At 42.8% G+C, this 288,358-nt stretch overlaps 2 protein-coding genes and 1 long non-coding RNA gene across 11 annotated transcripts; 1 reads left to right on the top strand and 2 right to left on the bottom strand.

The window, feature by feature from the left end:
- The first annotated feature begins 22,596 nt into the window (after positions 1–22,596).
- Positions 22,597–44,725, top strand: MMAA (metabolism of cobalamin associated A). 6 transcript variants are annotated; one of them, XM_032633133.1, is made up of 7 exons: positions 22,597–22,623; positions 30,569–31,072; positions 33,682–33,804; positions 36,604–36,774; positions 39,536–39,621; positions 41,835–41,984; positions 43,005–44,725. In XM_032633133.1, the coding sequence occupies exons 2-7, from the start codon at positions 30,628–30,630 to the stop codon at positions 43,293–43,295; spliced, it is 1,266 nt and encodes a 421-aa protein (XP_032489024.1). In that variant the 5' UTR covers positions 22,597–22,623; positions 30,569–30,627; the 3' UTR covers positions 43,296–44,725. The 6 variants fall into 6 exon arrangements, with proteins under 6 accessions (XP_032489024.1, XP_032489026.1, XP_032489025.1 ...); XM_032633135.1 differs by having other exon boundaries at positions 22,605–22,619; XM_032633134.1 differs by lacking the exon at positions 22,597–22,623 and adding an exon at positions 22,694–22,827.
- Positions 43,559–90,983, bottom strand: LOC116754461. Its single transcript, XR_004350057.1, has 5 exons — positions 90,423–90,983; positions 90,190–90,294; positions 79,706–79,789; positions 44,740–44,949; positions 43,559–43,619 (listed from the first exon to the last, which is right to left on the bottom strand). It is a non-coding gene; the product is annotated as an uncharacterized LOC116754461 (long non-coding RNA).
- Positions 90,984–110,677: 19,694 nt separating this feature from the next.
- ZNF827 (zinc finger protein 827) lies at positions 110,678–287,502 on the bottom strand. 4 transcript variants are annotated; one of them, XM_032633168.1, is made up of 15 exons: positions 286,991–287,502; positions 249,856–250,880; positions 239,416–239,588; positions 233,469–233,949; positions 216,409–216,642; positions 191,529–191,768; positions 189,035–189,092; positions 171,976–172,079; positions 128,925–129,062; positions 125,013–125,184; positions 123,971–124,137; positions 114,829–115,020; positions 114,290–114,467; positions 112,261–112,293; positions 110,678–110,813 (listed from the first exon to the last, which is right to left on the bottom strand). In XM_032633168.1, the coding sequence occupies exons 3-14, from the start codon at positions 239,503–239,505 to the stop codon at positions 112,278–112,280; spliced, it is 2,070 nt and encodes a 689-aa protein (XP_032489059.1). In that variant the 5' UTR covers positions 239,506–239,588; positions 249,856–250,880; positions 286,991–287,502; the 3' UTR covers positions 110,678–110,813; positions 112,261–112,277. The 4 variants fall into 4 exon arrangements, with proteins under 4 accessions (XP_032489059.1, XP_032489060.1, XP_032489058.1 ...); XM_032633169.1 differs by lacking the exon at positions 110,678–110,813 and having other exon boundaries at positions 114,277–114,467; XM_032633167.1 differs by lacking the exon at positions 110,678–110,813 and having other exon boundaries at positions 112,292–112,647.
- Positions 287,503–288,358: the final 856 nt, after the last annotated feature.

The raw sequence follows: 288,358 nt of genomic DNA, 5'->3' as shown, positions 1-288,358 counted from the left end.
TGTATAGCACAGGGAATTATACCCATTATCTTATGATAACCTATAATGGAGTATAATCTGCAAAAAAACTGAATCACTGTGCTGTACACCTGAAACTAACACAACATTGTAAATCAACTGCACTTAAATTTTTAAAAAGACACCTTTATCATTCTTATCACTTAGAAAGTACCAGGGGCTTTAAGAGCTCTGTGCCAGAAATGGGGAGGAAAGCCAAATATATATTTCTGATCACAGTATCACAATTCCTTAGGGCCAACCTTCCCCAGGGTGTGTTCCCCAGAACACACGTGCCACAAAATACCCTGTGAAAAAAATAAAGGAGGTCGACTTTAAGACCTACCACAATGTCAGCAACATTTAAGAAAGGACTAACCTGGAGTGGGAGGTACAAACAATCGGGTGTAAGATAGTCTCAAGGATGTATTGTACAACATGGGGAATATAGCTAATACTTTGTAAAACTGTAAATGGAAAGTAACCTTTAAAAATTGTATAAAATTTTTAAAAACAAAGAGAAGGGACTAACCCTTTTGTCAATTCAAAGACCACTTTGGAAAGTTCGGCAGTGGAGAAACCTGCAGCAGCAATTACTTACTGGACCACAGATACCTTTTTTCATGGAACACTTATTAGCATTCCATGGCTCACTCCAGGAGCCTGTCTTCCAGTAAAGGCCTAGGAGATGCTCCTCTTTAAGTCTCAAAGGCCTCTTGTTTCCATTACTGCAGTTGCCTAAAGAAGAAATTCCACAGCCAAAGGCGTTCAGCTGAATATGCTTAATGAGTTAAAGTGCAAAATAAACCATCAAACAAACAGCAACAAGTGTGCTTCTGTTGCCTGACATTGCACAGAATTCTCAGTTGGGGAGGAAACCAAACGTTCAGTTTCTCTTTGGACTTGACGCCAAAGAATCCACTGAGAGTGGATTCTCCACAGCAAACTACCCGGGGCTCCAACTTTCACCTCCGGGCCTTCACTCTTCAAGGCCGCCTCCTCTTGGCCTTTGTCAATCAGTTCTCACTTCCTTTAGACTGTAGCATTGATGCTTCCAAAGGCATCAATAGTGGGAATTTCCAGAGCTGGCTTCCGGCGTGCACGGGCTGCTTGTTGGGCGTTTGCTCCATGCAAGACTAACCATGTGCGGTATGTTGAAATGCATTTTTATTCCAGTTTTAAAATAGTAATAAGGGAATTCCCTGGTGGTCCAGTGGTCTGACTCTGTGCTCTCACTGCAGGGGCTGTGGGTTGGATCCCTGGTCGGGGAACTAAGATCCCACAAGCCGTGCAGTGTGGCAAAAAAAAAAAAAGATCTAAAATAGTAATAAACCATTGTTTTTCACTGTGGTAAAATACACACAACATAATATTTACCATTTTAACCATTTCGAGTGTACAGTTCAGTGGTATTAAGTACATTCACTTTGTTATGCAACCATCATTACAATCCGCTTCTAGAACTTTTCAATCACCCAACACAGAAACTCTGAAACCTTAAACACGAGCTCTCCACTGCCCTCCCCCCACCCCTGCATCCCTGGTAACTTCTAGTTTACCTTCTCTCTCTATAAATTATTCTAGGTACTTCATATAAGCGGAATCATACAATATTTGTCCTTTTGGCGTCTGGCTTATTTCACTTCACATAATGTTTGCAAGGTTCATCTGAAACAAAATAGTTTCAGCGAATGATAATAATTATTGTATCAGGGAAAGGGACAATACTGTTTGTAATCTTTCACCAAGGTTTCGTTAACCCTCTAAAAGAGGGAGCACGGGAGGTACAGGTTGAGCCCACATCCAGTCAGATTCTTTTTTTTTTTTTTGGCCACACTGCGAGGCTGGCAAGATCTCAGTTCCCCAGTCAGGGATTGAACCCCGGGCCACGGAAGTGAAAGCTCAGAGTCCTAACCATGAGGCCACCAGGGAACGCTCCAGATTTTTTTCTTACTCATTTCTACTGACATAGAAAATCCTAACCATAATTACTGGTCATCAGAATTTGTAAAATTGTTCACGACCTCTGTCTGATACTTCTAAATCTACGGCTCAAACATATACCCAGAAAGTATGTTGTGGTTTCTCTCTCAGCAGTAAGTCAGTCATCAGGATAAAAAAAAATTTTTAGGATAAAAAAAAAAAACAACACCACATGTAATACCTGGAACGTTCTCTGTTGCAACGTCAGAGATGATGATAAATGGAGTAGGTCTCCACTTTGATTTCATTTGGTTCTGCAAAGTGTTTCTCCAGGCTTGGGGACAGTATTTGAATTAGTTTCTTTTATTTATCTTATTTTTACGGATATAACACAGAAGCACATCCCATAATGTCTTGGATTTCTCCGATGAATGAAAAAAATCATGTGTTAAAATCAAACTTGTTGATTAAGATATTTATACCGTAGTTTGATCTTCTTAAGACGTCCTGAGCGCCACAATATTTAAAATGATAAAAATTTATACTCTGACATGATAGACTAAGGCTCTTAAAAACAGAATATATCGTTGAAATATACTACTTGAAAAAACTACTTAAAAAAATGGCATTACTAGTGTCATGAAGAAATGCTTTTATTGCCTCCCTGATTTTAAAAGCTCGTTTAAACACCTTCATCTTGATAAACAGTTTATTTCTGTGTGGAAAAGAAGGCTTGTACTTACCGCCAATTTCTTCACAAAGCATGCTTAAAAGATCAACACTTGGTGACCACAGTTTAAACGTATTAACTACTTTCACCAACTATGTTCTGGGGAGGAAACAAGGGATAAGGATACAAGCATTTTATCCAAATAGGTAAGCACTTCCTCCTTGAATTCATAACTGGTGCTGACATTATCCTTCCAGCCTACATCATGGTTCACAAAATAATTGTCAACTACATGAAAAAATCTCCTCTAGCATGGGGGTGGAGCAATAAACCAACCAGTAGGTCACCGAGCACTTCCCTTTTATATATTTCTGCACATTTCTGTCAAGCATTGACTGATACTTAGGACATCTGATTCTTCCCAAATGTAGGCCAAATATCTACCAGCATGCACTCATGATAGACATGGCCCTTCTTTGCTGAATGCCATTAATATTATACAATGTTCAACAGTCCACTTGGATTATGAAATTCCCAGTAGCTAATTAAAATTTCTTCCCGAGCATGGTAATTATCGTTAGCCTTCTAGCTGGATTTGTAAACTTTTTAGCAATGTGTGACTTCTATATCTGTTTTTTTGGTTCGTTGGTGTGTTTTGTTTTGTTTGGTGTACAACTTTGATGAATGTTTCTTTAGTTTTGGTCTCTTCTCCACCTTTAAATGACAAAATTTATCAATTTCATATTAGAAAGCATTATTTTGTGCTTGTTCAGGAAAAACTCAATTGGTTTATCAGAAAGGTCATGATACTTTGAAAGCAATGCAAAAGCCTCTGTGGCTTCTTGCCATTCGTTAACAAAGTTTTGTAAGAGACAATGTAATAGAAACTAGAGGCAAATTGATTGCTGGTCTGATAAAATCCAATTTTCACATATTCATCAAGATTCACTTGTTCTAACGTATACAGCCTCACATTCGATATTTGCATTGGACTCCTGTTCACTGTTTACATTTACACTGTTGTTCTATTACATTACCATTTGTATCACTACCTTTATATTTTACTTAACTACCTCTAAGCACACGATTTATTTCAGTGAATTGCCTATCCTAACACACAATAAAAATGTAAAGTTAGATGTAAATAGCATTTAAATATATAAAATTTAATAGTCAAGGCAAAAGTGCACTCTTAACTGAATGTTAGTTGAGATGAACAAATTTTAGTGATGATTAAGCATGCAGCTAGATTCCTATCCAAATGATAAATTAATCTTAACTTTCAGATTTACAAAATGAACATGAACTAAATTGTTTCCTTGCTCTTTCCTTCTATAGATAGCCTGGGAACACTGATGATCCACAGTCCGCCTATGACCAGCAGTTCCCTGTGGGGTGGGATTTCAGGGTGTTGGGAGGGCTGCCTGCCTTCCAGAATAGCTCATCCTCCAACTAGGCTGATATCCAAAGTCCTCAAGTCGTTAGTGATTTCTCCTAGGAGCAAGATAGATGCAGCTCATAAAATTCAAGGCGATTTTTATTAAATATCATGAAGCCCACAGCATACAGGTGGGCTATAGGTACAGGTGGGCTATAGATACAGGTGATATATGAAACGGACACAGTCCCTGCCTTCTGTAGCTTATGATTCAGACCTTAAATAAATAAACACATATAAATTGCAAACTACGGATTATGGTAAGTGCTGAAGGAAAAGAAGGATGAGAGAGAGAATAATAAAGGGGTGGGGGGGGACGGGAAGTCTAATTTAAAATGATTGTTCAAGGGCAAATGCTCTGTGAGTTATTCTCTTTGAGATCCTCAAAAAGCAGAATAATCCATGGGTACTTAGTATATGCTCTTTTTTCTAACAACATTTGTGTAGTGTAAGAACACCTCAGAGACAACAGGCTTTGCTCTTTCAATTGTGCCACCAGGGAAGCCCCTATGTTATATTTTTATAACCAATCAATAAATTGGCTTTCTGGTCACACACATTAATCTGTAAGAGTGTGTTTAACCTGAGTCTTTACCTGAGAGATTATAAATCAAGTCTGTGAGGTCAAGGGCTGGCTCTGGATGGAGTGTTGAGCACTCACCCCAGGTGGTGCCCCAGTACCTACCCGTCAGGGTGGCCCCAGGCTTTTTCCATGAGACCACCAGTTTTAGGGTAAGTTCTCTTTCCAAACCGCAGTTTGCATTAACCACTGATCATGAGATATTTGGAAGACACCTCATCAACTATCCCTAGGGAGGAAATAATGATTTAAGATGTGAGATAGGAAATGGTTATTTCAAGGTTTATAATAAACCATTTTCAACAAAATTGACTGATATTCCCAAGAACTGTCAATAGACTAGAAAACGAAGGAGCAATTGAACTCACAACTTTTGATCCTTTTGTAAGTGTAGTTGCCTACACTTAGCAGTAGGAAGACAGGCTAACACAGACAATGGAATGCAGACGTTTCTCATTTATTCCAACAAGCTGAAATAGTACATAAGATCAAAAAAGAAACATTCAGCAGTTTAGTCTTGTCTCCCTTTCTTGTGAAATTGAAAGGAAAAAAAATAAGCACGCTTGAATTTTGTGTAAATGGGACTAAGAATATTTCTCATAGACAGTTGAATATTAGTCATGAGACCAAAGCTACTCTTTCCAAGCTCAGCAGAAATAAACAAAGAATTTGATAAATATTGAATTATGCTAGAAGGCAAGGGCTCACACTTTTAACATAATCTGCTTTTTATAAATTTCTTTCCTTCTCCTTTGAAATAAAAGTCCGTCACCAAATACAAGTTAAAAAATACTACATTGAATTGCTTTTCATCTCCACTTAGGGAAGAGTTTTTACTTGCTTTTATACCATCATCTTTAGCAATTTTTCTCCGAAATGAGAGGGGAAAAAAACTTGAAATTTCCAGAGAAATGTAGTGAAAAACAGGCTGCCTATAGAGTGATGTGGTCATGTCACATATATCACTGTCCAGTTAAGACAATGTATTTAAAGACATCAAATTAGATTATGGTAATTATCTTGGAAATTTGATTTTTCATAACTTTCCGTAAGCTAGAGAATATTTAAGCACCTGAAAACATTGATCAGTTTTTCTAAGCTTTGCACATTAGGATTACTTGGTTGGGAGAGAGGAGGATGGTGCAGAGGGTGGGAAAGGGTCAATTTTAAAATGACTGATACCCTGTTCCCGCCCCCCGCCCCGAGACTCTAGCTCCCTAGTTGATTATAATCTGACATCAAAGTTAAGAACTACTGTCCTAAGAAATAATTGTGGTAAATTATATATATATATTCAAATTATATATATATAAATTCAAAATGCATTTAAGTTTAGGTTAGGTTGCCAGATAAAATAGAGGATGCTTAGTTAAATTTGAATTTCAGATAAACAACAAATACAAATACTGAATCTGGCAACCCTAATTTAGGCTTTGGTTTTTTTTTTTTTTAGCTTAAAAATTCTTTGCAGTAAAGTTGTTTACCTGCTCTTAGAACTACTTAGAAACAGAATTCTCTGATTTAAAACAAAACAAAGAAAAACTGGGGAAAGGTGTTAGATGTCCTCCTTTCCTGGGTCCTAAATCAGCTCATCTCCTTTTTACATTTCCAGAGTTTTCCTTTGGTTGTGTCTTGCCTTGTGTCTGGGGTTTATAGTTGTCCTTAGCAGGGAGGGGCAGGGACAAACAAGGCTACATCATCATCTTGTTGAAACCAGAAGCAGAGTATGTCTCTGCTGTCATTATTAAATGTTACTTTTCATTGAAAAAAGTAAAAAAGTGCTCTTTGCTTATTAAGTGTAAACATTATGAAACTGGGAGATAGCCACTGCTAACACTGTGTATTCCCTTCCAACCTTTAAATAACTAAATCAGATAGATGTAGATCTAGGAATCACACATTACCGGGAGATTTGATAACTGAGGCAGAAGACTCTCAAATCTGCCGTGCTTGGGAATGTAAATTGATACAGCCACTATGGAGAATATGGAGTTTCCTTAACTAAAAATACAACTACCATATGACTCAGCAATCCGACTCCTGGGCACATACCCTGAGGAAACCATAATTCAAAAAGATACATGCACCCTAATGTTCATTGCAGCACTATTTACAATAGCCAGGACATGGAATCAACCTAAGTGTCCATCAACAGAGGAATGGATAAAGAAGTTGTGGTACATATATACAGTGGAATGTTACTTAGCCATAAAAAAGAACAAAATAATGCCATTTGCAGCAACATGGATGGACCTAGAGATTGTCATACTGAGTAAGTAAGTCAGACACAGAAAGACAAATATCATATGATATCGCTTATATGTGGAATCTAAAAAAAAGGGTACAAATGAATTTATTTACAAGAGAGAAGTAGAGTCATGGATATAGAAAACAAACTTATGGTTAGCAGGGGATAAGGGGGGGAGGGATAAATTGGGAGATTGGGACTGACATATACGCACTATTATATGTAAAATAGATAACAAATAAGAACCTGCTGTATATATAGTACAGGGAACTCTACTCAATACTCTGTAATGGCCTATATGGGAAAAGAATCTAAAAAAAGAGTGGATATATGTATATGTATAACTGATTCACTTTGCTGTACACCTGAAACTAACACAACATTGTAAATCAACTATATTCCAATAAAAATTAAAAAATAAAAAATCTGCCGTCTTCTCTGTTTTCTACCGCAGACCAGCAGTGACAACCCAGCTTCACATAATGCCTTGCTGTTTCTTCCTTTCCTAATTAACCAATTTTCCCTAAACCATTGATTACTTAATGCTTCCTTTCCCCATTTATTTGTGATGCCATCTTTATTATGGACAAATTTTTTTTGATATTGTGAATAAGGCATTTTTTCTTGTGCCTAATAACTAGTTTTGCTGTTATAAAGGAAAGTTATCAATGTTTATCAATTTGTTTTATTTTGGCTTTCTTAGTAAAGTTTCTATGTAAAAAGCTTGCCAAACTTACCAACTGCTACCCCTTCTTTGGTGAGGCCTTACTCCAGCTCTAAAATCTGGTCACAGTGTGTGGAAATTTTATGACACCAAGAAATGGAGACCAATCAAGGGATTCTGGTCCCCTTTTGTTCCTCATCAAATACGATCAGCACGTTCAGACAATCCCCTTCTTGCTTCCAGTCGTCTTGTGAAGAAGCGGTTTCTTAGGACCACTGCCTTACTCATCACAAAAAGGGGTTGTGCCGACCCCTGTTACTACGTCCTCTGGGTCAGAACCTGTGTGCTCAAGGTAACCTTCAGTCTCAAGACTTTTACCAGTGAAACATGTTCAGCGGTGATTTCCAAAAACAATTTTAACCTCATTAGGGCTATAACTTGTATACCTAAACTATAAGTGTTAAATAGCAAGAAGCATAATTTCTAGACAAATGAAATCTTTAACAAGAATATTTTAAACATTAAATGATCTTCTCGTGTTGCATTATGTATAATTTATTTTCTGGGAAGGAACACGCAAATCTTAGTGTGACTTAAGAATGTGTCACAGTTTATTAACTCCATGTGTTCCTGTGGGAATGAAGACTAACCTGATGTTGTTAAGGTTTATCAAGAGTCTCAGATGATACTCTCTAATAGTTAGTTTTAAAATTAATTTTCTTGGTAGACAATAATACCATCAGGAAATAAAAATAGTTTGGTCACACCTTGTCAGTATTTATACCTTATAAATACAATGTAAGATGTTAAATCAAATAGATCATTGGAGAAAAACCATATGACCATCTGTTTAGATAAAAAGTAAGACATTTGATAACATTTATCATTCATTCTTGATTATATTTTTAAACTTATAGTAAACAAGGAATAAGATGCTTCCCTAACATGACCAAGCTGATGTAGCTTTAATAGTCAACATTAAAATATCTTTGTATTTCTGGAATAAGCCTTAAGTTTTATGTTGGCTTTCAGTATCTCTCTTATGAATTGTCAATGTGGTGAATTACAATAATTGACTTTCTAATTAAAACCAAATCTACATTCTGAGAGAACCTCAACTTGGTCTTGAATTACTGTACTTTTTATACATTGCTGTATTTGATGTTAGTTTCAATTATGATTGATGCATTTAAATTCATGTTTCAGACCAGCCTGTAAATACATTTCTTGAAAAGTTTTTGGTAGATTTTCATATCCAAGTTATGGTAGCCTATTAAAATTAGTATGGGAGTTTTCCCTCTTTTCTATTCTCTGGGAATGTTTGTGTGAAATTGGATATTTTTTTTCTGATTGTTTGCTGAAACTCACTGATGAAAACATCTGGGCTTGAAGGTTTGTTTTTTTTTAATGGGAATATATATGACTTCTGGTTCAGTTTTTTTCAATGGTTATAGGACTATTCAAGTTTTCTATTTCTTCTTGTGTAAGTTGTGGTTATATTTTTAAAGTATTCATCTATTTCATTTAAATTTTCAAATCTGTTGATATAACAGATAAAATGTTCACAATACCCTCTAATTATTATGTATAGTGTCTTTAACCTCCCTTATATTCTATTTTATATTATTTGTATTGATCATTTGTGCCATATCTATTTGCTTTTGATCACTCTCCTCAGAGGTTTAGAATTTTATTAATCGTTTCATAGATCCAACTTTTGCCTTTGTTGTTTCTCTTCATTGTATGTTTGTTTTCTATTTCTTATTTATGCTTGTCTTCTTACTATTTCCTTCTACTTTCTGTGAATTTATTTTGTTAGTATTTTTCTGCCTTCTTGAGATGATGTATATAACTCATTAATCTTCACCCTTTCTTCATTTCTTATACTGAGTATTTAAGGCAGTACATTTCCTTCTATGTACAGCTTATCTGCATCCCATCACTTTTTGTTATGTACTATTTTGAGTATTATTCACTTCAAAGTATATTCTAATTTTCACTATAACATTTTCTCCAGTGATTTTTTTGCAAACATATGGGAATTTTCTACTACTTTCTTTCCTTTTTTTTTTTTTTTTTTTGGCTGTGCTGTGTGGTTTGTGGGATCTTAGTTCCCCAGCCAGGGATCAAACCTATGCCCCTGCAGTGTAAGCGTGGAATCCTAACCACTGGACCACCAGGGAATTCCCTCTACTACTTTCTTATTGCCCTCTCAGCTTAACTGAATTGAAATGTCAGAGAAACATGACCTGTATAGTAAGAAATATTTTTATTGTGAAATATAATATAAACATAGAAAAGTACATGAAATATATGTGTACTGATTAATAAATAATAAAAAGTGATGTAACTACTCATATAACCACCACTTAGGTCAAGAAATAGAATGCTCTCAGATTCCCAGAAGCCTTCCTCATTCCTCTTCCCAAACACAAACCCCTCCAACTCCTAAAGGCAACCATAATAAAGTTGTCCCTAAGTATTCACAGGGGATTGGTTCTAGGACCCCTACACATACCAAAATACTCAGATACTCAAGTTCTTTATATAAAATGGTGTAGTACTTGCACATTAACCTATACACATCCTCCTGTATGCTTTAAATCACCTCTAGACTACTTATAATACCTAATACAATGTAAATGCTAGGTAAATAGTCGTATGGCTAATTCAAGTTTTGCTTTGCTTTTTGAAACTTTCTGGAATGTTTTTTCCAAGTATTTTTGATCTGAGATTGGTTGAATCCAAGTATTGGAAATCCATGGATATGGAGGGCAGACTGTACTGACTTTAAAAAAAAATCACCTTTCTACTTTTTTTCTTAAATAGTTTTCCCACCCAAGTAATATCCATAAATTATAGTTTAATTTGCTTATTTTTGAACTTTATATAAATGAAATCATATAGCATAAAGTATTTTATATCTAGATTCTTTCACAAATATTATGTTTTTGTGATCCATCAGTGTAGATCTGAAGCATTCTTATGGTTACAACTTTTCAGAAATGGTTTTTATTTCCCATCCCTGCTCTGGTCAGAGCCAAGGCAACTTTCCTTGCAGAAGTGGGCATGTTCACTGCTGGCTCGTCCTTCCCTTTGGTATCTTGGCTTTATGGGGTAAGGATCTCCTTTTAGATCTTCACCTTGGGTAAACCCTTGGCTTTCACTTCTTTTTCCATGCTCTACAAAGCTACTAAAGCCAAAATTTCCCTGGTTTAGCAAATGTTCCTAAGGCAAAAGCAGGTCAAGTGCTCTGCTTACATTTCCGGGGTCCCTTCTCTATTTAGATTTTGGCCTGGAAATTTCTTATGACCCCATCAAATGCCTGTTGCTTTAAAGAACTTGCTCTTATGTGCTATCCATCATTTTAAGTTGTTCTTCCCTCAAGCTGGGAGGGTTGGTCTAAGTAATGTAGCCTTCCACATTATGGGAAATGGAGGTCTTTTATAATTAAAAAAAAGATGATATTCAACCTGTGTTTCTATTCCCTTTCTCATTCCTAATATATTAATGTGTGCTTGCATGTGTGTGTTCCTTAATTAGAAATTCCCAGGGTATTTTTGTATTATTTTTCCTCCAAATATATAACTCTTGGCCTATTTATAATTCTAATAGTTTTTATTTCATAATTCTTTAATTTCTGGTTTTACCTTTATTTCCTTTCTCATTAAAAAAAAATTCTTTCTAACTTATTGATTTGAATGCTTAGTTCATTTACTTTTAGGCTTTTTTAAATATTGAAAATATTTAATAATGAATTTGTTTTTGAGTTCATCTTTGTATACATCCTATTAGTTTTATTATTTCATATCTTTCTTTTGTAAAGGATCTATGTAGTTTTGATTTCATTTTTGTTCTAAGACTTATTTGGAATAATTTCCTTCCTCAGTTTCCAAAGGATTGCTTTTTTCCTTCTTGTTTGACCATTTATTATTATTATTATTTTTAAACATGTGCTCTCTGAATCCATCGGTTTTTTTTTCTTTTTTTTGACCGTGTTGGGCCTTTGTTGCTGTGTGCTGGCTTTCTCTAGTTGTGGCGAGCAGGGGCTGCTCTTCGTTGAGGTGCACAGGCTTCTCACTGCAGTGGCTTCTCTTGTGGAGCACCGGCTTTAGGCGCACGGGCTTCAGTAGTTGTGGCACGCTGGTTCAGTAGTTGTGGCTCATGGGCTTAGTTGCTCCGCGGCATGTGGAATCTTCCCGGACCAGGGCTCAAACCCATGTCCCCTGTACTGGCAGGCAGATTATTAACCACCGTGCCACCAGGAAAGTCCCTGACCATTTATTATTAATTTTGATTGTATTTTTTTATTTTTAGAGAATGTGACCTGTTTAGTTTCAGATTTTTTAAAAATTTACTGAGTTTTTCGTGGCTTAATGTATATCAGTTTTAACATATATTTTATAGATCCTTGTCAAAAAGAAGTAGTGATACATCGGGTCTAACATTCAAGATATACATAAACAGAGAGTTGGCAGGTAGATAGATAACAATCTTTAAAATTATAGTCATCTGAGGGTTTTTTTCCTACTTGATTTGTCAGGTCATTAATTCAAATGACATAGGTATAGAATATGAATCTGCTTAGGGATAACATGTTTAAGCCTATGCTTTTCTAAATTTGAAGACATTTTCCTTTACATTACTTTAGAATACTTAATATTTTCACTAATGATACTGGAAAGAGTAAAGCACATGGTTAGTGTCTGTAACAAGATTATTTTCTCTGTCAAATTTTTATTCCCTGTACCTCTTTCAAACTAAATACATATCAACTTTGCCACAGTTGAATACATGTCACCTATAGTCTTTCTGTGTCTTGTCTCTCCAGTAGGTAACATGACGACTGTGTTTTTTCTTTATGCCTTGGATGGTCACTGTGTCCATCTTTTCCTAGCAACCATATGTTTAGGGGAAAAAATGGGCAAGAATGGTATCTCTAACTAGTATTTTGACTTTGGAAAGTTCCCCCTCTCTATTTCTTCCTTAGTCATTATATTGATAAAATATAGGAATAAAATAGGAATTTAATAGGAATAAAATGGTTTCTCATAGAAAATTTGAAAACAGCATCTGCAATATTAAGAAGCAGGAAAAAAAAAAAGGTACATATAATCCCATCACTCCAAAGCAACCGTTATTAAGTAGTTTTGCCTGTTTCCTTCTATTGTTTTCAAGAATTGTTTTTACACAATTAAGATCAATTTTGTATTCTGATTTTTCCAGTATTATATCACAGGCATTTTCCATTCTTAAAAACTATCCATCAAGCTCATGTTTAAATGCCTCGATAACATTCTCCTGTTTACTAAATATTCCTTTAACGATAGACTATCATTTTCAATATCTTTGTATTGTTAATAATGCTTTGATGAATTTCTTTTCTTTTTTTCCAGTAATAGAGTGGACCTTGAAACTTCAGGTGCATCAGAAGCACCTGGAGAGCCCCTTGCCCAGAGTTACTGATTCAGTAAGTCTGGGGCAGGGCAAAGAATTCACATTTCTAATAACTTCAGGTAATGCTGATGGTGCCAGACCACATTTTGAGAGACACTAGAATCACTGTAATTAATAGAATGTATAAGGATTTGCTCTAATAAATTTCTGAGAAGCAATGCTTCTTCCTTCCACAGTAGGTTATATCTTTGATATTTCAGGGAAAAAATGGTAATGCTTATCCCGGTTGGAAAAGGAAGTAGTGATGTCTATTTAAAGGTTCTTTAAAATCTTTTAGTCACTGGATTTTGCTAACCCATTTGCACTTACTGTGGAATCTTACTGGAACAGGCATCCATTTGACCCTGGAGCTCCATCACTATACAGCTGGTCTCTTTCTTTCTTTCTTATTTTTTTTGGTAAGTCACCTGCTCTCATTTAATTCATTTCCTTTGGTGTTTTCCTTCTTGTGGGAAGCCTCTGACATCTGTCCCACATACTTCTTTATAAATACAAAGGCTCATCTTTTATCTTTTTATTTTTAACTTTTATGAGTCATTTACTCCTACCCTTTTTATAGTTGTAATCTTTTCATTCCTTATGTTTTAAAAAGACACTTTAGACTAATTCTTTATGGCTGCTTTTAAAAAAAAAATCTTATTTTTTTTAACACCTTTAATTACATTCTGTTGACGTTTATATTTTGGTCTGAGCCTAGTGTCAAATATTAGGATCACATGGCTTCTCACTTCATTGGCACCATCATGTGGTGAAATTGTGTATCACATTGGAAAATCTGCCACATATAGTGAGACAGGATGCCATATCACATCTTACACAGAGATAACACTGAAATTAGAGAGGTCATGATAAGTTGGGGGACCTGGAATAATTCTGTTAGTTTAGTAAATACACAGCAAAATGGGAGCTAATAAACACCAATGATTAAGCATGCAGATACTGGAGTCAAGGACATGAGCTCAAACCCTGGTTCAAACCACTTATAATGATATGACCTTGTGTGCCAGGTTAATCGCCTTGAACCTCAGTTTACTCCTGAGTATGGGGATACCAGGAGCATCTACCTCACAGGGATGTTGAGAGAAGCAGTTATTATTATGATAATAGCACAATGGCCATCAAACAGTTCAATAAGATCAGCTATCATTAGCTGTTAACAAACCATCACATTTGGTTTTCCTTTTACATTCTAACCCAGGATAGAAAGAGTATCAGGAAAGAATAATTCCCCTGAGATTTTTAGAAAGTTATACCAAAATGGCATAATTATTTTTAGAATGATCAGAAGTAGCATGAAGGTAAAAGCCACAAAATGTTGATGTTGAAACATTTAAATAAAAATGCTTTTATAGAAAAAAGGGAACTTGTGAAAAAAAAAGTCTTCTAAACTCTACCTACAAAGTGAAATTTGAAAATTATCTGTCTAAATTAACCATAATTTACAGTCAAAATAAACAATTGGCGGGGGGAGTAACTTAAAATCCTTCTTAAGGGTGGAAAAAAAACTTTTAAATATTAAAAATGATTTATAGCCCCAAATCCTTTCAAAGTTCTATTAAAGAGAAATGTTTACTTTTATAAATCCTTGGAAAAGATACACTTAGGACAAACCTGGATGTTGGACATTTTTCTATTAAAAATGAATTTTAATTATTTTATTAGAAAAATAGGATGAAAAGATACTTAAGATCAGTGAGAATAAAGTATGTGGGGTATTCCGCCCTCCCCCTTAAAACAACGCATCATGATTGAATAGAATGGGAAATCTTGCCAGAACCAGAATCTTTTTTTTCAAAAATAAATTTTATTTATTTATTTATTTTTGGCTGCGTTGGGTCTTCGTTGTTGCTGTTTCGCACGGGCTTTCTCTAGTTGCGGCGAGCGGGGGCTACTCTTCATTGCAGAGCACCGGCTCCTCATTGCAGTGGCTTCTCTTATTGCGGAGCATCCTCTAGGCACACGGGCTTCAGTAGTTGTGGGCTCATGGGCTCAGTAGTTGTGGCACGCGGGCTCAGTAGCTGTGGCGCACGGGCTTAGTTGCTCCGCAGCATGTGGGATCTTCCGGGATCAGGGCTTGAACCTATGTCCCCTGCACTGACAGGCTGACTCTTAACCACTGTGCCCCAGGAAGTCCCCAGAACCATAATCTTACATTCAGTTTTCAAACTGTAGTTTCCTCAGACAGCCTCATTCAATAAGTTTTTGTTATGCCATTATGCAAATGTAGTCTATGTTCATTATCTTTCTACTTATTAAATTCATCAAAAGCTGTCCAGGAACAAATTTTCTGTTTTGTCAACTACACCCACAGTCTTGTTCCCAGATTTGTCATCAGCATTTCCAGACTGTGAGGGAAAGAAAACAAGAAATGGAACACTTCTATGAATTTTAAGTATGCTGTAACTCTGTTTCAGTGCAGCATTCTCGTGTGCAACAGCCGTCTGCTGCTGCTCCCAGCATACCCAGTCTCAGGGCGGCGCCAGGTTAGTGCAGTTGGTTAGAATGTGGCATTAATATGTTCGTAATCAATTCCTATGTCATTCAACTGGCTGTGCAAAGCAGAAAAATATCTTCAGTGTCAACCTGAACTTCTGAGGCAAGCAGTCTCGAAAATGTATGCCTTTGTTTATTGAGATTTGGGAATTTTCCAGAAATCTACTATTGACTTCTATTTTTATTTCATTGTGGACAGAGAGCAAATTTTGCATGATTTGAATCCTTATGAATGAATTGAGATGTGTTTTTGCCCAGAATGTGGTATATGTTTTGTGTGCACGAATATGGTATATATCCCCATTTACTTAGATCTTCTTTCATCTCAGCAATGTTTTGTAGTTTCAGAGCATAGCTCTTGCATACCTTTCATTGAATTTATTCCTAGGTATTTATAATACTATTATAAATGGTACATTTTAAAATTTCATTTTTAAATTGCTGCTTGCTAATATATAGAAATGTTGATTTTCATATACTCATCTTTTATCCTATGAGCTCACTAATTTCAATGATTAATTCTACTAGATTTTTTTTTTTTTTTTTTTTTTGCGGTAGGCGGGCCTTTCACTGCTGTGGCCTCTCCCGTTGTGGAGCACAGGATCCAGACGCGCAGGCTCAGCGGCCATGGCTCAGGGGCCCAGCCGCTCCGCGGCATGTGGGATCTTCCCAGACCAGGGCATGAACCCGTGTCCCCTGCATCGGCAGGCGGACTCTCAACCACTGCACCACCAGGGAAGCCCAATTCTAGTAGATTTAAAAGATTTTCTACATGGACAACTTATTAATCTAAAGACAATTAATTAGGGACTTCCCTGGTGGTCCAGTGGTTAAGAACCCGCCTTCCAACACAGGGGACTCGGGTTCGATCCCTGGTGGGGGAACTAAGATCCCACATGCCATGGGGCAACTAAGCCTGCACGCCGTAACTACAGAGCCCACGCGCTCTGGAGACCGCGCGCTGCAACTAGAGAGAAGCCCACGTGCCGCAACTAAGACCCGATGCAGCCAAAAAATAAGATAAATAAATGTAAAAAATAATATTAAACAAATAAAGACAATCTAGATAAATCTATTAATCTAAAGGCAATTAATAGTTTAAAAATTAGACTTTCTATGTAGACCACTGTAAATAGAAAGTTTTACTCTTTTCTAATCTTTATACCTTCTATTATTTTTGTTAACTTTTGCTATTGTACCACCTAGGACCTCTGATACACCGTCGAATAGAAGTGGTGAGAGGAGACATTCTCACCTTCCTAATCCTAGGATTGACTAATTCACCACCAAGCATGATAGTAGCTATTGGTCTTATAGTAGCTGTAGATATCTTCACAACACGAACTCAGTTCTAATTTCTAATTTTGTGACTGTTTCTGTCATTAAATGGAAATAGTATCAAATTGCTTTTCCTGAATCCACTGAGATGATCACATTTTTTTCCTCCTTTATTAATGTCATTAAATTACATTGTTTGATTTGGTAAACCTTGCATGCTGGGAAAAACCCAGCCATTGTATTTTATCCTTTTTCTATATTGCTGTGTCCAATTTACTAGTGTTTTGTATAGGATTTTTGCATTTATATTCATAGATGTGATAGTGGTCTGTGATTTTTTTCTTCTAATGTCTTGGTCAGATATTTCTATCAGGGTTATGCAGTCATTATAACATTTGGTGGATAGCATTCTATTTTCTCAAAGAGTTTATAAAAGATTGACATTATGTGTTCTTTAAACGTGGAAAGAACTCACCATTGAAGTCATCTGGGCCTGGAGTTTTCTTTGTTAAGTGGTTTTTAATTGTGAATTCAGATTCTGTAGTAAATGTACAACTACTCAGCTTTTCTATTTATTCTTAGCCAGTTTTGGTAAATTTTGTTCTTCAAGGAATTTGTTCATTTATTCGAACTTATCATATTATACTGACCTAAATTTGTTAATAATATTCCCCTTTTATGATTTTAATTAGACTTTTCCAACCTCGGTACTATTGATATTTGGGGCAAGAAAATTGCTGTGGGCGACTGTTCTGTGCATTGTAGAATGTTGAGCAGCACGCCTGGCCTCTACCCACTGAATGCTGATAGTGTGACAACCAAAAATGTCTCTAGACACTGCCAGATGTTCCTTGGGGACAAAACAGCTCTGATAGAGAATCAGAGTTTTAATGTCTATAGGATCTTTGGTGATCTTTCATTCCATGTTCTGGTAATTTGTCTATTTTTTGATTAATTTTGCTAAGAGCTTTGTAGGGTGTACAAAAGCAGGCTCTGCCCCAGATCTGGCCCATGGATCATTTTGCTGACCTCAGCTTAGATCACTAACTCTTCTTTTCTAATAAAGGAATGAAAATGCTATAACTTTTTCTTCTAAGAATACTTTATCTGTATCCCATAAATTTTAAAATACTATGCTGTGTTGATGGATATCAGCCAATTAATGGCTCTAAACAATTAGTATTGTTTATCTATGGAGATAACATATGGGCATTACTGAGTATTATTCCAACAAAATTGCTTACAAATGGATTTTTGGTTCTGTGAGAGACAAGGGACAATATTAATATAACAATCTAAGAAAATTTAGTCACATAAATATACTGTCCCCACTAGGTGATAAACTGATATAAATTCTTATAATTTGGCAATATTCTTTTTGCTCTTCTAGCTAGGAAAAGCCAGTCTGCAACATCGAAAAATGTTTACCAGGATGAGAAAATTACAGTGATTTTACAGCACCTTATCAAGTATTGACTTGGTGCCACCTGCTGGGAGGCAGAAATGGTTTCCAGCATCCTCAAAGGGCGAGAATTATGACCTTAGAAGCTGTAAAGCATTGCCTATAGCATAAAATGAAACATAATATAGGTACCTTTGGGCCTGTAAGAAATCAATAATTCTAGAATAAATTAACTGCATATAAAAATATGATCTATGTATTAAAATGGGAGTGTATTCTTTTCCATCTAAGAGAAATCAGATGGCGTATTTGCATTTACCATGAAATGATATATAATAAAGTTCCTTAAAATGGTGAGCTCCTCAGGTGCTGATTGTGTATTTCTGTAAAGGTAATTCATCACTTGACTGGGGCTAGTGGAGGAGCTTAAGATGTGAAGAACCACTGCTAAATGAAGATTAATAAAAAAAATAAAACTAAATCTAACGATAACATTGATTGTCATAGGCAGAATAGTAGCCCCTCAAAGACATCCATGCCCTAATACACAGTGCCCAGAGGATGAAGCCTTGAGCCCAGAGACCAGAACCAGGAGCCACAGAGGATTATTCCTAGGCCTTGAAACTTAATGGAGACTGCCAGACTGGATTTGAAATCGTATGGGCCTGGGACTCCTTTTTTCCTTCCACTCTCTCCCTTTCTGAATGGGAATGGTTATAACTGCTCTCCTGTGTCTCCTCCTCCACCATTGAGAACTTGTTTCCTAGTCTCACAGATCTACAATGGAAAGGGATATCTGCCCCAGCATGGATTATACTCACCTATACCTAATTTAGACTTAGATGATACTTGGGATTTTTGAGATTTAGATGAGAAGCTGTCACGGGTTGAAAATTTGAGGGACTTAGAGAGGGGATGAATCGATTTTGCATGTGAACAGATGTGAATCTTTGGGAGGCAGAGGGCAGACTGGGGCAGGCAGAACGGCCCCTCCCAAAGGTGTCCTCACCCTAATCATCAGAATCTGTGAATAAATTACCTTATGAGAAAAAAGGGACTTTGAAGATGTGGTTAAGGCTAAGAACCTTGAGATGGACAGATGAGCTGGGTGGGCCTAATTTAATCACCCACATCCTTAAAATTCTTTGACCAATGTTACTGGCTTTGAAGATGGAAGAAAGGGGCCCCAAGCCAAGGAATGTAAGTGGCCTCTAGAATTGGGAAAAAGCAAAGCAACAGATTCTCTCCTAGAGCCTCTGGAAAGGAAGCAGTCAGCTGACATCTTGCTTTTACCCCAGTGAGACAGACATGTGTGGGACTTCAAACCTGCAGAACTTTAATATATTTGTGATCTTTTAAACCCCTAAGTTTATGGTAATTTTTTTACAACAGTAATAGAAAATGAATCTGGTAATAACAGCTAACAGTTACTATGTTCTAGCACTACAGCACTACATCTATCTCAGATGATAACTCTCTTATGAAAGGAAGATAAAGCACCCTGAAATCATATTACATAATCTGGCCTTGGTTACCTCTCTGACCTCATCTCCTGTTGCTCTACCTCTTGCTTCTATCACCCATTCACTCTGGTCTCCTTACTATCCTTTAAGCATGCCAAGCAAGCTGTCCCCTTTTTTTAGTATGTGCTTTCCTTAGATATCCACAACTCACTCCTCACTTTCTTCAGGTCTCTGCTCAAACGTCATCTTCTCAGTGAGGCCTTCTTCTTTGTGCACCCTCTATAAAATCTATACCCATCCTTACCTGGCACTCCCTAACCCCTAAACCCTAGTTTATTATTCTAAATAGCACTTTTAATCATTTGATATGTATTTACTTGTTTACTCGGTTTTTTCTTGCTCCCTAAATATAAGCTCTATGTGGCCAGGGGCTTTATCTGTATTGATGACAGTTGTATTTCCAGAACCTAATACAGCACCTGGCACATAGTAGTCACTCAATAAATATTTGTAGGAATAAAGGAACATTTTCAAAACAAATGACAGATTACAAGAATTCATTTATGCTAAAATTCTAACGCAGAATACACATCATGGGGCAGGGCAGATACACGTTAACGTTACTTTGGTTGGCAAATGGACCTCAGTGTACAGATTCAATATCATGCCTTGAAGAATGAGATCCTTTTTCAAATGACTTCCTACAGTTTATAAGATTTATAATCCTACAGATTATAAGAAAACTAGTATATAAATGAATTTTGCATTTTCCTATAAATAAGCATAACCAAAACATTTTAAAAAGATAATTGCTAGCTACATTTTTCCCAACTTTTTAATCTTAAAAAATTTCAAACCTATAGAAAATCTGAAAGAAAGAACCACAATTAACACAGTGCCGTATTTTCTCTCTGCACACACACTTTTTGTTTTTTGGCGTGGACTATGTGAAAGCAGTCTGCAGATATCATGACCTCATCCCTAAATACTTCAGCATGCATCTCCTAAGAACAAAGGCCATTTTCTAATAATCACAATATTATTATGCCTGAGAAATCTAAGTTAACAACATATCTATTATGCTTCCATGTTCAAATTTCCCCAACTGTCCACAAAATGTCCTATATAACTTTTTAAAAATCCATATTCCTATCCAAATCATGGTTGCCCATTAATGGAGATCAGTCCTGTCTTTCATGATATTGACATTATCGAAAAGTCCAAACAAATCACATTCTTAACTTAACTGAGTGTTTCCTCACAGATTCAGGCTAAACGTTTTGGCAAGAATGCTACATCAGTGTACTTCCAATAATTTGTGTTTTCCTCAGTATTGATGCTAGAAATTTTTTCCTCAAAGCAACTATTAACTTTTTGCAAAGTACTAATGTTCCAAGGAACATGCTTTAGAGAACACTTGGATAAGGAAAAAAAAAGTGAAATGCACAAAAATGTTTAAGAGTTTGAAGTTAAAAAGCAGGTAAGGATTGTAAATCATTTTTAAATTAGAAACTTCATTTCCTTAAGTAATGCAAACTCAGCTTTCATCAAGTTTAACACATACCAAAAAAACCGCACAAAACATTGTACAGGTGAGCAGCCCCAAGCTTAAAGAAAGGAAATAACTTCTCCCAAGTTCTATCCTTATTCTGTTTACTGTGTTCAGGAGCTGAGACCTAAAACCAGGTCTGAGTGCTTACATGTTCTTTCCACCAGACCCCCTGCTTCACTTAGCCTGTTTTACTTTCTGTAATTGACTATTCTTGGGTCTACAATTACTCTGGGATATAAGTGGTGGGCGGTCTTTTAGTCTAAATAATAATAATAAAGATGCTAAGGAAGACTAATCCATTTTTTATTGTTCCATATTCAGTAAGAACCAATTCATGTCAAGTAACTGAGGAATGCCTAACCCCTCCCATATGCATGCAATTATGCAAATCATATGTGGGGACTGGGGGCTTGGCTCCAGGCACTAATTATAATATAGCCCCCATTTATGACTATTTCTATTCGCCGTAATTTGATCCTTTGCTATTGCCTTATGATGCTGTCTTTATTACACTACAGCAAACATTTGGGAGACATCAGTTTTTCCTAAAAGTCCTGGAACTCAAACTCAGGTTTTTCTACTTATTACAGGATTCAACAGCTTTTCCAAAAAAATGAGTTACCATTCTTAGCCGCAGTGAGGTAGCAAATATTAAGCATGTTCGTTTTCACCTCCATTTCAGGCGAGAGCCTCGCCCCCTCTGACGACTTTCCAAGGGCGGTGAGCGTGAGTCCTTGCTTTTGGTACAACTCACGAAATATTAATCAATACAAATGGGTAACTTTTAAGAGAAAAAATTGCGAGCCCTTCTGCTGTTTAAAACCACGCAATGCTTTAAAAGCTTGAGTTGTACAGAACGTTGAGCATTTACTCCCACAGGTTGGAAATTGCTTTGCGGAGTTTGAGTTCCCTTAATTTCACCAGACTGTCAAACGTCCCCATGTCCCACCCTTCACCCCATACTTCTTAGCTTCCAGGGAGAGTTAGGAAGAGGTCTGCGTCTCTGGACCGCCGCAGGATGCGGGCGCCGGGCTGGACTCGGGCTCCATCTCCCGGGCTTCGCGGAGCGCCAAGCCCGGGAGAGGATGGACATTACCCTCGACCTTCGGAGGCGATCTGGAGCTAGAGGAGAGCAAAAGCTACGCGTGAACACCGTCAAGCGCCCTCCCCAGCTGCACTTCCTTGACGGCTGCCCGGCGCCCCGCGGACCTCCCTACGCTCCGCAGGCCCGCAGGCCTTCAAGGCTCACAGGCCCTCCGCCACATAACTCGCGGCCAAGCCCGCCGAGACCCAGGCCACACCCCACGCCGCCGCCCGGTCCCCGGCCGCTCCTCTTGCCCCACGCGCCGGCAGTGGGCACTGCGCCTGCGCGCCCGCGAGCGCGGGGCGGGGCGAATCGGCCCGGCGGAAGGGGCGGGGAGGGGCGGGGCTGGGCTGTACTTCCGTGGTCGCGGGTGGGTGAGTAGGGCCTGGGGGTTGCGCGCGGCGTCCGGAGTCCGGCGGGGTTCCCGCTTCGGGTCGTCGGGGAGCCCATGTCGGCGTCGCGGCGCCCCCTGGAGGATTTGGGGAGGGGGAAGGAAGAAGAGACTATTATTGAGTTGGATAATGTCGGGGGTGCGGGAAGTGTGTGGACAAGCAGGCGTTGGCAAAATGGGTTCAGAGGTTGGTTTTCTCCTTAGAAAGGAAATTCTCTTTAAATAGCGTTTTAAAATTTTCATCATTTTGGACAGGCTTGTGAGTTTACCGTTGTGCCCCAGTAAGGCAGTTTTGGTAAGGTGGCTGGTCCCTTGCCGCTGCCAAACCTAATGGTTAACCAGAGGATGGGTCGGAAAAAGGCATAATAGTCCAGGTTAGCTACTGCCAAAGAGGGAAATTGAAACTCATCTTTTATGGAATAAAATCCAGGATATAAAAATAGGGTGCAAAAAAAAAATAGGGTTCAAACTGAAAGTCACAAACAGCATCTAGGTTCTGTCAAATACTGTGCCGGGCGCGGACTAGGTCTCTTCCAGCAGACATATTGTATTCAGATAATTTGTTTTTATCATTAGAAAATGAAAGACAATCTAAGCCAGAATGACCTGAAAAAATTTAATTATCTTGAGAGTTGTGCCTTAATACATATACTTTGGAAAACAAACACTACTATAGCATTTCCAAGTTGGTAGAAAACCAAAAGTTTCCCGAAAGCCTGTGCAGATTCCTAATCATTTTGGGGTCTACAATGTCCAGAATGTTCTTTTATGTAGTAAAATCTTCATATTGTTTTGTGTGCAAGGTAATAAGAACCAGACAGTTCAGTTCCTTTAAGGGCTGTATTCTATTAGGAGAGACAAAGAAACGCGAAAAGTTATATAATGGTAAGAAATGTAAGTTACAGCTTGAGATATTTGAAGATACCGAAAATCCTTTATTTGGCATGGAAAGTGCTGGTGAATGCTTGAAATGAGTACCCCTCAGCTGATTGTTGCCATGTGGGAATGTGGGTCCCTCATACACAGATACGATTTTCTCCAACACAGGCCAAAAATCTCTTTGTGCTTTTTCTTGATTTTTAATATTGTTGGCAACCTGCAGTTATGCACTCACACACCCTCTGTGGGCCAGGAACAGGGAGTTTGTGACATCTGCAGATTATCACCTGAGTACTCAGAAATAATTGGAATCAAAAGAGCAAGAAATTCCCGGAAACTGATAGGAGGGGATTTAAGAAAACTGGGGTTTAAGCTGGGTTGAAATGGAGAGGTGTCATGGAGGGGAAAGATGTAACGAGTGAGTAAAATCTCAGTGGGGAAAGTAAACAGCAGGTTTGGAAGATAATTAGTAAACTCCTTAGGAGGGGGTCTGAGAAGGCAAGTACAGTAAATGGAGAAAAACTGGTTTGGTAAACCCTTCGATACCAGACTGGACTTTATCCTCCGGCACTGGTTCTCAAATTTGAGCTTACATCAGAATCACCTGGCAGGCTTGTGAGACGGTGGCAGGCTTGGCCTCCACCTTCAGAGTTCCTGATTCCGAAGGTCTGGGGTGGGGCTTGAGAATATCCCCTTCTTACCAGTTCTCAGTTGATGGAGATGCTACTGGTCTTGGGAGCACACTTTAAGAACTACTGTCCTAGGGTGTCGGAAACTATTGGAGGAATTTGAGGTGGATTAGTAAGGAGATCACATTCATGGTTCAGTATGAGTCTTGCTGTGACGTCCAAGATGGAGGACTGGGGAAGAGAGAAAAGAAGGTTCCTTAAAGTTGATGAACACCTGTGGATGCCAGGCCCTCTCATGCACGCAATTTCATTTCATACTCACTTTGACCTTGATGTGTAAGTCTTAATATTTTCATATGGAGAATAGCAGAGACTACCCAGGTCCCATAGCTAGTCTCAGAGCCCCTTAAGACTAGTTCAGGTTTGAACTAGGGTAGTAGCAGTGGAAATGAATCAGAACACTGACTGGTGATGGAATTTAGAAAAATCAAGACTTCCTCAGAAGATTGAAACCTAAAAGTAGAAATTGGGAAATAGTCTTAACAGAGAGTGATAAAAGGTAAAGTGGACAGAGAACTTTAGAATATTCCCTGCATGACTTCAGTATGTGTTCTGTATTACTCTGCTATAACAGCGACCTGTTTAAAAGCCGCTTGTTTAAAAAGTCATTCTGTTCTACCAAAATTTCCTGAAATTATTTGAAAAGAAGAAAGTAAAGCCTCCTGTGGGGATGATGGGAGATGGTAACCAGATCAATGGCATCTGACAACTTATCTTCACATCAGAAGTGATTAGCATTGAGGAATAGAAACACATGGTGTAACACTGCTTCACCTGTATGAACTGTGCCGCGCCGCAGACACTGACCTAATGTATTGATTTTGGAAATCCTGGATGCTTTTTCTTGCCAGAGTAATTATTGAAATTGAGAATATTCATTGGATCAATTTCAAGACAAATATTCCAAGTCAGACTGGCTGCTGCCGAGCAAATTTTTAATGAAGGAAAACATCCATATACTGAAATAGATTTTAAGAAGGAAGTCCTAAAAATATATTTATACCGTGAAATCTAGAAAAATGTAAGTTTTCAAACACTGATCAACTGAGTAATCAGCATAATGGAGTTACTGACCCATACAAAACTCTAGCGTACATTCATTCATTTATTCTGTGAGCCATAAACTTAGGCTGTGGATCCAGTGATAACTCGGTCTAGGCAAGACTGACATCTTAAAAAATGGTCACAAAACGATGTGATTAGCACTGTAATAGAGGGATGTGACCAGTACATGATGACAGGAGATAGAAATGCTGACTGAAGGGGTATAGAAAGGAGGCCAGGGAACTGTCTATAGAGGAGGAGACTCTTGAGTTGGTCTTGACAGCTGAGGAGGAATTTGTGAGATGATTAAGGCATTCCAATCAGAAGGAACATCACGGACAATGACCAAGCTGTATAAAAGAGTGTGGGTTTTTCTGGAACCTCTGTGCAGATCAGAATAGTTACAGCAATATGGTAAAAGTGGAGGAGGGGGATGAGTTAAGTTGGAGAAGTGGATAAGAGCACTCATAAAGAGTATGAAAGATTTATGTAATGACTGTCTTGGCTGGATTGTAAACTTCATGGTGTTGGGAGCCATGTTGGACCTGTACACGAGTGTATTCCAAGGCCTTAGCAGAGTGCCCAGCATATGGTAGATTCTCAATAAATAGTTGCTGAATGAATGAACAGGTAAATCATAGAAAACAATTTTTTTAAGATAAGATAGAGGGAACTTTTAAAGTGTTTTAAGCAGTGGAGTGATATCGTCAGATTTACATTTTATGAGGATAAGTGGTAGTATGGAAGGAAGATGGTTAATAACGACCATAGAAATGGCTATAGTAGTTTCTGCCTATTGGGAGATTGCAATCTGCATTTTAAGAAAAAATAGAAAAGAGTATTAGAGGATATCACATGTAATAGGGTTAAATAATGTTTTATGAAACTTTTATTTTAGTTATATATATGCCTGTGTGTTGACTGATGTAAGTGTATTTCTTCCTATGGACTTTGACGCGAGTTTGAAAATCACAGTAATGTGGACATGATGGTGGAGAGAATGGAATGGATATAAAAGATATTTTGGAGGAAAACAAATGTGGAAAACTAGCACCTTAAAATGCTGCTGTCCGTATGAACCCTCTCTCAGGGAAGGGGATGCACTTACCCAATCTATTTCAGTATTTTTGCTTACTTGATGTTTTTCATTATATATTAATAAGTTGACATTCTGGTTTATTAGGAATGGCGGTGCTTTGAGGCATCTTACTGTGTGTTGTAAATGCTGCAAAATTTCTCTTATTTTGGTAGTGCTCGGTTTAAAATTGTAGGATGAAACCATGCTCTTAAGAGTTGTGAAAATTCATCGAAACAGTTTGATTTGATTATTGGCCAGGTTATTAGATTTCCTTCCGTAAGAAAGCAGGAAAAGCTGCTTAGTTACATGAGCAGGTGGGAAGGCCTTCTCCCTACCTGCATGACTTTGCCACTCCAGTAGACTTAGTCTGTTCTGCCTGTGACATGTAAATAAGGGCAGAAAGGTGTTCATACAAGGCAGAGTTATATTGGCTTTTAAAAAATTTACGAACTCCTTTAAAATCTGGTTGATGTGGTTAAAATGAGTTTGACTATGTTGTGTACTTCGTTGTCAGGTGTGAATTATTCTGTGGAGCAAGAAAACATTTAAAAGTTTTAGAAATTTGGTCTGTTCTGTCACCTAATACATTATTGGGATCTCCTACTGATAAGGTTTGCACAGAAAATGTAAACTAATTTTTCATCTTGGCCTCAGGGGGGAAAAAGAGAGAGAAAGAAAAAGAAACAAAATGAAGATAAACAGCCTGCCATAATCATTCCATACTCAAATGTGGAGGGTTATTTGGTGTTCCCTTAATGTGGCATGACTCCACTCCTCTTTTTATATGAGAATCTAGAGTTGACACCAAGATCTGGAATTCATAAAAGGGCATATTTTAAATCGAATCCATTCTTTGCTCCACTTTGGGAGGGGCAGAGTTACTAATATCTATTTCTCTCTTAGCCAAAGGAGCTCTCCTCTATTCTAAAGCAATTTATTAAGACAAAATGCCACAGAGAGTCAAAAGACCTGGGTTTGAGTCCTGGCCCTACCACTGGTTATGACTGTAGTCACCTAACTCACTCTTGGTTTCCCTTTATTAAATGAGAATAGTAATAACTATCCAACTGTCCTTATGGAATTGTCTGGGAGAATAAAGTGAAATAAAGTATTTGAAAATGGTTCATTAACTCTTGAGTGACAAGCAAGTAGGAAATGAAATGAGTTCAGATTAGTATTTTTTTGAACAATTGCAGTGCACCAGGCTCCATGGCAAGCTTTGGGGATCCTAGTGTGGACAAGAGGGTCTTGAATCCGGCTTCTCCTCTCCGTCCCTTAATGCCTTGCCTTGGCCCAGGTCCCCATCATCTCTTTTGGGTCTTTGCTAGGCTGGGCTGTATGTTACCAGGATCTGGTCAGTCGACCTCTTGCCGCTGCTCCTAGTATTATCTCCTAAACACCGAAGTTGATTAGGTCACTGCCGTCCCTGAAGATCTCTGTTGTTTCTCCTCCACCAAGACAACATCTACTTCCTTGGCCTCAGTTTACATCCTGATTGGGCTTCATTTTTTATCACTAGTTCTGTATGTATGTATGCCAGGTTTCTGCTTCACTGAACTACTCAGTCTTCTCTGATGTGGCAGGGAAGAGACCAGGTCCCAGCTCAGCCTCTGTACAAGTATGTCCTCAGCCTAGAAGGCCTGCCTCATCCTTCTTCAGCTTTGCTTAACCTTTCGGACCCAGCCCTGACATAGTCTCCTCCATGACTTGAACCCTCTCCTCCCACAGGAGAGTTAGCTTCTGTAACCTTGTCTGTTCCCACAGCACATTGTTCTTTCTTTGGACACGGTGTTTATTACTCTGTGAGCTGTTGAAGTGCTGGGATTACGTCATTGAGGGTAAGATGAGGAGGGTGTCCACCTAAGGAGGTGTAGTGGATTGAATGGTGGCCTCCAAAGAGATATGTCCACGTGCTAATCCCTGGAACCTGAGAATGTGACTTTATTTGGAAAAAGGGTCTTTGCAGATGTAATTAAGTTAAGGATCTTGAGGTGAGATCATCTTGGATTATCTGAATGGTCCCAATTCAACAACAGATGGCTGCACAGAGGAGAGACACAAAGAGTAGGCCGTGTGAAGACAGGCAGAGATTGGAGTGTTGCAGCCGTGAGCTGAGGACCCCTGCAGGGAAGAGTCCCCTTCTAGAACCTTTGGAGGGAGTGACATCCTGCTAACACATTGATTTCTGACTTCCAGCCTCCAGAACCATGAAAGGATAAATTTCTGTTGTTTTAATCCACCGAGTTTGTGGTTAATTTGTCACAGCAGCCTTAGAATACTAATACAGAAGTTTATAGTGCAGTGACTGGAACATAATAAAATATCACTGTCACCACCCTCAAAGACACTATTATCGCTATTATTTTTGTAACCAACCTAGCCTGGGACCTGGAAGGTAGTACCTGCTCAGAAAATAGCCTTGCCTGTGCACTTTCTAGTCTGGTGGCAGTGGTGGTGGTATGTATGAGAAAGAAGTGTGTTTAAAGGTGGTATCGAAAGAGAGCCAGAATAGAGCACCTGTTAATTTTTTTGTTTGTTTGTTTTAAATGTCTTTTTATGTGTTTATGTGAAGGGCGGTAGTGGATGTTTTTAAATTGTTTTTTAGAAACATTTTTACACATTTTAAAATAAATTGTCCTTTTAGAAGACTAACAGTAAAATGATGAGCAGTTATACTTCTAACAATAAAAAAATCTTAAAATGTTTCTTCTTTTTCCTAATAAAACATTAATTAGCTAAACTTAATTTTGTGCTGGCCTTGGAACACAATTTAGAGAGGGACTTGGGAGCCACAAGGTAATTTATTTCATGTGCTACAAGGTACTTGAAAACCAAAAATTTCAAATAATCATAAATGCAGACTTGGTAGGTGTTATGTATTGTTTGTCTGTAAATTTTAGTTTGCCACTGGAAGCTAGGTCTATGACCTAATTTTTACTAAAGTTTTATAAATTGGTGTCGTAGTATTAAGAGCTAATGTTTATTGAGCTCTTACTATGTTCTAGGCACTGTTCCCAGCCTTTTATATGAATTAACTCATTTTGTCCTGGCTTTCCTAGTCTCTTCTCTATTCTCTTAACTCAAGAGGAAGCTGAGGCACAGAGTGGTTAAGTAACTTGCCCAAGGACATGATAGCTTAAGTGGCAGAGACGCAGAGTGGCCCTGGCTCATAACCTCCGCACTCTCCTGACTCTCAGTGGACCCTGTCAGCCTTCATTGTCTAATACAGTCTGAAGCGGAGAATATCAGTAAATCTAAGTGAAGGGTCCTCATCCAATCCCATAGTGGCTCAAACTTTAGTATGCTTACCCACGGAGATTCTGATTCCTGGGGCTGGGGATAAGCATTTTTTTTTTTTTTTGCGGTACGCCGGCTTCTCACTGTTGTGGCCTCTCCCGTTGCGGAGCACAGGCTCCAGACGCGCAGGCTCAGCGGCCATGGCTCACGGGCCCAGCCGCTCCACGGCATGTGGGATCTTCCCGGACCGGGGCACGAACCCGTGTCCCCCGCATCAGCAGGCGGACTCCCAACCACTGCGCCACCAGGGAAGCCCCGGGATAAGCATTTTTAATACGCACCAAGGTGGTTCTGACCGTCCTTTGAGATGCCCTGGATCAGGTTCCAGACAGTCCTCACGGTTCATTTCACACGAAGGCTTGTGGTGGTGGCTTGTGTGCTTATGTTAGGCCATTCTTTGTGTATATCTGTGTGCCAGGTGAGTCTATTGAATACATACATGGATCTAAACTTTTGCCTGAATGCCTGCCTTACTAATCACCTTTCTTTTATGGAGATGAATAAAAGGCCAGCATCAGAGGGATTTTTTTTTAACCTTTTGAATGAGCTTCAGAATAGTGTATATTCGATCTGAGGAAATCCTTATGATGGATGTAAGGTTTGTAGACGGAAGAAAATAATCATGACATAGAATTTCTACTCTATTGGGTTTTTTTTTTTTTTTTGGTATGTTTGTTTTTTGTTTAAAAGAAGATTTTAATGTGTACTGGACTTCACAGCAGAGCAGTAGTTTCATGATTTGGGTTACTCTGAATATTAACTGTGGGCAAGGAAGGAGTCCTTGCTCTTAAGTTTGGGAAGAAACTTTCATGCCTCTGTACAACCCAAACCCCTGATTATGTGTGTTTCAGAATCTAGGGAGAACACTAAGCTTGCAGTTTTACTACTTCAGTATCTTAGTTGCATGTTGAACTGGCAAAATATGTTTTTCTTTCTCTTAGGGAGTCACGAATTGCACTGAACCAAAAAACGTCCAGCCATTTCTTCAGTTACAAGCAAAATGAATATTCCCATGCTGCTCCAACATCCTCATCGGGACTTCCTTAAAGTCCTCTTAAGAACACTTTACCGACGTTACCACTTCATCTTACCCTCAAGTACTCACCTCAGATCAGGAATCCCATGTGCTCAGCCATTCAGTTCTCTCGGACTCTATCATGCAAAGTGGATGCTGCCGTCAAATGGTTTAACAAGAAAATTATGTCTACAAACAACCTTAAAGGAACAGACAGAAGGACTTTCTGATAAAGAACAAAGGCTTGTGGATGAGCTTTATACTGGTTTAATCCAAGGGCAAAGGGCCTGCTTGGCAGAGGCCATAACTCTTATAGAATCAACTCACAACAGGAAAAAAGAGCTAGCCCAGGTGCTTCTTCAGAAAGTGTTAGTCCGCCACAGAGAACAAGAGAAATTAAATAAAGGAAAACCATTAGCATTTCGAGTGGGTCAGTCTTTGTTTTTTTGGGGTTTTTTTGTTTTGTTTTTTGTCCAGTAAATATTTTTCTAAATTCTCTCTTCTTTTAAAATAAGTCTAAATAGCTTTTTTAGGATTTTTTTGTCCTTGCAGAATTTTGGAATGAATTTTGAATGCCTTTTCTTTGTAAATTTTAGTCCTGTTACGTGGTGGGAAATGCAATGGTCATTTGAACGAAGGCTCTGTATTTTAAGAGAATAAGGTGAGATTCCTCTTTTGGCAGGGATCTCACTGTGGCTCCCAGAACAGAAACGTGCTCAGGAAGAACTGTTCACCAGTTTACTCCTTTCTCTCAGTAGAACTTCTGCTTGATAGTCTAAAGTGACTTCCCTGCTGTTGTGGTTATAGCAACCATAATTATCCTTATCACATTTCAGAATTCTACTTCTTAGGTGTTTCGTCAGTCTTTTCTCTAAGCAAGTCTCACTTCTTTCAGATACTTTTTTTTAAAAATTCTATTTATTTATTTATTTATTTTTGGCTGCGTTGGGTCTTTGTTGCCGCGCGCGGGCTTTCTCTAGTTGCGGCGAGCGGGGGCCCCTCTTCGTTGGCGGTGCGCGGGCTTCTCATTGCGGTGGCTTCTCTTGTGGAGCACGGGCTCTAGGCACGCGGGCTCAGTAGTTGTGGCATGCAGGCTCAGTAGTTGTGGCTCGCGGGCCCTAGAGCGCAGGCTTAGTAGTTGTGGCGCACGGGCTTAGTTGCTCCGCGGCATGTGGGATCTTCCCGGACCAGGGCACGAACCCGTGTCCCCTGCATTGGCAGGTGGATTCTTAACCACTGCACCACCAGCGAGGTCCCTCAGATACTTGTTTATTAGAGTTTCCGGAAATGGCTTGGCACTAAGCACATACAGCTCAATACCAAAATGCCTTTTAAAGGAGACACCATGTTCATTTGCTGTCTAAAAATATTAGGTGTTCACCTCTTGAACAGCTGACCTGTTTCTGTAATTGAAAATAAGCTTGTTATATTTTCGAAGCTGTGCATTATAGAACAGTCTAGACGTGATTGACCAGAAGGAATTAAGCAAGTTTTGGGTGGAGCGAGCGCCTTTCATGATGGCAAACTAGGTGATTCCAACCAACCCTCGCACTATAAACAACTTAAAATGGTGGACAAAGTGCATAAATTGTGTGAGGAATGAGTAAATACACTTAAAAGTGGATTGGCATTACTTACGTCTCAGTTTATTTGCAGTATGGGGCCTAAAACCTCCTAGATTTTAGGGTAATGGGGCCTAATGCTTTAAAGATAATTTCCAAAAGAGCTCACCAACTGCTGTTTGTACTAGTCCACATTTCCCCCGCACCTTATTCTTCTGCCCTCACTGCGGGGACTCTCTTTCTGAGAGTACTGCGCTGGGTGTTAATACTCTTTATGTATTGTGGACAAAATAGCAAATTCCCAAAGAGAAATTCCAGTTATGACAGAGTGTTTACTTATTAGGCTGTAGAGAATCTTTGAAGAGAAAATGTCCAGAAATACCTGGTTAACCAGCAACTCATACGTAACTAGCAACTCATAAATTTGCAGCAGTATTCTGCTTCTTCCATCCGGACCTTATGAGGCCAGATAAACCTGAGTCTTTGTTGCAGTTGTTTTATCACCATGGTAAATAAAAGCAACAAATGTTTATTCAGCACCCATTAAGACAGAGACCTGCCCTGAAGATTGTGGTATGTCGCCAAGCATACCATATGCCATTCATACTTTATGTAGTTACAAGTAAGTGCTTATATTTTATAGATTTTATTGAACATATATATCTTTTGATGCCATGTGCTATTCTAAACATATTGCAAAATCAACTCATCTGATCCTCACAATACCCTGAAGAAATAGGTGCTCTTATGTCCATTTTATGGCAGAATATACTCAGGTACAGAATGATTACGTGACTTGCCCAAGATGACACAGCTCATAAGAGGTAGAGCTAGAAATAGAACTGGCCGGCTGGCTCCAGAGTTTGTGTTCTTGCCTGCCATGCTCTGCTAACTCTCCAAGTAGGGGAATCTCCTGCCTTTCTTAAGATTTAAAAAAAAAAAGTTTTTTTTTTTTCAGGATTCAGTTTATATTATTTTCTTTGAGTTATGAGTGAGATGAAAAAATTGTATTTCATAAGTAGAAAATTATTTTCTCAATCACTGGGAATTTCTGGAGTAATGAGTTGTTCTTCCGGTGGGAACATAGCATGGACAGAATCGGGGTGGGTGGAACAATCACTGATCATGATGAGAGGTGGGCAGATGTTGGAGAAATTCACCACATTAACAACATAGGCAATGAAGTCTGCCCCAAAAGCTCTACGTTATACTAAAAAGGCAGGTCACCTTTTGTAATTTTTAAAAGTGAATCTGGTGAACATATGGAACTTTGACTTCTCTCCCTCCTGTATCCCTATTATTCAGGGACTAGATAAATAGGTAGATTTTCGTTTACCGCTTTAGGAAGTGTTAAACTACCTTAACGGTGGTTTTCATAAATTAGGAGAAGTAGAAGGTAGTCTGGTGTTTTAATAGAACTCGTCATGGTGCTGATTTCATTTATTTCATTAAATTACAAAGTCTGTCTCCACTGTAGGATTGTCTGGGCCTCCTGGTGCTGGGAAGTCAACCTTTATAGAATATTTTGGAAAAATGCTTACTGATAGAGGGCACAAATTATCTGTGCTGGCTGTGGACCCTTCTTCTTGTACTAGCGGTGGTGAGTATTGCTGCTGCTTCGTAAATTGCAGAGGAGGGGCCTGTGGAGTGGAGCCAGCTCTCTGTTGCAGTTTAGGGGGGATCTGCACAGACGGGTGTCTTCTAACCTCTGGCTGAGTTTGGTCTCAGTGAAGGAAGGGAGGTGGTGGGTGTGAGGTGGAGGCTGAGGGAGGTGTTTGGGGCATCGGGTTCTCCAGGGGAGGTTAGCTTACAGGTAACCTAGGAGTAGCCTGGGTACGTAGAGAACTAGGAGAACAGGTGCCAGAAGTTGCATATGATCAAAAGTCAGTTTCACCCCTTTGTCTATCATACCTGAGGCTCAGCCCCTTTTCCTTCTATTGTTTTTCCCGGCTCCATCAGCCCCCACGCAGTTCAGAAAATGGCTTCTTACTCAGTAATTTCCCCATATTGTAATGTCTCTTCTCAAGCTTAAACAAAATCTTCATGCTCTATTTAACTTGTCACCTGTTTATATTACATGTTCAGTTAAACAGAAAGCTCTTAGAGGGACCGTGTGATATACTCTGTTCCTGGCAGCACTTAGCCTAGGACGTTGCACACAGTGCTCGGCAATTACTGATTTGAGGTCATGCAGTCACTCAAAGTTTAACTCGCAGCTCATCAGAGATAAAATGAATAAACTAAGTTCCCCAAAGGATCATTTAAGGGAAACATAAATCATACTATATAAATACTCAGGAAAGCCTTTTCTTCCCTTACCCCTCTTGATGATTGAAGCATCTCACATGACAGTTATTCATTTAACAAGTATTTCAGCACCTATCGTAGGCGAGGCCGTGTACAAAAAAGGTACTGCGTTGTTTAATGTTGAATAAGATGCAGTTCTCTTGGCCTTCTGGAGCTTTATATCTCACGAGGGAAACAGACAGGTGCATGCAGGCCATTACAATGTAATGTGTGTTGCGAAGGGGGAAATACAGGGTGTTTTGTGGAAGGGTTTGGTTTATATCATGTGGGTTTAATGCTAAAAAATAAATACAATATCATATTTCAGGGGCTTTAGGTCAATAGAGAGGTGGACAACAATTCCTGTTACCATCCATTGAGAAATTTAGCTGAGAACATTCACAGTTTTTGATTCACTATAATGAAAGGGTTAACCGTAAAGTAAAATTTATACTCGCAAAGTTCAAGATTAAATCCATGTCAGTGTATTATCCTTTTTTATAGTCTAAGAACTTTGTGAAAGGTAAGCACTTGAACAAAGAATTTATTTATAGTGGCCTTCATTTTCACACAGGTGCAGAGACTTTCCTCCCACCTTCATAATACTCTAGAATACTTGCAATAGCAAAAGAAAATAATAGTTTGAGATAAGAGTAGCGGAAATGGTGACATAAGATAACCTGATGGAAGTTACACAGCTATGTGGTTCCTAACCATTCTCAAACCAAAAATGAAGGTCCTTTTCTCAGGTAAAAATACAAAGACTCTGAAAGAAAAAACTGTGCAAGGATAAACAGGACACTCTTACCTTTTCATTTTAACAGTAGATACATTTGAAAATAGCATTCCATTGAAGTTTGAGAAGCCTGTAGTCAATCCTTGTTGTGCTTTGGACTCACGGGCCCCCTGCAGTGGTAGCTTGGAGACCTCCCTAAGGCTCTGCAGTCACCAGTTTTAGATTCACTGGCAAAGACAATTATATGGGAGAGTAATTTCATAAATGTTTTAGTTCGGTATGTTAGGATCTATAGGGTAATAATTTAAAGTGTAGCTTTGGCAGACTGTTGACTTACACAGAGATGATTTCACCCAGAAAATTACTTTAGAACAAAGTTTTATGTACAGGAAATAAGGTAGTCGAGCTCTGTGGTAGGTGTATGCTGGGGCATTAGAACCTATGAGAAGTCAAAACTGGAATCATCAGGGAAACGATCATATCTTTAAGGGACTCCTCAGTGTTTAGCAGCAGCTTTGGAAAGGTTAGCTCTTGAGCAGAAATTAAAATTCAGGTTAGAACAGCACTACACCTTCAGATGTTACTACGTGGCTAAAGGAGAGAAGGTAAAGGTAATTTCACTAATTCCGGGGCTTTCAGTCTTCTAGAATTTGCAGGTACTGGTGTTTGCCAGAATACTGCAGTACACACGGAAACAGCAACGGTTCTATTCCACAGGCATTACATTAATTGCCTACTGTGAACAAGCATTCAGTGTACAAAATATGTAAGACATGGTCCTATAGACAAGCAACTCAGTTAAAGCAGAGTTTCTCAACCTTGGCACTAATGACATTCTTTGTTGTGGGCAGCTGTCCTGCACATGGAAGGATGCTTAGCAGTATCCTTGATCTCTACCTACCAGATGCCAGGAACACCCTTCCCTCCAGTTGTGACGAGTACAAATATCTCTACACATTGCTAAGTATCCTCTGGGGGAAAAAAATCACTCCCAGCTGAGAACCATAAACACAGCAACGTTAAGAGGACAGTAAAGAAACCACCCCAACTGGAATGGAAGATTGATTTGGGGATTAGTGAAGCTGAAATTGGACAGGTAAGGTAGGCTACATTCTGAGGGCCTCCAATGCAAGACTGAAGAATCTAGATTTGAACCCCTAGTCCGTGGGAGCCATTATAAGTGTTGAGGGGCTTAAAACATTAAATAGATTAATTTGGCATCATTACATACATGGTGTTGGAAAAAAGCTTAATAATATGAAATACAATTTGAGGTTTGGGGAGAAATGTCCTGAAGCACTTCCCCTAGGAATTGGCTGATTGATAATTGGCCCTTATAGGTGTTCCATGATTGTAAAATGTAACTGTGTGTTTTAGGGTCACTCTTAGGTGATAAAACCCGAATGACTGAGTTATCAAGAGATATGAATGCATACATCAGGCCGTCTCCTACCAGAGGTACTTTAGGAGGTGTGACAAGGACTACAAACGAAGCTATTCTGTTGTGCGAAGGAGGTGGCTATGACATAATTCTTATTGAAACCGTGGGTGAGTGTGATCTTCTGTAACAATAAAATACTATTAAAACGAATGCTGTATAAAGATGAATGGTGGCTAATTTCATATTGTTCGTTCAGCAGATACTTACTAAAGAGGTAATTAAATATAAGCTATCTCAGACTCTGTAGGAGATACGAGTATATAGACTATAATCCTTACCCTTAAAGAAAAGAAAGGTGAGCCCTGTGTCTGGGTAACTGTTATACAAGGTGGTATGTTTTCAGTGCTGTAGGAACCGTCAGCGTTAGGATGACCTATGGAAACACTAACATAACACCCATTTTATTTAAGCAGAGTCATATGTCTGCAGTATTCACTGAGAAGTTGGGCACCTCATGTTTTATCTCACCTTTATATCCCTAGCACGTGGTTACACACAATGAAAATACTGAAAAGGAAACCCCAAGAACTTCACATTCCCGTGGAGAGACAATTTGTTATATTACTGTGTGATCAGTGTTTGTGACACAACCTGATTCAGATTTGGGGGATCAGGGAAGACTTCAGGGAGGAGGTGACAGTTGAACTCAGTTTTTTTTTTTTTTTTTTTGGGCTGCATTGGGTCTTTGTTGCTGCGCACGGGCTTTCTCTAGTGTGTGGCGAGCGGGGGCTACTCTTTGTTGCGGTGAGCAGGCTTCTCATTTCAGTGGCTTCTCTTGTTGCGGAGCACGGGCTCTAGGTGCGCGGGCTTCAGTAGTTGTGGCGTACGGGCTTATTTGCTCCACGGCATGTGGGATGTTCCCGGACCAGGGCTCGAACCTCTGTCCCCTGCATTGGCAGTCGGATTCTTAACCACTGCGCCACCAGGGAAGCCCCTGAACTCAGTTTTGAAGGGAGGGTTGGAGTTAAGTAAAGTATGGGCTAAGGGGCCTTGACCGAAACACACAGGAGTGAGCGAATGTGGCCCAGTCAGGGCACTGCATTTTGCGCAGGATCCTTAGAGCATGGAGCACGAAGGCAGGGAGTGAAGACATGGGCTAGAGTCCAGGAGTCCATCGTCTAAGGGCAGAGGGAGGAAAAGTTGCCTGAGTAGTGGTAGGAGAATCAATGGGGAAGAGGACCATAAAATCACACATATTAACGGAAAGTTGTGTTTGGCTGCATGTTTCAGAGACTCAGATTATCTCTGACTCAAACAAGGAAGAGGGTGGGTTTTGTTTGTTTGTGTATTTGTGTTTTTTGTAAATAAAAGAAGCCTGGAGGCAGGCAGGCCCAGAGGGCGTGGTGGTTCTACAGCGCCCCTGGGGGCTCTCCCTGCTCTCCATTCTTAGCACTTAGTTTCCAGCCTCAAGGTTGCCCATGGATAAAAGACAGCTGATGAAGCTCTAACTCACCTCCCTGTTCCAGGTAGAAGGAAGGAAGAAGGGGGAATAAGGAAGGGGAAGGGGTCGGAAGCGGTATACCTCCTGGCTGGCTTTGCCGTCTTGAAAGAACTCTCCTGGAACCGCCATCTAGTGACTTTTGCTTTCACACATTAACATCTCTGGCTGACTGGTGATGTGGGGGGTCTCTGGGGGGTCTGGTGATGTGGTCTTTTACCTGGGACACTGATGCCCCTGGTGAACCTGGGGGAAGGAAATAGGGAAGGATGAACATTGCGTGGGCAACCAGAAGTCTCTGCCCCACCAAGGAAGGAGAGAGTTGGAGAGGAGGTTTAGTGGAGTGGGGCATGTGGAAGTCAGATTTAAGTGGATTGCGGTTAATGTGAAGTAGTCGCGTGAGGACTAAGTTGGGCATAAGTTGCCTTTTTCCAGACATTTAGCTATCAAGAGGAAGTGAGAAGTGCGGTGATGAGGGCAGGAGGTTGGGAGTTTTTGTCTTCTTATTTTTTGGTTGTGTTTGGTTTTCAGATGAGAAAGACTTGAGCCCAACTCGTGGGATGTTTGAGGGACGGGAGCCTGTAGACAAGGGGAGGTTGGAGATAAAGCAGAGCCAGAGCCCAGGGGAGGTGGGAAGGAAGGAGAGGCCAGACTTCAGTCGATGCTTCTGACACTGGGCCCGGCGAGGAGGCAGCAGAGAGGAGTGTGTGTTGTTTCTGCTTCTCTGTGGGGTTGTGGGGGGAGGCTGAGGACGTCCTTGCCTCTGTTTGGCCGTGAAGCAGGTGCCGCGGTCATCAATCATTGTCGTGTGGGGAGATTATGGGACAGTGAACGTCTGTAGTAGCCACTGTGGGAAACAGGAAGGAAGCTGCCCGAAGGCGTTCAGGGGCATCGCTTTTCCTGTACCAAGAGGAAGATGTAGCCGATGTTGGAGCCCATGACCCTCTGGTGGCGCCTGTCCACACAGCTGAGGGATTTCTCCAGGACACTTAATGGAGGAGAGACACGGGCAGTAGGACTGATCCACGGGTGGGCTTTGCAGGGTGATAGAGGGATAAGAAGGCAAGGCAGCTGCCAGACATGGTCTAAGGTTAGAATCAGGCGCTCAAGCTGCTCACCCACGAAAGGGGAGCCGAGAAAGAGCAGCGAGAGCGAGGGGAGAGCGCAGGTCTTCCCGTTCTCCACTCGGTCAGAGACCGCGCTGGTGGGGGCGGGGGCTGGACAGAGGTGGGGAGGACCCCAGCGTTGCTCTTCAGGCGAGGCAGCGGCGTTTAATACATTGTTCAGAGGTGGTGGTTAGAGCGGGGTCAGGTCGAGTGCGTGATGGCGAGTACGAGCAGATGAACTGGAGCGGAGGTGGTGGTCAGGGGAGTCGAGGAGGTCAAATTCCCGTGAATGTTTCAGTATACACGCGTGATTTAAAATTCCAGGTGTGGGGCAGTCGGAGTTTGCTGTTGCCGACATGGTTGACATGTTTGTTTTACTACTGCCACCAGCAGGAGGAGATGAATTGCAGGTAATTATTTTGACTTTTTCACCCCCCGAAACACAAAGTGTACATCTCTGAAAGGACAAATTCCCCACGTTGTGGGTTTTTCGTAAATTAAGTTGATATTAGCGTAGGGAAAGAAACATCATTCACGTTGGCTAAAATACTCGAGTCAAAGGCAAACTCTCTATTTTTTTTCCCAACTTATAGTAGTAGAACTTATGACCTTGAGCTAATGACACAACTTAGTCTTTCCACCGGTAACATGGGGGATAGCTCCAGCCAAGAGACCACTGTTACATGGGTGTTTGTGCTACAGCTGGTTGAAAGGTTATTCAGAGGTTATTCAGAGGTTATAAAAGAAAGGATATTCCTTTGCTTTTAACTGGGATCCCACTGTCGTAGTTTATATACTGTAGAAAGGGTTCTTCCTTTCCTCCTGCAGTGCAGTCTGGCATTAACTCCCTGGACTTAGCACAGCCTGCACAGGCTGAGGGCATCCTCCTCCCAAGACTGCTTTCACTCCAGACGCAAGCGGCAGGCCCGGGGGTTCCCAAGTCACCTGTGCCTCTGTGGGAACCCGCAGACGTGCGGGTTCCCACTTACCCCTCAGGTGCGACAGTTCACTAGGATGACTCACAGAATTCAGGAAAGCACTGCGGTACCAGCTAGAGTGTTATTATGAAGGATGAAAATCAGGACCAGCCAAATGAAGAGGTCTGGAAGGGTCCCAAACTCGAAACTTCTGTGTCCTCAGGACACATTTCCCTCCCGGCACATGCATGTGTATTCACCAGCCAAGGAGTTCTGAGCTTCAGTGTCTGCAGCTTTTGTTGGGGTTTTATTATGTAGGCATGATTGACCAAATCACTATCCACATGATTGAAGTCAGTCTCCAGCCCCCGCCCTCCCCAGAGGAGGTCAGGCTGCTAGTGCATGGCTCAGAGACCCAACCCTCTAATCACGTGGTTGGTTCTACTGGTGGGCTCAGCCCCCATTCTAAGTGATCTTGCATAAACCCAGGTATGGTCCCAGGCATGGTCCCAGGCACCCATGGCGAACAACAAAGTCACTCCTATCACTCAGGAAACTCCAAGGATTTAGCAGTTTCCTCCCAGGAACCTTGGGACAAAGACCAGATAAATGCTTGCTTTTTTTTTTTTTAATTTTTATTTATTTATTTATTCATTTTTGGCTGCGTTGGGTCCTCGTTGCCGCACACGGGCTTTCTCTAGTCGTGACGAGCGGGGGCTACTCTTCATGGTGGTGCGCGGGCTTCTCATTGCGGTGGCTTCTCTTGTTGCTGAGCACAGGCTCTAGGCTTCGGTAGTTGTGACACACAGGCTCTAGAGTGCAGGCTCAGTAGTTGTGGTGCACGGGCTTAGTGGCTCCGCGGCATGAGGGGCCTTCCCAGACCAGGGCTTGAACCCGTGTCGCCTGCATTGGCAGGCAGATTCTCAACCACCGCGCCACCAGGGAAGCCCCCAAATTCTATATTACACAACACCTCCCCTTCAGTTGAAAAATTCTGAAACACTAGTGACATCAGACTCTGGATGCTGCAGTTTAGAAACATTAACTATTAGAATTTAACCACTGAAAGTTACGTTTTAAAATATTTGAAGAGAAATTTTAATCTTAGATAGCAGAATCTTCATTTTCCAAATAAGGTTTGGCCTTAGGATTTTTCTAGTGTTTTCACGCAACATAATTTAAATCAAGAGATTGAGGCGTTTTTAGCCATCAGGTTATTTTTTTCCTCAAATGCAAATCAAAAAAAAATGCTACATACATTTAAGGAAAACTTCAAAGACTCTTTCTGGAAATGAACATGTTAGTGACATAGGTGTTTTCTTTTTTAAGCACCTGAATGATGGATGGTTTTGCATCCTGCAGGGTTAGCTCCCGAGAAGTGGAATCTGTCATGAGGCAGTGTGAACTGTCTCCTGCCATTCAATCATATTGTGTCTGGATGATATATTTACTCTAGTTCTGAATGTATTTCAGCGTGTTAGTCTCCAAATTTGAAAGAGATATTACAGATGACTTCCGTAATCCCAAGAGTCAGTGCTTTTGAGTGATTTCTGTCAATAATTGTGATTCCTAGGACCCAGGGCTTGGGAGGGTGCAGAGAAAAAGTTAGAGCATATGACTCTCAAAACCTTAGCAGTAACTGGTGTCCCATTTTTGATGGCATGAAATGTTTCAGATGAATCACTTTCTCTTCTTTTTCTCACCAGGGTATTAAAAGAGGTATAATTGAGATGGCAGATCTGGTGGCTATAACCAAATCTGATGGAGACTTGGTCGTGCCAGCTCGAAGGATACAAGCAGAGTATGTGAGCGCGCTGAAGTTACTCCGCAGGCGTTCAGGAGTCTGGAGACCAAAGGTCAGCCTGCATTCTGTTCTACAGTTTTCACCCTGAGTGGACTTTGCCCGTTAGAAGAGAGGATGTGAGTCCCAAGCTAGACATAGAATCAATCCTTGCTTGTAGGTGAGATTATAATTTTTTAAATTATGGCAAAGCCACAGAGTGTGTAGTTATGATTTTAAGTATAATCCTTCAACCACTAGATGCCAAAAACTAGATGTGAGGCGATAAATTTGATTGTTTAATGCTTGGCTCGAGCCATTCGGATGTGATGACAAATCCATCCTGCAAGGAACCATCCTGAAGATGATGGCACAATTAATGACTTGACTATCTAGGTTAGGGTTTGAGTAGGAGAGAACAGGCTTTTGATGTGGTAACTTTCCTTCCCATTATGGTTGTCGGGTGATGTTTTCGATAAGGAAAAAAAAAACAAACCCGTAGTAAGTGATGCAGTAATACTGATGCGGACATTTTATCTGTAGCAGGGCCCTGTGTTATTAAAGAGTAACCTATAATCACTATAACGAGAACAACGATGACACTTCTTGCTGTCGGCTTCCGGCACGTTGTCTGTGCTGCATCTGGAGCTGTCTAGTCCATGCAGATACCCATGCTCATAGCACCTGCTGAACCAGGCAATTTGACGGAGGGAACGGGGCTATTCTCTCAGCTCGGTTTCATTTTCTGGCTCTCAGGCCTCAGGGAAACCTACGTAGCATTGCCCTTCTCATCCTAGTGACCATTTCCCAGTTCATCCCTGTGGTCTCTGAAGACCATTCGAGCAATCCCCAGTCAAAACAGACCTCTGAGCTAAAAGATCAGTGTCTTATTTCTGCTTTGCACTTAGTAACCTTAGTAAGTTACCTTAGTATATTTCTCAGCGTTGTCTACTTTGACACGATGATAAAATGTCTCATTTTTGTCGCCTACCTATTGCCATAGACTGTAAGACTTAATTGGCAAATGCCAGAGTCCCCATGACAATGTTTCCTATCGTTTTAAGTAAAATAGTTCTGGTTCTTCCCTTTTCAACAGGTAATTCGTATTTCTGCCAGAAGCGGAGAGGGGATCACTGAAATGTGGGACACAATGAAAGAATTCCAGGATGTGATGCTTGCCAGTGGGGAGCTGACTGCCAAGAGACAGAAGCAGCAGAAAGTTTGGATGTGGAACCTCATTCAGGAAAATGTGGTAGAACATTTCAGGACCCACCCCACAGTCCGGGAACAGATTCCTCTTCTGGAAAAAAGGGTTCTCAGTGGGGCCCTGTCCCCAGGACTAGCAGCAGACCTGTTGTTGAAAGCTTTTAAAAGCAGAGACCAATGAAATACATCCTATCCAATAACTTTATATATCTTTTCATACATATAAAGTTATTGGATAGGATGCACTTCATTTTAATAAAGTATTTTAATTTTAAAAGTCACTTGCATGCTTATATTTTCAGTAATTCTCTGGTGGTGCCCTCGGCCTCCTTATCTGTGAACTGCGCCTGGAAAGTGGAAGAGCGTTAGATACGGATGGCAAAGGTCAGGCAGTCAGTAGCATTTGTAAGGTAACTGCTGTACGTTACTCAGCTCCATTTCTTTCTGTTCTTATACACGGTGGCCTGTAGGATGGTGTCTTCTCATCAGTCACGAGCAGAGAAAGCTGAGGAGGACAGAAAAAGATCATGTACCTTAAAACGCTTTCTTTGATCCTCTATTCTCTGAGTTTCCAGAGAAAATGTAAGCAAGAGTGACCACATTTTTGAAGTCTTACTTGAGGCTAGAGTAATACACAGTGGGTTTCTAAGAGCTGAAAATCGTGATCGACATTTAGTATGCCAGACTACCTAGGAATTTCTGAAATGGCCATGTACACGAGTAACAAAACAGTTGGAATGTGTAGGGATGTGAACACAGTTTTACAGTCTGTCGTCTCGACTTGCGGACTCCCCACGGTAGGTAGGAGAGCCCAAAGGGAACTGGGGAAATCAGCCACAAATAAGGTGGGTTGTAATCAAAGGTTTTTGCTTCTCTTCCTTCTTGGCCATTTGACTTCATATTAGCATCTTAAAAATCTACTTTATTCTTGATGGTGAGGAACAAGTTTTGTCCTCTGGAGGAAGCATTGGCACAGTGATTGAGGGCTTGGGTTCTGGCGTTGGGACTGGTGGGTTTAAACTTTAAACCCAGACCTAGTACTTATTGGCTGTGTGAGTTTGGACAAATAACCTACCTTTCTCAGTTTGAGTTTCCTCCCTGGTAAAATGGAATTGACATATTAACTTTAGAGGGTTGATGAGGATAAATGAGATAACTCAGGAAAATCGTCTTGCTGTCACGATGGTACGTGGAAAATACTGAGAGTCCTCTTGCCATTATTATTATTATGTTAAAGTTATGAGTATGTGAAGCTGTACAGACCTTATAAAAGGTTCAGTTTTCTCCCATGATCTTATTACTACCATCGTGCTCTTGTGATATTTTATGATCGTCTTTAAAGCACCCATTCTAGTTAATTCTTTGAGTATATTTTACACTATTTGATGGTAGTTATAACTGTGTACATTTGAATAAAATTATTTCTAACCATAAAATTTCTCCATTGCACAAAATGTCATTCTAGAACTTTCAAACATATTCTATTCTGAGAATATTTGACACAGTATGTCAGCTTTCATTGTGACTTACCCTCCTATCTAGAATCGAATTTCTTGATTATTATTTTAGCAAGCATTCCTTTACGTTTTTTTTTTTTTAAAGGTTTGTGTTATTGGCATACCTACCTCATATTTGAGGATTAGGAGAAACTTGGAAAGGTCATCCAGTCAATCCATCTAATTTCAGAAAGGACCACTATTAAGCCACCCTCTCAGATGAAAAACTGTTTGTAGAATCAGAGAAGGAATTCCATAACTTCCCTTAGTAAGCTGTTACAGGGAATGACAAACCTGTCATTTGTGGTTCAATGGAAGCCACAGCGGGGCACACGCACACTGTATTACAAACAAGGCAGAGAAAGGGTGGCATTTGTTAGCCCTAAATTTTTCTATGCATTTCATCTCAGTTTGAACTGCTTTTAAGTGTTATAAATATAGTCATAAAAAGCATTAGAAAACCTCCCTTGTGTTTCTTATGTTGTTGTACCATTGGCTATGATATAGAGACCAATTTCCAAGGTATTATTTACCTTTATTTCTGTTATTTGCTACACTGGAAGCTGTATAATACAGTAAAATATTTGTGGCCTTAAAAAAAAATTAACGCTCCCTTTTATTAAGCTAAAAAATGCCATCGCTCCTTCCCACCTGTAATTCTACCGTGCTGGACCCCTGACCTGGTCAAAAGCACAGGTTTAGATACCCGCAGAGTCAAATCACTAACCAGCCATATGATTGGGGGGGCAGGTTATTTCTCCTCTGTATGCACCAGTTTTCTCATCTGTAAAATTAGGGTAAGAATAGCTGCTTTACAGAGTTGTTGAAATAATTAAATGAGATACTGTATTTAAATTGCTTGGCACTCAGTAATTGGTAGGTGTTGTTAGAAATGTTACAGTAGGCACTCTTTGTTTTACAAAACAGATTCTCGTCATTTAATTTTAGTTTGGCCGGACCACTTAATCTCCCTGTGCCTCAGTTTCCTTATTATTAAAGGGGTTGACAATGGTGTTCACCCAGAGTTCTTGAAATGACTAGGTTAGTTAATACACAGAGAGTACCTGAACGTAGTAAGTGCTAAATAAATATTTAACGATGGAGAGTTACTACCTCTTAGAGTTGTTGTAAGGATTAAATGCGTTCATCTTCCTCTGTCTTAAAAGGGTAATTCTTTTCTGAAAATAAACCTGACTTCGCTTTTGTCAAAAGCATAATTACCATTAATTCCCGTAGGTGGGTAAAAATGTGCTGTGTTCCAAACTGAGCTCCAAAATTGACAGACATTTTGCTAAAACAATACCAAATTTCAATAAAATGACTGCACTGTCTTGTACAGGTACAGCCGCAGTTAACAGTAGCTATCACAGTGCAACCTAGCAGGGAATTGTCTCTTCATAATCACCAGGATGGCTATTACCTCTTTCCCTAAGCTCTTGTGGCTATTACCCAGTATACACTGAAGACAAAAGCTCATGAACAACGTACATGTGATCCTCAGTGTTTATGTTATTAAGTCTTTAATGCAGGAAGAAAACAAAACAGGAAGAATCAGTGACAACAGTTCTAACATTGCACTCATCCAGTAGATTGCCATCATAGAAGTCACGATGCTACTGCCAAGAACTGGTAAACTGCAAGGGCTTCGAGAAGAGAAGCAACTCCTGTGGTCTATACATCCATGCAGATGGTGGAGCTCAGCTGCTCCTGGAGCAATCCACGTGGGGCTTCGCAAGCACAAATGCTTCCTAAGGCAAACTTTATGACACTCCTCATAAAGTCCAGTTCTCCTCACCTAAGGGGTACATCTTGGGGTGCCACTGTTACTCATGTAGTGTGCTAGAAAACTCACTAAATGTCAGCATCATTATTCAGGGAAGACTTGGAAAATGATGAGCAAGTCGAAATTTTCCTTGAAAAAGAACCTTCAGAATGAGACTCTAGACTATTTGGTTTTCTTTCCTTCGTTGTAGTATTTTGGTTACTTGGTTACTAAATTTATGAACTTTTAAAACCCATGCAACATGAATTTGTAATTCCTGCCCCGTGAGGTTTATGTAAGTACACTTTTTGGTCATTAGTGGTATGTTTGATAACAGAATATTAGAATGGCACAAAAGCTGTTTTACAATATTGGATGCTTTTACCTGAAAATTGATGCATAGAGGTTCCCTGGGGGCAGATAATTTTGCTGAGCCCCCTCAGCTTCTCGACAGAACGAGGTGAGGGCACATCTAAGTCGGTAAACTATTCTACTCTCAGCAAGTCTAAATGCTTAATCAGTTAATGTTGCTTTTAACCAACACAGAGGCAATCATGCAACCTCGTCCTCAAAGCTCTGTACCGTCCACCTGGCTGATCTGAGGTGTGGTTAGAATTCTACAAAGGGATATCTTAGGATGATATCTTAAAGCCAGTTATTGGGCCCATGTTTTGGTGCCAAATCTTGTTACATATGGAACCTAACTATTCAAGGATCAACACTGTCTTCTTATGAATAGAGTCACTTTTACACCCAAATTTTGCTGACTCAGGATTCCGTCACATCAGGCAGGACCACAGACCCCTCAAGTATTTTTGGAAGTTCTAGGGATTCCTCACTGATTCACCAACAAGCTTAACTCTTGGGTGCAGCTTACTCCCTGCAGGCTTCTGTTGGGCTCCACTGTTGTAGCTGCCGCTGTTCCTGTAGGAGAACGCTGCCCTGCTTAGATGGTCCCAAACTGTGAAACTCCTAAGTTGCCGAAATAGTGCTGTGTTCACAGAGCACAGGATCCCTGCCTCTCCTCTCACAGGGGCTGGTCCATGGGGCTGGGGTCGGGACCCACTACCACAGCATCTCTCATTGAGCTCAGCTCTCCTGTCTCTTCCCCCAGCATACAAGCCCACAATCTCTGCAGAAAACTTCCCCCACACAAGCCCCCTTTTCAAAATGTCTGTCAACCCCTGCAAAGATGCCTGGGTAGTTGGCAGTCTCTCCTTGTCTGGCAGTGTCGTCTTCAGTTGAGTCGTGATCTCCCAGCTTCACATATATGATTGCTAATATTCTATCAACAACCCCTTAAAGGTATTATGACTCCCATTTTACAGGAAAAGGAATTGAGCAATAGGAATATTAAGAAATTTGTCTAAATTCACTGAGCCTAAATGTGATACATTATATACATTAGATTAAAAAAAATACTATTTTCCAGTTGCTCAGAGTACTTTATGAACCTTATTTCATACTTTCCATAAGATAGCTCAGGTATTATCTTTATTTATGGACGCCTCTGTGGTATAGAATGGGTAAGGGATTTGTACCTAATTCAGATGGTAAGACCCTGCTCAGTATGTTACCTTTAAGGCCTTTCTTCTCTGTAACCTCACATATCTTAGATTTTGCTCTTTTGGAGAATGGTGCCTCAAGGTATTTCTTTTCCAGTAGACTTTTCTGCTTATGGTTGAAGATAATATTTTAGACATTACAGAACAAAACTTAACGTCAGCTCTGTATTAGCCAGGACTCTTGTCCAGAAATGACAGAAACCTACTAGCTTGGGCAAAAAGAGGAATTTATTGGCTCATCTAATCATTCAGGGAGAAGCATAGGGGTGCAGCAAGCTTCAGGGCCGCAAACAAAGCTAGGATTCTCCATCTCTTCCTCTCTGTGTTTTGACGTCATTCTCCACGTAGCTGGAGAACTAGCAACCAGCGGCACTCAGGTCCAGGGGAAGGGCTTCCCCCGTCTCCAGAGATCCAGCTCTGAGAGTCTTGGGGAAACACTCAGACTGGCCTGCCCGACAAGTCATAGGTCTGTCTCTGTGGCCAGTGGTGTGGGGTGTTATGGTGTTATGACTGACTGGAAACTTCTGGAGTCAGGGGAAGACCCATTCTCCAAGATAAGTGAGTTGTTAGTCACAGAATAAAGTAGAATGCCAGGCAGACAAAACAAATGTCTGCTAAACATGCTTTAATCTGTTTTGGAATAAAGTGAGATATAAATAAATGAGTGTTATTGATGTATCATTGTAAAGTGTGATCTTCATGTAAAGGTTTAATTACTTAATTATTAATATACCACCAGAACACACAAGTGAAGTTCATATAGCCAGCTGTCACTTATCTTCAAACTTATGTGAGTACTCTAACACTCTTATTTATTGAAAATATCTTTCCCTAATCCAGTTTTCCAAATATTTCCCCTAGGTTATTTTTACCCTTCCTTATAGTGAAGATGCATCTGGAAACAGGAAGAGATCAGTAGCCTAAACAGGAGTGGTTAAACAAAGTACGGTATTGTTTAGGTATTATTTCCCTTTTATGTCTAGCTGATTAACAGGAGTTATTTTAACCTAACCACCCCCTTTATACAGAAAAAGAAGAGGAAGGAGGGGGAGAGAGAGGGGGTAAGAGGAGGAGGAGGGGCTGTGACAGAGGTCTTTTTCTTTATTTTTGTTTTTTTGCGGTACGCGGGCCTCTCACTGTCGTGGCCTCTCGCGTTGCGGAGCACAGGCTCCGGACGCGCAGGCTCAGCGGCCATGGCTCACGGGCCCAGCCGCTCCGCGGCATGTGGGATCTTCCCGGACCGGGGCACGAACCCGCGTCCCCTGCATCGGCAGGCAGACTCTCAACCACTGCGCCACCAGGGAAGCCAGACAGAGGTCTTTTGATTGCATGGTTGACCTACTCAAGACAAACTCAAGAGAAGACAGACTTATTTGAAATGTAGAGGTCTCCTGAAAATCCAAAGACAGGAGTCAAACTTCAGCCTTCAAGAATGGAGGCAATAAAGACTCTGATTTTAAACTCTGACATGTAAAGAACTCAGGAATCTCTACTCCCATCCTTCCAACTTAGAAAAAGCCAGTCAAATTGAGAGTCAGTGACTTTTCTTGGACCCGTAGAGAAACCACAACCCCAAAATCTGGACAGACACGTGCATCCAGAGTCAGTCGAGATCTGCTGCCTGGGGCAGAGACCTTTGGGGCCGTAAACTGGTAGGGACACTAAAGTGGTTATTTTGTAGAACTACTGAAGTCTGAGTGTGAACTAATAGGAGAGTGAGAAACTCCTGAGGGCCACGGTCTTACGGGAGCCCCCCACTTGCGTGGGCTTTTACTTCCAGAAACCGTGTTGTCACGAAGCGAAGATGCGAGAAAAACCCCTCATGACCCCCGCAGGAGCCGGTGAAGAGTAAGCATGTGTAAAACTCCAGAGCCTTCTCCGTAAGACCTACTCTGCAGGAAAAAGGACGTTGCTAGCGCCTTATCCCAGCTGGGGCAACGGCATTCCTCCCACCTCCAACCCGCCTAGTGCTTTTTTTCTCACCTAAAGTGGGGAGGGGGACATCGTCAACAGGGGTCGGGGTTTTAAGGAAATATTGAACAGATTGGAAACTCTGTAGCCAGTGAATGGAATAAGAAGTAGGGGTGGGAGAAGCTACACTGCAGGAGAAAGGCTTGTAAAGATCAAAGCCCAGGGATGCAGGACCACTTAACAGACTGACATTTAATCAGAAGATTATAAAATTCTCCTTCCCCAGCACGGGACCAGCACACGAACAGGGCTCCAATATAATGACAAGATTACAGTTGAAAGAGTCGCAAGACACAGACTCTCTGAGGAGGGAAGCCCAAAGTCAAGGCGGGGAGACAAAAGCAGGGATGCTAGAGGGATTTGAAGCCTCTGGCACTTCCAGCAACCATTACATGTACCCCAACCCTTAGATTAGCATACACCCTCCCGCTAAAGGCCTATTTACCTCAGTTCCTGCTACTTGATACGTCATGTCTGGATTTCGGCCAAAAATTACAAGGGAGGCCAAAAGGCAAGACAAAAAATTGTCTTTTTTGTTTTTAATGATGTCTTATTTTATTTTTTAAATTTTCTTTTATTTATTTATGTTTTGTCTGTGCCATGTGGGCATGTGGGATCTTAGTTCCCTGACCAAGGATCGAACCCAGTCCCCCTGCATTGGGAGCACAGAGTCTTACCCACTGGACCACCAGGGAAGTCCCGAAAAAAACATACTCTTAATCATCAGAACCAGAGTCAGAGATGCACAGATGTTGGAATGGTCAAACAAGGAATTTAAAATAACTGTGATTAATATATTAAAGGCCCTAAAGAAAAAAATAGATGACAGGCAAGAACAGACGGGTGATGTCAGTGGAGAGATGGAAACTCTGAAAGAATCTAGCAGAGAATTTTGCTAGAAATCAAAACACTGTAACAGACACGAAGAGTGCATTCAATGGGCTCATCTATAGATTTGACACAGCCAAGAAAAAGGATCAGTGAGCTTGGAAATAGGCCATTAGACACTTCACAAACTGAAATTCAAGATAAAAAAAGAATGAAGAAATGAAACAGAACATCCAAGGACTGTGGACCAATTTCAAAAGATGAAACATACAAGTCATCGGAATACCGGAAGAAGAGAGAGAAGAATTATTTCAAGTAATAATGCCTGAGGGCTATCCAAAATTAATGACGAAAGCCAAACCACAGATCTGGGAAGCTTAGACAACACCAAAGAGGAGAAATACCAAAAACAAAAAGAAAAACCCACACGTTACCGTATCATATTCAAACTGCAGAAAACCAAAGAGAAAAAGAATGGAGGCAACTCTCACATATGAACCAGGAAATTTCAGTCATGACAGTTCTGCTTTTCTCTGCACCATTCTAGACTTTATGATTGTTTTCCATGAAGACCATCAAGGGCCTTTCTAGCTCTAGTTTTATCTCATTATTTTACAGCTCTAGTTCTTCTTTTAACACTTCCTAGTTTCTTGTTTCCCAATTTCAAATTCTTGACAGAATTATGATTGGCCTGTTCATCTTTTGGAGGCAGTAGAAGTCACTGAAGGAAGTCTCTGGGGGGGTTTCCCAGAATCAGTTGCTCACCTCAATCTGTGTTTCAGAGGGTGGAATAACGTATAAATGTGGTTCCTTCTTACTCAGCAAGGACAGTTTGTAAGGCACTGTGTCTTGGTGCTTGTGGGTGGGGTAGGCAATGATGTATACTTCCACTGTAGAACAAATTACTAGGTGGATAAAGGAGTTTCAGAGGGGTGAGGTGATTTGCTGAATCAGCCAGTATGACTCAAGACTCAAACCTACCTCTTACTAACTCTTTACTCAGTGATCTATTACATGGATTAGAAACAAGCGATTAAGAAAAATATATTGCCTATTGACCATAATCTTTTAAATTATTCCTGCTCTTCCTTAGAACGTTATCAGTCTTTTTAATTCTAGAAATGTCATTATTTACTAACCATCTGCTGCAATACTACATCTTTATTTAGGATAAACATCTAAGAAGTCACACCACCTCTTTTTAAGACCAGTGCTGTTACCGGTTCCAGAAATTTTCTTGCCACTAGCTCCAGTCACTTGGGGCCCTTGGCATAATAGAGGACACAGACACCATTTTACTCAGTGACTCTCAGAACATTTTATTGCCCCTGTGGTATCTATCATACACCCTCATTGTTGTTATGATTTGAATCGTGTCCTCCTAAAAAGGTATTAACCCCCAGCATCTCAGAATGTGATCTTATTTGGAAATAAGATTGTTGCAGACGTGATTAGCCAAGAGGAGGTCATGTTGGAGGCGGATGGGCCCCAATCCAATGTGACTGGTGTCCTCCTAGGAAGACAGTCACGTGGGGGCAGAGACAACACAGGGCGAATGCTGTGTGACGAGAAAGGCAGAGACTGGAGAGACGCAGCTGCGAGCCAAAGGATGCCGGAGATCCCCGGGAAGCCACCGGAAGCTAGAAGAGGCAAGGAAGGATCCTCCTATGTGTTCCAGAAGCAGAAGGAGCCTGAGTCCTGCTGACACCTTGATTTCAGACTCAGCCTCCAGACCTGAGACATTACATTTCTGTTGTGTTAAGCCACCGAGTTTGTGGTACTTTATTAAGGCAGCCCCAGCAAACTGATATAATCGTCAACTGCTGTCCGAGCCTAACACAAAGAGGGAAAGTTCTGCAAAGCTTTTACTGCACTCCCCCTCCACCTCAGCTAAGAATATAGTCTTCACCTTCCAATTCTGCCTTCCCTCAGTACAATGAAAATGCATAAAAGGAAAGGAACACAAAAGATTCCTAGTGTTTCTCTTGTCAAGATACCTTGCTTCAGTTTACGTTCCACAGTTTCTACCATATCTTGGCATTGAACTCGGTATCCAGCTTTGACTATCCCAAAGGACCTAGAGTGTACAAGTCTGTGAGGCGGGCTTCCTGTAAGAGGGAGCGGGGATATTCCAGAGGCATCCTGAAACACTTAGCCATGAGGAACGGTAAAGCAATCGTGAAATGTCTGGCTGCTCCAGGGTATTCTGCCTGGAGGAGAGAACGTGTGAAACCCCCCAGGAAGTGTGGGAGGTCTGGAGTATATAAAAGCGTTGTGCCCTTATAAACTCACTCTGGTTCTATTCAAATTTTTATCATGTGCGTTAAGCTTCTAGCATCATGCCCTATCATATGGTATTTGCAATATGAATTTTTAGCTCAAAATAATTTCACCTGAATAATCTGCTGAAAAATTGTACTGGGTATTTGCATCTCAGAACAACAACAAAAGTTAGTTCACTGTATGTGGTTTGCGTACTTCCCAATATTTATGAAGTGTGCCCAATTAAACTTGTATGCTGTTTATGCTGCCTTTTTACACAGTTCTCTACTTAAATAGCTCTTGATTAGTGAACGAATCCTAATCAGGGTGGCAGGAAAAATGCCATCGGTATATCATACATCATTGTATTTGTAGGAAGTAGGCTAATATGGCCCAAAATAACAAGTGCTGTTGTTCAGTGGCCCAGAGTAGATGCACAATAAACATTTATTGAATGAATGGATGAGTGAACAGATTCTGAGCAAAGCTCATACATTGCCACAGGGACAAAGAGACGTAGCTACATATTGAACAGTCCTTACAAAGAATGGCACATGAAAGGGCATGAATACATTAAATTAATCCAATTCTCCGGAGCACCGTAAAATTGCATTTATTGGGATACCTACAATTTTGTAAGACAAAATGTGGTTGAATGTCTCTTAGCTCAAGGCGTAACCCCGGAAATGCAGAAACAGGCCTATAAATGCCTGTGCACGTTATAAATGTGCCGCCGTTCAGATTAAGTGTCCAGAGGAGGTGGGGTGGAGTACTAACCTTGATCATTCTAGGGCTAGGGTAGCCTTTTCCCAGGTCTTGTGCACATTCATTCCTGTTCATCCCTAAACCTGTGGACCCCAAATCAGCATGTGGTATGATTCAGTAACAGAAAAAAGGAAGTAGAACTTAGATTCCTATTTGACTTAGCCAACAACACAGGCAAATAAACCCCCCTTGGAGACCAGAGAGAGAATGAAGGGTCTGTCAGTTAAATCCTAGGATTTCTCTTCTGGTCTTTGCTCACCGAAAAAACATGCATTAACTGACCATTTTAGCAACTTTGTTTCATGCCTTCCACCCACTCCCGCCATGACCTCCAGGTAGGATTCAACTTGTTTAAAGCTATGAGGAGTTCATCTACCTATTATTTGTCTTCAAGCATTTAGAAACTCTAATCCACTAAGATTAATCTCTTTTGGGGGAATTCCCTGGTGGTCCAGTGGTTAGGACACTGCACTTTCACTGCTGAGGGCACAGGTTCAATCCCTGGTCAGGGAACTAAGATCCCGTAAGCCGCGCAGCACCACCAAAAATAAAATAAAATAAAATCCAAAAAAAGGGGACTTCCCTGGTGGTGCAGTGGTTAAGAATCCTCCTGCCAATGCAGGGGACACAGGTTTGAGCCCTGGTCCGGGAAGATCCCACATGCCGTGGAGCAACTAAGCCTGTGCGCCACAACTACTGAGCCCACGTGCCACAACTACTGAAGCCCACGCGCCACAACTACTGAAGCCCACGCACCTAGAGCCCGTGCTCCGCAACAAGAGGAACCACCGCAATGAGAAGCCCGTGCACCGCAATGAAGAGTAGCCCCTGCTCCCTGCAACTAGAGAACGTCCGCGCGCAGCAACAAAGACCCAACACAGCCAAAAATAAATAAATTAAAAAAAAAAAAAAGAGATTGATCTCTTTTTAACAGAGAATTTTTTTTAGAATCCCAGTTAGGCACTATGCATGGGTAATAGGCTTCCTAGAATCTCTCTTCTCATCTTGGAAAATTTCGGGGGTTGCAAGGGTTTTGCCTATTAATATTTAATTGACAATATTTGCTGTATCATTCTTAAACTTGATCTCAGAATCTTCAAAGTATTAAATGATGTGTGTAACAGGAGGCCCGTATACCTCTTTCCTCATAAACAAGTCTATGGACCTCAGCTTGGGAACACAAAGTAGTTGTTCATTTAGAAAAATAAAAAACTTGGGCTTCCCTGGTGGCGCAGTGGTTGAGAGTCCGCCTGCCGATGCAGGTGACACGGGTTCGTGCCCCAGTCCAGGAAGATCCCACATGCCGCGGAGCGGCTGGGCCCGTGAGCCATGGCCGCTGAGCCTGCGTGTCCGGAGCCTGTGCTCCACAACACAGAAGAGACCACAACAGCGAGAGGCCCGAGTACCGCAAAAAAAAAAAAAAAAAAAAAAAAAAAAAAAAAACCCTGAAACTCATTGGTCTTTTTTGCAGGGCACATTTATTAGGTCATCGATTAGAAGCTTCTCTGAATATGAAAATTATTACTATGTAAGTTGTTGGGGATGCTTTTGGACTGGGTTGATGGGGAAGGCAGTAGTCAGCAGGTGCGGGACCAGACAAAGGGTGCGGGGCGGGCATTGGGGAGAGATGGGGGAAGATGACAGATAAGGAGAGTAAAGAAAGTTAAAGATGCAGTAGTTTTAATAGTCTAAAGAGTCCAGCCTCTGCAGTCACACTGCCTGAGTTTCAACACCAGTTTTCCCTCTTCCTGGCAGTGTGATGTTGGGCAGACATTTGGTGGATCACTTTCTTCCTCTGTAAAATGGGGATAAAAACAGTACCTTCCTCATAGGGTTGTTGTCGTGAGGATTAAATGAGTTATTGTATATAAAGGGCTTAGAAGAGTACCTAGAACATATAAATATTTGCTTCTGTTGTCACCAATTATTATTAACCTATACATGAGACTCTCCCAAGATTCAAGTTACTTGAGTAGGACTTTGAAATACCTTTTAGGATATTCTTCTAAATGACTTTTGATTATACTAATAATGGTTCTATCTGAGATTAAGAGTGTTGTCCAAGCAGAATGGTACAGCAATGGCTTAATTTTATAATAGAGGAAAGATGGGCCTGTTCAGCTTGTGGGTCTACTTCCCGCAACACTTACCTTGAGTGAATGGAAGAAATCAGCTATCGCTTGCTATATGCTGTTTATCCCAGGACGTACCCGCTATGAGATCTCAAAAACCTCGACATTATGGCTCATTTTTTTAGTTACAATTATTGTGAGTCTTTTTGTTTGTTTCTTTGAGAGTGTGAGACACAATTTGTGGATTACTTCCTTTATCAATTCAGACAGGGCTTCCTTGGAAAACAGCATCCATTAACTCAAGTTTCCTCACTTTGGGGTCCACAATATACCTGATCTATTTCTATTTCCCTATCCTCTATTCCCCACCAACACACACACACACACACACACACACACACACACACACACACACACACACACACACACCTGAAGACCTTGTGCTTTATTTTCTCCTTTCCCTTGATTATGGACCCAGAACTAGAGGGAGAGAAAGTCTAAGAAGCATCATATTTGATTGAACTGACTCCAGTCTTTTTGCCATAGAGTTTCTTGTTTTTGTGTTTTGTTTGCTTTTGTTTTTATGGCCTAGACTCCAGAGAGAACTGGAAGAGAAAAATAAATGTAAACTCAAAAGAGACTCTTTGTAAGGTTAGGGAGATTGATTATATATGGATGCATTCCATTTGTTTTCATTTTTGTAAAATAGCGTCTTGGCTCTGATTATGAGTTACATATATTCATTGTAAAACATTTGGAAAATAAGGAAAGGAATGTAAAATATACAAATCACATGCAATCCTCCTACTCAGCTATAAGTACTAACATCTCTGTATAGAGCCCACTAGGCCTTTTCTTATAAATACATACACATACATATACTTTTTTTTTTTTTTTTTTTGGTACGCGGGTCTCTCACTGTTGTGGCCTCTCCCGTTGCGGAGCACAGGCTCCAGACGCGCAGGCTCAGCGGCCATGGCTCACGGGCCCAGCCGCTCTGCGGCAAGTGGGATCTTCCCGGACCGGGTCACGAACCCGTGTCCCCTGCATCGGCGCCACCAGGGAAGCCCTACCCTTCATTTATTTCCATCCAGTTCTGGTTGCAGCTGGCTCCTTGTTTTCTGTGTCTTGTAGACCATGTAGACCGTAGACCACAGTTTTTGACAAGTTACTAAAATTTCCAAATGCTACACTTGATAAGCTTGAAGAAATTATTGCAAGATCAAGGACTGAGAATTAATATTATTATAACTGAAAAACAGTTTTTAACTATAACACATTACGTACACTCAGTCAGCTGCTGGCCACACTTATCCAAATATCGGAATTTGGCACCTTATGGGCAGGAGACAGATTCTTGTTGAGATGGAAGCTTAAGTTTCAAATGGGATCTTTTTTCTCAAGAGAATTCTGCTTGTTTTTGGTCTTTCTATTACTTGGTTTCTCCCTGGGTTTTGTCTTGGAATGGCATCAGTAAGTTTCTGCCTGACATATCTAGTCTCTGGTGATAAAAATCGAAATAGTAGTTACCTGTGTGTGTGTGTGTGTGTGTGTGTGTATGTGCTGTTTTGACTGGAGACAGAGCGGTGCATCTGGGTGGTAGTTACATAGATGTACACGTATGTTAAGTATATTTGTGTACTTTACTGTTTGATGTTACATCTCAATTAAAAAAAAATACTGCTTGAGTCACCCTCTTGCCAGGCTGTCATTGGTTTAGGCTGGAGATCTAGTCAAGATCTAGTAAATTCCAGAGACTTATAGACCAGCCGTTGTCTTAGCTATAGAGACCTCTGCCTTTTTACTTCCTGGACTGTTCCACAAAACAGCAATACCCAGAGACGCTCCCCGCCCCATAAAAGGAGTTCTGTGGTCAAATAAGTTTAGGAAATGCTGCCCCCTGGGAAAGATTCACGATGCACATTGAAATGTTAAAGGCCCTAAAGTCCTACAGCAAAGAAACATGTTTATCCCAACTTGTCCTAAACTTACTTAACCATGAAATTCTTTTAATTAATACCTATTAATACCTCATTAGAATAATCAGCCTGTGTTTAGACAAAAGGCTGGTCAAGACCTGCCCATTAATACCCACCCCCTGGACCTCGCCCCTTATCAGGGGCAGCTGAAGTGCAGCCAGGTGCAGGGGGCAGCTCTGGGCACTGGGCTGCCTTGGCCCCTGTCACCTGCAGCCTCCAGCCAGGGCAGAATCTTTCAGCCGGAGCCAGACCATCCCAGGGGATTCCAGCAGAGCCTTATGTCCCAGTGACAGTGGCCCATACGGCCAGAGGGGAGGTGGGCTGAGCAGAGGCCTTCACTCCTGCATTCCCACTTCCAGGGAAGCCCTGATTGCAAAGCTGGAGGGCGGATGCTCTGGGAATTAAACCAAGGTGCTAGTTGTCCCTCCAGGACTCTGGCTCATTGAGAGTGAAGTGACCAAGCTTGAAGTGTCTCCCTCTGTTGTGAGGGCAGGTGCAGAGGCAGCTCTCCTGTTCAGCTGAGGCATAGGATGGTGACAACTGCTGTGTGGGTGCTGTGAGGACCAGTGTGACACGGGATGTGCTCTGGGCTGGCTCTTCAGGGCACTCAGGTCCACGTTCTCCCTCACCTGGTGCTGAAGACCAGCCGGGTGTGTCTCACAGGTGCCCTTCCCTGGAGTGGGTGGGCTGGGTCCTGACATAGCTGGGTCCTCTGACACAGACAGCACTTGTGATTTACAGAGGAGGATATGCTGGCTGGTCAAGCCAAAAACAATGTAAAATATTTAATAGCAACTCTTCTTCCTCCTCAATTCTCTCCCCAGCCCTCTCTCTCTCTTTTTTTAAAAAATTTATTTTATTTAATTATTTTTTATACAGTAGGTTCTTATTAGTCATCCATTTTATACCCATCATGTATACATGTCAATCCCAATCTCCCAGTTCATCACACTACCACCTCCACCCACTTCCCCCCCTTGGTGTCCATATGTTTGTTCTCTACATCTGTGTCTCTATTTCTGCCCTGCAAACCAGTTCATCTGTACCATTTTTCTAGGTTCCACATATATGTGTTAGTATATGATATTTGTTTTTCTCTGACTTCACTCTGTAGGACAGACTCTAGGTCCATCCACGTCTCTACAAATGACCCAATTTCATCCCTTTTTATGGCTGAGTTAATATTCCACTGTATACATGTACCACATCTTCTTTATCCATTCGTCTGTCAATGGGCATTTAGGTTGCTTCCATGACCTGGCTATTGTAAATTGTCCCAGCCCTCTCTCTTAAACATTTTTTATTAGACTATTTTTTAGAGCAGTTTTAGGTTCACAACAAGATGAAGCAGAAGTATAGAGATTTCCCATACACGCCCTGTCCTCACACACGCAAATCTCCCCCACCATCAACATCCCCGCCAGAGTGGTGCATTTATCACAAATGATGAACCTGCACTGATGCATCATTGTGCCCCGAAGTCCATAGTTTATATTAGGGTCACTCTTAGTGTTGCACACTTTGGGGTTTCGGCAAATGTGTGACGATGCGTATAATACAGAGTAGTTTCATGGCCCTAAAAACCCTCCGTACTCTGCCTCTTCAGCCTTCCCCCTCTCTTTGTAACAAATATTTTAGTAGATTCCAGACCTCACGTGCACAGGCTGGATTTATTGAAATCTGTGCTTCGCCACACACTCTCTGCATTGGTCCCTGATGGATGCTCTTTTCCTTTAAGATTATAGTAGAAATATAAGGAACACTCTGCACCACCAGCCAGTCCAAGAACTGGAACAGCCAGTACCTCAACCTCTTCCGCCTCCATCTGAGGTAAACATGATTTTGCACTTGGTGTTCATTTTGTTTTTAGTTCTGGGACTTGATTTTTCCTATTCAACATTACATTCCTGAGCTTTGTTTATATTCTGTGAGCAGCTGTAGATAGTGAATGTCTCCATGGTAGAATTTTTCATTGTGTGATTACATCATACATTATCCGTTCTCTTCTCCCGTTGTCGGGCCTTTGGGCTGCTCCCACGTTCGCTCTGACAAACAGGCCTCCTGTCCGCACACCCAGGGGACCCTCCTGGGAGGAGAGCTGAGAATGGAATCTGGATCACGGGGACGCAGAATTTTAACTTGGCAAGAGTTCTGGTGATGCACGTCTTCTCTGACATTTGCAATTAACACATTTTTTTTTGTCAGTCAAATGTGTGCAAAATTCCATCTCACCGTGAAACGTGTCCCTTAATGACAGTGAGCACAGAGGGCCTCTCTCCACGTCTGTTGGCCCCTCTACTCTCCTGGAAGCACCTGCTCCTGTCTTTTGCCCATTTTGCTGTTGTTGGGTTGTTTGGTTTTGCTTCCGGAACCCTAGGAATTCTTTGTAAATTCTGACACTTGTCTTTGGTTGGTTTTGAGTGCAGTGAGAATTATCTCCCAGTTTGCAGCTTGTCCTTTCACCTTCATTAAGTTATATTTTATTGTGTAAACGTCCTTAATTGTAATGTAGTCAAATGTATCAATCTTTTCTTTTATATGGTCAAGGTTTGTGAGTGTGTTGTTTAGGAAATTCTTTCCTATCCCGAGGTCACACAGATATTCACGTGTATCTTCTTCTAAAGTTTTAAACTTTTGCTTTTGACATTTTGTTTCTGAATCCATTTGGAGATGCTTTTTGAGTGTAATAAAGGATCTAATTTTTTGTCCTGGGGTTTTCCTGCCTCCTTTATTGCATGTCTTTCTCCAAGGACCCATCATGCCACTTCTCTTATTTATCAAAGCCCATCTATGGGTGTGTATCCTTCTGGGTTCTGTATCCTGTTCAATTGTCCAGTGTGTCACTTCCTGGGCTAACACCACACTTCATCCCACCCCCTCCCTTTTTTTTTTTTTTGGCTGTACTGCACAGCATGCGGGATCTTAGTTCTCCGCCCAGGGATGGAAGCCATGCCCCTTGCAACGCTAGTACCGAGTCCTAACCACTGGACTTCCAGGGAAGTCACCACACTTCACCCTTGATTGTAGGCTACTTTACAGATAGCCTTTCAACTGGTGGGTAAGCCCCACTGCCTTCTTTTTCTTCTTCAGGAGGGTTTGGATGGTTCTTTTTAAAAAGTTGAGCTGTAGCCTACACAGAGCTAAGTGCTCAGACCCCAAGTACACATTTCACTTACTCTTTATGTGTGCACTCGCTCCCGTCACCAGCGCTGCCTCACCAGCCGCCAGAAGCAGTGGACGAAGCCCCTTCGTGGTGTGAGGGCTCTGCGGGTCAGGAGCCGGCCGGAACCTCTCCACGCGGCCCCTCCTCGGGATGGTTTGGGCTTCGTCACGGCATCTGGAGGCTGGGTTCCCCGCTGGAGCGTCCAGGTGGAAGTGCGCACGGTCTTTCCGTGGTCCTATCTCTATGGATCGAGGGATCACAAAGGTCTGCTCACGTTCAAAGGGAGGGACTATCCACCTCGCAGCTCAACAGGAGCCTCAAGTCCACGTTGTGAAAACCTTGTGGGAAGGGAGAAATTGACGCAGCCGTCTTTGTACAATACAACCGGCCACATCTGTGGAGCCACCCCCCAGGTCAAGGTGTGAAATAGTTCCAGTGAACTGGTGGCCCCTTGGGCCCCTTCCAGTCCATGCCAAGCCCTGAAGGTAATTACTGCCCTGATCTCTATGACACAGACTAGTTCTGCCTCATCACCAATATTACCCGAGTACGTAAATGGAAGCCTGCGGTGTGTGCTTTGGGGTCTGGCCTCTTGCGCTCCACGTCGTATCCTGAGAGACTGACCTGTATTGAGCGGTCAGTAGCTTGCCATTTTGCACCGCTGTGCAGTACTCTGGTTGTATGACATGCAGTTTGTCCGTCCCACTACGGACAGACAATGGTAGGTTTCCATTTAGATCATTACGAATATTCTCGTACAACTTTTTGGTGTGCATAGCCTCTCATTTCTGTTGGGTATATACCAGAAGGGACACCCTGGGTCATAGGATATTTGCATGTTTACCTTCAGTAGACACCGGCAAACAATTTTCCAAAGTGATTGTAGATTTTACTCATCAGCAGAAGCGCCATCTCGCCACAGCCTGTAATTTTTAGCCATTCGCGGGGGAGGGAGGGGTGCCTGGTGCCATCTCACTCTGGTCTGTCCCTAGTGACAGATGGTCCTGAGACGCTTTTCCTGTTGATTGGCCATTTAGGTAACTTTTCTAAAAGTGCTTTTTCAAGTCCTTCACTCATATATTTAAAACTGGGTTGTCAGACCTAAGTGTCCACCAACAGATGAATGGATAAAGAAGATGTGGTCTATATCTAGAATGGAATACTACTCAGCCAGAAAAAAGAATAAAATTTTGACATTTGCAACAACATGGAGGGACTTGGAGTATATTATTATGCTAAGTGAAATAAGTCAGACAGAGAAAGACAAATACTGTGTTATCACTTATATGTGGAATAAGATATCACTTATATCTAAACTATACAACAAACTAGTGAATATAGCAAAACAGAAACAGATTCACAGCTATAGAAAACAAACTAGTGGTTACCAGTGGGGTGAGGGAAGGGGGAGGGGCAAGATAGGGGTGGGGATTAAAAGGTACAAACTATTAGGTATAAAATAAGCTACAAGGATATATTGTACAACATGGGGAATATAGCCAATATTTTATAACAACTATAACTATTTTATAATAACTATTTCTTAGACTAAATACTTATGATAATAAATTTAGTTAGTCTGTTCTACTTCTTTTCTAATTTGAAGTCCAACTTATTCTTAACAGACTTGTTCAACATCTAATAGACTGATGAACTAAGCTATAATCTCATCTAAACCAATATTAGACATTTTCACTCAAATTGTTAAGTTTCACTACTCTTGGTTCTTGAGGTTATAATTGTTAAAATGATATCATAATTGATTTTGGGAGAAGAAAAGAAATAAATAAAAATAAAGGACAGGAATGTGATAATAAGATATATTTATACCCTAATTTATTTTTTAGACTTTATTTCATTACACAATTGCTTACAGACAGCCACACAATCTAAGAAGAAAATTTTAAAGTGCTTTCTATAAATAATCTTTCACAATCTGTTCTATTTATTTTCTTGCCTCGAAACAATATTTATTGCTAGCAGAGATTTTTAAAGCACTATTTTTGCTAGAGTGGCTAAAGGTTTAAGCATCGAAGCAGTTGCCACCTGACACTGGGTGTGCTGAAAAGAATTGGGCAGCCTGGTCTGCGCTCCCCTCCTTCGCTCTTTATCTCCACCTTCTCCTCTCATCCGGGTTTCCCGAAGGAACCTCCAACTCCCTGAGAAAAAGCATCCAGCTCTGCTAACATCGGCCTAATCCTTCTAGGGCAAATGTGCTTATGTTCCAAATTTCAAAGTTTTAAGGAAAGATATTTCTACTTTTAAATACTAACAAGTATTAGCAAGTAATTTTACTCTCAAAGAAGCATACCCTGTAGTGTGTCAGCCTCACTTTAAAGGACTATTTAGGGACTTCCCTGGTGGCGCACTGGTTGAGAATCTGCCCGCCAATGCAGGGGACACGGGTTCGAGCCCTGGTCCGGGAAGATCCCACATGCCATGGAGCAGCTAAGCCAGTGCGCCACAACTACTGAGCCTGCGCTCTGGAGCCCGCGAGCCACAACTACTGAGCCCACGCGCCTAGAGCCCGTGCTCCACAACAAGAGAAGCCACCGCAATGAGAAGCCTGCACACCGCAACGAAGAGTAGCTCCCACTCGCCGCAAATAGAGAAAGCCCACGCGCAGCGACAAAGACCCAACGCAGCCAAGAATAAATTAATTAATTAAAAAAGAAGAATATAATCTCAAAAATAAAATAAAATTAAAGACTGTTTAAATTCAGCTTGTAGTCCCAGCATTCAAAGATAGACCGCCTCATGTAACCATTCAAAGATAGACTGCCTCATGTAACCATAGATATATGTTGATTCTGGGGCTTTTCCTCAGACCTATAGTCTGTGAAGGGAGGGCAAGTCCTCTGCATGTTTAAGGTGCCCCATGGGTGCTGATCCAGCCACCTATGGAGAATCCTTTTTTTTTTTTTTAATTTTTTGGCCACGCCATGTGGCATGTGGGATCTTAGTTCCCCAACCAGGGATCAAACCCACGCCCCCTGCATTGGAAACACGGAGTCTTAACCACTGGACCGCCGGGGAAGTCCTGGAGATTCTTTTTTTAATGCCGATGATGGATCCACTCACGGAGTTGCCGATCAAGGTGCGGCAAGACGCGTTTCTATAAAGAATCCCACAGGTTACGTGAATGAACACAGAGGGCTGAGAACTTCTGCCCAACACTGTGAAGCAACTATACTCCAACGAAAATTAATTAAAAGAAAAAAGAATTGATCAGAGAAAGGACAAAAATAGAAAGATCTGTTCCGGTTTGCCAATGAATAACAATTGTGTGGAGGAGAGGCAAGCGTAGTAACCAGGTTTAGAGTAATTATTAGTGAAGGATAGAGGAAATCTGGTGAACAGAAGATCCTAAAAAAGGTTCACAGTGGTGTTTCAGTGACCTTAATTCTTAACCCTGGCTGCTCTTTAGAACCTTCCAGAAATAAGCTTTTGAAAATTACCAAAGCCTGGGCCCTACTCCAGACCAAGTCAATCAGAATCTGTGGGCTGGCGTGCTGATTTTCCCAGCTCCTGGGGCGACTTCAGCACGCCGCCAGCTTCAGCATCATTGCTGTATGACGCGCAAGAAGCCGTTTGAGTCACCTGCTCTCGTTGACATCACAAGAGGGGCACGTTTGCCTCCAGACCCTTGGAGGCCAGTCTTTAGAGGAAATGAATGCTTGGCACTGTCCTCTAGTTCCACATCTTAAACCTTTCACTCTTTTATTTATAAAAGCAGTGGCCCCATGCTTTCTTGCCATAATTTGTAGCAGTATATCGCTTAGAGCAAAAGCCAGAAAGTTATATAACCTCTAAGTTTGCTAGTTGAAATTTGGGGGGATGGAAGGTGGTATTTGTGGAATTGTGTGACCTGTTGCTTGGCAACTTTAAGAGGGTTCAGTTTCTGCATTCTGTGAACTGTCGGAAGTCACGGAGTTTGGTGAGGCGGGTCAATTAGTTCTTGCTACAAAAAGGAAATTAATTCTTCCTTATGCAGAGGGCTTGAAAAGTCCTTCAGAGCAGGCCATGTCACACTTCTTCTGCTTGACTCCACAAATTCTTCTGCCCTTTAGCCCTCTTACTTCTCAAGAGTTTGATCTGATCTGACTGAAGGCTGGAGCATCTTGGCAGAATGAAACAAGGTGGTCAGATTCGTCTGTAGCAACATATGCGGGCAGTTACCGGAAAAAGCAGCTGGATGATTCCATGTGCAGCCGACTTCAAGCAGGGCGGCACTGGCCTGAGTGTAACCAGTACGGTTGCTTTGTGATTCACCCCTGGCGATGTCACTCTAACTAGACGAGAATGCTGTTAGAAGGAGGAGGGTATTGTCAACCCTGAGACACTTTGTAGACTTCCGCGCTGTATATTTTCCTGGGTAAATGTCAGGGGGAGGAAGACCTAAATGTCAGTTACCAGCTGAAATTATGTTTGTATTCTCTATTTAGTACTCCTAGAATTATGTGCAACTACCTTTACTCTTTTTTTTTTTTTTTTGCGGTTTGCGGGGCCTCTCACTGTTGTGGCCTCACGGAGCACAGGCTCAGCGGCCATGGCTCACGCGCTCAGCCGCTCCGCGGCATGTGGGATCTTCCCGGACTGGGGCACGAACCCGTGTCCCCTGCATCGGCAGGCGGACTCTCAACCACTGCGCCACCAGGGAAACCCGTACCTTTACTCTTGAAAAGTTAAAATATGAGTATTCGGTTAAGATGTAGATATTCTGTCTTCTCTGCTCAGCAAAGAGGTGCTCCTGAGAATTTCACTTTGTTTCTTGTCTAGTTTTTCCACTTTGGGGAATTGAAAAATTCCCTCGGATCAGGAGGAATGTCGACTAGACCCTCCTCTGCCCTTCACCATGAATTGTCTCTGGATGAATTCAAGTGCTGGGGGCCCGAAAGACATATTCTGAGTGTTTTCTATAAACCAAGCCCTATGACAGGCCTACAGAAAACATTAATTTCAGTTTCATAGGGTAACTGAAACCACAGAAATAAGTAACCAGCACAGGGGAAGGAGATTTTATCAGTGTCTGTGGCGGGGGGAGGGGTAGTGTGTTTCTGGAAAGAGCTCTGTAAAGCAGCTTTCTTCTGAGCTGGTTTAGCAGGTGGGGAGAGAAGGGAGGGCTGCCTGGAGGAGAGAGTGCACAAAGGCAGCGAGCACTTAATCTCAGGTGTTATCTGAGAGCTGCGAGCAAACTCAGTGAGTTTGAGACAGAAAGCGTTACGTGAGGATGTGGAAAAGCTGAGGATTCGAAATGCAGTATTTCCCTCTGTAGGTTGTCAAATGTCTTGTCCAAATTCTGGAAATCTATTTGAAAATCAGTTGGATTATTGGCTCCAACTTGAGACGTGAGGAATAATTCAAATAATACCCTAACAAATACTAGTTATTTTGCCTTCCAGGGCTTTCCAAATTATCAAAACAATGCTTAAAGCCAAAATGTCTCAGAAGTACTTTGCAGTTGGATGCCTCGTCTGGTGTATTCCAGTGAACTACACAGTCACTGCAGTTTGAATAGCTCTCGAGTATGTTGACACCTCAATTAACTTTGGAAGTCCCTTTGCTAATTCTGTGAATTTTGAGGCACCTCTAGGCCAGCAGGGGAATCTTCAAGGCAATGCTTGCTTCCCTATCTCAACCTTGGACTCCCTGAGGTATACAAACCCAGAAAATATGAAAACTGTGAGAGCTCTGACTGGGCCTTTCAGAAGAGTCCCAAATTCTTTGAAAAGCAATGATTTCCCCTTCTGCATTGGTACTTATAGAGACAAATCCCTGAATGAAAAAGCAGCAGCATGTTGGATCATGCTTCTGAAATGAAGAGGCGTTGTGCCAGGGCTCACTAAAAGGCCACGGGACAAATAGGGAGCATTAGTTTGTTACAGCAGCAATAGAAAAGTACAGGCGGATGTCGGAGATATTGCAATTTGGTCTAATAAAGTGAGTAACCCAATAAAGCAGGTCACACAAACTTTTTGGTTTCCCAGTACATATAAAAGTTATGTATACACTATATTGTTAAGTGGGCAATAGCATTATGTCTAAAAAAAATGTTCATGCCTTAATTTAAAAATACTTGGTTGCTAAAAAAAATGCTAACCATCATCTGAGAACACAGCGTTGCCACAAATCTTCAATTTGTAAAACACACGGTATCTGCAAAGCACAATAAAGCCAAGTCCAATAAAACAAGGTATGCCTATAACACAGGTAGAGTGGAGAGCAGAAACAATTTTATAATAAAGGAAAGTAAAAATTTTTATAATAAAGGAAGGAGCATGATACAAAATTTTCATGAATCTTTAAAAGCAGGAAATATAAAAGAAAATTAGTACTTACCAGAGCAAATTTTCACTTACCAGTGAAAACACTCAGAACAGTGGAGAAAGGTTGTGTTTGCAATCCCAGGTAGATTAATTAATTTGAGCCAGATGCAATTTTTAAAATGAAAATTAAAAAAAAATGCCACTTTGCTAAAATATGTCAAGTTTTTAAGAATAAAGATAATCAAAGATGTGTAAGATCTCCACACAGAAAACTATAAGACATTAGTGAGAGAAAATAAAGATCTAAGTCAATGGAGAGATAAACCATGTTCATGGATTAGAAGACTAAATATTATAAAAATATTATTTCTCCCCAAATTGATTTATGCAATTCCAACAGGTGTTTTTGTGGAACTTGACAAGATGATTCAAGGCCAGGGAATAGCCAGGACATTCTCAAAAAAGAACAAAGTAAGAGGGTTGGTTCTACAGATAACAAAATTTACTATGAAGCCTCAGTAATACAAAGGTACAAAGATAACAAATAGACCAATGGAAGGGAATAAAGAGCCCAGAAACAGAACCATGCATATATGGGCACTTATTTATGAGGAAGGTAGCAGAACAGTGGAGAAAGGTCGTGTTTGCAATTCCAGGTAGATTAATTCCAGATGAATTAGAGGCCTAAGTGTGAAAGGCAAAACAGCAAATCCATTACGTGACGACATAGAGAATATCTTGTTGATCTTGAGGTAGGCAAAAATTTCTTAAACAGACACAAAAAGCACTAACCACAAAGAAGAAGTGAAGTAAATGGGACTGCCTTAAAATTAAGTAGTTCTCTTTAACAAAACACAACCTTACAAGTATGAAAAGGCGAGCTACGGAGAGGAAGACAAGATTTTCAATTCAGTGATAGACCAAGGGCTCATAACTATGATACATATAAAAAAACTCCTACAGGGCTTCCCTGGTCGCGCGGTGGTTGGGAGTCCACCTGCCGATGCAGGGGACGCGGGTTCGTGCCCCAGTCCGGGAAGATCCCACGTGCCGCGGAACGGCTGGGCCCGTGAGCCATGGCCGCTGAGCCTGCGCGTCCGGAGCCTGTGCTCCGCAAAGGGAGAGGCCACAACAGTGAGAGGTCAGCGTACCGCGCAAAAAAAAAAAAAAAAAAAAAAAAAAAAAAAAAAACTCCTACAAATTAGTAGGAAAAAGACAACCCACTAGAAAAATGGAACAGAGACTTTGAAATGAAGTTCATAAACCAAGATATCCAAGTGACCAATAAACTTATCAAAAGGTCCTTAACCACATTAGTAATCAGGAAATGTAAATTAAAACCACAATGAGCTTACTCATGTCATCTTCCAGAAAGGTTAAAATTAAAAACACCATTAATACTAAGTGCTGGTGAGAGTATAGAACAATGAGGTCTCTCTCTGGTGGGAATGTGCATTGAATTGTTTTCTTTAGAAAAACAGTTTGGTCTTGTTTTCTAAAGTTGATGCTATAAATTTCCTAGGACTTAGCAGTTCTAAGTATATACCCAGCTGAAATGCACTGTCACACGTGCACCAAGAGACATGTACAAGTATGTTCATAGCAGCATTTTTCATAAAAGCCAAAAAACTGAAAACAAGCCAAAGGTACAATATCTACAGCAGAATGCATAGACAGTGCTGTGATCATACAATGCCAGTGTAAATGAACAAACTATGGTTACACCTTGTAATGACACAAACATTATATTGAGCGTTTTGAGCCAGATGCAATACATATTGTATTATTCCATTTACGTAAAATTAAAAAAAAAACCAAACAGTCTAAGCCAAACTATAGTGTTGGGTATATCTGCCTGGGTAATAAGAAATATAAGGAGAAGCAGAGAAATGATTCCCATAGAAGTCAGGAAACTGGCCCACTGATTACCTGCCTCAGACCTTCTGCCCCAAACCTACTGGAAAAATAATTACTGGGGTTGGGCTTAGAAATGTACGTTTAAAAAGTAATACCCTCTAGTGATTCAATTGCTGCTGTAGGTTAGGAGAAGAAAGATACAGGGTGGGCCACCAGCTGTCATCTCAGGAGTTATTAGGGCTAGTCTGTGGGCTGAATACATGTCCAGGAGCATTTTAGAACTCTTTAGGCTGAGATAATTCCCCTCTATCCTTACCTCACACACACATTCCAGGTCCCCGGAGCTCGGAGACCCTCCTCCCCCAAATCAGAGGCCCTAAAACGATGGCCACCATGTGTCGCCCTCTAGAAATTGATGACTGTGCTTCCCGCCAAGCCAACTGCTTGCCTAAAACAAGTGGCATATCTGGATTCAGGGAAACTGAACTACAGATATGTTTTGAAAGATAGACACAGCATCTGTGAATCCCCAGGATACCCCACTGCTACTAAGTTTTCCTGGAAAACCAACGTAATTACCGTAATATTTCCTATTCCATTCATAGCACTTATTTTGACAACTCTCTAGCGAAAGTCTCAGAAATCCTGTGAAAACAATTTTGAACTTAATGTTTGAGATTTTCACGTACAAAAGTTGAACACTTTACCCTTTTATGACAAATCAGGGACCAAACAAATCACTAAAGACAATGAGAAAGTCCAACTTGGGTTGATTTAATGAGATTTTACGGTTGGGAGTGTGGAAAGAGAGGAAGAGAAGAAGCGTCGAAGTTTAAGAAATCAAATGAAAGGGTGAGTGAAAAGCCCTGTTAAGTCCATAGTCTGTGACTTATAAACCCATAAGCTTATAATTTGTACTTGCTCTCTTTAGGATGTCATTGCCAAACTGCTTTGCCCGCAGGGCTGGTCTCCAAGAGACCACAGATGTTAAAGGTAAGTGCAACAGGATCAGTTCTGAGCACAGCCCTTTGGCCAAGTTTGCTGTCTTGATAACTTTTATATACTTGATTGTCATCCAGATGGTTTCCATTTGCCTACTAAAGGCAAGGCTTCTCTAGCAAGAAAACAAGCATGTTCCACTCTGGATCTGTCGCTCTTAAAAATAACAGTTATTCCAGGGCAGAAAAACTTCCTCCTCCATGTTAGTCCCAAATGTACCTTCTGACAGAGCTTGGAGCTCTAGGTAATGGAATCTGAGCTTTACTGGGTACATCAAAGAACTGGGAAGAAAAAACAAACTATTATAAATGACCAATTAGGAAACTCCATTTACTAATCTATACCCACCTCCACCCGGTTTTAGTTAAATCAGGATAACACTAGCTGCTATAATAGATAAACCTCCACATTCCAGTTGCTTAACACGTTAAAACACAGTTTTTTCCTTCATCTAAAGGCCCAGGAGGGTGTTTTGCAGACAGACCTTCCACAGGGTGATCTAAGGACACAGACTTCCTTCATCTTGGGGTTCCACATCCCCTGGGGCACCAGAGTCCTTTCTCTCCATCCAGCGGGAGGGAATAAAGGGTAGGGAAGGCACCCCTGCTTTTTCACCATTTCAGCCTGGACATGACTCGCATCTCATATGCTCACATTCCAGTGGGAGAAGCGGTCACAAGACCCCACCTACATGCCAGAGAATTTAGATTCCTGGGCTGGGTAGACTCTTTCCAGTAACAACTGCACACTGTGGAAGGGGACAGCTGGCCCTCCTGCCACACACTCTGATTTTGGGGGAAGAAACACAATAGGTTTTTCTCATATAATTTCCACCTCTCAGGGTTCAATCTTTGAAGGTTTAATAAGACTAAAGATTATCTCAAATTAAGATTTTTAAAGCACCTTATAAAATATTCTGTTAATACTTTTTGTTGTATTTGTGTTGTGGGAGGAGGGCGGATGGTGTCAGGAACCACCCTGCAGCCTCATGGGGTTCTCCTAAATAATGGCTATCACCATTCTGCTGGTTTTCTTAATAAAATTGAACTTTATGGGGATAGTGCATTTGAAATGGGTTTTATGTGTCCAGGTATGGTTTGTTGAGGCAAGAGACAGGACAGCTAACCATCTGTGCTATTGTGAAAGTCAGGAAAGACTTTCTTTCCCCGTTTGCAGTAATAAACGTAAAACTGAAACACACTACATAGTTCGGAGACAAGTCTGAGCTAGGGTAAGGGAAATTAAATTACTTACCACTGTACCATAGGTATTGCTTTGTTTTCCTATATCTCCTCTCCTGTCTTTATGGTAAAGTATTAGTAGAGGAAAGGTAGAAAGGACATAAATGTTGTTTTCATAATGACTTACTGACGGACCTCGCCCATGTTGCCTTTTTCACTTTCCTCAAACGGTCATTTTTTTTTTTTGCGGTACGTAGGCCTCTCACTGTTGTGGCCTCTCCTGTTGCGGAGCACAGGCTCCGGACGCGCAGGCTCAGCGGCCATGGCTCATGGGCCCAGCCGCTCCGCGGCATGTGGGATCTTCCCGGATCGGGACACGAACCTGTATCCCCTGCATCGGTAGGCGGACTCTCAACCACTGCGCCACCAGGGAAGCCCCTCAAATGGTCATTTTAATTTAACTGATGACTACACTCTTCATTAAGAGGTGACAGTACATCAGAGTAGAATTATTTAATTTGGCCAGATGATAACTTCCCTTTGTGCTTCTTTTCAATGTCCATGTCTAATTTCTGGATCATCAACTTTGTGCTAGAAGCTTCTAATGAAGGGAATTGAAACACAAAGCCAAGGATCAGATTGTCAGTACAAGCCCACTGGATAAATTTGCTCACCACTGGTGGACATTGGTCTGTTGACTGTCTCTTTGTAGAAATGTGTCCATTGGGACTTGCCTGGTGGCGCAGTGGTTAAGAATCCGCCTGCCGATGCAGGGGACACGGGTTCGAGTCCTGGTCCGGGAAGATCCCACATGCCGTGGAACAACTAAGCCCGTGCGCCACAACTACTGAGCCTGCGTTCTAGAGCCCACGAGCCACGACTACTGAAGCCCGTGTGCCTAGAGCCCGTGCTCCGCAACAAGAGAAGCCACCGCAATGAGAAGCCCTCGCACCGCAACCAAGAGTAGCCCCTGCTCACCGCAACTGGAGAAAGCACCTGCGCAGCAATGAAGACCCAACGCAGCCAAAAATAAATAAATTAAATAAAATTTAAAAAAAAAGAACGAAGAAGAATTGATAGCAGATGAGAGACGTCATTAAATTTTTTTTTAAAGTGTCCATTCGTAGATATGCAAATCAGACAGGCTGTTCTTAAGTGTGATTCACATCATCAGAGGAAATACGTTCTCAAATTCTTTTTCACGACTGCCTTTCAAAGAGTTCCATCTTATTTGTTCTGCCTACACTAAGGCGGGTTCTCCTTTTGCGTCACTATTATTACTTTTCTTTCCAAGTGATGTGGTTGTGGCTTCTCCCTTCTTTGTCCCCTCATATGCTCATCTCTCATGTTCAAAGAACAAAGCAGTAGCTAATAAAAACTAAAATCAAGGATCCTAAAACTGCAATACCACAGAGAGTAACTGTTCAACAATTCAACTTTCTCTAAGACAGATTCTAGCAAGTTTTGTTTAATTAAAAAGCTTCTCTCCAGCAGAAGCAATTTATGAAGAGCGAGGTGGGATGCGGGGCAGCTGGGGTAGCTCTCACGGGCTGTTCCTTTCCCTCTTCTTGTTCTTAAGGCCATGCCTGTGTCCCTCCAGGATGAGCCCAACTTACCCTTGCAAAAGGGTACACTGGGCTCTTTGATTCTTGTTCTTCCAGGAGACGTAGTATGTACTAGGGAAGAGGTTATCTATAGAATGACCACATCAAAGCCCAGATGTGACAGCATGTGTAAGATCTTCTTGGGATATTCCCTAGCCACACATAACAAATTCCAAGTCCCTAAAGCAGCTACCTGGAACTCTCTTTATGGTATATGGCCTTTTACAAGGATGACAGGATCCAGAAAAATATTTACAAGAACCAAATAATATTCTAAGAGGGCAACATGAATATGGTTTGTCACGTTACTTCAAGAGTGTGTGTGTCCATTTTTAACATCTTCTTTTTCTCCTATTCTTTCACTCTCACTTTTATTCTCCTGCGAAGCCTTCTCCAAACCTCAAGAGACTTACAAAAGTAAAAAGAACTCACCAGACCACCCATAAGTCATGTCTTTACACAGGGAGATCTTAAAGCATAAACAAGATGATGTCACTTCTCTGTTTCCTGTCACACTTGCAATCAAATCCTAATTCCTTACCAAGGCTGTAAGGTCTTACACAAATGGGAACCTGCCTACCTGTCCAGTCTTATTCCATGCCTTTCTGCTTTTGATCACTCTGTTCCAGTTACATTGGCTTCTTTCAGAAACTTGAAACTGCTAAGCCATTTCCCACTTCAGGACCTTTGCACATACATTCTCTTTGCTGGAATGCAATGATCTCAGCTCTGCTGAGCTGTATCCTTCAAGTTTGAATTTAAATGTCACCTCTTCAAAGAGGTTTTCCCCGGCCACTACATTTCAAGTCAGTTTTTCACACTCTTTCCATTTTTAATTTCCATCTTAGTTCCTAATTTGCCATGTATTATTGTATTCATTTACTTGTTATCCCTTTCCTCTTCTAGAACATAAGCTTCATGAGAGAAGGAACTTGTCTGTCGTCTCCGTCTCTGTAACTCCAGCACCCAGGACAGGGCTCAGTACAAACCAGATATCGTTTAACTGTATGTTGAGCAGTGGTTTTTATGGACCTTCCATGGTTGACTTTTTCTTTCCCACAATATATTTCCTTATAGAGGCAGATTGTTACATAGAATTTGCCTTCCCAAAGGGAATTCATAAAGTACTTTCAAAAATTAGAATGTAGTTTTTACTGAAGCAACCTTTCAAAAACTTGGGTTTCCACGACCCAGCAATCCCACTACTGGGCATTTACTGTGAGAAAACCGTAATTCAAAAAGAGTCATGTACCACAATGTTCATTGCAGCTCTATTTACAATAGCCAGGACATGGAAGCAACCTAAGTGCCCATCGACAGATGAATGGATAAAGAAGATGTGGCACATATATGCAATGGAGTATTACTCAGCCATAAAAAGAAACTAAATTGAGTTATTTGTAGTGAGGTGGATGGACCTAGAGTCTGTCATACAGAGTGAAGTCAGAAAGAGAAAGACAAATACCGTATGCTAACACATATATATGGAATCTAAAAAAAAAAAAAATGTCATGAAGAACCTAGGGACAAGATGGGAATAAAGACACAGACCTGCTAGAGAATGGACTTGAGGACATGGAGAGGGGGAAGGGTAAGCTGGGACAAAGTGAGAGAGTGGCATGTACATATATACACTACCAAATGTAAAATAGATACCTAGTGGGAAGCAGCCCCATAGCACAGGGAGATCAGCTCGGTGCTTTGTGACCACCTAGAGGGGTGGGATAGGGAGGGTGGGAGAGAGGGAGATGCAAGAGGGAAGAGATATGGGGACATATGTATAACTGATTCACTTTGTTATACAGCAGAAACTAACACACCATTGTGAAGCAATTATACTCCAATAAAGTTGTTAAAAAAAAACAAACTTGTGTTTCCAATGGCACGCTTTAAAATCCTCTGTAGTAGCACATAAAATTGTAATACTTTAAAAATTGAATGAGGGAATTCCCTGGTGATCCAGCGGTTAGGACTCCGTGCTTTCACTGTCGAGGGCCCAGGTTCAATCCCTGGTCGGGGAGCTAGGATCCCATAAGCCAAGCGCGGCTTGGCCAAAAAAAAAAAAAAAAAAAAGGAATGAAAAATAGTGTTCCAAACGGCACTGTTGCATTCGGTACGTGGTTTTAGATGTACACGCTGCGCCACCCCGAACCCAGGCTCTGTAACAGGCTGAACAAGGCACAGCCAGGCGAACCCAAATCTGAAACATACACATGCAGTCGTGTAAACCCGTGACGGTGAACACGATCGGGGATGAGCGGGAGAGAGGAAAGAGAGCGGGAGGAGAGCTGGTGCCTGTAGGGCCCGAGGCAGGGCGAGTACCTTCCTCTTCTTCGTGATGTGGGTGTCCTGTGGCTTCCAAGCTTTGTTCACCTTGTTTCCATAATGTCTCAGGGATGTGCCCCCTTGTGCCGTTCTGGGAGCGTTTCCAAGGCTTTTGGCTTCTGGAGGCTGGGGCCCCAGAGTGAAGGTGGGGGCAGATGGGTTAGGGCATGCCAGAAGAGAGGGACTTTTTCTGCAGGTGTGCTGGTCGGCCTGGGGAGGGAGCAACAGGCCAGCCCCGGGACGGAACAGTAAAGGGGTAAGATGGCCACCAAACCAGGCAAAATCTGCCTCAGCTGTCCTGGGAGAGACTCGCAGCTCGTCATCCAGGCTTCTCTACACCCAAACCAGCATCTCCCAGGCGGAGGCATCTGGAGGGCCGCCCCTCTCCAAGGCATCCTCTTTTCCAAAGGCCAGAATTTGGGGCCAAGAGGAAAGACTCCCCTCCTCTGCCTCAGCTACCAGGAGAAACCCCCAGATGAAACCTCCCACCCTGCCAAACAGAAACCTAATTCCTACCTATCTCCTCCTGCATGTGAATTCACGCCATCTTGTGCCTGTCACCTGAGTTGTTTATCCCTGAGGTTCCACACTTTGCACTCCTACCACCCACACTGAGAATGTTCTAGCACTTTCTCCACCAATCCCACCCCCCCCACACACCTGTTGCCTGATGGGGACTGATATGACTTGTTCCTGGATTCCTCCTGGTGCAAGCCCTGCAGGTCTATTCTGCTGGGGGAGAAGAGGACTCCTCAGGCTTCGACATGAATATCCTCCCTGGCTGTTCCTAGGGCCACTCTTGTGTGCCTTCCATTGTTAACACAGGCGAGCTGCCCCTGCAGGACAGCTGAGGACCAGCAGGGCCGCCAGGCAGGCCACTGCCTCACCTAATCCTTGCCACCCCCCACCCCCTTCTTCCCACTCCCACCGTGGAGCTCGACAGCGCAGCTGCCCAAGGAAGGGAGCAAAGTGGCTTAGAACAAGCCTCACCCACTACGGGGCTCCCGACTTCACTCCTGGTGTGGGCTGTCACAGCAGAGGGACCTTCTAATGCCGGCATTTAGTTTGTTTTCTGGTTAATTTGTATGCCTGGCTGTGGGAAGCGCATACATTTCTTTTAAACTACAGAAAGAAAAAAGCTTATATTGGCCACCCATAAATCCAGGCAGCCTGGGAAGCGTTTTGCCTGGGACTGAGGTCCTCACCACACTCAAAATGACAGATACGCCGGATGATGGCCAGCACACCCCAAAGAATCCCAGGATGGGCCCCCAGACCCACGGAATACCAACGTCCCTTTCAGGAGTCCGGAATTTTGTTTTCCTCTATTTGAAATCAGGAAACAGTCTAATAAATGGTTAAATGTGTTTGTCAGAAAATATTCAAGTGTAAGGCAAGAGTTTCCAAATTCCCTGCAGAGACTGGACACAAGGGAACACTGGCAGCTGAGCCTGTTATTAAGAAGGTCACAAGATGCCATCTGTTACTGTGCGTACTTTGCTGTCCAAGCAAAACATCGACTAGGCAGTGGCTGTGATTGCTTTAGCCTGTGAACTTAAAAGATAGCACGACAGTGGGCACTACAGTGATTTCAGGGGCTTGTGTGAACAAACCATGGGTCTGCCTACGGGATGGGCTGGAGCTATGTGGGGAGAAGATGGGAAGAAGACACTGTTTTTAGGTCTGTCCTTGGTTATGGCTCCAATGTAATTTGGGATGCTGCTGCCTGGTTTTCTTAATCTTTTTCTGCCTGGTTTTAGCCATCTATAAAATATGATACTAGCACTTCCTTGCCTATAATTATGAAATTAAGGCAGATAAGTGAATGCCTTATTATACACAATTAAAGATTTTAAAAAATATTTATTTATTTGGCTGCGCCAGGTCTTAGTTGCGGAGTGCAGGATCTTTAGTTGTGGCATGTGGGAACTAGTTCCCCGACCAGGGATCGAACTGGGCCCCCTTCATTGGGAGCGTGGAGTCTTAACAGCTGGACCACCAGGGAAGTCCTAATTTTTTTTTTTTTTAATTCATAGAAAAGTTGAAGGAATTGAACAACCAATATTTGCCTACTCTCTGCCCAGATTCACCAATTGTTAACATTTTGCCACATTTGTTAACATACAGCTTTATCTCAGTCTCTCCCTATTGATACTTGTATATAGTACTTCTTTGCTGAACTACTGAGAGTAAGTTACAGGCATAATAACAGTATATCATTAAATACTTCAGCATGTACTCCTAGGAATTAAGAATGTTCTTTTAGCAAAAAAAAAAAAAATGTTCTCTTACATAACTGTAATACTATTATCGCACGTAAGAAACTTAATACTGATAGAAAAATTTTTACCTAATATACAGACCATTAAATACCTTATTCTTAAAAATCTGTCAGGAAAAGATTCACTCTGTCATCTATCCCAATGGTTAGCAATTCTCTCTTTGAAATACCTTATATTTTTGAGGCACTTTGAAAAGCCTGATGAAAGCTCTGGGCCCTATCTTCAGAAAAACATCCATTGAGACACTTCTACAAGCCAACAATGCGTACCTCTTGGATCCCTCCAGGGTGTCCAGGGACTCTTGGTTAAGTGTTGTTAATCTTTGATCTAAATTCTCCTCTTTTGTGTACGTACAATTTGAAACCACAGTACTCCAAAAAGGTTAAAAACTATTTTTCTTCACTTTCCAACATTATGTTTTGTGTTCATGAAGCTTCATTTCAAGGAACTCAAAGTTTCAAGGACCTCAGGGATGGGTAGGTAGGAGATCATATGATCCCCTAATCTAAGATAAGAAAACGGAATCACAAATACAGCTGAGAGCAGTACAATGACAGATACCCAGCGGGTGGACTACATGATTAGAAGACCAAGAATATTTCCAAACTTGAGCTTCTCTGATTCTGAAAGAACGGTGCTCGCAAACCCACACTTGCTTTCTTGATAATTCACTTTTAAAACCAAATACCTGTGGCATTCCATCAGGGTTGGGGCAAGATTTATGGACCTAATATGTAAGGTAGAATTTGTTGGCCGTTACTGACATTGTTAGTTTCATCAACAAAATTGCCCAATTTGGTTGCAATTCTAGGAGGAGGAAGTGGAAGCAGGGAGGTGGATACACAGTAGCAAATTAGGGTAATGGTAAATGTCCTTAATTAAAAGGTCAGCTGAAACTGCCAAGGTCAAGTTGCACTGTGGGCTCTAGTTTGTCAACTGTTAACTTCCAAAGAAAAAAATCATCAGCTGACCAAACTCCAACATATGGGAGCTTGCTGGTGTTCTTCTCCATAAACAGACTGAAGAAAATGAGAGATGTTTCTAGCTCAGTTAGAAAAATGACCAAGTTTGGCTACAAGGTGAGCATAAATGTGTAAATCCCTCATGCAGTGGTCTAGCACAAATTCTAATGCCTGTTTTCCCCCTATAATCCATCAAACGCCTCAAAATTACTTTCTATAAAACTTCTATATTATAAAATAATATAATTTAGTGATTAATGATTATCTCATATAATTCTTGAAAGAAGGGTGACAAAAAACTACCTAAAGCCTCTGGCAGGCCTATGGGATTTCTAAAAGTCTTATAGAGCTTTGAAAAGCTAAGGATTTACAAGCCAATGGAATAATCAGAGCTAATTACGCAGGATGAACTTCTAATCCACATGCTTTAACTGCCGCTGTGAAAAAGTGAGTTTTTCTTGAATTCAGCTAAATAATTATTGAACTCTTTATTTGACTTTAGCTTAAGATAGCTTGTTTTTTAAACTTTATCAGCATAAAATAGCACAAATAATGAGGATCCGCCAAATGCTATTCCTCTCCCGTGACTCATCCCTGTTGACCAGGCCCCATCATTTTATGCCAAACCAGACCCTCTTTACCTTTTTAAATCAATTTTTATTTACTTTTAATCAAATTTAATTTTTCCATCTTATAGGAAATTTATAACTTATAATTTTTTCCTCATAACAATGGCTATAATCGCAAAGACAAATGTTGGTAAGGATGTGGAGAAACCAGAACCTTCATTCATCGCTGGTGGGAATGTAAAGTAGCACAGCTGCCTTGGAAAACACCTTGACAGTTTCTTTAAAAGTTAAACATAAATTTACAATAGGATCTAACAATTCCACACCTAGGTACCCACTCAAGAGAAGTGAAAACAAATGTCTACACAAAGATTTGCACGTGAATGTTCACTGCAGTATTATCTATAGTAGCGAAAATTGGAAAGAACCCTTACATTCATCAGTTGGTGAATGGATAACAAAATCTGATATATTCATACAATGGGATACTAACTACCCACCAATAAAAAGAACGAAATATGGAATGTGGATGAACCTCAATAAAATTGTTAAAAGATACACTAGAGCTTCTTCAGACCTTGAGAAAAACGTATAGCTTTAGAATTTCAGCATAGTCTTGGTTCCCTCCGATTCTAAGAGTATAAGCTGTGTATCATGGAAGAATGTTCCAGGCATAAATTTACCTTGACTTCTGGCTTCCAGTTCTGCATGTAAGGGGCTTGAAAGAGTCCACTCCATCCTCACAATGTGGTAAAAAGCTGAAGAGACTGAAAAATCAACAACTCTTCTTAGATCCATAAGAGAGGTGAGGACACAGGGAAAACCGCCACACCCAAGACTGAAGAGACAGACAGGTGAATTCAGAGAGTCACAACTTAGCAGAGCAGAGTCTCACAAGTGGAAGCCACTATGGGAACCAGTGCCAGGGTTGGAATGCCTGAACAGTTATTGCTGACAAATTGCTGGAGGCTCAATGTAGACAAGTCTGAGAGTGAAAAATTCTAAAAGGACCCAGGCATAGGGCAACCCCTACAGTATTATGAGATTTACCTCCAGGAACTTGACCAGGTACCCACAGTAAATATCAGAGAAAAATCCCCTTGTGCTTCTGGTAGGGGGAGGGGAAAAAGGAACCATTTTGAAATACTCCAGAGCACTATATTATTCTTAACAAAGTCTACCCTCATGAGAGGCTAGTTAACCAGAGCCTAATCTGCCAGGGTTTATCATAGCCTAACTGACCTGGGAGCATGGAAGTACCCAACTCCAGCTTACCCAAGCTTTCCGTGTGGGAAAAGAAATACCCAACTCCAGTCCACTTTAGCCATTCTGTTCTACCTAAGCAGGGAGAAAAAAACTTAGAAAAACTTGTGAAGTTCACAGTCCAGAGGCACAGGCTCACTAAATGGCTGAGACCTAATCATAGGACTATAGAATGCTTCCCCTCCCCCTACAACTTACCACCACATTATTTAAGGTCCTATTTACAGCAATTCCTTTTACCTGGTACAACATGTTCTGCTATCAAGAAAAAATTACAAGGCATGCTAAAAGGCAAAAACACAATTTGATGTAACAGAGCAAGCATCAGAACCAGACATGGCAGGATGTTGGAATTATCAGACCAGGAATTTAAAACAACTATGGTTAATATTCTAAAGGCTCTAATGGATAAAATAGATAGTATGCATGAACAGATGGGCAATATAAGCCTACGTGGAAATCCTAAGAAAGAACCAAAAAGAAATGCTGAGATCAAAAACAGTATAACAGAAAGAAAGAATGCTTTTGTTGGGCTTATTAGAAAACTGGTCACAGCTGAGGAAAAACTTCTCTGTGCTTGAGGTTACCTCAATAGAAACCTCCAAAACGGAAAGGCAAGGAGAACAAAGACAGAACAGACTGTGGGACAATAGAAGGTGTAATGGGCACACCAGGAAAAGAAATAGAAAAAAATATATGAAACAATAATGAATGAGAATTTTCACAAATTAATGTTGGACACCAAACCACAGATCCAGGAAGCTCAGGGAACATCAAGAAGGATAAATGTAAAACAAACAAACAAACTCTACATAGGCTTATCATTTTCAAACTACAGAAAGTAAAAGTTAAAGAAAAAAATCCTGAAAGAAGCCAAAGGGGAAAAACACCTTACGTATAAAGAAACAAGATAAGAATCATATCCAACTTCTTCTCAGAAACCATGGAAGCAAGAAGAGAGTAGAGTGAAATATTTAAAATGTTGACAGAAAGACCCCACTAACCTGAAATTCTATACCCTGTGAAATTATCCTTGAAAAGTGAAGGAGAAAGAAATACTATCTCAGACAAACAAAAACTGAGGGAATTTTTTGCCAGTAGAACTGCCTTGCAAGAAATGTTAAGTTCTTTAGCGAGAAGGAAATAATATAGGTCAGAAACTTGGATCTGCATTAAAAAAAGGAAAAGCGTCGAAGAAGGAGTAAGTGAAGGTAAAATAAAAACTTGAATTTTTCTTATTAATTGATCTAACAGATAAGTTTGTTCAAAGATAATAGTATAACAATGTATTCAATTATGTATGCTTATGTACATGTATATGTCTTATGTATATACTTATATACCTATGCTTATATATAAGTGAGGTGAATGACAAAAATAATACAGGAAACAGGAGGGAGGAAATAGGAGTATTTTATTATTATAAGGTATACTCATGAAGTGCTATAGTGTTATTTGAAACTACACTTGGATTAGCTGTAAATGTATATTGAAAACTCTAGGGCAACTACTATAAAAGTAAAAAAAAAGAAGTAGAATTATTATACTAAGAAAGGAGCAAAATACAATCATATAAAATGCTCATTTAAAATGACAGAAGGCAGAAAAAGTGGAAGACAAAAATAGGAATAAGGGCAACAAGTAGAAAACAAAACAAATACGGTAGATGTTAATCCAACTGTATCAATAGTCATTTTGAACATCAATGGTCTAAATATACTAATTGAAAGACAAGAGGTTATCAGTAGATCAAAAAACAAGACCCAATTATATGCTATCTACAAGAAACCCCATTTAAATATAAAGACACGTATAGATTGAAAGTGGATGGATTACTTGATTTTCATCATATGTAAGTTTTAGAAATACCATACAAAGTTAAATGAAAATAAATGCTTACAAAAATAGAAAATAAATGCTTACAATGCAAACTAAGTAACTGAGAAAGTTTTGAGATGCTTGGTAGTATGAAAAATTTAAAAAAACACTTCAAATCATAATAATTGCTATAAAAAAAGTAAATAGATGGAGAAAAATATACTATGCTAATACCAATGAAACATAAAGGAAGAATAGCTCTATTAATTTCAGACACAGCAGACTCTGAAACAAGGAAAATTATCAGGGATAAAGAAGGGCATTAAATAATAATAATGATAAAGGGGTCAATTCTCCAAGAAGACATAATAATCCTTAACATGTATGTACCTAACAACAGAGTATCAAACTACGTGAGGTGAAAATTGATAGGAAGGAGAAATAGATGAATCCACTATCATAGTTGGAGATTTCAACACCTCTCTATCAGAAATGGACAGATCTAGAAGGAGGAAAATGAGTAAGGACATAGTTGAACTCAACAACATATCAATCAATTGGATATAATCAACATCTATTAAATAACTTCATCCAACAGCAGCAGAAAATACATTCTTCTCAAGCTCACATGGAACGTTCACCAAGATAGACCACATTCTGGGTCAAAAAATACACCTTAACAAATTTAAAAGAATAGCAATCATAGAATGTCTGCTTTCAGACCACAGTAGAATTAAATTAGAAATCAATAGCAGAAAGATAACTGGAAAATCCCCAAATACATGGAGATTAAACAATACATTTCTAAATAACACATGGGTCAAAGAAGAAAGGTCAAGAGAAATTTTAAAATATTTTGAACTAAACGAAAATGAAAACACAACTTATCACAATTGGTGGAATGCAGTAAAAGCAGTGTTTCGAGGGAAATTTATAGCATTGAATGCATATATTAGAAAAGAACAAAGATCTAAAATCAATTTAGTTTCCACCTTAGGAATCTAGTAAAGGAAGAGCAAATTAAATTCATAGTAAGCAACAGGAAAGAAACAATACGTAGTAGAGTAGAAATCAATGAAATTGAAAACAGGAAATCAAGAGACAAAATAAAGGAAACAAAAAGCTGTTTCTTTGAAAAGATCAAGAAAATCAATAATCCTCTAGCTGGGCTAACTAAGAAAAAAATAAAGAAAGGACATAAATTACTATCAGAAATAAATGAAAGAAGGGAAATCACTACAGAGCCCATGGACATTAAAAGGATACTAAAGGGCTTCCCTGGTGGCGCAGTGGTTGAGAGTCCGCCTGCCGCCGCAGGGGACACGGGTTCGTGCCCCGGTCTGGGAAGATCCAACGTGCCACGGAGCGGCTGGGCCCGTGAGCCATGGCCGCTGAGCCTGCGTGTCCGGAGCCTGTGCTCCGCAATGGGAGAGGCCACAACAGTGAGAGGCCCGCATACAGCAAAAAAAAAAAAAAAAGATACTAAAGGAATACTATGACCAATTCTATGCTGACAAATTTGATAACCAAGATGAAATGGACCAATTTCTTGAAGATACAAGCTGCCAAAACTCACACAAGAAAAAAATACACAATCTGAATAGGCCTATATCTATTAAAGAAATTGAATTAGTAATTAATAACATTCCCAAGCAGAAAGCAATAGGCCCAGATGGGTTCACCAGTTAATTTTACCAAACACTTAAGGAAGAAATTATACTAATTCTCTACAATCTCTTTCAGAGATTAAGAGGTGAAGGAATACTTCCTAATTCATTCTATGAGGCAAGCATTACCCTAATACCAAAGCCAGACAAGGACATTACAAGAGATATACAGATAAACATATCTCGTGAACACAGATGCAAAAATCCTCAACTAAATATTAGCAAATAAACCCAACAATGTATAAAAAGAATTATAACCATAACCAAGAGGTATTTATTCCAGGTATGCAAGGCTGGTTCAACATTCACAAATCAATTAATGTATCCATCACATCAATAAGCAAAAAACGAAAACAAAAAACATCCTACACGATCATATCAATAGATGCAGAAAAAGCATTTAACAAAATTCAACACCCATTCATGATAGTAAACTAGGAAAAGTCTCAGTAAACTAGGGAAAGACGAGAACTTCCTTAACTTGATAAAGAAAATCTACAAAAGAAACCTATAGGTAACATCATATTTAATGACAAACTCAAAGCTTTCCCACTAAGATCAGGTACAAGGCAGGGATTCTCCTCTCACCACTCCTTTCAACATAATACTGAAAGTACCAGCTAATGCAATAAGACAAAAAAAGGAAATAAAAGGTATAGAGATTGAGAAGGAAGAAATAAAACTGTGTTTGTTCACATATGACATAATCTTCTAGGCAGGAAATCCAAAAGAATTGACAAAAAAAGTCCTGGAAGTAACAAGTGATTATAGAAAAGTTGCAAAATACAAGGTTAATACACAAAAGTTGATTGCTTTCCTATATACCAGCAACGAACAAGTAGAATTTGAAATTAGATTCAGTGCAAACCCAATCAAAATCCCAGCAAGTTATTTTGTGGGTATCAACAAAGTGATTCTAAAATTTGTATAGGGAGGGATAGATAGGCAGAGCACAGAGGATTTTTAGGTCAGTGAAAATATTCTGTATGATACTATAATGATGGGTGCATGCCATTATAGATTTGTCCAAACCTATAGAATGTACAACATTAACAGGGAACTGTAATGGAAACTGTGGACTTTAGGTGATTATGATGTTACAATGTAGGTGTGCCAATTGTAACAATGATTAACACTCTGGTGGGGGAATGTTGATAATGGAGAGGCTATGCATATGTGGGTGCAGGTGGTATATGGGAACTCTATGTATCTTTCTCTCAATTTTGCTGTGAACCTAAGACTGCTCTAAAAAATTAAAATCTTTAAAAGTGTAGAGCATTTGAAAGGTTAACTTTTCTTTTTTATGGGGGAGAGGGGACACAAAGAATTATTTTGTAGCTGAATTAAAATTTAAGAAAATTAATAAAGACTGAAACACAGTCCCTAGTTTAGACTTACTTCAGGAAAATCTCATAGAGAAAGCCAAAGGACATATAAAACTGAATTATTCTGATAACACTTTTTTTTATAGACTCAATTTCAATGTCTTCTTAGCTATTATCAGTATGGTTTTTTTTAAAAAAAATAATATTGAAGTATGTACTATAAAAAGCAAACAATTTTACCCAGCCACCCCAGAAGCTCCAGAATGTTTACTATGACTTAACTTTTATTTATAGCTTTGTCTTACCTCTTACTTTTCTGTTGGTCAGATTCTAAAGGGAAATAAGTGATGTGTATACAATTTGTTGGTATAGCCTAATTGGGAATGTAAGAAATTTTATTCTAGCACTGGGCTTGATCCTTGAAAAAGGTTTTCCTTCTTCATTTGCACGCAGGACTATTCCCTCATATAACCAGCTCCTTTAAAAATTCATTGATGTCAAGCATGGAGTGGTAAGTGCAACGTTTCTCAGTGATCATTTACATGTAGAGCTTAAATGATTGCATACTGCATATTATTTATTAAAAAAAACTGGAGGGAGTTGGAGTTATTGTTTAATATATTCATTCATTAAACATTTATTCCTGAGTGCTTATTATGTGTGTAGCTTTCCTCTAGATGATGGAGAAACAGAGTTAACTAATATTATAATTGTGAACTGATGATACTGTACTTTCTTTAATAGTCACCAACTTTTCCTCTTTCCCATGTGTGACAATAACAATACATACTACACTGACAGTTAAAAACAAAAACAGCTTTTCTCTGATTGAAAACTTTCAAATAATACAGAGAAATAGAGACAAAAGTAAAAGTCACCTGAAATCCTTCCCCTCTCCCCAGGGATAATCACCACTAACATTTTAGTGAACTTCCTTAGAAACTTATCTCTATACTTATGCATACATAAAGATGCGCACAGGCATACACTTAGAGTACATTGATGGGATCCATAGTCCTCTGTAATCTGCTTTAACCACTTAATGTTTTCATGGGCATCTTCAACGTTAACACAATCATTATTTTAATGGATACATAATATTCCATTGACTGGATGTATCAATTTAAAAATATGCCATGTTGCTGGGCATTTAGGTTTTTAAAATTTGTAACTATTATAAATAATGCTGGGATCAGTAAATTTGAATATAAATTTTTATAACTGTACAATCATCATCTCAGAGTCCTTTCCCATAAGTAGAATTCTTAGGTTAGAAGGTATGCTTATTTTAAATTTTGATGTACAGCCAAATTGCCTTCCAGAAAATTAGCCTTATGAACTAGCAGTCCACAAGAGTGCCTGTTTTCCGATATTTTCTCTAACACTGGCTTTAAAAAATAATTTTGCTGTTTTCTAATTTGATAAAGATATTTCAATCTCCTTTTAACTTTCATTTCTTTGATTATCAGTGAGGTTGAGCATCTTCTGTGTACTAGTTACTCATAGCTCTTTTGTGACTTATAGTCAATTCTCATTATTCAACGTAGTTATCTTTTCTAAAGTCTCCACTAACACTGAATCACTGAATACTGAACTACTATTGCTCCTAAGGGAAATGGAGGGTCAGGTTTCTGTGAGCCTCTGGTCATACGGTTTTACCGTATGTAAATTTGTTTTATGCGTGTTTCTGGTTAACAGTACCTTATTTAATATATATCGTTGATCCATTAATGTTGAACTTACAGCACTATAACCTATACCTAAACAAAGCTTATCTAACAAACGTATTTTCTCTGTAAGGCACATCACAGCCTTCCTGCACTTAGAAACACTAGATAGCACATCAGCACTGCACCTGGGGGCCATCTTAAACAGTAAAGTCATTAACAAAAAACATGAGAATGCAGAACATGTGGCATTAAATTGGCTGCAAAAAGGACACTTTGTTTACTGTATGAGAGCTGGAACGAGAAAGAGTGTGCTCTTGTTGGACCTCCATCGAGACTGTGCATGTCAGGTGACTCAAACTGTTTGCCACTTTGGGCATGTCCTTGAACAATCTAAAAAGTGCCGCGAGTATTGACTTTGGGGTTACATATAAATTTTAGCAAGCAGGCAAATTCTCAAATATGGAATCCATGAGCAACGAGAAGTGATTGTATTCACTTCCTTTGCCCATTTTTCTAGCAGGGTGTTCAGCTTTTTCTTACTGGCTTGTGTAAGCTATTTGCATATAAGGATAGCAATTTTATAAATATTTTCTCCAATTTTGTCTTTCTATTCTATTGCTAGTATCTGTTAGTATAGTGGCTGCTGACAGCAGTATCAAATGCCTTTTGAATGGGGAGGATGACACCGTGGAAACACAACAGTGGAAAAGGAATTTTATTAAGTTTCTATTGTGAATGTGGTTGGTTTTATTTTTACCTCTCTTTTTCACAGGCACACCAAATTCTGTCTGGGGATTTTCCTCTAGCACCTCCAAGTTATGAAAGAACCTGTAAGTCCAATCCCAAACTACCACTTTACATTCATGTTCTGCCTTTATTGTAATTATGATCTTTATCTGATATCTTCATCCATTCCAGAGTCTGAAGTCATTTAAGGCCTTTTGCCTCCTTCCTCCCATCATGCACTTTGTTACATCATTGCACATACCTCTCCTAACTGTAAGGATGGTAGGAAGCAGAAGTAAACAGTGGGGGGATTCCCATAGAGGCACTGCTAGCAGCAGCTCTGAAAAAGAGTGCACCTGTGAAAAGGCTGTGATGGTGACAGAAGCTGGGGGTCGGGGTGGGAGGGTAGCATGTGTATGTGTGTGTGTGAGGTAGGTAGTGTGTATGAACTATTGATTAAAAAATGGTTTAGGAATGTCTGTACAGTTCATTTATTTATACTATGATAGACTCTACCACGAGCACTTACACACTGGCTGTCTGTCTCTTCATGCCAGATGTGAGAATTAAAAAGCCAGCATCTGAGAACCTGATGAAGTACAGCTGACTAAGGAGAGAGTTCCTGAAGCATGTAAGAAGCTTTTCACTTGTCGCCCAACAGTGGATCCCTGGGAGTGTCAGTGATTTTGCAGTGTAGCCGTGAGGGTGGAGGTGTGTGTGTGTTTAGAATTGGTGTGAAGGTAATCCACAACTTACAATCATGTGATAAATAGAAAAGACTATAGAAATAGAATATTCTGACAAGCAGTCTTCCCAAAAGCATCATGAACATTTCTTGTTTAGATCTCTACAGTTATTTTGGAAACAAGCCTCAAAGAGGCTTTTAGGGACTGGAATTTCTCTCCTACGGTCCAAATTCTCATCAGTGACATCAGGGATTTGCTGGATTCCACCTCTTGTGAAAAATAAGTTCTCAGATTGTCCTCCCCTTCTGGGGACCCACCGTGGGTGCCCAGGGTCCTGGGCTCAGCTTCCTCATGTGCCCGTTCTGCTACCCAACATCTCCTGTCCCCGCTCCCCCTGACGTGGCCCTCCAGAGCAGGGGCTTTGTCTTGCCTACTCAGACATTCTCAAAACCCCGTAATTTTTAACAGGATATGAAAATGGGATTCTTCTTATATCTTAAGAGTTCTGGCAGAGACTTCTAGAGAAAGAAAGAATAAAAACTGGTTTCTACAAGCACCCTACTGACTTCACCTCGTTTAATATAAAAGTTACAACGATTTCTGCTATCCTATTACTTTTGCTTAAGATTTCTCTTTAAATTGACTAAAAAAATGTGGCCTCACCCTAAGTAATTATATTTACAATACCATGGGTTTGGTATGCTAGTTATGTGCATTAGACAAAAAACCCTGGACTTCCCTGGTGGTCCAGTGGTTAAGACTCCAAGCTTCCACTGCAGGGGGCATGGGTTCGATCCCTGGTGGGGGAACTAAGATCCCGCTTGCCGCACCACGGCAAGGCCAAAAAAAACCCAAACCTGACCGTTAAAATAAAAACGTTACTCAACTATCATCTAACATTATCATAAGAACCACCAGTATATATACATATCACTTTGGAAAATCCTAGTCTGTGGGCACCACAGATAAATTTCGCTAATGGGACAGGGTTGAAACAGCCCACCTCCAGTTCCCAGGTAGCTAATCTATTTAATGGTGGCCTTCCAGAAAGTTACCAGGTAACCTTCCTAGCACGGGAGGGCAGGGCTGTGGCAGGCAGTGGAGGGAGTTATTCGGGGGCATTTGAAGCTGGGCAGTCCACTGAATGTTGTATTATGCAGGCAGCCAGGGACCTCCCTTCCCTGTAGGGTTGATGCCTGCTTCTAGGAAGGGTAGCTGATTTCCTGAAAGTATATTTACTGCTAGCTGGCCTCCTGGGAGCTGCTCGGGAGAATCATGAACTATTGTTAAATAAATAGATCCCTCTTGCTGCACAGAGTCGTACTGATGCCAAGCAGTTCCGCTGCCAGTGTCCGCAGCTGTTCCAGGGAACAGTTGCCTGTCTCTTCGAGGTGCCTCCCCGACCCCCTCCCCTAAAGTGAATTTTCTATACTCACAGTAGCTTCTTTTTAGTCAACAATTACCGACAAATTAATGACATTACATCCTGCTCATTTATATGGTGCAACAGGCTAAAAGTACAACACACACACACACACACACACACACACACACACACACACAGGCACACCCCACACAATTAATACGGGGTGCTTGTTTGGGAAGCCCTGGGCCTAGAGTTCTGAGTAAAGAATAAATCACAACTTGTAATTTATAGGCCAAGGCAAAAATCTTAATTTGAAAAAAACTAGGCATTATATTTGGGGGAATGGGAACAAGCACTGAGATGTAAGATGTACACATTCCTGCATCAGCAGCAAGTAGGGACTGAATGAGATTTTCAGCAATGAGTAAGGACTGAATGAAAATTTCAACCATCATTAACAGTATTCTCACTTTAAAAAGTATTTGCTTGGTGTCTAATGCTTTTGGTAACCATCTTCTGCATATTTATATTTCTGGGTCCTGTCTTCAAGAAGTTCATGATGTAACACTGGAAAGCAGAGACATCCACGCCCAGGAATGTCTGGACTAAAGGGATGGTAGGGAAGACAGGGGGAAAAAAATCTTACCGCTAAAGGATGATTAAGGGGCAGTAGAGAAGCAGTGAACGGTTCGGTTATTGATTCCAAGAGTTCTTGCCTTTTTTTCCTCTCCTGCTTATTGATCTGGGCTTCCTGTCACAGACACAATACATGAAATAGGAAGGTTAAAGGAGGTGGAAGAAAATGCAGGAACAATCCCAATTCCTGCTCGTTACCGACGTCTTGGCAATTTAATTCCCAATTCTGTTCAAAAAAGTAACCTTAGCGTTTGGGCGAGTGCTGACAACCAGGCCATTTCTTTTTTCCAGCTTCGGGAACCATGTAATTCTACAAGCAAGACTAGCTCATCTGAAGACTCAGAAGCTGATCAATACTCCGTTTACAGTCTGGGAAGGCCATTCTCATCCTTTAGCTGAGTCGGAAAACGAAGCCACAAAGCTGGAGGCCCAGAGCTTGCTTAATTAACGCCTTTGAAGTATGAGAGGGCCCGGGAAGACCCGGCCCTGGACAGGTTAGCTTTCTTGGGCACTTGCCGGGGCTTCAAACGCCTTCATCCCTGTTTGTTTTTTCTCTTAAATTGGAAGAGGGGACAAAAGTCATCGTTATAATCATTATTAAAATGTCCTTTAAAATAAATACTTGGAACCACACTTCTCTGCAAGAACCACAGAAATGGTGGTGTGGCCCCGACAGCTGTCGTCTCCAGCGTCCAACGAGCCAGCCCCTTCCGTCCGGGGGTCCCGGGCCGGGAAGGGCGCAGGGGCGTGAGAAAGGCTCTTTTGTATTCAGAGCAATAGCCGGCAGAGCTGCAGCCTTGCACCGCCAGGTCTTCCTCCGCGCGAGGCGCCGCCAGGAAGCAAGCTGGCGAGGAGGGGCGGTCCGCGTCGCGCCGGGGGCGGAGCCTGGGGGCGGGGCAAGTCGCGGCCTTTCTCGCCTCGGCTCCCTCCGGAGTGCCCTCAAGCCTCCATAAGCCCCTCCCACGGCCCGCCCCGCCCACGGCCCGGCCCCTCCCCGCTGCTGTCTTGGTCTCCCGGCTCCTCCTGTGCGCTCGCCTCCCGCCTCTCCGCAGATCCTCCTCCTCCTCCCTCCAAGATCCTCCTCCCTCGCTGGATCTAGTGTCCGGCGCCTTCTCTTGCTCTTTCTCCTCCGGCTCTGCGACCCTCCTCCCCCTGCATTCCCACCGCCATCCTCCTGCCCGCGGCCCCCGCCCGCGCCGAGTGCGCTGGAGGGAGAGCGCGGAGACCCTGCGTGCGGGAAGGCAACGTCGCTGTCCCGGGCGCGAAGGGCCTCCGCTGCTGCTGTCCCACCGGGGGACGCCGAACTGCGTGTGGTTACGGAAGTAGCTGCCTCCTGCTACACCTCTTCCTCCGCGCCCGCGCCCGGCTCTCTGCCCGGTGCCCCGTTTACTCCCATTTACCAAGCCGTCCTTCTCGGTATAATTTCTGTTAAACAGAAAAGGTAATTAAAAGTCGCACCACCACCGCTACATACCCGTGCCCCCCCTCCCCCCGCCTTCCCAAACCTCCTAGTGGTTATTTTTGTTCTTTAGCCCGAGTTAGGCTAGATACCTTCCCAGAAAGCCATCTGGTCTGATTCCCGGGATCCCTTCGTATGTTTTTTTTAAGGTCTCCAAACCGTGCTTTGGAATGCTGCCTTGGAGCCACTCAGAAACCTTCAGGGTTTTGCCCTGGCCAGCCTCGTGGAGAGGATCTCGGGCAGAGGGAGGTGACGGCCTCTGTTGGAGGTCTAAATACCTAAGGGTCCTGGTCTTGTGCTGTAATTAATACGTTTTACTACTCCAAGAAAACACAGTTCTCTATGTTAATAGGTATTTATTCATTCTTTCTTTCAGTGTTTGTGTTTGGGTTTTTTTTTTTTTTTCCGGAATGCAAAGCATAGCTTAATAGAATACTCTTTAAATTCTAAAACCCGGTGTGAACAGCTTTACAGATGATTTTACAAAATAACCTGGCCACAGAAATTCAGTTTGACCAGAAACATTTATACGGTTGGGTCTACACCTTCTCCCTTTCTGTCCCCCATTCCTCTGCCCCCTAAAGACAAAAAAACAAATGTTAGCCTCTGGAAAAATATTCCCATACACATGGGTTGGGGTTTGTGGTCTAAGAAAAAAGGAAACAGATAGGTTCATAGAATCATAGTGTTGTAACTGGAAAGTTCCTTAGAATTCGTCAAAAAGAAGTCTGTCAGTTTATTGAGGAGACTCAGAAAGTGTAGGGGTTTACAGAAGATCCCGTGGTTTATGAGTAAAGGACTAACTGAGACCTGGGGCCTCATTTGGGGAGGAGACTGATGTCATGTGCTTTATCACATACAGAAAAATGAGTGATCAAATTCAGTTCTGTTCTAGCACATTCCCTGTCTCTCTCTCTCTCCCCTGCCTTTTACTCTGCCCCTCACTCTCTGTCCTGCTCTGGGTCTTGCCTATTTGGGGAGTTACAGCCCTTTCTTCCTTCCCCTAACCTAGGCTTCACTCCTTTCTTTTTTCTTTCCTTCCTACCCCCCCACCCCACCTGAGCCCCAACCATGAGATTTTATTTGAATTTTTAAAATGAAACCAGGTGCTGCATAAAACAAAAGCAAAGTAATAGCAAGGAAAGACTATCCAACGCGTAAGGAATGTGCTGAGTTTTATGACTCAGGCTGTCCTGGCAAAGAGCTGCGACTTACACGGAGAGGTGGGTGGCACAGAGCGAGGACCATACATGGCAGCCCCAGCCTCCCCAGACAGGCATGATCGAGGCGGCCTGAGACTCATTGCACAAAACCAAAGACTCTTGTTCCTGGTGAAACAAGATTTCCCGAGACTAGAACCAAACGATCATCAAATTTTCCCAGAGAGGCCAGTTCAGGCTGACATAGCAGAGGCCACCCTGAGGTTTGGAGGGGAGGGGAGCCCGGGCAGAAGGCCAGCCCTGGGAAAGAAACTGGCTTGGTGGACTTGGACTAGGGTTTTGGTACATTGAAGAGATGAGTAAACTGCAGTGACATGAAAATTAGCATGAACTGTTGTGGAGACAATGGCTCCCGAGCTCCAGGTGGCAGGATTGCCACAGTGCCTTGGAGGAGGGGAGTATGACAGCGCTGCTGGGAGCCCAAGGTGGGTTTGCTCTTGGCGGAGGGTGTGAGGTGAAGAGCGCAGGAAAAGCGGGTCAGATGCTGGCAGGGTTTCTGGGGTGCCCTGCTTCAAGCAACCAGGAGCAGATAAAAGCGGGAGTGGTGGACTTGACATGAACACTCCCAGACACCCAGACACACATCCCCACGTTCTGAGAATGCTTCTCCAGTGAGGAGAGTAATGGGCTGGGGTGTACATTTTTTCTGTTACTAAGGCGGGCAGAGAGAGCTGAGAGCAGTAAGGAGCCGGTCTCACCTGGCAGAGGTGGTGGGAGGGGTCTGAACTTGGGTGACGTGTATCTTCTTGTGCTCCCTTCGTCACACAGGCCTGGGCCAAAGGAGTCCGATAGAGCTTCCTCTGGTTTCCGCCACCCCATTGACGGCTGTCACTTTCTGAATGAGAATGAACCTGGACTGGCATAAATGAGATCTCCAAGCAGCAGCTTCCTGGGAAGGAGCCTTATTTTTTCCTTTTCTTCTTTTTCTTTTCCCTTCCCTGGAATACCCGTTGAAAAGCTTCAGCGACTATTCTGTAATGGCGGGAAAAGCTCTGCTTAACTTTTTCATTAAAGTCTACTTACCTGGAAAAATAAAGTCTTTTAAGGACCATGACTACATAAATATTTATAGTGTGAAAGGCGTCGCTCTGGTTCCGCAGGAGAATGGGCTCATTCAGTTTTATTTATGATATGGCACTTGGGTGAGCAACATCTATCATCTGGGTCGGCCCTACACTCTGTTCCACTGAAGCATGTTTCTGGAGAGATTGTGTCTGCGAATATTTGCTGTATTTAGTCCCTCTCTTCCCTTAACCCCCTCTTAGCCCTTTTAACTCCCCAAACCAGCAAAAAGCCAAGCTTATGGTCTCGGGAAGATTTGAACCCTAATGACAAGGCACAGGGGCTGGAACAGTGCTGTAGAAGCATTTGATGAGTTGGGAGGGAATTAGAGTGGGAAGCATGAGTTATTATAGCATCTCCACACTAAGTTGGTTTATGGGGCCTGTGTCTAGCAGGTGAGGGCTCTCAGCTGGGCATGATGGGTTTTGACAGGGGATGGCCACAGCCCTGAGTGATGAATGCAGATAGATCCTTATGAAACTTTCCTTCATAGGGAACTTTCTCTGGACAGGATCTCACAGGCCCTCAGATCTGTCACCGTGCACCCCAGGGCTGTGAGGGCAGGGGTTGGTGGGAGTTCTATGACCTCAGCTGCGTCAAGGTTTCTGGTGCAACCCAAGTCTGCCGCAACTGGTCCCTGGCTGGGGGGCTGGAGCTGCCCTCCATCAGCTGTGGAGAAGGGAGGGCCCCCTCTGGCTTCTAGCTTTACAGCTGCACATGGCCACACCTAGGCATTCCAGGCTGGACCTGGGGCTCAGTGCCTGCCTCTGATCGGCTGGGCCACCTATTGTTTATCCTGGGAAGGGCCAGATCTTGGCACAGGGGGCTGAAGTGTTGCCAGCATTTTATTTTTAGAGACAGGAAAATGTTTGCTTTTCAACAGCTGCTCTTTCTCTGGCACACACCGGAATGGCGTCAAAAAGTTCAAGCGAGAGATTCCAAGCCCTAAATTCACCGTGTGTGTCACCATAGGCAATAGCACCATAGACCTCTCAACAGAAGCCTTTGTGGAGCCTAAGATCTTTTATTAGCAGGCCTCTTGCACAGAGTGGGTCCCTTTGGCTACATCCTGGCAGTGAGAGGTTTCTAGTCCCCAGCCCTCATAGCCTGAGCGTCTAACGAGTCCCTTTTCGGTGCGTCAGCTGGTCTGAAATTTTATAGTTCTTACCTCTTTTGAGCTCCTTCCCTACCAATTCATAATCTAGTCCAACTTGGCAGGCAGAGTAAGAAAAACAGTCTGCTAAACCTGACATTCACCACCCCTCCTCAGAGCCACTGTCATTATCCTTATGATGATTGGTGCAAGGCAGTCAGCTTCCGTGGCAAGAAGAGCGTTGCCACCCTCAGGAAGGGCAATTCCAGGTTTTATTGGAATTATTATTTGTTCCAACATGGTTCCTCTTAAAACATATTTTTGTAGGTCCTGTGATTGTGGCTACTGACAGTTTATCTGAAAGCATTTTGTAAACTGTGATGACATATTATACAAAGGTAAAATGGAATGGATATAAAAGTAAAGAATTAAGTTGTATTTCCTATTTTTCTTTCTCCCCAGTCTTTTCAAAAGTTACTTTTTAATTACAAAAATAAAAAATGAATATATTCTCCTTTACCCCTTCATTGTCATTTGGATTCATTTTTCTTCTGGCTGGAGTACATTCTCTGGTAGGTTTTCCTTTGTTCTTCTCCTTTCTCCACCAGAGAGTGTCTGTGGATAATAAATTTTCCCGAGAATTTATTTTCATCTCCAGTGTTAGTTTGGCTTGTTATGGAACTCTAAGTCCAAATTCATTTTTCCTGAGCATTTCTAAGCTATTGTTCCATTATTTTCTTGAAACTTCTGTGGTTGATCTCACTCTCACTCCTTTGTAGACTCTTTTAGCACTGTCTTTTCCACCTTGGTGTTCTGGAGTTTTATTATGTTGTCTCTATGTGTGAGTTTATTTTTTAAGTTTATCCTCTTTGATACTGATAGGCTCTTTCAATCTGAAGGCCCACACCTTTAGTTCTAGGATGTGGGGTGGTGAGGAATAAACTGGAAAGGTTAAATTGATGTATATAAAAGTTCTGAGGAGGAGAGAGAAGTGGCTATGTGGCCTGAACATTGGGCAGAACTTTAAGGGGTTCTAGAGAGAGTGAGAAGAGTAGGTTTGGAGGAGTTCATTGTCAATGAGGTGAGGAAAATGTCTAAGAAGATCTTTAAATCTTTGGATATACATATACAGTATATATATATACTTTGGATGTACTTGTATCCAAAGTACAAGTACATCTTGGATATCGAGAATGTACTCCCTTCTTTGGTGTTTTATGGAGAGGCTAAGACTTGAATTGCTGTTAATTATATTTTTTCTGTGGGACTGTTTTTCTGGGATTTGATGCTGAAACTGAACCATAAGACTGCCTTGGGTTAATATGACTTATAGAAGAAATGATTATTTTTATAAATTTTAAAGCAAGTATCTTTGTTTCATTCTGTCTCTCTCTCTCCTGTCTGACCTTCCCGCACCCCGTACATGCCACGGTTTCTTTTATATAATGAGGAAATGAAATTAGATGCTCCAAATTCCTGCCATTTCTCTGTAACTCTCATTCTCTCTCTCTTACTCATCCTTCAACTACCTACCTAAATGTTCCTTTTTATGACGAATAGCTTATAAGAAGCATAGGCAAATAGTTTGTTCCCTCATTCCTGTAATCTAATTTGTCACTACATGAGCTGTCCTGAATAGATCATAAATTTGGACAAACATGATAGAACAGCGACCAAGCTTATAGCAGGTCAGGACCCTTGGCTTAAGGTCTGGTGTATGAAGCTCTGCCATTCCCCCGCCTCACCGCCCCACCCCCAGAAGCTTACTATTCTAGCCTGAGGAATTCATTCCATAAATTCTCTCAGTCCACCCGTTGGAGTTTGTATGGGGCATACAGGAGAGAGATTTAGGAAAGGCTCAACCCAGAGTATCTTTGAGCAAAGGAAAAGCAGAAGATGCAAACAAAATTATTCTTCCTGAAACATAATCACTGGGTTGGTTTTTACCTATCATGTGCGTGTCTTCCCTTTTGAAAAGGACTACAGAGAGTCATTAAACGTTTAAAAATATGAGGAATACAGGTGTTGACACTGAGGTTCCAAATTCTCCTAGGAGATTTGGATTGCATGGGGGCCGTTTCTTCAACTTCTAATATACACACTAAAGTGTTTGATATGAAGAGACAGTAAGAGAAGAGAATGTAATCTGAATTACTCACTCTCCTAACTAAAAGGTAATTAGGGCTTGAGTAACCCCAACTACCATGTAGCCTCAAAACCCCTGACAGATACAGAGCTCATCGTTGATAGATGCTGGCGTTCACACTAGCATGTGAGACAGGCCTAAGTAAGTAGGAATGCAGTATATCCTATTAATATTGTTTTGATGTGTCATGTGGCCCTTTTCAGATGACTCCATATGTAGCGATTGAACTTTGGTAGGTGGATGGCTGGTGGTCTTGAGTTAGGGCCAAGATGGGAATAAACTCTCCAGTACTGGGAGCCCATCGGGGTCGGCTCTGCTGACCTCCGTTATTCTAGACTGAGGAATTGTTCTTCAGAGATTCTCTAGGACTCCCCACCGGACTTGATTTGTGACATAGAGGAGAGAGATTTGGGAAAGGTTCCAACACAGCACTGATATTCAACCAACAGTAGCACCTTGGAGCAAGTGAAAGCAGAAGATGTGAACAGAATTAAGCTCAGAGTCTTCTGAGAATGTAGGGCAGGCAGATGAAAACGGTCCGCATGGATCCTCAAGGGAATCGGGCATTTCTTCAAGCTGCCATCAGCGTTTCTTCTTTTCTGGAGTGCAGGGTTTCCTCCACTTTGTGTGTAACCAGTGTTCCATCTGTCTCCAGAGACGGGGATGTTTTCCAAATTATAGATATCCCTCTGCCTTCCTGCAAAAAAGTAACAGTGTGAGGTTTTTAAAACTGCATTAAGAACCATGCATTTACTTTATACTTTCAGGATTCTGTATTTTCAATTTTTGGTTCATCTATAATTGTGTCTTCTCTTTCCTACATTTTCCTTCATCTTCCCTCCTACATTTACGTTAAACAACGAATGCTCTATACATTTGCAGGTATATACTCTTCTGGAATCTGGTACCCAAGAAGAGAATCCAATTTTAAGGGGAGAGGTTCTGAAATAATCACTACCCCTTGTTTTGAAAATTTAAGTTTTCATATAATAGCATTTGTACAAGCTGGCCCACCTCTAGAGAAACATGTGATAAGTATCTAGCAGATGTCATTACTGCAAAGTACTCCCCTTAAAAACCCTTCCATTTTCACTTCCTCTGGATTCACTGCTTTAATGGAAGAGCCTGCCAGGGTGACACATACACTCTGCTTGTCGAAGTGTGGTCTATGAGGCCCTGCCAGATGGTCTCCTTCAGAATAAACGCTTTCAATATGATAATATTTATATTTGTGTTTCTGGCATGAATTAATAATTTTCTCATGATATTTAATAAGAAACAGATTATTTCACTTCTAGCTCATAAAACCCCGTACCTTACTTTCCATTATGTCTGATGAGGGTTATTTTTTTCCTGTTGGCGAGTTGGCAGCAGGCATGGGGGGGGGGATCACTGAGTTGTAGCTCTTTTAGCACAGCTGAATGGTGTGCATCCCACAAGGGTTGCAGACCCACTGCTCTCCACAAAGGTGGGGTTTGTAACGCATCAGAAAATGACAGTCAGGGTAGCATGAGACCAGGGCTCCAACATAAACAATCACGTTTAAGCTTCAGGATTTACCCCTGAGGTCTAATCTTCTGGAATTTGGTGACTGAGTCTGTCCTCTCTGGCCATATCCATCACGTGGTTTTTTTTTTTTTTTTTTAGCCGGGCTGCACTGCATGTGGGATCTTAGTTCCCCGACCAGCATCAAACCTGTCCCCCACTGCAGTGGAAGCACGGAGTCTTAACCACTGGACCATCAGGGAAGTCCCCCCCCATCATGTCGCTTAAGAGACCTATCATATTCCTTTCTAAGCCTTCATCTTTTCGCACTAGAATCCTTATTATTTTATCATTCTGGCCACAGTAGTGGGGGGTGGCTTTCCATCCCTTGACCATTTTTCTTTTTTTGCAATTCTCCAGACTCTTGTATTTAGGAGAAGTACCACTAAATTTTACCCATGCAGCCCATTTCCTGCAGATGTCTTTGACTGACAGAAACTGGTCCAGGCATACAGCAAGAGCAGGGATGGTGTGAAGACAGACCACATGCACTTCACAGGATGAATTATACCAAAAATGACGAGGAAAATTGGTTTGAAGCACGGCTGGGATTGTAAGGTCAGCAGCTTTCTCTTCTCTTCGAAGGACTGCGAAGTAGGGATGGGGACAGGTTAGATCCCCCTGAGAGGGAAGGGATGGTTTGACATCTTTGGGCAAGTACAAGGCACGCATGATTTTTTTTTCTTTCACTACCAAACTTCATACAAGAGTAGACTTTTCTCCTTGTCACCAGCTGCTCACCATCAATTCATTCTTTAACCTGTTGGAATTTGGTTTCCACCCCCAACCTGTCACGGACACTGCATCCTGAAAGATCACCGAGGACCAGCAAATCGGTAAAGGCTGTGGAATTCAACCTTGGCCTCCTCAACCTTCTGTGGAATTGTATATGTGGCCCTCTTCCCGCGGCTCCTTCTAAGTGCTGTGCTTGGCCGTGACTTCTCTGATCGTTGTTCCTTGGTCTCCTGTGTGGCCTCCTCCCCCTGTAAAGTTGGCGTCTCCCAGGGTTCTGTCTTTGGTGCCTTTGTTGTTGTTGCTCTCGCTGCCATCGTGTAGTCCCCCTCGCCGCTGGCTCCAGATACCACCATTGTGTCTACAAGTCTGATCGTGAACTTTCTTCCAATCTCTAGAATACCTTCTTCACAGGCTTTTCTACCTGAGAATGTCCTGTTCAGAGAGGAAATTATTGTGAGACACCTGGCAAGGATGCCAAGGACCTGCGCCAAGATGTGAAGAGGGGAAATGCAGGAGAGATTCATACAAGTCTTGGCAGATAAAATGAACAGGAATTTGATGGATTAGCGGTCCAAAGCAAGGGAGGAAGAGAAAGGAAGAGGAGAGACAGAAGGAGGCAAAGCTGACCCCAAGTTTTGGAGCTCGAGTAACTTGGAGGGTGGGTGTGCCCTTATTGGTCTAAAGAACACATGGTTAAGGGGCAGATTTAAGGGAGAACCTGGTGGCTTCAGTTCAGGATATTTGAACCTACCACATCTCTCTGGTTCATTTTTGTCTCTCGAGTCCTCCCTTTGCAGTGCTGCTAGAATTATCTTCCTAAAACACAGGTCAGATCCTGCCATTCTCCTCCTCAAAATGTTTTCTTAGCTCTTATTAACTAGAGAGTCGTTTAGATGTTCAGGATCCTTAACAAGGGATTCGAAGCCCTGCACAAGCTGGCTTTGTTTGGTTTCATTATAATCTTCTAGCACAACAGAACCCACCATGCAGTTTCTCACCTTCTTGCTTTTCCTCAAGCTGTTCTCTCAATCTGGAATGCCCTCCCCACTTTTCCCGCCTCTGAGAATCCCACTCAGCCTTCAGATTGCAGTTGGCATGCTCCGTCCCCCACAAAGCCTCCTGTCACCCTGGTTGGAAGTAGTCACTCTTTATTCAATATTTCTATAGCAATTTATGAGTACTTTTTCCTGGTATTATAATGCATTTGCTCAAACGTGCATTTCTTCTATGGGTTGGTAGATGTCTTAAAGCTAGGGAATGTATCTTACTTTATCTCTGTTTCTTACCAGCTGCCAGCACATGACTTTCCGCATATTGGTTGCTCACTAAATAACGAATGAAAAGGAGAGAAATTGGTCAAGGTTAGAGTGGAAGCGGAGTCTGGGGTTAGCGGGGAGAAGTGATTGGTCGGATGGGCTTGAGCTTGCTTTAGAACATGGCAACCGGGGTGGAAACTCTAGGTTGTGGAGAACAGGTGCAGAGAATAATAATGAGGGAGGCGGTGGATTATGGGTAATGTGAGGAGCTCATATTTAAAGGCAGGATCCCGTGACACAAGATCACGTGTAAACACAATTTAGCCTTCCTCACGGGCAGACACGCCAAATTGTAAAGTCCTTCATCAACGGGAAATTATTATTCTGCCCATTTAAAAAGACACATTGGCCTCCTTGCATAACCAAGACTCCTGCATATCCAGTGATTGCTGCCATGTCTATTGTCTGATGCCATAAAGAGACGGGACCTTGACTGATAGCATGGTGATGACCCATTGCTATGCCGGTTTATTTAATTGTAGAAAAGATGGGCAAGGGCATATTCTGATTAACGAGATTTCTTTGACCCTTAATTATTCTTTCCATATGTTACTCTTTCATCAACCTGTATTTATTTTCAGCAGTACAAAGGAAAAATGAAAAGTACTATCTTTTAATATTGTGAATTCCAGAATAAGAAAATTCATGGTCTTCCTTCTGGATGCTCTCACACAAATGCATATCTATAATGTTTATATCTGTATTGTGTGTGTTCTCTACGCAGTCTCTCTATGTTCTGTGTAACCACGCTTAGCCCAATCTTCCATTAGTGAAAGGACTGCCAGTTGCGGGTTAGAGATGGAAAGAAACAGGTGAAATATCGGGACATTTCAATTTTCAGTCAGTTGTTTTCCATGAGGACAGATACCTCGCTGTTCAGCCCCAGGTTCCCGTGGGAGATACAAGTACAAAGAAAATGCCAGGCGAATGTAACTTTTTCATTCCTCAATGAGTTCCGGCTACCAACCCCTTTGCTGGACCTGCATTCACGAGAAGTTGGGACCTAGGAGAGCCACCAGGATGCCTTTTGCTTGGGCTTGAGGTGGCCACCAAGTCTGGGGGACGGTCCCTCGCCGCTGGCCTCATTCTGGGCTCTCCCAGGTCAACGAGGCTCTCTGAGGTGGGAGACAGCCCATGTCCCTGTCAAGTGATTTCCCCTTAATCAAGTCCTAGAAGGGCTCAATCTCGTTAGAGAAATCAAAAACCAAACCCCAAAGAAGGGAGGACTCTAAAGAGACTGCGCCATACAGGTGAGAGGGCCTTTATCTGCTTCTCATATGCCACATTTCCCTTCCGTAGCACCATGACCCAACGCTGCCTTGTCTCTGCCCAGCTCCCAGCGGAGGAAAGGAGAAGAGCTTCAAGCTAACCTAATAGGCTGGATGTGTAGCCAACGTTGGTTTAGAGGCTAAAGTGACGCCAACATTTAAGCCAAATATGACCATTTTATAAGACACCTATTGTTCTGCGTCTCACAAACTCACCTTATTACTCCAGCCTCTGCTGTAGCAACCAGCTACGGCCAGGTGTGATTGACAGCACCTTCCCTCGGCTTCACCAAGCCGCTCTTGCTTTCTGCACCACTGGCTTCTTTGCCACCTCTGTGGCTGTCTGTGGGGACCTACTCAGCCACTGCAAATCATGGGCAAAGCTGGAAGTGCAAGGGAGTTAACACTCTCTGTGGCTACTCCAGCCCCTTCTCCCTTCTCTCCCTTGGGCTGTCAATTCTGAAATACATTTACACAGCTCCGCATGAGGTTTCCCAGACGGGTTGCATCCCAGTTGTTCACAACAATGACTAGCTCACCGATGTGCCCTGGGATTGGCTTTCCCCTCTTACTTGCTTCACTCATCTAGTTTCCCACCTTTATTTCTGGAATTTCTTTCCAAAATAAATGTCAGGGTTCAGCTTTTTAGTGGAACCCAGAAAAGAGAGAGAGAGAGAGAGGCTACAAATGCTGATTAAACCCATTGCATGGAGAATGTTCTAACAGACATTCTGTTTGAAGTGGGACATAAGGGGAAAGGGGACTTGATGGTCTTTTTATTTTTTTTTTAAGATTTTTTTGATGTGGATCATTTTAAAAGTCTTTATTGAATTTGCTACAATATTGCTTCTGTTTTATGTTTTGGTTTTTTGGCCACGAGGCATGTGAGATCTTAGCTCCCTGACCAGGGATCGAACCCGCACCCCCTGCACTGGAAAGCTAAGACTTAACCACTGTACCGCCAGGGAAGTCCCTGATGGTCCTTTGTAATACACACTGAGAAGTCTGTAGACCACTAATTAGGAATCGCAGTTAAATAAATATAAGAGAACACTGAAGCCAAGTGATGGCATCTCTTATCTAGAAATCTTTGAGACTGGAGAGACATCATTCTAGAATTCAGGCTGGAGGATGCCTAGATAAATTTCTCAGGTCATAGCCCGGTGTTTACTCTTTTAGTTTTGCTTGTCTGATGATGGGGACAGATCGGTTATTTTCCTGGGTCTCTGTAAAACACACGGAGCCTTTCTATCCGATGGAAGCACCTGGAAGCTTTGATAATGTGCTTAGAGTCCTTGGGCTGAGAGTCTGTCTCAAAAAGTGGCAAAATGAGAATAGTATCAATATATTCTTTCATTATGTTAAAACTAAAATGTCTTTCATTACCTGTTAAAAGAAACCATTTGCTCTTCCCCAGAAAAACATCTGAAACATGGTCGGCAGGAGCTTAACAGGCACAGCTGCACTTGAGGAGGTTGGAAGCAGGTGGTGGGAAAAGGAGGGTGCAGAGTTAGAGAGATGAAGATGGGCAGGGCAAGACCTTTCCATCCCCACCTGGCTACCCCTAACTCATCTCACCAGATTAAGTACCCATAGTTTGGTAAAATATGTTTAAGCCACCCTCAAGATGACTGCAGGCAATCCAAGCATGATGACTTAGTGTTTAATCAGAAGAGACACATTTTAGGCCTCCCAAACTCTGAAGTGGGCAAAAAAGTATTTTTAGTCATTGTTTTCTCCCTTAAGTCTGTTGTGGCTTGAAAATGTTGAGGTGCCATTTTTCTCTATAACTGCCCTGCAAGGATTCTGCTTTGTGACCACTTTTGTTTCAAACACTACTGACTTTTGCTTGTTTAGAAAGAGTAGTGGAATCTGCGTATATTAGAGGTTATCTGTTAGGGCGGAAGGGGTCTTAGAGACCATTTAGTTCAATCTTTCTTTTTATAAGGTGCTTTCGAGTCAGACTTCAAACTCAGGTGATCAAACTCCACGGGAATGTCTTTTGTGGTTGGGTAACATTATCTGTAATCCAGATATTCTCACTAAATAGGGTAGAAAGCCACCTGTAGGGGAAAATAATTTAGAAGTATGAACTGAGATAGATTCTGTGTTCTAGTTCTACAGTTCTATTGAAAACTGACAACGAATTAACTATACTTACCTTAACTCCATCAAAAAAGGAATCCTAAGGGGATACGGCAATTGATTTTCCTTTTCTCCTTTGCAGCTCCTACGAACATGAGCAGAATTTACATTTTCCTCTTTTACAGATCCAGCTATCAAGAAAGAATTATGGGGCTTCCCTGGTGGCGCAGTGGTTGGGAGTCCGCCTGCCGATGCAGGGGACGTGGGTTCGTGCCCCGGTCTGGGAGGATCCCACGTGCCACGGAGCGGCTGGGCCCGTGAGCCATGGCCGCTGAGCCTGCACATCCGGAGCCTGTGCTCTGCAGCTGAAGAGGCCACAACAGTGAGAAGCCCGCGTACCCCAAAAAAAAAAAAAAAAAAAAAAAAAAAGAAAGAACTATGAAGGGGAGAACTCCTACCTCATAAAGAAGAGGCCCTGATTGATAACCTCATATCATTCAGACCTTGGACGGGAGAAGAATGGGCCCCTAGGTCCCCAGAGCCACATTTTATTTACTCCAGGGCCTGCACGATGGGCATTTGCTTTCTTAGTGAATTGTAATTACTTGCAAAATAAACCTCACTTTGAGTGAGATTCTTGTTTTGAGAGAGTTCTATAAGTAAAAGAGTGTTGGCTGGGGTCTCTTGAACATCTGTGGTTGATGGCTCCTTGGAATGGAGTCCAAATCCCAAGAGTATTCTCTGATCCTGCGATTTTGCTCACAGGTTCTAAGTCACCGTTGGGAAAGATTCCAGTTTTACATTCTCTGAGTGAAAAACTGATGAGATTTTGTTTATTTTGCATGAGCCCCCTGACCGTTTATGTCCCACTTCAAACAGATGAAATCACTCAGCTGCTGTCCCTTTCCGTCCCTCCCTCCCCTTTTGTATGAGCTCCTCCCCAAGGACTGAAAGCACCGAGGTGACTTGATTCTGTGTTTCGGCCACTAAGGAGACATGCCTTCCCCTGCAAGTCCTTCATGAGCCCCACGTGACCTTTGGCAAGCGAGGGTTCTAATGTGACGCCCTGACTGTGGGTATGGATGTACCGGTGCTCATCAAGCCTTGACATTTCTCCTTGTTCTCCTGTGACCAGCACTGCGCCTCTATGAAACGGTCAAGGATGGTTTCTGGTGTCCACCAAATGGGGCCAATCAGCCGTAGAGATGTTATAGAAAACATGGCCTTGAGTCTTCGCTTACAGTCTTATTTATTGAACACGACAGTAGGAAAAGTATATATGATCTGGTATTAAATTCAAACAGGGGCCGCATAACTGCCTTGGAGTCCACATGCAGCGCTCTCTGGGTAAGTGAAGGAGGCGGGTGAGGTCTGTCCTCTCATGGATGGCTCCCATCCCAGCCACTCCTCAACGCCACTGGAAGCCCATTAACAGGGGAAACAATTGCCAAACTGATGATTATTTTCTTTCTACTTCTGGCTATTTTCACCCAAAGGGAAAATGTGAGGTAGGTGTGGAATCTAAGGGAAAAAAATACGTACACAAGATGAGATACCATGCCTGCTGTAGTGCTAGCAAAAAGCCAAGAAGTCTGACTTACTTTAATATTTTCAATAAATACCAGCCATCCCCAAACAAAGTGAGTATTTGAATCAAGTGAGAGAACTTGATTCAATGACTTAAACACAGTTACTGGATGAACAAATGAAGGGGAGAATAGTGTCTGATAAGTGACTGGCCATTTTCAAAGTGGGTTCTCCTACATTATCTCATTTTATAAAAAGTAAATTTGATCTTTGTGAATGTTAGAGTGAAGCAGTTCATAATTTCTTCCAACAAGCCAAGGACGTTATACTTAGAAGCATGCAAATTGTGAACCAGGCAAAATATTCTTTTGCTTCTTTCTATGTTTCACCAGCCATCAAGGATTCATGGGGAAGTTCTCTAATGGACAGAACTTTAAAATGCATTTTAAAAAAAGCTGTTTCAATGTACCAGTGTGCTTTCTCACTTTCTCTTTCTCTCTTTTGGGCTCAGTTTCTTTCTCTGGTACCTTCCTTTGAATGGGGAACTCTTACTCGCATTTGGATAGATTATTATTTAGCTTGCAAAGCATATCATTTTCCCCCTCATTACAGTCTCATAGTTGCCAGACTTCATTAAGACAAATGGAATTACTCATCTGTTTTCCCCCCGCTATGGCTGTGGGGTCAATAAAATGTCGTTAAGCAGGAGAGGGTAATGCTGGTGAACACTTTTAAATGTCACTAAGTATTTTCAGCAAGGAGCCGGCCTGCAGCTGTACTGATTGATGGATACGCTCTCGATCCTAATGGCCGTGAGTGATTTACATAATACCAGTTTGCATTGGAACCATGGTTGTTCAAAACTTGCCCTTTGCAATAGTTATAACTAGTAGTGGACACTTCCTAAACTTATCTAAAATACACTGAAATGTGAAAATCAGAACAAAGCAAGACAAAACCGTGAGATTAACAAGTAGCTGAGGATGGCACCCAAGAAAGAAAAAGAAACAAGAGTATAGCCAACCTTTTTTTTTTTTTTAATTAGAGTATATTATACTTCCAAACTGGATACACTAGAAATTGGCAATGCAACATAAGATGCAAAGGAATATACCAGTTACTGTCAAAATGACCCTGTACAGCCTTGTAATGCAAAAAGCTTTATACAATACAAATTTTCAGTAATGTACATAAACCTTGACAGTACGATCATCTGAACATAATATGAGGAGTTAAAAAAAGGAGAGAAGAAAGTGCTGAGAACTCTAACTGCATTACTATATGGAAAAATAAGCTAGCTTTCATTGAAGAATGCATAGTGAAAACAGAATTGAAGTTAGTTGGCAGGTGACTATCTCAAAGACATTAGTGTTCTACACGGAAAGGATATCTATGGAATACATCCTTCCCTGAGTATCAAACTGCAAACCAAATTCAGGGGTACATATTACTTCGGTGGAGTCTGAAAAATGCTGTAGATTTTTCTTTATTAATAACAATAATAATAATATAAAAAGTCAAACAAACTCCAAACACACCTTTTCTCACTCAGAAAACTCTTATAATTTACCAGAAAGATTGATGACTCTTTCCAAAGTGCTAAAAAAAGTTGCCCAATTACATTAAGCACGACTAAGTCATTCAAATACAAGTTCAGTGGCAAGCATCTGAGCGGCAATTGTCTCCTTCCAACACCCTTCTCGATCTTGAAAGTTTCACCCTAGGACCTCGTATTGCACAAGTGGCATGCTGTAAAATCCACAGTTTTAATTGTCGGGGCCACCCTTCAGGTTTTTAACCTGCTGGTGCCCACGTGGGATTCGCCCTCCTGCCAGCCTCTGTGGGATCACCATGGCCCTCTTTCCTGTCATCACTGAACTTGTAATTGTGAAAGCACATGATTAGCCGAGTCGCACATTCTCCATTATATGGGGAAAAGGACGCGACTTTTAAAAAACCAATCCACCCATAAGCCCAGTATTCTTGGAGTGTATCGTCCATAACCGTCTATAGTGTCTTTTACTGAGACGTTGATATGGCGACGTTGAATGACGTTTCAAACGTGGCCAAGAACGGATGTCTCTGCTGGAAGATGACCCAGGGTGCGGGAGCTTCCTGCCCTAGCTGGCTCAGCCCCCCTGCCCCTGGAGACATCTCCTTAGTGTAAACAGGTCTGCCAGGGCTGGATGACTGGCAAGGGGAGTGTAGCACACCTGCTAGGTCTGGGGGGAGGAAGGGTGGGTATAAGGGAGGACCATGGTGTGGACAGAAGACTTCTGGACTCCTTCCTGTAGAACGGTACCAATTTCAAGGGGAGCTTTCAGTGAAGCAAACTGACTAGAGGAAGAAAATTAGGGATGCCTTTATTTTCCCCCGGTGGAATAGATGAAGAAAAAAAAAATCTCAACCCTAGGATAACACATGATGGAAAGACAGCAACGCAGTAAGAAAGCATTCCTCCTGTACACCAGTTCTTCAATAGATAAATAATATATAAACTTTTATATTCCAAACGTCTCATTATTATACAAAGCACATTTCTTCCTGCTCTTCAGCCTGTTTCATACTGGAAATTCTGTTGTCTTAAAAAATACAAGCCATTAACATGTTTAGCCAAAGATTCTTTTCCTTTTCTTCTTTTTAAATCACCCATTACTTTTTTTTTTTTTTTTTTTTTTTTTGCGGTACGCGGGCCTCTCACTGTCGTGGCCTCTCCCGTTGCGGAGCACAGGCTCCGGACGCGCAGGCTCAGCGGCCGTGGCTCACGGGCCCAGCCGCCCCGCGGCACGTGGGATCTTCCCGGACCGGGGCACGAACCCGTGTCCCCTGCATCGGCAGGCGGACTCTCAACCACTGCGCCACCAGGGAAGCCCCCATTACTTTTTAAGAATAGCAAAGGGCTGTACAACCAATCCACATCTGCTTCTTGCCGCGATAAAGTGCTGCACGTAAGTTGCCATTTTAATGACCACAAAATAAGAGCTTTAAATAAGTATAAAGTTAGCTTCCTAGCAGGTTATATCTACCAGGTGTTAACAAAATGGAATACAGAATTATTAATAACGTGGAGAATACCGCTATAGCCTGACGATCTGCAAACACAATGGAAACGTCTCAGGGGCGTAAACTGAACGGTAGGACAAAACAGCACCTTTTTGTTGGGTCGTTATATGTCAAAGAGGTTATGACAAAAGTTTCAAACATACAGTCTACTCTTTCCATAAAAAAGGTACATTTTCTTCCTTTTATGTTACTTTTCTTTTTTGCAGATGAGAAACAAAAACTAGTGCAAGACCAAAAGCACTGTGCAAAACTGCCATTTCTTTTTTAGTCTGAGCATTTATACCCAGAATTTATCCAAACCCCTTTTAATCTCCTTGGCTGGATTTATCAACCATAAAAATTTTCACTCATACAATTTTTCTTTTCCTGCAAACAAATGGTAACCACTGACTTAATACATCACATACATATATATATATAATCTGCCCTTAAAAAAAGGATGCACTGTGTGTGTGTACCATACACACTGCATACGTATGGACACACATGCAAAACACACTTAAGTTTTGTGATGTTGGCTGCAGTGCTGCAAGCTATTTCTCCCAGATGGGGCTCTCAACGGCTCGCATCTTCATAACCAGAGATGCGAGCACAAGGTCTCCAGGACTCTGTCGGAAATCTCAGGCAGCACTGAGATGTCTACCATTCCTTCGTCGCCTAAGCACCAGGCCCTACCACTCTGTAGCCACAAAATAGAGAGGGAAAGGTAATGAAGGAGCTCGGGGTGCGACTGCAGTGGATGAACCACCCAGGAGGGCCAAGAACGTTCATCCCTGTGAAAGAAGCCAGTACAAAGAAGGTGCAAATGTTATGGCACACGACACACGGCTGTCTCTTTCCAAATCCACAAACGCCCACACGCCCCATTCACCCAACAGAAAACAAAATGCACCGGTACAGAAGCTTACAAGTGCTGATTGCTATTAAGGACACTCTCTTTAGGGTTTAACAAGACGAATTTCCTTTCAAAGTACGGAGAAGGGCTGAGGGTGGGAGTGTGTGGCCGGGGAGGCATGCCTCTGAAGGTAGACGGATGCAGTAGGTCACCTCTCTGAAGATTGGATAAAGCAGCTTTCAGGTCAATGCAACAGGTATACACACAGAGCCAATTCTCTATTCCTCACTAAAGATATACAGTACACGTGGTCAGACCCGGGCGGGTCTGTAGGTTTTGCAGCAACGTACACCTGCTGGGGTTGTGTTTAAGTTTTGTGAGTTTTGTGTTTTTGTCTCTGTCTCTTGGTTTTTGGTACAGAGCCCGGCTGCCCTCAGACAGTCTCCGCTCTCTCTCTCAGTCCGAGATAGGCGAGGAAGGAGTGTTTGGGGGACGGGATGCTGGGCGGCGCAGTCTGAGGTCGGGGAGGGTGGAATGTGAGATCCAACTGGTTCTTGGGGTATAACATCGTCAAGGGAATGAGATGGGCGAAATCCGAGTTCCGGTACTTGTCAAAGCGCAAAGGGGAGCCATTCAAGGGCAAGGCCTTGAGTGCCAGGTTGGGCTCGGAGCCGCCGCCGCCACCGCCGCCGCCGCCGCCGCCGCCGTGGGCGGCCGACAGGGCCACGGTCTGCAGAGCCTGGGAGGCGGACATGACCGACAGGGGAGACAGGAGGTGGCGGGTGCTCCCGACCACGAGGAGCGGGGCTCCGGGGCCGGCGGCTTCCTTGGGGGCCGGAGCCGGGCCCTTCTTGTCCTCCTCGGGGCTGTCCGCGCTCTGGTGCTTTTTGACGTGGCGGCTGAAGACGAAGGGGTGAGTGGTCTTGAACAGGCACTCTTCGCAGCTGAAGGTCTGGCGCGGGGCGTGCTTCAGCTTCCTGTGAAGGTTGAGATTGTCCTTGCGTTTGCAGCTGTAGCTACACTGGTCACAGTGGAAGGGCCGCTCCCCGGTGTGCACGCGCACGTGCTCGATGAGCTTGTTGGCGGTCTTGGACAGGTAGCCGCACTGGTCGCACTTGTAGTGGTTGCCGAGGCGATGCTCGCGGGTGTGCGTCTCCAGCTCCAGCTGGTTGGCCTTCACCGTCTGGCAGATCCGGCACTTGTACTCCATCTTGTAGTGGGTCTTGAGGTGGCACTCCATGGCGGCGGGGCGGTTGGTGGAATAAATGCAGAATGGGCACCTGTGGGCGGGGGGCGGGGGGGGGGAAGCAAGGACAGGGGAGGGTCAGCCACGCGGGCTCGGCGGCCGCCCGGCTGCTCCCCGCCTCAACAGCCTGCCCTCGGCCGCCCTCCCAGCTCCAAGGCCCGGCCTGCTCCCTGCCCAGCCCGGCCCTGCCGCCTCCTGCGGGGGCGACGAGGACCCTCTTCTGGAGCCGTCCGTCGGCCTGCTCGGGGTCTCCTGGCTGCGCCCGCGGACGCCGGCCCCCAGGAAGGGGAGCAGAGCCAGTGCGGGAGGGGGCGCCCGCCTAAGCTGTTCTCCCCTCCGTCCTCCCCGCCCGGCCCCTCGGAGCCCTCCCCGGCCCCCGCCCCCGGTGGCCTCGGCCGAGGGCTAACCCTCACGACCTCCCCTCGAGATGGGAGCAACACAGAGAATCGACTTTTCATGCACCACACCAAGCACACGCAGAAAGGCTAAGAGTTTTGAAGAACAGCTTATAGGGGGAGAGCTGCCTCCAGCAGACAGAAAGTCGTAGGGGTCAGAATCGTGCTGATTAAAGGGTGGTTAGGACGAGAAGGCCTGGGTGTGTGTGTGTGTGTGGGAGTGTGTGTGTGTAGATGCAGAGACCTGTGCTCCTAAAACCTGCCTCCTACAGCCCTGGGGTCTCCATCAGGGAAGGGAGGGGAGGACCAGGGGTGGGCTCGGCAGAAGGAAGCCCACCCACCAGCCCGGTTAGGAATGGGGGATGGCGGGAGGGAGGCGACTGCTATCTGGAGCTTGAAGACATTATTAATGCATTATTAATGATTAATGTTATTACATCATGGAAATAATCAAACTCTCAGCGGGCAGGACCATATCCCCCTTTTCTTCTGCATTCTCTGCAGTGCTCGGTAGAGTACTCAGCACATGGTGGGCGCTGATTCATTACTGGACTGGTCTCTGCAAGTCATTTAGGCAGAGTCTATCTAGAAGGGACGGTTTCAGTCCCAGCTCTGCCACCTTATCGGGCTGGCTGTGCCCTGGGACAAAGCCTGGGTCTCTCCATCCTAGGCAGTGAGGCTACGCTACCCACAAGCCTCCCGGCTGTCCGGAGGGGCGGGGAAAACAGAGAGGGCAGGTTTACGGATTCTGCTGAGCTTCGTTCTGTAGAAGCTGCCGGGCTCGAGTCGGTGACTGATATGCTAGCTGTGTGTGCTCTCTTTACCAAAAGAATGCAAATGCAAAAGTGGCTGCCTCGGCTCTGGCCTGGCACCTGCAGGGCAGGGCCTGGGAGTGAATTGTCCTCAGAGGGTTTGGAGAGGTTTTCAGCAGAGCCCAACACACCCAGTGCCCGTGCACTGCGCCTCAGCACCAAGCCCGCCGTTAGCCTCGGAACCTCAGCTCACAGAAGAGTGCACACGAGAGAAATATAAAGCCCATTCCCAGGTCAGGTGCACACACAACCCCTACGCCAAGCTGGGCCTTACCTAGAGGAGTCTGAAACTCACCACTGTCCTGAGCTACGGCAAAAGAAAAATAATAGTATAATCTTATTTGATCTGCATTATGAACAGGATATAGAGTACAAGCAGTCCCATCACAGAAAAGCAATTTAGACATCGGCAGTCTGTTTCACGTTAAGGACATTTCTGTGACCCACGGCTTAGTCTTTCCCTCGCTGCTCAGGTAGAGTGCTAAGGGTTTTCCGTGCTCCCGTTACTTATTGTAAAGACACTCTCTCAGGCAAACTAAAGCTCTGATACGGCCAAGGGAAAACAAAACAAAACAAAACAAAACAAAGACTCACTGTACAGCCAGAAGGCTTTAGCAAGTTTTTCAAAGTATTCTTCTACTTGGTCATCCTAGAACATAAACTATTACATAGGGGACCATTAGTACTGTATGGGAAGTGTCTACACCCGCAAAAGCATCAGCGTTCACTCTGCATCCTCCCCAGTGGGTCGGAGGCTCGGGACTCCTTAGGTCCCCGAAGAAAGGGGGCCTAACTGGCAAAGCCACAACTGGCAGGGGCCGCGGGTAATGGGTGTGACTGGGCTTCTGGGCAGGGCAATGAGTGCTAGTCTAACCACGGAAATACATGGTTTTTTGTTTTTTTTTTTTTTAAACATGAGTACATAAATATTTAGAAAGGGACAGTGGGAATAAACCAAATCAAATTCCCAGATAAGCTCGTGCTAGGCATTTCCCATTTACTGGTGGTCGGGAATGATAATCGCCCCTCCCCCCATCCCATTTACCCACCCCTCCCCCTCCCACCTAATCATCCCCAAGGGTGAAACAAAATGGGATCCAACAGTAGGTGCTGCTCCTCTGGGCAAGTTCTTGAGGAGGGTCCCCCCGACCCGGCAGGAGCCTGGGGAGTCCACCCTGCACAGAGCCCCCCGACTCGACTCCCAGGCTCCTTCTGGGTCTCTCCACCCCTCACCCATTCAGGACAGTCATGCCATTTCTCTGGCAAGTTGTGAGTTTCAAAGATAAAAATGTTTAAAAACAAAAGGTTTTTTGTTCTTATATTAAGTACAATGTCATTTTTCATTCTTTTAATAACAGGATCACTTCAGCTAAACATGAATAATTATGCTTTGAAAGTGGTATGTCTTTCTGTGCCCAGGGACAGATGCTTTTTTCTCTTTACTAGACCATGAGTGCCTCCTGGACAGGGACTCTGATTTCAGAACCACTGGGAAGATTAAACTCTGGTTGTGCTCGGACGTACATTTCCCAAGGGTGGAAATTATGTTTTATTCCTTGTTTGCCCTTTAGCACCTATTATCAAGCCAGACACACAGTGCATTTGATAACAACGGATGGGTCTCTCTTCAGACCAGAGGGCTTGTCGCAAATATTGGTTAATGATGATGCTCATTGTCTAGGTCTTTGGGGATCTGTGGAGAACATGTGACCGGAAATGTCAGATCTCACGAAGGCTACACCAGGGAGCTCCCGATTCCAGCTCCTGGGAAGGCGTAAGGCATATGTGCAGGAAGACACGAGGCACATGATCTTTGCATGAAAAACGGGGCCTCTTGCCTGTTCACACTGGCAAGGATCCGATATTTGGGGGGGGTGTGTGTGTATGGGGTAGCTGTAGTGCTTATTTAAAAGACTTGCGGCAAATCATCTAAAAAATAGAGGATGAAGTGCAGTGTCAGTGTAATGATTTACACCTGGGGACACTAACCCCCAAGTCCCTTAAAATCAAGTCTGAGTGAAACTCAAGCAGTGTAGGATGGCTCTACCCTTGCATGCCTGTGCCGAGCTGCTTCGGCAAGTCGTCTTGTGAAATGGATTCTCCTGCTGACATCTGCCAACCTCCTGGGGGGCAGATCTAATTCCTATCCAGCTAAAGGTAGCAGAGGTGCCTGACTAATCCCCCCCATGCCAAGCCCCCCTTCTGCATGACCCCAAAACCTTCAGGGGAGGGGATGGGGTAGGGATGGGGAAAGGGTGTTTAATAAACAACACAGTAAAAGGTTCTGTACTTGCTTTCCTTACTTGAGCCCACCGGTGGGGACAGTGTGGCATTTCTTATGCTCCAGCAGCTGTTCGGGGGTCTTCATGAACTTGTGGCACACGTCACACTCAAACATCCGGGTGATGAGGTGGATCTGCAGGTGGCGCTCAAACATGTTCTTCGTCTTGCAGACAAAGTTGCAAAAAACGCATTCGAACCCTGAAAGGACGGAGGCTGGGTGTACGGGTGCATGGGGCAGAGGGACAGGAGGGCGGGAGTAGGACAGAGACCCCCCACCCTCCAGCTGTACCCTTCCAGGCACCGTTCCCTGCACCTCCGGGCTAAAAGGTGTTAAACATACAGCTTCAGAATCAATGTCACACTCCCCATCTTTCCACCCCATATACGGATGCCAATCAAGCCAAAAAGCACCCGTAAAATTTAGATGATACGTACTATACTGTTCCCAGGCCTAATATCTGTTTTCCAACATCACTTCTGTCAAGGGCTTATTCTCAAGACTGGGTCATCCCCCCCAGAGTGGGTAGGGTTGAGTAGACCAGCCCACCTCCTCCCTCACCTTTCTCTGGCTTTTCCTCACTATTCAGTGAGGGCTGGCTCCCAGGCACGACAGAGATGACCAGCAGGTTATCTCCGCGCTTGTTTTTCTGGGAGCTGTCTGAGTCGTCTTTGCTGTTGGCCGAATCACTCAGAGCTGAGAGGGAGGATGAAGAGGGGCTGTTTGATTCACTGGGGGTCTTCCTGTCTTCCCCTGAAAAATGAAACAAACAAACAAACAAACCCAGGTCTGTTATTTAGGAGATGAAAACCCTAGAATAATAGCAATTATGGGTGGGGGATTTGGGGCCTCATGTCTACATCATCTCCCAGTGCTGGATCCCAGGTCCCAGTCGCCTATGGTGATGACACTTGTGGTTCTCGGGCCAAGAGTAGATATTCAATTGGCAAGTGTTTATTGGCGTCTTATAAGAATTAAAATAAAATGACAACAATAGCTAAGATGAATGTGTTACCAAGTTCTAGGAACTTTAGATGCATTAAACGGGTTATCATGCTTTAAATGCGCTATCTCATTTTATCCTCTCAAAAATCCAATGAGGCATGACTATTATCACCCCCATTTTACAGACTAAGGAAGGGAGGCACAGCCAGGTTAACATGGCCTCGGTCACGTGGCTAGGAAGTGGTGGAGCAGAGATTTCACTAACGTCCATCCTCTTCATCAGGGCACTGGACTCTCCCTCAAAACCAGGAGTGAACAAGTCAAGAGGCCATTGAAATCCAGTGTCAGGAGACCTCTGCTACCATGCAAGATGGAGTGTCAGAGACGGGATTTACCACTGCTATTTATCAACTGACAAAAAACAGACAAAAGTTATCAAACAATCGTTTTCACAACATTGGACATGAGGCAATAAAGAGGAGTGACCCCCTGAGAGAGAGGAAAGAAAACAGGCAGGCTCTAGGTTTAACCTGCTTCCTGCCTTGAGAGATTTTACTTTCCGGACTGCAGTGCAGGGTTGGGGAATGGCCTGGCAGACTCACTGAGTCGAGGAGATAGAGCTGAGGGTCTGAGGAGATTGGACTTTGCAGGACAGAACACCAGAGAGGAAAGAGCAGCACAGGAGAGGAACCCGGAGACCTGCAGAGGGTCCCTCAAGGACATTCAGCAGAGCAGGGGTCAGAGCATGTGTGTGAGGAAACTACCCAAAGCTAGAGGGAAAAAAGCCATCTGAAAGGCTTAGAGAACAGTGTCTGTTTCCACTGGCCAAATTAGAAAAACTTATGATTCCCAAGGCATTGAGTAGAAAACTGAGGAAGATCTTTGAATAGTGGGTAATGATTAGCCCTCGATGGAGCACTGCTCCAGACCTGCCTAACAAATCATAAAAGCAAGACCCCAAAAAGATCAAAGTTGCCAAGTAATTAACTGAATCCTACGACAAAGGTCAAGACTATTTATAGGAATATAAAATATACAGCACCCGACAAGGTAACAATCACAATGTCTGACATCCAAACGAAGATTATCAGCATGCCAAGAAACGAGAAAACCCAACCCAAAACGAAAAGATTAATCAGCCAATCAAAACTGACCCAGAACTGACAAAGCTGTTAGAATTTGCAGACAAAGACATAAGAGCAGTTATTGGAACTGTATTCCACATGTTTGGAAAGTTAAGTAGAGACATGAAAGATATAAAAAGATCCAATCCAAATTTCTAGAGATGAAAATTACAATGTCTGAGATGAAAAATGCACTGGATGGGATTGCCGGCAATTTAGACATGGCAGAAGAAAAGATTAGTGAACCTGAAGATGTAGCAATAGAAATGATCTGAAACGAAACACAGAGGAAAAAGAATCACAAAAATGCAAAGGGCATCAGTGAGCTATGGGACGCCTGCAGGTAGCTTGATATAAGTTCAACTAAAGTCCCTAATGGGGTAGGGAGGGCAGAAAAAATATGTGAAAAGGCCAAAATTTTCCCCAATTTGAGGAAAACCACAAACCCACAGATCAAAGAGACACAATGAACCCCAAAGATAAAGAAATCTATACCAAGGGACATCATAATCAAAATGCTCAAAATGAGTGATTAAAAAAAAAATATCCTAAAAGCAGCCAGAGGAGGAAAGCTACATTACGTGCAGAGGAACAAAAATAAGCATGACAGAAGATTTCTCACTGGGAGCAATGCAAGTGAGAAGTAGTGGAGTGACGTCTTTATAAAAGTACTGAAAGAAACAACTGTCAACCTGAAACTTTATACGCAGTGAAGATATATTTCAAAAATGAAGGCAAAAGAAAGTCAAAAGAATTCATCACCAGCAGACCCAAATTACAAGAAATGTTAAAAAAGAATTCTTCAGGCAGAAGGAAAGTGACACCAAATATAAAAAAATGGATCTACACAAAAAGAATGAAGAACACTGGAAATGATAACTGCATGGGTAGATAGATGAATTTTTCTTTCTATTTAAAATCTCTTTAAAATATAATAAAAGTAATTTTGTTTAGAAAATAATAACAAGGTATTATAAGGTTTATAATAGGTAAATGTATGACAACAATAACATAAAGGCTGGGAGAGAAGAAGTTATTGTGAGGTTCTTATACTACATAGGAAGAGGTATAATATCACTTGAAGGTAAACTGTAATAAATAAAAATGGACATTATAAACCCAAATAACTGGAGAGCTATCCATTGTAAATGTTCAAGAGACTCAGTATTGTTAAGACATCAATTCTCCCCAAGCCAATTTAATCCAATTAAGCCCATAGTTTTAGGCTAGGGTTGAAAATGTAGGGAGTCTGTGCTTCCATTCCCTTCAGATCAACCAATTAAGTAATCTAGTGATTGTAAACTCTAGAAACAAAGTTCCTTTATTAGGAGATTAAAAATATAAATCATATTTTATATATAGGCATAAAAAATCCAGAAGTAAACAAAGCTGTAATGGTGGCTACATCTAGCATATGAAATGATCAGCCTTATGCCTGTTTTCTTTTATTTGGATTTTCAACATTTTCTGGAGTGACCATAAATTACTTGTCTAATTTTAAAAAGTTTGTAAAAAGAGGAAGGGAAAATATTTACCGGCTTACAATGTTTTCAAGTCCTGTTCCTGTCAGAGCTGCACTTATGCCCAGAGCACCCAACCCTTACTTCAGTTGACAATTTTAATTTTCCTTTTTATTTTCCTTTTTGGGCACGCCCCACGGCAATGGCATGCAGGATCCTAGCTCCCCAACCAGGGATTGAACCCGCGCCCCCTGCATTGAAGCTCGGAGTCCCAACCACTGGACTGCCAGGGAAGTCCCAAGTTGACAATTTTTAAGATCTTGTTCCTTAGCAGAAGTGAACTTGGTTCCTGGACAGACAGTAGGTGACCTCACTTACTGACCCACGAGAAGGGATGGAACACGCCTTTAGGATACATTCCTCCCTTGGTACAAGGAAAGCCAGCACCATGATTGCCAGTCTCTTATCTAAATATTGAACCAGTTCAGTCACAGTTTGTAGACAAATAGAATATTTTCAGTGGGGGCCCTGAGTCCCTGATATTGCTTCACCAAATCCATCCTCTAAGACTAGTCTTATTAACAGAATATTATGAGTGATTATTTTAAATGAGTTCTTAGAATTAAAACAGATAATTTTAATTACCATCTTTAAGAATAGCTTCAAGTACCCTCAGGCTTACGGCACTGGGGAGAGCTCCCTAAATTAATAAATGTATAAATATAGAGGTGCCACGGCAAACGCTCTGGGCTACAGCATGGGGAAACAGCCCAGCCCACGCTCTTTATAATTCCTCATCTACACAGCTTCCTCTCCCCTCAGTTCACATCTCCCCTCGCTGTATCTGTAGGGAGTGAGCCAGGGTGCCCTTGTCAACCCAATCCAAGGCTCACTGCAATCCAAGCCATCGCTGATTTTCAGCATCGCAAAGATTTTTGGTGAAGGACACCTGTGCACAGGTACGGCAACCTCAAACACTGGGACAGCCAATTGAAGAGAACATTAAAACCCTAAATATTTCGTAATTTAAAATGACACAAATTGAGAGATTGAGACCAGAAAAAAGTACCCACCCTCTTGCTGCCTCAATACAAACAACATTACATTTTTGGTGTTCTTTTTTTATTTTTGAAAAAGTAAGCATTTTTATTTTAAAACTGTTGTTGTTAACTGCATAGTGGTTAAGAATAAGCATTTAAGACAAATATCACAATGTATCACTTATATGTGGAATCTAAGAAAAAGGGTACAGATGAACTTATTTACAAAACAGAAGTAGAGTCACAGATGTAGAAAACAAACCTATGGTTACCAGGGGATAAGTCGGGGGAGGGATAAATTGGGAGTTTGGGATTGACATATACACACTACTATATATAAAATAGATAACTAATAAAAACCTGCTGTATAGCACAGGGAACTCTACTCAATACTCTGTAATGACCTATATGGGAAAAGAATCTAAAGAAAGAGTGGATATATGTATATGTATAACTGATTCACTTTGCTGTACACCTAAAACTAACACAACATTGTAAATCAACTATACTCCGATAAAAAAATAAATTAAAAAATAAAGAATAAGGACTTAAGATCCAGAATACCTGAGTTTGAATGCCATCTGTTCAACTCAGTAGCTGTATGACCTGGGACAAGGTATGTACTTTGTGCCTCAATTACCTCATCTAAAAAATGGGGATAATAGCAGCACCTGCCTCATATGTTTGTGGTGAGGCTCAAATGGGTTTTTCTATGCAAAGCACTAAGGACAATGCCTGGCTCATGGTAAGCATTATTGAAGAATATATTATTATATTATAAAATATAACATATAATATTTATAAAATATAATAATAATGATAACAAACACTTTGTATTTTCCCATGCTGTTTTATATACCTGGCACACAGTTGGTGCTCAAAACATCTGTGAAAATAATTATGAATTAATACTTTTAAATGATATTATTATATCCATGGGGTAAACTTATCCTACTCTACTTATTTCCTTAAAATTGCATTTGAAGTTAAAATTAATATTCCACTGGCTGGTTTTTTTTTTTCCCCTACAGATAAATTCCCAGAAGCAGGATTACTGGGTCACAGCGCATTACATTTTCAAGGCTCTTGGTATATACTAATTAGTTTTCAAAAGTTCTACCACTTTGCAAGGCCATGGCCACAGGCGGATCAGCAGCTTCTGGTAACAGTGGGTAACATTATAAGACGTGCTCCTAACTTAATAGGTGAAAGATAAGCCACTTTTGAGTTTTAGTTTGACGGCTAGTGAGGTTGAACATTTTTCTTGATGTTAAGTCATTAGCTTTTCTTTGTTTTATTGTGACTTGACTGTTCATGTCCTTTGTGAATCCTTTAATTGGAGACCTAAAGTGTTTCTTACCAGTTTATATGAATTTTTCATGTTGTAAAGAGATTAACATTTTGTCATTTTTTTTTTTTTTTTAATTTATTTATTTATTTTTGGCTGTGTTGGGTCTTCGTTTCTGTGCGAGGGCTTCCTCCAGTTGCGGCAAGTGGGGGCCTCTCTTCATCGCGGTGCGCGGGCCTCTCACTGTCGCGGCCTCTCCCGTTGCGGGGCACAGGCTCCAGACGCGCAGGCTCAGCAGTCGTGGCCCACGGGCCCAGCCGCTCCGCGGCTATGTGGGATCCTCCCAGACGAGGGCTCGAACCCATGTCCCCTGCATTGGCAGGCAGACTCTCAACCACTGCGCCACCAGGGAAGCCCCATTTTGTCATTTTTACAAACACATTTTTTTCAGACTGTGGGTTTTTGTTTTCCTTTTCTTTCTCTTTTGCTTTGCTTTTGCAAACAGGAGAAATTTTCCTGTGTCAAATCTCTTGATTCTTCTTCTTCGTGATTTCTACTGTCACTTAAGCTTGTACAAATCCTTCTCACTCTGGAAGTTTGAAAAATATTCTATTTTCTTCAAGCCTTTCTAGGGGTGATTTGTAAACAGGGATTGGGTAAGTCATGTGACATTTATTTTGGTGTCAATGTGACGTGACATACAGATGGTTGTATTTTCCAAATAGCTATTCAAATTCCTCAATGCCATTATTGCAACATTTAAAGACTGCAGCAAAATTTGCATTTAGGAAGCACCAGAGGGAATATTTTATCTTGCTGATGTTCTCTGCAGGGACAAGGAGCCGTGGAGGAAGAGGGTAAGGGAGAGTCACTGAAGAAACACTAAACAGAGGACAGTTCCTCAGATACCCGCTCAGCACTTCATTCACAGGGTGCCTCGGGCAAGAGTAGCCAGTAAGGAAGTATGAAGAAGGATGTGGATTCTAAGAGAGACTGAGTAAAAATCTGCTGTTCATTAAAGCTCATCCTGTAGATCATAACTTTACTAGGTAACAAGAAAGCACTTCAGATCTCCTAGGGTACTGAAATAAAAGATGCCCATTCCTACGACAGGTAAGTCAAATGAGGGAACAAGGCTCACAGAATTAGAGAATCTCAGGCCTGTCTGGCATCTCCTACTCATTAAAAAAACTCAGGGAACAGATAGAGGCCCAGAGAAGTTAAATGAGTTCTTATATTCCCAGAGCTATTTACAGTAACATGGGGTCTAGAGTCAGGATCTAGAATTCAACGTGTGCTCTCCTCCATCCCAAGTAACTTCTTCCACATAGAGTACAGGCAAACCTCGGAGACATTGATGGTCCGGTTCCAGACCACACCAACAGAGCAAATATTGCAATAATACAAGTCACATAATTCTTTTGGTGTCCCAGTGCGTATAAAAGTTATGTTTACAGTATACTGTAGCATATTAAGTGTGCAACAGAACTATGTCTAAAAAAACAATGTACATAACCTTAATTTTAAAAGACTTTATTGCTAAAAAATACTAACCATCATTTGAGCCTTCAGCAAGTCTTGATCTCTTTGCAAGAGTAACATCAAAGATCACTGATCAGAGATCACCATAACAAATATAAAAATGATGAAAAAGGTGGAAATATCACAAGAGTTGCCAAAATGGGACACAGAGACATGAAGTGTGCAAATGCTGTTGGAAAAATGGCACCATTAGACTTGCTCGACGCAGAGTTACCACAAACCTTCAATTTGTTAAAAAAAAAAACCCAAAAACCTGCAAAGCTAAATAAGGCAAAGTGCAGTAAAACGAGGTATGCCTGTATATACATAAGTTAGTGGACTCTAAGGTCAGGCAAGGGCCACGTTTCAGTAGTTTTCTTACTTGGCGTGCACATGTGTGTGTAGATGTGCTTGCACACTTATATTCATTCACTGGATGAAGGCTTACTCCCCTCCTACACCATGCAGCCACTGCTCCAGGTGCTGGAGACACAGCAGTGCCTTACATAAGCTCCTTATTCTCAGGAATGTATATTATTATCTATATTATATCGCATACATACTGCTTTATACCATAACTTTGCAATTACACAGCTTACTGATTACAGATGTAGGCTGACATATTTTGGGTTAAATTCTAACCTCAAAGCAGCAGCTAAATACGAGAAACCCAAACTGTGGGGCCATAAGCTTATAACTGGGGGTCAGCAAACGATAACCCTTGGGCCAAATCTAGCCTGGGGTTTTTGTAAAGCAAGTTTTAGTGGAACACCGCCACGCCCACTCATTTGCACATCACCCATGGCCACCACGCCCACTCATTTGCATATCACCTACTGCTACTTTCCATCCAATGGCAGAGTTGAATTGCAGTGACAAAATCTGTATGGCCTGAAAAGCCTAAGACAGTTACTATCTGGCCCTTACAAAAACCTTGCTAGCACCCCTGGATTATAAAATAGGATAGAACCTTATTCCTTAATAGCAGCAGCACTAAAGGCTTCTACTGTGTTACAAAAGAAACTTCTTCAATGCATTTCACTCTGGGCTCTCTGTGCTAACAAGCAAGAATGTTCTTCCCAGCTAGAGCAGGGGTCCCACCATCTCAGAGGGAACAGGTTTCCCAGCTCACCCGCTGCCCACAGTGCTAACATGGTTATGGTGAGACAAGTGACTGTAAAAATGGCACCTCCTCACTCAGCATAACGGTTCTCTGCAGACCTCCGAGTCATAGCTGCTCCACTTACTGACAAAAGCAAGCGTTTATTGCTACTGGCACCACGGAGCCAAAGCGGCCAGTAAAGCACAGAGAGATACTTCTCGGCCGTGCACGTTGTCAGCACAACTGCCAGGGAATTTCCCCTTCCTGAATCCTTCAAGGGCCGAGGATGCAAGGGGCTGATCCACCGCCCAGGGCTGGCAGTCAGCAACGTGAGCTCATGACTTGTAAGCAAAACGCAGGGGGAGCTCCTCTTCACTGTCACTTAATGACGCCACGCTGGTGTCATTTGTAACCATTGCTTGGGAGAGGACGATTGCGTGGTGAAGTCCAAATGTTAACATCATGAAATGGATGAAGTTAACCAGTATGGCCGGAGCTTTATAGGAAAGGAAAAGTGCTGCAGGCTAGAGAGCCACTGAGTTGTTTCAGGAGAAGCTGGCTTTCTTTGCCCCTGAACAGAGCCGCCATGCATCATTCTGGAGGGGGTCAGGGCTGCAGTTTCAGGGAAGAGGGGCAGAGCCTGCAGAGCTAGGTGCACAGGGCTCTGGCCCCGCAAAACAGAAAGGGGCAGCCCTCTGCCCAGGGTTGCCTGGGGCTGTCAAAACAGCAGGGTCACAGAGAGTGGCTCTAGCATGAAAGTGTTCTGGTCTGAGTATCTGGAGTCACTTCCTGGTTGTAGACCTTGGAGAGAATACCTGACCTCTGTTAAGCCTCAGTCTCTCACCTATATGGTATGCCCACGATGGTACTGACCCCAGAGGGTTCTAAGACTTCAATGAGATCTGGGACACAAAGGTGCAAGCCTGGGGCATCATAAAAGCTCCATGACTGTTACCTACAATGATGATATCAGGATGAGGAACAAGCAAACAGCCCTCGCCTCTCCACCGCACCTGAGCCGGTGAACCTGTCAGATGGGCGAGGCATAAGCCAGGCCAGGCAGTGGCCTTGTGGATACAGAGGGATGTGGCTCTGCTACCCTGAGAAAGTCCCTCCTTCGGGAAGGAAGTGTCAGCGTCGCATGGCGATGAGGACATCCATGCCAGGTGGGGCGGTGGGGGATGTAGGAGAGATGGGTGAGAAGGGCAGACAGGGAGGGTCACCTGTGTGCTTGGTGCCGATGTGCGCCTTTATCTCCATCTCCTCCATGGTGACGAAGTCGCAGGCCGTACAGCAGATGGAAAACATCCACTGTTCCTTGTCCACATGGAGTGACATGTGGCTGACAAACTGGACGTTGAGCTCTGTCTCAAATCCGCACACGTGACAGCTGTACGGGACGAGAGAAGAGTGAGCTTCTAAATGGAGGCTACCCAGTTGCACGCGGTACACTCCGAAATCTGGACCTTGACACGTGTTTTCCTCCCACCAAAAGGCTTTGCGTTAGAAAATTCTTCCACTTTCTGGGACACCTCCGAAGTGGTCACTGTGCCAGACAGGCTAAGTGTTAGCATGATGTAACAGTCCCATTCATGCTGTAACTATGCTAAATAATCATAAAGTTAATTAAAAATTACAGATTCCAGATGCTGTACATTAACCTAACTGACTCCTTCGGGCAAAGAGATGCGGCGCAGCCTTGCCAAGATATCAGCAGAGCTGGTGCGCTGATACACTCGGGCAGGATTCGATAGCAAGCCCGAAAACTCGGGATTTTATAGCAAACAAACCAAATATTGATTCACAGTTGAATATGGAAGAGAAACATACCATTCCGGGTACTAAAGGATAGCACAGCCAGGGGAAAGTATGCAATACTTCCAGGGCTATTCCCTCAGGGTTCTCAGATTCATTTCTCCTTAGGATAATTCTCAGGAAGCAGCGAGGTGCTCAGTGACAAAGGTGGGAGCTTCCCAGCTGTCCAGACCTCACAGCTCATCACCCCTGAGCCCTGCCACTCTCTGGACTCCGCTCCACAAAGCCACCTCTAAGACCTCCACCCTTTTAATTAACTCTCCCAGGGCCACCCAAGCCAGGAAGGAGTCAGTGCAACACAGGGTTCAATCCAAGCAAAGCCAATATTAAAAGGAAGCTCAGCCCTGTGACTGAGAAAAGACACTTTGTCATGTGTGCCCTAGCAGATGGGCAGGGAGTGTTCAAGAAACTCTGGGCAGCCTGGACCAGCAGGTTCCACTGGCAGCTCACCTGTAATAATAAGGGTGCTTCTTCCCATCACTGCCTTCAGAGGTGACGGCGCTGACGATGTCCTCGGTGTCCGTACTCACCAGCTTCACCGAATGGACGGTCAGGTGCTGGTTCAGGTTTGCGCGGCACTTAGCAGCATACGGGCACAAGTGGCATTTGTATTTTCTTTCCTCTGGGGGAGAAGGGACAGGAAAAATCCCAAACCACTCTCAGAAATGAAATCCCAACACCTTGCCAAAGACCACTTAAGGGTATCAGGAAAGGAGGGTTCAAATCTCATTTCTAATGGGGACAAAGGGAACACTTTGGAATTTTAAATATCTAAAAAGTCTTCACGTGGCAGGTCGCTTCTGCTTTCAGACTTTCAAAGATGAAAGAAAGTTCCGGGGCAACTGGACCATCTGCTTTTTCCTGGGTACCTATAGGCCCCTCTTCTTGATAATGTGAGCTCCATGCAGGCTACAAGAATAATTTGTGTGTGTGTGTGTGTGTGTGTCCAAGCCCCGACATGTGTCAGTCCAGGATGGGTGCTGAGCTGAGGAAGGGGATATGATCAGCCTTCCCAGGACTGGTGTGTAAGCGAAGCCCCTCATTTTTCCTAAGCTCCAGGCCTGAGTTAGCCAAGAAATAAACACTAATGACATTAAAGGGACTCCAGATGAAATAACTTAATTGGAAATTTTCATGCTACATAAATAAAATAAAAAACTTTAGTTGATTTTTTAGTAGAAACCCTTTCATAAAACTGACGATGTTTCAGGGCTGTTTCCAGAGTGGCATTCTGAATTCATTTGATTAATTAAGGAAATTAAAGGAGCAGGCTTTGCTTTTAGGTACAGATCAAGGTAACAGATGGTAGCAGAGGAAGGAAAGAACAACTTCCTTTTCTATCCTTAGTTCTGAATTTGTACTAGTGGGCTCACCTTAAAGAAAACACCTGTCTTATCTACTTCATGGGAAAGAGTGTGGAAAAAAATTTGTCTGCAACAAAATGTAAGGCATCATTATTATTATAGGTGGTCCCCAGCATCCGAGGTGCTGGTGGCCTGGGCTTCGCGGGGTTGGGGAGGAGCCCTACAGTACAGATAGAAGAGAGTCTTTTCTTTAGAATTTGTGTATTTGTATTAATAAGTGAGGTTGTTAAGTTTTGGTGTTAAGGTTATGATTTCTTCATAAAGTGAATTGCTGCGCTTTCTTTTTCTATCATTTGGAAAAGTTTAATAATATCAGAATTTCTTTGTCTCAACAAGTTAAAAAGAACCCAGCTGGGGGCTTCCCTGGTGGCGCAGTGGTTGAGAATCTGCCTGCTGATGCAGGGGACATGGGTTCGAGCCCTGGTCTGGGAAGATCCCACATGCCGTGGAGCAACTAGGCCCGTGAGCCACAACTACTGAGCCTGCGCTCCGCAACAAGAGAGGCCGCGATAGTGAGAGGCCCGCGCACCGCGATGAAGAGTGGCCCCCGCTTGCCGCAACTGGAGAAAGCCCTCGCACAGAAACGAAGATCCAACACAGCCAAAAATAAATAAATAAAAAAACAAACCAATGAACTGACATTAAAAAAAAAAAAAAAGAACCCAGCTGGGAAAGTTTCTGGACCTGATGCTTTTATTAATAGTATCTCCATCATCTTTCCAAATTCCCCTTTGGTAACTGATTTACTTAAGTACCACCACCTCCCCCCTACCCAGCTTGGGTCAATTTTGGAAATTTTGCTTAAATTATCTATGTCTTCTAAAGTTTTCAGCTTTTTTTTTTTTTTTTGCCATAGAGTTGCCCTTATTCTTCAATAATTCTTTAACAGCATCTGTATTAAGAATAAGGCTTCCCAACCTAAATGTCCAGCAACAGGTGAATGGATAATGAAGATGTGATACATATATACAATGGAATACTACTCAGCCATAAAAAAGAATGAAATCTTGCCATTTGCAGCCACATGGGTGGACTTGGAGGGCATTATGCTTAGTGAAATAAGTCAGACAGAGAAAGACACATACTGTATGATATCACTTATATGTGGACTCTAAAAAATACAGCAAACTAGTGAATATATCAGAAAAGAAGCAGGCTCACAGATATAGAGAACAAACTAGTGGTTACCAGTGTGAGCAGGGAGGGGCAATATGGGGAGGGGGAGAGGGAGGGGGAGGTGCAAGCTGCTGGGTGTAAGATGGGCTCAGGGATGTCTCGTACAGCACAGGGAATAGAGCCAATATTTGGTAATAACTGTAAGTGGAAAGTAATCTTTAAACATTGTATAAAAAGAATTAGGCTTCCTTTTTCATTGCTAATTTTGAATATTTCAGCCTCCTTTTCATTTCGTTTTTTTTTTTTTTTTTTTGTGGCCTCTCCCGTTGCAGAGCACAGGTTCCAGACGTGCAGGCTCAGCGGCCATGGCTCACGGGCCCAGCCGCTCCACGGCATATGGGATCTTCCCAGCCCGGGGCACGAACCCGTGTCCCCTGCATCGGCAGGCGGACTCTCAACCACTGCACCACCAGGGAAGCCCTCCTTTTCCTTTCTTAATCAGACTTAAAGGGATTTATCTATTTTATGGTCTTCTTCCTAGATTTTGTTCTTCTACTAATTCTTTAATATGAGTGCTAAGTTCCTTTATTTTTGTTTTTCTTCCCTTCCAATTAAAATGTTTAAATCTATAAATGTCCCATGGACCAGAGCTGTAGCTATTCATTCCAGGTTAAGGACGAATGTTCCCCTTTCATTCCTCTTAGATGTCTGGAATTTGTGATCCTTTCCTTTGATACAATTAGGTGGAACATTTTATGGATCCTTGGTTATTTTAAATTTCATTTAAGTATGCTCAGAGAACGTGGCTTATAGAACCTCTACTTTTTATTTATTTATTTATTATTATTATTATTTTTTGCGGTACACGGGCCTCTCACTGTTGTGGCCTCTCCGTTGTGGAGCACAGACTCCGGACGCGCAGGCTCAGCGGCCATGGCTCACGGGCCCAGCCGCTCTGCGGTATGTGGGATCTTCCCGGACCGGGGCATGAACCCGTGTCCCCAGCATCGGCAGGCGGACTCTCAACCACTGCGCCACCAGGGAAGCCCCCTCTACTTTTGTTAACATGTGAAAGTTTTCTTTGTGGTTAAGTATATGACTAAATTTTGTCTTTAGTGGTTTAATAGTTAAGATTAAAAATATTTAAAAAAATATATATATAAAAAGAAATTAATCTTGCCATACTAATACTGTCTTGCTTCTTTTAACTTTGTGTGAGATACAAAACTTCTATTTTCTTTACCACTTTGTTTTGTGTTTCCTGCAAATAAGACACATTTGAATTTTTAACAAGGCTGATCTACAGTGTAAAAATTGAAATAGTTCATTTTTTATTTTCCATCTTGCTTTTTGTTTGCTATTGATTTTACCTCACTTCTTATTGTCCTTGCTTATTATTGCCGCATTGATTAAGTTACTATTTATTCGGGTTTCCGCTTCCCAACACTCAGAATCAACCACACTTCTCCATTATTATATGTAAATAAAGACAGAGACTGTTTCTCCATCAAGGTGCTCTTTTCCCCTCTGCTTCCACCTACCGCAATGAGATGAATCCAATAAGATGGGGTGCAGCCCCATGCCCTGCACCCTCAAGGTGACAGCAATAAACTCCTTAGAGTTCAGAAATTTTACCTGAACACACCTAAAAATGTGTATCTTTTCTCATCAATCATCCTTGAACTCAACGGATCCTTTCAATACAAATAAAAAACCCTTTCCAGAGCCTTATTTGAACATGCCAGGTAAAATGGCTTGAAAAGGTCCGGATAAAAACATTTCTACCACTTCCTGATTTAATTCTCTTAGAGACACAGCTTCCTGATCATGGAGAAGCTGGTGGTCCAGGGAGGGAAGGCCCGGCAGGGAGACCCTGACTCACCTGTGTGCAGAGACAGATGTCGGGACAATGTCTGCTGTCGGCCAAATACTTTCCCACACACGTCACAGGGAAAAAGCTGGTCGTTGAATTTCCAAGAGGGCAACCCATTTCCTGCCTCGAGGACTATCTTTTCTGTTTCTGGGCCAAAAGAACAAAGCAGCATGAGGAATAAACAAGGCAACGTGAACACATTTCAGTTTAGTCAACATTCAGGACTTAAGCAAAGACTTCCTTCTGAAGAATGTGGCCGGTAAACTGCAAGTATTGATAAGTCCAAGTAACCTCTGGTCTTCACGCTCAGCTCCTGTCTCTAAGAAGGCCATTCTTGAAAGCTGTGGTGGCACATGGATTCCAATTTTAGTCAAGTCTCCCGTGGTTTCTCTCCTTCCTCACTAAAGGTTAGTGGACCTAACCCTCCAGCAGGTTGACAGCTTGGTTTAGCACTGTGCTCAGTATACAGTTGGCACTCCATAAATAGGTGCTGAATGAGTGAATGGTTGAGTTGCATGTTAAAATTCCAGAAATGCAGACTCTCGCCACCAGACAGTAAATCAAGAGGGCCGAAGCTCAGATTCTGATGTAAAAATAGATGGTTCCATCTCTTGAAAGGAAGTACACTTTCACTGCCCTTTATGAAAACAGGCTTTGCCCTATTTTCTGGGTTGTGCAGAATCCTTAATGAGGAACTTAATGTTACACAGACTCAGGGATGACAACTGCATACTGCTGGCTATGGTCTGAATGTGTGTATCCCCTGAATTCATATATTGAGACCCTAGTGCTCAAGGCTGTGGTTTTTAGAGGTCGGGTCTCTGTGAGGTGATTAGGTCATGACGATGGATCCTCATGAGTGGTATTAGTGCCCTTAAAAAAGAAGCCTCATGTGGCTCCCTAGCCCTTTTGCCACATGAGGACACAGCAAGCTGTAGGCAGTTTGTGTCCTGGAAGAGGGCCCTCACCCGACCATGCTGGCACTCTGATCTAGGGCTTCCAGCCTCTAGAACTGGGCAATACATTTTTATTGTTTATAAGCTACCCAGTCTGTGGTATTTTGTTACAGCAGCCTGAACGGACTCAGACACTACTCCACATAAAACTCCCTAATGCAAGAGTACACAACCAGAATTTCCCCCAAAGTCTCATCATATTAGAGAAAATGACGAGAACCACAAGGTCTTCTGTACCTAATTCACAGCCATGAATGACCTAAGTGGGCGTTAATACCTTCTCCTGTCATCTTAAAAAGTTTTTATTTTCTCGTCATCATTCATTGAGTTAACTTTAATTTTCTCACCCTTATTTCTTCTCACTGAACTGTAATGGATTCTACAAACATTCCTTCTACAGTAAGATGAGAGAGATGACAGACTACCAAAAAGAGGGAAGGGGACACTTCCACGAGGACACTTGTCTGGGCCACTAATAGGGCTTTTGGCCTCAAGTTTGAAGAGCAAGACAAATAATTTACTGAGTCAATATCTCGTCCTTTACCTCAGTAAATTCTTGTGAATGTTCCTACAGCACGGTAGTGCTTTATGGAACCGGATACCACATGGAAAGAACTTTTCATAAAAACCAAGCAGATGAAAACATTCAGACCACTGGGCAGAGACAGCAACAGAACAAAGAATTTGATTTCACACAATTTGGTTAAAACTGCTTCCCATATACAAATACAGGCTTCCACCTGGATCTGGGTGAGTCAACTGGATCAATTTTCATCCGAATTCAGGCTTGCCAGATAGTGTGATCTCAGGAAAGAAGTAAATACGAATGTATGTTTGGAACGGGGTGGGGGATTGATGGTGAAATTGCAACAATGTTTGCTGTGAGGCACCTGCCAGCAATCCTAACACCGATAAGGCACATTTATCGATTTACCTGTGTTTGTTAAACGTAGCTTTTTGGGCCTCAGAGAGAAGAGCTAGTCTCCTTATTAGAGTAGGAAATGTGTGACTACAAACCTCTTCAGGGGAAGGGGCAGAATTCTGGGGGAAGGAAGGTGAAAAGGGAGGTACAGGGCTCTGAGATGTGCAGACAGGAGCCACTCTCAGACGACTGCCCTTGAGTCCAAGCCATGGACGTTTCCACCGCATGGCGCAAGAGGGTATTTTAGCAGCTCCTTTGAAGTGTGTAATCAAAACAGTGCTTCAAAGGAGGATGACAGTAATAATTATAAGGAGAGATCAAGAGGGTACAGGGTCTTCCAATACATTCACAACAAGAATGAACTAATTGGGTCACAGACTGAACAAGTAGATGCAATTAAAAAGAAAGACATCTCTTAATAATATTAGTCACACGCTTGAGACATTGAAGCATCATGAAAAGTCCACTTCCCTCCAGTGGCCTAGAAAATGGTTCGAGCCATGAAGGCTGTGCTGCGGGCAAGCAGAAGGCCCACCTGCAGCCGCGGAGGCAGGAGAGGCACCACGGGGGCGGCCAGGCTTGGTCAGCCACACCCCTGGGGCCTGGAGCCCAAGCCTCACCCCGCTTGCTGTCTGCATTTGCTACGGCCGCCTGTTGTCATTTCACACGCAGGAGCAAGGCAACCCGGCCATAGAAGCCTCATCCCAGAACACGACCTTGAAATCACAGCGGGGTGAGGCTGGAGGTGGAGGTGCAGGGGCGAGAGGGGAATTATTACTGTCTAAACAAGTACTAAAGTAAAAGGCCTGCTCTTCTTTTCCTGGAGCTGAAATGGAGCTCAGCAGATGCTACGTTCTCCCACATTTCCTGGAGATGGTGTCAGCCACATGCCATGGGAGGAAAACACAGAATTTTTTGATTCCTCCTGTCTCTGTGTATGTACCACCAAAAGCTGTCCATCTGGTTCCAGAGTGGTATCTGAATGTGATGGACACCCAGCAAGGCCAGGCTTTAGAACGACCACAGCCTGCCTTGTGGAAGCTGGACTGGCCCCACCACCGTGGAGGGCTGCCAGCTGGGACACCGGCTCTCCAGGAAGCATTCTGGAAGACAGCAGCGCACTCTGTCTGCAGCTCTTGAGGATCGAAAGTTGCCAAAAATACTGAAAACTATTTAAATTGTGAACCTATTGATAAATGTTTATAAAAACAGATGCGTAGGCCTGTACTAATCTCTAGGCGTTAGCAATACAGACTAACCCTACATTAAGCAAATCACTGCACGGACAGTGGCGAGTGTCCCCAGGGTGTGCATCTTAAAGCTCAATTCATAGTCACAGGTACTGTTCTCCATCTCCTTCTCGGAGGAACCGAATGAACTGGCCTGGTTACCTCTGCGGTCACATGCTACAGGTTTAACAAAAAGATATCACGATTTGATTTGTGTGTGTGTGGACACTGTGAAAGCTAAAATTGCCATATTTTAATGTAAAGTTTTCCTGTTCTTTGATTTTTGATAAACTTTGGAAACCAAAAAAAAAATAAAACAACAACAAAAAACCACAAAGACCTCAAAGATCTTTCTGGAATCCCACTGCCTTAACTGAGTCATCATCACTCACCAGGACTTGCAAAAGCCTCCTAAAGAGCCTCATGGGTACCATTCCAACAGCCCCTCTCTCAGTTCCAACAGCCCCTCCTCACGGGTTCCAGAATGATCTTTCTGAGGCCCAGATCAGGTTATGTCTCGTCCTGTGTTCTAATGGCTTCCCCAGGCCAAACTCCTGTGCATGGAGCCTGAGGTCCTTCATACTCTGGCTCCAACCATCTCCCCGCTTCAGCTCCCCACTTCGCCTCCCACCATCCAAGGGCTCCGCGGAGTGAGTGACTCACCTTTTCGGGAACAAGCTAGTGCCTTTGGAGATGTCAGTGCTTTTGAACCAACTATGCCCCCCCGCCAGCAGCCACTCCCCACCTTGGCACCTCTTTCTGTACACAAACTCCAGCTCATTTTCAAGCGCTATCTCAGACTGCATCTCCTCGGTAAAGCCTTCCCCAGTTCCCCAGGTAAGGAGTCATTTTCCATTCTCTGTCCCAAAGCACTTTTATGAATACTCTGTTGCACCACTTTACCTGTTATATTATTTTTTTACGTATCTTCTATATTATATGCACTTTTTTTTTTTGCGGTACACGGGCCTCTCACTGTTTTGGCCTCTCCCGTTGCAGAGCACAGGCTCCGGACGTGCAGGCTCAGCGGCCATGGCTCACGGGCCCAGCTGCTCCACGGCATGTGGGATCTTCCCGGACCGGGGCACGAACCCATGTCCCCTGCATCGGCAGGCGGACTCTCAACCACTGTGCCACCAGGGAAGCCCTATATGCATCTTTTTAATACGGAGTACCCAGCAAGTCCAACATGCGGTGGTGCTCAGTAACGATGTTCGCTGGCCTCCTCTCCCTGTTCGAAGGTGACTCATTGAAGGAGGGGGTTCTGCAGGATTTATTTGTACATCCTCGGTATGGGCACAGTGCCTGATACATAGCAGGTGGGTAGTAGATAGTTGCTGAAGAAATGAATGACTGAATGAAAGGATCCAAGTGAGGCAGGGAATAAACATTATTCTTATTTTATAGTGGGAAAGACCGAGCCCTGGAAATACCATTAGTGAAGGCTAATGGCCAATTCAGGGTGAAAAATAAGGCTACTTGCCTTCTGAATGGTGTTTTAACTCAACCCAAGAACGGTGATTTTATGATTTTATTAGTGGAAATATTTGCAGTCCTGAGCCATATCCCCAGAGGTCCTCTGTCCTTACTTCTTCCCAATAACAAGCCATAGGATTATTCTCTTCAAGACAAATTCTGTGGTAGATGCTGTTTTTTGATTAACCCAATTAGTTATTCTCAACTTTCCTTCTCCCCTGTCTATTCCCACTGTACAGGCAGCTGGGGTGGTCATGTGCTAAAATTCTGGCCAGTGAGAAGGCTTTTGCTTTCCTGACAAAGAGAAATGTAGGCTTGGTGTTGGCCCTCTTCTCTCTTTTTCTTGCCTTGATCACAGAGGAAATGCCTGGGATTATGGAAGCCATTTTGTGCATATGAGACCTGAGGATGAAAACCAACCTGCCAAGGATGGAGGAAGGGAAAGATGGGAAAAGTCTGGGTCCTTGATGGCATCTTCCAGTAGATGAAAAAATGGCAGGAATACCGCTCTGGACTTACTTCTTATGCGAGGAAAATAAACCCCTGTTTCTTTCAGCCACTGTTAGTTGGGTTTTCTCTAACTTATGACATTCTTAATTGAAACCCTCCTATGGTTACTCTTGGTCTTGGGACTTTGGAAGTTAGGTCTGGCCTTTGACAAGCTTTATTCCAAAACACCTGCATCCTGTGAAGAACTCTCCATGTTCACTGTCAACAGCAATAAGTTTACAGACATCTGAGCCCATTTCCATCTTAATCGTCTTCTTCTGTTCTGCTCAAAAAACTTAAAACGTTCCTTTTAAACTATTAAGGAATATGCTTTCTAAAACCTTCTGATTGAAGCATAACACATCACAGAAAAATTCACATAACACTAACTCCTTTTCAATCAGTCCAAAGTCACGAAAAATTTTGGAATATAGGTATTATTTTTTTTAATTTGCTCTTCTTGGGCTTCCCTGGTGGCGCAGTGGTTGAGAGTCCGCCTGCCGATGCAGGGGACATGGGTTTGTGCCCCGATCCGGGAAGATCCCACGTGCCGCGGAGCGGCTGGGCCCGTGAGCCATGGCCACTGAGCCTGTGCGTCCGGAGCCTGTGCTCCGCAACGGGAGAGGCCACAACAGTGAGAGGCCCGCGTACCGCAAAAAAAAAAAAAAGAAAAAAAATTGCTCTTCTTCATCTTTATTTCCATATCCTTTAATATTTGTTTCATTATCTTAAAAAGATGCAAATGATTTTCTTCATTTCTTTTATAGCAAAATACTTATTTAATGATTATATATTTTTTATACAGTGTCTCAGAGGATTCTGTCTCCTACAAAGCATTTTATCTCCCTTTATCCTCTTACACTCTGATTCCTGAGATAGCCATAAATTTTTCCCATAAATTCCTCGCTACTTGGTACTATTTCATTAGATGCTTTTCTCTCTACTTTTCCACTCACGGTCTTTGCTTTGAATGCCATTTGGGTCTTTGCCTCTTCCTTAAATACATTTTTGTTTTAAACGAAGTAAATAGGTGTGCAGGAGCAAGCACTTTTTTTTTTTTTTTTTGGCGGTACGCGGGCCTCTCACTGCTGTGGCCTCTCCCGTTGCGGAGCACAGGCTCCGGACGCGCAGGCTCAGCGGCCATGGCTCACGGGCCCAGCCGCTCCGCGGCACATGGGATCTTCCCGGACCGGGGCACGAACCCGTGTCCCCTGCATCGGCAGGCGGACTCTCAACCACTGCGCCACCAGGGAAGCCCCAGGTGCAACCACTTTTATCCCCTACAGTACAGTCAGGAATATGGGAACAGGTCATTTGGAAAGTCACCTCATCTTAGTGGTCCCAATGCAAGGCTCTTAACTCCTCCCCTTTTTGGTGAACTGAGGCCCCTCATTCATAATGGTGAGGCCCAATAGCCAAGAGACAGGATGCCAAACTCCTCCTCTTGTGACCTAGTCATCCAAGGGGAAAGGTCTCATTTCATGCACAGATCCTGGGAAGATGAAACCCATCCATCAAGTATTTCTCCAAAAACTTCCATGAAAGAAACCCATCTGGTACATTTGCGGAGGGAGCTCCATCAAACTCTACGTGACAGAACATAGGATCCAGTAGAGGACTCAGCTTTTTTCTGAATCCAACTCCTTCATTTCCATAAGGATGAAACCGAGGTATAAAATTCCAGGACCTCTTCCCCCTCAGTGCACCCCACAACCTGTACAGGGTTGAATAATAGAATCAAGGTTTCCAGAGTCACTAAGGCTCCCTCCTGCCCCAAACTTTAGTTCAGGGAGGAACCTGAAGGATTGTCTTGTTCAATGTTCTCTTCCTACATATAAGGAAACCGAGACCCAGAGGACTGAATTGATTGCCCAGGTAACCTGGCTAGTGACGCTGGGAGAGGAGACAGCAGACCATGGGTCTCACTGAAGCTCCTCCAAGCCATACGGGATCACTGCCAAAGGTGACCACAAACAAGGAAGGGACTTTTCTTTCTCCTCTTGTGTTTTGGCCCTGAGTTTAATTTCTTGGTTACAAGTGGACATGTGTAGATTTAGCAAAAATTCACAGACACTAGGATTTCTTTCCGTCTCTCTTCTTGAAGGTGTCAGCCTAGAGTATTTCCAGCCACAGAGAAATTAGAAACTGTAATATGTCATGAAGTAGAATAAAGAAGGAACAAGAGGAAGATCAAATGGGAAAATCCTAAAAGCCAAGCCCCTCTGAGGTAAACTAGTTATTACTATAGAAAGTTCCCTTGGGCCTTTCATTGACATTTGGGGAACATTTTTGTTAAACAAACAAAACGAGGGGCAAAGGAAAGGACTTGAATTTGCTTCTTCCGGTTTTGACATCTTTTAGCTCCCTGACTGGTGTATCATCTGGCTTTGTCGCTGTGTTTTGCTGTGTGAGAAGATCCCTGTATCTCCTGCCAAAATAATCCTCTCAAAGAATCATCTCTCAACCTGACTTTGGCAAGAGAAATGTGGAAAGAGAAGGCTTTATTTGGTTAAAGCCATAAGCAAAAGATTGGCCAAAATGTGACCTCAACACATAAATAACTGTCCAGATTGACTAAATCTGCATCAGCTGCTCAATGAGGAAGAGGCTCTGGGGCCACATGGGTTTTCCATTATGACAGATGGTATTTTGAGTCTTTCTTTCTTTCATCATCAAGCCTGGAGAGTTTCGAGGCATATTGCAAATGAACTTCTGAAACCCTCGGCATTTAGAGTCAGTACTCTTCTATAGGGTTAAAACCTATCCAATCATTTCCAGGCAGGGCGTGTGATTTTTCTGGTTAGTCCTTTCCCTGCTGGCTCTATCCTTTGGTTTCAGGGGCTTAAGACAAGCTGCCGCCCTCTGAGGGCTGCTTGTGAGTTAAGGAGTCAGCTGTGGTTTAGGACTCTTTGGGGGTTAATATCTTTGCTCTAGTGTTTGCGGTCTATATCCTTTACAAATTCCTTTTCTTTTTAAGGGTCACTACAACTTAGGGTAATATGGCAGGTCCTAACACAACTCTTAGGTTCCCTATGACCACCTCTCTGCAGGTCTTAGTGCAACCAAATTCCCCTTTAAAGACCATTCCAAACACTCTGCCAAAACATAGGATTTTCTGCTGGTTAAGATGTCAGATCAAGGAACAGCTAAGATAGCAGAATTTAGTAAGAGTCAATCTGTGCTCAATTAAAAATAGTGGGTAGAGATTTTTAGGCATAGAAGAGTTCACAGCCTTGATCTTTTTTGGCCTCATTTCAAACTTTAATGCTTAACATACTTAAGCATTAAAGTCCATGCATAGGTCCAAGAAGTACTTCTCCAAAAATTTTCATGAAATAAATCCATCTGGTAGAATCTGGGAGGGAACTCTATTAAACTCTACTTGACAGAACATTGGATCCAGGAGAGGACTCATGTTTCTTTAACCCTAACTGCTTCCCTTCCATGAAGATGAAACCAAGGCATAAAATTCGAGGACCTCTCTCGCCGCAATGCACCCCACAACTTAAAACTTACACAGGGTTCAGTTCACAGAGTCAAGGTCTCCAGAGTAACTACATCTCCATCCTGCCCCAAATCTCACTTCAGGGAGGAACCCTAACAATTATCTTGTTCAATGGTCTCTTCTTTTTTTTTTTTTTTTTTTTTTTTTTTTTTGCGGTACGTGGGTCTCTCACTGTTGTGGCCTCTCCCGCTGCGGAGCACAGGCTCCGGACGCGCAGGCTCAGCGGCCATGGCTCACGGGCCTAGCCGCTCCGCGGCATGTGGGATCTTCCCGGATCGGGGCACGAACCCGTGTCCCCTGCATCGGCAGGCGGACTCTCAACCACTGCGCCACCAGGGAAGCCCCAATGGTCTCTTCTTATTCAATACGTATAAGGAAACCAAGGTCCAGAGAATGGAAGTAACTACCCCACAGTCTCACTCAAGCTCCTCTCAACCACAAGACTTATGCCAACGTCTACAACCAACACGGGTTTGTGGAACTGGTTATTAGTAAACATCCTGGGATCAACTTAGAAAAGTCTTATGGCATTTTTTGCATAATTCTGGGCAAGAGTTAGCCTCAAAGAATCCTTACTAATGGGCTTTTAATTTGGTAAAGAACCGTAAGTGTTTTCTACACCTGCTTTTATTCATTTAAAATCAATAGAAGAAAACAGAACCTGGATTCCTCTGGTAATGGAAAATGGCTAGGACTTGGTACCCCTAATTCCAGTGAGGCTGATCACATGAGCATCTTAGGGAACTTCTCTAAGCATCCAAACAGAGAGCGTCACTGGCAGAATTTAGCCAACAGATGTCTGTCATCTCTGTAGAACTTCAACTTAACAAGAAATCCATTGGGAACTTGGATGCTGCTTCTATATTTTCCCTCTACTTGTGCTTCCAAGATCAGTGGACCTTCAATAAATGCTTACTGAATAAACGAGACAGTCACATCACCAAGATCATGATTGGTGAACTAAATGGCAACCAAATTTTACATTGCAACAGGGAAGCAAACTGACAATATTGATTCAGGAGTGACATCTACAGGGCTTTGGTTATTATCTTGCCACTTACATACACCAGTAACCACTTCTCTTCTTAATGATGATGGTAAGATTTAAAGTCTTAGCAAATGCCCTCAGAATGTCCCAATGTTGAGAACGTTTATAAATCTTTGTTAGAAAACCATTAGGCCTGGGAGCTGTGTCATTCTTATGTCTTTGTGGCAGACACTGCTGACTACTTACTCAATATCCAACAGAGCGACAACTTTTTTCTTTAGGGTAGCACTGTGCCTTGTTAAAAATCATGCACTTCCCTTCACAACTTCCACTGCTGTTAGGGCCTTACCCTGAAACATAGTTCTGGCCAATGAGATTCACCCCATTTGGGCAGCATATCTCCATTATGCAAAACAATATCAGAGTTTCCTAAACGTATATTAAGGATTTAAGTTTAATTAGGTCCCATTTGTTTATTTTTGTTTTAATTTTCATTATTCTAGGAGGTGGGTCAAAAAAGATGTTTCTGTGATTTATGTCAAAGAGTGCTCAGCCTATGTTTTCCTCTAAGAGTTTTATAGTGTCTGGTCTTACATTTAGATCTTTAATCCATTTTTAATTTATTTTTGTGCATGGTGTTAGGGGGTGTTCTAATTTCATTCTTTTAAATGTAGTTGTCCAGTTTTCCCCAGCGTCACTTATTGAAGAGGCTATCTTTGCTCCATTGTATATTCTGGCCTCCTTTGTCATACATTAGGTGACCATAGGTGTGTGGGTTTATCTCTGGGCTTTCTATCCTGTTCCACTGATCTATATTTATGTTTTTGTGCCAGTACCATACTTTCTGGATTACTGTAGATTTGTAGTATAGTCTGAAGTCAGGGAGGCCTGGTTCCTCCAGCTCCTTTTTTTTTTGTTGTTCCTCAAGATTGCTTTTGCTATTTGAGGTCTTTTGTGTTTCCATACAAACTGTAACATTTTTTGTTCTAGTTCTGTGAAAAATGCCACTGGTAATTTGATACAGATTGCACTGAATCTGTAGATTGCTTTGGGTAGTATAGTCATTTTCACAATATTGATTCTTCCAATCCAAGTACATAGTATATCTCTCCACCTGTTTGTGTCATCTTTGATTTCTTTCATCAGTATCTTATAGTCTTCTGCCTCCTTAGGTAGGTTTATTCCTAGATATTTTATACTTTTTGTTGCAGTGGTAAATGGGATTGTTTCCTTAATTTCTCTTTCTGATCTTTCACTGTTAGTGTATAGGAATGCAAGAGATTTCTGTGTATTAGTATTGTATCCTGCAACTTTACCAAATTCATCAATTAGCTCTAGTAGTTTTCTGGTGGCATCTTTAGGATTTTCTATGTATAGCATCATGTCATCTGAAAACAGTGACAGTTTTACTTCTTCTTTGCCAATTCGGATTCCATTTAGACAACCCTGAGAATGGGAGAAAATATTTGCAAACGAAGCAACTGACAAAGGATTAATCTCCAAAATATACAAGCAGCTCATACAGCTCAATATCAGAAAAACAAACAAACCAATCAAAAAATGGGCAGAAGACATAAATAGACATTTCTCCAAAGAAGACATACAGATGGCCAACAAACACATGAAAGAATGCTCAACATCACTAATCATTAGAGAAATGCTAATCAAAACCACAATGAGATACCATCTCACACTGGTCAGAATGGCCATCATCAAAAATTCTACAAACAATAAATTCTGGAGAGGGTGTGGAGAAAAGGGAACCCTCTTGCACTGTTGGTGGGAATGTAAATTGATACAGCCACTATGGAGAACAGTATGGCGGTTCCTTAAAAAACTAAAAATAGAACTACCATATGACCCAGCAATCCCACTACTGGTCATATACCCTGAGAAAACCATAATTCAAAAAAACACATGCACCCCAATGTTCATTGCAGTACTATTTACAATAGCCAGGACATGGAAGCAACCTAAATGCCCACTGACAGACGAATGGATAAAGAAGATGTGGTACATATATACAATGGAATATTACTCAGCCATAGAAAGGAATGAAATTGGGTCATTTGTAGAGACATGGATGGACCTAGGGAGTGTCATACAGACTGAACTAAGTCAGAAAGAGAAAAGCAAGTATCGTATAATAACGCATATATGTGGAATCTAGAAAAATGGTATAGATGATTTTATTTGCAAAGCAGAAATAGAGACAAAGACATAGAGAACAAATGTATGGATACCAAGGGGGAAAGGGCTGGGGAGGGAGGAACTGGGAGACTGGGATTGACACATATACATTATTGATACTATATATAAAATAGTCAACTGATGAGAACATACTGTATAGCACAGGGAACTCTACCTAATGCACTGTGGTGACCTAAATGGGAGGGACGTTCAGAAGGGAGGGGATATCTGTATGTGTATGGCTGATTCATTTTGTTGTGCAGTGGAGGCTAACACAACATTGTAAAGCAACCATACGCCAATAAAAATTAATTTTAAAAAGTATATTAAGGAGATAATGCATAATTAAAACCATAGGCTACAGGTACAGAGGATTTACCATTGTGCCAGGCACTCTATTATGATGTACACATATTATATTGAAACGTATAACGGCACTATGGTTAGATACTACTGTTACCATTTCCATTTTACAAAAAAAGACATATCAGGCTCAGGGAGGCTGAACAATGAATTCAAGGTCACGCAACTGATAAGTGACAGTCTATCCCAAACCCAGGGCTGACTCCAAAGCCCAAACCCTTAACCATTCGTTACATGATACTACCGTACAAGATCAAAGAAGAAAATCCAAGGGTTCTGATTTATCTCACCAAAGACAAATTTATCTGCTACAATCTCGATTTGTTCCAATTTAAATTTTCCTATATTCACCAGCCATGAAGAAGAAGCATCCGTGATTGCACAAATTTAAAGGAGGCTTTACTGGGGCGACCCAAATGCCTACCCCAGGACCTAGATGGAGAGAGAATGGTGGAACTCGGAGCCCGCCAACTCCCTTCTCTTGCCTGGTTCCTCTCGGGTCTCCTCCTAGGTCTTTACTGCTGATGGGTTGCTGGATATCAAAAATCTGAGCACCAGTTATTTTAATTAAATTTTAATTAAATCCTTTCAGGTCAGCTTTCATTGGTCCTAGAATAAGCCCCTCTAATGACTGTTCTTTCAACTTTTCCCAGCGAAGTAAAAGAACAGGCATTCAAGTGTGGAGCTACCCCATGACTGTATTAGGTGATGGTGAATCTTTAAATCAAAAAAATTTAAATCAAAAATCTTTAAATCAAAAATATAAAAAAATTAAATATAAAAAATTTAAATCAAAAATCTTTAAATCAAAAAAATTTTCTTCTACAAATTATTATAAAGTATGGGCACATATGAAAACACCTTGAGGGAAAACACTACCACTCCTTGGGCAAATGAGAGAATTCACTCTTTTTCCCCTTGTAAATTGCTGAACTCGGTGCTCCATATTTATTTATTGAATAAAGGAGGGGATGAATAAACTAAAAGCAAATCACCATTGTTAAAAAATTTAAACTTTATAAAATATTCTAGACTGTGAAAATTCAGACCTTCTAAACTAACTTCTGAAATACTAAAAATGTTGATGTTCATTTACTTCTAATATTATATGATGTGCTATGCACCACACCTATAGAGTATTTTTAAAATATTTAACATGTTTCTTTTAAAATTCAAGTCACAGTCATTTCCAAATATTATTCAAGTAAGCCCCTAGGGATTCTGTAGTTCCCTTCACTGAACTGGAATCCGCTGGTATTCTCAATTATTCTAGTTCTCTTTTCTTATGGACAAGCCTTGATCATATCATCCATTCCTTTAAAGATTTCTAAATTTCCTTAAAGCCCTTATCAGCTCCCAGACACTGCAGTATTCTTGAGTGACTACATCCAGTTTCAAATTTTCAGTCTTCTCTCTCTGTTTCCTAATCTATTGAATTCTGTATTAACAGAAAATATAACTCTTCCAGTTTGCCTTTCTCTTGACCTTGGGTTTTAGCACATTATAAAATTTGCAGTAGTTGATGGTAGATTTAACATTTGAAGGCAACACAAATATTTTTCTCCTGGACCCAGAAATACTATCTATTTGATTAAGCTGAGCTGTATGTTTTTATATGGTGAAGATTTCTGCTTGTTGGTTTCTTTAAATTATTTTTCCCCAGGTAGGGCACGCCAACATGGGTTTGGGACATACCTTGTTAATATTTTCGTATGAAAGTGTGTCTGAATGATTGGCAACACTGATAATTTGTTAACAGTAATAAGTAACACAGCTGGCAAACATTTTATTTTTAAAATAAATAAAACAGGCCATCTCCACAATAATATTATTGCCAATTATTTGAATATCCACGTACTTTCTTTAATGGGGGAGAAACCTGTGGATTTAGATGTAGCTGAAAGAGGAATTATACATACAACCAGTTAAGATTTACTTAGCACTTATGTTGTTCTAGGCACCGTGGCTAAGTCCTTTACTTATATTATATCATTTAATCCTCAAAGCAGTACATTAAGGTTGGTCTCACTGTTATCCTTATTGTACCGATGAGAAAAATCAATGCTCAAGACGCTTAAGGAATCAGCCTGTTCTCACACAGCTGGTAAGAGGTGGAGCTGAGATCTGAACCCAGGATCCCCAACCTGGAAGAATATGTACACTGGCTTTCCTCATACTGCACGTAACACTCGGTGTGTCCATGGGATGCGTCACCCCTCTTTTGTGAAGGATCTTTAATCTCTGTGTCAAAGAAGAAAAAGGCTGATAGCGGATTTTGGAGTGGGTCCTAAGGAGGCCAAAGTTGTGTGTTTAATTTTTCTCTTTCCTAGATGGCAAGTGTCGCTGCATTTTATGGTTTCAGATGGAAGTACAACCTTATCAGCTGCCTTAAACACACATGTCCCTGTTAAAGAACAGAAGGTAGCTACAGCATGGAAGGTTTAACGTAAGTTTAATCCTACTCCAAACACATATCCTATGGACAAGGAGTCTGAAGAACTGAACTTGAATATGAAAGTTAAGGCATTACTATTATCAATATAACTAAATGAAAACTCGAAACCACTTCTATTTAATCATTTAAGGTTAGAGCAAATAGAGGATTTTCAGCTTACAAACCCAAAATGCAAATATCCAGTAGCCTAAGGATATGTTAAGGAACAGAAAATACTCAGTGATGCAACTCCAAAGTAGCTGGGTGAGAGGAGGAGAAATCTAAAAAAAAAAGATGTTTTCCTTCCATTTCAATTTTCAAACTGAAAAGGAAATCAAATAAATTAAATACAAAAATATCAGTGCAATATTTTGGTTACAAATCAAAATAGAGAAAGATCAAATAATAAATTTGGAAGTGTGGAGGCACAATCTTAGTCCATAGTGGAAATGCAATATATTTTAACTATATGTCCTGTATCACTGAAGGTTGTGTGTATGTATCTTTCTCATATATTCTGACTTGGTCATCATTTTTTTTTTTTTTTTTTTTTTTTTTTATGCGTTACGCGGGCCTCTCACTGTTGTGGCCTCTCCCGTTGCGGAGGACAGGCTCCGGACGCGCAGGCCCAGCGGCCATGGCTCACGGGCCCAGCCGCTCCGCGGCATGTGGGATCCTCCCAGACCGGGGCACGAACCCGTGTCCCCTGCATCGGCAGGCGGACTCTCAACCACTGCGCCACCAGGGAAGCCCTGTCATCATTTTTTTTAATTCTTTAATTTAATTTTTTTAATTTGGTCGTGCCACACGACATGTGGGATCTTAGTTCCCCGACCAGGGCTCGAACTTGTGCCCCCTGCATCGGAAGCATGGAGTCTTAATCACTGAACCTCCGGGGAAGTCCCTGACTTGGTCATCTTTGAAAGCATCTCTTCCTAGCTTCTTGTTTTACATAGATCTTAAATATAATAGACAATCAATAAATGTTGGTTGATTTGATTAAAATTTCACTAATTATAGGCAAAGGAGAGAAAAGCATTGATGCACGATATATGTAAATTAATGGAAACCACTTGCAAATAGATAAGGCTGAGAAGTCCTAGCCTGTCCCATGTTGCACCACTGTCTACCCCATAACAGAAAGTTACTACCTCAAACTATGATGATGGAGGTTCAACTTTCTTTGGAGACTTCACCTCAGAAGAATCTTGGCCTCACCTTCTGTGAACCAGGGAGAACTGGGAGAAGGCTTCTATTACTGCTTCTAATTTATAGAGAACCTGAGGTGTGGGCCAGCTAATTGCCTGCCTGGAGTCATACAGTAAAATCCAGATTGGGAGTGAACCAGTCTTAGCTCAGTGCTCTCCTCACCTCCTCCCGCTGCCTCCCCACAGGCTGAAGTTCAGGGGCTTGATCACACTACCTACCAATGGCTTTGCATAACTAATCAGTCTTCAACCCATACACTGTCCTGCAGAACACGCACTACAGTGGAGAACAGACGTCACCATGATAATCTCATTTTCCGTTTCCCAGTTTTGGCATACACACATCTGTAACCTTAACGTTGCATGAACAAAGATTCTTACATTTAATCTTAATATGGGAACTCCCAAATGCTCCTCCCATCGGAATGCCGCCATATTCTGATTTCAACAGTGTTCGAGCGTATGATTTGCCTCAAGGTCCTGTCGGTGTTGTCTGAGATGAAAATGTGGTCACAGTCTAATCTCACAGGACATAATGTCAGGGGAAACTCCTAGAGATCTACATTTCTCATTTAAAAAGCGTACACATACCCAAAACCCATAAGGGCCAATGGGAAAGCTCTTTACCTGTCAAGACCCAATTCACAGAACTATTTCTACTGTTAGGGAAACCAGTAATATCTCCAGGAGAACAGAGCACTGAAACACGTCAAATCCCAAATACTGGTCTGGCGGGTAACCATGGGTAAAAAGCGAGTTTCCAAAGGCTTTCAAATGGAACGGCACACCTCTTTCCTCTTCCAAAGTAAAGGTTTAGCCAAAACGGCAAACTCTGATACCTAGACTAAGCCTACTAACCATCCGTGCGTGTCAAATGATGTCAGAATCACTGCTTATGGGGAGTGACTGCGTCTGCTTCTCTCTCTCTGTGTTACTTATAGATAATATAACCATATTACTTAGGCACCAGGATAATCAGAAGTATGCCCTTTTAACCCAATCATTTTTGCCCTAATTGATGGACTGTGGAAGAGCTAAATCTGATTTGACTAGGTTCATGTGGGGGGGGCAATGGGAACGATTGAAAGAAGGGAAGTGGAGCAACTGTCATTCTTCTGAAATTCTTTGCTCTATCTGCTCAGCTAGAGTAGGGTGTCTTACACCACTGACTCCTCAACTAAGGCTTCTAATTCCCCGTCAGTGTAATTTGGAGCCAGTCAGCTAACAAAGCATATAAAAATATGTAAAAGAGAATTGGTTGTTGATTCTGGGCACCCACATATTTGGCCCACATGCTTAAATGATCATGTCTCTATGTGGAGATAAAATGGCCTGTTGAATGCGGTAATAAGCTCCAGTGTGAACCACCCTTTGGGGCCTCAGTGTCTACCCTGTCAAAAGGATCCTCTATATCCAATGTCCTCTTTATCTTGTTAAACCAAGAAGGATGTAACCACTGGATTCCACAGGGTAGAAAAACTTGCCATTTGCAACCATGCAGGGAAGAGACTCTTAACTTCGTTTCCCTACTTCAATTATCAGCTTGAAAGGAGGTTCTTTATCCTTTCAAGTGGAGGGCTGTTCAAGAATAAATGTTCCAAAAATAAATATGGATACACGCAGATATACAGATACATTTTCACTTGTCTGTGCATACAGTATCTCTGGAGGGATGCCCATGGAACTGGTAACACTGGTTGAGTGGCGGAGAAGGGGGAAGGAGGAGGAGAAGAGGGAGAGGGCAGGAGCAGGGAGTAGTGAAGTGGTGGTGGGGAGAAGGGTGGGGGGATACCTTATTTCATCAGTGGCAAATCGAATTTCTAACCAACTGTGAACATTTTTTTTTTTTTTGTGGTACTCAGACCTCTCACTGTTGTGGTCTCTCCCGTTGTGGAGCACAGGCTCTGGACACGCAGGCTCAGCGGCCATGGCTCACGGGCCCAGCCGCTCCGCGGCATGTGGGATCTTCCCGGACCAGGACACGAACCTGTGTCCCCTGCATCGGCAGGCTGACTCCCAACCACTGCGCCACCAGGGAAGCCCCAACTGTGAACATTTAATATCATGTCTCCGTTTACCCTCCTAACACCTGGGCAGGAAATATGGTGGCAGCACCAATAATAAAATTTGCTACTGAGAGCTAACAATGCATCAGGTGCTCTGTAAAGTACCTGAAGTTAATTACACCATTGGCTCCTCCCAACAGCCTCTGTGGTAGGTTCTGTCCCCTTTTCACAGATACTGAACCAAACCACGCATTCTGGGGGGTGTCCTCCCAAGTCAGAGCAAGGTCAAAAGGCAGGAACCGTGTAGTGTTTTATCAAGAATTTTGGTCTCTTAGGGGCAGTGACCCTGAGTCACACAATTCTGGGACCACATTTGCAACAATTATTAATCAATGGAATCCTTATATAATATCTCAAAACAAAAACCAAATGTCTTGAAGAGTATCCCGCAAACAAACCATATCTGGCTCAAGCCACGGTGTGCTGGATACGATCTCTGTACTGGATAACAGAGACCCTATAGGACAAAGTACAGATCTTGCTTTAAAAGGTAAACTCTTTGCCTTTAGGTAAAATTATTGTGGAAAGCTTCACATTTGACCTTTACAGACACTCCGTCTACTGCTTTGATATAATAATAGCCAGAGGATTATCTTTTTATCAAGTTACAACTGTTCACCTAGTGACTCACATGAGTCTATGCTTCGTTCCAGTTGGCCAAGGAGAGGTTTGTGAAGTCCTTGAACTTTAAGAGATTCACAGCGGCTACCCCTGCCCCAAAATGCTGCATCACAGGAAAAGTTCTTTGTCCCCTTTTTCTCTGGAGCTTGTTCACCAGTAAGGCTATTAGCCCTCATTCTCCCGTGTTCCTTCTATGCCTTTCTGTTTCCTGTATTCATTTATTTGAAAAAGAAAGAGAAAAGGAGTGGAATCTTTCTGTGTGGAGGAACCTGCACTCTAGGGCTTGCTTCCTTAAGTCCTGAATAATTTTTTAAAGCGTTATACTGTAATATGCTGAGTTTTAAGAGACCAAAACTTCTATGGCAGAAATGGAAATGATTTATTCTGGAAATCGTCATTGTATTTTTTTTTTTTTTTTAGGGTTGGGCATCACTAGCTGTTGTATATTCACATTGTTAAACCCACATGCCCTCTTGAGTGCTTAAAGTTTTAGCCTGCCTAGTAAATATTTTGATACAGGTCAGTCTAAATAACTTCCATTTCAGACTTCCCTGGTGGCACAGTGGTTAAGAATCTACCTGCCAATGCAGGGGACACGGGTTGGAGCCCTGGTCCGGGAAGATCCCACATGCTGTGGAGCAACTAAGCCCGTGCACCACAGCTACTGAGCCTGCACTCTAGAGCCCACGAGCCACAACTACTGAGCCCAAGCACCTAGAGCCTGTGCTCTGCAACAAGAGAAGCCACCGCAATGAGAAGCCCGCACACCGCAATGAAGAGTAGCCCCCGCTCACTGCAACTAGAGAAAGCCCCTGTGCAGCAACAAAGACCCAATTCAGCCAAAAAACAAACAAACTGAAAAACCTTAAAAAATAAATAACTTCCATTTCCATGTGATTGGGTGAAATTGTTTTCTTTACCATTTTCTGTTGATAAAATAATAAGAATTGCTATAATGAGTCACCATCATTCTTCCTCACTGAATTTAAGAGTAAATGGATATAGAATCATCCATTAAATTTTATGTTGTAAGGACCAAAGGGACTTTGAGAAGAAAATCAAGACAAATGTTTGTGTACTGGAGTATGGCTGCCCCCACTAACTTTATATTCACATCAGAGTATGTTATAGCCTATAGAAAATACACCCTGCATTCCATAAACAATATACATGATTTGCATTTCTATTACTTCATATAGAGGTAAAATACTAATCTGCTTTCAAAATTTATACTAGTAAAAAGTAGGAAATGACCTAACAAAGAACATGTGTGTCATAGGGGCCAAACTATATTATCACCCGCAGAGGATTTTCTCTAATACACACACAGATATGTATGTACATTCATCAGCTTTAAAAATGTCCTAACCTTAATTTTAGTGATCTGCTCAGAATTCAGGGACGGATATCTACTGTATGATGTTGACACATGAAATACTGTAGAAAGCATGATAATTACTGCCATTTGTAGATCTTCTGAGTTGCAATGTTTTTGCTGTGAGTTTGTGAATTCCTTTACTGAAAAGAATTACCTCGAGTTTAATGAAATTGATCGGATCAAAGCAGAAATCTCTGACATCTGCAGAGAAATCCACAGGTAGTTGACAAAGCTGCAGAACATTAGTTGTCTACTCTGAATTTCTAGCTTGTCCACCGATGTGACACCGATGTAAATTGCTGGCAGTCTACTAGCTCGTGAGCTGGCTCAAGCCCACATCAATCCCGGTCAGCTTTATTTTCATCCCAAATCAAATCCCACGTTTTGATAACTTTATTGGGGGTGGGAGCTACGACTCAAAATTAGGTCAAAGCAACAAATCTGTATTAGGATTTTAAAACCAAATGAAATTGACAGACATGTACGTGTTTACTAAGTTAAGGTTCAAATCAGCAGATAGGAAATCAGCCAGTCGGGCGCAGGGATCCACCACAATGATAACAATGTGTAGAAATCTTAGTAGGTCACTCTGATGGGCACTGGTCTGAGTGCCTTATGTGTATGACTTCACTAAATCTCACCCCAAGCCTGTGAGTTAGGTATTATTACCATCAACAATTTACAGAGGAGGAAATCCAGGCACAAAGAGTGGAAGGAAGCTTGCTAAAATCGACTCAGCTGGCAAGTGGCGGAGCTAAGATTTGAACGGTGGCAGTTCAGCTCCCGAGCTAGTACTGCCCTACGTGTGATTGAGGATTGATGCAACAGAGTGAAATAACGAGCCATTGTAGACATCATCACAGTCTGTGCCCTCTATCCTGACCAAAGGCCAACTGGAATCATTAAGCAGTCTTTGGGTTCCTTGACCTTGAATTAACCGAAGACAAGATATCTGAAGCAGAGGCTGCTAGCTGTCTTCCCACATGCATGCTTTTCTTCTTCCTTTAATAAAGGAACCCCTGAGGTTTTGCTGGGCACATGTCTGCCCAACAAAAAAACTTTCTCAGTCTCCCTAACAGCTACATGTAGCCATGTGACTAAGTTCTAGACAATGAGATGAGCAGAAGTGAGGTGCACTACCTCTAGGTCATGACCTTAAAAGGAGGGCCATGCCCTTGACTTTCCTCTTGCCTTCCTGCTGTTGAGGATGTGGGCATGATGGTGGGAGATGGAGCCGCCATCCTAGGTGGTGAAATGGAAGCTATATACCAAGGTTGGCAGAACAAGACAGAAGGAACCTGGCCACCCTGGGGCCACAATAACAGCCCCAGATCGCTCACACTCCGGCTGACATATCAGAGAGAAATAAACTTCTACCTTATTTAAGCCACTGTTCCTTTGGCCTTTTTTACAGCCATCAAAACTTCATCCTAACTGATACATGTAATTTTTTTTATCATTTAAAGTAGGCTCAGGTACTTCACAGGGGATAGGACTCCCGTTCCATAATGCATATCCTCCATTTCCTGAGATTTTAAGAACTCATGAGCAAGGTTGTGTTCACGTTTGATGCTTGTTTTTCAGGCCACTGTTATAATGAAAGAGTGTCACCATTGCCCAGTTGTCTATTGTGAAACAAGTGCAAGTGTTAATAGAGCTATTAAACAACAAAACCCTAGCTTAGAAACTTGAAAAATTTCCAGAAGTCTGTGTTTATACACAGTTGAAGCAATGCCACTTAATTTGTATATCTGGTCTATGACTTCAACATGCCCTTTAGGTACACACCCGCCAACAGCTAAGGTGGGGTTTCTCAACCTCAGCTCTACTGACATCTGGCCCAGATAATACTTCGTTGTTGGGCCTGTTCTGTGCATTGCAGGATACTTGGTAGCATCCCTGGCTTCTAGATAATAGGTGCTAGTAGTACCTGCCCCCTGGTCATGGCAATTAAAAATATCACCAGGCACTGCTAAATGTCTCCTGCGGGGGACAAATCAACCCCAGTTGAGAACCATAGATCTCATCCAGCCTAGGTTGCAGATTTTGAGAAAGCAGACTAGGACTTTAAATTCTAGCTGGGACACAGACAGGTAGGTCCTTAATATACCTTCAGTGGTAGTGGTACCCTGGTGATTACCAGGGGCAAGGAGCACGAGCTGATTCTTAAGTTTTGAATTAAGAAGTTCACTGAGCTTTCGAGAAGAAAATTCACAAGGCAGTAAAAAAAGTCATAGGCATAATTCCAATCACATTTAACTATTAGTCCAACTTGCTCTATCCAAGGTTAAGATGGAAATAATTGTCTATGTGAAGTAAAAAAAAAAAAAAAAAAATCCTCCATGTCTGAATGGGATCCTTTTGTAGAAACTCTAATGACAGAAGAAAATTTGACCCTTTCAGAATGGAGAACATTGCCCTATTAAACTTCCAATTCCTTTAGCCTTTCTATGTTGCTGGCACCATATTTTTCAGACATTTGGACACTGAATACGTGTAATAAGTGAGAATTATTTGCGGGTATCTTCAAATATGTAAGCCTTTTTAGCCCTGCCAGTCAAGTTCTTCTACCTTAATAGCCTTCACAATACTTCACATACATATAGATCTATTTTTTATTTTATTTTTCATTGGAGTAGAGTTGCTTTACAATGTTGTGTTAGTTTCAGGTGTACAGCCAAGTGCTTCAGTTATCCATATATGTATCTATTCTTTTTCAGGTTTTTTTCCCTTATAGGTTATTACAAAATATTGAGTATAGTTCCCTGCGTTACACAGCAGGTGACAAATAGAAACTTTTCTATGTTCCACGGAATAAGCTCATTCCAAGCAAATAATATCTTCAAAATCTCTTTCCTATTAGAGAGAGTGAGGAGGAAGTGTACTGTAAAAAGATACGTCAGGCCCGTCACCTGTCCTGAGACGGGGCTTCGGGGGTGAGGTGAGGAAAAGGCTGTCACCTTACATTTCTTTCAGATCACTGCACTCATTAGGAAGGTCCCCAGCACCTTTGGCATAACTAATGATTGTCAGGGCGTGGGAAGCCAGTCAACTTGATGTTCATTATCATCAACAGAGCAGAAGTAATACCCCAAGGGTGGGATGAAATTTCATTGTTTTAATTGAGAGAATTCTCTCTTTGCTGATTCCTGGAGTGGGTGGAATCCAAGACATATCTTTTTCTCCCTTTCAATACACATGCTTTAAAAAGCTTAGCTGATTACTGTAATCCATCATTTCCAGCAACCGAAAAACTCCATTATTTCAATCTGAACCTTTTATCATTCATGGGGGAGGCGGAGGAGTTGGGGGAAGGCAGGAAGGGTGATCTGCTATTCATAGGAAATTATTTTTAAAAATGGGAACTAAAGGCAACATGCTGCGGAGAGGGGGTCATTCAGCCCCTGTCTAACACACTGAATAAGAATCAAGGATGGACACTGTCATAGCTACTTATATGCAAGAAGGTGCAAAACCAAAGACTGGTTTCAGATACTAAGGACTAGATTCAATTAATGGCTAAATGCAGAATTCAAAATTTTTCTTCTATCCTTTTCCTCCCACTTAAGTTCACTTTGCCATTATTTTAAAATTTTGAAAAGCAATCTAGAGACATTTGTTATTCAACGAGATTCACTCACATGCAAAACATCATTACTTTCCAGGTCCTACTGAGATACAAAGACCAATAGTACCAGACCACTCTGGGAAAGGTTTGGTTCCTCTTCTGTTTTGTTTGTTTTTAGTGCAGTGGGGCACAGCTTCAAAGGTCTGGTTCAGGAGTGATCCAATCATCTCAATAGGATGGGAGTTTGGATCCGCAAACTGTTTGGCACAAAACAGCCTGTTGAGTCAAGACCAAAGGAGTCCAGTGGTTAAGAATCAGCCTTGCAATGCAGAGGACGCTGGTTCGATCCCTGGTCGGGGAACTAAGATCCCATGTGCCGCGGGGCAGCTGAGCCCGTGTGTCACAACTAGAGAGAAGCCTACGCACGGCAACAGAGAGCTCACGTGCCTCAACTAAGACCCAAGGCAGCCAAAAAAAAAAAAAAAGACTAAAGGAGTTGGCACCTAGTTGGTCCTTCTTGACTTTGCCAGAAGGGAACTCAAAGGAGGAGAACACTCCCGTTATCCTTATGGGTTAGCCCAGTGATGATAAAATTGCTGAGTGTGACCCACCAGCAGATCATGAAATGAACTGGGCTCAACCAGCACTTTTTTAAAAAAAAAAAAAGGTGAAATAAAATAGGATAGACTAGAAAATACCAGACATGGTACGTGGTGAAGATTGTGTCATTTACCTATCTTAATCGATCAACCAACCTATCTCTATATATTTTACACTGTCATTTAACACACACATATACATACATGTTTGTAAACACATGAAACTTACTCTGGGTTTTTGTCCAAAAGTTTGAAGGCCGCCAACTCAGTACACGTTTCCACCTATTTTGTTATGATCAAGCATTTTAAGAGTCCAAGTCTATTAAAACCAATACATAACATAGCTGCACATATCTTTTTCCTTGTGCATATTTAAAATTCTTTCTTTAAAAATCTCTTTAATCCCATCAACCTGAGCAATTGGAAAACAAACCAAAAAGAGTCCAAGCTGGTTACCACCTTCAAGAGGATAAGATAATCACTTCTTTGCTAGCGGTGTACTGGGATCACTCTCATTCTTCAATTGCACAAATAAAGGTAGTCGTGTTGGAATTCAGCTGTTTGCAAAAAGGATTTAGAAAGCGGCAAGGATCTAATCTGAGAAGAGTTGATAGCATCACCTTGAGAATGTCAACCACACAATCTGACCTATGAGACTTCTCTGTCCTCCTTCCGAGTAGAGAGAAGTTTTTCCAGTTGATCAAAGGAATCCTTATGAATCAGTGTATATGACTCCCCAAGACTCCAAGACTGTAATAGAGACAGCAATATCATTTAGCTTGAGCCAGTAATGATTTCCCAAAGGTCTAGCTGCAGGTTTATCCCAGCTCCCCAGTAAAATGAAAATGACTTAAATGTATTCAGTGCGCTAAGCACACAGGAACATCCTGGTTGGGTTATTGATGCACACACGCAAAAATCCAGTTTCTCAAAATGGATGCAGTTTTTCTCAAATTCATTTCCCTTTGTTATTACTTGTTCTAACATATGGTGTGCTACCCTGAAAAGGGGCCACCATTGCTAGGGAACAATGAGTCAATTAAGAACTTTCTAACTATGAAATCTCTTAAGTGGACATTTCTATTTAAAAGAGCAAAGCCCTTAAGTCAGACGGAGAAAGACAAATATGGTATGATATCACTTATATGTAGAATCTAAAGAATGCAACAAACAGTGAATATAACAAAAAAGAAGCAGACTCACAGACATAGAGAACAAACTAGTGGTTGCCAGTGTGTGTGTGGAGGGGCAACATAAGAGTGGAAATTAAGAGGTACCAACTACTAAGTATAAAATAAGCTATAAGGATGTACTGTACAACATGGGGAATATAGCCAATATTTTATAGCTATAAATGGAGTATAACCTTTAAAGATTGTGGATCACTGTACTGTACACCTGTAACTTACATAATATTGTACAGCAACTATATTTCAATAAAAAAACAATGCTTTAAAAAAGTAAAGTAGCAAAGCCCTTTTAGAGATTTTGACCAGTTTCTTCCCACACGCCAAAAGAAAATGAACACACACACACTCATGAGTGTAAACAGATGTAAACGGACCGCTTGTAAAGGTTTCTCTTGTCTCCACCCTCAAACCTTCCCCCAGTGAATTCTGAAGCCTGCATCACCCTGGAGGAAACTGTAATTCAGACTCACTCTTCAGCTCAATACTAAGTAGTCAACCTCACAGCTCGCCAGCAAGAAGTGGACTGCTTTTCTATCACTGAATCTTATTATCTCATTCCCTATCTCAGCAAACTGTCTCTGAAGGACTTGGCTGAAAAATTGTATGGTAACAGGTCTAGTCTAGAGAATCATCTACTCTATTCCGGTGGTTGGAAAGCACTTAGAACAAAAATTTAGCCGAACAATGTGTTTATATGATGCAAGTCTCAAAAAGTCTAGGAAGAATCTCCATTGTCTCAGATATTACAGATGACAAAATAGTGTTAAAAAGGGATTTCAACATCTGAGGATTGCTGGAGAGAGGTGAGAAGAGGCACATATTTAGCGGGAAGGTCATCTCGAACCTGAGGTTTTTTTTTTTTTTTTTTTAAGGGAATTCCTTTATTTTATTTATTTATTTATTTGTTTGTTTAGTTGCGGCGAGCGGGGGCCACTCTTCATCGCCGTGTGCGGGCCTCTCGCTATCGCGGCCTCTCTTGCTGCGGAGCACAGGCTCCAGACGCGCAGGCTCAGTAGTTGTGGCTCACGGGCCTAGTTGCTCCGTGGCATGTGGGATCTTCCCAGACCAGGGCTCGAACCCGTGTCCCCTGCATTAGCAGGCAGATTCTCAACCACTGCGCCACCAGGGAAGCCCGAACCTGAGTTTTTGATGGTTTAGTACTTGGTCGTGTTTCTGAGAAATTTCCTTATTAAGTGCTATTTCCTTGAATGGGGAAAGGCACCCTCCCTGCTCCACACACACACCAAAAGAGTCATATTATGTACTAGCAAATATAAGCTCTTCTGCTTGTCAGTAACGTATGTAGGTAACAAACATTTAGGATTTCTGTTGTAAATAACGGATGTTATTGTCTTACACAATATAATTTGGTATAACATTTGTAAAGAGCCATCATTAGTGGTTTTACGACTGTAAATCACCTCTCCAATGGCAGAACTGGCAAGACACACATATACAATAGCCTCTAGGCATGCTTTGTGAGCGTCTGTTTGAGTAATTTGCAGTTTTTATTGGTGAATTCACAGTTCCCTGACATAGCTCTTTATAAATAATGCTGGAGCAATTCTTGATGAAGCTAATTTCCTCTTTCTTATGAAGGCATTCTCTTTTCTACAATGAATTCTAAATAATGGATTTGTCTTGTCATTTTAAAAAATAATTCTGATTTCAAATTCTGTGAGTTTCCAAGCGTTTTTTTTTTTTTTTTTTTTTTATGCGTTACGCGGGCCTCTCACTGTTGTGGCCTCTCCCGTTGCGGAGGACAGGCTCCGGACGCGCAGGCTCAGCGGCCATGGCTCACGGGCCCAGCCGCTCCGCGGCATGTGGGATCTTCCCAGACCGGGGCACGAACCCGTGTCCCCTGCATCGGCAGGCGGACTCTCAACCACTGCGCCACCAGGGAAGCCCTCCAAGCGTTTTTTTATTATTGAGTTTTGTAGACTTTTTTTCCATAAATATTCAGTTAACTATCTAGATAGTCATTTTAACTGATTAAGAAAAAACCCAAAACATTCAACTAAACATAATAAAATAAAAATATTTTGGGCTTCCCTGGTGGCGCAGTAGTTGAGAATCTGCCTGCCAATGCAGGGGACATGGGTTCGAGCCCTGGTCGGGGAAGATCCCACATGCCGCGGAGCAACTGGGCTCGTGAGCCACAACTACTGAGCCTGCGTGTCTGGAGCCTGTGCTCCGCAACAAGAGAGGCCACGACAGTGAGAGGCCCGCGCACCGCGATGAAGAGGGGCCCCCGCTCGCCACAACTAGAGGAAGCCCTCGCACAGAAACGAAGACCCAACACAGCCAAAAATAAATTTATATATATAAAACAAATATATATTTTTTTGAGTTTTTAATTAAAAATTTATTTTAGTTTTAACAAATTTTTATTTTATTTTTTATTGCGGTATAGTTGATTTACCATATTGTGTTAGTTTCAGGTGAACAGCACAGTGATTCAGTTTTTATACACACACACACACACACACACACACACACACACACAAATATATATTCTTTTTCAGATTCTTTTCCTTTATAGGTTATTGCAAAATACAGAGTATAGTTCCCTGTGCTATACAATCTCTCTTTCATAACTTAATAGTAAGAAAAATGAAATGAGATAAACATTGGGCAATATTCACCACCAATAATTAATTATTACAAGGATTGCACAGATTCCATCCACTATAAAAAGAATACCCAGCAAATTAAATTAACTTTCTCTGCCTCTCTTATCTTTATTCAGGGCCTCTCTGTTTCCATTAAGCCTTTCAGGGGACCTTATTAAGGCTTTAAAGATTAAACAAGAAGTCAGATTAACTTTTTAAAATGGAAGTGAGATTCTGTCGTTTCTCTGCTCCAAACATTCCAGTGGTTCCTAGGATACTTGCAGGAAAGCCCAAGCCCTTGCTAGTCTCCTCCCGCCTCTGTAAGCTCTTCTCCCTTCCTCCCCTCCAGCCAGCCACTCTTCCTGCTGTCACTTCCCCAAGCCAAGCCCATCCTCCCCTCTGGGCCTTGTAGTAACTGCTCCCTTTACCCAGAACTGCACTTTCTCGGGGAGAACTCTCTCTGACCATCCTACCTTTGATGGTCCCTTTCCAACCCCCCTTACATAGCTTAGTTTTTTCATGTTATTAAATAATATAGAAATAAAATTATATATTCCATAAGAATATATATTATATACTTCTACAATGTTATTATATATGTGTGTGTATATATTATATACACACTGTATAATTATTTGTATATCATCTGTCTCTATCTCTAGCACATAAGCCCCATAAGGACAAGGACTTTGTTCTGTTCACTGTTGTTCCCCAGACCTAAAAGGTACTCAGCGTATCATAGCTGCTTCATAAGTGTTTGTTGAATGAATACATAAACTTTCTTTTTACCCCAGGGGTACATACACCTCATAATAGCTCCTCAGACTGCTCATCAAATACTTAATGCTCTCAGATCCTTTTATATTTAATCCCCATTTCATAGGATCTCAATGTCCTCTGACGCTAATGGAGAAGAATGAAAATTATCTAGGGGGAAGTGAATCTGTAGCCACGAAGATCGTTTTTCTAATTGACCTCTTCTGTTAGGAAACTAAACAGATGCAACAAAAATGTGAATGCTCATTTTACTTCTTGATAAAACTACTGAAAACATTCTCCATCAGCAGCTATTATTTTGTTAATTATACCTAAGTGAATGATATTTATGAGACCAATAGTGCAACGTAACAGTACAAAGGGCTGTTCCATTAAACACCGTTTTCAGCGACCCAGTTAAATAAGATGGTGTGCACTTCTTCTCCAACAGCTGGTGCCCTAAGATAAATTTAATTCATTAATCTCCCTTGTAAGGTTGAAAATAAGGAACGATCCTCAAACTTCAATCATTCCTCAAGTGAACTTAGTAAGTAGCCAAACTGAAATATGTACTTAAAAGACTACGGTCATATTTGTATCTCATATGAGGATTTCACAGTCCTTTGTTAATAACTTACAGGATATGTAATTTAAATTTTTTGAAACAACTCTACCAATATTTATTCATTGTAACACAAGATGTTTGGGAGCCTTGGACAAAGGCCCATCTTGTGTGTAACCATGAGAACGACTATAGTGCAACTCAAAGCATCATGACTCTTATCTTTCTCCCTTAACAAACGTACTCCCTCTAATAAATTTGATTTTTTCTTTATAAGTGTTCCATGCTCATTATAGAAAACTAGAAGAACACAGACAAGTGGGGGGGAAAAAAAAAACCCAAACCACAACGACAGTTCCCATCATTACCCAAAGACAACTGCTATGAACATTTTGGTGAACTTTCGTTTTATTCCTTTTTCATGTCCAAATGCCTTTAAAAAAAGACATTAATTACTATGAAAGGCTTGTAATCCAAGGCAAGTCTTAGTATGACACCAGTGATGATATTTTTAAAATACCACATTTTCGAGTGATAAAAGTAACAGTTGGGAGATAGACCGGAGTGCTTTAAAAATTAACATTTTTCATAAAAATGAAAAACAATTTGGCCAAAAATAGTGTCAAAAATAACTTTCACATACCGAAAGCATGCCTACATGTTAAAAGCATTTGCAAGAGTACACATTTTTTTTTTTCCTGAGTAAAATTTTCCCTGCTTTTCTTTTGGCAAGTACCTACACAGTACATACAAAATTAGTGAGCAAAAAAAGTAATTTGTATGAGTCATCTTGCCTTTAAGACAAAATAGTTACCTCAAATCCGCATAACCCATTAATTCCTGCCTCCACACTCCAGCAAAGATTGACAACCAGAGTTTGGACCTAATCTTTTTAATTAATTAATTAGTATATCATTCTACCTCTGGGTTATCTGACTCCCTAATTATTCTGTTTCCTGTTCCTATAATAGAGCTGATTTCCCTGATAACCTCACCACTGCCTTTCCTGGGACCTACTGATTCATGAATCTTTCAACTGAACATCCCAGAGTCTAACTCCATTCAAGTTAAAAGAGAAGCAACTGATCTGAGTGACTCATTCCTGGATACTTAAGGCAAGGACCTAGAATTTGCAGATGGATGAGTCATTTTGACTGGAAAGCCCTGCATCTACCTTGGGAAGAAGGTACCCAAGGGTGAATGTAACAGAGGATGAGGAAATCATGAAGGCAGTAGTTGCCAATCAGTGCAAGACGTGCGAATGGTTGGTATCCCTTAGTCTGAAGTGCTTTGATACCTTAAGATAGGTTCTACGTTCCAAACATCCCTTACAAGACTTTTTCCAACATTTTCATCTCTTGCAGCTGAAAATATCTCCATTCACTTTTGTAGGTCTACCATTTTTTCTGGGGTCACATCTGAACATGGTTCTGTTGAAGTTGGTCTCCTTGTCCAAAGCTCCAGGCATTAACCTCATGATAAAAACTTCCAAGTGGTGTCAAGCATTCAGTATCAGAACAAACAAGATAGCTTCACCTTTGTTCAAATGATGTGTCTGATGATAAAAATAATGCATGTTTATGGTAAAAAAGGAAGTCCATAAAATATAAGTCACTTGAAATCCTAATTACCCTGAGATAACAGTTAACATTTCTATCCTTCCTGATTTTTCCCCTGTACGCACACAGTTTTACAAACCATGCGGTCACACCATTCATGCAGATTTGTAACCTGATTTACATTCTCATGAACTGTATGAAACACTCATTTAACTCTGGCATCTAGCTGGGGGAGTTCACCAAGGGGAGATGGCTAAGAATCATTGCTTTAGCCATATTTTCAGTAGTTCACTTAATTTAGAGATTATTCATTAGGGCTCCAAGTCATCATATGAATCATGGAATCCATAGAATGATGGATTCTAAAAAAAAAAAAATTGATTTGAACACATAAGTATCTCACTTTACTTTTGATAACTTTAAAAAATTATAAAAGTGTAAATTAATGGTAAAAAAAATAGAACAAAGGATACAAACTGAAAAATGAAAGAACGCCTCTCACTTACTATCCCTCTTCTCCCAGTCCTTTTCACTCCTGTGCTAATCACTGTTCAGAATTTACCTGTGGGGAAATTATCTCCACACATGCAAGCATTTTGTGTGCACATAAAATGTACCACCTCTGGCTACCCTGGTGGTGCAGTGGTTGACAGTCCGCCTGCCGATGCTGCTGATTCAGGGGACGCGGGTTCGTGCCCCGGTCCGGGAAGATCCCACATGCCGCGGAGCGGCTGGGCCCGTGAGCCATGGCCGCTGAGCCTGCGTGTCCGGAGCCTGTTCTCCACAACGGGAGAGGCCACAACAGTGAGAGGCCCGCGTACCGCAAAAAAAAAAAAGTACCACCTCTTTAAAAAATATATAAATGGGATCATGTCACACATATTGTCTGTAGCCAGCTTTTTGTTTTTTAAAATCTAACAATATATCTTAGACATCTTTTCATATAAATTCTCAAAGATCTCCTTTAACCTTTTTTAATAGCTCTGGAATTTTCCATCGAATGTCCTATGGTTCATTTCACCAGTTCCCTACCTATGAACATTTAATTTGTTTTCATATATTTATGTGGAGAGCACAGCCTTGTCCATACACCTTAGTGTCACTTGCTCAAGTTTATTCGTAGATTAAATTCCTAGAATGGGACGTGAAGGTTAAAGTTCACAAAATAACAGGGAGCACTGTTTTTCTCTGTAACTTAGAGAATCCATTTCTTATTGACATCTTTAGTAGAATATTTAACATAGGTCTTGCCTCATGTAAACCCCACAATGGCTCACGATAGAAAAAGAGAAGGAAAAGATGGGGATGAGACAGAGTGCCCTGGAGAAGACAGGTAGCTGAGGGCAGAAACGGCTGTGTATGTGTGGGAATCTCCAACCGCAGGGGGATCATCTCAGTTGATTCTTGCAGAGGTGAGGAGAAAGGTGTAAGAGTAGGGAGGGGTGTAGAAAACTGTTTCTCTCTTCAGGTGTAAGAGACAACTGAGGAAGTGTCAGAAAATTTGGGGGACATTTCCCAAGCAAGAGGAAAAAGCCATGTATCATTTTTTAGTAATTTGCAAGAAAAAAAAAATTCCCTTTCATGGGCTGCCCAAATTCCAGAGAGCGTCAGGCCTGAATTCAAATCTGTCTCACACAGTTTCCCCTTAGTATGGATGAAAGACTCTTATGGGAACTTTTGCCCTATTTGGATCAAAATATAACACTGTCTCTCAATGAAATAATTTACATTAAAAGAGAAGCTCATCTCATAAAGCGGTTGGCTCACGGATGGGAAAACAATTCTATCTGAAATAATTCCAAACTTTTTAATATGAGACTAATGACGTAGGGAGTTTCATGCCTGGGAAGTTTTATTATTATGCATGAAAATCAGTACTGGGTTTTCACATTAATTCCCGTGTTAACCTTTAACATCAAACCATCTAGTCTTCTTGGACCTCCACCTTCCACTCTCTGCCCTCAGAAATGCTGCTCTAGACTTTCTTTTGTGGCAGTTAGATCTATACCTAAGGTGAAAAAAATGAACACAATAGCCCTGCAATCTTTCTCCTGTCAAGCTTAACCGTTTAATTCTAAAAAGACAATTATGTCATGGCAGTTACCCACACTAGCTAGGGAGACCAACTGCATTTGAGAAAAGCTTTATTGCATACCTTACATTTATAAAGAGGTCCATTTTAACCTACAGTCAAACTCGGATCTGTGTCATAATCGAAGTCTCATCAGATATCTCTTAGAACATTTAACACGAGCTCTACAAACAACATAGTTGTTCAACAATATGCTTTCATCCAAGATCGATGAGCGATTACACTTGGTGGTGGCTTCTGGGAGATACCATGGTCACCAAGTCAGTTTATGCCCACCAAGGAGTTTACAGCTAAGGGAGAAGGCTGATGCTTAAATAAACAGGAAATTCTAAATACTCCAGGAGATCAAAGGAAGTAGCACCTAATCCAGTTTTGGAGTGGAAGGGGAATGCAGAGGCTATTAAAAAAGAAAACAGAAAAACAAACCTATAGGGAAAGACTGCAGGTGTCAGTTAAACTTTATCCTGAGGGCAATGGGAAGCCACGAGGGCTGAGAGTGAGATGATGAGATATGCCTTCTGGAAAGATTACGGCTGCAGGATGGGAAGACGGGACCATCAGGGGTGACACTGGGGACAGGAAGACCTGAGAGAGGCCACTGTTGTAACCCAGAGGACTAATGATGGAGACTCGAACAAGCTTATTGGCAGTTGGGAAAGAAAGGAAAACATGCATTTAGGAGAGAGGTAAGAGGAAGAATCATGCAGGGTAACTGGTTAGAAGTGGAAGGTGGAGAAGAGGCAGTAATGGAAAATGATGCAGCAAATACTGTCATTCCTGCCCCCTCTCCCGCCATCACCTTGCCTTTAACACTTCAGCACCTGCCTTCCCACTGCTAGCATGTGCCTACATTTGCCAAGGGCTTCCTCTGGCCACGGGAGTCTGCTTTGACCACCTGTGTAGTAAGACCAGGGTGTTGGGGAATTGACCCTCCTGGGAGAAGCTTGCATCTCACCTCTCTCAGTCCCTCCAGTAGAAAGTTCTGAGGTGTGTGTCCTCCATGGCTTCCCAGAGTCCCCCAGTGACATTAATCTCCAGTTGTCTACATAGGTAACCTGTTTGAGAAGGAACCTTTTGTTGACTGCCTGCCTTTCCCTGGCCCGCTTTCCCGTCCCTCTCCCAAGCTCTCCCAGTCTTGCTTCCTACAAAACTCCTTGCATAAATCCTTGCCTTGGGATCTGTTTCTGGAGGAACGCAAACAATTGGTATCGAACCTTAGGATTCGTGCCATGGGAGGCGATGATGTTACTCAGGAAGCTAGGAAAAAAAGACAGAGCAGAGGGTTTTAATCAGTTTTAATTATTTGGGGAGGGGAGGGATGGAGACAGCAGGGGTGGGGTGGGGAATACGTTTAGTTTGGGACCTGTTGAATTCAGAGAACTTGCGAGACCCCTGTGCGGGACGTCTCAGTAGAACTCGAGGAGGACGTGAGGAACCAGGGATCTCATGAAGCCAGTGCAAAGACTGTCCATACTTTTGCGCTTCTAATTCACACCTTCCTTTTCTGGATGATAGATGGAGAAGAGAAATGGTAAGGACTTTGCTAAAGGAAACGCACTGCATGAGCGAGAACAGCCCCCAGCTGAAGCCCTGACAGTCATTCCAACAACCACATGGAGGAAGGGCTGTGGTGTGACGTGGGGCAGGGGTGTCTCTCTCACGGCAGAGAAGTCCCCGTTTGGCCTACATATGGGAATACAGAATGGATCCGTTTGAATGAAAAATAGATGGTCTAGTTTGTAAGCGGAATGGCTTTTCTTTTTTTCTACACTGGTTACCGGAGGGCACTTGCTGCCCTGCAAAGGAATAAACACAAAGAAGAAATTGCATGAAATGAGAATATGTATCTTTGATAGCAAAGGAATGGAAGAACGTATTGTATATACAGAAAAGGCCTTGTAGATTGAATTAGCCGGTCACAAACTGAAGCCAGGGTCACCACATGGCAATTTTCAAGCAAATACTCTCCATCGTCCATTACACATACTCAAGAATTTGACCTTTTATAGCACTATTCATTCTCCAGGCATCTCAATGGTCTTTGCAAAAGTAAAAACACAACCACAGGCACCGCAGAGGCCTTATAAATGGCGTGCAGAAAATTTTATGTTCTGCTCACAGGAAGATATCAGGCCGGGGCCGAAGTGGTCACAGCCTCAGGGACCTAACCTGAAAAACACCTGAGAAACAAAGTCCTCAAACTGGATTTTTTCTTTTCCTGTATATTTTATTACAAGATATTGAATATAGTTTCCTGTGCTATAAAGTAAGTCCTTGCTGTTTATCTATTTTATATATAGTAGTGTGTATCTGTTAATCTCAAACTCCTAATTCCACCCCCCTTCCCCTTTCGTACCCACAAGTATGTTTACTCAGCCATAAAAAAGAATGAAACAACGCCATTGGCAGCAACATGGATGGACCTAGAGAGTATCATACTAAATGAAGTAACTCATTCAGAGAAAGATGAATATCGTATATCACTTATACATGGGATCTAAAATATGACACGAACTAATTTACATAACAAAAAACTGGCTTTAAAAAAACTAATTTATTTTATTTATTTATTTTTGGCTGCATTGGGTCTTCATTGCTGTGTGCTGGCTTTCTCCAGTTGTGGCAAGCGGGGGCTACTCTTCGTTGCGGTGCGTGGGCTTCTCATTGCGGTGGCTTCTCTTGTTGCGGAGCACGGGCTCTAGGCACGCAGGCTTAGTAGTTGTGGCTCGTGTTCTCTAGAGCGCAGGCTCAGTAGTTGTGGCGCACGGGCTTAGTTGCTCCGCGGCATGTGGGATCTTCCCGGACCAGAGCTCGAACCCGTGTCCCCTGCATTGGCAGGCAGATTCTTAACCACTGTGCCAGCAGGGAAGCCCAAAAAACTGGGTTTTTAAAAGGGCTTTTGGATGTCACCATTTCCCGCAAAGTACAAACACGAAAGAGTTGATGATTATCTTCAATACCAAGTGACTCAACCCCGGTGCTATCTGGGCATAGATAAAGGGACTTAGCACAGCGACCACAGTTTTGTCCTCTGTCTTTGTGGCTTTCCACAGATAGCTCAGATGAGGCATCTAAACTGGAGATAAATTTCTCCTTTGGAAAGGTTACCACAATTAAACCCCTTCAGTATGTGAACACCACAACCGCTGGTCTGCAGAGACCTGATTAGTCACATTTTTGAGAAGGACTAACTTGGACACGAAGACCTTTCTTTTCAAAGAATTTTTAATGGAGTCAACAGCTCCCCTTTGGAATTCACCTACACTCTGACTGAGACCAAACTAGTCTGCTGAGGGACAGATGGAGCTAGTTGCGAGCACATCATTTTTAGCCTCAAATAACATTATCTGGGTCAGGAAGCTGTGTAACAACAAAAACTTCTCCCTCTAGTAAACAGCTGGACAGACTACATAGCTCACCTTTTGTAAGTACATCAGAGAAATGCTATAAGCAGTGCAGAATACTTTCCCAATTTGAAACAGAACGGGAATCAGAGATATCAACCTATATGTCACTTAATTCGGGGCAATTTTGTGCTACAAATGGAAATGCTCCTGTAAACTAAAAATTGTCTACTTGAAAGACAGCTGGCATCATGATCACTTTCGGTCTCTGAAGTGAAGACGCACTCGTATTGATGGCCTGGAGGTGGCCACGTGGCATCGAGACCCACCTATTTGTGAATAAGACAATTAGCCCTAACACAGCTTGATGAATTTTCACAAAATTACCCATATATGTAATCAGCAGCCAGATCAAGAAATGAAATGGTCCATCTTCCCAGATGCCCTTCTTGTGCCCGCTTCTCAGTCACTACCATCCCCAGTACTGTCCTTCGAGGATTATGTCCCTTCCCCAACTCTTAGTGGGTGTGGTAGAATTTCTAGTAGACTAAACTGATGTTCCCCATACCAGCATATAGTTTTGGCTCCACAAGGAAAATAAAGAAACCTGAGTTGAGGTCACAGTACCACTACATGGCAGTTTTTGAAAAAGAGGGGATGTGGAAGAAGCTTGAAGCTCTTCTATTCTCTTTCTACTGGAAGCTTAGCTAGGGCTAAACCCGGGTTCTCCTGATTCCCAATGGAGAACTTTTCCTTTTGCATCGCTGATCAGATCACCACTCACTTCAGTGTTATGTGTCTTATTTAACCAGGAGGTTTTAACCAGGTTCATGAAACTATTTCTACGGCTCAGACAATCCGTTAAAGGTTACTGAAAAGCGGGCTTCCCTGGTGGCTCAGTGGTTGAGAGTCCGCCTGTCGATGCAGGGGACACGGGTTTGGGCCCCGGTCCAGGAGGATCCCACATGCCTCGGAGCGGATGGGCCAGTGAGCCATGGCCGCTGAGCCTGTGCCTCCGGAGCCTGTGCTCCGCAACGGGAGAGGCCACGACAGTGAGAGGCCCGCGTACCGCAAAAAAAAGGTTACTGAAAAGAAACATTGTTTCTTTAAGTTTCTTGACTGAAAGAAACATTCCAAGTGACTATGATTCCTAGATATCGAGGCATTAAGGGAAGAAAGAAAAGAATTAAAAGGGAAGAGGACAAAATTAGCATTATATTAATAAACAATACATTCTTATCTTGTCACTGCTTTGAAATATCTTATTTAAAGGACTACTTTTTATTCCTAACTAAAAGAAGGTCATCCATCAGTAATACTTCAAATGTCAACTGGGAGTACGTATGGGCAAACCCTGGAGAGATGTGCTTCTTTGCTCACTGCTGGTGACACATATCTGACTTAGGAGGCAGTGTGACAGGGCAGAAAGAGAGAAAATGCACTGTGGAGTTCTGGGTTTGAATTTACGGGCTGCCACTCACCAACTGGATGATTCTGAACAAGTTATTACAGGCATATCTTACTTTATTGTGCTTCGCAGATACTGCTTTTTTTTTTTTTTTTAATAAATCGAAGGTTTGTGGCAACGCTGCATTGTCAGATGATGGTTAGCATTTTTTAGCAATAAAATATCTCTTAACTAAGGCATGCATGTTGTTTTTTAGACATAATGCTATTGCATACTTAATAGACTACAGTATGGTGTAAACTAACTTCTATACGTACCGGGAAACCAAAAAATTTGTGTGACTCACTTTATGGTAATATTCGCTTTATTGTGGTGGCCTGGAACTGAATCCACAATATCTCTGAACCCACGTAATCCGTAATGTCTCCGCAAAAGGTACAAACTTCCAGTTATAAGATAAATAAATTCCGGGGATGAAATGTACAGCACGGTGACTGTAGTTAACAATACCACATTGCAGGTTTGAAAGTTGCTGAGAGAACAGATCTTAAAGGTTCTCACAAGAAAAAAAATTTGTAACAATGTGAGGTGATGGATGTTAACTAGACTTATTGCAGTGATCATTCTGAAAAATATGTATATCAAATCGTTAGGTTGTACATCTTAAACGAATACAATGTTATATGTCAATTATATCTCAATAAAACTGGAAAAAGGGTATTAAATCTCTCTGAACCTCCATTTCACCGGTAAATTGAGCATAATGCCTGTCTCAATGGGTTGTTTTCAAAATTAAATGAGATGACACAGATCCCGGGCCTGACAATTTAGCAGGTCCTTGATAACTATTAACTTCCTCCTCTGTACAGGATGAATCTGTTTAATCAAAAAGGAGCTTAAGCCACAAAATGATACACACCAAACAACACCCAATGTTCTACTGTTTATCCATGACTTAGTCTGAATTTTAAAAGAATCTGCTGTGTTTGAAAAAGGATTGAAGAAAACACTTTGCTGTAATCCAGGAAAGCTTGGTATGTCTCTCTCTCGAGATATGAGTCGGGAAGTCTTAACATAAACAAAGGTGACATGCACATCTTTTAAACCCACTGCCTGAGAGAGGTCATTCCTATCTGGGCAGCTGCACGGCAGGCCAAGAGTTAGTCACTGGTGGCACTCTAATGCAAGGCACCATTAATTTAGATTTCAGAAAAGTGTATATGACATGGTACAACTTGTATTAGAGTGATGGGCAGAACAGAGAGAGGAAAATGGATCAAGAATTGGCCTGGGGACAAGGCAGACCATTCTAAATGTGCCTTTTTATTGAACATCAAACCTGATTGGCATATCAAGTCTTGAACTAAATTTTGCCCATGTTCTTCTTGTTTGGATGTTATGAACAATAACAGCAAAAAGAGTTTCTTTTTTTAAAGGGAATTTAGCAAATAATGGGTGAAGGGATTTACAAATACAATTGCTGATATGTTTTACATTGCCTGACTCTAAGCTCCGTCTGAAATAACAAACAGACGCATCGGTGACTCCAGACACAGTGAAAGAGTTCCACGGAGACCTGCATTTTCCTTCACACCCGCTCTGCTTGTGTTTTTGTCTTAATACAGAGCAAACATACTGTGACTTCAAAATCATAATAAAACAGAATTGAAGCTCCACACTGCTTAAAAGCAGTGCTGAGACGTAAATCCTTCTCTTAATAGCCTTTGCTTCGGAAAGACGACGGGAAAACACAATAGCTGCAGGTACATGGCAATGGGTCTACTCCTTATACAGAACTGCCCTTCGTGCCCTGAAAAACACCTGACCTCAGAATCTCTCCTCTATTAGTGTAAATCTTTTACAAAGTGAGACAACTATAAATTAGACAAAGTACATTAAATTACACAGAGTCTGTAATTTTATCTCCCCCATAATAGGAAATCTCTTTTATTTCTTTTGTACAATCACCACCAGCCACGGCACTAGCCAGGGTGCACTCAGTCATCTATTCACGGCCTTCAGGTTATTTTGTCCTCACATCCCTCCAGCAGACGATGACAGCAGCTTTTAACTCATTGTTTTATTAAGGATTCCTGGTGTTACCTCCGCCTAAGACATTCACAGCAAGTAAAAATGTTAGGTCTTGGCTCGTGAGCATTTTTTGGTTCACAGGAAAGTCAGTCTAGAAATAGTGGCAACAACCGGGTCCAGGACACTGCGAAGCTCTGTGTTTATTCTGTTTCTCTGGGATGGTGGCAGCTGTGTGTCTTAGAGACCATCTGCCGAAGGCAAATGCCTAGTTAACAGTGCTATTCTCAATTTTTCCATGATCCGTGGTGCTACCACCTCTCCCCATTTTGCTCTCTCCCACACCACTTGCTTCGTGCTCCACAGGCCTGAAACACAATCACAACCCACTGTGAGCATCGCTTTGGCCTGGAGCTGCCAGGCCTTCAACGATACTCCCCTGCCCCGCGGTCTCACTCCAAAGGCGAATGGGACAGAATTTCATCCCACTGATAGAGGTATATAAATATATACCAATATATATTGTTGAATTAATGCTGTGGGTTTTCAGCATTTGCAGGGGCTTTCTTGGATTGTAACTAGGCACATTAAACCTCATTAATTATGGTCTCCACTAGTTGGGACTCTGAGGTCATTCTCCAGGCTGACATTTATCTTTACATGATGTGTGGCAAGAAGTTTGCTAAGTAAATAAAGAATGGAAATAATTTTTTAATGGTGACATTTAAATTACCCAAGAGAAGATGTCTAAGGATGCTGACGCTTTTATTTATATACTAACAAATGATTTTCTGCCTAGCCACTAAAGCCAGCTATCTCCTTCCTGGCTTCCCCATTTCTGCACAGCCACCACAGGTCCCTACTTCAACCTGCTGATAACAAAGCTAACCAAACTAGTCAACTAGCCCATTTCCTGCCTGTCCTATCCCCGTCCTCCTTTTCTCGAATCCAGGCCCTCATTGACAATGCTGTCGTAGTACTAGAGCATCTGCCTCGGACAACTCGTTCTTGCCACATCGTCAATGATTCAGAAATCTGCTGTCCACTTGGTCTTCCGAAATCTTCTATAGGAATTTATGATTCTTATACCCTAGAATCTTAAGATCTTTAACTGTGGCTTCAAAATTTCTTTGTTCCCAGCACTGCATTTAGCAGAGTCCTGGAACAGATGTAGGTTCACCATATCTATCTAAGACCCCTGGGGCCTGATGTATTTTGGGATTCATACTTTTTCTGATTTCAGATGATAATATGGTGCGTAAGATATTATTTTATGTAACACTCCGATGGGCCTTCGTAATCAAGCACATTGATATTTCTGCAACAAAAATGTATGGATTTCATCCTTGGCATAATACATAAAGGCTATCAATAGCCTCCCATTAGGTTTTGCCACCAAACAACTTATTCAAAAAATTATGGATTTCAGAATTGTGGGTAAAGGATTGGGGAGCTTGAGCAGGTAGTACACAATGGCCATGTATCACGGTCCAGACGTCAAACACATGTTTTCTTGAAAAGTCTCCGTACTTCAATCTTTTGTTAGTTCAGGTTGGTCTTCTCCACAGTTCGTCCAAATTATCAAGGTTTTCCTTGCAAAATATATCTTCGGATTACGAGAACTTTGTGATCACCAGATTGTCCTTACCGCTTTTAATTTTTTAAATTTTAACTCCATTTCTAAAGCATTTTTACCTTGCTTGCTTTAAATAGGCCCTTTTTAGTTGTCTATTTTGGCAAAATTTAAATATAGTCATTTTGCCTATCCTCTGCCTAAAGAAAGGCTTTTTCAAGAACAGAGACTGATTACCCCTCAAGAATGGTGGATTTACATTAAAAAAAAATCCCTGTTATGCTGACTTCTCCCCCCAAAATAAGAGTTAACTTTTTAAGGGTGAGTTTATCTAATTTGTAATAAAAGTCTGTGAAGCGCATCATAGCAAGTTCCCCACCTGACAACACAACACACATAGTTAAACATATTACTTTTTGAGGGCGAGCTGTAACTTGACCAATAAACACTTCTTAAAATATAGCCAAGCCGCACATTAAGCCAGCAATGCAGGGTTTGTATATACATCACGGGATGCTTGGCTGTATGGGTCACAGCATTCTGACAGGCAATTACTAGGCAGTTATTTTGACATTAGAAAGTCACAATCCATCAACTTAACAGCAGGGTGATAATTTGGGGAACAGGGAGATGGTTATTCAAAAAGACACTGTGGGAAGTAAACAGCAGTTCCAATAGCCCCTGTTTGAGAATGAAGGCATCAACTAACCAGAATTTCTTTCCACCTCTGGAACCAGGTATTATGTAACGTGTTTTTGTGTAAGCATGTTATTTATGGGGTTTGAATAGAAAAGCCCTGCCAGCCTAACAAGGACTCTTTGGAGATGAGAAGAAATGGATCTGCCATCACAAGACTAAAGAACGACAAAGAGTGGCCTCTTCCCCACTGTTTGTCACGGACCACTTCCAACGACCTGTGACATCCACAAGCCAGTATCTCAGAAGATGCTCCTTGGGTCTTTCTGAATCGCAAAACACTCAGCTCTGCAGCCGTTTGCATCTGTGACACGGGCTCCTTGCGTGTGAGGGGGACACTGGACTTTATTCTTGCAGGAATTCCTGGCCAACAACCCTGCTGTGAGCCCCTCGTGCACACATGTGGCCTTGGTCTCTCCTGGACACATGAACGGGTGTGGAGGCCACCAGGAGCTTCTGAAATTCTCTTAGTGACTGGGAGCTGAAAGCTTCCTGGCAGCTGGACTGGTGGTACTGGGGTAGGGAAGGGGTGGGAAGGGAGGAGGGACTCCAGGGCAGGGGTTCTCAAACGTTCTCATTTCATGACAACTCTGAGATGCACATGTTAAGTCCTGAGGGATGGCCATGCTGTTGGTAAGGGGACAGCAGGCACATCTTTCTTTCTGCTCGGAAAGGGAGGAATGAAAAAGGAAGTGTGGATAGGAAATTGTGCATTGAGGCCGAGGTGGCAAAAGGAAGTGGTAGACGGATCTATGCGGATCCTCTCAGAACAGAGGTGATATCTGGGTGGCAAGACTGTCGTAACAAGCTGTGTTGCTGCCATGGAAACCGAAGTGCTCTTTGTGGTGGCCCACACCCCCCCCAGGGTCACGATCTTCCCAGTCTGCGACTAGCGGTCTTGCCACCGCCCTCCTGCATCTTCCTGGCTGCCTGCCTAAAATACTGACAACGTGGAAAGCAAATTATTTCCAGGTTATACTTCGCTATTTCAAAGGAATTCACTCTGCGAATGAAACATCAGCCGATAAAGAACAATAAGCCCCCGCAGCGGAGAGCTTTCTTACTGTCTGCTTTTTCTTTTAACAAACTTTTGTGGCTATTTAAATTCTCTCTCTTCTCAAAAGCCTGGCTTCAGATGAGTAACTTCAGCCTATAAACTGAACCAACAGTACCTGAGAATCCACGCATTCCAGGAAAGTAATTTTTAAGCAACCATTAGTAGAAGCAAAATCGACAATGTTTCCATACCTGGAGCTGATATTCTTCCGTGAAGCACAGATTCACTGGGCAGCAGGTCTTTTGAGTTGGAGGTGAATGGTGATTGTCTAAAGGTATCTTCTGAAAAGAAAGGGCTGGGGGTGGGGAAGGAGGAGGGAAGTTTAGTAAATCAAAGTTATTTAAGATACCCAAAGCATCTGGCCCCAAATATATACGTATACACAAACAACATGTGGGTCAACATATTTTTAAAATGCTGTTTAGAGACTATAAGATTGTGCTTAAAATGGAGAGAGAGAGACTATATTACATCAGACAAGTGCCATCGGCACGTTCTGCCCATTGGTTGTATACTTAAGGTGAACAGATGAAACAACATCTTTGATACATTGTTAAACCCACTGTCAGGACAGCTGAGCAGTACATTTTACTTTTGCACTGTATGATCTGGGAGTGAGTTGCGCCTGAATGAAGACCAAGCACATGTGTCAGATCAGAAAAGCCTGTTTTGGAGGTCTTTCCAGAGTGGTGACAGATTTGCCCCAGCTCGCCCACACTGTGTCACCTGACCCCTCAGGGACCAATGGCACCCCTCCGAAGGGCAGATGGCTGGAGTCAGGGTCCGCCGAGCCGATGGAGACAACTCGCTGGTCCCCACAGGAACTGAGTCTGCATCCTACAACTGTCTTGGTTTGGAAGGAGTTAAAGCCAGCTAATGGGGCTGCCAGAAGGGACCCCGGGGAGCACTTTCATTTTTCAAGAAATTGAGGCTTTGACTTGAGTGATTCTAAGCTCCCCTAGTGACTCAGTGAGAACTAGACACCAAACACCCAGGCAGGGTTTTCCCCTTATACCACAGCCATAGTGAACACAAACACTTAGGCTGCTTTTAATCAGCGGATTTTAACCCAGTCATAGCCTCCATCTCCCATGCCTCTAAAGAAAATTATATTGCGATCACGTGTGAGAATACGGGAATACACAACAGAGTCCAACATGGAGCACGGGAAGCCCTATTACTGTACAACAGAGCAAATTTCACTCGGTGCACAGGTGGTGGAAGGTTCATAGGCGCCAGCAGTGCAGCCCAGAGCTAGCAGGAAGCCACCAGCACGCTGAGGCTGGAGAGACAAAAGGCAGAGAGAGGTAAATGGAGCCCAGGGAACTGAGGTCACCTGGTGGAAGCTGCAGGCAAGGTGAGCCTGCCCAGCAGGGAGCTGGGACCACAGAGGTGCAGCCGCAGCAGGAGGCAGACAGGGAGGGCAGGGAGGGAGGGAAATACCCCGCCTCTTTCTTAAGCCCCACCCCCACCACATCAAAGGCTCTGATTGGCTGAACCTTCCCGGAAGTCAGAGTCGTACAGCCTGCCGGATCGGCTCCTGCAAAACTGCAGATGGGGGAAGGAACAGATCTGGGGTCACGCAAAACTAGGACTCCCGTGACTGGTGCTGCTTTTCTAAACATGCCAAGAGGCTACCGGTTACTGTTATTAAATATTAAAAAGGAAAGATTACGATAAAAATGGAAGACATATCCATCTTTTAAAAATAAAACACACAGTTAACAGTATAGTTTCACATGACTCAGGCTAGATTTGATGCAACTTTGTGTGGCATGCTTTTTGGGTTTTTTTTCGTATTGTTTCTGATAATAAAATTTTAATCATTACCCTTTCCTCAGACTGTTTTATCTCTTTTTTTTTCACACACACACTGTATTTTATTTTTACAAGAGATAAATAAACTGACACCAAGCATTGTAAATGGATGACCACAACAGAAGCAACAATGATTGCAATTACCAAACACGAGACACACCCATACTATGTCATAATATTGACATTCAGTCCAGTAATCCTCCACTGTAACAGCTCCTTCACTTTGCAGTGAAAACTGATTTGTATATTTTTTGCCTCCGAGTCCTTGTGGGATTTTTTTTTTTATTATTTAAACAGAAAGTCACAAAAAGTATAATCATCCTCATCAGTTCACTCAGTCCCATGTGATTAATTTTTTTTATATTGATCTTTTGTTAGCACTTTTATGAATTCATCAGTTTTCCATTAGAGTTTGGAAAATGTGTGGCATGCTTTTTATTTGTATCTTAAACATAAAACAATTTAAACAGGCTTAAAAAGTGAACTGGCTATAGGCTAGTCAGTGATGGGGAGTGGGGAGACACGTTGTTTTGTGCCAAACAGGTCAAAACCTGCAAGTGATACAAAACTCGTGAAAGGATAAGGCAAGGCAGCATGGAGGCTAAGAGAGTGCACTTGAGAGTGGGCAGTTCTAGGTCCAGACTCCAGCTCCACCACTTACGGCTGTGTGACCTTGCACAAATCGCTTAACTTTTCTGAGCCTTCATTTCTTGTCTATAAAGTGGGACGTTAATAGCATCTATACCCACTCTAGGAGGACTGAGTAAGATGGTTCATGGAACGTGCTTTTCACAGTGTCTGGCAACCAGTAAGTGTTCGATCATCGTAAGCTGTTTTTATCTGTATCTCTGTCTAGCTCAAAAGGGAGCATAAATTAATCAACCTTTCCTCACGAGTCGACAAAAAGAATAGAGTTTCCTTGCATAAAATGCATGAAGGAAAGGTCACTCTGATATTGAAGGGTCCGTTGACCGCTGGAGAGATTCGGTTAATTTCTAACTCTTCCACAAAGAAGACTGTTTAGAATCAAAGAACTTCTAAGGAGGTAGAGCCCTTGGAGGATTGTTGGTCAGACCCAGAGCGTGAGATTTCTCGAATCCCACCTCCTCAGTTCTGAAGCATCTATACAAGATGACAATGACATCCTCGTGTTTGAGTGGACAGTTCACATGGGAACCACCACCGGCTGGCCCAAGGGCACAGGGTAAACGTCAGGCAATGGGCCTTCGGTTACCCTGGAATGACGCTAGAATCTGAGAGTTCAGGAAGCTCATGGAACTGTTTGGTCTGAAATGTGGAGACTTCCTTTGGGGACACCCAGATCCCCTAGAGAGGCCCCCTAAGGTATCTAGGAATATCACCCTTCTTGCCACAGAGAAAGGTGTGCACTGCCCTCCTTCCCTCAGTTTCGCAGTAACCATTTAGTGAGTGCTTGGGCATGCTAGGCACTGGGAACATAACGTCAGCAAAACTGGCTACGGCTGCAGATGTTAAGAGGGCTCAAAGACCTGCGTGGCTACCACGACTAGACTAACGCTGTGGAAGAGAGGGGAGCGGGGTCGCAGCGCGGGCCTGGCCAGGAGCGGCTTTCCTGCAGAAGCCACGGCTGAGCTGAGACCTGAATGGAGAGCAGGGTTGTCAGGGTTCCCAGTGTCTGGGGGAAGTGTCCCCTGCACAGTGAGAGGACACAGCCAGTCTGCGGAGCTGGATGAGGCTGGAATGCCGGGCAGGGTGCGCACACCGAGTTCAGGGATCCCGGCTTTGCCCTAACAGTCCAGGAAAGCCCGGCGGTGTGTTCAGTAAGGCGGGGACGCAGTATGATTTCAGTTTCAGGAAGCTCTGCCCGGTGGGTTGGAGAACCCAAGGCAGGTGGCCAGAGCAGCAATCCATAGGGGACATGGTGACTCTGGTGGCCAACACTGCAAAGCGGCAGCGACACAGGCAGATTGAAAAATAGTTTAAGAAATAGGGCAGGTAAAGACCACAGGTACATTTCCAACCAACCCGAAGGTTTCCAGGTGAACCAGGCAGAGGCGGCCACGCTACGTGCTGGGAAGAGCACCCTAGGTTTTGCTAGCTCTGCATCGTCACGTGTTCTCTTCAACAGGTTTTCACGCACATGCGGAGTGAAGCCCTATAACCATCTAGCCGCTCAGAAGAAACGGAGGCAATCGCTGAGGGAAACAACATTGCAAATAATTTTCTACCCTGGAGGCCAGCTTTCTCCTGTGTAGAAAAGAAAAGGTTTCTCCTGAAGAAGTGGAGAATTAGAAGGGAATCAGGCTGGATACTAGAAAAGCACAAAAGGACTGGCAATGTTAGGGGCAAAGAGTCAATGGAGAAACTTTGACAAGTCAAAGCAGCTTTAGACTGATGTAAGGTCTTATCTATAAAGAGAAGATACTACGTTAACAGAGCATGTCTCAGACCTGACACCCCGCTGCGATGCTCCACATTCGGATCCATTCACGCTGGGAAGTGAGAGTGCAGTGGTTTAGTGCTGAGTTTGGAGTCGGAAGGATCTGAGTCTGAATTCCACATCGGCCAGTTAATGGTGAAGTGATCTTTGTCAACAACCTCCCTAGCCTGTTTCATCATTGGAAAAGAGCTTTTAAAATACCATCTTTAAAAATAAATAAATAAATAAAATACCATCTTTATAGGGGAGCTGTAAAGGGTTAAATAAGATATTTCATGTTAAAGTTCTTAGTACATCATACATGCTCAATAAAAATGGCAACAAACACGTGTATTGCTTACTAAGCATCTGGCACTGCTCTAAAGGGCTGTGTGTATATTAACTCCATTGGATCCTCACAAGGACCCTCTATAGGGTGTCGACAATTACTATTATCATCCATATGTTACAGATGAAGAGACTCAGGTACAGAGAAGGTAAGTAGTTGTCCATGCCCGTGGGCTGAGACAGGATTGGAACCCAGGCATGGTGGCATCGCATTTTGCACCCTTGCCCATTAAGCTAAGCTACACTGCCTTTTGCTTGGTCTCTTAACATCTAGGGAACACATGGACAATACAAAGTCATGGATCCTTCTTGGAACTGACAGAACAAAAGGAAGAGACAGTGGAAGAAGGGAGGGAAGTGAGGTGGGAGTACTGTTTCAGTACGCAGAATCCTAGGTCACCAAAGAAAGGCTTTTTCAATTGAGAAATAGAAGATGTGAAAAATGATTTGGTTATCTTTAACTTTCTGCCTGTGTTCTGAGAACAGAAGACGCTGTACTTATAACTTGGCACCAAGGACTGTCATTCTCAGAATGTGGAGACGGTCATCCTTAGGTCCCCTTTCTTTTCCTGTGCCTCACAGGGTCTGTAAAGTGCAGAAGCCCATCTGCTCTCAGAGGACGTCCAGCTCTGTGGTGAACAAACCGGCCCCTCGTTCAGGCCACAGGGACTGTGGGTGATGGGAGAGGGTGGCGGGCAGAGAGGGGAGGCCCCGGAGGTACCCGATTCAGGATGCAGCGGGTCTGCACTTTTCAGGGAGGAAAAGAGTCAATGAACTGCAGATTTTACGACGTACTAGACTCTGAAGCGTGTGTGTACCGTCCTTCAACTGCTTAGATAGTTACCAATTCTCCCAGGAAAAAAGGAGCAAGCCTGCGAATGCCGCATGGTTCGTGCTCCCTGACTCAATTAGTCATTTTAGTGTGAAAAAGCCCCTCCACCAGAAAGAGAGCCTAGGAAGTGGAAAAGGCAAAATCCGTCCAGAAAATGATTTATTTCTAGTTCACAGTTTTCGGTAAAAAGTTGGTAGAGAAGCAGGTTGACTAATAGCTAATGGCGGAAGGGACTGTCACTTATTCTCATTTAACAAAATCACCACCTACCACAGTGGCTCCCTTTTGGTCCTGTACAACGACAGGCCACCTGAAGACTAGCTAACTCGTATAATCGATAAATACTCAGACACAGCATCTGGAAGATGTTGGTGTAGACTTAGAACTGCCAAACACCCCCATTACTTTTCCTGCCTTTTGTTACTTGGAAAAGACAAAATGTTTATTTATTCGAGTTTCTTTTCTGAATAAAAATGAAACGGACAATGAATGTGTATTTTGATTTTTCTCCTGCAGAAAATCTAAGGGTTAAAATATGAAGGGGCACTGGTGTCACAGTGACTGGACAATTCCAGGCATTAGATGGCATGCGCTGTGAGGTCAACAGCTCAGGGCTGCGGAAAGAAAAGATTTACAATAAATAATAAGAGTCCATAAAAGATTATGGCTCTAAATAGGGATACATTTTGCTAACTGCTGACTGTGGCACAAACATTTCCACCTTTAACATCCGAGTGCGGACAGGGAGTTCGGCTTCGTGCAAAACAGAAGACCCATCTACTTACAAACCATCCCCCCCGGGATGCCGCCACTGAAATCAACACGTTACGGGAATTCTTGTTTTGATGGCAAGAGCAAAGCAGAACAAGACAAAAAAGGAAAAGAATAAGGTGGATATAGTATGTAAGAGAAAGTTAAGAAAAAACAACTTTATGCTTAGTAGTGGCACTATAATTTAAAAGGAACACCAAAGAAGAAATTTTTTTTTTCCTTCTAAAAGACAATAACTTTTAGGACTGAACTTGGGGATGGCAAATAGAAAAGAAAGATTAAATAAGAAAAAAAGACTTTGCTCTGCAATGAATTTGTCCTCAGACTCTAGAAAGATCTACATATTTCAGAGTAGAATGAAATTCCATTAAATGTAAGCGTTACGGGCAAATCATCCTGAAGTGATATTCTGACTTCAATCCGCACACAGACAAAATTTTCTTTAATCAGTAAAAAAGATGGTGTTTTTTCAAGTAAAAGTACTTAATTATTTATTCAGCCATGTATCATATAACATAACAGGGCTTCTGGATTTTTTCCTAAGAGCTGGTTAAATATGTCCAAAAGAATGTTGGTTAATTTTTATTTCATTTTGTTTTATTTTAAGGAAATTTTAAGACCAAATTATCTGACTTAGATATTTCGGAGAAGCTATATATTGCGGAAGGAGAGCCAGAGCCCCCTTCTGGGGTGGGAAAGTTCTGTGGAAGCCAATGTTTTCCCTCTGCAGCGCTACCTGCCTCCCAGCAGACCCCAGCCCCTGGGCCACCGCACCAGATGGCCATCTGTCCGTCCTGGTAACAGGGCTGCCTCAATCTCTACTTAGCCCCAGCTCTCAAGTCAGGACACTGCAACACTTGTTTTCTGTATGGATGTATCAGGTTAATTTTTTTAAGAACTGAAATTCCATACATTTATCAACAACCATTGTACTGACCTCCGAATCACTTAGACCCAGGAGTGACACATTGCATTAACATTCTGAAATAAGCAGGAGGCGTTAGTCAAGAAAACAATCCTCTATGCCGCCAAAAGCCTCAAGCAGAGACAGGCGACAGACTAAATTCTTCCAAGAATAAATCTCACTCTAGTCCCAAGACTTTCTGACTACACGTTATACGAATGTTGCAGATTGAAATGGATACAGGTAACTTCCACATGGGATCTTCAGGTATACATCTTGCAACCAAAGGAAATGAGAACAAACCGGAAACATTGTCTTTGAACAAAACTACACCTTGCTAACAATAACAGGTTATAGTCCTTGACACAGAACACAAAGGGTTGCGGTTTCCTTTTTTTTTTTTTAAAGCTTTTCAAACATATCTAGATAGGATTATTCGAAAATAAGGAACAGGGGAAATATTTGGATTAGTTATAACTATCTTCTCAAAATTTCTTCAAGTACTTTAAGGTCAGAAGAAACTTTCTGAGAAGCTGTACTAGCTTGCATGAAAATATGCTCACAACTGAAAAACAAACATACTTTATTTTTAGATATTCCATTTTTAAAAAAAGATCAAATAACATTATTTCAAGTTAATTTTCATGATTAATGCAATTTTCTTTAGGTGGTGCTTATTTTTTTTCTCAAATGTTACTGTCCTTGGGTATTTGCTAATAATTTGTAACAGAATAATGGATGCTCACTATTTCTTTTGTATATATTTACATATCTGTATGTTCTGAAACATATTTATAAGTCATCATATTTGAAATATATTAACTGCTTAGGTCTACCGATTTTTGTAAAAGGATTTTGAGCTCTCTTTGCAACCCGGGTAAGGTCCTTTTGCTCCAGTATAGCGATCTCTATGTGTCACTGCAGACAGTAGGTGGTCATCCTACCTGCCCGCTTGGGCCCTCATTTCATTTTGGATGAGATTGGGTAGCTGCTTCTTCTGAAACGGGCCCAGATATCAACATTTTAGATATAAAAGTCAGTGCCAGTTTCCCTGTTAACTTTCTTGCAGTCAGTTAAAAAGGTGATCTATAATGAAAGAAAACATAGCTTTAGTGGCGCTCATGTATACTGTCCCTCCCGAGGACCCCTACTCTTGAATGATTTTATGTATTTACTTTTTTTTTTTTTTTTTTTCGGTACGCGGGCCTCTCACTGTTGTGGCCTCTCCTGTTGCAGAGCACAAGCTCCGGACGCCCAGGCTCAGCGGCCGTGGCTCACGGGCCCAGCCGCTCCGCGGCACGTGGGATCTTCCCGGACCGGGACACGAACCTACGTCCCCTGCATCGGCAGGCGGACTCTCAACCACTGCGCCACCAGGGAAGCCCTATTTACTTATTTGAATAAAAGAACCCTGGGTGGCAGCTCAGGGGATGTGGCGGTGGAGCAGAGTGCTCGAGATTAAAAACAACTGAGAGTCCCTGACCTGAGGACAACCTTGAGCATCTGAAACAGCAAGTTCCCTATTCAAGCTTAAAAGGGACACAACAGAGAAGCCCTCTCATGACCCCAGTGGGCTAGGCCTGGAAACCCAGTCATCCATCATGTTGGGGACACACATTTTCAAAGAAAGAAGGACTGTAGTGGGTGAAGCTTAAATGAATCGTTATACACTGGCAAGCTTCAGCCGGGGCATTTATCTCCAAATTGAGACTTGGCATTGCAGATTCAGTGGGTTTCTAAATGGGGCTTGTGGGCAGATGGAGAATCAAGGTCACTCCATCATTCGGCTACGCATATAGGCACCAGATTTTCTTTAATTTTTTGGAGGTCATAAGAAAGCCAAGATGTGCTTCTCCTCCTCATTGACACGGCTGTACACTTGGTTGGTGCTGATCAAACAGAACCTTCTTAGCAATTAAAAACCAATCGAATGTGTTGTTAATTTGCAAGGTATACAATGGTATTGCAGAAAATGTCCTTATTTTTTAGAGATATATATATCAAAGAATGTGGGAGTGAATGTCATGTCAGGGATGTGATCTAAAATATAAGGAAAAAAAGATTGGTGAAATAAGTGTAGCAAACATTTGTTCAATCTGGGTGGTGGGAATATGGTGGTTTATTGCATTATTCCTTTCACTTTGTTTTAAAATTTTTCATAATAAAAAAATCAGTATCAACAATCAAATAAAAAGTTCAACCCAGACAAACCACCAGACAGAATAATAAGTGACGATTAAAAAAATACAAGGGGCTTCCCTGGTGGCGCAGTGGTTGAGAGTCCACCTGCCGATGCAGGGGACACGGGTTCGTGCCCCGGTCCGGGAGGATCCCACGTGCCGCGGAGCGGCTGGGCCCATGAGCCATGGCCACTGAGCCTGCGTGTCCGGAGCCTGTGCTCCGCAACGGGAGAGGCCACAACAGTGAGAGGCCCACGTACTGCAAGAAAACCAAAAAAGAAACCAAAAATAAAACCCCAAAAAGAACAAATAAAAATGTCTCTTCATGAATAAAATGCTTGATATCACCAGGAATCAATAAATGAAAAGGTTTTAACTATAAGATATACTTTTTAACCTCTCAATCGGTAAAAAAAAATGTTTTTAATGATAAAGCACAGAGACCTTTAAAATATTCTCTCATTAGCTTCTGGTAAAATTGTAGATTCAACCTTTTTGAAAGTCAATTAGACAATTCATAGCAAATGCCTGAAACCTGCGAATGTTTTCTTGAGTCAATTTATCCCAGAATTAGCAGCAACTTGAAAAACAAAACCAAACCAAACCCTTGATATCCAATAATAGGAGATGTATTAAATAAATTATGACATGCAAATATGAAAAGAATAATATTGGGTTATGTTTACTGACATGGAAAGAAATCCTTAATATATTACTAGGTAAAAGAGAAGATTATAAAACTGTATATATAGTAGGATTCAGTTTTGATAGGAAAGGATACATCTATAAATAGATAAAAATTCAGCCAGGATACACACCACCAACTTAGCAGTGGCTGCTTCTAGGTAGCAGGATTGATTATAAGTGGGTATTTTTTCTTCTTTATGTTCTCCTATATTCTCTGAAAATAAAAGTTTGTTTGTTTGTTTGTTTGTTTGCGGTACGCGGGCCTTTCACTGTTGTGGCCTCTCCCGTTGCGGAGCACAGGCTCTGGACACACAGGCTCAGCGGCCATGGCTCACGGGCCCCGCCGCTCCGCGGCACGTGGAATCCTCCCGGACCAGGGCACGAACCCGTGTCCCCTGCATCGGCAGGCAGATTCTCAACCACTGTGCCACCAGGGAAGCCCTAAAAGTTATTTTTTAAACTTAAAACAAATGATTAAGATTTACTGTTCAGTATCCTTTATTTTTTAAAGAGACTCTTAGTCTTTTAAAGAGTAATCTGAAGGATGATTTAATTGAAGGCAGTTGTAAGAGACACAGGCGGGGGCAACTGTATCTAAATTCTGATCCCATTCATATCAGTCAACTTCAGTTGCAGAAGGCTGAGAGCCACGGAAGAAAAAGGCTGTTTAAAATACTGTAGAAGAAAAGTAGAACATTTTAGGGAGAATTCATTTTGGTAATGTTTTTAAATTTTCTTCTCTGAAAAGTACAGATGCCTTCTATTTAGGGCTGTCCTAGAGGCAGGCCAATCCGTGCAACCTAACACCACGTTTTCAAGGGACAATTCCTGTTGCTGCGGCTCGAGCATTCATCCACCGCGGAGCCAGGAAACTTCTCAGGACAAGTAGCACAATGCCAGGTCTTGTCGAGGGCGGCTGCGGCAGGGAGGCCAGACCTCGGGGAGCTGGAGCCAGGCGCAGCCGCGGAAGTGAACCTGCACGTCAGGATCCGTGAAATGTCAGCTCGTGGAGGGACCTGGATCTCCCGCAGGAATCTGACTTTGTACATAAACAAGGACAATGGGCTTCTGCCGAGGCGAGCAGAGCACAGATGAACTAACTCAGTCTTCTCTGCAGCGATGCGCGACCCTTTGTCCCGTGGAAGTTGAAGGTGACCCCAGTGAAATGTGGATGGGCCTTGGCCTGCTGCATCAGCCACCAGGGCTTTCCCTGCTAAACAGAGGTCAACCCCGGAATATTGGAGGTAACAACCATGGAGACACCCTTGAGAGAAAATCCCAGATTAGAAGAAGCTGGCATCTGAGCCACATGTCACATGTCACCTGTGCATGATCTGTCAAAGGAGGATGTCTACTTACAGAGGCTTACACATTTCTACCTCGTTCCTGACTGTTCTGAGCTGCACAAACAGATGGAACACAGTTGTAAGCCAGCAGAAATAAAGGTGGGAGAACCCAGGGAAATGAAGAAAAGAAAGGCACAGCCCTCTTCAGATCCTTGAAAAGAAGATTTAAACTCTTCACAGTGACACCGTATTAAAGAGTTCCGGAAGCACAGTGTCTCAACTATAACCGTTCAATGTAGAGGTCATGGGTGGGAGGAAAAACAGCAGAGCGTGACACCTACAGGACAATGGCGTATAGAAATAGAGAAAAGTACTGAGGAAAGTTTGGTGTGGTAAGAAGGAAGAAACCTCAAATGGCAGCAATGCACAAAGTAGTTTGAGGCTATATGTATTTAAAAAAAAAAAAAAGATCCACTGTTTAAAGGATGAGTTTTAACTTCTTTGAAAAATGAAAACTCAAAGATAAGTTGAGAAGGATGGACTGCCAGTGAAAAACTCTCCCGTCAACACTTGTGTCAGGGCAGCTACGTTCAGTGGTGCAGGCTGTGCGCTGCACAAAGGTACCTTACTGGGTGGGTGGGTGGGGCTGGGTACTTAACATCACAGACAACAAAGATTTACATATTTATTATGTCAGTATCCCAGTAGATGGCAGTGTCTTGAGCAAAGGCGCTTTAAAAACTTTTCAATGGCCCACCAACCAGCTTTGGCTTCACCAAAAAAGCACCGACTGTCCTAACTGGAGGGATTCCATGAAATTAGTAGCCATTTCCATTTTTTAGAAACAAAATTCTGTGCCTTTAATTTTAACGTTAGAAAATATAAAGGGTGAAGAGACTATAGGGAGAGCTACTCCAAAATCACCAATTTCATTTGCTCTGTTTCCTGTTTATTTTCTTAATTGCTTCCATCTAATCCAGTGTTCTTTCTGTGTCATCTTTTACTTCTCAAGGTAATGGAGCATGGTTCTCTTATGCCTTCTAAAAAATGAAAAGGGGAAATTGCACAGATTGAAGCAGCACATCACGCTCGTACAAATTTGTGCAATTTCTATTACTGACTCATAAATATTTAAGGACAGGCACCCAAACAATCACACCGGAAAATTCTGTATTGGACACTTCCAAGTACGTATGTCTTTTAGTAAACTCTGTAAGTGCCATTATCTAAATCACAGAAAAATAGCCCACATTTCAAATTCTGAAAACTGGGCAAATTAAATGTTGGTCAGCACAGCATGATAGGACTCTACCTTTCTGATTTTCCCACTTCTGCTTTTTGTCTAGTAATGGAGGAAAAAACCAATTCAGGTAAATACTTCCTTGCTTTTGGAATAGAGCAAGCCAGGTGTGAGAAGTTTTTCTTATAGGCCTGCAATCTTATAGCCCCATGGACGCTGAATTATTAATGGGGAAGAGAGAGAACAAATAACCAAGAGAGGGTTCTTGGCAGCCATTGTTTGAAGTTCATGGTGTTACACAACATCGAGCATGTCCAATTCACCTGCCAGGAGCTATCTGATTCTTACTCTAGGGTTCCATTTTCCTATTTCGATCTTATCCAGCATCTGGTTGGGTGATGGTCCATGTCAGAAGATGTAGATCTTCTTTTTATTCCATTAAACTTTGGGATCTGGTTATGATATCATGCCTCATATATTTTCATCTACAAGTGATCATATTAGCTGGTTATCTGCTCCCAGCAGAACCTAGGCTTGTGCTGGGAAAGGAAATCGAAAAATCAAGATTGCGTTAGTCTCTTAAGCATTCAGTCCTTCTGTTCTCATGGGACTGGGCGGACCTTCTCCCCATCTCATTTGTCAGGTAGAATGGCATTAAGAATGCCACCGGCTATCTCAAAGGGGACGCACAGACTTCTTTACACTTAGGTTGAATTTTCTAGACTCTAAGGTTAAACAGGCAGACGAACTGCTGTTTAGCATTTACAGTGAAGCTCCATCTGAAGGACTGATTCAATGGAGGTGCTCCTAGGAGGGCACAGACAAGGGTGGAAGGAAGGGAAAGGTCAAGGCACTGGTGAGCAGGACCATGGGACCCAATCATCCCGGCTGCTAAGCAGACTGATTTCTCTGCCTGGCCACATGGGATACCCTGGTGGATAGTTTTCTCCTTTACTTTTGGGAAGATGATCCTAACTGAAGCAGCTGAGTCTAAGCTCTTAGGATAATTTTTTAAAAAGGCGTTCTCAAACCAGTTCTTCCAATGATGTCTAGGATTTGCTTCAAAATAATCTACAGGGAAGAAGAACAAAAGGAAGGGATGGATGAAACATGAATTGATAATTATTTAAACTTGATCATGGGTACATTCTCTGTTCTTGTATCTGTTTGAAATTTTCCATTGTAAGAGTTTTTGAAAAATGAGGTCAAGAGCCAATGATCCAGAAACTTGCTAGTTATTAGTTTCAACCCTTAGCTTTACCTAGAACTTCTTTTAAAAAATGGCTAACGGGGCTTCCCTGGTGGCGCAGTGGTTGAGAGTCCGCCTGCCGATGCAGGGGACACGGGTTCGTGCCCTGGTACGGGAGGATTCCACGTGCCGCGGAGCGGCTGGGCCCGTGAGCCATGGCCACTGAGCCTGCGCGTCCGGAGCCTGTGCTCCGCAACGGGAGAGGCCACAGCAGTGAGAGGCCCGCGTACCACACACACACACAAAAAAAATGGCTAACAAGGAATGCTGTCCAACATCATTTTCTCTTTCCATGTCTCCCCATCTTATAATCGAGGAATTAACAAACAGCAGAATGGCCAATGGACAGCTGTGACGAGGGAGGACTGGATGAGGACAGAGGTGCAGTCATCAGCCCTTATGGGATGGGGAGTTACCTGTACGCACATCCATGGGCTTCCTGTTGCCTTGGTGCCCGGACATGGAAACCAGCACCCCCATATCTCATTGGTAAGCACACATTGGAACTGCCAGAGACAGAGTGTTTCACACTTGGGTTGCTACACTTTTTCTTCATTCTTGTGTTTGGCATGAGAGTCAAGATTAATAATGATTAACAACAGTGGGGAAAGTTGTGGGTTGATAAAGGACAGAGGGAGAATTGGAGAGGATCAGTTTCTTTTTTCAGCATTGCACGTCTCTTTTCTCCTCTGGTTCCCCTGGATCTCCAGATCACAGAGGCAGATCTCACTGAGTGGAAGGGCTCAGGCACCCATCAGCATTTGGAAGTGCCTGATCTCAATACTGTGCTGAGGCCGGCGCCCAACGCTGCTCTTCACAAGTCAGCTATCTTAAATGTGCCCAGCAACTCTGAAACATGGACAATTCCGAACTTTGATTCCCACGATGAGCCATCGCTCTGGACAGTCAGCTTCTTCCAGGAAATGAAACGTGGCAGATCTGATAACTAACCAAACATCCCACTAAGTACTTAAAAAATCTGCAGGTATGGGAAGTTGGAGGCTCGATGTAAATCTGTCTGGAAAGTATCACAGATCATAGCTTAAAACATAACCCCATTAGCTGACCTTGTGCAGACCTCTTCCAAAAATAAGAGTTTCTTCCAAAACGGGAATCAAAAAAGAAGAGAGTTGGCGTTTTTTCCCCTTATTTCTGCTATCGGTTAACTCAGGTTAAAGAGGATTTCTTGGCACAAGGCAGCTTGATTCTATTCCACCTGAAGTAATGAGGTGAGAAGGTAAAAAGAGATCTCTTTGAGGAGAGGCTAATTGGGCAAGTTGCCTACTCAAAGGAAAAATAAAAACACACCAAGGATTTTGTAGAGCAATAAACCAGGAAACCTATAACACTGATTTCTGCACACCACATTGTAGGGGTGGGGGAGCTCATAGGAAGCACCTCTTGTTCTGCATTGGGCAAAAGCTCTGATTTGGATCTCTTCTTACGCATAATCTCCCAGCAACAGGAGAATTTAAGGATTGCTTCGTTTTTTGCCAAATGGCTAAAAAAAACCCCTCTCTTCTATCCTGTAGTTATGCTTCAGCTCCAGCCAAGGCAACCGAGGCTAAGGAGGTATTGTACATTTCACTTGTTTGGGGCTAGTTCAAACCTCCTCTTACCTCGTCCCAGAGAACACCTGAAAAGCATAATAACAGGGTCTCGCAGCATACCTTTCTCCTAGGTAAATATTATCATGTAATCTTAAAGAACCGGCAGAAAGCCTCCATAGGAGATGGGGCTGGGGTCTTGCCCAGATCCCCTTGACCGCACTGGTGCACTCACCCCGCATCCCCAGGGGTGCCGGCTGCTCGTAGTGAGAACTGCCCTCACCGTTGGAGCCCCCCCACCCCGCACCTGGCAGGCTACACATCCCCTGATGAAGTTAGTGGATAATGAGGGGGGACCAAGAGCTGGCCCCCTTACCTCAAGGCAGGATTTACTCTGCGGTGCAATTCATGTTCCAGAATTCTCTGCGGGAGACAACGGGCCCTAGAATCCTTGCTCAGCTCCCCTTCCCTCTCCAGCCCCATCCCATCCCTGCAGGTCCCTCTGAGAGCACGCCCTCCATAACACACCCGCACAGGGATCCCTGTCTCGGGCTCTGCTTCTAGGGAACCTGACCTGTGACACTTCAGGAAGCCCAGGGAAGCAACTTAAAATGGACACCTCTTATTTTTAATCTGCCGTCTTTCGATGTCTACCAATCTGGCCCATTTCATGTGTTTAGACTCACGAACATAAGCATAGATACCAAAAAAAAAAAAAAAAAAAAAATAGCCTTAGGATTACATGGAGAAGGCAGGCTGGAATCTATAGTAGCTCACATCTCCTATTTGGGCATCCAACTGAACAAAGTCCCCTCTCCATCCCCCAGACCCATTTCCCAACACAACGCACAGACCAGATGGAAAGACTCATTCCCCATCTGCGTACTTATACACGGAGGCAAGCCTAACACCATGCTTGGGTTAGAGTCAGGTTCTGTCCCTAATACTATATGAACCCTGTGTGACTCTGCTTTAATTACTGTTTAATATTTGATAGTCCCAAATGCCGATTCACAGAGTTAAAAAGAAGCAAATGAACACCGTTCACGAGCCCGGTGATGGTCCGAGGTCGACTCACATCACATCCAAAGGAAAAACACTGTTGATCTTCCGTCACAAGAATTAAATCGTAAAACCAAGCAACGGCTCCCAGGAGGAAGAATCTAAGTTTGCTCAGGAAAGTAAAGTTCCTTGACTTAAAGCCTGCCAAGGGGGAGACTGCCTCTCCCCTGAGCTCCCTTTCCACGGAGGTGGGTCTGCACTTGTTGGCACCTGCCTGCAACAGTTCAGGTCTGGGTGGTTATGAGCCTCAGGCTGGGTGGCAGTACTGACCCGTCCTTTTCCTTTCAGGCGGCAGACTGATGGGCAGCCCACCCTGGCTGACCTTCTCTTAAACTGCCTTTGGCAAATGGAAAGCTTCCTTAACCTACAGTTGTTAGTGATGTCAGTTTTCCTGCAATTTCTGAAAGCATTGTCTTTCTTCTGCTTTTTACATTTTTGCCCTCCTAACAATGCAGTGAGTTAAAAAGCTGGGATGTCCCTGGTGACAAGTTATCAGTCCACAGCTGCAAAGCTACTTAGGAACACAGTTCAACCTCGGTCTACCCACCGACTGAGGCTTTCCTGAGATACAGATCCAGCTCCCAAATACAGCCACCCACTTCAACTCTCCGGTCAGGAAACTTCTGCCAAGAGGATAATATTATCTACTTCACACAATCATTGTAAGGAATAAAAAATAATAGCATAAGGAAAACTCTCCAGCAAAGTGACACATTTAGATGTTTAATAACTGTGAATGGCCTTCCCCCTTGGTGTCCTTTGCGTTTTGTGTTGTTTCCACCAACCAAAGTTCAAATACAAAATGATGATAAAGGGGTGACTTTTGAACCCAGTGGGAGAGTACGGTTTGAGGAATGTTGCTCAAACTGTGACGTGGGCCTCAAGGCCCCCAGAGGGAGTGTTCCGAGGGGACTCCACAGTGGCCTACCTGGTGGTCGTCCGGATGGTGTTTTCTTTCGTGTGAATGTGCTCTTTGCTCACCTTCTCTGTAAAGAGAAAGGATGAAACAGACACCTCTTAGGTTGTTCTGACTCGATTTGTGTGTTTCAGGCTGAAGCAGAAACATCCTCCACATTCCTCTTTCTCTGTTGTGGGTTTCTTTTTTAAACATTCAAACCATTCCTGTCTTATTGGTAAAGACAGGCAACAAAAGCATGTCGATAGCATCCACCAAAATAGTTTATTAAAAACCAATCAAAGGGAAAGAATTACTAACAAAGTACAACTGTGTTGTCTGATTTTCATCAGGCCTCAGTAAGTACATGTACACACACACACACACACACACACACACACACACACACAGATGTGCATAAAGATAGTTATTTCTCTTATATTTTTCCCCAGCTGAAAATGTCTGCTTTTCTCTGATTCAGCATGAAAACTGCAGTTGTTGCAACTGTTCCGCTTCTGACTTGGATGACAACCTTTAAGCATTCTGTATTGCCAGGCCCCTTTGTGAGACGGGATATAAAAACAAACGTAGGACCTCTGGGTGCGAGAGTCATCGAGTGCACACATTCTGATAAATGTCACAGGGGACAAAAAATATCATTAGACAAGAGGAGGTAAACTCTTGTCCTGAGGTCTGAATCTACCAGCTGTCAGAAATTATTTCATTAGCTTTCAGGAACACAAAAGTTGACCTCTGGTCTTCCCCGTCCAGTTCAAATGTGAGGATTCTGCCCTGACGTTCACAGCTCTGGGTGGCTTCTTTTAAGTCTCCAGAGGAAACCTGGCCACCTCTACAAGGGTTTCAGATTTCAACAGCAGGGCAAGTGAAAAACTCCTAATCTTACGGATTTGGGGGAAAATTTTAAACAAAGATATACGCTGTCCCGTGTTTTTTAACACTGGTCTGAAGCTGCTGTGTGCATATGTGCGTGGACAATTCCTTTCTGTCCGTTCAACAGTGACAATGAGGGTGAATCTGGATTCACAGGCAGTGTTCTTTCAGAGAGCAGGAAATCGGGGCTAACTGACTTGCTTGAGGTCACCCAGGCAGTCAGTGACAGCGCCAGGGTGAGAACTCTCAGACACAAAGTTTTTAGCTGATAGCAGACCATGATAATGTACTGCTAGAGACAGAGACTTTTTTCAAAGAATCACACTGGCCTCACTCTTGCAGATTTGAACTGCTAAATCATTTTCAAAGTTATATTGTTTTAGAGATGCTTTCAGCTTGTTTTTTTTTTTTTTTTTTTTTTTTTTAAAGCAAAGCGTCTTGCATGTTTGGAGTTTTTTTGGAACTTGCAAAGATCTATGTGGCCTATTCAGTTTACTGACTTAACTCTTTCCACCTCTCTGAGCTCTGCACAAACACAGTCCTTGTCTGAGAACTCCGAGGCTGCCATTTTCGGCACCGATTGATAACCTTACAGCTATGGGGGCGTGTCATGAGGCCCATGAGAAGGTGAGCTATCAGGATGCCTTGCAGATTCTAGCTTCTTTCCTCTTTTCCGGTATTTTTCTTAGGGGAGAAAAGTCAGTACTTAAATAATGAGGCATTTAATGGGTGTTTTAAATCTGTTAGCCATAACAAAACAGAGTTTATCAAATATTAGTAACAAACTCTACTGATGCCTGAATTTCAGTATGTAGGCCAATGCTTGACCAAGGACAAAGTATCTGTATTTCTATATAAGTCTGAATCTTATATGAGTCTCTTTCATCCATCTCAATCACATTCAAGCAGTAACGGCACATTAAATTTGACAAAGAGCCCGCAGCTTGAATGAGGTGATAAAGAGAACAGCTTAGGTTCTAGAACCCTCACCTATTCTATCAAGACACTTAGCTGAGCTAGAATCGGTGATTCCTTAGCTTTTTAATAGGTGATCACTTAGCTGATTCCTAAACTTTGACTTCTGAGTATTTGAAGTAGAAAAAGTTGATTTACAGGAAATGTTCTACTATGTTATAGCTGGAAAAGCGTCCTCACAGTTTCGTCTTTTGCCTTCCCCTTTCCTTGATTTTTTTTTTTTTTTGGCAAGCTACCGTAAAAATCTCATTAATTCCGACCACGCTGATTTGGAGTTCACAGTAACTCAGTCACTGTTGGAGTAAATTGAAGTTCATCTTTTGCACATTAGGAAAAGAAAAGAAAGGCTGTTAATCAGATCACCTAAACGAAATTAGAGGTGAGACGTTTAGTCCAGGCAACAGGGATCATTTGCACGGAGCTGCATAGGTTCCAATTTCAAACGGTTCTTAACTATTTACTAAAGAAAGTTTGGCAGGAGTCCTACCAGGCAGCCTTTGATGAACTCTTCGTTTGAGAGGTCGTATACACGTTAAAGTAACAAAACGGATTTCTGTCTAAAAAATCCTATAATGCTGGTGTTTTTACTTCGTTAGAGTGGCTTTCCCTCCAATTAGTCCCCATTATTGACTTTTTTTTTTTTTTCCTCGAGGCAACGTACCTGACAGTTGAAAAAGAAGCTCGGAAGCCATCTTCACAGAGATGTCCTGACTGAAGAGGTTTCTCTCTGGGGGCACTCTGCTTTCTGGCATCTTCTGTAAGGGTTCAGTTTTCTCTCGCCCAATTAAAGTGCTATAGCCAACACTGCGGCTGGGTGATATTGAGGCCTGTGAGTCCTGGATGTCCACCTCCATGGGTTCCTCTTTGATCTTCACCATCTGAGTGTCCTTGTAGCTTTCCGCTGCAAACAGGTGAATGAAGAACAAAAACGCCAGAGTTTCTTAATTCTGAACCAAACCCAGTTTCTAATCACAGAGAGAGCTACGAGGCTTGAGTCAGGGAGGAGTTTAGAAGACAGCGCCGTGGCACACTGGAACACAGTTTGAAAAACTTCTACTTTAATCTATCTGGTTTCCAGAAAAGGAAGGAACCTGAAGCTCAGAGAAATCAGGGGACTTGCCCAAGGCCACACAAATGGCAACAGAACCAGGCCTGCTGCTACAGATCTAGAACCAGGTTTCTTGACCAAAGTCTCCCAGTCACTCCCACACACTCCTTCCTCTCTGCCATGATGCTTCCAGGACTTACAGAGGACACAGCGAATATCTGTCCTTGTTTTATAATGTACTCAATTTCAGTGACTCAGTTAAGAGCAAGCATATTCATACTATGATTTTCTCCCTCTGTTTTGAAAGCTCTGATCAATGTTTTTGCTTTCTCTTCTAGGGCACCTAAATTAATAAAGGATAAATAGGGTTGATTCAGCTGAGATGTTTACACCTTGCTGGGAGCTAGTAATCCTCAAGACCACCTAGGATGTTAATTGCAATGCAAGAATTAACACTTAGAAAAACAGCGATCTTACAAGTTATAATAACAGTTCAACTTACTGACTGCTCTGGCTTTAGGTGTGGCCATTGAACATTTGGTCTTTAGTTTGAAACATACATTTACTTTGCAAGGCTGGAGTGTCTTTATGTTCATACGTTCCTTAGAGCTAATGAGAGAACATCTTGGAAACAAGGTGGGACAATTAGCGCATTAATTTGGGTCACTTTAAAATAAGGCCACACTTTCAAATTGGTAAGCATTTATTAGTTATTACTGTGTCCTCAGCATTCTGGAAAACACAGAAACCAAAAAGGATCTGATAGATAGACAAGACAGACAGATAGATAAGATAGGGTAGTGGGTTGAATCGTGGCCCCCCAAAACGATATGACTATGTCATAACCCCAGGAACTTGTGAATGTGACCTTATATGGAAAAAAGGTATTTGTAGATGTGATTAAGGATCTCAAGATAAGATGATCCTGGATTATCCAGGTGGGCCCTAAATCCAATGACAAGTGTCCATATAATAGACAGAAGAGGACAAGACACAGACACAGTGGAAAAGGCCATGTGAGGACAGAGACAGTGCTGTAAGACTGACTGTCTGTGTCTCCCCTCCAAATTAATATGCTGAAACCTAATCACCAATGTGACGATATTTGGAAGTGGGGCCTTTGGGAGGTGATTAGGTCATGAGGGAGGAGTCCTCAAGGATGGGGGTTAATGCCCTTATGGAGAAGACCCCGGACAGCTCCCTCACCCCTTCCTGCATGTGAGGACTCAGTGCAGAGACGCCTGACAATGAACCAGGAAGAGGGCTCTCACCTGACCGTGCTGGCACCCTGACCCTCGACTTCCAGATGCCAGAGCTGTGAGAAATACCTCTCTGTTGTTTACAAGCTACCCAGTCTGTGATGTTCTGTTACAGCAGCCGGAACGGACTAAGAGAGACCGGAGTTTTGCTGCCACAAGCTAAGGATTGCCTGGTGTCACCAGAAACTGGAGAGAGTAAGAAAAGATTCTCCCCTAGAGCCTTCAGATTTCAGACTCCTGGCCCCCATTTCTGTAGTTTTAAGCTACGAAGTTTGTGGTAATTTGTGACGGATGGATGGATAGATAGATATAACTAACTATAAGAGGCAACATAAAGCAGGTGCTGATCTTGGGACAGTTAGGAGATATGACAGGGGAAATCTCATTGCTGTAAGCTGGGTAGTCAGAGAAAGCTACGCTCTCCTTGCCAAGTATGAGACAGGTGAAAGTCAAGTACATGCGTACTTTATTGATTTGCAATAAAGAAGACAGTGGAGTACTTTAAATTAAATGATTAAAATTAATGTGGTGCTATCCATAAGATCTCATGTAAGAATTGTGCTTTTTTTCTTCCTGACATATTACACATGCTTCTCAGAGAAAACGACTTGTTTTTTGTCAGCAACTAAACTTCAGGCAACTGTTATATTTAATTTAGATCCTTTCCCCCTCCCTGTATTCCTGCCAAGCTGTTTTTTTCTTTTTTCTCTGCATGTCTGTGAAGCTCAGAAAAACCAAGTCCATTGATTCAATCATGATAAAAAAAAAAAAAAAAAAAAGAAGAAGACTATAAAGCTTTCCAAGTTACATGCCTGGCTTCTCTGCCTTTATTTCTAGTCCCTGATTCTTTCCTGAGTACTGACGACACCCCCTGTCCACTTAGGGATTTGGGGACTTGACAGCCATCCTGACCTTCCCTTAGATCACCCATAGGTGCAGTCACCACACACAGTGCCCTGTTTGTGTCCCCTCAAACTACTTGGGATTTGGAAAATAAACAGTGGGGTCAGTGTCACAGGTACATAATGATGTCTCTGAACCTTGCAAGTCATTCCAAGGCCTGAAGACAAATACAAAGGGATACTAGAAAGAGATTCATTTTGTTAAAAAAATAAAAATCTCAACAACATAAAAAGAGCAAAGCTAGAAAGAAGCTCCATTATTTATATCCCCCAAGCGCCCTTTCCCCCAGCTTTGCCCCTGGATTAAAAACCACCTGGCTCCCTGGTGGCGCAGCAGTTAAGAATCTGCCTACCAATGCAGGGAACATGGGTTCGAGCCCTGGTCCGGGAAGATCCCACATGCCGCGGAGCAACTAAGCCCGTGCGCCACAACTACTGAGCCTGCGCTCTAGAGCCCACGAGCCAAAACTACTGAGCCCACATGCCACAACTACTTAAGCCTGCGCGCCTACAGCCTGTGCTCCACAACGAGACAAGCCACCGCAATGAGATACCTGCACACCGCAAGGAAGAGTAGCCCCCGCTCTCCGCAACTAGAGAAAGCCCGCATGCAGCAACGAAGACCCAATGCAGCCAAAAATAAATACATTAATAAATTAATTAAAAAAACCCAAAAAACCCACCTGGCTATTTGTGCCACCGGATTTAATGAAACCTGTTTTTAAAAGCTACTTGGGATAATTTCAAATATGACTTTCCATGAAGTGCTTTCTGCTCTTCCTTATGACAACTCTTGACTTTTCAACTATGCACAACACTGATCACAGAGTGAAGTAAGTCAGAAAGAGAAAAACAAATACCACATGCTAACACATATATATGGAATCTAAAAAAAAAAAAAAAGTTCTGAAGAACCTAGGGGCCGGACAGGAATAAAGACGCAGACGTAGAGAATGGACTTGAGGATATGGGGAGGGGGAAGGGTAAGCGGGGACGAAGTGAGAGAGTGGCATGGACATATATATACTATAAAATGTAAAATAGATAGCTAGTGGGAAGCAGCCGCATAGCACAGGGAGATCAGCTCGGTGCTTTGTGTCCACCTAGAGGGGTGGGAGAGGGAAGGTGGGAGGGAGACGCAAGAGGGAGGAGATATGGGGATATATGTATACGTATAGCTGATTCACTTCGTTATACAGCAGAAACTAACACACCATTGTAAAGCAATTATACTCCAATAAAGATGCTTAAAAAACCCCCCAAACCCTTTAGCATTTGTAATCTACCCGACAGACTCCAGACTCACCGAGAAGACTTTTCAAACTGACATCTCAATGGGCAAGTGAGACACGACTCAATAAATATTTTTATAGTCCTTGCTCTTGTATGCAATAGCGTCATTGCCAAGTGTTTTCTTGCCTTTTTATAAAAAGCAGGTTTCTCAACCTCAGCCCTATGGACATTTGAAGCCAGATACTTCTTTGCTGTGGGAGGCTGTGCTGTGCACTGTAGGGTGTTTAGCACATCTCTGGTCTCTACTCTCTACAAACGAGGAGTGCCAGCCCCCTAGCTGTGACAACTACGAGTAACTCCAGACATCGCCAGTGTCCTCTGGAGGGCAAAACCACAGCTGTAAAGTTTTTGCCACACTCTTGTTTTCACCCCTTCTCCTCTTCCCGCCCCCAATTAATCAGGACCCAAGGCCAAGCAGAAAGAAGCAGCTCCTCCTAAGTTCCAACTCGGTTGATCCCCGTCTCAGGCCAGCTGGTCGAGGATGCGGGAGGCAGCTGACTTGGGAACAGAGTTTCTGCTACAGATCCCACTTGGTCCCCAGGCCAGCTCGCTCCCTGTTGCCTGGGGCGTCCTAACATAGCAATGGTTGAATACCTCACTCCACTCACTCTTAGCTTTGACTCCCACGCCACAAATACGAACTCAACTCCAGTGGGCTCTACTGCTACTTCAAGAGAGAACCTGGCATGTGGGAAGAGATGAGAGAGTGTTAACAGTGCCTGATGCCTGTAGGTGACTGTTTACTTCAACGCTTATTTGTATTCTGTAATTTTTCTGTGATGAATATGGATATCTTGTCATTCACCTGAATTTTTTTTAAAATGGAAAACACATACACCCGTAAAAAGATGCTATTTCCTCTTCAGTAGTGTACAGAACAGTGTACATGTGTGTGTACATGTTTGGTAGCATTGGAAGAGTTGGTTCGTGGCTCCAACAAGCCCTATTCAAACTCTGCTTGGCAACAGAAGGGGAAAAAGGCAACAGGAATGCCATAATACTGTTTTCTTTCCTGCCTTCATAAGCACAACACATATTAGCTATCAAAGTGGATTATTTCATTCTTCAGTCACTTGACCATTCTGTAATCTTTTTTCTTTTTTTTTAAACATTTTTACTGGAGTATAATTGCTTTATAATGGTGTGTTAGTTTCTGCTGTATAACAAAGTGAATCAGCTATATGTATCCATATATCCCCATACCTCCTCCCTCTTGCGTCTCCCTCCCATCCTCCCTATCCCACCCCTCTAGGTGGTCACAAAGCACCGAGCTGATCTCTCTGTGCTATGGGGCCGCTTCCCGCTAGCTAGCTATTTTACATTTGGTAGTGTATATATGTCCATGCCGCTCTCTCACTTCGTCCCAGCTTACCCTTCGCCCTCCCCGTGTCCTCAAGTCCATTCTCTACGTCTGCGTCTTTATTCCTGTCCTGCCCCTAGGTGTAATCTTTTATCAATGTCTACTATGTACTCAGAACTATGATAGATGATTCATGGGATTCAGAGACAAGTAAGGCAAGGTTCTTGCCCTCAAGCAGTTTAAATCCAAATGGATGTATGATCAGACAAGTATCAACAGCCCTCTCATACAAGAAGTGAAATTAAAACACAGTGTGGGAAGAGGGGTCGAGGAAGACCACGAGCCAAAGCACAAAGGTGGAATTGTACTCGACCGGGGGCGTCCAGGGAATAAATATCACACTGTCCGTTCGGCTGGAGCGCCAACGTTGAGAGGCGGAGCTGGCTCCTAGGGTAAGCGGGACTCGTGAGGTGTCAACGGAAAAGCAACTCTAGTTTTGTCTGCCGTTGTCTCTTTAAACCTGCCTGGTAGGAAAATGTTCCTCGCCTGGTCCTGGGTGAAATCTCAGTCAGGCCCATAACCCGATAATTCTTAGGTAATACAAAGCCTTATAGCCCTTTAAACAGCAAAGGAATGGTCTTGATTCGGAATCCGGAAGGCCCAACCCCACAGGTTAAGCCACAGTTCAGCCTTTCCGCGAAGGTGAACCCAGCTCCTCCCTGGAAGGGCCCACAGGTCGCCTGTGACTGGGGGGAAATTGTGGGTTCTGCACCCTCTCCCTGTCTTCTCACACCCTCCCCAGCACTCTAGCTGCCCTTCCTGAATCTATAACTGGAGAAGCAGGAGAGGGGAGGGGAGGCAAAGCTCTTCCCTCGCTGACCTGATCTAGAATGGTTTTACCCTCTGGAGGCAAGCAGACATTTCTCTCATGGGATTCTCCCATCGGGTCTTCGGAGACCTTTAACCTGGTGGTGAGCTCTCCCTGCGCTTCCTTTACCTGGCTGACTGGCCTCTAGCCTGGGCTCACTGATTTCCTCCACCACCTGTGGGGATCCACCTGTGGGCCTCCATCTCAAGGCGGGCAAGGGTACCATCAACTCTCTACGGAGCACCCCCAGACAGCACTTAAGACAACACCCCTGTTGACCCTCCTGTGGGAATCCGGTCCACACTGGGGCCTCCTTATTTGATCACACAAAAAGGGTGAGTTCAGGTCCCATGCAGCCCAGCAGCCTCTCTCTTCCACTCAGACACCAAGGCAATTTGCCCTCTAGATTCCCCAGGCTGACGTCAGGCACCAGGTCACCAGGCTCCCAACTGAGGAAAACATGAGACAAACTTCCTGGACGATGTCCCTCAAGCCGTCCTCTCTAGATTTGGGATGAGAGACTGGTACCCTTTCCTCCATTCCCAGTACCCTGCAGTGGGGGAATCACAGCCCAGTTCGCTCCAAAAATCCCCTTGCCCGATCTTCAATAACCTCTCACTTTTATACTCTCTCCATTTGACCACGAGGTCCAAGAGGTGTGTGTGTGTGTGTGTGTGTGTGTGTGTGTGTGTGTGTGTTCAAATATATATAACATAAGATGTATCTTTTTAACCATTTTTAAGCACACAGTTCAGTGGCATTAAGTACATTCACATAGTTGTACAGCCATCACCATCATCCTTCTCCAGAATTTTTCATCTTCCCCAACTGAAACTTTACCCATTAAACACTAACTCCCCATTTCCCCCCCTCTCTCAGCCTCTGGCAACCATCATTCTACTTTCTGACTCTAGGCCAGGAGTTTTCGTATTTTTTAAAAATATTCTTCATGCAGTAACCTTGGTGCCGAAGCCAGATCTTCCATTTAACATACCGTTTAACAAGGAGTGTCAGATTATATTCCAGAGAAATTACACTGGAGAGGTAGGTAAGGGCAGAATATGGAAACTAAGATGCTGGGTCCGGAAGCCTGTCCTGAATGGGGAGCCGGCGGGGACCCAGCCTTTGTGTGGGGGGGGGGTTTGCTTGGAGAAGCAGCGTGCTTAAATTACAGTTCAGAAGGACAATCTGGCAGGGGCACTTGTACGGGATGAAGGGACTGGAGGAAACGGAAACGGGACCGTTGATGGGGACTTGTAGTAATCCAAGCAACGAGATGCTGAGAGCCTGAACTAAAGGTCATGAGGGTAGAAAAGACTCACAAGATATTCCAGAGGTTGAATGCAGAGGCACTGGCGGTGGACCGGATAAGAGTCTGAATCAAGAATGAAGAGACCAATGTGAGAGTAATTGTGAAGAAACCTTGCATGTGGTCTAGACAAGGGAGAGGCGAGATTAAAAGAAAATAACAATTCTCTGACTTTTAAGCCTCTGAGATTTGGAAAACACTATCAATAAGAGTAGAAAAACAGAAAAGTTCAGTCGGGAAGAAACATGAAGGAAGATTTTCATATCTATTTTGGCTAAGTATCTGTAATGCCTTCAGGAAGTAGAGGTCATGATGGCTTAGAGGCAGTAAGATAAGAATCACCAGTGACAGACAGATTGGAAGTCATCTGAATCCAAGGGACTGGGTGAGATCAGCAAGGGAGGTCGAGTAGAGAGCGGCGGATGGGCCAATTACCATCTACTCCTACAGAGGAGGAAGAAGAAAAGAAGCAAGGACAGGAACTTCCCTGGTGGCTCAGTGGTTAAGAATCCGCCTGCCAATGCAGGGGACACGAGTTCGAGCCCTGGTCCGGGAAGATCCCACATGCTGCGGAGCAACTAAGCCCGTGCGCCACAACTGCTGAGTCTGCGCTCTAGAGCCCGTGAGCCCACGCACTTAAAGCCCATGCTCCACAACAAGAGAAGCCACCGCAATGAGAAGCCTGCGCACCACAACGAAGAGTAGCCCCCACTCGCCGCAACTAGAGAAAGCCCGTGCACAGCAACGAAGACCCAACGCAGCCCAAAAAGAAAAACAATTTTTTTTTTAATTAAAAAGAAGCGAGAAGAAGCGGAGAGGGAGTGGTCCAGCACAGCAGCCGTGTGCATAGAAAGCCAGAGAGAAGGGGGGTGAGGGCAGAGGCACCACCCACTCCTGCCCCTGGGCTCCTGCACCCCTACAGTGATTCCTTAGTTTCTGCCCTATGTAAAAGCCCCAGCCCCACTCTCCCTGCAATACTGAACTATGCCAGCTGCCCGAATACGCCCGGCCATTCCTCATCTTATTCTCTATTAAATACCCGGATAATGCCCTATACAGATTTCAAAATAACTTAGACGTCTCCTCTCTGAGCAGCCTTTCTTTATTTTCATCAGATGGCACCTTTCCCTCCTCGGTCCTACCTCTAGATTGGTCAGATCTTGCCAACATTGTACTGCGCTGTGGTTATTGTCTACAGATTTCATTTCCCTGTGGACTGAATGCTCAGTGACAGCCTGGTTGTGATTCATCTTTCATCCCCAGACTTTGCACATTTGATGCGATTAATAGCTGTTTGTCACATGCATCACCTAAGTCAGAACACACAGTAGGTGTGCAATGCTCCTCTCCCTTCCCTGACTGCCGGAGACACTCTGTCTGCTGCAGACACTCACATATGCTATGAACTTGAAACAAAATACGAAAGGATGCAGCATTGGCAGTGGCACTGAAATAAAAAACAAACATTGGCCATTCTCTCTCTGGACTGCCATCATGATCCTGAGCTGGTGTTTCTGAATAACAAGAAGCTTAAAAGAGCCTCTAGAAGCAATGCCAACGATGCCATCTGGAAACAATTCACTTTCTAGAGTGATACCCCCTGTCAATCAGATAAATTAAAAATCTTTTATCTCCAACTTGCCATCCTGAAAGATACAAAGTTCTGGGTTGGGCACAAAAACATGGTCCAGGTAGAAGAAAAAGAAGATTCCTGGAGGTGTCGGGTTCATTACTTAACACTTTGTGAACGACAATGCAGGTCAAAAGACCAAGTAAAGGGAAACAGATGACCAGGAACAAGAAAAGAGACTGCATGGTAACACCACGCCATGGCAGTGCTTAGCTCACCGCTGGAATCTGATGAAGGCGAGCTGCTGTCTCCCTTTGCTTTCTCTTACTTAACTTTGTCCTTGCTAAAAGCAGCTGCTCCATATTCTGTAATAACCTATATGGGAAAAGAATCTGAAAAACAATGGATATATGCATAGGTATAGCCGAATCACTTTGCTGTACACATGAAACCAACAGAACATTGTAAATCAACGAGACTCCAATAGGAAATAAAAATTAAATTAAAAAAATAAATACCCTTCAGAAAAAGATGGCATGAAGAGTTGGGCTGGGTTTCCTGGGTGGCACAGGAAAAAGACCGAGCCCCAGCCCTGCTCGAGCAGAAACGGAAATGTTATTTCCCAGAAGTCTCATGCTCTCCATCACGCTTTGCATTCTCAGAGAGCAGCAAGGTGGGAGTGAAACAGCCTCTGGGCAGCCACGCCCTCACCCTATAACTGAGGCTGCATCCCCAGTGCCATGCACATAAACACAGTTCCGTTCTTGTTATGAAAATTAGGAACCTGACGCATAGAGGCTGAGTGTGACTCTTCCTTCCCTCTCTCTTCTCCTACGCTGTCTCTCTTCAGGAGCCATCACATGGAACAGAAGGACATGCACATTGAGACAGGTCTTGAGTTCTTTAGAGGACTAGATTGGTACATGCTTCTCCATGGGAAGTTAGATATTAAACTTCATTTGTCTGAATGGATAAAGGAGATGTGGTACATATATACAATGGAATACTACTCAGCCATAAAAGAGAATGAATTAATGCCATCTGCAGCCACATGGATACAACTAGAGATCATCATACTAGGTGAAGTAGGTCAGAAAGAGAAAGACAAACACCATATGATGTCACTTATATGTGAGATCTAAAATATGACACAGATGAACCTATCTGTTCACTAGTGAACAGAAACAGAATAACGGGCATAGAGAACAGACTTGTGGTTGCCGGGGGAGGGGGCTGAGGAATGGAGAAGGAGACTGGGGTGAGCAGATGCAAACTATTATATATAGATGGATAAACAGCAAAGTCCTACTGTAGAGCACAGGGGACTATATTCATTATCCTGTGATAAACCATAATGGAAAAGAATATAGAAAAAAGAATGTATAACTGAATCACTTTGCTGTACAGCAGAAATTAACACACTGTAAATCAACTATACTTCAATTAAAAAAAAATAAACTTCATTTGTCTCTGCAGTGGTCCTTGGGGCGGTAAAAGGAAGGAAGGAAACCCATGCCTGGGGCTTATCCACGGCAGCTGCCACATCCCAGGAGAGGCAACACAGGCTCCTACTTATGGGACACATCGGTCATCTGTTCCTGGGGAAAAAGAGAAGAAACGCTCTCCACCAAAGCAAACAGTGGTGCAGCAGTTTTTCTCTAGTTTTCCTAATACACAAGAGCTTTCAAGAACAGCATTCCACTGCCTCTTCTTGGAACAGCAGAATGGGAGACGTTCTCCGGAATGAATAAAATGCATGGTCTCTGGCCTTGAGGGTAACAGGCACAGCTGAGGGCACGGCTGCTAAATGGTGTGAGGTAGGGAATTGAATTTTTCCCCCTCCATTAAAAAAAAAAAGGAAAAAACAGTATTTTTCAACAGAAGAACCTTACAATGACCTCCACTACACACACACACACACACACACACACACACACACACACACACACATTTCACCCAGGACTGCACAGAAGGAACTGAGCAAATCATGAGACCAAGCCAGTATCTATGAGGGAAACACGCAAAGCTCTACACAAACTTAAATAATTCATTAGATAATTAATTGATTAATTAAATCAGACCATCTTTCCCAGGTGGTGAAACCAATCTGCACAGTAATCTAAAGATTAGGAGAATCTTGTTTAAAATGGTGGAATGATGGGTCTAGGTTTTTTATATGCTCCTTCCTTCTTCTCTCTCTCTTTCTCTCTCTCTCTCTCTCCCTCTCTCCCCCCCCCCCCCACACACACACATGCACATGCCCCACATTTTTTATTCCTATAACAATTTCAAAGACATTTTATCAGAATTGGCCCTTTGAATTGGATCAGCAAAACCATACGAGAACTTGCATCTCCCCTCTTTATCAGTACACTACCTGGCAACTTAGGAAGGAGAATTAACAAATGTCTGAAGAGTGAGCTGTGCACACTAGAATTCACAAGTAAGTGGACAGGGGTAAGCAGGAGGTCAACTCAGAAAGACAAAATAAGGAACACCCAGTGTTCCATTTTATTAGTTGTTCTGTGTCTGCAAGGAAAAATCTGCCCTAAAACAAACCAACAAAAAAACAACAGAACTCAAACTTTAAAGATCATAAAGAGTGAGTGAGACCTGGAAGTTCACTTTCAGGGATCCAAGAAACATATCATTTTCCATCAGAGCAAAGCACTTGAAGTTTATTCTTCTGAGCATTCTTCAATTAGTCTTCACCTCCCTGACATCAGCAAGCAACGTAAGAGGTCCTCGTCTGAGATAACTCAGTTGGGCGTTTGCCAGTGTTTTCAGACTGGCCATAAAACGGGACCCAGAGCTGCAGCACAAGTTCTGGAATTGATTCAGGGTATGACACTGCCCAGGGTTAAACTACACAGGGGGCTCCCTGACGTAAAGGAAGGTCCCTCAGACCGGCCATGGGGAAGGTGATCACAAGTCAGAATACGTCCATCATACATAACAAATGCTGCCTTCAATTTCACTTTTGTCCCAAGGACAAGAATTAAAATCCTTGAGTCACTGGGGGCTCCGGGAGATCAGCTTCTCCAACCAGCAGACGACGTGGAGGGGTCCAGTCATTATCTGTTGAACTCTGAGTGTCCCGGTGGTTAAAGTAAAACCTCTCCCAATCGTCTTGTTTTCTTTTCATTTGATGATTTCACGAGGAATTAGCTAAAGATGTGCATTTAAACTGTAGGTCTGCCATTTGGTAACATTCCAAATGATCTCATTTTTTAAAAATTAACCTATTTTTCATCTAACGTCCAGAATATACTCTTCTTGTCTCACATGAAAAAAAGAAAGAAAAAGGGTCAATTAAAGTATCTGATCTAAGCCTAAAGCGATTTAACATCATTATCCTTTGTCATTTAATAAGTCTAAGTCCTGTCCACCTCATCTGTTGTGATTAATAGGCCTTTATATATCTTTCTATGAACTTGAATGCAGGAAGGGTGGGGGGGCTGTGTGCATGTAGATTTTAAACAGAACTTCTGAAAGATTCAGCAGAATTCCTGCTGACATAAAAAAATGACCAAAAAGCAAGATCCATCTCTGTCCGGTGATGGGTTGGCCATTGCTTGATACTCAGGGAGGAAGAGGGAGTCTTTAATGCCCAAGGAAAGGAAGGAGCAAATGAAGAGTTTTATTTCAATAACTGAGAGTTTTACCAGACTTTTAAATATTTTCCACTAACAGATGGTAAAAGGGCTTTAGTATATGCAGACAAGTTTAAAATGCTTTTCTTAGGTGGTGCTAAATATTACTGAATCGTGTCCCAAGGATATCTCTGTTGAGAAGCCCTGACTGCTTTTCTTCCATCGGTCAGTGTTTCCAGCAGGCAGGGAAGGGCTGGTAAGATGGTGCAGAGAGCAGAACACTGCATAATAACAGAGACTGGAACCCAGGCACAACCCAGAGTAAGCATGGGCAGCGGTGGATGGGGTGGGAAGAGAACGCAGGCTCACGCAGGAGAGGACACTGTCTTGTTCACCTTGGTGTCCCTAGTGCCCAAAATGGGGCTTAGAAAATAGTAGGGGCTCAATAAATAGTGCTGAATGAATGAGTACATGAACGAAAACAACAACAACAAAAAGAAAGACCATAAAGAAGAAAAGGAAAGCTATGATGAGAAGTAGAGAAGAGCTAAGGTACAGAGTTCATTTAACCCCCTTTACAAACTTTTGCCAAAAATCAAAGCCCTCATGGCCAGTGATACATGAGCCTCTGCTTACGATGGGGCAACATCCTTGGTACCATGCCTGTGGGAAACCTTGGAGTGGGGACCAGACCATGTGACGGTGGGAAACGTTCCCTCTGGGCTCTAATTCCTCATACTTCTTGGAGACATGGAGTGCACGGATAGTCTCTGAATGCATTTTAGCTGGGTTTCAACCTTCTTTTCCAAATGTTTGAAAAATCAAAGCTACTTGCAAGTAACGTAAGTGACTCATCTCAATCTCCCTTCCTCTCTCTGTTCCTGTGTCGTCTCTAGCACAGGTGGTGAAGGGTGACAAACAGTGAACCAGGAGCATGGGGGCGAGAAGGCGGGACCCTTAAGTGAGAAGTAGGCCCTCATGCCTGATCTCTCCCTGTTACACATGGGCTGAGGACTTCAGCCCTGGGCATCTCCAAGAAAGCTGAGGAGTCACGTAGGAAAATCTGTCTAATATGAACCACGTTTTGTAGGTGAAACTATGTTATACAGTATTAGGGTGGAATAAACATACACACTACAATGTATAAAATAGATAACCAGCAAGGACTTACTGTATAGCAAAGGGAACTTTACTCAATATCTTGCAATAAGCTATAATGGAAAAGAATCGAAAAATGAATAGGGCTTCCCTGGTGGCGCAGTGGTTGAGAGTCCGCCTGCCGATGCAGGGGACGCGGGTTCGTGCCCCGGTCCGGGAAGATCCCACGTGCCGCGGAGTGGCTGGGCCCGTGAGCCATGGCCGCTGAGCCTGCGCGTCCGGAGCCTGTGCTCCGCAACGGAAAGAGGCCACAGCAGTGAGAGGCCCGCGTACCGCAAAAAAAACCCCAAAAAAACAAAACAAAAAAAGAATAGATGTACATGTATATGTGTATAACCGAATCACTTTGTTGTACACCTGAAACTAACACAACATTGTAAATCAACTATACTTCAATAAAATGTTTTTGTTTTGAAAAAAATTTTTTTAAATAAAGGTAAATTTAAAAATTAAGTTTTTTTTTTTTTTTTTTAAAGAATCAATTTTATTTATTTATTTTTGGTTGCATTGGGTCTTCGTTACTGCACGCGGGCTTTCTGTAGTTGCGGCGAGTGGGGGCTTCTCTTGCTGCAGAGTACGGGCTGTAGGTGCGTGGGCTTCAGTAGCTGTGGCACATAGGCTCAGTAGTTGTGGCACACGGGCTTAGCTGCTCTGCAGCATGTGGGATCTTCCCGGACCAGGGATAGAACCCGTGTTCCCTGCATTGGTAGGCGGATTCTCAACCACTGCGCCACCAGGAAAGTCCCCAAAATAAAGGTTTTAATACAAGTGATTGAAAGGAGACAACCATCTGTCTCGATTAAATTATCCCGAGTCCCCAGTTTTCTTCTTTATTCTACAGCTTTCAAAAAATAAGTGCAGACGGGGCTTCCCTGGTGGCGCAGTGGTTGAGAGTCCGCCTGCCGATGCAGGGACACGGGTTCGTGCCCCGGTCCGGGAAGATCCCACATGCCGCGGAGCGGCTGGGCCCGTGAGCCATGGCCGATGAGCCTGCGCGTCCGGAGCCTGTGCTCCGCAACGGGAGAGGCCACAACAGTGAGAGGCCCGCGTACCGCAAAAAGAAAAAATAAGTGCAGAAGAAAATTATCTACATAACACACAATAGGTTGGCTATGTAAGCACTGATGAATCCCAAGTGAAGATTTCTGCCACTATTTAAAGGTGGAGTGAGGCACAATGATTCTGCTCCCAAGGTAAGTCCCACAAATCACTGCCATTTCACCTTTAGTCCCATTAATGCTTCAGCTCTGCTAAGGGTCTCTCTCCCTCTCGACAAGAGGGCTATTAAATATACATTTGGCAACGTGGACGTGGACCACAGGAAGCCTCCAGAAAGGCTGTCCCCCTGATTGCTCCAACTCCAAAACAGTAGGAAGAGTTTTGGTAGCGACAGGAGAGAAGCACGTGTGTATGTGTGTGTGTGTGTGTGTGTGTGTGTGTGTGTAGCTGGGTTTACGGGGCTAAGGTTGGCAGTCAGAGGACGTAAGGAAACACATTCGTGATGTATTCTTTAAAGAGTGATCCTCACCACTTGATTTTGGACATAAGATAAGAGATGGTGGGTAACATGAATATTCTAACATTGCCCCCCACGTCTCCAGCTGTGGAGATAAGTGATACAAGCATGTGGAAGCCATGAGAAACCAGGAAATGTGCTCGAATCCAACTGTAATCCCGTATTTAGAAAACAGGAAGTAAATCAACTCACAGCATGAACTCAAGATGGCCTCAAGATGGGGAAAATGTATACATGGGTGGAGTAAATAGAAGACTTATTAGGAAGAAGACCAAGAATGTCATAGGTTCTCACACTTTGATAATGAGAAAATACCACTCTTCAAGCCTTCATCTTCCCATCAGAGTAACAGAAGTCAAAAGGGAGAAATAGTTCTCTTCAGGAAAGTTTTCCATTCTTGGGCTAATATAGACACTCCCCAGCCCAATGGAAATGGGCTCCATCAGTCTCACCCTGTGTGTATCTTCCGGTGCTCAATGTGGCTGATGGGCCCGAGTACCATCACCCAGTTGAGCTCCAGGTGGGATGTGGTCACTCAGCAGCAGACAGAGGATTCCCTTCTCCAGAGGTAGGGCTGTGATACCAGCCCGGAGCCAGATGGGCACAGAAGCCATGGGGTTTAATTATACATGCAAATGTTCCCCTTCTTTGACATGGATAAGTTAAAGGCTAAGGGTTAATATGACAATGAGAAGAAAAACCATCGTGGAATGAGAATGTTTTAGCTCTCTCACTGAGGAAAATAATGACCGTGCTCTCCCTCACAAGACCATAACTGTGGTAATATATAGCCAAAGAGTCTGAGGGTAGGAGCCATAAAAAGCGAAGAGTGGTGTAAGAGATTCTAATGCAGTGACAAGATGCACAGCTTCTACCTGGCAGGGAAATTTGTCCTCTGAGAGAAAAATGGAACAGAATGTTTGACTGGTTACACAAATATTTGCATTCACACTGCAATCGGCTCCCTCAGAAAATAAAGCTTCTTGTTAAGAGTTGTCACCATCAAATGGTACTTACTAATGGCCTCTCTGTGCTACTGTTTGTGTCATGCGTCATGTCTGTAGAAATGTTTTTTTATTTCTATCAGAAAACAGAAAATGACACAGGAATACAGGAGACGGGCACGCTAGGCCAACTGCGATCACATCTCCTAGGTGCCATTCTCAGTTATTTTGCTCAGTATTGTAAAGGATCTGGAACCCCTTCACCACGCCCAACCCCACCTTGCACCCCTTGCCTTACAGCCTTCCATCCCCCAGTGCAGCCAAACAGAAACGGCATCTGCAATGAAGGTGGAGGCTATGAAATTCCTTTCTGAGCTTTTGCCTGGTTTCTGAAACACGGGCCAATACAAATTTTTGTAGCTATATTAACATATGTGCTCTGCACCGGGGAGATGATAGTAAAACAAGAGCCCTTTTGAGTCTGGCCTTTCTGAGGCCCAGGCCTCAGTGTGGGAGGTGAAGGAAGCCGGGTCAAGAAAGCAAAAGGGTGAGGGCTCTAAGGGGAAAAGGAGGCGCAGAGGTGCTGGCCTGGGGTGTGAGCCCAGAGAGCTCCCCGGGAGGTGCGGGAAGCAGAAGCCGCCGCTCAGGTATATGGCCTCGGGGATTTGGAAGCTGTGTGTGGAATCCCAAAATAAATAGAAGGGGGCTTACTAGTCAAAGAGTGAAGGTAACACCAGTTATGGTGGGAGCTTCTGTTAGAAGCAAGTCCCCTCTTCTTGCTGGGAAGAGAATGGCCCTTCCAGAGCTGCATACAGCTATTTCCCACTCTGTCCTGTCTAAACAACCAGATAAATAACACCAAGGTATACCCTCTGAGCTTAACAAAATCTAGACCTTCAAGAAAGGAATTCTCTGGATATATACACAGGTTACATTTTTATCTTATTAAAGTGATCTATTCCGTTTATGTAAGAGTTTCTGCACTCCAAACATCTGCAATTCTCACTGAGTTTTCAAGCGCTAAAAAAAAGAGCCTAATTGCTTATTTATGATTTAACTCCCCCAGTTATGGGTTTCTGTGTGTGTGTGTGTGTGTGTACACACACACATACGTATATCCTGAGAGTAGCTTAGGATATATACAGCAGTGACAAAGTGATCTCCTCATTAGTTGTAAGACCACTGTTGGTTATATTCATTAAAAGTCACTTAAAAATTTGACATATGGATATCCTTTGCCATCAGCTGAAGTACAGAATGCTATAGCAAAAACAGAAATCAGGGAGGTCAAGTTAGGTTTCATAGGCTTTATATCTGAAAACTAAATATGGTGCTAATATATAACATACATAAAGACAGGCTTTCGTGTTAATATTCAACAAGTCTTCATTTTTTACCCAATTTTTGGAATTATGGAATTGTGATAATTCCTTAATTATCACAAGCAACAAGCAACAAAAGGAAAGAGAGATAAATTGGATTATAATTAAACCCTTTTGCGCTGCAAATACCATCAAGAAAGTGAAAAGACAATGAGCAGAATGAGCGAAAGTATAATATTTGCAAATCACATCCGATAAGAGACTTACATCCGGAATATAGAAGGAACTTTTACAACTCAAGAGTAAAAAGACAAATAACTCAATTAAAAAGTTGGAAAAGAACTTGAGTAAACGTCTCTCCAGGAAATATATACAAATGGCCAATAAGCACATGAAAATATGCTCACCATCATTAGTCATCAGGGAAATGCAAATCAAAATAACAATGAGATACTAGCTCACACCCAGCATGATGGCTATAATAAAAAAGACAGACAATAACAACTTTTGGCAAGGATGTGGAAGAATTCAAACTCCCATCCATTGCTGTGGGGATATAAAATGGTGCAGCTGCTTTGCAAAACAGCTTGGCAGTTCCTCAAAATGTTAAACGCAGAGTTACCATTTGACCCAGGAATTCCACTTTGAGGTATATACCCAAGAGAAACAAAACATATGTCTACACAAAAACTTCAAATGTCCTTATCAGCAAAAGTTGGGCAACAACCCGAATGTTCAACAATGGATGAATGGATAAACAAAATGTGGTATGTTCATTTTATACCATGTATAAAATCAGTATTGCATTATTGGTATGTCCATTCCAATAATATCCGATGGAACATTATTCAGCCTTAAAAAGGAATACAGTACTGATGCATGTTACAACATAGAAGAGCTTTGAAAACATTATGCTAAGTGGAAGAAGAGACTTCTTGGGTAATTACATTCATATGGAATGTCCACAATACGAAAATCTATTGAGAGGCAGTAGATTAGGAGCTGGGAGAGGATTTGGTGGAGATGGGAGGTAAAGAGTGAGTGCTAATGGGTATAAAGTTTGTTTTTGGCGGGGATGAAAATGTTCTGTAATTAGATGTGGTGATGGTTGCACAAGGCTGTCAATATACTACAAACCACTGACCTGCACACTTTAAATAGGTAAATTTTATGGAATGTGAATTATATCTCAATAAGGATGTTGAGAAAGTGGGATGGTATTTAAAAAAGCAGTCTAGAAGTCCCCTCTGAGACATAACAATCTGATTTTATATGTATATATATCTCATTAGAAAATTAGAGTACTGGGTTCAGTAGGTTTCTCCAGGTGCTCAAAAAAAGCTGAAGTGAAAAAAAGCATTTTTCAATTGCAGACTGATTAGACTAGGCCATTTTGACATTTTCATGCTTTCAAATTCCTCAGCACCACCTATTTGACAATGGGATAAATAGACAATATTAATAAAATAAATAAAATACTTTTTTAACTGATGCTTCTAAATTACTCTTTAACTCTTTTGTAGTTGGCTAACATGTCCACCTGTCCACCTCAGGAGTGTGCTCTACTTTCCACTGTAAGCAAGGAGAATCACAGGAACTAGGTAGAACTAGGCCTCCCATGTTCCTTCCACCATCCAACTAAATAACCCGTAAGTCTGAAGGAGGGAAACGAGAGATGACATTAATATAAACTGAAGACACCTATTTTCCATCCTTGCAGATAATTACTGAAGTCATAGCTTATAAAGTTTGATAGACTATGATTTTCCAAGGGAGAAATACCAAATAGAACAGTGAATAGTTTGTGCCCTGAGAACTTATTTAGCTAAAATCCCTACTTTATCTCAAGGAATTCTTTAGAATAGCAGAGTCTCCGACGTGACCTTGGATTTGTTGGGGCTGAGGGCGGGGAGCTTGTCCCTCCTAAAGGAATGCACACGTTGCCCAGGAATAATCCTGAAATTTAACAGCAAAGCACATGGGAAAAAGGCAGCAGTATCTGAGGCTAACAACCATCGCTATCTTGATTTATTAGGTACACGTGCCCTTCTAAAAAAGGTTCCCAGATACCATTATTTCCTAATAAATGAAAAAGAATCTCCACTGAAGCCAGATGATTCTTTTTAAAAGGCAAAATGTGTGTTTAAGAGAGCTTTCTTCTGTGTCAGTTTCAACCCAAGGCACTCTTTTTTGGATGGACCAAACTTATTTCTCTGATTAACTATTTCCTCAGCACTGCTTCTCAAAACAGCTTTCAGAATCACTTGTAGGGTTATAAAGAACTCGAGAGTTTCAGCTGGGTCCACAGTAAAGCTCAAGAATTTGCATCTCTATCACTTCCCTACCTTCTCCAACTCATGCTGATTCTGCTGGTCTGGGGACCACACTTAGAAGCAGGGCCTCAGCACATACTGAGTTGCGGCTGGGTAGGCTGAGTCCCGGCCGGGCAGTCTTCTCCACCAGAAAGGAAAGGCAAGCATCACCCAAAGGCCTAAACACATTTACATTCAATATTTAAATAACAGCAATGACCATAATCTGCTCCTCGAACTTTTGGGGTTCAGACATATTGCCTATCTTCCTGGTCTCACACTACCCTCACTCTTGCGCATCCACGGTGCATTTCTGGGGATTCTTCTCCTCCCAGCAATCCTATATGACAGCAGCCATGTCTGCTCAACATGCCCTTATTCGTAGATACAGCGGAAGTTTCCACTCGTGGGCCCCAATTGGAGCTGAGGCAATCAGCTGGAATTTGGGATTGGGACTAAGAAATTTCTGTTTAGGGACTTCCTTGGCGGTCCAGTGGTTAAGATTTCGCCTTCCAGTGCAGGTTTGATTCCCTGCTCAGGGAGCTAAGATCCCACACGCCTCGCGGCCAAAAAAGCAAAACATAAAACAGAAGCAGTATTGTATCAAATTCAATAACGACTTTAGAAATGGTCCACATCAAAAAAATCCTAAAAAAAAAAAAAGACATTTCTGTTTAGCTACTCTTTTGAACGGGGGGTATACTCAGAAGCTGACGGCAACTGTCATGTTCCACCATGTGGGCTGGATATCAGAAAACGTCCATCCGTACGTGCAGAGAAGCAGGGGTGAGCAGGGACCTCCTGGGCTCCATTCGGTCTTCCAGTCCCTGGCTTCAGTGGAGGCCTGACACCCTGCTGCATCCCTACCTTTGCATTCATTCCAAAAGTCAACCCCAAACCTGCACCTTCTATTAAATTCCTCTTTCCTGCCTAAACTAGCTGAAGAGGATGTGTTACTTACAACCAAAAGGGCCCTAATTAAAACTGTTAACAAAGTCATTCTCTGGGTACCTTTCCTCTCTGCTTCAGTTCACCTCGGAGATTGAATTCACCTTAAAACTTCATCCTAGCCAAGTTACCTGCTTCTAAATATCTCTGCACTAAAGCCCTTTCTTACGTAGGTGATTCCCTGAACCCTACATCACTATGTATTTCAAATCCAGGACCTGCCTGGATTCCTCTACAAGAGGCAATTATAATTTATATTTCTCTCCAAGACTAGGTGGGGATAAATGAATATAAATCAGAAATGAATATAAATCAATGCAGTTTCCCTCTGTGAGCACAGAAAAAGGAAAACCCATAGATGTGTTTTGAATCAAGGTCTAATGTGAGGTTTTATTTACCGTGTTAGACCAATTTAAATGTTTAATTTTTCATTAGTGTTTCTGAATAGCTCCAGCTTTCCAGCTACTTATTTTTTGTGGGATTCATCTTTTTAAATGGCATTCTTATCTACTACTTCTTGGTTCAACCATACATGTGGTACATTTTATATATGCATGACCGAGGTAGAAGAGGGCATTTCTTTGTTTCTTTGAGCGTAGCTACTTCTCTTTTTTTCTTTATTGAGGTATAGTTGATTTACAACATAGATACTTCTTTTAAAGCACAACAGAGACAGAGCAGATAAAACTTTGGGTCACTTCGAGCATTATGTCACATCTGTGATAACACATTTGTTCTATAAGTTTTCAAAGTCACTAGACGTTGCAAAACCAGAGATTAAGACTGACTTGATTCTCTTAGTCTATCTGATGTTACCTAGCCTCTCTATTGGACTTCAGGATCTTGGCCTCCTTAAATCAAGCCTTCTGGGAATTATCTTTGGCAAATATACACTTAGCAGAAAAGTCTGATTATCTTGGCTTTCTCATGTCAAGTAACAACAGGTAGTCCCAGACACCCAGTGGTTTCCTTAGAGTGGGTTGCTTTCTTTATGGTAATCAATTTACTTGGCCCAGCTGTCAGGCACTTGACTGCCCAACTGACAACTGGAAATAGGAAGGAAGAAACCTCAGGTTTTCCTAAACACACAGTTAATGAAAAATTTCACCTGGTTGTTAACGCATCTGTGTTTTCCCCATAAAACATAAATGTTAGTTTGGAAAACAATATGCCTACAGAGGTTTCTCCACCTAGGAAAGTTTCACCTGATATTTGACCCGGCCATGTGCCCAACATCCATCGTGAAGGAGTTAACATAAATTAATTTAAAACCGGAAATGAGGCAGCCAAGTTGTTGACTAGTTTCCTCTTGTTAATTCAAGGAAAAGACTGAAAGGGCCTAAACTACGACAGGTCGTAGCATTGAATCTCAAGGAAATAAGTAAGAGAGATGAAAAGTCCTCTTATTCCAAATGGTAGTTATTCTTTGGGTCAAAACTGAAAGAAGGAAGAAAAATGTATGATAATGCATGGGACGCACTTTTCTTACCTAGCTCTTCCTAACCATATGGATTCTCCCCAGCAGGACAGAAGACCATAAATGAAAATTAGCAAGGCAGGGACTCCCACCCACAGGAATACCTGCATCAGGGCTTTGGGGTGTTAGACGGGGAGCAGCCCTGACTACCTGCACAGATGCTTCGAGAAATGCATAACTACTCTTGTCTATACAGAGACAGGAAATAGCACGGAAAGGGGGGCTTGAAGACACTGACAGGTCCTTTCCTCAGATGGCTTTCAGGGCGTAAACATGGAAATTGTTAAAATTATAACTTGAGGAAAGACAGCATAGGTGGTTTTTTCCTAACATCTTCCTTCTTCCAAGAGCACCGATCCACCCGTGATTAGAAACCCTAATATCCACTTTAAACCTAATAAAGGGTGAGTCCCCTTTTACCTTGCGGCTTCAGAATGAAAAGACATTTGTTTTTTTTTAAGTCACATTCCTATTTTTAGGGCTGACTTGGAAACTTCTTCGCAGTTTAGTGACCACAGTCTGCTAGACTGTCAAAGTGTGAAGTTCCAAGGGCAAAGCACTGATTGACTGAATTCCATTGCCCTGGATGACTTCTGACTAGACCACAAGCATCTAGAAGGTAGGGTCTGTGATGCCTATTTCTTTGACCTAAGTCAAAGCATACGGAATACTGGAAAATTTTTTCAGGGCAAAACAATAATTTTCTAGGTCTTCAAACAAGTTGTCATTTCCACAGCATGAAGCAGGGCAGATGCCCTTTGGAAACACGACCATGTCATCCATTCAACTATTGCCTTTCTTGTTTTGTTTTTGTGTTTCTGATTTTTGGTCACGCCACACACCTTGCAGGTTCTTAGTTCCCTGACCAGGGATGGAACCCGTGCCCTCGGCAGTGAAAGCGTGCTGTCCTAACCACCGGACGACCAGGGAATTCCAGATTCAACTACTGTCGAACCCCACAGCACGTGTACTCACTAACACCCAACATAAGCATTAAGAAGAGCCATTGCTGACCACAAATATCATTAAATGTGCATGGCTGCCTGGCTATATTCTATTTTGGGAATCTCTTATTACCTAGGAAATGATTTCATACTTCATTGTCTCAAACTGCATCATCCAAAAGGACCAAGATAAAATGTTTTCCTTCGAGAACATCTTTCCTGAAATCTCATTATTGCATATTATCTTTTGGTGCCACCCTAGCTTCCTCTGCTCACAATACTGGCTGCACAGTAAACTCCGAAATAGAAATACTGCACACTGGAACCTTACCACCAGGAGGGGATAGGAGTCACTGTTGGAAGAGCGTGAAAGTCTATGTTATGGGAGAAGCATTAGAGAGCTGTGTAACCTCTCTGAATTGACTGGAAAACCAACAGACAGATTACTGTACGTCACCAAGACCTTTTGACACAGGAGGGAGGGTTCAAAGTATGTGGGCTCGAACATCATTTTTTTAAACTTGCAGCTTTTAGCAATTAGCACCATCTTGCTAGAACTCCCATTTACATAGGAGAAGCTGCGTTATCACTGCGAAGTTTAGAAAAATGGGGCGACAAGGTGACAACCGTATTATGCTTTATCTGTAACAAATCATGTCCCCCCAGAGGTTCCAGTGTGTTTTAAATTAACATCAAAGGAAAGAATTCTTCACCCCACCAAATGGCAAATACAGGAATTTCAACTGTTCTAATACAACAACCCTAAGTAAATAATTATTAATTTCTTACTTTCCAACCTACTGGTCAACCAGAAACACAGAATTCCTGCTGAAATTACACTGGGAAGGGGTCTCCCTAATACATATCTCGCTTTCATCCTCCAAGCACACCAAGTTACAGAACTGAAAACAGCTTTTGATTCATATTAGTATTTTGAGTAGAGTCTCTAAAAATTATTTTTAAGCAGCAGCGAACTAAGGATGGGATATGACTTGGTAAGTACTATTATTTACATAACTTTTCTTTCCATGTTCTTTTTTTTTTTTTTTCTTTCCATGTTCTTAAAGTCATACCTTTGAATTTTAAAACACACTAAATTTCTATCTGTTCTGAAGGGCATGGGGCAGATAGGAGACTGGGTGGGAAAAAATCCAAAATACATGAATTTCAAATTATAACCCATTTTGCCAACATTTGATAGGCTGAAATGACATTTAGATACTAATAAAAATTATTTGTTTGCCTTAAGAACTTAGATTAATTACTGTAACATTCCATTATGAGATTTTCTATTTCTAAAATCTTATTGCTACTCTATTGGTAATCACTTCAAGTGCCATCTTAATGGTTTATTAAGTTCAGAAAAATATTTTTAATGGTTCTTAAAGAACATAGTACAAAAACACCAAACAGTGCAAGGTCCTCTATTAGGAAAGAATAGCTATTTTGATCAATTAACAGAAGTGCTTTGAATGTCATTAGAACCCATTTAAAATTATGACCTACAGCATCTTAGAAAACAGCACTGCTTTCCAACAATTTGCAGGCATAATCAGGAAAGGGGGAGTGTATTTAATAAGACAGGTACACGGCTAACATCCGCAAACAAACTCACACACAACACAGGAATTTTAGCCAAGTAATCCAATCATTCCTGAATTCACTGCAATAATGTGATATTGCTGTCATTGGGCTAATTATAACCCATGCAGGAAGCAGCCCAGGTGGCTTGCAAGTGATGGTATCAGAATGTGAATATTTTAGAAGAAATCAAGTACCTGATAGTTTCATGAGAAGTTCAGATGCTGCTTTGACTGACATATCCCGCCTTAGTACGTTGCCCTTTGCTTCCTGGGGCTTAAGTGTGTCCTCAGAGATGCTTGGGGCTGGCACTTCAGACTCGGGGCTGAACACATAGTTGGACCGAGGCAACGTGGCACTTAGAGCCTCCTCTTCCTTAGGCTCCTCTTTCACTTTAAAATTAAGATTCATGGGCTCCTTCTGATTTGCAGCTGTCAAAAGAAGAAAAGGATTACACACATATACCTGTATGAAAGGCCAGTCCCACTCTTAGCTGTTCCCAACTTAATGAAGTATGTAATGCATGATCATATCTTGCTAACACAGGAGGGACCACAACCCAATCAAAATAGGCTGAGCCCTGAGCACAAAAATACAAGTCACTCCACGAGCGTGGGACTTAGAAGAGTGCGGGCTTCTGAATCTTCGGAACCTATCATATTTTAGGAAGTGCTGCCTCTACAAAGTGTTTGGGCATTTTCTCTTTGGTTTCCAGTGTCTTCTTTCCTGTATATGCTGCTGCCTCTCTGACCTATTAGCACTCTCCCTACCTAATCCTATTATAGAATAATGCTTTCAGACAGTTATTCTGCCATAAAATATTGAATATAAACATGAGTCAGAGGCAAAAACCAAAGCAAAAACCTAGGATGCGGTGGTCAGGTGAGGATGGAGAATTTGCCAAAGAGAAAAGCTCAGAATGGAGATATAACACTTTTGCCTTATGATAAGCTGATGCCACTGTCCCACAAACAGTGGGGCATGCACTTGGCATTGTCTTTCTGGTCACTATCTGTAGCCCAAGTTATCTCCGAGTCCACAATGGACATTTTTAAGAGAAAAAAATTTTATTTTGGAATAATTTTAGATTTGCAGAGAGGTTGCAAAGAGGGGTCAGAGAGTTCCCACACATCTTTTACTCAGTGGTCCCTAAAGTTAACACCTTATGTAACACCACGGAGCATTTGTCGGAACGAAGAAATTCACATTACTATGATCTAAGATCCAGATTTTATTCAGATTTCACCAGTTTTTCCACTAATGTCCTTTTTCCATTTCTAGCATGGTTGGCTGGTGTGGAGTACTGTGGTCAGAGCAGAGCTAACTGGCCTATTATGGGATAGATTCTTTCTGTGGCTTGGCTACACCTTACCAGGCCTTCACTCACTGAGCTACATACTACTTCCTGGTCTTTCTTGGGAAAAACCAAGAAGGAAGACTAGCAGCCGCTTTTCCCACTTGTCACTTTCACAGCCATCTTGCCCCTTTAAAGGGCCACATAGTAGGACCTTTAACTTGGTTAATTTAGGTGTGCTGGTATTTTAAGAAACAAGATCTCATCCTAATACGGAGTTCTTAGAAAAGCTTCTTAGAATGAGCCTTGGGCTTCCCTGGTGGCGCAGTGGTTAAGAATCCGCCTGCCAACGCAGGGGACAAGGGTTCGAGCCCTGGTCCGGGAAGATCCCACATGCCACGGAGCAACTAAGCCCGCGCGCCACAACTACTGAGCCTGCGCCCTAGAGCCCATGAGCCACAGCTACTGAGCCCTCACGTTGCATCTACTGAAGCTCCCACGCCTAGAGCCCGTGCTCCGCAACAAGAGAAGCCACCACAACCAGAAGCCCGCGTACCGCAATGAAGGGTAGCCCCCGCTCACTGCAACTAGAGAAAAGCCCATGCACGGCAACGGAGACCCGATGCAGCCAAAAATAAACAAATAAAAATAAATAAATAAATTTATTTTTTAAAAAAAGAATGAGCCTTAAGCCCACTCTTGCTTAACAACAACAACGACAAAAAGGATGAAAATAAAGCCCCAAAGGGTACGCCTATCAACCCCCTGCCCACCATCTACCTCCAGCCAATACATAGACACAAAGTCCTTTCTTTATACCTTACGCCCTTCTAAGAATATCCCTGCTGGAGTCACAAGTCCACACAGACCAGCATATTTGGGAACTGGACCCCAGAGGGCTAAAGTGACACTTGGAAGTTTTACTATCAAAAAGATGAAGAGCTGAGACTAGAACCCACATGCACAGGCCGCCCACCCGGTGTCCCCTGCCTAGCTCCACTACACCACTCCTCCATCTCTGGTCCCTGTGTTATAACAACACCTGAATGGAACTTGACCTTCAAGTCTTTGCTAAAATACCACCTTCTCAATGAAGACCGCGACCATCCTGATCAAAACTGCAACGCCCACCCCATAGTACCCGCAGTCCCCCAAACTCTCTTACCCTACTCTAATTTTCCTTTTTTTTTTTTTTTTAATATTTATTCATTTATTTATTTGGCTGCGTCGGGTCTTTGTTGCGGCATGCGGGGTCTTTCGATGCCGAGCGTAGGCTCTCTAGGTGTGCCATGTGGCTCCGGAGCACGTGGCCTCAGTAGTTGTGGCGCGTGTCTTAGTTGCCCTGCAACACGTGGGATCTCAGGTCCCCGACCAGGGATTGAACCTATGTCCCCTGCATTGGAAGGCAAAGTCTTAACCACTGGACCACCAGGGAAGTCTGTAATTTTCCTTTTTATCCAAAATACTTATCACCAGACAACATCTTGTTATGGATTGAATTGTGTCTGCCCCACCTCCCCAAACACAAATGTTGAAGCCCTAACCCTCACTGGGACTGTATTTGGAGATAGGGAGAAAATTCGGTTAAACGAGGCCATTAGGGTGTGGCCCTAATCCAATATGACTGGTGTCCTGAGAATAAGAGAGACACAGAGGATGTGCAAACACAGAGGAAAGACCATGTGGGGCCAGAGCAAGAAGGAAGCCATCTTCAAGCCAAGGAGAGGCCTCAGGAGAAACCAAACCTGTCAGCACCTTCATCTTGGACCTCCAGCCTCCAGAACGGTGAGAAATACATTTCTATTGTTTAAGCCACCCAGTCTGTGGTATTTCGCTATGGCAGCCCCAAAGACTAATCCATACTACATAATTTTCTTATTTATTATGTTAACAATTTATGGTCTATTCCTTCAACTCAAAGGTAGGCTTCATGAAGGCAATAATCTCTGTTTTAACGCTGATGTATCTTGAGTGCCTAGAACTGGGCCTGGCACGTAGCAGGAGCTCAACATATATTTGTTGAATAAATAAAATAGGTTGGTCACAAATCAGTGACATCTGTTGGCACTCCATTATTACCTGTGGTAAACAAAAGCTACGAATCCCAAAATGTTCCACCAAAGGCAATCGGAAGTGCTTTCCTCAAGTCTGATCATGAGATTGGGGAGAAGACCTTCCAGATAAAGTTAAAAGCTCTGCTACTACACCACAGCGCTTACTGAGGTGTCTCTGAATGATGACTTGGACTCTGGCATTACTAAAGGAGGAACCCAGAAAAATCTCAAGGAAAGCGCTGAAAATCTAGCCCTCTGGGGACAGTGCCATTGGCATCTGAGCCCAAGGGAGCAAGGACAGTCTCTAGAGCAATCTTCAAGCATGTATTTTGGACCTCTACAGAAGGTAGCTCCCAAGAGGATTCTGTTTACCTAGCACATTTCTCCCCTTTCAACCACTTCCAGAGGGAGGGAGTCGTTGCTGTCCACCTCCTAAAGCTTCTCTCACCCTAAGCCTTGCTTCCAGAATCCTTCATAAAACCCTCTCCAAGAGCATCCTAAGTTATTCACGATAGAGTAATTAAACGGTGTGCTGTCGGGGACTTCCGTGGCGGTCCAGTGGTAAAGAATCTGCCTTCCAATGCAGGGACACAGGTTCCATCCCTGGTCGAGGAACCAAGATCCCACGTGCTGCAGGGCAACTACGCTCACGTACCACAACTACTGAGCTCGTGTGCCTCAACTAGAGAGCCTGCATGCCACAAACTACAGAGCCCATGCTCTCTGGAACTCGTGCGCCATAACTAGAGAGAGAAAACCCGCTAGAGAAAACTAGAGAGACGCCTGTGCGTCGCAACGAAAGATCCCGCATGCTGCAACTAAGACCCAACGCAGCCAAAAAAATAAAGAAAAAATTTTTAAATAATAATAATAAAAAAATGGTGCGCTGTCTATTAGGTCCTTAATTTTGATTCTTTGGGTAGGAACAATATAAAGTGAATGGTTATATATTTTTAAAAATGCTTCAGGCTTGCATCTTTTATTTTTGAAACTTTAAAAAATTCTAAGATGAGCCTAGGAAAGAGATAAGAAACTACTGAGGCCCTAGAAGCAAATCCTAACTGCTGGAGAGGGCAACCATGAAGCCAATGCTCTCTGAAGATATAAGTAGCTTCTGGGAGCATTAGTCAGAATATGTGCTACATAAGACTTAAGAAAAAAAAAAAAGATATTTGGCATTATTAGTACAACCCAGATTTAACAGAACTGTAATAAGACACTTTTAAAAAATAATAGGCAAGCTGTATGTTGCTGTTTTATAAATTTGCAAGGTACTTCATACCTGGTTTTCATTCTGACAACGTCAAGAATGGCATAAAACTAGTAAGGTGCTGGGGAAATGTAAATATGGCTAATGACATATCAAAAAATATCTGGGAAACACTCATTTGTCCAAGTTTTAGTTTCCAAACATTTGGATCTAAATAGATGATGTAAAAGTAGCAATAAGAAGGCTACCCTGCTTTTTTTCAATTACCAGAAATATTTACACTAAGAATAGTGCATAAAACCCTATATTTTAAAATTAATATGACTGCATAATTGCCATCATTTTTTAAATTATCTTAATTTAAAAAATTGTTTTTCTACAGGGAAAGGTGAAACTAAAGTTGTTTTCTCTTTGGGGAAATTGCTAAGAGAAAAGCAGTAATTTATGACTCACTGCCTGGTCTTTACTTCATTCTTACCACTAACAAGATCTGTGCACATATGGAATTCAGTTTGTAAAGGACTTCTCACAGCAAGTACCTTGACTTCCGTTTATGTATTGTCAAGCTTCCAGACACTCCACTTAACTCAGTGAGGAAGTCCCACTAACCAAGAGGTCCCTTCTCTCACTGTTCAAACATTTTGCAACCTGAGAAAATTATGATTAAAAATGATGTACATCTGTAAGTTCATGTGCTCGATGGAGTTGGGCTGCCAGTGAAAGGAAACAAATCAGCTTTTTCTAAATCAGGATTTAGAAAGGATTCAAGACAAAGGCTAATATGGGAAAGGAACGGGAAAGCCACTGGGATAAAAATGATTCCAAGTTTCTAATTCTAATAGGCCAGCATTAATGAGTTGTAAAAGGAACTGTCTTTCCAGCGAGGTGTCCTCAGTACACTTCGAGATTCTGTCTAAGCCCCTCTCATCCCCACCCCCAGGACAATGCTGTATAACTTCCTTAAAGACCATTATTTGTTTCAATAACGCACACAACTAGCATTTGAATAGTTATACAGGAATTGATCCTTCCATCAACCACAGGAGACAGGCATTGTTACCACCTTCATCTTGCAGGTGAAGGAACTAAGGTCCCAAGAGGTTAACAGACTGACTTCTCCAAATCAGAGACACTGGACTTCAGGGCTTCTGGCTGAAAATGCACCCAAGCGTTCTCCTTTCTCTCCAAGATAGTCCAAGCACCTTTAAGAAGGAAACTAACTCAAGCAGTTGCACTGTGGGCTCTGGGCAGAAGTGATACGGTGTGAACTAAGTATCGTGAACGAGAAATGAGGAAGGGTGGCGTGTAACCTGAAGGAAAGGCATGTTTTCTGGTAGGGAAGAATTTTATGAAGATCTAAGAGGGTGGAAGAGAAAGAAGGGACTGCGACGTGACTGTTACTGTTCTGCTTTGTCTGTTTCCTCTGGGGAAGGGAAACGACACTTTCCTTGAGTTTAATGAGACCGAGCTCTCTTTCAGCTCAGAGTCTGCTGAACTGGTACATGAAAAAGCTAGGCCATTGAGAATTTTACTTACTAGCTCCCCCTAAAGCAGAGCCAAGGACCCTTGGACCTGGAACGGACCGCAGATTTGGTGGTTTTCAAACAGTGTCCCAAGGAACCAACCCTAGGATAAGCTTCTGGGGTTCCAATAAATGTCGGTTTCCAATTTAAGCTTTTAAAATTATTGAAACTAATTTAAAATTTTAAAATGTGGACCCTCAGCTCTGTTATATATAAAATGTCAACTCACTGGAAACCACTGATGGGTTAACTTGAGTTAACAAGTTAATTCGGTTTTGTGTATCACTTGTGATGCAGTTCTCCCTGCCTCTTAGGAGTGGCAGAGTTCTAGTAACGTGTCATTAATAAGGAAGTGCTTGGCTGTACACTGATCTTTCCAAAAATTCAGGCCTGTGCATGTTAAAACTGTACGATTATGGTACGACTAAGGTCTGTAGGTATGCCTCAAATCAGGCTTTCTCAACCTCAGCACCACTGACATTCTAGGCTGGGTAATTTGCTGTGGGTGACCGTCCTGCAAACGGTAGGACGCTTAGCAGCATCCCTGGTCTCTAGCTACTAGATGCCAATAGCACTTCCCAGTCGTGGAAACAAAAGTTTCTCTAGACATTGCCTTACTCTCCCCCGAGCACGCCTCTGGTTGAGGACCACTGCCTTAAATTAGGTGCCAGGGTAGTTTCAGGTGTATCTGCTTTGGTGAAGCTTCTGATCGTGGGTAACAGCCACACAGAAATATGTAGATACACATATTTGGTTCTGCCCACTTAATATGGGCCAGGGAGTATGCTGTTTCCTTGGATTAATTTATCTGATCCTCTCAACGACCCTCTGAAGTAGTTACTATCATTATCTCCATCTCGTAGGTGAAGAATCTGAAACTAGCAAGATTAAATAAACTTCCAAATAACGGTTAACTGAGTGATAACCAAGTAGCTAAAATAGAATTATCGATGGCTTTAGTACCTGCTGAAAGTTTGGGGTGCTTTTGTCTGGTCTTTATTATGATAAGGAATAAGGGCAATTGCTAAATGTTGTCAACTTTGAAGCAAAAACTTTTTATTATTGTACTCTTCTTTCAAGCAGCTGAATACATTTAATTAAAGGGACCCTGAGATTACGAGGTGAATTGTTTAAAATCTTATCTCATTTGCCACAATGTCCCTGTGTAAATGGTATTTCTTGAAGCTGCAATCAGCAAAATAAGTTTAGGAATACACTAGATGCTTATACTGCTGTAAGACCTCATCTTAACATAACACTAATTTCACGCGTGTGGGAGTATCGCTTAGCAACTTTTTTCTAATCGCTGGACTTTTAAAATAAATAAATATAATACATGAGAACCTAAAAACTAAAGTTAAATTTAAAAATACATTAAACTACATATTCTTCGTGTTTTGTATATTGAGTCTGCCCTTAAGATTTTGTTTGGAAAAAAATGGGTTTAATGTTTGAAAACCAACAAACAAAATGAAAACCATTACTGTTTTCCACTCCCTTATTTTACAATAAGAAAACACAGTCTCAGAGAAGGATAGGACCTTTTTAAAACCACACAGCTCATTCATGATAGACTCAGAATCAGAGCTCAACTCTCCAGATTACAAAGCAGGGCTGTTATAACTACCCAAGTTCCCTTGTAAGTGTATGTAAGGATGTATGATCCGTCTGGGGACCTGGGATTTTTTTGACAACTTGATGCACTTTGGGTGAGAAGAAAATAAATTGCCTTCGGAAATCATAAGGAAAGCCGAGATTTCATTAAATAATAATTAATAACAGTGAAGCATATTATATTCAAATAGAAAGTTTAAAACATTAGCTAAATATTTTCAAACGTTGCTCTCTCATAAGGTAAACTACTTAATTGGCCTTAAGCAGTTTTATATTTAGTGTTTAGCGGAGTTTTAACCATCTTATATTTCTCATTATATTTCATTATATCTTTCATCCCCACCTGAGCTAATCCTCGGTCACACTTCAGTGTCTATGTCTGCAGACCAGGGCCGCGCAGGTCCCCTGTGACAGCCACTGAGATTATAGACAGAGCGACAAAGGGAAAACAAAAGAGCCTTTGGGGCAGGGAGGGTAATAACAATAAGCAGCGCCACCGAACTTTAAAATAAATAAATAAGGCTTTTCTCCGTGAACGAAACTACTAGAAGCCGCACATAATAAGCAAGAGCGGCTATCTGCTGGAATCCACTTAACAGACAGGATATCTCCCTTGTCAAAAGCAGGAAGGACCAGTCCTGGAAAACCGATCAAGCCTCTAGCCGGGAGGAGATGGGAGAGAAAGCTGCATTTTAAATTCACGCTATTAACACATCCAAAGAATGAGCTGTAGGAACAGCCGTGGAGTGATTTGCATGTAAGAACAGCTTGAGGTGACTTGAGACTGGAAAAAAAGAAAACCTAAAGATTGGATCATATATTTCCAACACTCTTCAGGGAAGTCGGTGACCATCTGCCCCAAATGACATCTGCTCTGGATTGTTACACTTGTCATTTTAAATGACTATACTGACATTCTGGTTCATACATTGGTATTTTAATGTGTTTTTGTCTTTGTGGAACACCCAGTGAGTCTGAAGAACTCTGGGCGTTGCAAGGAGACTGCAAAATGGTCCTCATGATCCCTTCTGCCTGCAAACCCACCCCTTTTGCCATGTGACTGCACGGCTCTTCCCATCAAGAGGTGGAGCAGATTATCCCACCCTTTGAATCTGGGTTGAAGTGGCTGGATTTGGTCACTGGAAGGTGGTGGAAGTGATGCCGCTGGACCAGCTTTGAGCCCAGCCTCCTGGAGCACTTCTGCTCTCTCCTTTGGAAGCCAGCTGCCGTGTGGGTGAGCCCAGGCTAACACACTGAAGGATGGGACACCCTGGGGGACAGAGAGAAGCCCTCCCAGCTGGGACCCACCTAGACCAGCCATGCCCTGGCAACCTGGCAAGGTGCTGCAGATGGATGAGTCAGCCCAGAAGAGACCAGAAAAAGCACACCAGTCAGCCATGCCCAACTGCCAATCCCCAAACTCGTAAGCTAAGTAAATGGCTCTTGTGTTGAGCTGCTAAACTGTGGACCGGTTTGTTACTTAACTCCCTGTGTGACCGACCCTAGTTCCTAGATTTGGCCCCAGAAGCTGAGGTCCCGGCCAACGGCAAGGTGCTCACACCCTTTGAGGCTCCCTTTGAACAGCCTGTTTTCTTCCCATGGACCACCTCTTTCTTCCGTACTCTTTATGGCACTAGGAGCTGGTTGTGACTTTGTAAATCTTTTCTTTTTTTAAGTTAAATCTTTATTTATTTATTTTTGGCTGCGTTGGGTCTTCGTTTCTGTGCGAGGACTTTCTCTAGTTGCGGCAAGCGGGGGCCACTCTTCATCGCGGTGCGCGGGCCTCTCACTGTCGCGGCCTCTCTTGTTGCGGAGCACAGGTTCCAGACGCGCAGGCTCAGCAGTTGCGGCTCACGGGCCCAGTTGCTCCGCGGCATGTGGGATCTTCCCAGACCAGAGCTCGAACCCATGTCCCCTGCATTGGCAGGCAGATTCTCAACCACTGCACTACCAGGGAAGCCCTTTAAATCTTTTTTAAGTGAAGTAATACCACAACCTCTGAAAACCTGCCTCCCAGAGTATATATGACTAATGGAATACCTTTCTTATCATCTACCACGGAATACATTGTGGATGATACAAAGACATTATAAAGGAAACATCATCCCCTGCCGCTGCCCCTCCCCACCCCCCTTAGCAGTCTGAAACATAGTTGAAGAGGCAAGGCTAAGACACAAGCAGTAATGCAAGGATCACCTTGGATGTTAAGATTCTAAGTATCATTGGAGCAGGCAGTAGGGGTGGATATCACAGCAATAAGACGCAATGTTGCTAGAAATTCTCTACGAAGATACGGAACCACTGGGGGTCGGAGATGCATTAAACTAGTTATTTTGTGGGGGTTTTCGGGCCACACCGCACAGCATGAGGAATCTTACTTAGTTCCCGGACCAGAGATCGAACCTGTACCGTCTGCAGCGGAAGCGCAGAGTCCTAGCCACTGCACCTCCAGGGAAGTCCCTAGTTATTTTGGTTTTAATAACATTATTAATTCTTTTTAGAACCCCCCCTCCCCCATTTTACCTAACAGGAGGAAGATTTATGGAACTCCATGGTTCCAGTGACCAGACTCCTGCAACATGAGGGAAGGCAGGTAAATGGAAATGGGGGGCAGGGGGAGTGAGTACCAGCTGGCGATGACTCAGCATTTTTCTTGAGAGGAGTGGGGATACCATTACTCAGGAGAAGGAAGCCAGGCAGGGGCACAACCTGATCCCAGAGGTATCAGAAGAGTCCATTAACGCCTTGGAGGCCTGGCGGAGGGGAGGGAGGGTCCTGGGGTGGAGGAAGCATCTGGGAGGGAGCTGGTGGGCCAGGAAAGCCCACGCTCGAGGGATGGATTGTGGGTGTATTTTGAAGACACACAAAAATTTAACCAGATTAGTGACTGAATTAGCATGCATTAAAAACGATGTCATGGTTTGAAGCCAAGGAAAATAAACAGTGAAGCAGACGGAGGTCAAAAGACAGTTCACTCAATTGACAAAAAAAAAAAAAAATTAGGTAATAGCTTATTAAGTGTTTAGGCAGCGCTGAATCTCTGCTCTATCCCTCGGTCGCCAAAACCTACTAAGCCTCTGCTTCCTCATCTATAAAATAGGTTTAACATTAACAGGGCTGTTGGGAGGGTTAACTGAGAAATTACATCAAGTTGTTGGCACCGCCCCGGCTCACTGGAAACCCTTCTGATTAGTAATAAGGTAAGGCTCAGGATAACAATAGTAGAAGTTGTAACAACAGTAACAACAGTAGTGAGTGGAAGAAAATGTACTTCTGAGGGAAGGAAGAAAATGACCTGGATTCAGTTGTGCAGAAGCATAGAGTTTGAACAATTTTCCCAAGAGTCTATCAAGGTAAACAACTACTGTGCGGACAATTCTGGAATGAGATGAGCTCTATCCAGCACGGTGAGGAAAGAAACGTCTGGATTCCATTGGCAACCCTTCTAACACTACTGACTTCCAGTCTTGGTTTCCTCAACTACATGCTTGTTAGAGCCATTGAAGACACACTGTAACTGGCTTTACTCTTACTACTTTATCTGCACTAAACAATGCCTGAAAAGCCCACAAGTATTAGCACAACTTCCGGTGGCATCTAACATACGACGTTCAGAGAATGAATGGCTCCCTTGCTGGGGACTCGGACTCTACAAAAACAAGGGCAGAGAACAGAGCCAACCTCCAGTTTCACCACTTCCTTACTTTGTGATGTGGGGGGAGGGGATGCTGGAGTCTGGCTGCCTGGATTAGAATCCCAGTCCCACCGTTATGAGCTGTGTAAACGTGGGCAAGTTTCTTAACCTCTCTGTTTTCATCTGTACAATGGGAATACCAACACTATCTTCCTCTCGGGTTGTTATGAAGTTCAAACGGGTTAAATAGCAAGGCGCAGGCACCACGTAAGTGATTGTTAAGGAAAAATCATAAACAATGAGTCAGTGTCGCAAAGTCTCCGTCCCTGGAGGCCTGAGCACATGAGTGTGTAACTCCAGGTCCCACTTTCTTGTTACGCCACCTACTCCCTTCTGTGACTCAGATCAGCCCTCATCCCGTGGAGCGGCAAGTGGCTGAAAAACAGGAAAGAGTCACACTGTCCCTCTCATACGAATCACCCACCAGGTTCGGTAAAATCCAGGATTTCAATAGGACATTCGGGCTGCCTGCACACATGACGGCCCACAATGTGGCTTCTGACACCAGGAATTTTAGTCAAGTGATCAGTGAGTGCCCATCATGAGAAAAGTCAGGCAGGATTAAAAAAGGGCCAAACTGAAGATACAGAGGAAGACTGCCAAAAATAAACCCACTGAGGGAAGGCACGCTTAGGTGTGGGGAGGGCCCCAGCTAATGGCACTAAAGCCTGAGGGCATGAATGGCAGAAGGCTGGCACTTCCTTGGTAGAAGGTTGCTAAGATGTTTGACAGAAAGCCAATCAGAGCCACCCGGTAATAAGGATGCCTAGTTAACGGGCATCTCCCGGCCCCCTCCTTCTTCAGCAGCACAAACAAAGGTATCACAGGATAAGGAGCCGCCATTTACAGACAAACCGTATTGTAACTACAGATGCATAACATTATGGGAAAGAGATGGAGGTGGCAGAACAAAGGCCCACGGGAAACCGCAAGATACAACACAAACATTCACCAGCTCCCCTTCGTTTATTCAAGAGAACCTTTGCCATTTTACCACTGAGCTCCTAACACATTCGAAACAATTCAGCCTGGACCCATTTGCAAGTCACTGTTTTCCGAAGTCCACCTCTCATGGTTAAGATGTTTCGGCCCCAATTTTGTGAAATTAATAGAATATGGGAGACAGGATAAATTTTTCTGGCCAGTTTCCAAACTAAAAATAGTTGAAATGACTTGTATCTTTTATTTTCAAAAAACCAAGTACAAAAAGATAAAAAGATATTCCCAGCCAACAACTGAGGTGCCAAGTTTCTGTCAACCGCTTGGTTCTAATTTGGAGAGTTAGATTTAAATGTGATATCTTGAAAAGTGTAGTTTTCAGAAAGAGAAACGATGTAAGCCCACAGCAGGCAACTTTTAATCAGGCGTCTAATGATGGTACTCCCAGTTCCTAGATGTTCTAGATGAGTCTCGAGACTTTCTAATTCTAACTGGAGAACATCAAGATGCTTCTTTTAATTCTCCTGTCATGTGGCTCCACGAGGGAAAACATGGGGCTCAATGACCATGACTCACCCAGGCCTCCAGTTCATGTTAACCTTGGCCTATAGTGAATGCCTCAGACCCATCCCGAACCACCAGGCCCTTTTCATGGTCTTGGATAGAAAGTGAAGGAAGAGAGTTGCACTGAAAAACTATAGGTGTACTGAAAAAACAACAAACACAAAAACAGGTACCAAATTTATCTTCCACATCAGTGGTCCTTAGTCCTGGCTGCATTTTAGAATCGTTTGAGGATTTTAAAGAAAACACCAATGTCTAGGGACTTCCCTGGTGGTCCAGTGGTTAAGACTTTCACTGCAGGGGGCACAGGTTCAATCCCCAGTTGGGGAACTAATATCCCGCATGCCACGCAGTGTGGCCAAAAAAAAAAAGAAAACACCAATGTCTAGGTCTAGGTCCTATCCTAGACCAACTGAATCATAATTTCTGGCAGTGGGGTTGGACCCTGGCATTTAAAAAAAAAAAACAACTCCCCAGGTAAGTCTAATGTCAGTCAAGGTGAGAACTGCTACTGGATAAAGGAGAGAAGGCACAGAAACAGTAGGAATTTAATCTCCTCTCCCCTGCATAGCCCCAGTCACGCGGCTACTGAATCCCTTGCCCTGACATGCGACAGTCTGCATCTGCCTTTTGGCTTTCAAGAAAGATCGATGCAAATACGCAAGGCTGCAGCCCTCAAAGGCCTGCCTCCTAGGCTGAAACTTGGAGCAGAGTTTGCAAAATTATCTTTTCCAACAGTCCAGAAAGCCAGCAGCAGGGACTGTCCCATCCTCTTCCCTGAATCAGTTATGGTGCTGAGCCTGGAAAGCCTTGGTCCTAGGGAACAAGGCTAATCTTGAAGGACGAAGGAATGTTAAGTGTGGGCTCAGGCAGAAGAAGAGTAGATGGTTCAGGGAAGGGGTATGATTTCACAATCACAGACACTAGGAAACCTCAAAATGGGGGTAGGGAGGGAAGGATTTAGAGTCCTTTTAAAAGAAGATTCCAGGGCTTCCCTGGTGGCGCAGTGGTTAAGAATCTGCCTGCCAATGCAGGGGACAAGGGTTCGAGCTCTGCTGGGAAGATCCTACATGCTGTGGAGCAACTAAGCCCGTGCGCCACAACTACTGAGCCTGCGCTCTAGAGCCCGCGCGCCACAACGACTGAAGCCCGTGCACCTGGAGCCTCTGCTCCTCAGCAAGAGAAGCCACCGCGATGAGAAGCCCGCGCACTGCAACGAAGAGTAGCCCCCTCTCGCCGCAACTAGAGAAAGTCTGCACACAGCAACAAAGACCCAACGCAGCCATAAATAAATAAAATAAATTAAAAAAAAATAGTAAGCATCCTTTACACACTTATAAGGTTTAAAAAAAAAAAAAAGAGGATTCCACCAGTGATTTTTAATCCAGTGGGAGCAAGAAAGACTCCCCTTAATCACCAAGCAAGAAAGAATCAAGTGTTTTCCATCTCTCTTTTGGAAACAAGAAGGTATGGACACGCTTGAATTTGCCACTGTGCTCCAGTTCTGCAGACTGTGATGTGGCCGGCACAGAGACTCCCAGCCCCCGTGTCCACAAACAGCTGCACCCTAGAGTCCCAGCAGGTGCACACACAGAATCCAGCTCAAAAATTCACGGCAAGAACAATGGCGCCGTTATGATGCCTAGGGACAAGGCCTGATGCTAACCCGACATCTGATAAGGGAAAGAGCTAGAAACTCAGGCACAGCTCCCCGGGATCTGGCCTTTTGGTCCCGGGATCACAGTCCAGACACAGCCAGGTAGAAAACCACAATGACGGCAGCTATCAATTCTAGAGGCTGACCAACTAGAGAGTGAGTGGAAGAAAAATAAATAAATAATGCCTCCCCACCTCCGGAAAATGTATTCCTTTCCTTTTCCCGTGGGCTGCATTGCCACTGTCACCAAGTTTACAGTTACATCCAAATATGCACACACACAAAAAAATTACCAATGCATCTCACTCCCCGGTGACTTTGTAACAGGTTGCTAGGTAACAGTGCACACAAGTCAGGTTTCAGGACCTCTAGTAAGCCACCATAAAATAGCTGCGCGGGCCTTTTGCATAAACAGCGTGCATTTGTTATCTGTTTTCTTATGCCAACTGATCAGTCAGTAAATACTGCGACTGCCAAACCCGTAAACAAGTCCCCGTCAATAGCCGACTGAGAAAACAGATCACAGTATAAGGCCTGGGTGCACAGTTTTTCACCCCAACCTACCGACTGGCTTCTCCTCTTGTGTTTTTCCTGTTTGCAAGCCTGGCTCCCAGAAGCCACAGGCCTTATCTTGTGCTCCCTGAGACTGGGTCTGGGGCTAATTACAGCCTGATGCTGGGCACTCACAGCTGAGCTCCGCAGGAATTGTGTACCATCAAACCTTCCTCCACCCCCCTCACCTTCCTCAGGATTAAAAACTTTCTGGAGTCCTGGAGTAAAGGGAGTACCCTCTTCCTAAGAGTTACTAACCCCATACTGAGTTTCCCCTGTCTGCTAAGTAAGGAAATGTCCCCGTTTGTTTCTAAGCTATGCTAAGTGAATATGCTATTGCATTCCTTGGGAAAGTGCTAGAAGAGCCCAGAAAAGGAGCCCCTTTTGCTCTGACATTGGTGGGAAGAACCAGAAGATCTCAGAAGAAGAGCCAGAGATCTCCCAGAAGTGAAAACTAAAGGATCAGCGGCGAAAGGAAAACCAGAAGCCTGAATTTCCCCCACATTTTCAAAAACGTTTAAATACAAAAAGCAGAGTCTCAAAGATCACACGTCCCCCTAGGTTGGGATACAAGAGGAGAAGACAAGGGAAGACCGTTCTCCACTGCCATGGTTGAATTCCTGACACCGGATCATTTCCGGTGTAGGACGAGCTCACTCATCTTGCAGGGTGGGATGCCTCCCTGTAACATTTCCATCTCAGTTCTTTCTGCCGTGCCTCATTTCCATCCCCTGCCTTTCCTCATTTCTCCCAACCAGCGCTGTGCACTCCTGAGGGGCAAAGACCTGGGGTGATGGGGACATTCCAGAAGACCTGACTGAAGTGTCACTGAGCAAAGGGACTTCAGAGTGAAGCAGAACCTCGAATTCACCTGGCGATGACATTTAGTGAAATGCAACTCACAGTCCATTTAAAGGAAGGTGGTGACCAATTATTCTCCATTTAAAAGGGTATTGTCAATCTCCAAAGAGCTGAAATGGCATTTGGAAATCATCCTGGGGACTGCCATCTTCACTGAAAGACAGAACCAATTCTCAGCCGACCTTTCCCCACCCTCCACATCTCTTTTAAAATTTAAAATCAGACATTAAAAAATATAATGAGTAGCAGCACAGACCCACAACATGTTTTCTCATTCCAAAACGTCAGGAAAAACAGCGCTCCCTCAGCATCTCTACACCCCCTCATTCAACTCCACAACTTAAGGAATTGAGGGGAAAAAAAAGAAAAAAACTAAAAGAAACATCATGCATAATTTGATGGTGAAGGTGATATCAATTAGTAATAAGTTTTGAAAACATACTCCATCTTTTTTCTAAAAGGCACTGGGGCAGTTGCAAAAGAATGTTTAAAAAAATTTTTTTTTTCTAATTACACTTTACATGAGGTACCTGGAGTACTTATGTTCATAGAGACAGAAAATAGAATAATGGTTACCAGGGGAAGAGGGGAGGGTGGAATGGGGAATTCTTGGTTAATGGGTACAAGGTTTCAGTTTGGGAGGATGAAAAAGTTCCAGAGATGGATGGTGGTGATGATTACACAACAATGTGAATGTACTTAATGCCAAAGAACTGTATACTTAAAAATGGTTAAAATGATACATTTCATGTTAGGTATATTTTACCACAATAAAAGAACTTTCCATTAGAAAAAACAAAATTTAAAGATAATTTTATCAGTTGCTCAAATTTTAAAACTCTATAATTCCTAATAGTAGTCTCTCTGTACATGTCCTTTAAAAATCTTTTAAATCAAGGCAATAAAGAACTTGAATAACACAAAGCAAGATGACCCATACAAGCACTTTAAAGAACCCAACGGAGAGACAAGTTAAAATGACTCAAGGTCACACAAAGAACTGTCACCAACCTGGCTCACGCTGTGGCCTGTCCCCCACAACAAGAACTCATAAAGGGGGAAAACCAGAAAGAAATCAACAATCCCTGTTGTTTTTAGACCCAAACCACAGCCATGCCTACTTCCAAAGGACTGCAAAAAACAAGTCTCAAGGAGAAAATGTATGAGCGTGCAGACGACTGGAATCTCAAGCGATCTTGAAATCACTTAGTCCTACCAGCTCATTTTCTAGATGAGAATACTGGTAGAGGCATAGAGAAGAGAGAGAGAGAGAGAGGACAACCCTCTTCAAGTACCTGACAGCTTCATGAGAAAATCGGACGCCATCTTAACCGAGATGTCCTGGCTGAACAACGCGGACGCACTGTTGGCTGCATACTCGGAGGGCTCTCTCAGCTTCGTGTGGTTGGCCGGCCTGTCGGTAGCATTCAGAGTAAAGGAGGTTGGCAGGCCATTATCTTCCTTGGGCTCCTCCTTCACCAGCAAAGGCGAGACGCCAGCCCCACCCTGGCTAGTCCTCTCTGGAGTGCTGGACGTCATCATGGTCCCCACTAGCTCTGTCCCTCCTCCTTCCCTTTGCTGCCCCAGGCAGGCACTGTCACTGAGGTGGGGAGATCCCTTGACATCGGGGTCTGGGATCTCCTCCTTCACCTTGGCTTCTGTCCTCAGGAAGTGCTGATGGCAACGCATGTGGAGTTTCAGGCTGAAGTGACGGGAGGAAGTGAAAGGGCAGAGCTGGCACTGAAAGGTCTCTCCCCGGTCCTGGTGCTGATGAACCTGGCGGAGAAGCAAGAAGAGTGAGCTAGCCACTGTGTGCTGATGCAAAACGCCCTGCTGTACATCCGTGCTACTCAGCAACGATTTCCGCACGGTACAAAGGGCCGGCCCAGGGAATCTCATCGCTAGAGGAGCACTTCATTACGTGCTTCAGGTCGTGAGGGCCATCCCTAAACATAAAGCAGGTCCACGCAGGTTAAGAATCCATTAGTAAAGCCATACTCACGACTGAGGATGCTGTCTGCCAATGGAGGCCGTCTGGGGGAGAATCCTCCTAATATGCTAGTCATCCCATCTCGGTTGATGTCTTCAGAGAAAACATTATAAACCCAGCACAATTTGAACTTACATACTTACTAGTTGGGGGTCAACAGAGGTAACCTGTCAAGTAATATAAATACCCTGCAGGGACCCAATTATTACCACCCAGAGAATTAGTTACGTTTTGCAAACATGATTTCCATTTTCAAAAATGCTTCTCTAGGTAATTAAGAATGTGGAAAATAATGCCTCCAGGGTATTCCCATTTCATAGACAGAGAAACTGAGACCCCAAAGCACGTGGCTAGAGCAAAATGACATATAAAGGAAGCAGAGGGGGACGAAAACCAGGGGCTGATGCCCACCAAGCTGTCTCAGAAAGATGGAACCAGTGTTTCCAAACGTGGTTCTGTCTGCAATGAAAGAATGCAGACTTTTAAACACAGTTCCAGCCTTGCCTGCACAGTACCTGTAAAAATGGCTAGGAACCTTTTTCTTACTTCCTGCCACAATCAAATTTAGTGCTTGAAAAAGTGAGGAAATCATTGCATTGGCCCGAGCGAGGCTTGGAGCTGGCAGGTGCTCATAAGCTTGTAACTTCCCCATTCATCTCTGCCAATGTACTTCAGGGCTGACCTGCTCCACCCTGCTATTTCAGGACTGGCCCTCCCTTGAGTAGAAACTGCCAATGGTGGAGATTTGGGCCAAGAGATTTGGGGAGTTGTGTGATTTTGGACAAACGAGTGGTTGGAATTCAAAACCCAAGTCAAACCGACCTCTCATCTTTGAGAGGTGATCTAGGCAGGATTTGAATCCAGGTCTAAGGAAGGTTAAAGGTTAAAGATTCCTTAATCCACTGGGCCACCTGGCCCCTCTACGCGGGCTTCCTTTCCAAGAGTGCAAGTTTTACTACAGCCGTTTATGCGTTCTGAGTACAATCCAAAAGCATTATTCACCAGCCAAAACATACTTTTAAATAATGTTGAGTGACCAACGAAAGCAAAGAAATTAAAAGTTAATGGTGAGATCCTGTCGCTACAGCACCCCACTGTGGCTTTTTGAAAAAAACAACAGAAGAGATTCTGGGTCCCCCAAAGCCTGAATTTCTCCACAGAGATAACCGTATACGCTTAAATTCAGTTACAGCAAAGCCTTGCTCATTAAAAGGCTTCCCCTCTGCAACCTCGGGAGGGGCTGGAATGGGGGGGACACACACTCTTTGTCACCAGCTGTTAACCGTCTCTGTTTTTCGCAACAAAGGGAGTTCGCTCTGGAGTGGAGCAGTTCATTTACTTTCTCACTCACAGAATCGGGAAGCTTCCCCACCCTCTCCTCCAACCAGTTCACACAGGAGCAAGCACCTTGGGGGGGCCTCAGGTCACAGCCCCAGGGGACCCTGACAGGTGCCAGCCACAGCTCGCCCCGGAACCAGGTGGCAAAGGTCATGAGGCTGAAAGCTTCCAGCGTCCCTGGGAGCAGTGCGGTGGGGCAGATTCCATTTCAGGAGTGTCCTGACATCTATTGCCCCGGGAGAGGACAGGAGCTAATCCAAGAACAGAAGCTCCGGAAGCAGCTTCTGGAAAAAGGAAAAGGACAGAGCCCATGTTCTAAAATCAAACAGGGAGCCCTGGATTCAAAAGCGTCTGTGCCCAAGTCCTGTATGCGGTTCCTCTTCCCCCCGATACTGGCCTGGCTGTATTTAGTGGCAGAAAAATGAGTGACCGTTGAAAAGAAAAACAGTGGATGAAGTGTTGACGGTCACACTTAGAATTTTATTAGAGCTAGACCTTCCTGGAGGGGCGAGAGCTCGCATTTGGCCTTGGAGGGAAGGCTCTCCCCTGCTCTCCCGACAGAAAGGGATCATCTGTACTCTCTTTAGCCCGACATCGGCTTAAAAACCCCTCTTGGTCGGCTACTGTCGAGAAACACTTGACTAAAGCGTGTCATTCTTTCCAGGTCCCATAGAGACCTGCTTTCTGCAGGTCATCCTTCACAGAGAGAGTATGTCACCACCCCAAGAGGTGGGAAGTATAAGGACTGTTGCATCACTGGGTCTACCTCCTGGTAGCAGCTGGACAAACACGAGGACACTTCGGGAAATATCTCCACCTCACTGAGGGGACAAGGCAGGCTGCGAGGGGGCTTACCTAGGAGTCAGCTCCTTAGCTGGCAGGCCTGAGACTAGAAAAAGTCGGCGCCCTGACCCTTGCCTATTTCTTGCCGTTTCTTCACCCGTGTTCCCGATCTCAGCCCTCCACACCTTCTCTGTTCAATTTTAGCTTATGAATTCCGCATTTAATTCCTGTACGCTCGCTCATCCAGGAAAGTTGTAAAAGACTTAATGGAAATCTAAGATAACCCCGAGGAAGCTGGAGGCATTTACAAGCTCCTTCCGCAGCAAGCCATAAAAACATTTGCGTGATATATGGAGGAGGAAAGGCAGGCTTTCAGAAAATTGTACAGTGCCTGAACCCAGTAAGTACTGTAGTTGTTGAACAAATAAAGTAGAATCCCGTTCTTCCTTAAGTAGCTTTATGTAATCAATACAGAAGATTAGGATGATAATGGTTATTTCTGCGTGATGGGATTAAGGGCCAGTTTCAGATTCTTTTTATCAGTATTTTCTAAATTCTCAACACGAAAGCTATGTCATGAAGAGAGAAAAGCAATAAAATTTAGAGTAATTCTTTCATGCCATGTCATCGACTTATTTCTAAGTGTAAATATATATTCAGATGGCTTTCGGATAATAATTACTACAGTGGCTGTATTTATTGAGTGTTTCTCCACGCTGGGCATCATATTAAGTGCTTTATATCCGTTATCTCATTTAACCCTTATAACAAGCCCGTGAGCTAGATAGTATGATTAGTATCTCCACGAGCGGAAACGGAGCCTTGGAGAGGTTAAATGATTCACCCAAAGCTCCGCAGCTACTGAAAGTCATGGAACCGAGATTCTAACTGAGGTGTTTTTTTTTTTACCACGCAGTTTGAGATCTTAATCTATAGGCTATACTGCCCCTACTTCTGAGGTAGGACTTGTTTTAGAAAATCTATCCATCTTGTAGCCTCTGGTGCACGGAGCAAAGAATATGTATTCCTAAGGCCACAGCTATTATGTTTCTCTGTAGACTATGTTTTCAAAATCTACCAAAATGAAAGTATGTCTCATCAAAATTAAATCATGAATTCTTTGATCAAAGCAAAAAACACGGGCCCATAAGTGAGGTGGAGAACAGAAAAGAAAGCAGACACCATCTGATGAAATTAAACTTGCATAAGCCCCTCTCACACTCCCCTCCTCAAAAGCTCAACAGGTTAGGACACCATGAGTTTGAATAAAGTAGTCATTTCACACCACTGCTTTATTGTACTGGTTATTGATTTGTTCTGAAAGCATTCTAAGACCCCACGACCCACAGAGCCCTGGCTGCTCTCATCTGCAACGCTGTCATGGCTGACGGTCTGTATCATCAAGGCACCCAACTCATCTCCCTATAGTTTCAGGGTCAGTAGTTCTTGCTATTGAAAACCCAGCTTTTTTTTTTTTTTCCCCATGGGTTTATAAATAGGTTGTTTTAAGTGACCCTGAGCTGAAAACAGGCTTACAAGGTGTCAGGCCAGATGCAAGTTTTCTGCTCACTGAAGCTTTAAATTTGCCAGAACTGATTTCTAAACACAGAGTAGGACACGGTAACAAAAACAAATTTTAGTTTTAAAGGCATTTCTTTGGAAGGCTCATCCTGCTAATGAAATCCACTTTGCAGGTGTAAAATAAAAGATTTTACGCTGGGAAGAGTTGACAGAGGATGAGAGGGATGCAAGTAAAACACTGAGTCAGCTCAGTAAAATTCAACCAACCAGAACCCCTGGTTAAATGGATTCTGAAAATGAAGGGCCTGCTACTCCCTGGAGACAAAGGCAAATGGTAGAAAACAAATTATATCATGGCTTTAATTTATTTTTTTAATTTTCCAAGCAATTTCCTAAAGTCGGTAGAGGTTCTGTCTGATCATACATTTTTAGATCCACAATTCTAAACAGTGATTACTGATCTATTCAGAAGGATAAGACTGCAACATTTTGAAAAAAGCAAATACCTCAATTATGTACACATGCTCTACTTCTTACGGCAGGAAAGTAAACACTTTATAAGTAATGTCAACAGTGAGACGATATTGCAAACATCAGTGAAAATGATGGTTATTATTATTAAGGTGTTCAACAATAGCTATTGAAATGAAATAACCACCATTGAACACTTCTGTGTCAGATACTTTGCTAATACCTCCTTAAATATTAATGATATCCCTTCCAGATGAACATAATCATTCCCATTTAACAGATGAGAAAATTAAGTCTAAAGACTCATTTGCTCACCACTTAGCTAGTAAGTTATACAATAAGATTTAAAGGCAAGCCTGTCAAATTCAGAAGCCATGCTTTTTTGATCTCTTGGGTTTCCTCTTTGCATTCCTTAGCATTAATAGGGTCTGCTAAAAAGACTGCTAGATGACTAGGTTTCCCCCCAGCTCACATAAGAGTGACACATAGTCTAGTCAATTCCCTATATGCTCATTACAGGCGCAAGCCCCCCAGTTGCTCCTAATAGGACACCGAAAACAATGTCTTTAGATGTTTGCTAAGTGTGATCCTGGGAATTATGATGGCTCAAACACTGTCAGCCTCAAGGGGACTCAGTCTTGTCAGGAGTGGCCCTCAAGCCTCCCACAGGGTGAAAGTTAAAGCCCAGGTGTCTTTCAGTGTCCTCACGGTCCCTGTAAGATGTCTCTGGGTGTGTAAGCTGGATGGCAAAGCAACAGCAGAAGAGGGCATTCCTTCCAGGAAGGGGGGCAGGTCCAGCAATCCTTCCTGAACCCGTCTTTCCCTGCTTCTTGCTCTTCCCCAGCTTTTCCTCCTAGTGCCCCAAAATGCATCACCGTGCAAGGCCAGTTAGGCTGTTGCTTCCCAATAGGAAAGGATGGTTCTACACTACGTTTGGATACTGAAGCTGCTCTCTGCTTTAAGTTCTGGGTTGTCGGATGGACTTGAAGACGCTTATAATGAAATCCTTTACAAGATCCTTTTCAATGTGCTTCATTTGCATTGCAATCTACCTTTCAACACGAAGCTCTGGGCATGGATTTGTGCAAGGGCCCGGGCTGTGCCTGCCTCTCCGTGAGGCCCATCCGCAGGTGGCTTACCTTCATGTGGGATTTGAGATTGTCCTTGCGAGCACACCGGAATGGACAGAGCGGACACTGATGGCTTTTTAAACCCGTGTGAATCACCATGTGCCGCTTCCAGTAACTCTTCCTTTTTATAACCAAACCACATATGGGGCACTGGAAAGGTTTTCCGCTTTCCTCTTCTGAAGCTTGGAAGAAGGAGAAAGACAGGAAAATTAAGGAAAACAAACAGGCACATTGCGTCCAGCGCTAATTCACATGCATTGCTCTATAAAGAACACTAACAAGGAACTGGGGGGCTTGAGGGGGCTTTTTGTTTGGTTTTGGGGTATTTTTGGTTTGGGTTTTTTGGGTTTTGGGGTTCTGTGGGGTTTGGGGGGGGTTGTTTGTTTTTGCTTCGTTTTGTTTTGTTTTTTGCCATTCCAAGACTTTATATCCATGAGGAAGCTTTATTACTGCTTTTCTTCAGGTAGAAACCCACGTTCATCTCAATACTTCCATCTGGGTTCCATTTTTTAGAATCCGATCAACCTGCCTGGGGAAAGCCCTGCTTCCAGAGGCCATCCCACACTTCGGAGCGCATCTGTCCCAGCTCAGCCCAGAGAAGACTGGCTTCAGAGACCTTGTTTTCTGAAGGAAACTGCCAGACTCAAGTTCACATCTGAATTCCTGAACTTGGAAAAGGGTAAGAAATAAAGACAAGTCAAATGGGACGGAGAACGACACCACAGTGAAAACCAAACAGCCGTCATAAACCTCACAAGCCCAGCTCCAGTGGAGACAAATTTCAGGCTCCCACTGCTGACTTGTTTAGTTTCGGCTTCAGCAGATGCTGCTCCCAATTTGGCCATCAGGGGGTCTTAAGGTCAGGGGTTGTCACCCTCTTGTTTCTGTCCCTCGGGTGGCCACTGCCCCCCTCTGCACAGAGGCTGGGCCCCACTACTCACTTTGGGAAGAGCTACAACCGGGCAGCTGCCAATGCTTCCATTTTTCAGGAAATCCAACAAACCAACTACTTCCTCCAAGGAAAGCTGAGATCACTCTCTCCTCCACCAGCCCCCAAGGGGAGGGTGTCTATTGTGACACTGTGTTGCTACACAGCTAGTCTATCAACTTATACTGCTCAGGGCCACAGTAGTCTCTGCGATTTAGGGATATAGGAAAACGAGTAGAGTTAAGGACTCAGACTGTCTGTTCTTAATCATGAGGAATCAGGAACATTTCCAAACTGATTAAATAAGTTGTAATACGCCCATGAAATAAAACATGAGAAGCCATTTTTTAAAATGAACTAGATCTATAGATGCCAATATAGAAACACATCCAAGATATTACACTTAGTGGATAAAGCAAGAATTGAAACTATGTATCTAGGGAGATTCTATTTTTATTTTCTAAAAAATGGGAATCAATTGCTTCTCAGACCATTAGGTGAAAGGTTGGTAGGGGACTTTCTAAAGGATGAATCAAGCTGACAACACCTAAAACCATTCATCTCAACAGCACTAAAAATGGGACAGACATTGTGTGCCCTCTGATAATCCATCTACGAAATAGTCCTACAAAATATTTAATCAAGCTTCTACATAACTAGTAAATTTACTGGAAATACAGGTTGTTTTTTAGAAATGTTAAACACACCAAGAGGGATGGAATCAGACAAATTCAGAATGTGGGACATTCTGTAGGACAGATGACCCAGTTTCTTCAACAAGTAACTGGCATTTTAAGAAGGGAAGAGGTTATAGATGAAAAGACACTTAAGAGACATATAAAGCAAATGCAAGGTGTGACGCTTATTTTGCTCCTGATTTGAACAAAGCATTATAAAAAGACACTTTTGAGATAATTAAGAAAGTACTGATTATAACCCGGGTGTTCCATAATATCATGTAGCAATCGTTGATCTTCTCAAATGTTGTAATAGTTATCGAGGCTATTTGTTTTTAAAGTCCTTATATATATGTAAATATTTACAAGCAAATGAATATGAGGTCTGGGATTTGCTTTTAAATACTTGAGCACAAAAAGAAAAAAAAGAGGGGAATAGGAAGAATGGGATGAATAAATGAAACGAAAAATATGATACCTTATTTTTTTTTTTTTTTTTTTTTTTTTTTTTATGCGTTACGCGGGCCTCTCACTGTTGTGGCCTCTCCCGTTGCGGAGGACAGGCTCCGGACGCGCAGGCCCAGCGGCCATGGCTCGCGGGCCCAGCCGCTCCGCGGCACGTGGGATCTTCCCAGACCGGGGCACGAACCCGCGTCCCCTGCATCGGCAGGCGGACTCTCAACCACTGCGCCACCAGGGAAGCCCTGATACCTTATTTTTAAAAAATATTTTATTTGTATGAGAATTGTCTAGAAGCGTACCCAGGAAAACATTAAGCAGTTCATTTTAAAGGACTGTGGATTAAAGGGAAGGGGTCATGGCGGGAAACTTTTGTTTTCATTGTATATTCGTCTGTACCATTTGAATTTTTTAATATACACATTACTTTCATAATTTTAAAAGGAAATATTCCCAAGTGTAAACTTTAAAAGAATCATATAATGTATTCATGGAGTCAACTGAATCTCCACAGGCAAAGAGCCACTTAAAATGGATGGAATCAGAAGAGTTCTGGAATAAAGTCGGGGCACTCCCAAGATGCCGTTTTTACAGGTGTAGGCAATATTGGTTAGCTCAACCAAGCACCTGGAGAGAGAATCCTCTACCTGAAAAGATACCCTTCAATTCTGGAAATTCTCCTTGCAATGTGTTCCATCACAAGTATTTCCTTTTTTTGATTGGGGGATGGGGTGGGGACTGAGGATTTCCTTTTACTTTAGGGAAAACACACTTTGCAGAGGTCTATAAACACGCTTTTTATAAACCCACACGAGCTTTCCTGCTGTGTCTCGTTGTTGGTTGCCTCTGCTGACCTCTCCTGACCTATCCCTAATTCGGCCTCTCATTTTCTATCCTGCATTGTCATTCCCTCCACTCTGATATCCTGATCACAAAGATGACATGTTGAACAACAGATTTGAGAGAAAAGACTGAATCAGGCCCCTAGGTGAGATTAGTGTCATAAGCCAGAGGGGGGGAAAATGATGATGATGTCTACTTGGGGTTGTAAGAACATCAAAGTAGGCTTCCACTAATTCCCATCTTCAGGAAGTATTTCCTACCGTCTAAACCCTAAGTGGCCTAATTTTACACGATTGTCTGGGAGAGGAGAGAAAAACTGAGATGTCCTCCACTGACCTGAGATTTCCTTGTACATCATAGGAAGGCCATCAAAGGCCATTTACTGACAAGAGGAACACTGCTGGCTTCCCCCAGACAACTTGCTTTGCCTAACGTGATCTATAGGCTTCCTATTTTTTCTGATGCCCTTCCAGCCCCTACCCTAATCACCTATTCGACATAGCAAATGGATCACAGACTACATACACTACATTGAACCCTGCATATTCATATTTCATATAAATATATTTTATTTGGGAGCTATGCTTCCTGAGCTTTAATTAACATCAAAATATATATGCATCGTGCACAAATTAGGGTGTCCTTGGATTGACTGGGAAAAAAGAATTCAAATACTCATACTGAAGGGAAACTAACAGCAAGATATGTGGTCAAATAGCTACACTACTGTAACTATTTGCCATTTTTAACTGATCGCTGCAGGAAAGGAAGACAGAAGCCAATGATAAAAGTAACCAGAATACAAAGATTGAGTTTAAAAATTGGCCAGTAACTTCCCCTGGTAATATTTGCATTTTTATTTATTTAAAAAATTCATATTTTAGTAGGATGCCCTCCACACGTATACGATGTTGTTAACTACTTTAGAGAAAGGTGAAGTAAGGATGGACTCTATTTTGTATGCCAAAATATTTTCAAGGAACTAATAGCTGTAAATTTCACTCAAATTTCGAGCCTACGGAAATAGGACCACTTCCTCAGAATGAACCACACATTCTCGAGGCAACAGGATTGAAGTGTTCATAATTTTACCTAGTTTACAACTGTCCGATGAACAACTTCCCCCAGATACACCACTAGTTAGTACCACTGCAAACAAAACTAAATTCCACCAAATGCTACTAGACCTGGTGGGATGGATAGCTGCTAATTTGCTCCCTTGGAGAAAACATTTTCTCTTTATAAGCAATAATATTATTGGAATAAAAAGCAATACTAAATGTGTGTAAAAGGCCTGTCATGCAGTAAATGGAGGCTATCTGTAGTAGCTATGGTAAGAATAGTAGTGACAATAAACTCTTCCCTCCAAAGCAGAACGCTTACCACCACAGCAGATGTAAAATTTTTTTAATTAATTAATTAATTAATTTATTATTTATTTATCTTTGGCTGTGCTGGGTCTTCGTTGCTGCGCGCGGGCTTTCTCTAGTTGCGGCGAGCGGGGGCTACTCTTTGTTGCAGTGAGTGGGCTTCTCAATGCGATGGCTTCTCTTGTTGCAGAGCACAGGCTCTAGGGCTCACGGGCTTCAGTAGTTGCGGCGCAAGGGCTCAGTAGTTGTGGCACACGGGCTTAGTTGCTCCGCGGCATGTGGGATCTTCCCGGACCAGGGCTCGAACCCGTGTCCCCTGCATTGGCAGGCGGATTCTTAACCACTGCGCCACCAGGGAAGCCCCCAAGCAGATGTAAATTTAAACAATTAACATCACATGAGAACTATGTAGTTCAGGGCTTGGCCCAACATGGCAGATTACTCCTGGAGCCAAGAGGAAATAAAATTCAGCAGCAATCCACTGTGCTGTTCAGGTAGGTCCAGCTCAGCCTGTGCAGAACTCTGATGGCCAAATTCAGCTCAGCAGGGGAAACAGAAAGATGGAAAAGATGGAAGGAGAAAAGAAGAAGGGAGTGGAGGCAGGAACTGGCTAGGGCAGAGCTGAAAGTCCTTACCTAGTGTCTCTAGCATCCAAAACAATGCTGGGGACCAAGTACAATTCAGTCATTGTGTGTTGGGCCATAATGAACTTAAGTGGAAAGGACTGGGTCAAGAGAGTATCAGAAAATGAAACATGGGCTGGAAATGGAAGAAAAAGGTCCAGGAAGCTGCCAGTAAGTCCCAGCGGAAGTATGTTAACCTGAGAGCACACGCTTTTCACAGAGTATGCCAATACACATCTTGAAAGAATGAGTATATAAACCATGATGATCACATACTTATAGAGATGTGCACATACTCATAGCTCACTTATTTTCAAAATGAATTTTGGAGCAACTAATGTTAACAATGCATGTAGTGTGACTACCTCATTAATAAAGTACAATGACATATGTCATCTATTTACAATGGACAGCATCTGTCCAAGGCAGAGAGACAATCTTGCAGAAGGTTTGATAGGGAATTTTAAGAAGCAACATATTTAATTCAAAAACAGAAAAAGTTTTATTTTGAGTTGATAGACAAATAAAGAAAGTAAAAGCAAGGAATTTTAAAGCGGGGAACAATCTTGGAGGATAAATTCCGAGCAGTTCAGTGCACAGTTGAGGAAACTGAACTGAGATTCATGCTTAGTATGGTCCCTCTGCTCATTAGTGGAAGGGTGGGGATGACAGCCAATCTCTTCATGTCCGGTTGGTGCTCTGCCCTATTGTCTATACATAAAAACTTCATTGGGTTAAAAAAAAAAAAATCATGGAGGGTTTAAACTAAATCACTGTAACTCAAGGTAGGTAATTTTTTAAACAAATGTAATTGTTTTGTAGGCTTTAAAATCAAACTTTGCCTTGTTATATCCTAAGTGGTAAGATAATTTGCAAGTGGGTTGTTTCCGCAAACAGACCTTTCCGTACACATCGAAGGAGTTTAAGACGCCAGGTGGCCCTGGGTGTGTTTAATCCCTGCACCATCCGTCCCCACTCTAGGCCCACTAACCTACTAGTGCATATCTCCGTAGGATGAGCCATCATCCTCCTTCCTAGCAATATACATGGATTTAGCATCTTTCCATGGAATTTCTTGGGCGTGTCTCTCAACTCCTATTTCAGGGAAACAAAACCTATGTTGGCAATGGATGTCACTGGGTCTTTCTGCTGTTACTGACATCAAGATAATCGATGTATATTTTAACAACTGGTAAGCATTCAGTAAAACTAAGAGAGAAGTCTGATATCTTGAAGCAGTCTAAGTTTAAATCACTGGGGAAATATAAGTGAGATCGGTGACAGACAGTTCTGAATCTTGATTAAAAAGTGAATTTTCTAAGGAAGTCCCTCTATGCCGTCATCCCCAGATTACGGCTCTAATAACGATGGACCTAAGGGGAGTATCAGAAGAGGTGACCTGACTTTCTGGACTTTCTCTGCTTTTGCAATAATGTTAATAACATCTCATAAACAGGAATAAAAACAGCAGCCAGGAAACCGTATCTATTGACCCAGGAAATATTCTTAGCTCTCAGCTATATGAGACCAGCTTGCTTCTAAGCATATTTAAATTTTACTCAGGAAAATAAGATGCTTTGGAGACACTCTCTCGGAAACCCGCCTAGCGATTTCTTTTAACGAGGAGCCTGGCATCCTGGGAATCTTGTCGGGCTTCTACAAGAAACTTTGTCTTTAAAATAAAAACCATTTATTTTGTTCTGAGCTGCAACAGAACAGTAGCTTCAAAGAGAATTGAGTCAATGTGTGACATTTATCTTTAGAGCAAATGGACATGATCTTCTCTCTATCGTGTCCCCTTTCAGAGGAGCAGTGTCACATGTGCCGGGGGCGCAGGGTCACATGAAAGAAACCTCCTCCTCCAGTGTCACCTCTCCTTGCAGGGGGAAAGGCTACCGAGTGGTGGACTCTTTAAGGAATTAAATACACCATGACCTGGCAACAACCGAATCCTGTTCAAAAAAGACAAATAAGGGCAGACCTAAAAGACACTTTCTTTTTTTCATGGTTTGGACTTCCCTTGACCTAAAGAAGGTCAAAGAAATGCTAGTGTCTAAATGACTCAAGACAGGACTGGCTTTTCTAGCACATCTCCCTTTGTAACTCCAGAATCAACTTTATATGCCCTTTCTGCAACATTTTGAGAAACAGCTTTAAAATGTAAAGCCCCACTTGAAATCGGAATGGTGTGTAACTTATTTCTGTGGATTTAAAAAATTTTTTTGGTTATTATTTGTTTATTTAAGTAGTAGGCAACAGAAACCTTTTCCCTGCTGTGAGAAGTCGGTCCACCTACCTATTTTGAATTAAACTAAGATTTCTTTCTAAAGTAAAGGAAAAAATAATCACGAGAACTGTTTAGAAGCATGGGTGACAGCTCTCACTGCATTCCCATAATGCTTTTTAGGTAAAGTCAAGTCACATCTAAATCCAGCCCCCAGGTCGCCCTGAAACCAACAGTACCGTGTGGAGAAAGGGAGAGGAGGGGGGCAGACAGAGAAGACCCACCTTCCCTTCCACTCCTCAGATTCAAAAACCAGTGATTCAAGTGACGCCAGCCAAATTATCTCTCCATGGTACAAAGTAAATAACAAAATCAGATATTCTATCAACTTCTTAATCCATAATCCAGTTAGGATGCTAGGAGGCGATGACATTCACTTTAAGTGAAAAGTGCACAGAGGCACCCCCTCTCCTATTTCCAGTCCATGCAATAAGGAACAGAACTTGTCCACCAACCTAAATGTCCATCAACTGATGAATGGATAAAGAAGATTTGGTGTATATATATATACATATACATATATATATATGTATACATATATATACACACACACACACATACATACATACATACACACACGTACACAATGGAATATTACTCAGCCATTAAACAGAATGAAATAATGCCATTGGCAGCAACATGGGTGGACCTAGAGATTATCATACTAGGTAAAGAAAGTCAGACAGAAAGACAAATATCACGTGATATCGCTTATATGTGGAATCTAACTTATTTACAAAACAAATAGACTCACAGACATAGAAAACAAACTTATGGTTACCAAAGGGGAAAGGAATGGAAGGATTAATTAGGAGTAAAGGATTTATAGATACATATCACTATATATAAAATAGTATAAACGACAGGGATTTACTGTATAGCACAGGGAACTATATTCAACATCTTGTAATAACCTATAATGGAAAAGAATCTGAAGCTGTACACCTGAAACTAACACAATATTGTAAAGCAACTATGGTTTAATAAATAAAAGTTTTAAAGAAACATAACTTGAATTTAGGATGAGCCCACATGGACAACACAGGGATCATTTCAAGAGCCCTCGTGTTTCTCTTTGCAGCGATCTTTTCTCTTGTGTGAGTTTTACAAAATAAATGTTTTGTTTTGTTTTGTTTTTTAATACAATCACTCAGTCAATGGAGCCGCTTTGCCAAGTCTAGGACTGTGAACAGAGGCATGTGGAAAACAGGGGACACAGGTCCCTGTCCATCAGCAAAAGGGGTGGCAGAGCCCCATCCTGAGAAGTTCTTTTCCCTCCTCTTTCAGTTGGAACATGTTCATTGATTCAAATATTAAGTGTTTCAGCAACAGAATAAATTCAGTAAAGAAAAAAGAAAAAATCAATTTCGTATAGATCTTCATATTCAATTCCACTGAGAAGCCTGTGGAGGTATGGGCATGGATTAAGTGCATTTAAACCAAAAAGGGAGCACATCTCATCCCTAGAGTGTAGATCCTACAACGAAACAGGCAAACAGTCTATCGCCCACCCTGGAAGCTCATGACCTTTCTCCCATCTTCACGTGCATCTAGTCACTTGAGTGAAAAGATCACACTTCATAACTATTGCTGGTTACACCCAAGACACTTGAAAATGACAAAGCCATTAGAGTCTGCCGTCAGGAGACAGTTTTATCAGTTCCCTCTTTCCAAGCCTTTAGCCAACTAAACTTTATTACTAAATTTGTGTAAGCTTTTCCTAGTAACTAATGTCAAGGTGAATTTACAGGAGAAACATCATTAATACAGTTATTTAACAACCAGATGGAGAATACTTATAAAGTGACATTTTACACAGATGGCCATACCTCTCTTTCTGCTGCTACCCCTAAATGAAATTTCTGTAAACCAGGAGTGATCTATTCCCTTGCAGAATTACCCCCACTCCCTCTGCTTGTCCCCCTTTTCCTAATTTTAGCCATTTTTCCTCTTTATTTCCCCAGATGGCGAGTGAGAAGTGAAGAGTAGGGAAACTCAGAATTGATCAACATTCCAGGATTTTACTGACACTTCAGAAACCCTGGACTGAGCAGTTTGGATCACTTAAGAGTCATAAAAGTTCCACATATCCATTTGCCTAGTTCTGTTCTGCTGTTTACACAAGTTTTCCAGTAATTATAATGAGTGCATATAGCTCAGTCAGCAATTTAAATGGAAATTTGTCATAACGCATCAAACTGATGTTAGCTGTGATTGTTCAGTCAATTATTTGCCATTCTAAGCTCCTGTCATCAACATGGCTGCAAATAATCAAAAGTTGGCTAGACGCACACAATGGCAGCGTTTCTACCGATGAGGACACACATGGCCCACTTCCTGTTCCAGTCTGGCAGGATATCCTCAAGAGACATCCGAAACTCCGTATATCCATCTCTGGGGCCCTGTACTTACCATGGGCATAATTTAGAAACAAAGCAGTACAAGAAATGATGTTTCCACTGTGAGGACTCAAGTGACTAAGTTTCTCCCCAGATGAATAAACTGTGAATGTCAAGGCTCTATAAAACGGCCACTTCTCCTTTGGAAAGACCGTCTCCACAAGAAAAACCCATGATTCACATTTTCCCACATGCACATTCCTTCAGAATCTGATTGGACTGGAATAAAATAAAGCATTTGCACGAAATGCTTTGATTACATCTGAATGACAATACTCTTTAGAGTTCTTGTGTGACAAGATATTATGGAAGAACACGATAAGTAAAGGCTTACGTTCCACGAAAAATTAATATAAATACTAACATGAAAGTATACAGTGTGGTAAAATAGGGCAGAATAGCTACTGATGATACAAAAGTCCATTTGTCATGGAGGCAGTAGGACGGTAAGCTCTCTCTTGTCAACTGTTTCAAAAGCAGTGAGTTTTTCTTCTCCCCTCTGTTCAGGGATGCCATGCGCTCCATGACAAAGGTGCTTTGATCTTCCCCTATTAAATATATCTTGTGTGGACCTAGCCTGAGCTTGGTAAGAAAAAAAAAAAAATCATTTCTATGCAACGGAGGAGTACCGTATGTCTCTAAGATTATTCATTACCTTTCAAAACTAAAGCTATTGGTGAAGTTTTTTGTGTCACACATACATGAAAGAAACCCCCTAGGCTGCTTACTTAAAGTATTCCTGCTTTTTTCTTCCTTGCCTCAGATCCGATGGGAACCCAAGTGAAGAAGTCAATGAATTAGACGTTGCAACTGACAGGTAAAAACAAAAAAGAATTACAAGATGATGGAAATGAAAGCATCCATACCTGAGTTGGAGGGTTAGACACTCTGCCCTTAGGAACTGGGAGTAACAATAATTCCAAGGATTGTGGCGGATGGTGGCGGCGGGGTCACTTTGTCTTGCTTCTTCTCTGAAGGCGGTGGGCGGGAGAGGGTCCTCAGGCACCAGTGATGATTTCTCAGCCAGAAGGGTCCGGCAGCCCTTGCTGCGACCTCTTTCAGAAGGGCCGCCGAGGAGGTCATGGAAGCCAGGGAAAGGAAAGAGCTGGCCGGGGGCGGGTGTTCCTGGCCAGGAGTCAAGCTTCTCTCGCTGACTTTCTTGGATAAAGCTGCCAAGGTGGAGCTGGCAGACTGGGAGCTGAAAGGGAGGAAAAGGACTCAAATCGCATGGTCTCCTCCGTCCTGGTCAGCGATTTGTCCTGCAGGACAGCATTGGCTGCAGCTTTCAGTTTGAGGATGGCTGAATCCGGGGACAAGCCGCAGGTGGTGGTTGAGTTTGGCAACCACTTACCTTGATTCCATATGAAACGGTTACTTGGAGTGTATTGGTCATTCTGTTCCTGCTTCTCTGCCAACTTCCTGGCCAGCACGCTGAGCTGTTGGGCATGGTGGGACGGTGGGGAAAAAGGAGAGATTCGAGCCGACGTTGACAGGGGACTCCACCCTGCCGTTGGCCGTGGCCGTGGCATCGAGTTTGAGGGACCCCGGCCTCTAGCAGCCGCCTCAAGTTGCTGCTCAAGGGCTTGGTGGAGCCCGCGGGATCGTCATCACACAAAGAAGACACGCCGGGGGAGAGGTGATCCGGACACTGCAGTGGGTCTCGCAGGACCTCACCGTCAAGTGCCACCAGCTCCAACGTGTGACTGCTGGGGGTCCCGCTTCCCAAGGAGGTGTCGGGGAAGTGGACTGCTCCTGGATCCGGTCCTCCAGGGACAGCTTATAGTTCTCCTGGACTTCTCCATAGGATGCTTCCGACGGCGTCTCTGAAGAGTTCCCATACCAGGTTCTCCTTCACTGAGTTCTCCCTCCGCCTCGTCCTGCCTACTAATATCTGGGGGAATTAAGAAGATCAGGTTTACTCCCCAAAGCGAGCAACAAGCAAGCCTGAAGACACTCACACGGAGTCGTGGACATGCTTCCTCTGCCCTTCCACCCACGAACCACACGAAAGACAGACACAACTTTAGAGCACGTCAGGTGCTGGGTCAGACCGTCTCGGCCTGAGCCTGAAAGGATGCTGAAACAGGCCAAGGTAAAAACACACCCACCTTCTACATGTGTTCATCGTTCTCATAATTATTCCAGATAAAGTGAAATGGAAAAGGAGGGAAAGAGAAAAATGGATCTGGTAAAGAAGAAACCGCTACTTTCAATGATGGGGGAAATGGGAAGAAGCTTGTACCCTGGTGAAAAATCCCAGCATGACATCTTTAGGATTGCGTGGGAATGAAAGAGGCAGACTGGCAGAAGGAGAAACACAGTGTGATGAGACCCAAGGCAGTGGGAAGCCGCTTCTCCACTGTCTAACTACGAGTCACTTAGCTGGCTTGATACAGTAAAATGCAATTAACTTTAAGTTGATCAAATCATGTAAATAAAAAACCTGCCTATTCGCTATTATACCAACTTCACATAGTTGTCCTGAAGCCTCCATCATAATAAACGTGTGACCATGTTTTGAAAACAGTCAAGTACCATATAAAGATGAGATCTCATTAGCAAACACTATTCACATTCCAACATTTCTTAAAAGGGACAACCTCTCCTGATTTCTTAAAGGGACAACGCATGCTGCTTGTTTGAGATTCCAACCCCCGACTCGCCTGCCCTCTCAACATGGGCAGTGATTAGTAATTGTTCCCTCACTCCACCCAGAGTCCCCTTTCGTTATTTTTCTATCCCATTGGTTTAATCTGTCCAACCCTTACTGCTCTCACTGGCCCCCAGCACCGGTTACTTGGGACTCTTTGCCGTTCCAGGAGCACAGGTGGGCTCTGCCACTTTTCTGCCTTTGCCAAAATATGCCTTTGATCTGGAATGTCTTTCCCCAGAAAACCGGACGGTCCACTCTGCCCATCCTCCAACAGCCAGCTCAAAGGATTCTTCCTCATGATTCTGCCTAGAACTCTCAGTCAGAATTAGTCTCTCTTTCTCATTCATTCACTCAGTCATTCAACAAATAATGAGGGAGTGCCTGCTGCATGTCAGGCGTTGTTCTAGATTGTTCTAGACTGAACAACGTTGAACCTAAACAAAGATCCTGCCTTCTTGGAGCTTACATTCCAGTGGAGAAAGACAGATGTTAAAACAAAATTGAATAAATGAGTAATCAGTAAGCCAGAGGGTGATAAGTGTTATGGGAAAAGATACAGAGCAGAACAAGGAGGGTTGGAGGTAAGGGGTAGGAGGTGAATTGTCATGTTAAATGAGGTAATTGGGGTGAGGCTTCACTGAGAGGAGGTGGTGACATGTGAGCAAAGACTTGAAAGACGCCAACAGTTGGTCAGGCAGCCATCTCTGGGAGAGGGACCCAGGCAGAGGGGGTCACTGTAAACGCCCTGATGTGGGAACTTGCCTGGTATGTGGCATGGACCAGCAAGGAAGCCCGTGTGGGGAGAGTGGAGTGAGTGAGTGAGTGTCAGAGCAGTAGGACAGAAAGATAATGAGAGAGAGAGAGAGTGTAAGTTATAAAGGAGGGAGGCCATGCCTATCAGTAGGACATTGTAAACAACTGAAAGGTCTTTTGCATCTGCTGCAACTGGGAACCACTGGAGGGGGAGGGGCAGGGCAGTGACATGCTGTGACTCAGGTTTTCAAAGGTTTGTTCTGGACGCATGTGGAAGAGAGAGCGCAGGTACAAGGTGGGAACAGGGAGGCCAGCTCAAGGTGATCGCAGGTGGGGAGAAGTAGCCGGATTCTGTGCATAGTTTGAATGCAGACCCAACACTCCCAATTTTAAAATATTGGTGTTATATTACTCTAATGAACTGTCTGCTACGGACCTATCTTCTAAAAAAATTAAGTGTGGTGTTCCTTGAAGGCGAGGATTTTCTTATTATGTACAGATTCCACATAGTGCCTAGCACAATGCCTGGTCCCTAGCAGAGTTCTGTGAAGGTTTAGGGATCGAGGCAAAATGCCCCACTGTGCCAAGCTTTGCTGTATAACATGCTGTTTCCTTTCCCAATAGAAATAGCCGCAGTAGTAATGCACGAGCTACAAGCTATACACTGATCTTCCCCTGCTCTTTAGGGAGAAAATGTCACAAATGACAAATTCTCTTTCACTACGTTAAAGTTCTGCAACTCCTTCCTGAGATTCCTTATTAAGTTATCAAGAAGATATAAAATATCAAATGGAATTTGCTGGAAAAAGCAGAACAAAAATTGAGTTTCTCTGTAAGAACAGTCCGGCTCCTTGTGATTGGCCACATTTCCTTCTTCCCACTTGATTTCAACATTTTTCATCTTTCCTGAAAGCGGCGGGAACACAGAACGACCCATCTCCCCCAACAGCTTCTGGAAGGGATGCTTTTACCAAACAATAGTCAACATCCATTCAACAATAGGGCTAATTTAACGTTCCTTTGGCAAAGCCCCTGTCTTGATTTCCGATTAAATACCTCATCCTGCAGAAAAATCACATGGGAGAGATCTTATAAATAGTAAGAGAACTAAAAGAATTTAAAAAATCACTCCAGTAAGAATCGTTGAAGATCTTGTTCAAGGATCTCTCCTTGATCTTTATTAACACTCACTAAATGAACTAACAGGAAAATGTATGTTTCAAAAGGAAATACTTGTAGATTACGTTTTTGTCAAACTAGAGTAGCTGGAGGTAGTCAAGATTGGTCTAGAACTTTGTAGTATGAGGCAATTAACAAGGTACATAAAATCGGGGTTTTGAGAAACACAAAGAATTACAACCACATCCTTGTCCAGTCTTGTCATTTTACTGAGACTATTAAATACTGTAAAGGTTACCTGGTTGCATCAAAGGCACACAACTAACCCACTGCTAACACTGGAACCCAAAACCCAAATCTCTCAACACCCGGCCCAAGGCTCCTTTTCAAAGCCCCTGGCAGATGCCCTCTGAATAGCAACTTCTAGAAAGCTCTGAGCAGCTGTCTTCCCACCCCCAGCCAGCTATCCTTCCACCCTCTGGAAACAGAAATCAGCAAAAGAATTCTTAATGATAAGGACTGTATTTACTCTTTATTTTAAGATAAACCATTAAGACGTAAATATCCATTATTCCTATACTCTGATCTCTCCATTCCCTCTCTGCCTCTTTGTTGCTGTCGTCAAAAATTGATTTCAAATGCCTGAAGAATTCAACACATCTATTGGAAAAGCCCCAAAGGCAAAGTTTAATTTCCTGCCCCCTCCAGACCCTAAGTGAGTAAGAATATTCCCCCTCCAAATGTGCTGAAGCCCTGAGTGGGTCAAAAACTAAAGAATTCAGGCTCTAATCCCATCAAGCAGTGATAAGGAGATCCAAACGTTCAAGAGTGTTAAAAAAACAAGGACTTACTGTATAGCACAGGGAACTCTGCTCAATGTTATGTGGCAGCCTGGATGGGAGGGGAGTTTGGGGGAAAATGGATACATGTATATGTATGGCTGAGTCGCTTTGCTGTGTACCTGAAACTATCACAGCATTGTTAATCAGCTATACTCCAATATAAAATAAAAAGTAAAAAAAAAAAAAAAAGAGTGATACAAACAGTTGATATCCACTTTTAAAGCAACTTCCTCAACCTCACCAAAACACAGCCCAGAAAAAGCAAACAATCAAACAAAGCATTTCTTAAACAGACCAATTTATGTCCTTTAAAACCCCGGGATATTTCTTAACCATCCATTTCTCCCTGCTTTGCAGACACGCTCACTGAGATACATACACCCTCTTGTGCACTGCAAGGAAACTACCTAAAGAATATTTTTAAACTCGTAATATTCTATTAATCACGTTTCCAAAAATGCTGCTCCTGAAATCGAGGTTATTCAAGTAATAAACCAGCAAACAATTGTGAGGCATGACCTAGAAGGAGCCAGACCAGAGACCCGAGGAGAAACATCTCCGAAATTATTCTGTCGTCACCTGAGTTCAAGCAAAAGGTGGGAGATGCACGCAGAGAAATGAATGCAAGAGAAGTTGGGACCTGCAGAGGTTTAGAGAAAAATCCTGACAGGCTTCGATAAATAGGCTTTCAGTTCATAAAACGGCGGCAACAAGGATTTTTCTCCCACAAATATTAATTTTGTTTCCCTTCTTCTGGGCTGTTGTTCTATTTTCACATTCAGTTTCGTTCTCCCTGGTCCAGTTGCGGGGACCTCCGCTTCAGCGGGGTCTGCACCGCCACCTCCCAGCCCCCCACCCCCACCCCCCGCCCCAAGCCTTTCACACCGAATGATGAGAAAAGGTTCTCTCACTGGGATGCTCCAATAGCATTCCTGCAATCTAGGGGATTAATCTGCCAGACATCACGAACTTCAGAACAAGTGAGGCTTGACTTTTGACGCTCTTTCCCAACCTGAGGCTCCCCCCACGCACACACCCCATCCCCCAGCCCCACCCTGGGCTGCGAGGCTGTTCTGTTTCCTGGTCTGTCACCAGCAGGGAACGGTGGCACGTAATCACAGGGCAGCGCACAGGCCACTCTCCTGCATACGCTCCCCGCACATCCAGCCTCCACCGTGGATCTCACAGCTCTCCTGACTGAGGCTCCTGGGGAAGCCTCCGAACTGCCCGTGTAAATAACTCCCTCCTAGATCCATTATTTTTAACCTCCAGAACAGGAAGCTATTTCCATTGCTATGTCTCTGACAGCCAGGTTCACACTCATTCCTGTCAATTTTACACAACAGTCTGTTTTGGTGTTTTTCTCTTTAAATCAGAAACTCGAAGAATTAAGAATAGAAACGGTGCAATTACAGAATGAGATTATGCTGAATACATTTTGTTTCCATGTGGCAAATACTTCTCCTTTGGGGAAAACAAAACCAAATTTCACTACCTAACACATTTATTTACAATTCAGTCCTCAAGCTGAGAAACTGGGTAGCTTGAGAGCCACAACTCTCGCTGCATTTTTTTCAACTCACTTCCCTTTCAGTTTGACAGTTTTAATCAGATGCATTTAATTGGACTGATAGTCAGCTCAGAAGGTCCTCATTCAGAAAGATCGGTAGGAGAGAGAAAAAAATATATAAGGAGTCGCCTATTAATTTTCACGCCTTTTGGCTGAGGTGAAAGCAAGTGGATATGGAAGCCGAAAAGCCTCACTTCTAAATCTACCCACAAACCATTCCCACCAGTCAGTCCACATGAATCTCACCAGCAGGTATTGAAGAGAACGAGGATTAAGCTCTCAGGACTCGCCTGGATGGAGCTGACTCATGGTCAGTCCTCTGGCAGCCAACACCCTCTTCTTGTGACCACAGGTGTGTTCACCTGGTCCCTAACCTTCTGGTTCATTTTCATCTACAAATCTTCCATGTTTTCACTTTCCACCTAATGCACATCCATAGCTAAAGGCCACACATCACTATCAGTATTATCAGTTATACCTGGAATACAAACCTTAAATCATACAACAGACGTTTCCTTGTAACTGTATACAAAAGCAGTTTGCAAAGTTTATGGAGCCGTGTACAAAAGTTATTAATAAAACCAATGCTGATAATTGGTTTAATTCAACATTTACTGAGCATTTACCATGTTCAGGGAACTGTTCTCTGCAACAGGGCGCCTCGAATTTCTAGGCCAACAGTTTGCAATCAACAGGGAAGCGAGGAATGCAATCCTATGAAACACAATGACTAGTACCATCAAGCAAGAGTCGTGTGTGCGTAAGAGAGCAAATCATTCCAATTGCGCAGGTGGCTTTGGAAATGGACCTCAGAGGATGAAAAGGATTTCAACAGACAATGCTGGAAATTCACTCATAAGAGGGCCCACTCCTCTGCCAGCTATCAAACAGGAAACAGCCCAGTTGTGGAGTAAGCTAATATTCTGGTGACCAATGTTAGATAAACTCACCTAAGGAAAATGTTTCCAGATTCTTCACATTTTAAAAACTTACCGTCTATTGATTTGATAAGGGCAGAGTTGACCAACTACCTTACCCTACTCACTACTTTGGGGGGTTTTTTGTTTTATTTATTTATTTACTTACCTAGTTGTTTATTTATTTTTGGCGGCATTGGGTCTTCGTTGCCAGATGTGGGTTTTCTCTAGCTGTGGCAAGCAGGGGCTACTCTTTGCGGTGCACTGGCTTCTCATTGTGGTGGCTTCTCTCGCTGCGGAGCACGGGCTCTAGAGCGCAGGCTCAGTAGTTGTGGCGCACCAGCTTGGTTGCTCGGCGGCATGTGGGATCTTCCCGGACCAGGGATCGAACCCGAGTCCCCTGCATTGGCAGGCGGATTCTTAACCACTGCACCAGCAGGGAAGTCCCCACTACTTTTGAAATCAAACTGTTAGGTTGTACATTCCTGGGGCAGGACTGTGATCAAGTCACTTTTGTATTTCCCCTCAAAGCCCTGCCCATAGAAGGGGTAGGTAGTAGGGCTTCTCTGGTTGTAAATGACAACCGGGACTGCAGGAAGCCATAGGTAATATTCTTGGTCCCTACATCACTGAGAGGGACACAATGTTGCTAGCACCAGAGAGGGTGTGGAAAGCACCATCAGGGCTCCCTCTCATTTGCCTCTAGTCTCTTCTCGGAGATTAACATCCTCCTCTCGGGCCACTTTCCCAGGAGGCTAAAACCCTGGCCGCGTAGGTTCTGGGTTCTCACTCTCAATGACGTACCATGGGAGAAAGGTCTTTCCTCCTCTGATTGACTGCTGCAGGTCATGTGCCACTCCCTGGACCTATCGCTGAAGCTAGAGGGCAGGCTTAACAATGGCTCAATGTGGGTCACAGAAGAAACGAGAGGAAAGAGGCACCAGGAGGACAAAAGCAGTGACCTCTCTAATGTTTCATAAAGGTTTAGTATGCTGCACGTCAGGCGGTTTGGAACCCGTTTTGTGATTCTGAGCATAAACCATATCCTCCTTTAGGCCGATTTACTTGCCAATTTTTCAGTTGTCCCTTTGTAGCCTGAAAGCCTCAGCACATCCCCCCACACCGGTTCTGCCCTCAACGAAGAGACCTTTCAGGGGTTTGGGGCTCCAAGTCCACAGTCTGAGTGACAGGCATGGACAGGTAATCGGCTCTGCAGGACCAAGCCGCGGAGACCGCAGTTACAGGACACCGATGCCTGGGGGCACCCATCCGCTGTCAGCGTGGCCAAGAATAAAATATAAGAATTGCTAGTTATTTTAAACTGCCAGGGTGGAGAAGACAACCAGATCCCTGTCACCAGTCCAGCTGAGGAAAAGGTGACGTGAGGGCATGGGGAAATGAGAGGAAGTCTGGAGAGGATAAGCGTCCGCAGACTGAGATAGCAGAGCGGCCTCCTGGGTCAAAATGAACATTTTGCACACAGCCGTGTTTGCAAATTATTGTTGGAAGTGTCCACGAGGAAAACAAAGGTATCACAAATTAACACATCGCTCCTTATCTTCAGAGTGAGTTCCAAACAGTATCTAAGCCAGTTTCAATATTCTCATATAAAGTGGCCAGGTCTTCCAGTGACCGAGGAACTACCCAATCTCCTCCATCAAACTGCTCATCTCAACGTGAATGGCAACTACTCCATCCCTGCAACTGCTTAGACCAAAACGCCACAGCCAGTCTCCTCTATCCTCTTTCTCTCACCACCACCCCCCATCTAATTCATTTGTGATTCTCTTGGTTCTACTTTCAACATACATCCCAAATTTTGCCACTTTTCACCATTACTACAACTCCCACCCTCGTATACTGCACTGCACCCTTTGCCTGGACTATGGAAGTAGCCTTTTTTTTCCCCTTTATACGTCTTTATTGGAGTATAATTGCTTTACAATGTGGTGTTAGTTTTTGCTGTATAACAAAGTGAATCAGCTATACATATACATATATCCCCATATCCCCTCCCTCTTGCGTCTCTCTCCCACCCTCCCAATCCCACCCCTCTAGGTGGTCACAAAGCACCGAGCTGATCTCCCTGTGCTATGCGGCTGCTTCCCACCAGCCATCCATTTTACATTTGGTAGTGTGTGTATGTCCATGCTACTCTCTCACTACATCCTAGCCTCCCCTTCCCCCGTGTCCTCAAGTCCATTCTCAACGTCTGCATCTTTATTCCTGCCCTACCACTAGGTTCATCAGTACCATTTTTCTAGATTCCATAGATATGCTTTAGCATTCAGTATTTGTTTTTCTCTTTCTGACTTACTTCACTCTGTATGACAGACTCTAGGTCCATCTAGCTCACTACAAATAACTCAATTTCGTTTCTTTTTATGGCTGAGTAATCTTCCATTGTATATATGTGCCACATCTTCTTTATCCATTCGTCTGTCAATGGACACTTAGGTTGCTTCCATGTCCTGGCTATTGTAAATAGAGCTGCAATGAACATTGTGGTACATGACTCTTTTTGAATTATGGTTTTCTCAGGGTATATGCCCAGTAGCGGGATTGCTGGGTCGAATGGTAGTTCTACTTTTAGTTTTTTAAGGAACCTCCATACTGTTCTCCATAGTGGCTGTATCAATTTACATTCCCACCAGCAGTGCAGGAGGGTTCCCTTTTCTCCACACCCTCTCCAGCATTTATTGTTTCTAGATTTTTTGATGATGGCCATTCTGACTGGTGTGAGGTGATACCTCATTGTAGTTTTGATATTGAGCATTTTTTCATGTGTTTGTTGGCAATCTGTATATCTTCTTTGGAGAAATGTCTATTTAGGTCTTCCATTTTTGGATTGGGTTGTTTGTATTTTTGATATTGAGCTGCATGAGCTGCTGTATATTTTGGAGATTGGCAGTAGCCTTCTGACTGGTTGCCTTACTTCCAATTCTTGCCCCACTATTCTTAGCCAGCAGCCAGAGTTAAGCTTTTAAAAATATCTCCAATTCCACTACTCCATCCACAAAGCCTCCACAATGGCCTCTCACATTTCTCAGAATAAAATCCAAAACCCTTACCTTGACCTCAAGGCCCTACATAATCTGTATCCCTCTGGCTTCATCTGCTACCACTCTGCCTTGTTAATAAAGTAGGCTCCTGCCTCAGGGCCTTTGCACTTGATATTCTCTTTGCCTGAAAGCCTTTTCCCCCCAAAAGAGCCACATGGATGATTCCCTTACTTCCTCAGGTCTCCCCTCAAACATAACTGTTTATTAGAATAAAAGCTCCATAAGGGAGAAGGCTTTGTTTCGCTTGCTGCTGTACCCTCAGCACTTAGAATGGTACTCACTGGAGCACATGTTCAAATATTTGCCACATGTATGAATGAGAAAGAAGAATGGGCTTGGGACTTCCCTGGTGGCGCAGTGGTTAAGAATCCACCTGCCAATGCAGGGGACACAGGTTCGAACCCTGGTCTGGGAAGATCCCACATGCCGTGGAGCAACTAAGCCCGTGTACCACAACTACTGAGCCTGTGCTCTAGAGCCCGTGAGCCACAACTACTGAAGCCTGCGCACCTAGAGCCCATGCTCCGCAACAAGAGAAGCCACCACAATGAGAAGCCCACGCACCACAACGGAGACTAGCCCCCACTCGCCACAACTAGAGAAAGCCCGTGAGCAGCAACGAAGACCCAACGCAGCCAAAAATAAATAAATAAATATTTTAAAAAAGAAGGAAGAATGGGCTTAATAATCAGAAAGGTAGCCCTTGTCTGTACTGGAAATGAGAACTGTTTTCCAAATTACAAACGACAATTCTATTTTTCTCATGTGAGTCAAATACAGAATAGGGAAAAGAGCCTGTTTTGCAAACTTTTCCACCAGAGCCTCCCTGGTGGCCAAGAAAAGACAACAGTAGCCTAGGGAAACGTGGGACTGAAGTTGATGCCCCCCCCCAGGAAGCCCCAAATTTCTTTGAGTTTTAGCTTAACATTTCAAGTGAATTCTGCACTCTATACTATAGCTGTGCTTGTCCTTACTTAATAATATGGGGGTATTTCTCACAAACCATCCAGAAACATTTATTCTCCTGGAAGGTGCACCATTTCCCTCTGGATACTCACCTGCTTTGGAGAAACATGTACCCTATTTGGAGAAGCAAGAATGTATGAAAAGTATGTAGCACACTGTCAAGAGCTCAGTAAGGGGTGGCTGTCAGTGTTACTATTATTACTATCAGAAAACAGCACTCATCCTGGTACGCCCCACTTCAGAGAGCAAAGCAGAAGCCCAGAAGGTAACTTCCCAGGATGATACAATGGACCCGTAGGATATCAAGAACTACAACTCTATTTGTTGAAACTGAATTTTGTTATAGGTATTATTTTAGAGATGGAAAAGCCTTGGAGATCGAGTTCATAGGTCTAGCCTCTAGGCAGAGGCCTAGAGAGAGCTGGTGATATGTCCGAGGTCCCATATTGATTCACAAAAAAGACGGGACTTGAGCTCAGATGTCCCAATGCAGAGGTCAGTGCTTCTACTACTAAATCACTAAGTGATCATCACTGAGTGAATGAATGAATCCTAGAATGAAGCCTGGAACACTGCAGGTTCCCAATAAACATTTGTTGAACGAGTAAACAATCATGTATAAAGCACTGGAAATGTACCTGTTTCTATATTGGGTGTTTTAATATTCACCAGCAAATTTGATCCTCACAATAATTTTACGTGGTAGACTGTACTCTCTTCGCTTTACAGACCAGGAAACCAAGTTTCCAAAAGGCTTACTTAATATACACACTTAGTGACAAAGCGAGGTTCAAACTCATACCTTCGGAATATGAGTAACCTGACAAAGAAGTAATATTTCAGGTAATCAAAAAGTACCGAAGTACCTTGATGTAGTCAGCATATTTTTATTTTGTTTTGATGGGATTTAAAAATGCATACATACTCAAACAGGATGTGTGAAACATAATTACTATGTTTGTAACATGATTATTATGTTCTGAGATGTGTCTCAGAAACTCCTGGGACTTTTCAGCAGCTTGCCTCCATATTATATAGCCCCAAGCAACGGTATTTTAAGTTACTATTCCTACTTTAATAGTCTTTTGACTTCTTTTTTTTTTTTTTTTCTATTATGCCCTACACAGAGTCCCTTCCTTCTAAATTTGAAGCGTTTTTGTCTGCCATAACTGAAAAAACAATCACCAGGCTTATTAAAACTGTGCGCACTAAAGATGAAAACCAAGTGTCATAGGTTGAATTGTATCCCCCCAAAAGATGCTGAAGTCCAACCCCCAGTACCTGTGAATGTCATCGATTTTAGAAACAGGATCTTTGTAGGTGATCAAGTTGAGATGAGGTCATTAGGGTGGGCCCTAATCCAGTATGACTGGTGTCCTTACAAAAAGGGGAAATTTGCACACAGAGACAGACAAGCCATGTGAAGACTGTAGTTGTGCTGCCACAAGTCAAGAAACTACCAGAAGCTGGGAGAGAGACCCACAACAGATCCTTCCCTAGCACCTTCAGAAGGAGCATGGCCCTGCTGACACCCTGATCTTGGACTTTTGGCCTCCAGAAAGGTGAGACAATACATTACTTTCGTTTGACCTGCTTTTGAATCATGGGAATACAATATCTATTTGCTTTGTTTGTATTAAATTATGGCATATAATTGTCATAGGAGCTTATCGATTAAGAATAATTATTAAAAGAAATTTTTTTCTGTCATTTAAGCCATCCAATTGGTGGTACTTTGTAATGGCAGCTCTAGAAAACAAATACACTTACGTTTGAATGAAGGCCTGAGACTTTTTTCTGGGGTTGTTCACCTCTGGATTCTAAACCATAGCCTCAGCTGGTACTGTAGTTTTTGTATAAGCTGGGTTTATTGCACAAAACTGACCACCCTGCCACTCAGTGTGAAGTCGCCTGAGGCTGCAGAGATTACAGACTAAAAGGTTATTTTTGCTTCTCTCTAAACTTTAGCCAAATTTCTGTCAAATGTAAGATTTTGAAAAAGACATTAAGCAAGAGAAGTCTTTTATTATTAGAGCAACTTAGAAATCTCCAAACAAACAAACAAATCTATCTATCTATCATCTATCTATCTATCTATTATCTATCTATCTATCTATCTATCTATGTGTGTATATATGTACTCATCACCACATATGTTGTAGCAAATTAAAAAAGAGGGAATACTTGAAAATATAGTATGAACCCACTGGCCAGAAAGCCAATCGAGAGACCCAAACAGGACTGGTTAGTCCACAGATTGATTCCTTGATGGTTAACCCTTTCAGGCACCTCCACGTATAGAATTTGTCCCCTCAAGCAATCAGTAGTAAATTTACCATGGCTATCATGGTGTTACCAGAAAAACCGTCTGCTAAGGCTGATAAATAGGTTGATCATCTGCTTCCTTGACTTTTATTTCCTCTTGCATAAATGTTTTCATCTCAACATTACCAATACCTGTTCTAAGATGAACGATAAATTACCAAACTACTGAAATCACTAGGAAATTCTTAATAGATCAAAAAAGAACTTAATAACAACAAAAAGCCGTAATAACATAATATTGCACTCTGTAGTCTAAGAACAGCCCTCTATAGAGAGATAAATGGCTACTTAGTAAAATCTTAGCTTATACATAAAATGATACATTTCTTTGTGGGCACATTTACCAAGTGTTGACAGCAGGCACCTTGGAATGAAACATATCACAGTCATAATTGCTCTGACTGCCACAGAAAAGTTCACACAGTAAGCCCTTTATTGACTAAAAATACATGTATATCCAGAAGGAAAAGAGCCTTAGGGGATAAGAGATTTAGCAAGGGAGAGGAAATTGCTTTTTATTTAGTGATTAAATACACATAAAACAAAAGCTGCAGAGGAAGCAGCTCCTAGCTCCCACATACTCACAAAAGGAGACGGTGCTATGGAATTGTGGGAGAATATTTCTTTGGGTTATGCATGAGAATCCATGACACCAAAGAACACCACTTACAAGGACAACCCTAACTCAAAAGTCAACTTTAAACACTGATTTAGGCCAACAATTTTAACCTTTACTGGAACCAGGCTTTGTGCCAGGGCTGCTATCTAGTGGTCAAATGTTCTCTTATTTGTTCTCTCCCTTTCTTTTCCCTGCCCACCTTCTGGCATACACATACGAAGTCAATGATAGAAAGGCAAAAGACAGTGGATACAACAAAATCTACAAGCAACCAACAAACCAGGGCAATTCCAAGGGCCAGAATACCCTGGAGCTGGATTAAAAGCCCCTTAACAACCCGGAGTCCACCGGTTTCGTCCACTTAATTCTGTTTGAAGAACTCCAGGGGTGATTTGCTTTCTTCCCGGACTTTCCTCAGGCATGCCCACTCGGGGTTTCACTAAGAAAACTTTGCTAAGTCTTTCACCTGAAAGAAACCTGGCACTGTTTTCTAGTTGTCTGTCACCAGGAGCAATGCTCCAGAGAAGAAAACAATCATTCCACTTCCCAACAAAGCTCAGTCCTTCTGGAAATGCATCAAGTGATAAGGCTGAGGTCAGGGAATATGTCTACTGTTGCTTCAGATGGAGGTTCAACCCCAAGGTAAGTGCTCAACAACAGCAATAAATCCCTCTGACGCACAGATGTATGGCCGTTTCCCGGGAGTGACCTCTGACATCATTCGTATGTCAGCTCCTCTCGTTAACCTTTCGGGAGTCTGTAAGATGCCCCAATTCTCTATTTGAATAACCACGCCACTTCTTTTTCATCTTATAGAGCTTAGAACTATCGGCAGCCCTCTGGCTGCAATATTCTCCCACATGTTATAAGAACTTAGTCACCTAGCTTATCCTCCACCAATAACTGGTATTTGAAAAGGAGGATGAAAAGCTATAGGGCCATTTAAAGCTTTCATTTGAAAAGCTTTTTGATATAAATATTCTCAACGACTCAGGCCTTGTTTTCAATCTACATGGTTTGAAGCTACTTAGAAGAAAGCCAAATTCTTTTGGTATTTCCACACTAACGTCAATAGTAGTGAATCCTGTAAAGCAGGGTCAGCAATCTTTTTCTGTGAACGGCCAGACAGTAAATATTTTAGGCTTTGTGGTGCACATACGGTCTCTGTCCCATATTCTTTTTTTTTTTTTTTTTTTTTGCCATTGCTTATTTTTTTTAAACAACGCTTTTAAAATGTAAAACCATTCTTAGCTCAAGGAGCTGCACAGAAACAGGCAGAAAAATAGGTAATTTTTCTTTATAGTCAAAGCAGAATGGTGCTTAAAACAATACTGGAAATTCGGACAGACGGCAACAAGTTTCATCACCATCTTCTTGATCCAGCCACTTCTGTGAGTCACTAAGGACCTTGGTGCCTCGGTTTCTTCATCTATAAGGGGGTTTAGAATAGATCAGTGATTTATAAACCATACCCTCAAAAACCCTAGGACTCCAGGGAAGGTCACAGTTGTGTGGATCCATATATCTTTCACCTCAACACACTGGCTAACCTGCAGCCCAACTTTGATCTTATCTATACAGGAGCGCTCTCCTTAAAGACAAGTGTTCACTAATTGTTTTTCTTTTTAGTTTTAAAAACACTGCATTAGATGATCTCGGGGATCTTCCTGGTGTGCATCCTCCATGAGTCTATTATTCGATAATCGATCCTTTTCCAATCATTGTATTGAGAAATGTCAGGTAGATAGGAAATGATTTTTTTTTAAATATCTTTATTGGAGTATAATTGCTCTACAGTGGTGTGTTAGTTTCTGCTTTATTACAAAGTGAATCAGCCATACATATACATATATCACCATATCTCCTCCCTCTTGCGTCTCCGTCCCACCCTCCCTACCCCATGCCTCTAGATGGTCACAAAGCACCGAGCTGATCTCCCTGTGCTATGCAGCTGCTTCCCGCTAGCTATCTATTTTACATTTGGAAGTTTTATATATGTCCATGCCACTCTCTCACTTCGTCCCAGCTTACCCTTTGCCCTCCCGTGTCCTCAAATCCATTCTCTACGTCTGCGTCTTTATTCCTGTCCTGCCCCTACGTTCTTCAGAACAATATTTTATTTTTCTTTAGATTCCATATACATGTGTGAGCACACAGTATTTGTTTTTCTCTTTCTGACTTACTTCACTCTGTAGGACAGACTCTAGGTCTATACACCTCACTACATATAACTCAATTTCATTTCTTTTTATGGCTGAGTAATATTCCATTCTATATATGTGCCACATCTTCTTTATCCATTCATCTGTTTATGGACACTTTAGGTTGCTTCCATGTCCTGGCTATTGTAAATAGAGGTACAATGAACATTGTGGTACATGACTCTTTTTGAATTATGGTTTTCTCGGGGTATATGCCCAGTAGTGGGATTGCTGGGTCATATGGTAGTTCTACTTTTAGTTTTCTAAGGAACCTCCATACTGTTCTCCATAGTGGCTGTATCAATTTACATTCCCACCAACAGTGCAAGAGGGTTCCCTTTTCTCCACACCCTCTCCAGCATTTACTGTTTGTAGATTTTTTTGATGATAGCCATTCTGACCAGTGTGAGGTGATACCTCATTGTGGTTTTGATTTGCATTTCTCTAATGATTAGCGATGTTGAGCATCCTTTCATGTGTTTGTTGGAGATCTGTATATCTTCCTTGGAGAAATGTCTATTTAGGTCTTCTGCCCATTTTGGATTGGGTTGTTTGTTTTTTTTGATATTGAGCTGCATGAGCTGCTTGTAAATTTTGGAGATTAATCCTTTGTCAGTTGCTTCACTTGCAAATATTTTCTCCCATTCTGAAGGCTGTCTTTTCGTCTTGTTTATGGTTTCCTCTGCTGTGCAAAAACTTTTAAGTTTCATTAGGTCCCATTTGTTTATTTTTGTTTTTATTTCCATTTCTCTAGGAGGTGGGTCAAAAAAGGGTCTTCCTGTGATTTACATCATAGAGTGTTCTGCCTATGTTTTCCTCTAAGAGTTTTACAGCCTTACATTTAGGTCTTTGATCCATTTTGAGTTTATTTTTGTGTATGGTGTTAGGGAGTGTTCTAATTTCATTCTTTTACATGTAGCTGTCCAGTTTTGCCAGCACCACTTACTGAAGAGGCTGTCTTTTCTCCATTGTATATTCTTGCCTCCTTTATCAAAAATAAGGTGACCATATGTGCATGGGTTTACCTCTGGGCTTTCTATCCTGTACCATTGACCTATATGTCTGTTTTTATGCCAGTACCATACTGTCTTGATTACTGTAGCTTTATAGTATAGTCTGAAGTCTGGGCATCTGTTTCCTCCGCCTCCGTTTTTCTTTCTCAAGATTGCTTTGGCTGTTCGGGATCTTTTGTGTTTCCATACAAACTGTGAAATTTTTTGTTCTAGTTCTGTGAAACATGCCAGTGGTAGTTTGATAGGGATTGCATTGAATTTGTAGATTGCTTTGGGTAGGATAGTCATTTTCACAATGTTGATTCTTCCAATCCAAGAACATGGTATATCTCTCCATCTGTTTGTGTTACCTTTAACTTCTTTCATCAGTGTCTTATAGTTTTCTGCATACAGGTCTTTTGTCTCCTTAGGTAGGTTTATTCCTAGGTATTTTATTCTTTTTGTTGCAATGTTAAATGGGAGTGTTTCCTTAATTTCTCTTTCAGATATTTCATCATTAGTGTATAAGAATGCAAGAGATTTCTGTGCATTAATTTTGTATCCTGCTACTTTACCAAATTCATGATAGGAAATGATTTAAAATCCTATATTGGAGTATTTAAAGGAAAAGGAACAAAAACAAGAAAGAGATCTTATTCTAAGGGGCCAGATGTGCTTATTTAGATTTGTGGAAATCCACCAGATAGCCTTATCAGAGGGTTCCCAAATGCCATGCAGGCCAATGAGAGTTCACTCTTGTATCTCTCTGCTTAGGGCTCTGGGAAAAAGCAGGATGGTTTAGCAGTGGACAGAGCACTGAGCTCAGATCCGGAGACCTGGGTTCCAGGCTGAATTTGGAACTTACCAGGTATGTAACTCCTGATGTTTATTTAACAAAAACTGGACGGCCTACTAAATACCAATCCATAGACTGGATGTTATGACCACAGAGATGAACCAGACAGTTATGGGACACTCCCTCCCATTACTCAGATCCCTTGTCTGTAAAGTAGGATAATAACACCTGCTCCCTCTCCCAGGCCCCGTGGTCCTGCAGAGATGGCAAGGCTTGTGCAAACCACCAAGCACAGACAACACTGAACTAGACTACTACAGATTCTCCTCCTTTTAAGTACATAACATATATGAAACGTCAAGAATTCACCCAGTTGATAAAATGAGGTGACAATAGGTTTTGCCTAACCAAAAAAACCACAACATTTCTAGAACATGAAGCAACATGGCAAAACAGAAAGAGCACAAGCCTTGGCACCGGAAAATGCCACTCGAATCCGACTGTCCCTCCTACTAGACCCTACCAACATCTACAGGCCCACTGTCTCATGTGTAGAATAGGATATTAATACCTGCAGTTTCATAGGGTCATTGTCAAGGTAAATCAGAATTATGTAAGTAAAGTATTTGGCATATAGAGTTAGCACACTGTGAATATAGTTTTCCCTTTCTCTCCCTCCCAGGCACCTAGAAATCTCAGATGAGAGAACGGTATATTTTAAATAGTAGAGCTTACCTCAAAATTGTTGCTATCGCTACCCAGCTCTATATCATAATCACCTCAACCAAAAAGGGCAGGAAACTTCTGGTTGTTATGACCATGGAATCCAGTTGCAGAATATGCCCCGTCATCAGGAAAATCTTACAGTCTTGGCACAGTTTGAGGACAGAGATGGAGAGCAGCAGCCAGTAACAGAGGGGAGACTCTACAGTCTGGAATGCCACAAACTTCCAACCACAAAAGTGCTCTCTGGCACTCAGATTGTGGTATCCCCCTGTGGTGCAGGCCATGGCCCCTGTTCTTGTCGGCAAGGCTCCTCCAGAAACACATGACTTTCTCCAGTCATCGCTAGGCCACATCCATGGGAAGGTTCGTGGCACTGTTCATCACCTCCACCCAGCCCAGTTAAACAATTCAGGCAAATCGCTTTCTCATTTCTGAGAGATAGCAGGAGATGGTCCCCCAAGTCCTTTCTACCCCTATAACCCTTTGATTGAACACCTCCTATCTTTGATTCTGTGACCTGTTCTTAACCTCTCCTTTCATTCACTTATTCAACAATATTCACTGACCACTTACTGTATACCAAGTACTGTTACATGCAAGAATGCACAAAAACGAGTAAGAAATAATCCATGCCCCAAGCTTACAGTCAATAAGGACATAGACGAATAAGCAATTATAATGTGGCACGGGAGGTATTATGAGAGATCCATGGGAAACATGGGAGGGGATGCCTAATATGCCTAATTCTGGCTGGGAGGTGGGACAGTGATGGGGGCAGGGGAGGCAGGGAAGGTTTCTCAGAGGACTGAGTGTTGAAGGGTAAGAAGAAGGTTATCAGGCCAATCAGATGGGTCGAAGACATCCCAGAAGTAGGGAAAAGAATATGCCAAGGTAAGGAGATATAAGCATGGCGGTCTGCAAAACAGATCACCCGATATGATTGAAATAAGGGATATACAGGAGGGCATACAGGAGGGATATACAGGAAGGCAGAAGAAAGGGGGCTCAAAAGATGAAGCATCTTCTATACTTTGCTAAGAATAGCAAACTTTATCCTTTCAGGGAATGCCTAAAAGATCCTAAATAAGGATTATCTGGATTACATGAGTCTTTTAGGAAGTCTACAGTGTAAAGACTGGATTATACAGAGGCTGGGGTGGGGGAAGAGGAGATGAGACTGAGGCAAAAAAAGATGTTAATTCTTATGGGAGAAAATAACAACATAAATGAAAGCAGTGGTGGGGAGGGTGCGTGATGAATGCTAGAGATATTTTGGAAGTACAGTCAAAAGACTCGGTGGTCCATTTGATGTGGGAGGAAAGGAAATGGGTCGCATGTAAGATTACACCCAGGTTTCTGACTTGGGTCGGTGGGTTCATGAATGGTGGGGACAGCAGCCCAGAAAAGGGATCACAAGAAGACCAGAAGTCCTCCCAGCTCCCCAGGCCTGAAAATCTCAGGCACCTCCGTACGCAACAATACACTCTCCACAATAAATCATCCTGAGCCCGTGGTATCCACAGGAGTTCTCCTTCTCTAAGGGGGCACCAGGAGGTCACAGGATGAACATGGAGCATCTTCATAGATCAACGTTTTGACATATGTATTTGTGGGGAAGAAAAGTAATTTAACTGCTAAGTTTATTTAAAATATTATTTTAAAACAACACGTGTTATAGAGTAAAATGCCTATTTTCATCCAAATTTGCAGATGGAACAAAAGACTTTGAAGATACTTCAAAGAAACTCCTAGAGGCTGAGAACCCTTGTGAGAGAAGGGTCCCCTGCCTTTGGGATTCTTCAGTGCAAACAGCCACAAAGTGTTGCATTGTAACATTATCAAGCAAAGCTGAGGAAGCACAAACACCAAGACTTGGCATTCCCGTTCCCGTGCAGGCACCTTAGAGAGGTGGTTCTCAAAGTGTGGTCTGTGGACCCCCAGGGGTCTCTGAGACCCTTTCAGGGATCCTCAAGATCAAAACTGTTTTCATAGCAATACTAAGATATTATCTGCCCTTTTCACTGTTAACATTTGCGCTGATGACACAAAAGCAATGGTGGGTAAAATGCTGGCACCTTAGCTCGAATAGAGGCAGTGGCACCAAAGCATCCTAATAATCACTGCCCTCTTCACCACCACACACTCACAGTAAACACACACACACACACACACACACACACATACACAAACAACCCTGACAGTTTCACTTAAGAATGTCTTTGGTGGGGGACTTCCCTGGCGGTCCAGTGGTTAAGACTCTGAGCTTCCAATGCAGGGGCTGTGGGTTTGATCCCTGCTCAGGGAACTAGGATCTCACAAGCCATGCAGCGTGGTCAAAAAGAAAAAAATTAGGGCTTCCCTGGTGGCGCAGTGGTTGAGAGTCCACCTGCCGATGCAGGGGACACGGGTTCATGTGGGAAGATCTCACATGCCACGGAGCAGCTGGGACCGTGAGCCATGGCCGCTGAGCCCGCGCGTCCGGAGCCTGTGCTCCGCAGAGGGAGAGGCCACAACAGTGAGAGGCCCACATTCCGCAAAAAAAAAAAAAAAAAATTATATATATAAAAAAAAGAATATCTTTGATGAAGCAGCAGTAGAAATTATTAATTTTATTAAAGATTGACCCTTGAGTAAACTTTTTAAAAATATTAAATGTAATGAAATATGTGCAAAAAGCACTTCTGCCACGACTGAAGTACGACGGCTGTATCTAGGAAAAGTACGTGTGTGATTGAGTTAAGAGCAGAACCAGCAACTTTTTTCTTGGAATATCACTTTTTTTTTTTTTTGCGGTACCGCGGGCCGCTCACTGTTGCGGCCTCTCCCGTTGCGCAGGCTCAGCAGCTCCGGACGCGCAGGCTCAGCGGCCGTGGCTCACGGGCCCAGCCGCTCCGCAGCATGTGGGATCTCCCCGGACCGGGGCACGAACCCGTGTCCCCTGCATCGGCAGGCGGACTCTCAACCACTGCGCCACCAGGGAAGACCTGGAATATCACTTTTAACTGACAAACTTTGGTCATTCAAATTTGGGTATTTGGCAGTCAATTTCTTAGAAATGAATGCAGTAAGGTTGATACTTTAAGGAAAAGCTGACAGCATTTGTAGCCAACGATAAAATTCAAGCAAGAATTAAAGTTTTGGAAAACCCGCTGTGAACTTGACAGTTTCCCAATACAGACTTTTCAAATAAGACCAGTGTTGACATTAATACTTTTTTTATACTGTATAATGAAATGTTTCAACATTTGGTAGATCTACAGAACTTAGTAAAACAATCTTTTCCAAATAACTCACGTGTGATGGTACATACATGGTGATCCATTCAAACTGCAGTATAGACCAGTAGGTTTTAATGAAACTAAATACAAAAAATTCATGGAAATGGTTTCAGATTCCACATTACAATGAACTAAGCTGAGGGATAGCTTTAAGAAGCTCCCTCTTTTTGAGTCTTGGCAAAGTACCAAAGAATAGCCGTAAATATCTGAAAAGGCTATTACATATCTGTGCGAAGCCAGATTTTCTTCCTATATTCCATCCAAAACAACACGCTGCAACTGACTGAATGCAGCAGCAGATATGATACTCTTGTCAGACGTTAAAGAGATTTGTCAAATTATGAAATGATACCACTCTTCTCACTAAAGATTTTGGAAAAAGGTATTTTTCATAAAAATATCCTATTTATAATGAACAGATAATGGGTTATAACCATTATTTTTAACAATAAAAATATTTAATTTCTTTTTTTTTTTTTCGGTACGCGAGCCTCTCACTGTTGCGGCCTCTCCCGTTGCGGAGCACAGGCTCCGGATGCGCAGGCTCAGCGGCCATGGCTCACGGGCCCAGCCGCTCCGCGGCATGTGGGATCTTCCCGGACCGGGGCAGGAACCCGTGTCCCCTGCCTCGGCAGGCGGACTCTCAACCACTGCGCAACCAGGGAAGCCCTAATTTCTCAATTTTAATCTCTGTTATGCTATATAGAGATGGATACAATGCATACACACAAAAGCTCTTTGACGTCCTCAATAACTTTTAGGAGGTCCCAAGACCAAAATATTTGAGAACCAGTGTCTTAGAGAAATTTTCACTCAGGCCAAAGAGATATGTACTTGTATGCTCACAGCAGCACTACTCTAACAGCAAAAAGTAGAAACAAACCACACACGCTGTGGTATGTTTCTACAGTACAGTACTAGGGAGCAGCGAAAATGAATGCACCACGGCTAAAAGCATCAACATGAATACATCGCACAAAGGTAACAGTTGGATGAAAATCCAAGGTGCGGAATGCATGCTATTTGCCAACTTTTTAATACATTTACATTTTTATAAATTTCAAAGACAAGTGAAACTAAATATGGTAAAGCTATAGAGAAAAAGCTAGGGGGATGATCAACAGAAAATTTAGGAAAATGGGAACAGGCAGCAGGAGGAATTTGCTAGCGTTGAAATCTGTTAGATTGGGCAGTAGGTTTATTAATGTTCATTTAACCATAATGCTTCATTATATATGTATGAATGTTAGATATATTATTTTTTTGTAAATGGCACATACTTTGCAACCTCCAAAGGGAGACGCTTCATTAGAGCTTTCTTTGCCAAAGGAAACCAAAGACGTATGGAAGGGGTGGTTGGAGGAGGGGTGGGGACTAAGCCCTGGCTGAGGGTCTGCAGCACCGGCCCCAGAGAACCCCATCACTGGGGCAGGTCTCTTCTCGGACACCTTCAGTGGTCACAGCCACTGCCATCCATCTACTTTGGTTTTTCAATAGCCCTCCCTACTTAAAAAGGCCATTTCTTCCTTCAGGTCATCATCCTCCATCTCCATCTACAGCACAATGAAAAACTACCAAATTTCACAGTTGATTTTGTGCTGTATCCAAAACACTAAACTTAACCAGCAGAATCTCTTATCACCTGGGCCAGCTCCTATTACATTTTTCCTACTTCCTATCCTTACATCACCAATATGCCCGCTCTGGTCGAACGAAGTTCCTTAGTGTCTCCTGCCTACTTCTGGTTTATTTCAACCTCTTTTGGCTAATGGTATTTCTTCTGCTTGGAACGTTCTTCTCTCGTCTCAAGATCTAAATCCATCACATCCTTGAGGATGCTTTAGGTACCAATCCTCTCCAAGAATCTTCTACCCATCACTCTTCCTCTGAGTTTCCTCAAACATTTACACACCTAATTCATATGTTATTGTCGTGTACCTGTTGGCATATTGATTTGTACTTATCCTCTGTGATTGTTTTGTGTCAATATTTGAAAGAACTGTCAGCACAGACTGCATTCTATACAACTTTTATGAGCCAGGTAAATGCTCAAAACTTTTTCTTAATGAATGAGCACCAAGTAGGGACTCCAACCCTCAGCTGAACAAATCCTCGCTGCTCTAATGTGTGTCGACATCCAGGTATCCTTACTCCCAAAAGGCTTTCAATTCACCATACCGAAAGATGTTTTCTCCCCGCTGTAGGAGCAGATTTCCTGTTTTATAAGAGAAACCAAGCAAAGAAGCATTTGCTCGATAGAATTCTCAACATTTCTGCACCCCGTCTCACCCCCTCTTTACTTGCAGTCCTTAAAAAAATCACCCTTGACAGGTGGTGGAACCAGCTTCTTTGTAAACACAAGATCTTCTGTTTCATTTGAGGGCAGTTTTATTTATTCAACAGGCCCTTATCGTAAGGAACCAAACTTATCTTCCCTATAACTTCTACCCTGTGGGTCCTAGTCTCTGTTTTCTACTCAGCATTTCAGAAATCTATGAAAATACTTTTCAAGCTGAACTTTAGTTATTTGTTTCCATCTCCTTCTCTGCCTGCTTGGCTCTGAGATCCTTGTGAGCCGGGACCATGCTCTGTTCAGCTCCACAGATCCTTAATCCCTGGCACAGAAGCACTCAGTTACTGCTGCCTGAATGAATGAATGAATGGATGGATGGATGGATGGATAAATCAAGTATCAGTTAGAAGACACAAGGTGAGAATTTAGGATGAATGACAATCCAGAGTAAGTTTACTCCCTTTTTCACTTGACAGAACTTCATATATTTCAATGTAGCTACCGTGAACAATTTTTATGCACCCTCACTTTTTTCTTCGAATTAAGTACTCCCAATTGCCTCAAGAGTAAATTCCTCACGTGATGATTTCAAGAGCTTGCAACATTCTAGTTGCCTCCCTTCTGGTGAGCAGTTTATCAATGTCCCCCTTCAAATCAGGGCACTCAATCTGCGATTCACTATTATGCATGTGATCTAATCAGTTCACAAGGCCAATGTTATCACCCTTGTCCTGAATTCAGTACTTACGTTAATGGAGCCAACTCTGCTGAAATGCATCCATTTTTCAAATGATGGCTGAATTTTAAATATTGCTTGTTGATTAACAGCAGTTATCTCTGGGGGTGTAAGTTGGGAAACGAGACTTTCACATCTTACTATAAATATTCCTGCATTGTTTTAATTATTTATACTAAACATGCACTCCTTTTGTCATTAAAAGCCAGTATAGATTTTTAAGAATAAATTAATAAACAGTTAATATCTGTGATTTCCATGGTTCCAGTCTCATGGAGTACACAAGTCATATTTAAAATACGTGTACTCTCTACTACGTATAAAATAGATGACTAATAAGAACCTACTGTATAGCACAGGGAACTCTACTCAATGCTCTGTGGTGACCTAAATGGGAAGGAAACCCAAAAAACGAGGGGATATATGTATACGTATAGCTGATTCACTTTGCCGTACAGCAGAAACTAACACAACATTGTAAAGCAACTATACTCCAATAAAAATTAATAAAAAAAGAAAGGAAAAAAATAAAATAAAATACATGTATTCTTTTCTTCTCTTTTGTATATATTTCTCATCTATCAACATGTATTTGAGTAGCCATTGGTACACAGCACTTCTAACTGTGATCTAGCCATCCAGCCAACCCAAGCCCTACTTCTAGATTATGAAATTCCTCTCTTCCTATAAATGTCAGAAAGCAGCTCACTATAATTTGATTTCCCTCTTTCTTAAGGTCAGATTAAAACCCAGTAAGTTATTATTGGAGGTTTGCTTTCCCCTAGAAGGGAGAAATCCTATAGCACATTTCCAGAAAATTTCCTGAAGCACAGGGTGTCCCACACTCTGTTTCCTTCCAAATACAGCTGTGTTTCATGCTCCAGAGAGGATTGTTGGGTTAACAAGTAGGGCCAAACAAGCACAGAATAGAAAACAACTCACAATTCTAGGCCATTACATGTAGGCAGTGTTCTCCACATGGAGCACGTAATTCAGACCCCAGAAAGTACATCACTGCATGTGACTCTATTCTATGACCCTCTGCTTAGTCTAAGGTCAAAATAAATCTTTGAGGAAAGAAATATGATTGGTAGCACAAGTTTTTGTGAATCACAGGGCAACGTATGTGTTCCATCAGCACCTAGGGGCCCTCCTGCAGTGGAGGGTCTGAGAGGAGGTGCAGGTGGTGAAGGCATATCCTTCAAGCTTGAGACCCCGTGAAGGTTTCACAGACCTCAGAGCAGCTCTGAGCCCAGAGACCTGCCCTTCACAGGGCTCCAGCCTTTCACAGTACTCGCTCCAGTGACCTCTCAAGCTAGTTTCTTCCTCCCTGTGGCCCAGTTTCCAGGTCTGTCCAATTGGTAAGAGGAGGGGCTCTTCCCTGCCTGCCTCACAGGCAGATGGTATCGACGAAAATGTTTATATAAGCATTATATAAAGAGAAGGTGTGGCTAATGTACTGTTATCCATTTTACAAGACGGCACTCCGCAAGTACAGAGAGGCCAAGTGACTTACCCAAGGTCACAACGCTAGTGAGAAACCCTGGTGATTGTGGTGGGAGAAGGTGACAGAGAAGACTAGAATCTGTGTCTCCTGCTTAGTACAGGTCCTTCCCTGAACCTCTGGTTTCTGATCTGGAGGAGTTGGAGTCAATTATTCAGATCCATGAGCTATTTTTAAAGGTTTTAAGAGTTTAACAGATTCTCATCAATAAGCTGCCCAGACTCAAAATCATGCCTTTATTTTTGGCTGACATGGCATCAGCCCAGAGTGGGAGTTCTGGTTAGTTCAAGGGTCTTCAACTCTTGTTACCCATTTGTATCACCTGGGGAGCTTTTAAAGGATGTCCATGCCCAGACTCCACTCTGGGCCAATTAAGTTTAAATATCTGGGGGGGTGTTTGCATTTTTTAAATCTCCCAGGTGATTATAATGGGCTACCAGGGTAGAGAACCACTGGGTTGGCTGATTACGATCAGAAACTGAGAGGCAACAATAGTTGTCATTGACTGATTACACAGCACAGTTAAAGCAATGGTACTGGGATCCTTAGTTGAAAGGAATTCACAAAAAAAAAAAAGAAAAGAAAGAAATTCACACCTCGAGTGTCTTAATGTGGCCAGCACTTATTGTGCACATACTATGTGCCAGACACGAATCAAAATATCTACACGTATGAACTCACTTTGACCCCATAGGACCTACGACGTTTTCCCAATTTACAGATGAGAAGACAGGCAAACTGTAGAAACTTGCCAAGGTCACAGCCAAAATGTGGGACAGCCAGGGTCGAACTCACGCGTCTAGTACCAGGATCTTAATCCCAACCCTCGACAGATTCCTGATACTGTCATAGGATGTGGTTTATAGTACCCTAGCTTCAGTGATGAATTACAAGGTTACAGACTATTGGGGAATATAGAACAGTTTCTAATCCAAACGCCTGTGGGGGCTGGGAGATAAGACACTTCACGGGGTGGGCAGATGTACATGCAGACGGGGACACGGCAGCCCAGTGGCAGGAACTGTGGCAGACTGGCGAGCACATGCCAGGGAAGGGAGACAGCCGCCACCGACTGCACCAGATTGCTGCCATGTGGGGAGGTGGCCTGGTGCTGCTTGCTCGTCCAAGTTTTCAGAAGAAGCTGGAAATCTGGATTTGTATGTGAAACCGACCATTTCCAAATGCTGTCTCGAGTTTTTTAAACATACTGTAATGGGGCAAAAACATATCAGTAGGCCACTAGCTTGTGACTTCTAATATCATCCATAACACACACACAACACACACATACGACACACACATACCCCAATCCTTCTTTTAAATTCTTGAAAAATAGATACATGTATATGTATAATGGAATCACTTTGCTGTACCCTGAACCTAACACAACACTGTTAATCAATTATGCTCCAATATAAATTAAAATTAAAAAGAACCCTAAATCATCTAATGTTCTCTTGGTTTGGTCCTCTGCAATTAGAAACAGCAGACCCTGTCTTTCCTTCTTTCTGTGCAAAATTTGAACTATTACCTATGTAACACATAGAAAACCCAATAGAAATTTCCCCTGGGTAATTTTAATCAGTGGACTGACTGGTAAATCAATGAATAAATAAACTTTTACTAACACTTATTTTCTCATTTGAATCTCAGCTGAAAATCTGGGAATGTGGATTTACTAGCATCACTTTACAGTAAAACCCAGTCAAAATTCATATGATTATTACACAATTTAGATATAATTCAGTCAAATCATACACACAGAGGAACTTGTTCCTCCAGTAAAAGTCTAAAGTAATATTGTTGGCCTATGGAAACAAGTACTTGTCAAGCCCTATTATATAGCCTTATAAAAGAATTTTACCATATCGTATTATTACTCTATGAGATACATGGACATTTTTTAAATAATAATAAACACAGACATCAACCAAAAAAGTTCTGAGTCAGATATGCCTACAGTTAATCACAAACTAAGCAAACAGAAACATTTCATATACTTAATAATAGCTTAATCTTTCTTGAGCTCTTTCTACAAAGCAAGCCACTAATTAGGTATGGCTTTGTGTGTGTACATAATATTGACATTTATATAGGTATTCAATTAATACATACAATATCCCTATGATATAGGGACTGTTATCACTATTGAAAGATGAGGAAACCAGAGAACAGGGAAGTTAAGTAATTTGCCCAAGGTCACACAGCTAGTTAGTGTCAGAGCTCAGATCTAAACAGCTTGGCAGAGCCTGAACACTGGCCACTACTCTATGACCTTAAAAAGCATGTACGGGGTCTCCGTTTTTTACTTAAGATGTACTGCATACAGTAGACATAGTGAAAAGAGGGCAAAAATCACATGATATTTTCTCTTGCACTGTTGTGGGAATGTAAATTGATACAGCCTCAGTGGAGACAGTATGGAGGTTCCTTAAAAAACTAAAAATAGAAACTACCATATGACCCAGCATCCCATCTACTGGGCATATACCCAGATAAAACCATTAATTCAAAAAGAGTCATGTACCAAAATGTTCATTGCAGCACTATTTACAATAGCCAGGACATGGAAACAACCTAAATGTCCAACGATAGATGAATGGATAAAGAAGACGTGGCACATATATACAATAGAATATTACTCAGCCATAAAAAGGGACGAATTGGGTCATTTGTACAGATGTGGAGGGACCTAGAGTCTGTCATACAGAGTGAAGTAAGTCAGAAAGAGAAAGACAAATATCATATATTGACACATATATGTGAAATCTAGAAAAATGGTACAGATGAACCTATTTGTATGGCAGGAACAGAGACACAGACGTAGAGACGGACCTGTGGACACAGAGTGGGGAAGGGGAAGGTGGGAACGAATTGGGAGATTAGGAATGACATATATACACTACCATGCGTAAAAATAGCTAGTTGGAACATGCTGTAAAGCACAGGAAGCTCAGCCCGGTGCTCTGTGACAACCTAGATGGGTGGGATGGGGGCTGGATAGGAGGGAGGTCCAAAAGGGAGGGGATACAGGTATACATATAACTGATTCACTTTACTGTACAGCAGAAACTAACACAAAATTGTAAAGCAATTATACTCCAATAATAATAAAAACAAGTAAATAAATAAAATATACCACCAGACAACCCAAGACACTGGCACTACGTAACTTTAGAAAAATCTATCACCCTCCTCAAGTCCAGTAGCTTGTTTCAAAAGCACAGATAAAGAGGCTGCTGCTGGTCAATCATGGAAAAGACCATCTTCCCTGGCCTTCTCCATTCCCCTTTGAAAGCCAGCCTCTTCAGAGCACTCCAAACAGTTCATCCCGAGACGCCACATTTCTCTCACCCTTCGTCTTTTTCCCTTCACAACTCACTTCTAATGGGGCTCTAACCACTTTTCTGACCCATGAGAAAATTACAGGAAAGAGGGAGAGAGAGAGAGAGGGATTATTCTGGGGTTGGCTTTTTCAGGCGCAAGCCTCGGAGAAGGTCCACACATTCCTTCCTTGCTGGAGACAGAACTCGGCTGAATTTGGAATTTCTTAAAACAGAAGCAGAGTACCTAAGTCCTTAGTCATTTAAGAACTCGAGGGAGCTTCGGTGGTAGAAGTTTTTTAACAAGAAGGGAATGGAAGGCTGGAAACAATATCCTTTTTAGGCACACAGAATCTGCTGCATTTACTATAACTCTGGGTCAGTCTGTGAAAAACAGAGTGGCTAAAGGCCTCAGGCTGATTTCAGACCGTGGGCGTGTATCACTGTACATTTTATAAAATTAGCTACAGTGTAGCTTCTGTGTACGTGTGTGTGTGTGTGTGTCTGTGTGTGTGTGTGTACACAGGCAGTGAGGCTGACTTTTATAAAATAAACAGCAATATGCACCCATGCAGCTAAAGATTAGTATCAAGCCAGTCTGATTTTAATTTATGAAACTACCTTGTAACTGCAGTGATTCTATCCCAAGGTTGGTCCTTGGGGAATGATAAAGCCATCTGAGAGGCCCCTGCTTCAGCACCTAGACATATATACTATTCTCTAATATCATAAAAATGTAATGTACAGATGGAGGATAGAATACAAAACTTGCCTCCTAAACAGAAGGGGAAAGCAGCTAGAAACTTCAGCCCATGAAATCTCTTACCTATTTCTAAGGTCTGTGCTTTGCACATTAGTTTCTCATGAAATATGACGAAAGACATTTCAGCTACCATAAACCATAAAGTATTTTGTACACATGGCCCTAGATGGTATGCATTACTGAGCTACACCTAGAAAGCAGGAAATAGAAAAGAGCCCATCAGAAACACGACACAGCATCTTCACTGACAGTCTGCATCTCTAAAATGTGATTCTAGAGTGCCTTTACTGAGGCCAAAGCAGTAACGAAATCTGATGGATAAAAAACCAAAAAAACAAAACCCCCCCACATGTCCTTCCCATCTCTAGGCCTGGTCTGGATTTCTTTCAGATAAGAGGAGACTCAAAATCTACTCCTTCACCACAAAGCTCATGGTCTTGTAAAAACCTTCTGCTAGAAAGCCTTTCACGCCCCCAAAAGTCTTATTTGTAGGTCACACTCTCATTATCTTGTTCTGCGATCAGTCTGATTAAATTATAGAAAATTACTAACACATCACTCAGAATAGAGAGATGAGCTCCAGCCTGTTGTGTTTGTTTTTCGGTCCTCCTGTCCTAATACTCCAGCAGAGATTTAAAAAGGAAGAGTGGAGGAGAGACGAGGCAACTTCAAACGAGGAAAGCGAAAGGATATATTAACCTCCTCCCAGGACTGAGCTGCCCTCAGCTTTCACAGAGGGCATTACTGACCAGTCACGGAAACCAAGAGAGCTTTTTCCACTCTCACAATCTGGGCTCCACCATCATTTCCTTCGCACCTTATCATCTTTTGAGTCCAAAGACACCACTTTGCACGAAGTGACCAGGGTTAGTGCTACCGGATGAGTTTTCTCTTCGGGGAAACGAAGTCATTCAGACACAATCTGACCTACTGGGATTACTAAATAAACTGCTTTACCTCCACATTTCGAATCTGGTCCTTCCTACAAGGACATCTTGACATTAATTAATTAATCCTTGTATTGTAAACCAACTTGTGACCCCAGGAGAAGCCTGCCTGGTTACTCCATCAGTACAACAAGATCCCTTGGCTGTTTCCACAGCCTTTTTGTCCATCTAATTTTATAAGCCTCGCGAGATCAAGACTTTCCACACCTCCCTAGGAACTCTCCTAACAGGCCATTCAAAGACTCTAAAAACTCAAATGCACAGCAAGCTCTAACACTGGCCAAAAGCTGTCCAATTTCTACTTCCCCAACGTGATTTATTAACACTTGGTGCGGGAGACTTGTCAGTTCACACCAGCTGTGTCATCCCCAGAGCGAGATGGCAACACGTAGACAAATTAAAAATCAATTTCTTTATTACAAACTATTTTGCAGCATTAGAAGGAATGCGATTTTGAGCTATCTTCCTTATTTTAACAGCAAAGCTCAGTGGGCCCTACTTACTGTATTAGGAATACATGGATTTCTTTCAGGAGAACAGATAGGCACTTCTGCCCAACATCAAGCAAGCCTGCTTTGTGGTACCCCAGAATCATCCGAAGTGAAATACTTTCCTATTTCAGATTTTAAAAACTTCCCCATGGTTCCTGTCCTAGTCAGGAGGTACTGTCTGGTCACTGAAAGAATTGAATAAGAATAAGTAAGGGAAAGGGTTCAATCTTCTACCTTCTATCTTTCAATAGACATAGAAAGACCCATAAAGATATAAAAATAAGGGATCCTGTCGCTTTTCAGTCATCTTGTTTCCCAATTTTACTAGAAAGCAAGAAAGAATTTTTAAAGTTTTGTTCCTGACGAACACAATAACCTGTTCTGGTCTTGACCCACAACTGAGTAAACAGTGAAAATACTGGAATAACAAAACAACTGTTTTATGAACTTTTCCTTTGTGCTCCCCCTCGGGAATAGGCATCGGGCAGCTTTCCAATGATAAACAGAAGAGAATCTAAACTCATACCCGTTTAGGGGTAAGTTGAAGCTAATGAGGAAATCTTAAAAGTGCTGATGGCACCGATGGTCAAAGGTTTTACAGATGCAACAAACACACCCCTTTCCCTCTCCAGTTTGTGATCCCAAATGGAACGATGTTCACAAAGGGCTGAGCCCCAGGCCTGGCAAACAGTCACCGTATCAGTTTCCCTCTCTTCCTCTTTCTCAGGCTGACAGACATTTTTAAACTCTGCAGTTCAGGATTCTGCTAAAGATAAGCACATCGTATAGCTCCAAGGACCTCTAGGACATTTTTTGGGAACATAGTATCGGACCCCGTTAATGGAAAGAACTTTTGTAAAAGAGCCATCAATTGCAGTAGAGTCGTATTTAAATCCCAAAATGATAATTACTGCTCTAGGCCAAGAAATAAAGGCTTTAGTTTGAATAATAATTTTGAAATCCACTTCTCAAAAGTAGTTTAGGTTTAACACCCTTGGTTGGGGGTCACCTCCGAAAGCTAGCGCAGCTCGCCTTTTTGATTGGCAGCCAGTAGGATCACCATTCAATTCTATAGGACAGTCCATTTGTTTTTCTGCATATGTATGAGGCCCACATAACAAAAACAAACACACACACACTTACTTCAGAGGCCCAGGAGGAAAGGACTGTGTAGAATTTTAAATCAGAAATCTAACGCTTAGGTTAGTAGTGTCAGGTTAAAGGCTCGCCCATCCCCAAAGCTAATTCGGTTCTGAACAGTCCCATGGGTGTCTAGTTGAACAGAAGGAGCTAGGAAACCTTAGCAGAACGAAGCCCAGCCTGGGGAATTGCTGGGACTCCGTGCCAGGGGCTGAGGCTCACCCCAGACTTGGTATCAGATAATACCAAGTGCTAGTCTGGATTTCCAGGACTAATCTACTGGAGGGTGGAACTTCCAGGTTCCCTGGTGTCTGTGCTATAGGGTGGGAGGACTGTGGGCTTTGGAGATTCCCCACTGTGGCTGGCTAGTATCATATTTACTAACACATAGAGTTTATTAGTAGCAATGGTTTATGGGGGGAGGGGTACACAGGCAAGGGGGGGAACCTAAGAGGAAGTGGAAAGCATCCTAAATTTTCTAGAGATGCAGTTATCACAAGTTTCTTTTCTTGTAGTCTAATTTGAACTTCTTTGTGTTTACGGGTTCTCTAAATTCTAAAAACGTTACATCAATAGTGGCTTTTAAGCACTTGTGTTTACTCAGAAGGCTTTTTGGTTTCAAAAGCAATGCTCCCCACCTCATTCCCCCTCCCACCTTTCCCACCCTGAAATCCACGCATATCAGTCCTTTCTTTTATGGAGAAATGTTAAGTCGGCCCCTAGATAACTTCTTAAAGACTCAGGATGACAGTCTATTAGAGCAATCAACTCCCAACTCTCTGTATTTTAACTTTGATACAAAACGGTTCTCCAGGGAAAGAAAAATCCGGCCTCCCCCCCCCCCACCGCACACAAATAAACAAACAAATAAACAAAGAACTTAGCATTAAAACTGGAATTTAGGGCTACAATTATATTCTACATTAAATACAAATTAACACTAATTTGACCAAAGTCCACCTCACTGCAGGTTCTTTCAAGACTCACTCAGCACTTAGCAAGCCTTGGGTTACTACGTCTGAACTTGCAAAATACACCATTTGCCCAGAAATTGCTCTTAGCTCAAATGCAAACTGCTCACAAAACATGTGTAAACTATGCTTAAAGCAGGCAGCACACATCCACAAAAATCCATTCAAACCAAAGGTAAGTGGAGAAAGCTTCACAAATTAGGCTTCTCTTTAAAAACTGGAGGGACTTTTACGGTGTTTCCAAAAGGTTATTGCTTTTTACTTCAGTAAAAGTGGCTTTATGTGACTGAGAGAAAGAGTTGATTTTTTTTTCTTTTTCTTTTTTTTTTTTTTAACTTGAGTGGATAACAGTATTCAATTAGAGAACAGGGTGGGAGAGACCACTCTCAAAATATAACTTAATCACCAGGCCCCAGCGCACTGGAGAGGCCCACCAAAACACACGAGCTAAAATGGAGCCTGAATTTCCTCTCAGACGGAGAGGGTAGTCGCACGAGGTCAGGGTCAAGGTCAGCAGCAGGGCAGGCTGCAGCTGCCCGACTTCACTACCCACAACGGGAGGGAAGGCGTTCCATCTCCGTCACAACCGAGCAGATAAATCCCTTCTCCCCCCCTACCCACCCTCTCACCCCGCCAAGGTTTTTTTTAAGAAGAAAGGAAAATGACCAAATAACCTCACCGCCCTGGTTTTCGCACACAAGCTCATCAGCGCCCAAAGTTGCCATCTAAGGGCAAGTTCGCAGAGAACACTGAAGCCCATTTTGTCCGAGCAGGGCAAGCCTCCCCAGACGCGCCCCCAGGATTCCTGCCTCCTCTCCCTGCCCCCAAACGCCCCCGAAAAGAGCTGGGAACTGCGGCCGGCCGGCCATGTGCACGCACACACTTCCACCAACTGCTGCGAGTTTTCTGTGAATCGCAGCGCGGAGCCTCCCAACTCGCCCTCCCCGACTCCGCCGCCTTCTCCTTCCTCGCACAAAATTTCTCTACACACCCAGGCGCCTGCGAATGATTTTATGTGCATATATATTACATATGTGATATTATCCTCAGAACCTCTAGCGGGCAGGCGAAGAAAGGACTGCACAGGGGCATTTTTTTTTTTTTTTTTTTAAAGGAAGGGGAAAAAAAGCACAACCCAAGCCCTGTGCGTCGACTCCTGCGTACCGGGAAGGGGAAAGAAAGAGGAATGTTTGCGGAGCGGGCTGCCTGCGAGTGCCCTTGCTCGCCACTTCGGCCGCGGCCCGGGTGACACGGAGGCACGGGGGCGCCCGGCCCGAGCCACCCGCGCCCCCTGCCCGTCCCCCGGCCAGGCACCGCCGCGGAGATTTCGCGAGGGGGAGATCGATCGCGCTGCCTGTCTGCAGCGGAAACGCACACGCTCACACACAACCCCAGCCCGAGACACCATAACCTTAACCCTTCCCCCACCCTCCGTGAACTTCAGGTGACCGACCACGTCGGCCTGACACCCGCGCGGGCGGGCGCTCCGGCTCCGCTCCCGCCCCCAGCCCGGGTTTTGCAGGATCGGGCTCCAAGCAGCGCCAAACCGCCGGGAGAGAGGAGCAGTGCGGGGGGAGAGAAGAGAAATTGACCCTCCGTCTCCCCCGACCCTCCCTCCGGCGCCTCCGGCGTCCCCTCCTCCCCGTCACCCCGCCCCACGCCTTCTCCCCTGCCCCCTCCTCCCTGCATTCAAGGAGCCGGGCGGCCCCGAGGGATATTTTTAGTTGCTTCTTTCTCCTTCACTTTTAGCTTTAGCAGCATCTCGGAACACTCAAAGCGGAGAAAGATTGGGGGGGGGGGGGGTGTGAGCTGGAGAGGGAGTGGGGGAAAAGTTAAGAGTCTCGCAAAGAAAAGCCGGAGGGAGGGCGGAGAGGGACCAGGGGCGCGGGTGGAGGAGGGGAAGGGGACCGGGCCGTGCCGGCGGTGTGTGTCTCCAGTTGGTGTGTGGCTGCAGCCGGGGAGGGCTGTGATGCACTTTAGTCCTGGACTCTGCTCAGGCTCGCCGGGGAGGGGGGTCTGAGAGCCCGAGTCTCGCCCGGCTCCGTCTGCTCCGACTGACCCCGCATTTTATTGCGGCCAGGAGCCCTGCTCCTCCCTCCCCTCGGCTCTGCAGGGACCTCGCGCGCCGCGAGCCGCCCTGCCTCCTGCCTCCGCCTCGGCGCAGCTCCCGCACCCCACATCCGCCCGCCGCTGCCGGGCCTCGCCCCCAGCCCGGCCGCCCCGCGCCCCGGCGCGCCCCCTCGCCCCGGCGCCCCGGGAGCAGCCGCCCGGCGGCGCGTGTGTACCCGTGTGTTTGTGTGCGGTGCCCCCACACCCTCCCAGCCGCTCCCGCCTCGCCCGCCCCCGACTCCCCTCCTCCGCCGCCGCCTCCTCCACCTCCGCCTCCTGCTCCTGCCGCCGCCGCTGCCGCCGGCGGCTCCGGGCCCGACCAGCCCCGGCGCAACCTTTAGCCGGAGACGGACCTCTCCCTGGATCCCGTACTCGGCAGGCGGCCGCGCGCCCTCGCCCCGACACCCCCAAACGCCATGTCACGGCCCCCAGCCCTCGGCGCGCCCCGACCCCCGCACCCTCAGGCACCGGGATCCGCAAGGAATTTCTTGTTTAAAAAGATTCCAACCTCTCCCACCTCCCCTCCACCCCCGATTAAAAAAACCCCGGCATCCACACTACTCCCCTCCTCCCTTCTTTTGCCCCCTCCCCCCAGCAACCCGGAGTGAGGAGGGGGAGGGGGAGGGAAAAGGGAAAAAAGCCCGATCTCAAGGAAAAAAAAAGGGGGGGGGGTGAGAGAAAGAAAGAAAAAGAGAGAGAGAATAGAAAGGGCACGGGGCTGATCATCACCAACATGGCTGCCTCAGCATAGACCTAAACGAGGAGTAACCCGGGCTGTGTCTTTGTCAGTTTCACCTCTGTAACCCTAAACTAATGCAGAAAACAACGGAGGAGGCTGCGGAGGGGAAAGAGGAGAGGGAGGGCGAGAAAATGGCACGAGAGGAGGTGGAGAAGGGATGACTTACGTGAGGGAAGGCGCTTGGGCTGCTCCTGCTTCCTCCTGGGCATTTTCCCCCTTTTCTCACATTCTCCTCCTTGGTTAATGTGAGATCAAATAAACCCCCGTGGGGGCAGAGAGGCAGACACTGGCAGGAGCGGGGAGGTAGTTGGGGGGCGCGCGGGCGGGCAGGGGGAAACCCCTTCTCTCCGGTGTGTGCAATGGGTTGAAGCTTGTTTCCTGGAGCCAGAAGAGGGGTTTTCTTCTTTTCTTTCCTTTCTTTTTTTTTTCTTTTTTTTTTTTTAATTTTTTGGTCGTGCACCTGGCTTGTCCCCGAGCGTAATATTCTTCAATGGAAACGGATCTAATAGGTGTGAGTGTGTGTGTGTCCTATGCTCGTGTGTGTGATGGGAGGTATAAATAAATGAGTGCCGGTGCGTCGGTGTCTATGGCCGCGCTCTGTGTCTCCGAGCCCCTAACACTAATGTCGGGATCAAAGGGCAGCGGCGGCGGCAGCACAGCTCACAGCTCGCTCTCTTGCTCTCTCTCTCTCTCTCTCTCTCTCTCGCTCTCTCGCTCTCTTTCTCGCTCTCTCTCTCCTCTCGCGCTCTCTCTCTCTCTCTCTGTCACACACACACACACACACACAGGCACAGACTGAAGGAAAGAGCGAGAGCTACACACACACACACACACACACACACACACACAGAGCAAAGAGGAAGGTGCCCTAAGGCTCCCAGGGCGGACTCAGGCTGGGATTTGCAACCGCTCTGTCTGGAAAGAATGGGGGGCGCGCGTGCGGGGGTGGGATGGACTTCTTCAAATTTATCCCGCTATTCGCCAGATCTAGGGGGAAAAAAAGTTTTTCCCACTCTTGAAACAACGATTATTTCATTATTCTTACTGATTTTTCGAGAGAAAATAGGTTTCTCTCGTAACTTTCTTTTGTTGATTAAACTACATAAATTCTTCAGGGTTTTGGCACTCAGAGAATTACTCTCTCACACATTCACCTTAAGTCTGTGGAGGTGACAGTCTTCCAAGCACTCTCCAAAAACATTACAATAAAAATAACAAAAATAAAAATTAAAAAATAACATATGGTGACATCAATAACTAGGTTGATGGAATAAGTGCCCCGTTTTGGAGTGTCCAGTGGAGTTAAAACTGGAAAAGGCTGCCTAAATGAAAATTACAGCTCCTTGACAAAGGGGGAAAAATAAGATTAGGTCACCCCTGATGGTCGATTTAACTGCTACATGATACTCCTACAGCAATCTTGACTTCTGAAATTTACTTTTTTCCCTGCTTTAATGCAGGTATGTGAAGCTTACCCTGAAGCACTTCCAGTTTGCATTGTGAGTTCAATATAGCAGTTTTCATTAACTGATAC

Source organism: Phocoena sinus, chromosome 5, assembly GCF_008692025.1.
Source record: "Phocoena sinus isolate mPhoSin1 chromosome 5, mPhoSin1.pri, whole genome shotgun sequence".
NCBI lineage: Eukaryota > Metazoa > Chordata > Mammalia > Artiodactyla > Phocoenidae > Phocoena > Phocoena sinus.
This window is presented reverse-complemented; position numbering and strand designations above follow the sequence as displayed.

Bases quoted from the DNA above. Each gene is read 5' to 3' on its own strand.
- MMAA (XM_032633133.1), top strand. From the start codon at position 30,628: ATGAATATTCCCATGCTGCTCCAACATCCTCATCGGGACTTCCTTAAA. The intron at 31,073-33,681 runs GTCAGTCTTTGT...TCTCCACTGTAG, and splicing joins ACCATTAGCATTTCGAGTGG to GATTGTCTGGGCCTCCTGGT. The intron at 36,775-39,535 runs GTGAGTGTGATC...TTAAAATTCCAG, and splicing joins AATTCTTATTGAAACCGTGG to GTGTGGGGCAGTCGGAGTTT.
- ZNF827 (XM_032633167.1), bottom strand. From the start codon at position 239,505: ATGGTGATTCACACGGGTTTAAAAAGCCATCAGTGTCCGCTCTGTCCA. The intron at 129,063-171,975 runs GTATGGAAACAT...CTTTTGGCCCAG, and splicing joins CGGAAGAATATCAGCTCCAG to AAACAGAAAAGATAGTCCTC. The intron at 124,138-125,012 runs GTGAGCTGCCAG...CGTCCCGTACAG, and splicing joins AAGCACCCTTATTATTACAG to CTGTCACGTGTGCGGATTTG.